Genomic DNA, 243,793 nt, shown 5'->3' with positions numbered 1-243,793 from the left:
AGAGCCGGAGGAGGTTTCCCCCAGGGACAGAAATCTGTTCAAAAAAGGCCAAAACAAAAGCCAACCGTTTCCCTCCTTCTGCAGAACTCAAAGAAATTGCTGAAGGGGCTTGGAAACAACCTGAGAAAAGGTTTTTCATTCCCAAAAGGTTCGCCTCTCTGTATCCTCTTCAGGAGGAAGAGGCGACACGCTGGGAGAGTATTCCAAGGTAGACATTCCTATTGCTCGCCTGGCTAAACATACTCTACTCCCAGACGCCAATGACCGTAAGGTAGAATCCCAGCTCAAATCAATATTTGTGGCTGCGGGTTCTGGCTTTAGACCCACATTTGCTTCAGCCTGGGTAGCAAAAGCCATGGAAGCATGGACAGACCAGCTGGCAGAAGCTTTACAGGACTCCGAGCTCCTTCCCCTTGCTTTGCATTTAAAGGAAGCTTCGGGGTATCTCTATGAGGCGGCCCAGAATTCAGCAGCGGTTTCCTCTGCTATTCAGGCGGCCTCCATTTCAGCAAGGAGAACACTATGGCTGAAATCCTGGGAAGGTGACGCTGACTCAAAGCGCTCTGTTGAAACCATCCCCTTTTCTGCAGCGGGCTTATTCGGCCCGGAATTGGATACCCTCATTTCCCAGGCTACGGGGGGCAAAAGCACCTCTTTGCCAGTATACGCTAACAGAAGCCGCGCTCAGAGGAATAGCTCCTTCCGCCAGCCCTTTCGAGGGACTTCCTTCCAAAGGGGTCAGTCCTTTAGAGGAAGACAATCTAATTACCGAGGCTCCTCCTCTAGGGGAAGATCCTCGTTTACTACCAAGCGCCAGGCCGCTAAGACCCAGGAAAAGCCTGCGTCCTGACGACCAACCTGTACTACAGGGGGCGCCAGTGGGAGGACGTCTGTCCCTGTTTCAAAAACAATGGACAGCGTCTTCCCAAGATCCTTGGATTCGGAGAATAATTGCAGAGGGGTACAGAATAGACCTATTGGGCCCGGCTCCACAGCGTTTCTTCCAGACCCCGCTACCTCAGGATCTTTTAAAAAGACGGGCTATACAGGATTGTGTCGCTTCTCTTTTACTCCAGCAGGTAATCTGCAGAGTGTCAGATGGGCAGAAAGGAAGGGGTTTTTATTTAAACCTGTTCCTAGTCAAGAAGCCGGACGGCTCCTTTCGGCCCATCCTAAACTAAAAGGACCTCAACGTTCACTTAAGGGTGGAAAAATTTCGGATGGAATCTCTGAGGTCAGTAATAAACGGCCTAGAGATAAATCAGTTCATGGCGTCCAGAGATGTAAAGGACGCTTATCTCCACATTCCCATCTGGATCCACCACCAGTCTCTCCTCAGATTCTCGGTAGGATCTGCTCACTATCAGTTTCGGGCCCTCACCTTTGGTCTCTCAACTGCCCCAAGGGTCTTCACGAAGATTATGTCAGTTATGGCAGCATGTCTTCACCTGCAGGGAGTTCAGGTCGTTCCTTACTTGGACGACCTACTCATCAAGGCTTCCTCAGAAGGTTGCCGGCGTTATCACCTGTCCCTCACCCAGGCAGTTCTCGAGGGCCACGGTTGGCTAATAAATTCAAAAATATCCCAGTTGATCCCGTGTCAGCGCATGGTATTCCTGGGACTCATCATGGACACCAGGAAGCAGAGAGTGTTTCTCCCAGCAGAGAAAATCTCCTCTATTCAGTCGGTAACCTCCCAGGTTTTGTCTTACCCCAGACCCTCAATGCACTTGTGCATGAGGCTACTCGGAAAGATGTTGGCCTCTTTCGAGCCCATTCCCTTCGGGCGAGCCCATTCTCGATGTTTCCAATGGGATCTGCTATCGAAGTGGTCAGGGTCACACCTACACCTGAAAAGTCAAAGGATCTCTCTATCTCAGAAAGCGAGAGAATCTCTTCAGTGGTGGATGTGTCTGCACAACATGAGCGTGGGAAAATCCTTCGCACAATGGTCATGGATCATAGCCACGACAGACGCCAGCCTGAAGGGTTGGGGGCGGTAATCCTTCACCTCCGACTCCAGGGAATTTGGTCGCCTCAGGAATCAACTCTACCGATAAATGTTTTGGAAATGAAGGCCATTCTCTTGGCTCTCCGGGGAGCCCAGTCTTTTCTTCAGGGCCAACCGGTCAGAATTCAGTCTGACAATGCCACGGCCATGGCATATGTCAACAGACAAGGAGGAACCAGGAGTGCAGCGGCTATGGAGATTGCAGCCCAAATATTTGTTTGGGCAGAGCAATATGTCCCAGCAATATCGGCGGTTTTCATTCCAGGAATAGAAAACTGGAAGGCGGACTATTTAAGTCGAAACCAGCTGATGCCGGGGGAGTGGTCTCTACACCCGGATGTCTTCCAGTCTCTGGTTCTCAGGTGGGGTCTTCCGGACATAGACCTCATGGCCTCCAGACACAACCGGAAGGTCCACAAGTTTTGCGCAAGGGCAAGGGATCCCTTAGCGGCGGCAGTGGACGTTTTGATGATGTCAGGGGAGTTCAGGTTGGGATACCTGTTTCCCCCAATTCCCATGCTTCCTCGAGTACTCAGACGAGTTCGGCAGGGCCTTCTGCCAGTAATTCTAGTCGCTCCCTCTTGGCCGCGCCGAGTGTGGTACGCAGACATCATATCTATGGCGGAAGGGCCGGGGTTCCGCCTTCCATATTGAATCGACCTGCTTCTGCAAGGTCCATTCCATTTCCAGAATGTACCTCAGCTCAATTTAACGGCATGGCTGTTGAAGGCAGCCTCTGGAAGGCTTAGAGGTTTTTCACCCAGTGTAATTCAGACCCTGATGCGAGCCAGGAAACCTGTCTCTTCTCGTATCTATCACCGGATTTGGAGGGCCTACATTAGATGGTGCGAAAATAGGACGTTCCACTCGTCCTCTTTTCGACTTTCCCGTCTATTAGCCTTCCTTCAAAATGGCCTGGAAACAGGCCTTAGGTTAGGTTCTCTAAAGGTCCAGGTTTCGGCACTTTCTGTATTTTTTCATAAGAAATTAGCCGAATTGCCAGATATTAGGACTTTTTTCCAGGGAGTTTTACATATCCAACCTCCCTATGTCCCTCCTACTGCTCCATGGGATCTCAACATGGTCCTAGAGATGCTCAAGGGCCCCCCCTTTGAACCTTTGAGTAAGGCAGACCTAAAGTGGTTGACCTGGAAGGTCCTCTTTCTTTTGGCTATCGCTTCGGCTCGTAGAGTTTCCGAATTAGGAGCTCTGTCCTGTAGAGAACCATATTTGGTTTTCCACGAGGACAGAGCTGTGTTAAGAACTCTCCCTTCTTTCGTACCAAAAGTCGTGTCGGCTTTTCATCTCAACCAGGAAATTGTAGTTCCGGTTTTCTCATCTTCTTCCCATACGGATCAGCAATCGATGGGAAAGTTAGATGTGGTTAGGGCTCTCCGCATTTATGTGAAGAGAACTTCCCAGATTAGACGTACAGACTCTATTTGTCCTTTATGACGCTAATAAGAGAGGCTGGCCAGCCTCAAAGCAGTCCATTGCAAGATGGATTACGTCTACCAATCAGACAAACTTATATAAGGGCTAGCCGTCCTGTGCCGGAGAGAATCACAGCCCATTCCACCAGATCGGTTGGGGCGTCGTGGGCAGCAAGGAATGGTGTTTCTGCGGACCAGCTTTGCAGGGCAGCCACTTGGTCCTCTGTCCATACGTTTACTAAATTTTATCAATTTAATGTCTTTGCATCAGCAGATGCAAATTTCGCTCGTAATGCTTTACGAGCGGGATTTTCAGAGTAGTCCCACCCTTTAGGGGCTGCTTTAGAACGTCCCCATGGTAAAGCAGTGTCCCCCAGACTGGATGAAAGAGAAAAGAGGATTTATGTACTTACGTTAAATCCGTTTCTCTGATTCCGTCTGGGGGACACTGCGATCCCTCCCTTCTGTTATTCTTCTGTGTGCTCTTGTTTGACTGCCCTTTTTTCTCCTGGGGCTTTTTAAAACTAACTGGATTGTACAGGAAGAGGCAGGGGGATTGTAGAGGGGAGGGGTCTATCAGCAGCACTAAAGTTAACTAGTTAGGTGCCAACTCCCAGCTCCCCTCCACAACCCATGGTAAAGCAGTGTTCCCCAGACGGAATCAGAGAAACGGATTTAACGTAAGTACATAAATCCTCTTATTTTCCCCTGACCTCTCCCCTTCTGTACTATATTTTGTAACCAACTCTCTTTTTGCTATCTCCACATGGATGTCCCAGCGATACCTAAAGCTCAATGGCCATGATTTATCATCTTAAAGCAAAAACACGTTGTACTCCATATGTGTGTCTTTGATGAATCAGGTCCAAAACAGAACTTATCTGCTCTCCTCCCAGAGTCACCACCTCCCCTCAAATCTCCCTCCAATATATATATATATATATATATATATATATATATATATATATATATATATATATATATAATATATATATGTTTCTGGAGCTTGTATATATCCAGATATATATAGATCTGTGTAAATTTTAGCAAACTTGTGTTTTTTCTTCTTTTTTTGCTGTGATTTCTTAGGGACTTAGTTGTTATAATAATTGTTCTCTATTCTCTTCAGACAGGATCATTTTGAGATTTGATGAGAGTAACCTTAAGTCTCTGTTAACACTTGCATTACATTTAGGATGGCTAAATGAAAGAAGAAAAGTGCTTCCTTCTACTGCTCCTCCCTGATTTAACCCAGAAGTTCAGGGTGAGTTTGGAGTTTCTTGGGAAACTTTATACATTATTTCACAAATGGATACATGGAATCCGTCCATTACCACTACTGTATTTCAGTAAGCATCTCTGTCTTTGGAGATGGTAAATAATCCTGATTCACCGCAACAGTAATGTTTCTTAGGTTCAAGAAGCGGACTTCCTCAGCCGCAGTACATTGGCCCCAAGGGAATGGTCTCTGCACGTAGAGAGATTTCAGGAAGTACTGAGCCGTTTGCTTTCTATAATAGATGTGTCTGGGTACAATTGCATCAAATATAGGAATCGCAGCAAAAGATTTTTCATATCTAAGGGCAATATCTGAAATGAATTAAAACAACCCTGATGATATAAAGACATGGCTGAAAAACACAGATGCTAAAAGCACTGCCATTAGCAAGAGATTGAAGAGGACATATCCAAATCAATAGATTAAAGTCTGGAAGTGTGGTCACTGTTTTAAAATTTTTACTTTGTTGTCGGTAGTTTGTGGAGGGAAATATTGTAGTAATGCGTGTAGATAGTGCATATGTGAGTGTACGCAGTTTGTGAATGCATGTGCCTGTTTGTGGACCAATTATCCTCTGAGTTTTTTTTTGGTTTTTTTTTTTTAGAACTTAGCTACATATATACTGTATGTTTTGCAGAGTTTCTGATTAAAAAAATAGCCATACCATTTGAATCATGTACTTGTTTCCTAAAAAAAATTGTGCTAATTAGTACCTTTCTGTTCACTTTCCTTTACATGAACCAGTACAGATTATCTGCAGTAATTCACCTTTAAATCTATCAGCAACAATGCAAATTTTATATCTGATTTAAAAGATTTCATATTGTCAAAGAGTAACTGCTTTCGGGTGAGACTGAAATCTTCTTCAACACATTACCATGGCCATCAACACGTGTCATTTGACATTCTATAAAGAGAACAAAATAATACAGTAGATAATGTAGAAACATGAACATTTAGTTTCAGGAACAAATTGAAGAGCTTAAAGAGAATCTAGTCATTTATCTCTGTATTCAAGAAAATGTGAGGAATTTATAGCTAAAGAGTAAGAGATAAAACAGTAATAAATATTAATTTCTTACTTTATGTAACGTTTGTTTGCTCCCTTTCTTTGGCAAAAAAAAACGGTGCTAATCTGAAGTGGGAATTGCGTGCACTGTCCATCACCTTGTCAACCACTCATCAGTCTGCTACAAAAAAGGACTGCAGCCCTTCTTAATAAAAATATCTTTATATGCAGGTGGCATCCTAACATATTTAGCAGATATAGGACCCTTTTTCTCTTCTGGAATCATTTCATAGATTTAGTCAGGCCTATTGATATTCACTGTCATACAGCTGTTTTCCATGGACTACTTATTTTATGCTATGGTAGAAGAGTGGAAATTCTTATATGAAAAGCCACCTGTTTCCCTGTATGTGACTGCAAGCTATTGCTGATGCTCTGTCCATTTATATAACCCCCTATTGGAGAAAATGTTGTTGCCAAATGTTTGAACAGGTTTAGTACTCTTGGTTCTACGCTCGTGATATTTGTGTATGGACAGCTTAAGAGTCTATGGCAACTTACAAGTCCTGTCTGAATATCCTTATTTAAGAGCATATGAATAAAGGTATGGCTAAGTAATTTTATTTAAATAAATCATGAACTAAACAAATAAGTCACATCTTGTCCTGTAATTTAGTTTTACATTGCAGTTTAAAATCCACTGTAGTATTCTGCAGCTGACTGTTTCTAGAATTAACATTTTCTGCAGTTAAGAGGAAGTTCTGCAAAAATATTTGACACTAAGTTGCCTAAATACATGCTGATAGTGAGTAGCCTGATGCCATTTTTTCTATAGATAGCCATGTAAAATCATCTTCCCTTATGGACATGTTGATTAATAGTATGAGTTCACAAAGTAAAAATCAAATAAAAAAAAAGTTATTCTTTTTTTATTCAAAACTTTATCATCATCAACATTTTTTTTTATAGTGCCAGCAAATTCCGTAGCGTTTTACAAGTGGGAACAAACAGAAATAAAACAATACTGGGTAATGCATACAGATATAGAGGTAAGAGGGCCCTGCTCACAAGCTTACCATCAATGGGAAAACATGTCACATTATGCAAGATTAATATTCATTTATCAAAATAAAGATCTGGACATGTGTTTGCAATTTAAAACAGATTGTTATCTGTTCCATAAGCACAATCCTAAACATGTTAATAAGAAAATCTGCTTAGGGCAACATTGATCTTGTATTGACAATATAGTTATAATGCTTTAAAAAAAAAAAATCAGATACAATCATTCTGTCAAAACTATTTGTTCTTTAACGATAACAAGAAGATTACATTATCCAGATAATCATAAATTGACCTACATTCTTGGATAAAGACAAATGGAACAAACACAAGAGTTTTACATGTACAGTTTTGGTGGTTGTGTATTATTCTTGGGATATGTGAGCTGCATAAAGATTAAATTAGTTGTAATAAGTATAATGAAAATATGTATACACTAACAGGGGGGAGAGTGTTCTAGTTTCTTGTCCTTAATAATCACAAGTAAGCCTAAATGTAGGATTGGTTTATTAAAGCGCGATCAATTAATCACTATCTAAATCTGACTGAGCCACCTGAGCTGATAGTTTCGCCACACACTTAGCTGGCCAATTGGACATAACTGGGCATCTGGTTGACCCCATTCATATGATCAGCCAATGACAGCATATACATAGCGTTAGCTTTCACGGACTCCATTTTCATCTCATAACAATTGAAATCCATCCGGATCTTGGCAAACTTTGATGGTTGATGGAACCACTGTCATTGCCGCCTAATAAAATAAAGTTTCTCCGCTCATTTTTCTGTGCACTATGAGGTGAGAGGAATATGAGTGCAGATTTCAGCCTAAACATCACCTTGATGGGTCTCCGCGCACTGTTCCAGAGACACATAGGGCCTGAGTCATTAAGGCACGTGTCTGCTGATTTTGAGTGTATCGTACGCAAAATCAGTCTGCACATGCCCACAACCGGCCCATCTGCCAGAAAGCACAGCCCTGTCCATTCCATTTTTGGACGCAAATGCATATGCTACAGCCTACAATTTGGGGGAGAGAACGGGGCTGGGAAGGGGCGTTTGGCCGTAGTCAATTTACAGTGAGGTTGTGTGCCAAGCTCGAGCACACACAGCCATGAATCAAGTTCTGGGAGTCCCAAAATTACTTGTTTTTCTGCCATATCCCTTGCACCAGCTATAGGGCTAGTCTAAGTCCTGAGTCCTAGTGATGTCTGTATCATATGCATGCTATAATATGTGTCTGAAATCAGGAGCATCTGTAAAAATGTCTGTTAAGGACAGTATACATTAAGGACAGCCTAATAAATGTTTTTCAAGGGAAAACAATATATAAAGAAAAACAATGTTAAAAAAATTGCCATGTATAATCATAAATGACAACATTATTGATAGGTAACATTAATTGCTTAATATTTCTTTTTCTGTGCGTTGTTTTGAGATTTTACATTCCACATAGGTATTGTACGTATCCTGCCGTGTCTGGTCCAGTAGAGCAGAGTAAACCTACACCTGTAGTCATCACCACACGTATCTTTAGATCTGTTCCTTGTTGACTTCTGGGGGTATATTTACTAAAATGCGGGTTTGAAAAGTTATGTTTCCTATAGCAACCAATCAGATTCTAGCTGTCATTTTGTAGAATGTACTAAATAACTAATAGCTAGAATCTGATTAGTTGCTATAAGCAACATCTTCACATTTTCAAACCCGCAGTTTAGTAAATATACCCCCTGGAGTATGCAGATCCAGATTCTCCTCCATAGTATTTTCAACAGGAATGTTTTACTTTCAAAGAATTGCCACAAAAAACCCATATAATTCAGCAACTTTCTTAACACCACAACTGACTTGTAAATGTAAAAAGCAATGCTACAGCCTTATTGCAACAGAGTCTGATCTGAAATTAAGAAAGTGCAATTTTATTTCTAATGGTAATTACTACAGCCTTATTGCAACAGAGTCTGATCTGAAATTAAGAAAGGGCAATTTTATTTCTAATGGTAATTACTACAGCCTTATTGCAAGTTGTCCTTTCACTGTTTGTTTGTTTAAACCTTTTATTGCCAAGGTTTGTTGGGGGGGTTTATTGAGGGCTGGATTGAAGAAGACTGATCACATGTGTAACCTTATATATTCATTGTAGAATGGATGCAAGCCAGTGATGACTGCATAGTTAGTGTGTATATATCGAAGTGCATAGATACAAGTGTAAAACAAAAAAATTAAACAGCATAATTCGGAGTTATACCGGAGTTAAACAGGAGAAGAACATTCTGCCTAATATCACAGCTACACAAGGACAACAGTCAGTATTCACTTGAAACTCCATATTCTACCCCTGATGTTTCCATCTCTCTCTGGCTACAAGCTTCACAACATGAAGACTGTTATGGACTCTGATTTTATTGTTTACTCAGCTCATGAACGTTTGTTTTATTTGTCAGTTTATTTTACCTGCAACATTGCCTCTGTTTAATCAGCCTACTCTACTACTTGCTCAGCCACTCCCTACCCATGCTATTTCAGTCCCCTATCTCATCACTGTGCTTTCAATTCTACTTAATGCTTTGTCTGCCATCACAAGTAGGAAGAAATGATACTGATTTTGAACCACTCTCCTTTCTCATGACTCTCCAGAAACTCAGCTACTCAATCACCTGCTCTTTATTTCTCTACATTCAACACTTCCACCCACTCCCCCACATGGCTCCCACATCATTACTCTATACTATCCAGACATCCAGGAATAAACTACATTTGCTGCAACCTCACTCTGCACTAATTCTCTGATTACACAGGACATTGCAATTAGATAATTCTTTTAATTCCCTAATTTTTGCAATTTTACTCATAAATCCCAATGCTTGCCAAAATATTTTTCTTTCTCTCTTTTCATGGCATTATCTTTAGGACTATATCATCCCTCACCCATCCTGCAACACACACCTCTGTCCACATTAGCCCATCATTACTAAATTTTTATTAAATTCAATAACTTTAACAGCCTCACCCTGTCACCAGAAACTAAAAAGACACACATCTTACAATCATATTTCCTACCTTTCTTCCTCCCTGCTTCTATTCGCTGGTGATATATCACCTAATCCAGGTCCCCCCTCACTTCTCCCACACGCATATATCTGAACACAACAGAAATCCAGCTAAACTCAAACGCATCACCTGTCTCCCCTCTCTTCCAAAGTCCTTTAAATGTGCCCTTTGGAATGCACGCTCTGTTTGTAACAAACTTACCTCTGTGCTCAAACAACCTAAACCTTCTAGCAATAACAGAAACATGGCTCACGCAATCAGACACTGCCTCACCTGCAACCCTTTCACATGGTGGTCTTCATTTTACCCACACCCCCAGGGAGGCAGACAAGGAGGGGGGGTTGGACTACCTCTCTCCCCACAGTGCACGTTCACAGTTCTACCAAATGTCCCATCACTCACGTTCACATCTTTTGAAGTACATGCTGCTAGGATTTTTAACCCGTTCTCTAGGCGTGTTGCTGTCATCTATCGCCCCCCCTGGTCCACACCAACAATTTCTTGAACACTTCTCTGCGTGGCTCCCTCACTTCTTATCCTCTGACATCCCCACCATCATCATGGGTGATTTCACCATCCCTATTTCTAATTCACGTTCCAATTCTGCTTCCAAACTACTCTCTCTAACCTCCACACTTGACCTCTCCCAGTGGATTGAATACGCTACTCATCAGGATAGCCACTGTCTTGATCTTGTTTTCTCTAGACTATGCTCAGTTTCTGATTTCCTTAACACTCCTTCCCCCCTTTCGGATCATCACCTTATTAGCTACTCGCTCACCCCCAGTTCTTTACCCTCCCTAGTGTCAAACTCTTCCAAGTCTCCTCACAACCGCAGGAATATCAACTCTATTGATCTTCAACAGTTTTCCACCTCTCTCCAACACCTTCTCTCCCCAATTTCTACATTCTCCTCCCATGATTGGGCAGTACCCTATTTTCACCAAACCCTAGCAACTGCCCTTGATCATGTGGCTCCAGTGACACTACATACTCCACGTAGACTTCGTTACCAACTGTGGCACACTAAGGTACCATGAACTTTACAAAAACTTTCTCGTAAAGCAGAATGTCACTGGCGTAAATTTTGCACCTCTAATGATTTCATCACATATACTGGTATCTACCACTCCTATAGAAATGCCCTGGACACTGCAAAGCAAACATACTTCTAATCTCTCATCTATGCTCAGGCTTCTAACCCCAAACGCCTTTTTAACACATTTAAATCTCTTCTGAATCCTCCCGCCCCAAATCCTCCAACTACCATCCGTGCCCAGGATCTTGCTTCCTATTTCAAGGACAAAATAGATAAGATCAGACTTGAAATGATATCATCTCCCTTGACAAGCAATCAGCTCAATTCCTTTGTAGCACCCTCTAACACTCTCTCTTCATTTGATCCCACATATGAAGAGGAAGTTTCTCATCTTCCTACTCTACCTCCTGTCCTCTTGATCCCATTCCCTCACAAATTAGTATGTCCCTGTCTCCTGTGTCTAACTAAAATCTGTAATCTATCTCTTTCTACTGGTATTTTTCCATCACTATTCAAGCATGCAGTGATTACTCCCATTTTAAAAAAACAAAATTTTGACCCAAACTCTCTTGCAAATTACCGCCCCATCTCTCAGCTCCCGTGCCCCTCCAAACTTCTCGAGTGAATTGCCTACACTCGCCTCACACACTTTCTTACACCAAACAACCTATTGGATCCTCTTCAGTCAGGCTTTCGCTCTCAACACTCCACAGAGACTGCGCTGACCAAGGTTGTCAATGATTTGATCACAGCAAAAAGTAAAAACCATTACTCTCTTCTAATTCTCCTGGATCTCTCTGCTGCATTTGACACTCTCCTCATACAAATGCTACAATCCTTAGGTCTTGAAAGCACTGTCCTATCCTGGTTCTCATCCTACCTATCTAATCACTCTTTCAGTGTTAATTTCTCTGGATCCATCTCTGCTCCGCTTCCTTTATCAGATGGAGTACCGCAAGGCTCAGTCCTAGGTCCTCTGCTATTCTCTATCTACACCACTTCTCTTGGAAAACTAATAAGCTCCTTTGGATTTCAGTATCATCTTTATGCGGATGATACACAAATCTATCTATCTTCTCCTGATCTTTCACCATCTGTGTTGTCTCGCGTTACTGACTGTCTTTCTGCCATTTCATCTTGGATGTCTTCTCGCCAACTCAAACTCAATCTTTCAAAAACTGAATTAATAATATTCCCACCCAATATCAGAAGCTTTCTGCCTGATATTTCTATTTCTGTTGATAACATGACCATAAATCCCACCACGGAAGTTTGCTGCCTAGGTGTTATCCTTGACTCACAACTATCATTTATTCCCCACATCAACTCCATATCTAAATCATGTTACATACATCTAAAGAACATTTCCAGAATACGCACATATCTCACACAAGACACCGCAAAAACCTTAATTCATGCACTCATCATCTCCCGCATTGACTATTGCAATTCCCTCCTTACTGGTCTTCCCAAAGTCAGACTTGAACCCCTACAATCTATTATGCACGCAGCGCCTAGATTGATTTTCCTTGCAAACCGTTCTTCCTCTGCTGAGCCACTCTGTCAATCTCTACATTGGTTGCCTGTATTTCAACAAATCCAATATAAAATTCTTCTACTAACATACAAGGCCGTCAACAAAATTGCATTGACATACATTTCCTCATTTGTCTCAAAATATTTCCCTACTCGACACCTCCGTTCTGCACAAGATCTGCGTCTCTCTTTCACTCTCATCACATCCTCCCGGTTACAGGACTTTTTTCGGGCTGCACCCACTTTGTGGAATTCCCTCCCTCACACAGTAAGACTTTCCTCTAGTCTCCAAACCTTCAAGCGTTCTCTGAAATCCCACCTCTTCAGACAAGCTTATGATATTCCTCAACCCCCATATTAATCTCCCCTATTACCACCCTCTACACAGCTAACACGACAACAACCCTCTGACCAACATTAGTACACAGACAGCCCACTCAGTACTTTTACCTTTGCGTTCTAGCTGGTCCAGTGTGCAATATTATGTAGCATATGTCCATGTGTTTCAAATTCCCATTGTCCCATAGATTGTAAGCTTGCGAGCAGGGTTCTCTTACCTCTCTGTCAGTATGTATTACCCAGTATTGTTTTATTAATGTTTGTTCCCAATTGTAAAGCGCTACGGAATTTGCTGGTGCTATATAAATAAATGATGATGCTTTAAATAAAGACCCAAAGACTTATGTAATAATAAAGAACAAATATGCTTTAACTTATTACACCTAATGAAATATTGCCATTGATCAATTCAGTGCAAACATTTCTAATGTAAGCAAATATCTGGTATCTGCTATACGTTACAGTGCTGATGTCTGAGTGATAACATAACACACATTAAGTTTTATGTATCTAGTTCAACACAACTATTTACTTTTCTATTCTTTGTAATCAAACTAAGACATGGAAATCTACAGAGCTAAAAGTAAACTGAGTATGTTTGAATAACTTTTTTATTTAGCAATTTTATAGAAATATTAGAATTGTAAGGTTTAATTATCATTAAGAACACCAAAAAGCAGGATGCAAGATAGAATACATGTATTAAAAGAAAGTGTTTTGTCACCAATATATATGTAAATGAGTGTCTGCTGCAACCTTTCTGAAATCCATATGGTTTTGCAAGCAAAGAATTTAAATTTTCACTCTCCATTTCAGAAGAATCAGATGAACAACCTTTTGCTGACTTCCAACAACTATTGCCTATTGCTTAAGAGGTAAGTGTTGTAAAAGTGAATGGAAGGCATATGTCAAATGCATGAACAATCTTCACAGTCATATGCATTTATACACAATAAACGTTTCATGCAGGAGAAACTCTTTTGATTTTAATGATTTTATTTTTAACATCATAGTACATGTTGAAACAAATTTCGGTAAGCTTAATATTATGTCCTATGATACGGATCACTTTGGAATTAGCCTGCATACCAGGATTAGTTTAAAATCACGTAGAATCATTTAATAATCAGCACCGTTTGCAGAAAATAAAAACAAACAGTTCAGACCTTTCACATTTTTGTCTCAGAACTGCAGATAATTCATCGCTTTTCTGTTACCTACAAAATAAGAATGATAATTTTATATTAAGGGTTAACAGGATTATGCTACAGACCCTAACATTTCTGAATATCCCAAATCTTCTGCTAGCTTTTAATGTGTGATTTAATTTACACTTGGAATAGAGTTTAGCAAAAGATTCCTAGAGGTAAATCAATCAATAGCCTGAGAAATTAGTCTGGGATAAGTACTATATGAAGTTGCTTAGAATAACAAATACTTTCTTTGCACACACCACACCCAGGGCTCTGGGTGTAAAGAATTAAAAAATTATAAATTATTTAGCTAAGTGGTCAGTAAATAAGTGTATAATTATAGTATAAAGCCATCTATGATCACGATAAACATAAAAGTATGTTATTGCTGGGTTATACTGTATGTGTTACTGTTTCCAACTTAGGGCCATGAAATAAAAATATCATGTGATAGATTGTCGTTCTATGATCGGATTGCAGATTTACTATGTTTAGGGAAATCCATAACACAGGAGTTATGACAACAGCTTATCACACACCAAGGAATTTTAGACTACATTGGGTTCTGGATGATGCTCAAGACATGGACTTTCCTTACAATTCCTATACGTAGTTTTATAATTTTTTTTAAACCTAATAGCTTAGTAAGGCATATATTAATGGAGTGAAGCTTGAAAAGGAACATTTTAGCAGCAGATTATTTTGGCTTAAAATGTATTCAACCCTGCGTGTGTTTGCTTTCAACTCTCAGATTTTATCTGCATGGTGTTCTGACTATAGAACAAGAAATATGTAACTATGTAAATATTGTAATAATATTCCAAACATGATTAATAATGAGTACAAGATGCAGTAATTTGGTGACTTAATCCCCTTTTTTCTTTGTTATTTTTTATTATATTTCCTAATAAGGGTGGTGCACCTCCTGGTTGTTATGGTAGAAGAATTATATTTTAATTGAGCCAATATATTTTAATTCAGATTAATCTCTGTGTGTGTAATAAACTGCACCTGTTTATTGTATGATGACAGTTTGGTGTCAATAGATCAATTTTAGTTGGGATTTAACAAAAACATGGATAAAGCAAGCGTGCCGCTAACTAATTTTATATTGAGATATGAAATGTCCATGAAAAATTGTCTGTAACAGATTGATTTATACCACAACTACAGTCTTTGGTGAACCATGCATTGCCTATAAAAAGAAACCGTTTTGGGCTATAGTAGTTAAGGCAGCTCTATGTCTATGAGAGGACAAAGGAGGCCAACATGACAGGCAAAAGGGCAATTGCTGATGCATTGCTCTTAGTTTTATGGCTGATGACTGGCATTTATAGATAGGTGGGAGTTCTATGAGTGTTTTATAAAGGTAGTAGACAAAAAAAAATGTAAACACCTTGGAAAATGAAGGAGACTAAGCATATTCCAAGCAAGGGCTTAAATCCTGATGTGGCTCCTGTGTTAATTAAACAAATAACATCCTAGTATGGTCAGGGTCATGTATAAAATGCTGGACTGCCCTGGTTAACTGTAACAATGGCAATCATGACTGCAAAGTGGGACCTCAGTGACTTGGGAAGAGGGGTGATTGTTGGCACATGTTTCGTAGGAGCTTCAGTGTCCAAGGCAGCTCAATTTGCGGTAGTGTTTAAGGCGATGTCAGCATGGATGGCAAAGGGAAAAACATAATCAGAAAAGGACAACAGTGGTTGGAGGTGTGTACTCCTGGATTGTGATATCAGTGTATTGATTCGAATTGCAAAGCAGAACAGGCAAGAAGCTAAAGAACAATTGACTCTAAACTTCTACCTGTGGTGCCAGCTTCACAAAATGGTTCAAAAAAAGTTTTTTGTAGAAGAACGTTGCAGCATCCCCCCTGCACAACTGCAGACATTGGTAGACTCAATGCCACAGCCCATACTGGTCACAAGTGCCCTGTTAAATGACCTTATATTGGACAATAATTATTTTCCAGTTTCCTGCAGAACAATGTCAGAAATGTCCTCTGTCTTGTTACAGGTGCCCTCTAAGGGCTGCATAGTAGTTTCCCCTATGTAGAAAGATGAAGTGAATCATCTTCAGCACCCATTTGCAATAGAGCAAACTTTCAGTTCAGTCCTCATGCAAATTATTCAACCAGTTATAATAATTTATACTTTTTAATCTCCCAGATAATATGTAGATTTGGTATGACCACAATAACCGTTTACAGTCCAGGAGGTAGATAAAAAAAAAACCGTTCATATTATAATACTCACGTTACATTTTTTCTTCTACTTTCCAACCTAGAACAAGCCGATTTGAGCTCTGGTGGTGGATACTTGTTTATAGACCCTGTTAAAATACCAGAGTGAAGTGTTGAGAACTTGATAATATTAATTATCTAATCATTATTAGATAAAAAATTATTATTAAAATTAAAATCTGAATTGCCAAAAAATTAACACATCAAGTGAGTGAGAGTGATAAGTTAATTGAGCTGTACAGCCCTGTGCTCTATGTCAAGTGACTTCAGTCTACCTGGGACTAAGTCTGTCTGATCTGTGGAATTAAAACTGTAAGTCATCCACACATTTGAATTTGTAATGGTTCACTTACATAAAACGGTTTGAGAACTTGAGCACGGGACATGGAAACATTTTTCCCAGTTACTGAATATGTTCCAGCAATACAAGTTTGAGAAATATACACCAGCCATATGCAATTCGGTCTTTCATTTTGCCCATATGGCAAAATTACTGTCCTGTCCCAGGATGGCGCTACGGCAATAACTAAAATAATATTAGAAGAATGTTTCTGAATAACCTGTAACACTTACAATTTACCATATGTATACAAACGATCACAATTGGTTCAAAAAAGTAAAAAACTCATCAAAGAGTGTTCATCACTGACGCGATCTTTGATGTGTTGAATTACCTCTTCTACTGGGATTTTTTCTGACGGGGAGCACATTGAAAGAACATGCTAAGGGCTCTAAGATCTTTTTTACTTCGGTAGCCGGGCATTTCACATAGCATTGGGAGGTACCTGATTTTTATGATCTATTGACTCGTGTTTTATTATGATGTTTTATGATGAATAAACATGGTGTTTTGAGGTAATGCACTATTCCTGCCATTACTCTTCTTTTTGTGGTTTATGCTGCGATTGATGAATCAATGAGAGACAACATGAAATTAAAGAATCTTTGTAGTTGTGGTATGCGAGAAAGATCAAAGTTTAATGTAAGCATATATACAAAGGGGACTTTTGTAAGACACATACACATGTGATGATAAAGAGTGTAAATAATAAAGAAGGCACCTATATTTATATGGTGACGGGCATATTCATCTAACTTAGGAAATACATTTTGAGCATATTACACTATATTTGTTTTTCTTTTTTTTTGTATATGTATGATTTTATTGGATGTACTGGCACCATTTTTTGAAGCCCAAAGCCCAAGGACATTGAAAAAAAACTGAAAAAATTGGAAGAGTTTTAGGGCCAGATTTACTAAAGGGTGGCTTGGTGAAACCGCTGGTTTTTGGCTAGTTTTCCCGGCAGTTTTGAAACCGCTGTATTTACTAAAGCCCAAACCACAGTTAAAACGGCCAGAATTTTCATTTTTCAAAACCACCACTTTACAAATCGCCATCTTGATTTTAACATTGATGAACATACAAACCACTAAGATTTACTAAGCTGGAGCTTTCAATACCGCCGCAAAACAGCAATCCAAATGGCCGAAATGAAAGAGGTGGTTGTGAGTGGCGAGATTGCTCGAACATCACGCAGTTTGCCAATCAGAGGCAGGTATTTAAATACCTGTCTTTTAAATGGGGATTTTGATGGTGGTTTTAACCAAACCGTTGGCGGTTTTGCTGTTTCCAAACCGCCACACATCGCCAGTCATTTTAAATTGCAGCCTCATATCACCCTATAGTAAATGCGGTAGTTTGGACCACTAAACCGCCGGCGATGTGTGGCGGTTTCAAACCGCCACCAAACTTAATTCTTAGTAAATTTAACCCTTGGACTTTTTTTTGACTCAGTTGTGATCTTTTGTATACATATGGTAAATTGTAAGTGTTACAGGTTATTCAGAAACACTCTTCTAATATTATTTTAGTTATTGTTGTAGTGCCAATGGTATATATACTTGCATGTCTGGTAAAATGAGTCTTCAAGAATCTGTCAATCACTCTTTTCCCAGTGCTCCCATCCATATGAGAGCTGCTATATATAAAAGTAAATAGCAGTAAAGGCATTAGTGGACATTAATGGTCATCAAAGTCTGTGTATCACCATTTATAATTAAGTACATATGTCCAACATACTGTCTGTTCATTCATTCAATTTTCAAACACATACTTATGAATATGCAATATATGTAAATTCCATAACTAGGGCACCTGATAAGTCAAACCTTGTGTGACTGGCATTCCATTTCCTAGGTAACAGAAATGCTCTGCTCAGATCTGAGATTTCTATCCTTAGACATACAAGCATTGCCAGTGATGTCACAGCAAGCATAACTGACATGCTATGCTTTATCATTTATGCAGTTATTCCTCATCACTAAGCAGGACCAGCACTGGCATTTCCAGCATCCCGCTGCTGGAGTTTGCAGTGAAGCCCCCCGAACCCAGGGACTGCTTCCGATCACTGTTCTGTTCAGTGCGGGGACTTGGAGGCTAAGCAGGAAGGTGCCTGCACCAGAGAAAAATATTCAGCACAGCGGCCTCCTGCTGCATTTACCAGTCTGACCCAGGGCCATCTTTTCCATTGGGTACGATGGGCAGCTGCCCGGAGGCCCCACGGGCAAGGGGGCCCCATAGGCTAGGCTCTTAATGAGAATAAATATTCCTGCAAAAGAAATAAACCTGCAAAATAAAACCTACATGGGTCACTGAGCAAGTACATCTATCTATCTCTATCTGTGTATATATATATATATATATATATATATATATATATATATCTATATCTGTATCCGTATCCGTATACATCTATATATCTACATCTAGGGGCCCCGGTGCACTGCTTTGCCCGGGGGCCCATAATGTTGTTAAGATGGCCCTGGTCTGACCATGTTTTGCCAACCCTGTCACTAAGAGCTGCAGAGGTGGTTATAGCCGTTTGTGATGGAGGGAGGAGGAATGACCGTTTTTCAAATCTAGCACCCTCTTTCTGAACTTATTTTAGTAGAAGACACAAGTTACAAGACATGTCTATAGACACCTAAATTATATGCTAAATATTTTGAGTATGAAGTGTACCATGTAAATAACAATTCACTGTTGCTGGACTTTCTGATCATATTATATGTGGAAAAGTACTGGGTAGTGTATAAGGCAGATACTGTTAAAAAATACAGATTTATATCTGAAATGTCCAATACTAGCTTGTTTAATCTTCAAAAAACAAGTAAAGCCACTATTGATATGTATGTATGTATTTAAGGCTGTGCAGTTAGTCATTATGCTTTAGTGTATTAGTGAGCTTATTAATAAATATGAAATAATTAAAGATTATATAATATACTTAACTAAATATGTCCACCAGGCGCGCTCTAACCCCCTGCAGTAGATTGACATTTTAGGTGGTAGTGGCTTCTCTAGCAGAGCTGACAGTTCAGCAGAATTATTCTGCAGAAATATAGAAGTGTAGATGCGTGAATTTAATGTAGCAGGGCCATTGATGTTACCGCAGCTGAAATAACTTTTGGATCTGTATCAGATCCATTAGTACAGTGTCCTAAATATGTGGGAGGACCTTCGGCTATCTGTAGTGGAGTTATCAAGGAATAAGTTACATTTTAAAAACTGCAGTGGAATGTCAAGGCAGGACCAGCGGAAGCTCCCTGGAAACCCCAGGTCCCACACATCCTTGGGTGCGTCCCCATCAGACCTGCGTGCCTTCCTCCTCCTCTTCTTACCTTGTGTGGTGGCAACAGATCCCTTGTCAGACTCGGAGTGTGATGCTGGGCTTTGATATCATAACCCAGCGTCACACTCCCAGCTCATTGCCAACATGAAGGAGCAACATGAAGGAGCTGCACAGGGAGCAAACTGCCGCAGCTGACCCTCCATGTCACCAGCCAGTACCCTACATGGGAGTGCATGGGAAAATAAAAAAACTAAATCAATTACGTTATTTAACTCATTCAGGGCCTGATTTATTAAGGATCTTAAATGAAGAGGTATCTTATTTCAGTCTCCTGGTCAAAACCATGTTACAATGCAAGGGGTGCAGTTTTCTCCCTGTGCAAATACTTGATAGCTTATTTGTACACTGAAATTTAAAGTTGATATTTGTGTGCTACATGAAAAAACAGTCAGTATTTAACTTATGTGCAAAACAGAAAACTAGTTTCCACCCCTTGCATTGTAACATGGTTTTGTCCAGGAGACTGAAATAAGATACCTCTTCATTTACTGAATCAGGCCCTCAGTGTTTAAGTGTCCCCTATACCCTAGCTCCCTTATAGTGACCCATTAACTTTAAACTCGCTTTACTTTACAACGGTCTGGAAGAGAAAATAAAAAAAATATTTCCCTTGTTTGTACAGCACACTTACTTCTTATGGAATTAAGAAAAGATTGCAAAAATCCAAGGACATATCCAAAATCTGGTTTGTGAATTCTGCCAAGCTGGAGCAGGTGATGATCTATGGGTTTGCTTGGAAGGTTCATCAGTTCAGTGTTATATATTGTTTCACCTATGGAAAGTACAAATAAAGCATAGCCTTGGCACTTGGCGTTCAAAGAAGCTTCACTGAGAGCTGATTTATCCCACGAGCTTGTCTCTCCATATAATATTATGATGATAGCCTTATGCGCTCTGGGATTTGGTGCCTTAGACATTATGTTATCAAGTGTCCATTTCAATGTAAACCCAAAGGCAGGTGGACCCTGTAGATGATGTGTGCTTTCCTGGAGGTGTGTCTTCATCAGCTTATTGCTGTTATATGTTGATAGATCGAACTCAAGATGAGGGCTTACTTTGCTGCCTGGACTAAAGTCACGGGGCGTGTTACTTAATAGAGCCATGCGGTCACCTGTGCTTGAAATATCAAGCCGATCAATCATTGCAGTAATGAAGCTTTTTGCGGCTTCAAATTCATCATGCTTTACATTGTATGAGCTGTCAAGAAGAAAACCTATATCCATAGGTGATTTTTGCATTGAAGTATTGTTTTCCACACACGTTCTGTTTGGTTTACACTTATCTGAAAGAAATAAAATAAAATACAAACAATAAGAAAGATTCATTGTAAACAACAGTGTAATTATGTATACTGGAAAGGGCAAACATTACTTAAATCAATAAACATCTAGAAAAAGATTCTGTTTTTTTGAATGCCTGAAAGGCATTATTTCCCTGGAATTTCTCAGTTTACACGTCCTGATGCCTCATTATGCAAATATATGAAATCATGTCAGTAATGTTTGAAGGCCAGATCATTAAGAGGATCTTAAACAGCCTTTGCTTGTGTTTAAAAATACATTCCTTAGCAAACTTCTGCACAAATACTGACCCTTAATGGCAGGGGAAGTGAGCAAACCAAAAATCTCCATAACTGGTCAGGGCTTTGTTATTATAAGATTATATTTGTACTTATGTTAATCCATTTCTCTGATTCCATTTGAGGGACAGTGATACCCTGGAGTGTAGAGCACTCTTGCTGGAGTCGGCATTTAAATTTTAATCTCAAAGTTCTGAAGCTCCTCCTTTTTCATTTTCCCTCTCCAGCAGAAACTAAGCTATTCACTAACAAAGTCCCACAGGATAGGATAGAAGAGGAAAACAACCAGTCGAACATTTTCTCTTCAGGTAACACAACATTCAAACCTTGACAACTAATCAAGGGAGTAAAAAACCTTATTTGTAAAAAAAACCTCTTACAATGAAAAAAACCTGTCAGTGAAATACCAGTCTTCTACTTTTGCAGCATTAGATTAAGATTAAAGTGAACGATTATGTTATCAAGGGAATTGGGAGTTGTTATAAAAGCCTAATTCAGACAGTCCACACTTGCCATATTTTTAATACCTGATCGGTGTCTTGCTGCTACTGAAACCCTGGGAAATTCAATACCTGTAATCCTTGAATCCAGCACTGCATGATTAACTACAAACTTTGACTTTGACTGTGATAATGTTCATGCAACCTGACACCAGAGTGATTCAAATGCAATTTCATCAGTACTTGCAACCTGCATCTGAAGCCTTGTTTATTCCATATCCAGTATACAAAGTTGCTTATAAACGCAGCTACGTGACCTGATGCATGCTACCGTGCTCTATAAATTCATCGATATTCCGGATCATAAGACGCCAGCTTGGTAGCCAACAGAGTCACCAGAAAACCCTATACCTATGTCTATGCTTCGATCAACAAAACTTGTTGTGAATGCATTTTAGCGTTTTTGAATAAACGAACATTGCGTTACTTCACTATTTTGGCATTTTGTTCTCCCACATGTGCACACGACAATCCGTAACATTGACCAAGTCTAAAAGGGAACCTTAATTTTGTAAACTGCTAGAAAATCAACACCAGCTTATGGAGAATACTTTAGAACTGTAAGACCACCCATTTTTTAATCGCATAAGTTTGCATAGTGTATAAAGACATTAAGGACAGGAATAACTGTGCTGTAAAAAGGGGTTGAGTGCCTCCTTACCATATCGCAATTCACCAAATACATATTGACATTTTGGAGAGAATTTACTAAATTATAGTGCTACTCTATCGCTTACTCATGCATTGCTTCTGATTAATTATCACATGCACTATTTCGATACATAATATTTTGGAAGGCTACGTACGTGTGGTGCAAGACACTGTTTTTTCTATATAATTTAAACCTATTTACAAAGGAGGAGGGACATCCCTCTGGACAAGGGTTTAGAGCAGCAGCCAGGTAGATTCCTTGAAACCTCTGAGTGCTTATCCTATTTGTAATAAAACCTCCTTGATGTTCCAGTCTGCATACTAAAGATTCTTGCCATACTCATTATCCTGTATATGAACTTTTTTATAAACACAGCTATATTGGCTGAGGCATGCTATAATAGTCTATATGTTCACTGGTGTTCCAGTCTGCATACTAAAGATCCTTGAACCTATATATGATTTTAAGTCTGCATATGGATTTGTGCTGTCCCCACGACCAGCCTAATAAAATCATTTATTTTACTATAATGAGTATTGTTGAATTATATGTCTTTTGGGACTTTAGCCATTAGGGCTTTAGTTCTGGTTTGTAGCCTAGCTGATCTCGGTCTCTCTCTCTCTCTCCTCTTCTCTCTTCTCTCTCTCCTCTCTCTCCTCTCCTCTCTTTCCCTCCCTCTCTCCTCTCTTCTCTCTCTCCTCTCTTCTCTCTCTCCTCTCTTTCCTCTCTCCTCTCTTTCCTCTCTCCTCTCTTTCCTCTCTCCTCTCTTTCCTCTCTCTCCTCTCTCTCCTCTCTTTCCTCTCTTTCCTCTCTTTCCTCTCTTTCCTCTCTTTCCTCTCTTTCCTCTCTCTCCTCTCTCTCCTCTCTCTCCTCTCTTTCCTCTCTCCTCTCTTTCCTCTCTCCTCTCTCTCTAACCCCATTGTAAAGAAACACTGGGGGGTTTTGCTTTGTGATGAGAAACTGAAAAATATACTGCCAAACAAACCAAGATTAATTTACAAAAAGGTAGACAGTCTAAAAAAACAGACTGGTTAAAAGCAGTCTCCCGGCTAATTCTCATGACTCCACTAACTCCTGGCTAGGGGAAAGTAATAATGGATTTTTTTTTACTGCAATAAATGTCTTTCCTGCAGGACAAATCGGAACAAGAGCACCAAACCAATTATGACCTTCACATCCAATACCACAGACGAAATATACAAAATAAAGACCAGATTATCATGTGCTAGTAAGGGAGTCATCTACTTACTTGAATGCCCATGTGGAAAGCAGTATATAGACAGGACCATTCAGAGCCTGCATGTACGTATCTCAGAACACCACAGAAACATTAAAAAGGGGTTTGAGGCACACCATATTACTTCATGTCACCAAAAAGATCCCTTACTATTGAAATTTGTAGGAATATGCAAAATTCCAAAACTTTGGAGAGGAGGAGATTATATCAATCACATATCTAGAGAAGACAGCAGGTGGATATACAATCTTAAAACCCTGACACCGAATGGGCTTAATATTGAATTTGAGATGGTCCGGTTTCCTCTAAACTAGTGTGTGAATCCACATCCCTTTGCAGTGCTCCTTTCCTACACTGATTATCACACAGGAGTAAGACTTAGATACGAATGGGATTTATATTATTATGTTATATCTTAACTGTATCTTTTTGACACATGTACCCCTTGTACCTATGAGTATGGGACATAGTTTAACTAGCACATCTCTGTTAATGCCCAATGGAACATTTCTAATATAAGAAAAGAGAGGGGCACATTCATCCTTCACTCATATCTGGATGTAATGGGCATAGCTGTGATACACTGATAAGCCAAATAACGCACAGCTGTCTTGCTCTGATGGACCTATCACAAACCAACATGAACTACATCTTTATCTATATAATGAACCCTGGAACACATTTTCCACTATCCCTGAGGAAGCCAGTACAACTGGCGAAACGCGTTGGTTTGTATAGCACAGCCTTTCTACTATCAGAAGGACTTTTACCAGCGACAGTGTTAAACCACTATATCGATTGAAGCCTGCACACAGACTTAATCCATCTGGCAATAGTTTGCTTTGTCACAAGCCTTCTTCACAGCGTGGTAATTTTTCGCATATACTGAATCTAGGGCCTTAATCATAGTTTGAAAGACCCCTGACTTCGGGGCCCTAACTTAGCAGATCATTTCTCAGAGGGAGCCTCCATGGTAGCCTTGCCACCATCTTAAGAATATTAGCGTAACAGGAAAGATAGATCAGTCGATAATTACAAGGAACAGTCATGGCATCCACCAGGAATGCTTTAGGAACCATGGTTCTCGACAAAACCATTCCAGGGGCCATCCTGTCGACTTCGGGCTGAACTAATCTTTCCATAATCTGAAGGAAAACTTCCTGGTGGAGAGACCGTTCCCTGGAATGAATGGTATTTCTGCTTAGATGGTTAGTATCCCAATTCTGCACTCCCGGGGTGAATACCACGGAAATTGCCGGGACAAACCATTCTGCCCAGCATATAATCCTGGTGGTCTTCTTCATTGCTAGGGAGCCCATCCTAATTATTTATGTAAGCCACGTCCATCAAACCATTGAACACTGCCCTTTGTTCTAGCACGTTTATTGGGAGCTTTGCCTCCTACTGGGACCAAAGTCAGTGCAGCTGAAGGTTTGGAGTCATGTCTCCCCATCCCTGTAGGCTGGCATCTGTGGTCACTATGGTCCAGTACCAGATGGTGAAAAGATGGCCCTATTCCAGCATCTGAGCTGTTATCTGTAAATTGATCAGAAGGAGGAAAGATTATTAAGCTTTTATCTGTTGCCGGACTGAAGAGAAGAGCTTTGAATTGGAAGTGGACGTTTTAATCGCAGATGAGTGTTTAGGGATTTTTAGAGTCTATATGTCATGTCCGTATTTTGTACAAAAAACAGATTTGAGTAAAAATCTAACCATTCTTATTGGCTCAGCCAATGATCGCCGCCTCTCCTCCACTTTGATTACCTCTTCCCACTCTAGAATACAAGACTTCTCCCGAGCTGCCCCCCTTCACTGGAATGACCTCCCTCGCTCCATCCGTCTCTCACCCAATCTGTGCTCCTTCAAGCGGGCACTTAAAACTCAACTGTTCCTTAAGGCCTACCAACCATCCACTTAACCTCTCACCCTTCTGTTTCTCCCCTGGCTCCTTTTTACTCTCCCCTTTGCTTCACTGGCTCCCTCTTGTGCCTGATTTTTGTCTACCCTCCCTTAGGATGTAAGCTCGTATGAGCAGGGCCCCTCTCCCCTCCTGTCTCCACACCTGTTCTTCCGCTCCATCTTTACAGTATTTGCCTGCCTGGAGTTTCTGAAGTTCTGGTACTTTGTGTTTATTGTTCTGTATTGTTTTACCCTGTATAGTCTACTGTTTGTACCATGTACGGCGCTGCGGATACCTTGTGGCGCCTAACAAATAAACAATAATAATAATAATAATATTACCTATTACCCATATTTCAAAGTGGTTTTGATCCACTGGTCCACGAAAGTGCAGGAGGGCTGACTCGCATCACAGATATTGCTAGCTGTGGAAGAACCCCGTTATGCGGCCTGTTTATCAGTTAACTTGGAAGCTTGCCATTTGTCTCACTATGTCTGTCTGTTCTTTATGCGGCCTCCACATTCCTCTATTCCTGCATGAGAACTGAAAGGAACTAAACCTTGGACCCTTTGGTTTGGAAAATTCACTGAAACTTTTGCCTCCACTCACCTGTGAAATTATCTTGTCTAATTTCATACCAAAGAGGTAATTTCCTTCAAAAAGTAGAAACTCAAGGTTCCTCTTTGATTCTGCATCAGCTTCCCAGGATCTGAGCCAGAGTGTACACCTGGTGGAAAATACTAGGGCTGCAATACTTGACTGTTCAAAACCTGCATCCAGGGTCACCTTGCCCAAATACTCGCATGCCTGTCTCACGCTATCTACCAAAGAACTATCTTGGCTTACCTGACTGTGTAAGTCCTATGTCTAAATACTGTGTAATCTGCTCAGTCTATTTCTCAACTGCTTTGTTTAGCATATGCCTTTATAGGTATTTCCTAACTGTGAGGTCCTTCAAGGACACATTCAGATTTGGAATTGTGGTATATTTTGAAAGGCAGGCCATAGTTGCATCCACCCTTTGCAATTGCAGAGAGGAAGAAAAATAAATTCATTGCTTTTCTTCCTCTTGCATGAATATCAGGAATCACTAATTCTTCTGGGTCCTGAATATTAAGAACCTGTTAAACATTAAGAACCTGTTAAACATTCAACACTAGGTCGTCGACTGGCTGTCTACTAGAGGACTCCCCCTCAAAACCAGCAGAGTTCTCAAAATCAGAATCATGTTTGTTCTTTAGATGCAGGAAATTACGCAAATCCATTGCCCTAAAGCAGGAAATCTAAGGAAGATGTCCAAGGAACACAATAGAGGACAGGTTAGTGCCAACCAAATCTTATTATACAATGTTACACAAACTACAAAGCACTAAAAATCTTATTATACAATGTTACACAAACTACAAAGCACTGAAAACCCCATATTACAGTGTGTTTATGATTTTGCCTAATATACCAACCTAGCAGACATTTATGAGCGCCACAGAAGTGGAGTATACATGAATAAAATACAAATTACTGTATTCCCGGAAAAAAATACTCTAGAAAAATATGGAGATTTGGAAATAAATTAAGCAATGTTCATCCACCAGTGGGGCTGCTTGGAATCATGGATATATAAATTAACATCTGCTGAGGACATGCAAGACAATAAAGGTCATTTGCAAGCAATAAAAAATGCAAGGATGCAATGCATTTTACATGATCAAATGTACCTACTTGTTATGCATAAGGCAGAAAAAAATAGAAAGCACTTCATTATGGACTTTCCAAATGCCCTGTAAAAACACTCTGCATGAGCTTTTACGGGATTGGATGGAAATGCACATGGTGGAAAGAGTTACTTCACTGTCTAGCTTACTACCACTTTAGAACCACCCTGTTCATTAATTTCTTTTTTGTTTGTCTCCTAAACTACTACTAGGTTTAACCTCTTTTAAATTAATCATGACAGTGAGAGAATAGCGAAACTGTCTTTAATATGTGTTACGCTTCCTTAAGTGATTTTATTACATTGGTCATAGAGGATTTCGATCATAAAGTTTGCGTGGAAGTTGTAAAAGGCATTCCATTGAAAGTACAAGCTGTGGCATGCTTTCCACTTCTAAGTATGTGCAAAATACACCTCCATTTCCGGGTACAAAAATCCTCGTTGCCCTTTAGCTAAATATGAAATGCTCTCCCTAAATGAGTTTAACCAACCTCTTCAATCTTACTTAAATAAGCTAATCCTACAAGACAAAATCTCCATCTTGCACGTTGATACACATACTCTTACAGTTTCAGAAATGACCACTGAAATGTTTTAATTAATTCTTACCATAACACAGAGTGCACTTCTGCAGCTTATTTACAAATGGTTTAAAATCCACATTTGCAGGAATTTCTTCCAGCCGAAATGTCCCAGTGTCATCCATCTGTCAGAATAAAACATTAGAAAGATAATTTGTTCAGGATCAAAACTGGAATTTCATATTTACATTAGTTTTCTATGATAACAGTGCTTTTTAAATACAGTAGTTTTGTAGTTCTGTATTTGAAATGCTTAATAATTTTTATATCTTTTCAATACTTTTTTGGTGAATTTCTTACTACATTGCTCTTCTAAACATACATTTGGACCGTGGTCAACTAACATGGTTGAAGTCTAAACTGTAGGAAAGCTGGATAAGTGCCAGGAGAAATCATTTTAGGTTTGCCAAAACAAAAAGAAGACCTAGGCAATGAATCTGATTTTCTAGCTATTTGTTCTGATTTGGTCTAGATTTGCACAAATATAGACTTTATTTGAAACCAACATTTGTATTGGTATGAACAACTTGATTCTAGGTTCAGGCGAGAATCTTGTCTAGTCTTCAAATAACTATTCTTGGTCCTCAATAAACCATATCACTTGTTTGCATGATTACTGTCTCCTATCCCTGCTTACTTTTATACCCACTTGCTATCCTGACTCCAAGTGCTTGTGTGGTAAATAAGAATCACAGGTTTACAGTGCCCATTGGCAATTTAAAAATAAACAAATATTAGAGCCCTGTTGGAACGAGAAAAAAGATAGAGATGATTTTTGGATTGTATCTGACTTTTACCTGGTTCAAACTATTTTACTGAGCCACCTAACTTTGTCCTGTTTTGGCTACACTTAATCCTGTAGCACTGAACAACAATGGATCACTTTGAAGAAAAAGGTACATTATGAATAGACCATAGCATGGTTCACTATGTGACTAATTCACTAAACTTTGCAAAAGAGAAAAGTGGAGTAAAATAAGGAAAAAAATACCTAAAATGAATCTCAATCAGTGTGATTATTTTTAAAACTGAAGGTCTTTAGGTCGCATACCATTAGGCATACATAGACCATATACTTAAATTGAAAACAATCTAAGAGTAGAACACTATAAAGTAAGCTACTGATTTGCATTTAGATCATGATATAATGGTTCATAGCAGGGATATTGGATAACATAAGTAAAGACCAGAGTTTGTTTCAGTGAATTGTGCACCATAGCTAAGGATTAAGTGGACAACCTGTTTTTTGTCTGTGAAAGATCTTTGCCTGAATATTACAAGCTAAACGCACCTATGCTAATCAAAGTGCAAAAAGTGCCATAGTGCACCATTCGCTGTAATACAATTTGCTCCATCTGTAATTAAATCCCCTTTGGTTTACTCATCTTCACTACTAGGTTATCATGCTACATATCCTGGTTTTCCCACTACTGGACTGTTTTTGCCATTCAAAATCATTACATTGCAAAATATTACAAATGCATATTGTTGGTTTATTGCATTTGGCACCCTAAAAGGAAGCAAGTGCTGTATTTTAAGGACTGAACAATAAACAAAAGTTAAATTATAATATGCAGTACAGGTAAACTCTTACTGAAAAGGCCCGTTTGATAGCAGGTGCAGGAGTGAATGCAATGACTGCTGGGATAATCCCAAGAGCGTTGTATTCCATTACGGCCGTGTTGATAGAAATGATATCATTGGAGGGGCCATTGCTGAAAAACACTGCAATTCTTTGTACAGTGGCTCCTTGGAGAGATCTCTTGAAGACGTTCCTGGCTACAAACCTCATGCTGCTCCCAATATCACGGCTTGTTTTGGACCTCACCAGAGGAATGCCCTTTACGGCTTCCAGCAGTTTCTCTTTACTTTGAAATTCAGAAAACCGCAACAGATAATTGGTATGTGCATTGTAGGACACTACAGCGATTCTTGCCCCAACAGGACAGTTACTATTCCTAATTGTAATGTTTTGTATAATATATGTGACAATCTCTATCATCTTTGTGTAGGTTCCTTGTGTCATGTCACTAGCCATATCGAGAGCAAAGACCAGTTCTGTTGGATACACAGGGCAGGCAGGTTTTTCTGAAAAAGGTACATAGTGATGTGTGATTTGTTAGTTTCAAAATACACAACAGAGACTTGTCTTAATACTTACAATTAATAATATTACATCTCTTAAATATATTACTACTTTTGTAAATTTAAATCTATTGATTGTAAGACTCATTCGTTTTTCGAAATGCATCAAAATAGTGCAAAAAAAGGGTACGTCAAGATGGAATTTTTTGGAGCATAGGTGAAGCATTTCAATACTTGACATACATAAAATGCCCCTCTATTAACTTGAATGACATTCATATGCTCATAAATAACTGAAACACTAAATACAGGCAGGGAAATTAAGGACTGATCACTTTTAATTTTTCCACGCTCTTGGAAACGACATACAAATCTCAGCTTATTGATTTCATTGTTAGTATTTGATATATTTCATGCCGTCTGCTTCTATTTCACTTTTACTAAATGCATTGTACTATAGACCTCTAAAATTACTTTCACTAGCTGATAAATCAAAGAGCTTTTTGCTTACCTTGACAACATGCTGAAAAGGAAAGATGTAGATATGTATTAATATTGTAAAAAAAATGATATATAAAATGTTTAATGAGAACCTATGTTAAAATTATTATATTATTAATATGTAATAGGGTGGGCCAACATGTACATGACACATGAAAAGAGGTCTAGCAGCCTGTCACAAGTGTTTGTCATTTTACAGTATCTATCTATTTATTTAATATAGATAGATAGATAGACAGACAGATAGATAGAGGGATACTGTTAGCAACAAAAACACGCACTTATAATAGCATTTCCTTGGTAATTGGAAACAAAATTTTATTTGCTGAATTTTATTTGTTTTAAGAAATTAAGTACGTACCTAACAATTCCCATTCTTATGGCATGGGTGGATCAGAGCATGATTTGGGGTTATGGACTAATTTGTTCTGATTTTTCAATTGGTATAGTAATAAGGTACACTTAAAAGAATTGTACTAGGCAAATATGGTATTTCATAGTCAAGTAAACCAGGGATACATAAAGAAGCAGACTCCTCTAGAATATAATTAAATAGAAGGGACAATTATTTTTGGTGTGGTCAAATAGTCACACACAGGACTGACAATGCTGCAACAGTGATTAGGGCTGACTGATAGCGAAGATAAGCTTGAAGGCAGAAATGCATTAGTATTACAATATGATAACTAAGTGCAAAAGAAATGTACTTACGGCATGTCTTACGAATCATGTCAATTAGTTCACATGTCTGTAGAGCAAACATAAGGAAAGGTACTCGTTTACTGAAAATTGCTAATTTCACAGCATTAATTCATATAATTAGCAGGGTTTATGTTTAACATATCTGTTATAGAGCAATTGTAGAATGATAACCAACAGTGGTTCAGTTAAAAATGTTTCTAACCATGATGTGCTAACTTAGTGGCACATGATCATCTTATTTGGCCCGATTATCCTGTAAGGTCAAAGTTTTAGGTGATGAGGCTACATATGTAATGAAAAACAATATGTAGGGTCTGGCAAAAATTTCAGTTATTTTTAAAACATGATACAGAATCTAATATATACAGTTGTAAGCAAATATTTGCCAATCCCCACCCCATTTAAATTCCATGTTTCACTGAATCACTAAGTGAAGAGAAGTTAATACAACCTCTGCAGAATACAAATTTAAACATGGCATTTCTACACATTTTAATGCATATAAACAGTGAATGTGACATGTGCAAAGGTTTGGTGACCCTGTCAGTGAATACTTAGTAACAAGGATGGCGCTACCATATAAGCAAAGTAAGTGTTAGGAATATACTGGCAGGAAGAATGAGGTTGCATTGCGATAAAAGATGATTTATTGAAACTCAGCTGCAGACAGGCAAAAACTCAGAGTCACAGTGCTGATCTGGCAATAATGATTTGCAGGGTAATAAGGAGATACAGAGGGTATCATAAAATCTCAGGCAGTAAACAGTCACAGGTAATGCAGAATAATCTCTGACACTGATTCACAATAGCAAACAGTCTCTGGTATAAAGGATGACCACTTGGGGCAGGTATGCAGATAGGCTGATGGTAACAGTCCAAAAAGCACAGTTGAGCACGCAGAAAGAACAATGGTACTACTTAGACAGTCCCAGAGCTCCTCAGTGTGGATGGAAGACATGCTGAACCGAGAGTAAGTACTCTAGTATGTAACTGTACTATAGCTACATGTAAGTAATGTTCTGCAGATGGAGGATGTGTTTGTAAACCAACCAGAGTAGTCTGTGCCAGAAATCACTATAATCAGAAGCCAGAGTCAGGAACTAGTACCAATGAAGGCGCAGAGCTTGGGATCAGGATCCAGAAGGCACTGTAATACAGAGCAAGGGGTCATTAGCCAGAAGTCTCCATAATGTAGAGCCAGGGGTCACCATAAAGCAGAGCCAGTAGTCAGGAACTAACTGGAGTGGAAGGTTAAGGACCAGGAAGCTAGCAAGTAAACACTATCACCAGCGATATGAATCTTGACAGGTGCAGACCTCCCTCAGAGAGACTCCTCGGTAGGATTAGGAAGAGAGCACATCTCCAACAGTAACTGATCTGTGATCGCCCCCAGATGTCACTAAAGTGACCAAGATGAACCAGAACACAGTGGCAACAAGTATATGAATGTAAAAAGCTGGGAAAAGGCAGAAAATTATGACATTCATAATCATATGCAAATACTCCTAATGAGGTTTAACCAGGAAAATCTGATAGATTCTAGCTTTTAATCTGTCTGCATGGATATTTTGAGCAGGAGCCTATGACCTTATGCCTATAACCTTCCCAATGCACAAAGGACTGGAATTTTCTTTGAACCATCCTGTCAAGAATAGATGAGTCAAGAATTTTTTTTTACAGTATATTCAGGAGATCCATGCATCAACACACTGGAAAATAATCTTCTCCAGAAAATTCTGGAGTTAAACATAGGTTTCAGAAGATAACAGTGGAATTTATTCAAAATTCTTAAGTTTCTGGGCAGAATTAATTGAACTGTAACAGGATTAATTATCTTGATAATCTTGTATGAACCAAAGAACATGGGTCCTAACTTAGTAGGCCTGGTGAATATGAATGTTCATAGTGGACAACCAGACATAATCTTCCATACGAAACTTAAAGTATCTATGATACTGATCAAAGAATCTCTAGGCCCGAACTGTGACAAAGCTCGGTGAACCTTACTCCAAACAGATTTCAGAGTTTTGGCAGAAGAATTAACTTGAACGGGAGTGGATAATGAATAAGCTTTAGGATGTAAGTGATAAATGCAATATAAAGGGGAAACTCCAGAGGCAGATTGTGAACAATTCTGCCCATGGTAGATGTTCCAGCTAATCATCTTGCAAGTGTCAGGTACAACATCTCACATACTTCTCCTGATTTACTCTTTCTGTCTGACCAATAGTTTGTGGGTGGTATGCCGATGAGAAGCTGAGGTTGATGCCATGTAAAGTACAAAAGGCTCTCAGGAAGAGAGCTGTAAAATGTACTTCTCTATCTGAAACAATATTTTCAGAGATATCATGTAACTTTAAGATATGTCGGATAAACAAGGAGGCCAACATGTTAACGATAAGAAATTGACAGAGAGGCACCTTGCTGAATCTGTTTACCAACAACCAAAATAATAGTGAGGCTTAAAGTCCATGGATATGTGTGTCCAATCAAGTTTAGGAACAAGTAATGGATTCAATAAACTATAAGGAATGTTTTGAGGAACCTTATCCCAGTAACAAGTTTCACAAGACAGTACATAATCTACAGATTGACCACCATAGCAATCTTGAAAGGTCTTTATACATCTTCCTAATACCGGGATGCCCAGAAAGTTTATGATTGTTCAATTTACACAACACCTGTTGTCGAAAGGAATAAGGAACAAATGAGGTCTTTTGGAGATTACATGGAAGCTAAACTTTGGTGCTGTCTTATTTTGACTGAGAGATCTGGAGTCGGAGCTGCAACAATCAGTGAAGCTGGAAGAAATGGAAATGCCTAGAGAGAGCATCAGCTTTATGATTCTTTGAACTTGGATATTAGTATATAACACAATGAAACCTGGTGAAGAAAAAAGCTCATCGGGCTTGTCTGGGTGTTAACCTCTTGATGGATCCAATAAATTCCACATTTTTACGGTTATAAGAATGGTTACTGTGTGTTTAGAACCTTCTAACAAATGGCGCCATTCTTCAAGGGCCCATTTTATAGCCAGATATTTTTTTGACCGACATCATAGTTATGTTCAGCAGGAGAAAATTCCTTTGAGACGTAAGCACAAGGATGTAGTCTCTGGATAATACAATCAGCCTGGGAGAGGACTGCCTGGCACCAATGTCAGAAGTATCAACTTCTACAATGTAACTATTCTCTTACATACCGCACCTCTTTGTGTGCTAATACTTGGAGCACATGTTTGATCTATACCATTGAATATTTTTTTGTTTTGTTAAAATGGGTATGGCACTACCCTTATTGCAAGTCCTTTTGTGGGAGGGGCAGCTATTGCTCCAACTAGATGACAGTTATTAGCACAATATTAAGAACTATACTAATCAAGCCAACCCAGTATTTTGAGAAAATAAAAGGAATCAGGACGCTCTTGCTAAGTAAATGCTGCACCTCATAAATAAATAGACCAAACAAACAAGCAATAAGAGGGCGCAAAATAAAGATGAAAAAGTATAAAATACTACTTCCATAAATAAATGGAAATTGATTTATGATCAGCAGAAAAACATTGACACAGACTCACATCGTGGACTTAATGTTTATAGCTCTTTTGAGAAAAAGTAGCGTTGTAACCAGCATGATGGAATCACAGTTTGCACATAGTCTGCTTAGACTAGGAAACCTTACCTTAGAAATCCCTAAAAACGATCCTGGTCTTGGCTCCTTCTGTTTGCGATAATCAGCGTCCATGCTTGGTGTAGTTGGAGTTCTTGCCGCATCTGAAACGCGGAAGTCACCTTTGGAACGCTAACTACGGTAGCTGATGTGTGTGAAAAGCATGTGTCATCCGTATTTTGGACAGTATTTTATCTGATTTACAGGGCCTGATTACCGCTTCATGCCGCTCTAGGCTAATATATTCGTAGCACCCTTCCGCCTTCGCCTTCTATGGCAGGACAATATGCGTCAGGTAAAAACGAATTTGTTCTTCATTTACAAGCTGGCTTCCTTCACCCCCCCACCAATACCAATGATTATATTCCTGTGTTTTCGAAACACGGCTACTCTTGTCTTTTAAAAGGGGTCGCCTCGATCTGTCACTCATTAGGCTTTCATTAAAACCTGAACTGTATAGCAGAACGGAGGAATGAATGAGTGCTACTAAGGTTGAATATCTGAAGGGGGCTGGCATGCTTGCGTCTGTCCCATTCCTTATCTCTCCTACTCAATTATCCTCAAGCGCCCACCCAAAGATGACACAATGTTTTCAGCCTATACCACATCAAGATTAAACTACTAAACTAAACTTTGCTACATTTTTTTTTAATATTTTCTTTTTACTTTGGAGAACAACTTATACCTCTCCCTGTCCCATTTTGTACCACCAAAACGTTGCAACCCCCCAAAAGCCTAGTGCCCTAGGCTGCAGCCTAGTCAGCCTATTGGATAATCAGGTCCTGCTGATTTACTATGGGTAGAGTACAGTATATACACCATTTAAATTTCACACAGCTTTGGCATTCCCCAAGGGAAAAGACTGCAGATGATTTACAGGTTTCATTATGCATCACACCGTAGCAAATGGGTCAACAGTGACAATTATCTCATGTAATCCAAAAAAATGTTAACTCTATTTATTGTTTTGTTTCAAACTTTTTTCTCATAGGGCACAAAAGCTAACAAATAATGAGCTTTGAGACTGGATCAATATCAATACACTACTCAAGGTTCACGAAAGTTGTACTGAGCAAGAATTGTGTTAAAAGAAAAGGAAAAACAATTGATTAGGCAAAACTAAGTATCTCTGAAGATGAAATATGATATTGGTGCGATGATTTGAAGCATCTTATTGCAATTGTACCATTGCTTGGAGAGAGAGTTTATGGCATTTGTGGGTGTTCTGGTACGAAAAACTTGTACAAGTCGAATAATGGAAACTTCCTTAAGAAGTAGAATTACTTGCTCAGTTTGCTCCTTTAACATATAGGACTTGCCAAGAGAATTGGGTCTATTACAATGGAAAAGACATTCCAAATGAGCTGATTAAAGGAACCACTGAAAGTATCCAGAAGATTGTGTCCCAAGTGAAAAATTCTAAATATTTTTCTATTATTTTGTTCTGAACCCCAGATGTCAGTCATTAAGAACAAATGTATTTTATTATTAGATCTGTTAATGTTGTTGGCCAGCCATAGTGAAAGATTATGTAACTGGATCCCTGTCAGTTACTGAAACAACTAGTCTAAGCTTATCCAATGCATAGTAATAATAACTATTACCAGGGCAGCCAAGAGAAATTTCAGGCTCCAACACAGCAACTTCTTCTTGGGGCCCCATATATATATATATATATATATATATATATATATATATATATATAAAAAAGCTGTATGCCTGGTATGTCAAGTAAGAGTCCGGATCACTGAGAGTGGGAGGGAGCGGGTACAAAGGAGCCATCAACCTGTGGCTAGTGTCTGTGTGTGAATATATGTGTATATATATATATATATGTGTGTATATATATATATATATATATATATATATATGTGTATATATATATATATATACAGACACAGACATTAGCCATAGGTTGATGGCTCCTCCAGCTACACAGGCATGCCTAGGCCCCAGTTCTTTGTACCCGCTCCCTCCCACTCTCGGTAAATCGGAGTCTTACTTGACATACCAGGCATACAGCTACTCTGAACTGGCAGATAACCTCAGGAGTGTCCATGTAGCACAAAAACAAATGCCTTTTCTAGAACCAGAAGAGGAAGGAGGTCGTGATGGAATAAATGATGAAGGACAGTTATGTTGCCAGCACCTGACTGACTTAACATTTCTACAATCTTTTGTGTCTCCACCTCTCACTGTCTCTGCACTGGGACTTTATGAAATTTAACACCATACAAGACTGATATATTGTCTGTGCATGTTTAACTTATTGATCAATATCAAAATTGTAGTTAAGAGTTGTCTAGATACATTTTACATAATATTCTTCATTTTACCAGCCGTGAGCCATTAATATGTTATAGTATATTTTTATGTATTTTTACATAAAGAATTAATATTTTTCATAAATAAAGATGTGACCTATTCACATATTTGATTTAATCACCTACTTAAGTAGACAACATTACTTTAATAGACTTTCCTTTATACCCTATATCTATTTTATCTGATGTAGCTACCAGTTGCTACATAATCCCAAGGCATTTTATAAAAATGTCTTTACTAATTACAGTGCTGGAAATTTGGGAAAAAATGAAGGTACATTCTCAGCTAAAAAGCAATTGCCTTAGAAGCACTAAAAATTATTTTAGTGAAAATGTTTTAAAACAATTGGTGGTTAATATTTTTCAACAGAATAGTAGATTCCGCCATTACATCCACAGCAGATATATTTGAAAACAATTCACCATATAAAAGGAAAATTTGAAATAATCTGAGATTTGAAACAAGCAGGTGAAAAAGCTACTGTAGCAGTTCATCAAACTGGGAAAAGCTTGACCTCAGAACATGAATCTGAACTCCATGGAAAAGATAGTCAGCATACTTAGCTGGCTGAGTACAAAATGACATACCTGGAAGTACAGTCATTTGTGCCTTAAAACCAGATTAAATAAAAATAGCCAAAACTTTATCGCGGATAGCTTCAAAGGTAGCATCAACCCTCCCAATAACAGTGAAACCTGCAGGGAGGAGCTTTTTCAAGTTAAAACTGATCATAACATCAGACTCGGTCAATAATAAGAATAAACCACTATGTTGGACACAATTTGTTAAATAATGATATCTATTGATGACTTTTCATCAGAAAAGTACAAGAGAAAGTGCTATTAACACTGACAAAGGAGGAGCTGTTGTACAAATTCCCTATTCCTTTGTGTGGTTTATTTTCTATGTAAAGTATTAAGAAATTAAACTAAAGTTTACATTTTGTTCTTATATAATTTTGTCTGTGCTATAGAATGAAACCGTTATAGTTGTCCACATGGACATGACTGTTTTAGTGCAACACCTGAGATTTGTTTAAATATTATTTTACATCACTGTATATTAGTCTAGAAATATGTTCGTAAGTGTATTGTGTTATTTCTGTTTGCGTCATGTACAGGAAAATTCATCAGTTCTCATGCATATGATAGTGTTAGGGAGGACCCATCATTTTGTTTGCATTTGGCCCCCAAATTCCTGAGCAATTATATCAGAGAGTTTTCTGGGTATATCAGATATTGCCTTGATCTCAACAGTTGATTTGACTTCCATCTCTTAATGATGTTTCTAACTGTGAAAAATCCAAGCTGAAGGCATTTAGATATCTTTTTATAGCCTTCATCTGCTTTGTAACAGTCAATAATCCTTACTTAAACTCTTCAATCAGTTGCTTTGTGGAAGCCATAGTTATTGAGGGAAAGCAAGACATCTGGAGAGGATAGAAGGGTCAGAGTATTTATTCAACTCTGGCATTGTTTTCAGTTTGAGTAATTGTAAGGCCTAACCAGACAATCAGGTCGTAAAAATAAAGAATTAATGAATCATTTGGATGGTTGCCCAAACTTTTGCACATGATAAATCTATATGTATGAATATATATATATATATATATATATATATATATATATATATATATATATATATATATATGTGTGTGTATATATATTTTTACATATACACAGACGCACACACATACACAGACATGTACAGTATACTGAAGAGTACTGAAAAAAGATAATGAGTAATTCTAATGTTACATACGGGCTGTGCAGTGGAACTTTTAATTCCTTTTCTTCCCTGAAGGTAGAAAAAAATGTGTTAAGGTATATCATATAAAAAGGATTGTACAAAATAAAACATGTCAAATGAAGCAGGCCATGGCTATCATTGGTATCTGCTGGGGCCCCACAAGACTCTTTTCTTTGCCCTTTACTTTTTTCACACCTCTTCTCTTGGGGAACTAATTTGCTCATTCAGAGTCAACTACCACCTCTAGTGTTATTTACACATGTCAAAATGTATTAGCTGTTATTATATAACCCTTATTATTTAATCTCTCTATCCAAACTCTCTCTCCAACAACACTTGTCTCACTTACACTCCATTCTAGACTTTTTGCAATCAGACTTCCGCCCCTAACATTCCACTAAATCTGCTCTCACAAAAGTGATCAATGTTCTCAAAATGTAATGGTCATGTCCCCATACTCACTCTCCAGGACCTCTCTGCTGCTTTAGACACTGTTGTTCACCCTTGTCTCCTACACACCCTTCACTCCATTGGCCTTCGTGACTCAGTTCTTTCCTGCTTCACTTCCTACCTACCGAACCAATCCTTTAGTGTTTCTACCTCTGGCACATCCACCCATCCACTCCCAATGTTGGAGTCCCACAAGGTTCTGTACTTGGTCCTTTAATTTTTCACTTTACACTTCTTCTCTTTGGGAATCAATTTGCTCACTTAGCCTCCAGTACCACCTCTGTGTACCACCTCTGTGCTCCCAACACCAAAATCTATATCTCTACCCTTCTGTACTAAATAGTGTAACCAACTGTCTTTCTGCTTCATCCACAAGGATATCCCATTGCTACCTAAAGCTCAGCATGCCCAAAACAGAACTTATCTTCCCTCCTCACAGTCACCACTTCCCCTCAAATATCCCTCATCAATGCCAGCAACATTTCCTCCCAAGCCCGCTGCCTTGATGTCACACTCGGCTCCGCCCTCCACTTTTTTCCTCACATCAAGAATCTTGGAGCTTGAATTCCAGGGAAAGAGGAGAAGGCATTTGTAAAATATTTAGTTAAGTAACTCCCTAGCAGCAGAGAACTAACAAGGGTTACCTGTATGTAGAAAAAAGCATAAGTAAAAGTAATCATAATTAGACTTTACCCTCCGTCCAGGAGGTCCAGGTGGTCCTCGCCCTCCAATATCACCCTTATTTCCGCTGTTCTGTGGTGAAACAGTATTGTTACTAATAAATGTTTAGTGTCAGATACAAATATAGTGTATGTCTAGGAAAAGGACTAGCATCAAACTTTGTTTGAGACATTTACAAATCAGATTCAGTACATGTATTAAAAAACAATTTCTTTAGTACACTTATTGATTTGTTGCTGTGATCCTAATTGTTTGAGCAATTGCTTATAGATTCAAACTTGGACAGAGTCGCAGGCATGGCTAAAAATGTGATTTTATTTGTGGGCGGTCAGGGATAGGCGTAAGTAGCAGATGATGATGATGATGAACATCCAAACTAGTGGGCCAATTAAAATTAGAGATTAGTGAATGATTCACATATGATTTTTGAGACTAGATTAGGATGCATGTTGGGAAGTTGTTCCTGATTTTAGATTAGGATTTGCCAAGCGTGTTGGAGGAACGGTTATTTTTATATATATATATATATATATATATATATATATATATATATATATATATATGTGCATGTTGGGAAGTTGTTCCTGCTGTATAAACTAGATTTATCAAGTTTAAATGATGATTCATAGCAACTACGTTCGTATCATATATAATAAATAATTTTTGCACATGTCTGCAAGTTGGACTTAAGTGTCTGAGGGTTGTGTCTGCTGCAAAGCTGACGCGTCTGCTACTCATTCACACCTGGGTGCACCTTGAAAAGTTTCAGGCAAGTGGATTCGTATCTACATCATGTTCAATCACAAGATACGCTTACTTTTCCCTCTGAATCAGGCCCTTAGTGTGTGATCAATGATCCCAATGTGAGCTTCTGTGTCTTCTGAGTCATTCCCTGCACTCAGTGCTCAGAAAGAGGAATAGAACCCAAAGGTGTTCACTCTTCAACTGCTGCCGACTTATGACCTCCCCTTTCTGCTCACTCACTGGCCTTGACAAGAAGACTTTATAATGAAATATATAGCGAGAGCTCTACTACCCTTTTCTCTTAGTTTGCCATCTGTTGTTGAATTTAGTTATAGAGTATAATAAAAATAATAAATGCAATAACTTATATTACATGTAATTTGAACATAACATGATTGTTTAAAGGAAGACAATACTGAATAATAGCAAAAACATGCAATTAATTTCCAGACCTGTCTCCTGGCAAATAAGTAAAAAATGCGATCTCTATGAAATGTAGAATATTGGTTTGATACTTAACACTTCTTCCAGATACTCCCTTTGGCCCAGGTTCTCCTATTATACCAGGATCTCCCTGCTCTCCCTGGGAAACATTGCAAATATTACAATAATATGTATTCTTCTTTTTTTTTAAATTCAATAGAGGTAAATAAAACAATTTCATGGACTTGACTGTGCAATTCAATGAGAAATGGTAACATATATCATACTGCAACATGATTACCAAATTGTGTAATATCCTATTAAATACAGTAGCAGTAAAAGCCTTATCCTAATATGATACACTAGATGGAACTCTTAGAAGTGATATTCTCATCAGCGGTAGAAAGGAAAAATGTGATATAATTCATAGGAAATTTCTATATCATAACATATATATCAAATTTACTACTTGGCAAATACAAGGAGTGAGGATATTACTATTTACTTGCCATACACACTTACTAAGTCTATGAATACATTTTATAAGATAGTAGTACAGTGAATGTACAGTGATTGTACACTTTCCGCCCATTTATGGCAGATTTTCTCAGTGGTAGGTGAGACTGGGACTTTAATATCTAAGTGTAATTTTAGTTGGTAGGAGGAATGATGTTTATAGATCATGTAATGTTGCACAGCGATAAAGTAAGTGAAAACTTTGGTCAATAAGTGAGAGTTATTTGTTTAATGAGCAGTAATCAGCTTAACCATCCAGTGCTGCAAAAAAGACAACTACACCCAGATAGTAGCATAAAAAGTGAAACAAGTTGCCTGTACGAGGTGAGCAGTGAACCTGGTACAAAGTTGTCTTTTGCATTTATGTTCTATCACAGAACACTTTTAAAATAAATGATGCTACCTAAATAAGTCACGCTGCACTAGGGCATTGACATCTTCTATGGTGTGGAGATGCTATACACACATGTTTAGTGTCGGTCCTAAAGTTCTACTAAAAACAGCCCTACGAAAGATGCAGGAACATGGTCCTTCATAATTAACCATACTATATTTGTTTTACATATAACGAGTCAAATAAAAATGCAATATACAGTAACATGAATAAAATACCTTATTGCCACTGTTTCCTGTGAATCCTAGAACCCCCTATGGACATCAATGAACAAGGCATCACATTTTTTTTACATACAAGCACATTTACAAGGTGCAGTAATGCTTTTATACATTAGAACGGTCTGCCTCCCCACTAAGGTATTACCCATTGCACTAGGATGTCTGTCAGTCTTAAATTTGCTGTACAGGTTTATCAAATGTATTAAATAATCTAAATAACATTTACTTATAAATTCATTATCAGCAGGAGTAGAAAACCATAACTATGCTTACCTCCCACGCTAAATGGACTGGTATGGTTCAGACAGTTTAATGCAGAATTGGGTTGGGTTCTACTAGTCATACAGTGTATGATGCAAGAACACGTTTAAAGATGATTTGTCTTTGTTACATTTTCAGTTGGTGCACAATACAATTAACAAATGCAGCAGCGGATTAGGACATAGAATTTAATTCACCTTTGTTCCCTTTTTGCCAGGTGTCCCAAAGCCAGGCTTTCCATAGTCCCCCTGTTAAAATATAGTACATGTATATGAGAATGATAAGAAGCAAGATTAAGGCATATACACTTTGCTTTTAAGACTATGATAATTGCTAAATATTATATTTCTTTTGTTATATCAAGTCTAATAAGGGGAAATTTCAAATACCTTTAATGTTGCCAACTTGTAGATTTCTTTGTTACAATAAGAACTTCTCAGTTATATATAAATATTTATATTTCTCACTCCAGTATTGTATGAGACTTTACAAATCTGGTATAGTCAAATGTGCATGCACAAAAAGGTTCTAAAAGCAATATTAGCACGATACTGGGATATAATTGTTTCTTGGACCACTACTGATTTAACTCCATACAACGCAATGAAAAGTTGTGAGATACTTGTCACTATAGTGTGGCTCATAGAGGACTACCATTGCTGAAAGTACTTTTCCTTGCTTGCAAGCCAGGTAGCATAACAGTACATACGTAGTGGCATTTGCAATGTTTTTTTTAACGCATGTTAAACCACAGGTAAAATAAATAGAATACACAATGGGCCTGATTCATTAAGGCAAGCATTCTGATTGCAACCTGCGCTCAGAATTTCATGCCCGTATTTAGGCTTTGCGTGCACCCTAATTCATCAAAGCTTCTTCTATGGAAGACCATCCACTGCAGAAGGAAATATAAACAGACATGAGGTCTATTTATACAGTAGGGGGTTTCCCCACGCTGTCATGGGAACCCCCCTACTGTATAAATAGACCTCATGTCTGTTTATATTTCCTTCTGCGGCGGATAGTCTTCGAGAGAAGACCATAGTATATTAGTTTTTAAGGGTTTTCTCTGTTGCCAAGCCGGATTCTTTATATTATTATGAATAATGAAAATAAGAAAAGAAGATTATTTTCAAGGACATTTGGATTATTTTTTGTGTATTTTTTTTTAACTACTCCAGAACCTTGGATGTATTTTTTTTTAAACAGCTACAGGACCTGTCGAATATTCTGTTTTTTTTTTTTTAATGATTGGTTTCAAGCCTAATTGATTAAAATCTTACAAGACTGGATTATTTACAGATGAAGACATCAGATAGTAAGTATATGGGGTTTTATTATTTTTAAAGGAGGTTTAAAAGAGGTGTGTGGTTTATTTTAGGTGTTTTAATATTTTTATTAAAGTAATGTGGTTATAACAAAGGTAGTGTGTTTTATTTAAATTTTACTTTGTGGAACTACATGCCTCAGCGGGCCCTGGGTGTCAGGGCATGCTGGCACTTGTGGTTCTCCAAGTATCAGCATGTTCTGGCTGCCATGACTATGCTGGTGTTTGTAGTTCTACAGGCACCAGCATGCCCAGACTAATTAATGGCAACACGGGCTGGCTGAGACTTGTAGTGCCATAAAGTAAAGTGGTGTTTTTCACTTTTTCTTTCACTTTGTTACCCTACACCCACAACCCCAGGGGTGTAGGAAGAGACCTAGCGGTATATTTACCAAACTGCGTGTTTGAAAAAGTGGAGATGTTGCCCATAGCAACCAATCAGATTGTAGCTGTCATTTTGTAAAATGTACTAAATAAATGAAAGATAGAATCTGATTGGTTGATATAGGCAACATCTCCACTTTTCCAAACCTGCAGTTTAGTAAATCTAGCCCCTAGTATTTTAGCGTTTTTTCACTCCCCGATTTCGCGGAAACCAGCACTAGAGTTAATAGCATTAGTTGGTGTGGACCCCATGCTTTTTTTAAGTAAAACCCAAACATCTATTTTTACACTGTATAGAGCTGGCAGGTTGTCCAGCTGTAATTCTGGCCGGCCCACCAGCTAACTTAAACTAGCCCCATAGCTGGAGCAAGAGATTCAGCAGAAGTGAAGCTTACTTCCATGACGTAGAGCTTGCTACGGCTGTGACTGTGTGCGTTCTAGCTTGGCATGCCCCTACATTGACTGGGGGAGAACTCCACTTCCCAGCCCAGGACCCCCCCCCCCCCCACCCCTAAATTGTAGGTTGTAGTATGTGCCCTTTCCGTGCGCTGTTGCATGAAAAATGGCTGATTTACTGGCCGTATCTGCCGGTTCTGAGCATGCGCAGAGTGATTTTGCGTACAATATGCTCAAAATCAGCAGATATGTGCCCTAATAAATCAAGCCCACTGTGTTTATGCATGCATTTGATATGCATTTAGATATATTTACAAGTGTGTTCAGTCAATATTTTTAAAAAATGCCAAACGCATGTGCAAATCCTTCTCAGAAACATGTAAGTTTTCAAGGGCATTGATGCACATCAAAATAATACACAACAGAACAATGCAAGTTAGAGGCATGTTAAAACACAAATATGTATGGTGTCTCATTTGGTGCAATGATTTTTAATTTCACATCCATTTAGATGTGCATTTGTTTTAGAAATGCATAATAAATGCATCATTCTATGCACATGGATATGTAGTCTTAGTGTTTTAAATAGCGCTATAAAATAAAAATAATGCAAATACATGGATATGTACAAACATGCGCACATACTTTACTATAAAAGTACAAACACATGTCTTAATATAATAAAAAAATTGCTAACCACAAGTCCTCTTGGTCCCCGTGACCCAGGATTTCCTTTCTCTCCAGGATCACCAAGTTCCCCCTGCCAAAGAACAAAACAAAATGTTACAATATTTGTATGTTATTCAGACTGAGTGAAAATATTATTTCTAAATGATTCTTATATTATGTTGTTACAATAACTCCCAGATGTACCCGGTATATTAATGTAAAAGGCTAGAACAAGGAACAATGAAAAAGAGAATTGTTACAACATTCACATTTATTAAATGCAACATTTCACACACATCATTAGCATATCAGGAGATATATTTATATTTGTATGGGAACTTATAATATAAAAAGATATCAGGTAGATTTAGAAATAATTTCCAATAATACCTCACAATGATTGGACTTTTAGGCATTTTGGTGCCGAGGTGTCAGAGGTGCTTTTAATCCAGTAGTTATTGCACAGGAACACTGACTTTTTCACGTTTTCACAGCATAAAATTAAATAGTCTTCAAGTAATGTATACTAAATAAATTCTATGTTATTAATCATAGTTCATTTTCTCAACATTTGGTGAAGTTCTTTGTCTCTATAATAAGTAAATCAAATGCCATAGCAAGACTCCACTGGAAGGGTAGACAGTAAAGAAACGATGATAAAACACATAACTGAAATGTTAAATATCTGACTCAAACACGATCAGTAATGTAGGAATAGCATGCATATAATATGTATCCTAGTTTATATATATATATATATATATATATATATATATATATATATATATATATGCACATTGACATTAAAATGTCATCATGAATGCATGGATTCAACCACACTATAGTTTACATATTACATTGAATAATATATACTCAAGTTGTAATGGCCATAAATGGTAATGGAGTGTTTTGAATGTTTTTTTCTCTAATTTTCCATTGCATCATTTGCCCATTAAATAGTTTGGAGCATTAAAGAAACGTTTAATCCCCTAGAGTCTGATTTATATAATTATAACTTACACTTCCTGTTATTGAGTTGATTCTCATTTGCGTCTCTGACCTCAAATGCCCATAACACACTATCAAAGCTTTTTGTTTTTAGGATGTGGCAGACATATTTTATTTAAATCTGCAACTTGCAACATAGTAAATCTGGTCATGAAGATTTGATTGGTGCATTATAAAGGAAAAAGTAAATAATATAAATGATATTTTTGTCACCAAGGAATAACTGCTTTACTCTTTCAACACACATTCACTCACATGCAACGTGAAGTTTCTGTGTATATCTCTGGTAGAAATGAGTAAATCTCCCATGTTATTATATTGTGAAATTTCTGTGAATTGTTTTAAAAATAGGTTTTTTTTTATGTTAATGGTTTTAATTGTTAGCTTTATTGTTTTTCTGGAATTTAATGTTAAAAAACAACATTTTAAAAGACAAAATGGTCCTGAATTCTGTTTTTTTGGGGGGGGGGGATCCATGTTCACAGAATATTTTGGTGTAAAAAAATGATAGTTTTAGAAGCACTAAGGGCCTGATTCATGTTTGGACGTACATCATTTTGCGTAGCGTATTTTGCTTGAAATGGCTTTGACATGCCCATTAATGAACATTATGCCCATTAAAGCAATCGCATGCAATTCATGTTGGAACACAGGTGACACTTATGACTGTCTACGACTTGAGAGGCAGAATGAGGGAGGGATGGGGCCTACTAAAGTGGATGATCTACAGTAAGAGTAGTGTTGACCCTTCTTTTTGAAGACCTCTGCAATTCGCCCTGGCATGCTGTCAATCAACTTCTGGGCCACATACCGACTGATGGCCGCCTATTCTTGCTTAATCAATGCTTGGAGTTTGTCAGAATTTGTAGCTTTTTGTTTGTCCACCCGCCTCTTGAGGATTGACAAGAAGTTCTCAATGGGATTAAGGTCTGGGGAGTTTCCTGGCCATGGACCCAAAATTTCGATGTTTTGATCCCTGAGTCACTCAGTTATCACTTTGCCTTATGGCAAGGTGCTCCATCATGCTGGAAAAGGCATTGTCTGTCACCAAATTGTTCTTGGATGGTTGGGAGAAGTTGCTCTTGGAGGATGTTTTGGTACCATTCTTTATTCATGACTGTGTTCTTAGGCAAAATTGTGAGTGAACCCATTCCCTTGACTGAGAAGCAACCCCCCACATGAATGGTCTCAGGATGCTTTACTGTTGGCATGACTCAGGACTTATGGTATGGCTCACCTTTCCCTCCCTGGACAAGCGTTTTTCCAGATGCCCCAAACAATCTGAAAGGGGATTCGTCCGAAAAAATGACTTTACCCCAGATCTCAACAGTCCAATCCCCGTACCTTTTGCAGAATATCAGTCTGTCCTTAATGTCTTTCCTAGAGAGAAGTGGCTTCTTGACACCAGGCCATCCTCTAAAAGTCTTCGCCTCACTGTGCGTGCAGATGCATTCACACCTGCCTGCTGCCATTCCTGAGCAATCTCTGCCCTGCTCGGGCTGAATCAACTTTAGGAGAAGGTCCTGGTGCTTGCTGGATGTTCTTGGGCACCCTGAAGCCTTCTTCACAACTATTGACCCTCTCTCCTTGAAGTTCTTGATGATCCGATAAATGGTTGATCTTACTAGCAGCAATATCCTTGCCTGTGAAGCCCTTTTTTGTGCAAAGCAATGATGACCATTGTGCAAAGCAAGTGATAACCATGGTTAACAGAGGAAGAACAATAATTTCCCATAGATTGTAAACTTGTGAGCAGGGTTCTCTTACCTCTCTGTCTGTATGTATTACCCAGTATTGTTTTATTAATGTTTGTTCCTAATTGTAAAGTGCTATGAATTTGCTGGCGCTATATAAATAAATGTTGTTGATGATGATTATTTCAAGCACCACCCTCCTTTTAAAGCTTCTAGTCTGTTATTCTAACTCAATCAGCATGACAGAGTGATCTCCAGCCTTGTCCTGGTCAACACTGTAACCTGTGTTAATGAGAGAATCACTGACCTGATGTCAGCTCCTCCTTTTGTGGCAGGGCTGAAATGCAGTGGAAATGTTGTTTTTGGGATATAGATAAAGTTCATTGTCATGGCAAAGAGGGACTTTGAAATTAACTACAATTGATCTGATCAATCTTCATGACATTCTGGAGTATATGCAAATTGGCATCATAAAAACTGAGGCAGCAAACTTGCATTGTATAAACAGTTAGCATTGCAAGCATCTTTTTGTAGCTATGTTATATGAAAATATATACTTATATGAATTATACTGTTAATAGTTGTTGTTTTGTTTTATGATCAAATAAAAGTTTCATGCGTTCTGATGTGACCTTTAATTGGACATACACATGTGCATATACAGCAGTCTGTTATGTGTGTCTATGTGTCTATGTATGGCAAGTACTGTTTAGGAAGAGTACTTTCACCCAGATTTACACGTGCCTTGAGTTACAATTCGATTTGAGTATGTTCATGGTCATTTTAAACATGCAACATACGTGCATGTTGCATTTGGATATGAATCAGACCCTAAATTTGTCAAACTTACCGGTAATATATATTTATATGTACACCGATCAACCACAACATTAAAACCACTGACAAGTGAAATATAACATTGATTATCCCATTACAAAGGCACCTGTCAAAGGGTGGGATTTATTAGGCAGCAAGTGAACAGTCAGTTCTTGAAGGTGATGTGTTGGAAGCAGAAAAATGGGCAAGCGTAATGATCTGAGCGACTTTGACAAGGGCCAATTTGTGATGACTAAACAACTGGGTCAGAGCATCTCCAAAACGGCATGTCTTGTGGGGTTTTCCTAGTATGCAGTGGTTAGTACATACCAAAATTGGGGGGAGCGAGGTCTAGCCCGTTTGGTCGATCGTTACTTTGCTATATACCATCTACCTAAACATTGTTGCAGACCAAGTTCATGACGGAGGGTCTTGTGGGGTGTTCCCAGTATGCAGTGGTTAGTAACTACCAAAAGTGGTTCAATGAAAGACAACCAGTGAATCAGCGACAGTGTCATGGCTGCCCAAGGCTCACTGATTGTCTGGTCCAATCCCACAGAAGAGCTACTATAACACAAAGTGGACCATGGAACAATGGAAGAAGGTGGTTTGGTCTGATAAATCACATTTTCTTTTACATCATGTGGACGGCTGGGTGTGTGAGCATCATTTACCTAGGAAAAAGATGGCACCAGGATGCACTATGGGAAGAAGGCAAGCCGGCAGAGGCAGTGTAACGCTCTGTGCAATGTTCTGCTGGGAAACCTTGGGTTCTAGCATTCTTATAGATGTTACTTTGACATGTACGACCTACCTAAACATCGATGCAGACCAAATACACCGCTTCATGACAGTGGTATTCCCTGATGGTAGTGGCCTCTTTCAGCAGAACAATGCGCCCTGCTACACTGCAAAAATTGTTCAAGAATGGTTTGAGGAAGATGACAAAAAGTTCAAGGTGCTGACTTGGCCTCCAAATTCCCCAGATCTTAATCCGATCGAGCATCTGTGGGATGTGCTGGAAAAACAAGTCTGAGCCATGAAGGCCCCACCTCACAACTTACAGTACTTAAAGGATCTGCTGCTAATGTCTTGGTGCCAGATACCACAGAACGTCTTCAGAGGTCTTGTAGAGTCTATGCCTCGAAAGGTCAGAGCTGTTTAGGTGGCACTAGGGGGATCTACACAATATTAGGCAGGTGGTTTTAATGTTGTGGCTGATTTTATATATATATATATATATATATATATATATATATATATATATATATATATCATACATATAACACATATACGTGGTGGTATGCCATACCATCACTTTTACTGCCTTCACTGTAACATTATCAAATTCAATTCACTTACATTTTCCATACCGCCACTTCTAAATTTCCACTTTGACCATCTATACATTTTATTTAAAGTTGATTTTATAAAACCCAATCTTGCTGCTCTCCTATATTCCTTCTACAGTTCCTAATTTAATGAAATATAATGTAAACTAGGTAGCTAGAGGCACATTCGCTCATTTTGTATATAATTTTTATGTATCACAGGTGGGAGAGTCAAGCACAACATTATAGATATATTTTAGGCTTCACTATTTTTCAAGTATCTAAGTGTAGCAGCTGTATTTCTAGAGGGTCTTGAAAAGCAATAAACTACATGGAAATAAGTGGACAACTATTAATAAAATATGATCATATGCTGTTCATAGAAAGGAATAAAATAACAAGAGAAGTATTTCATGTTTCTGTGGTAGAAGGATCAATATAACAATTCCATCACTTATTCATGATCTAATTATACCAGTTATACGATTCCGTCACTTATTCATGATCTAATTATAATAGTTATACGTTACTGTGTTTTATCTTTATCAGTTTCAGATTACACCATATTCATCTCCAGCACTATTACACATAAAGGCTTATATAAATCCAATAGTGAAAATATGTCACAATTTTAACGTCTAGCTTCAAAAAAGTTATTATATTTTATTAGCCTTGCACTAGTTACACTAGTTGAAGACAAATTTAATAAGTATTTAAAGACCCCCTTTCCTAAACATATTTAATATATTAAAGGGGCTGTAAACTTTTGGACAACTCTATTTTAATAGTGTCCCTTAATACCTGGAACATGTGCTATAGAAGTGGGGTATGTACCTAATGTAACACCTGATGGATCTTGACCATTCAGGTGATGCATTAATTGCACACATCTGGCCCAGATTGCAAGGAGAAAACTTTGCTCTTCCATTTGGTAATGACAGCTTAAAACAAGTAACAAGTTGATTTGGGGAAGGGGGAGAGGGACAGCTGAATCACTGAGGGGAGTGGCACTTCTGAAAAAAGCAGGGCTCTCAAAAAGTGGGCAACTGCTTTACATATTTAATTTATTCAATTAAAATATATCAATGGCACAAACCGTTTTTAAAGTCATATTTGCAAACTGTAGCTCGGTTCCAGGCAGCCTTGTTATAATCTGCTTTTTAATTAATTTTTGAATTAGAAATTGCCTGGGAAAAGCCATATTTCCTTTTCATATTAGTGTTCAGAGACAATTCTTTTTGTAATATAATATACACCTAACCTTTTTCCCTGTAGCTCCAGGTTTTCCAGAATTTCCTTTCGTGCCTGTAGCTCCAAAAGTACCCTAAATAAAAGAGAAAATAGAAACATTTGAAGTTATCACATTTAACTTCAATGTGGAATTAAGATGAAAATATTAAGAAAAATTGTACTGTATTTTTTATTACCGGAACGCCATTTGCTCCATTACCCCCCTTTTCTCCTTTAACGCCTCTGATTCCTGCATTTCCCTGTAGGAAAAATATATTAATCATGCTATATAAATAGAAATGCTATTATCTCCAATTCACAAGACCTTTAAAGAATTAATCCTGCATTCTAAGGAGAGAAAAGCCGAAAAGATGTTCAGTGATAACTGCTTCTCCAACTTCTTAGCTTGTTTCCACTTTGTTTCAAATACATTTCATGCAGAGGAAGACAAAAGGCAGGTACCTATGTTTATTCAGCAGGATATCTATCTGAAGTTCTGTATAGCCAGAAGAGTATGGCACAGGGAAAATATTTTATCAAGTAGATATATAAATAAAATATCTCAAATTTATATTTACTGTTTCTTAAGGTCACCTTCAAGATTCTCACATTATAAGCCAGTGTTGCAGTTTAACATTGTAAACAGGGTATTGCTTTTGATGCAATATCAACCTCTGCAAGCAGACAAGAGGGGAGTGGGAGATAGACCTGGGTCTCCCCTGAGGAGGATTATTGGGAAATTATTAGAGAACCTGTGTCCATCAGCTTCATTTTCCTTTTGATTAAAGAGAATACTTATACAATTTATAATAGATGGTACGTCACTCCTGATAATGTTGCCAAAATGTATCCCTCTCACTCCTCAGCCTGCTGTCGTGGGTGTGGACAACAGGGTTCGTTTGCACACATCTAGCAGTTATGCCCCAAAACATCCTCCATTTGGGATAGCGTCAGAGCCCTCCTTTCTGCTCTCCTTCCGTGTCCTGTCCCCAAAGACCCATGGTCCTCCCTCCCATATAGAAACAGTGTGATCCTCCCCCTATTTTTTTTCTATATTTGGTTCACTGCCTGGATGGAGAAGATTACCCATCGTTTACAAGGAGGACAAATTCCACCAGGTCTGGGCACCCTGGCTATACTTATAACGCCCTGAATCTCTTTAGTATTAGATCTATCTCCTGTGCTATGACCAGGCTTCCAATAACCATTCATTGAGTTGAGCACCTCATTGAAACCTCACTTTTCATACCTCTTAGAGGTGTTACCTCCCATTCATGATGACCAGCCCCTCCTTACACCTTCTACCCCTCACTCCAACCTAAAAACTAAATATGTTGATAGTAGTGAATTAATAAAATTCGAGGTATCTTATTTCTTGGAATGTTTATGCTCTACTGTTTCCTATTCTGTATTCTAATTGTGATTTACTTTTGTAATATACCCTATGTTTTGTTCTTTGCTTAAGTTTTTATTTGGATTTTCCAAAATAAAATATTAAAAAATAAATTGTGAACAGGGCGTTAGAAATCAATGTCTGAGCCCTCAATTATTGCAGTCAGAATTCTCTTTCTGATGACCCTGCAAAATGTTTGCTTAACTATACAAGAACTACAGAACAGTGTTACAGCATTCTCCCTGTAGAATCCATGTTATTCTATGAGAAATAGTTTCCTTGAACTGTGATAAATGCCTATACTTTAATCCAAGAGTAACATCACCAATATTCCATTATGAAGACAGGAAAGCCCAAGATGGAATAAATAACACTCTTAACACCGGGGGCATTTACATAACATAACAACAATATAGTTAGCAAGGTTGATGACAGACTAAAGCCTATCAATTTTAACCTATTCTCTTATGGGCTAACAGTGGTACTTCAAAGGGAATCAAAACAAAATGACAAACAAGGAAGATGCCAATTTATCTGTGCAGTGGGAAAAATATTTCCTGACTACATAAATGGATATCAGATTAATTCACTGCATCACTCCAATTTACAGTCTGATAAGTATAACCGATTATACTATTCATTTTAATTTGAATTAGTGAATCGGCAATCACCACCTTGCTTTGCAGAGAATTCCATTGTCTGACTGCATTTACAGTGAAGAACTCTTTTCAATGCTGATGGCAAAAATGTCATTCCTCAAGTAAAAATAAATGATGTCCCATTGTCAGATGCACCCTTAGGTATGAAAACTTTAACTACTCTACTTTACTTTATATATAGTGTGACAGAAGCACTAGGAAAATGGCAAATGGCTGGTATATGTATATGTATCAAGCTGTCTGTCTTATATGCTTTTAAACCACAGGGAGATTGCGTGAGTTTGGGAAATGCTACCCAAAGAAGGGCTTTGAAGCGATAATCGTTCATCCTGGCAAGGTACACACTACTATAATATCGGGCCAACTGGTCGTTTATCATCTGATTGTCCTGATAAGCAGCTGAAAACACTGTAGTTTGTACCAAGCCTAAAACTAGCTAAAGCTAGTTAAACCAAAACAATTGACTGGTGCGATATCCTTGACTAATCTGTTTGAAGTGCAGCCGATCTTATGACTTTATGACTATATATATATATATATATATATATATATATATATATATATATATATATATATATATATATATATATCATGTTGTTTCGATTCTAAGACGCACCTTTTTTCCCATGTAGACATCTCTAAAACTGGGGTGCGCCTTAGAATCGCGGGCACATCTTTAGTGTTTTGTTTTATTTATAGGACTCATTCTTAGGGTGCATTTTACAACCGAAGGCGTCTTAGAATTAAAGAAATGTGGCGTGTAATATATATATATATATATATATATATATAAAATATATATAAGTCTAGTGGCGTGTGTTAGTCTGTGTGTGTGTGAAAAAAAAAAACCCCAAGCTGCAGCGCCACCTGCTGGGCGGAGTTATATACTGACCTACTAAATTCTTAGTGTGTGTGTGGAAAAAAAAACTCACAAAGGGCTGAAATTTGGTATACTAAGATGTTTTTAATTTGTTAATTTAATTTGTTAATTGTTAAAAGTGTTTATAAAGATTTTAAAAAAATATATATATATTTCTTGAAGGAGAAGTGACAGTTGGGAGTGGTTGGTGGTTGCCGGGGGTGACAGTTGGGAGTGGTTGGTGGTTGCCGGGGGTGACAGAGCGAGAGGAGTGTGATACTCAGGACCGCTGAGAGAGATCCCTGTGTCTGGATAGACATATGGATAGATGTGGCGATAAAGATGAAGGATGAGGTGATGAAGAAAAATGATGAGGTGGTGACATGTGGACAAAACCACGTTAAAAAAGGGCGCTTGCGTTGGGAAGTACCGCTCTTCCCCTGAGGAGGCCTGGGCTATGGCCCAAATGCATGACAAGAACCTTTTTAACACCTTAAGTAGCTTGATTTGACTAGAATGTAAGAGTATCATGCACGGGTTAACTTGTATATATATATATATATATATATATATATATATATATATATATATATATGTGCATTTTCTCCAAAGTAAACAGGCAAATTTATATTTTCCTTCTTTGTTATGTAACCTCTAATCCATTTCAAGTTTTTGATGTCTCTCTTGTGAACAGGTTCCCAAAAACTGTACCCCATATTCGAGATGTGGTCTGAGAGGTGACTTGTACAGAGGTAAAATTATGTTTGCATTAAGTCAATCTATCACCTTACTATGGTAAAATCGAATACACTCTTAACGTAGAAATGATGTCTGATGTTGAAGTGATATGGTCACAGCACTTTATCTAATAAAATATAACATTAATAAAACATTATAGCACAGTGCAAATAATAGAAAAACTGATTGTCCCTATAATCCTCACAGACAGATAAGACCACGGGTTGCATCACCATAACAAACAGTGCAGGAGGCTAGGATAGGGTAAAGGAAGGGAGGTAGTGGTTGGTGAGTGGTAAAGGACAGTTGGAGAAGTCAGAACAGATAAGGTAGGTCATGGTTGCTGTCTAAACCCACTGTCATCTACCTTCAATGTGCTCATATATACAGAAAAGTGAAATGCAAATGGATCGGTGAATGTCTTTATCTGTTTTACTTAATACTACAGTGTTGTTTGTTTTCTCTTTTGCCGCTATTGTATTTTTATCAACCTTAATCAAGAATGAAAATGAGACATTCCTGGTTTAGCAATTAAATTGAATTAAGTGGTTAAAATCTGCTATATGTGAATGTACTGTAATCTGACAGAACATAATATATGAGCCAAGAATCTCTTGAAATATTGAACTATGGGACATGTTTTCAAACCAGATGTGGTTGGCAGATACAAATTTGTCTGTCTCCTAGGCTAACTATCTTGGCTAAAGAACAGAGTGCATAGATAAAATAATATTGACCTGTGTAATATGCTATAGTAAAAACATGTGTAATATTGGACTGCATATGTACTGTGAATACAGTTGACATCTTGCCAAGGAATTATAATTTGAAGTGGGGAAGAAGTTAGTTGAAAAGTTCAGAGACCCAGGAGTGCTAGCTAAATGGAGGAGTAAAGGAAGATATGTCATTACTGTCCACTAGTTGTGGAGTTCAACAACCTACTCTATATTTCTTTGGAAGCAAATATGTGCTGTTACAATGTACTTTTCTAGTGAATTGAAAGTAGTTTTAATGCACCAGTCAAACATTGTATGATGTGATCAGTACTGGAAAGGTTTTGTGACACAACACTAACTGAAGTCAATACTTTAATGTTAAATGAGCACTGTGAATACTTGTACAAATAACAGTGCAAAAATATATTTATCTTTGGTGATTAGTGATGCTAGATGGTGACAAAGACAATATCATCTTACTCTGCAGCGCCAATTTTAGGACATGCCTCATATATGCCAGACAGGAACAAAGATAACATTGAATTTCACAATTGTTCATAAAAGGAGCTTACAACTGACATTCAGTGAGGAGCAGAGCAGAGAGGACCAAGAAAGAAGAGACAAGACAGAAGAAAAGAGAATAGTGGAAAAAAACTAGTACAAAGGCAAGTAAAAAAAATAGGGAGAAAAAAAGCACAGTGTGAGGAACAATGGGGGGAGAGGCACAGACATTATGAGGAAAAAGGGAGGAGAGGCACAGACAGTATGAGGAAAAAGGGGGGGAGAGGCACAGACAGTATGAGGAAAAAGGGGGGGAGAGGCACAGACAGTATGAGGATAAAGGGGGGAGAGGCACAGACAGTATGAGGAAAAAGGGGGGAGAGAGAGAAGCACAGTATGAGGAAAAAAAAGTGAGGGGGGGGGCAGCAGAAAGGTACTGAGTGATGGAGAGGGGGGTCAGGATGGCACAGGAGTGGAGGGGGGGGCAGGATGGCACAATGATGAAGAGGAGGTTCAGGATGGCACATTGATGGAGAGGGAAAGTAGCATGGCGCAGTGTGATGATGGGGGGGCCAGGTTAAGGGGGAAAAGCAGCATGGATGGCGCAGTGTGATCATAAGGGGGCACAACATGGTGATGAAGGGGCACAGTAATGTGTGTGTGATGGCACAGGGGGCTTGTGGCAATGTAGTGTGAGGTAGGTGGGGGCTAAGTAATGGGTGCAATTTTGTTTGTGGGGTAATGGTTGGGCAATTTTATAGTGCAGACTATTGATTTAAGATGGGGTGGTTTGGGGGCTACTGAATGTGGGGGAGAATGAGGTATCTTTATTAAATGTGACTATTAATTATATAATGTCAGTGATGGTTGTTGGAAATAGGTATATTTCTGAAATGTAAATACTATTAATTTATTGCTCGGGCTGTTTGTAGGGCGGGAAATAGGTTTATTTATTAAATGTGAATACTATTATTTTAATGTTGGGGCAGGAGGAAGGCCTAATTATTAATCATGGGTGCTATTGATTTAACGCCGGGGCTGGCTGTAATTTTCTAAATGTAGCCATTGTTTTTCCAAATAGGGCCCCCAACATTCCAGGATCCAGACAAGCCGCAATTAAAGAAACCTGTAGCCACAGGTGATAAAAGTGAGAAGAACAGGTAGGAGAGAGCTGGAGAGTGTGTGAAATGTTGTGATTCTATTTGGACAATCCCAATTGTTGGTGACTGTTAGATGGTGTACACAGCAATGCAGGTTTTTTTTCTGTAGGAATGTTTCCTGGGCACGCCCAGTGATGCATAGCCACGCCCCCAATCACAGGACAACACCCAAAGCTAAGCAGTGGCACAATTTTTTTTTGCATTCTCAACTATAAGGGGGGCCCCATGAAGTTGTTGTACTGGGGCCCTGTATTTCTCTTGGCAGCCCTGTGCTGTACAGAGCAGTGTTGAGCAAACCATACCTTCCAACATTGTCAGAGTCAGGATTTTTATCCTAACTTTCGGGATGACTGTACAGTCCAGTAGAATTGAGATTGCCGAGCCTAAATTGGGACATTTGGGAGGTATGTAAGAATAAACACATGAAATAAATGTTGGAAACATTCAGCTCTCTGCATGGTCAAACTTCGGGCCTAGCACTGGTTTTAACTTATATGTCACACTAGGTTCACAAGTCACACAGGTAAAGTAGATAGGATAGATATGACAGTAATGGTATTATACAAAACACACATAACAATAGCCAAGTGAGCCACCAACCCCTTAGGTACTCACACAGTCCATGACAGAATGCAGTAGGTAGAATCAAAGTCTTTAGTTCGCTGTAGTAGCAAGGAATAGCTCAGTGTCTCGCGGCTTGTGAAACTGGGTCACATGGTTTGCTAAACCAACAATAAATAGATAAGACTCAGAGGATCTAGATCCCTGCTTAGCCTTCCAAAGAAGTTGCACACCATCAGAAAGTTTGAATGCTTTCTTTATACACTTGCTCTAGTGATCTTTTCTATAGTGAGCTGTACCTTGCCTTGATGTCTAAACCAGCTTGGTCCTATGTTAATCCTATCTGTCACCAGACAATAGGCCTCACCAGAAAAAGTGCCACACAGAAAACGAGGGGGTGAGGGTTGAGAGAGAAAAGGTGCCACACAGAAAACGGGGGATAACATGATTTGGGCCACTAATGTGTGGCATAATATCAACTGGGGGCACTATTGTGGCACAATATCAACTGGAGGCACTATTGTGGCGTAATATAAACTGGGGCACTATTGTGGCTTAATATCAACTTGTGACACTACTGTGTGGTTAATTTAATATTAGGGCCTAGCAATTTAAGATGGGGTGATTGGACCTTTAATTTAATGCTGAGGGGGTTTGAAGGCTATTAATTGAAAGTGGGGCTGTTTGGGAAAAAAATGTGAATATGAGTTATTTAATGGCAGTGATGGTTGTGGGAAAAAGGTATATTTATTAAACGTAAATGCTATTTAATTTATTGCTGGGGTTGTTTGGAGGGAGGGAAATAGGTTTATTTATCATCATCAGCAGCTATTTATATTAAATGTGAATACTAGTATTTTAATGTTGGGGCTGGAGGGAGGCTTAATTATAAAACATGGGTTGTATTGATTAAATACCAGGGCTGGTTGGAGTTTTCTAAAGTACATGTACCCATTTTTTTCCAAACAGGGCCTCCAACATTCCAGTATCCAGACAAGCAGCAACTGAACTAGAGACTCCAGCAGCCACAGGTGCTGAAAGTAACAAGACAGGTAGGAGAGAGCAGGACAGTCTGCCAACTGTCATGAATCTGGTGGGGAAGTCCCGAATTTTGGTGACTGTCTCGTTTAGTGAGATTTGGTCCGACTACAAGGACAGTTGGGAGGTATGTCCCGCTTCACACTGTAGTGCTTGTGCAGGCAGAGCTACGTGCAACTAACAGTATTGCACACAGTATTGCCTGTGTATTTGTCTAACATTTGTCTAAAATGATAACCATGTTACACAATAGGGGCTCCCTGTCTTAAATACCCCAGGCCCCCCAAGCGTTAATCCAGCTTTGGTTAGCAGGAGGGAGCATATAGCTGCTCCAAGTCTCTGGATGGGACACAGACTGCAGAGCAAGTCGGGGAGCTCTAAATCTCACAAGATTTGGTAATCTCGTGAGACTAAGAGCTTCCCTGCTCACTCTACAGAAAGTTCCCACCCTGATGGATGTCAGCAGCACCAGAAGCATAGATAAGTACAGTGGGCTGGGGATGTCATAATGTGCGTCGGGGGATGGCGTAATCAATGTAATCTTTTATTTTAGTGTATGTATCATTGCCCCATGTTGGCCACACCCACAACACAATGTGGTCACACCTTTTTCAGTGCCGCAAAGTTTCTTTCCTGCAAGAACTGAGGTGGGCCTGGGTACTTTAAATGCCAGGGCTGATTTTTAGTCCCAGTCCGTTCCTGGGCCTCACTGAGAATATAATAAAATTGCCTTCCAACACAAACAATCTGAAAAGTTCATTATGTCCCAGTGATTAAATTATTGACCCATATTTTCTCTGGAGCCCACCTGGCTAGATTCTCTTTCAGAAACGACACCCATTTAAACACAATAAATACAGATAATTAATCTACGACAAGTTTACACAATGCAACACCTTATCACAGAGTAGTACACATAGAAACACTGTCATGTTCATTCACAAGTATATTATAAGGGTGAACTATACATTTATTAGAGAACCCTGCAACATATAAAATCCACACCAATGAACAATACAACACCTTTTAAGAATTTGGAGTAAGCTCAATACTCACTTAATGGATCATTGTCCCCTTCCCAGCACCCTGGGGATCTGGGGAACATAAAATAGGGCTATAAAAGTACAAGTTCTTTAGTCCGTATTTTGTGAGAAGCAAGGTACAAGACAGAGTACAGTGAAAGCAAGCCCCTTGTTCCATCACATTATACCACTAAAAAAATAAATCTAAATCCCAAGTAACTGTCGGTCCTCGGTGGCTTACCAATCAGTTTTTTAGAAGGTACAGATTAGTTTACTCACTAGTTCTTTCATTTGACTGAGCCACCAGTGCTGAAGAAAAGAGAGGCTTAACATCTGGCCTGTATACAGCTATGACCGAGAACCCCGCACTACAAATCCCATATATTAGCCCATCACGTGTTTCCTTTAAATTTCATTATACCTTCCATTAGACACAAGATCAGACAATGATAAATAACATTAAGGCAAGGGTAATTTAGTAAAATAGGGATAGCAATGGCACAAAGATAGGTGGTGCTTATACTTTACTCAAGTGTAGTTAAGCATGTTAAGGGCCCAAAAGAACGATCACTACCATGCCAAACAAGAACCTGCCATCACCTAGTTATTCAGGTTGTAGGCAGATACAGATTGTGCACATGTGCAAATTCCCTCACATTCAAATGCCCAGATAAATGTGCGATGGGTAGTGCATGTAAAAATACACATTACTCTGTGTACCATGCATTCACAGAAATGAGAAATGTAGTAGATGTATGTGTCAGATCATCGGCTAGAACAGTCACATACACATGAGAGCTCTGAATAAATGTTCTGCAATCCTGTCCAATTACAAAATATTGGAAACATCTGGTTTTATCTGACAAAAATTTGGAAAGAAAATTAGTTTTTTTTATGTAAGTCCCACTTTTTATGAATTCTGTTTACTTAGGTATTCATTTTTCAGGCAATCCTCGAGGTTTCATCCAAACATAGCATGTTTCAGATTTAATATAATGAATGGCTAAGGATTAAGATTGTTTAGTGTAAACTAATTTATTCCTCGTTAAAGTGTTTTATTCTTTTTCTATTCATCTATTATTGTATTAAATAGTATTCGTCATCATTGACATATGGCTTCACCACTAAATGTCCAGCTGTTTTTTATTATCTGCCTTTTTAAGTCATGTTACACTGTGCACTAAGCAAACATATGATAGACACGGTCTACATTACATAATAAAGCAAAAGCCTTCTGAGAAGAAGATTTTCAGCAAGAGTTGCCTCTAGATGACCTCCAAGGAATAGGCGTTTCCCATCTATGTGATCTACACCCAGTCTCATTTCTCAGTAGCTTAAGGATCTTGTTCATTGATAACAGTTCCAGATACATTCCCCTCTTTTACAGCCCACAAAGCTATTACAGGATTCACAAACTGAGACCGTTACTTTGACATCTCTCTGCCACTACTAACCGTGACATAATTATCATCATCATCACCATTTATTTATATAGCGCCACTAATTCCGCAGCGCTGTACTCACTCACATCAGTCCCTGTCCCATTGGGGCTTACAGTCTAAATTCCCTCACACACGCACACACACACACTAGGGTCAATTTGATAGCAGCCAATTAACCTACTAGTATGTTTTTGGAATGTGGGAGGAAACCGGAGCACCCAGAGGAAGCCCACGCAAACACGGGGAGAACATACAAACTCCTCACAGATAAGGCCTAGTCGGGAATTGAACTCATGACCCCAGTGCTGTAAGGCATAAGTGTTAACCACTAAGCCACCGTGCTGCCCTAATTACTAGATGATTGCCAAGTTTCCAAAGATGCATATATTGTAAGGGCTGCTTGAAGGCTCTATGGCACCGTAAGCCAACCCCCACTATTGTAAAATCTTAGAGATGATTGCTATTCAGTTCTTTCTATGTAAAATTATATATCTTTTTAAAATGCAAGAATAATTTGTCATTTACTTACACGTTACTTTTTGAAACTCATTTTATATATCCCACACTATAGAACAAAATCTTGATTTTGCGAAATCACATATAGTTTAGATATTGTCGTTTAGATGTGTTACAACTGTATTTTTAAAAAAAATGATTGGGGTTCTACCATGAATAAAAACATACCTGCTCCTAACACATGGTTATTAGAGATGCTTGGGCTTGGTTTTCTGAAAACCAGACCCACCCGAACTTAGGGGATCCGAGGCTTGCGAGCCGGCTTGGTACTTTTGTGCGTCCTCGGACCTGAATCGAGGCAAAACATTATCATTGCGTTGTCGGGTCTCGCGGGTTTTGGATTCTATAAGTACCTCCCTCCTCTGGAGATCCAGCGCCATAGCTCACATAGAAACAGGGGTAGCAGTGTTCTTGTCACTCTCCAGTGCCATTGCTCAGTGCCATTGCTCATACCAAAACAGAATGGGTAGCAGTGTTCTTGTCACTTGACAAAAATTGACTGTAAATTAATGTTATTGAGGTTAATAATAATAATGTAGGAACAAAAAAGAGCCAAATTTTGTGATTTTAGCAAAAAAAATAGGGATTTTTAGAAAAAATAGGGATCTAAAACCAAAACAGGCAAGGGTGGTTTTGCCAAAACCAAAACACGGGGGTCAGTGAACATCTCTAATGATTATGGATATTCTGCTTTCATTAACGGATATCATGTCCCTCCTATGTCTGCCCAAGTCTGCACACTATTTTGAGCAATGATTTACCCATTCCACAAAAGATACTATCTTGTCTCACATTGATATGCAGCCTCACAGGCTCCATGGTAGCTCCTTAAGATTTGGAATGTTAGAAATGCATTTGCAGGAATTTTGTACTGTGCTGGCTGTTTGTAAATTACCCAATATGTAAACAAATCTGCACTTTCCCTTAAAATATTAATTATTTTAATGTCATTTTAATGTCATCTACTCTTTAATAATATTGTGTCTTCTCATTAAGCATTTGGTTAGCCTTTTATTTCAAGAACCTGTGTGTGTGAAGTTACCGTAGGTAAATTAATTTGTTTGGTCAGTTTATTAAGTGCAACCAAATTGATCAACTAATGCACCATGTGTAGATTTCATCATACTAAATTAAAGTCTAATCAGATGTAATCAGCTATAGTAAAAGACTAAGATGAACTATGACCTCCATGAAGTGTTTTATATGACATAAATTTTTTGGGGGGAAAGGGAATGGGGCTGACTGTCTTGGCATATTGCCATTACTGTCATTTATTACCAGTGCTTCTGTATTACTCTCACCAACAGCATCTAGAAACAGCACTGATGACAACATCACATAAGGCATTCATTTTATTATTTACTGCAAGTGACACAGAGCCCAACAGTTGGGACCACTGCCTTTAAAAATGAAAAAAAAACAAAAAACCACGACATTACCAACTCACATCACTCATCTCAAAATGCCCCCACATGCTACTCTTAACACACACTTGTTCTAAAATGGCCCTGCATGCAGAGCCGGATAAGGGGCGGGGTGCACAGAGCCCCATCCCCCAACTCCTACCACTGGAGACAGGCGTCAGACCGTCCCACAATGCAGTGCTCAGATATGAAGTGTATTCACTTCCTGACTGAGCAGCATGGAGCGCGGAATTACAGAACAGCACCGACAGTCTGAACAACTAAAGGTAAGTAAAATGTGGCGGGACAGCTATATGAAGAGGGCTGTAATGGGGCACTTCCTAGTGAAGTGGGCAGAATTCTGGAGATTGCCACACTCGCCCGGGAGTCTGGGAGACTCTCGCAAAGTGCGGACATTCCGGGAGAGTTGGCAAGTATGGTCTTAAGTGCCTTAATCCAGCACGGACCACATGCCCTGATTTACCACAAAATGCCCATGCACTCAGCCGCTCCACAAGCCCTCAGATCCCAGAGTGAGATTTTTGTTTTGTAAAATGGCTAGTTCTGTTTAAATGCTTGGATGAAATTAAAGGCAAAGACAAGTTAGGATGATGCTTGTGTTTTATACTGAAAGACTATGTACAGTGCTTCTTAGGGGAACAGACAGATGCATGATGGGTATCTTTAGTTAAAAAAAGAAAACAGGCAAATGAATTGTGATAAATGATTTTTAAGTGCAAATATTTCAGTTATTTCAGGTATATAATAGAGAACAGTTATTCAAACCTTCTAATATCTATATAAATGCCTACAAGTGAATTTATTTTTCGTAAGTAGAATAATTTATAACTCAGATGCAAACACTTTATGCAAAAATAATTGTCAAAATGCAGGAGTATTATCAAAATAATGAAAATAAACAAAATTCAAAAGCAGAGATTAATAGTTAGAATACCACAGCATATATAATGCAAGTTATCTACTGTCTCTCATATGGGGCCTATTATATTTTGGGGTGTTCCTTGCAGATTGAAATGAGTGTCTTGCAGCATACATCAGGACCACTGCTAAGTACATGCAGCTATTTATATTTCTATAGAATGAAAATGAAACACAGAAATACACTGGTCCATTTTTCTGAGCGTATAAGCCAGAATTTAATTACTTGATTCGAATGTTTGCAGTGTTCACTGGATGGACAATGGGCCTAAAGTGAGCAATAGCCTATGTAAATAAAACATTAAGGGGTCTATGCATTAAAGTGCAATCAGCCATTAAAACGAAGAAAAAAACAAACAAAAAAATCGCAAAATGTATGAAGGGTTTTTTTGCAAAGATTTTCCTGCCATAACCCAATTAATGTTTCTTAACTGGGGAGATCTGAAATACTTCAAGCTTTGAAAAGCTTTCCATTTGTTAGAAAGGTAATGCCAGCTCAGGGTGGAGTTACCTGTCATTTTCTATGGGATCCAGCTGAACCCCATCCGACTTTGTTGGATCCCTCGCTTGTGGAAGTACTATGCATATGCGCATAGCACTTCCTCCATTCATCGGCAGCGCTAGGCTGCCTGTAAATAGGAAAAACAGTTTGCACTAGGGGCAGGGCCGGATTAACCATAGGGCTAACTGAGCTACAGCCCAGGGGCCTTGGGCATCCAGGGGGCCCTTTTTAGGGCTCAGCAGCAGTATTGATCAGTCTGGGGCGGGGGCGCCCCCGGCCCGATCAATGCTGCTGAGCACTTTTACTGCGGTCCTTCCCCGGCACGCTGTAGTCTCCTTACTAAGGAGATCTCGTGAGTCTCACTCTCACGAGATCTCAGTTAGGAGCATACAGCGCACCGGAGAAGGACTGCAGGAGAAGGAGGTAAGTGCCTTGGGGGTCTCTCGGCTAACCGGGGGGGAGGCGGGGGCAGCTCAGATCACGGGGGGGGCCCTCATGGGGTAATGGAGGCCCCCTTAGCCCAGGGGCCTCCATTCCCTTAATCCGACCCTGACTAGGGAGGGACTTCACTGGGGCTCCCAGAGGAGTCCTGGCATGGTACAATAAAGTGGTGGCTTAAATATACATCACTGTGATTTGCAGCGATGCATATTGATTGACACCACATGATTTTAATGCATAGAACCCTAAATTTAAAACCACTTGTCACAACTTTTGTTTTAGGTTAAAGGAACTGCTAAAATACACTGGAATTGTGTTTATATAAAATAAAACTATTGCAAAAGATCTTATAATTTTCACTAAATTATTTCTCAAAACTAGATCTGACAACATGTGCGTCACAATGTTGATTTCTGAGAACATTCTGATACAAAGTGTGCTTTATTATTGCAATGATTACTATGTGTACATCTGGTTTCTCTCTTAATATTCAGTACAATGATTTGGGGGCATTCGAACACAAAAATGAAATCTTTGAAATGCTTTGTAATTTCATATAAAATAAATAAAAGATCTGATAGCATATATTTCATGTATTATATATCTTATTTAATAACATGATTGAAATATTTCATGTATTGAAGTCTATAGTAACCAGGTATTAGCTTATATTCAAATTGATTGCCATGCAGGATTAACTTTACTTGGTGAGCCCTTCCTCTCCCCCTGCCCATACCTTCCCTTCCCCTCCCTCTCACTTCCTCTCCCCCTCACTTCTCCTCCACCCCTCCCCTCCCCTCCCCCTCACTTCCCCGCCCCCTCCCCCTCCCTTCCCGTCCCCTCACTTCCCTTCCCTCACTTCCCCTCCCCTCACTTCCCCTCCCCCCATTTCCTCTCCCCCTCACTTCTCCTCCAGCCCTCCCCTCCCCCTCACTTCCCCCCCCCCCCCTTCCCGCCCCCTCACTTTCCTTTCCTCACTTCCTCTCCCCTCACTTCCCCTCCCCCCACTTCCCCTCCCCCCACTTCCTCTCCCCCTCACTTCTCCTCCACCCCTCCCCTCCCCCTCCCTTCCCGCCCCCCTCACTTCCCCTCCCCCCACTTCCTCTCCCTCTCCCTAGCAGTTCCAAGGCCACAGGTGTCCAATAAGCTGCAATTAACACAAAGCCACATTGAGTGCTGGTTACATTTAAACCTGTCCAAACAAGGTAGGTGCAACTGAAGACTGAAGTGGAGGAGGGGGATCATCTGCTGAAAATGTGTAGTTTAGAGCATTTTTTTGCTAATCTGTTTTTGTTAATGGGATCAAATTTCTGTTTCCATTACTCATATGTTAGAAAAACAGTTTTTATATAGTATGAAATGAACATTGTTATAAATTTACCTCAGGTCCCTTCGAGCCTTGATTGCCTAGAAAGCCTGGCTCACCAGCATCACCTTTGAGACCCTGTAGAAAACAATAACATATTTAGAAACAAATGTATTCCCAGGTAAAAGGAGCCCAAAAGGTAGTTGTTGGAGCTTAGAATACAAACAAAGCATTCATTAAAACCTGTAGTATTTATGCTTTTATGAAAGTGTCTTGTGGAATTTATGCCTTGATGTATACATTTTATTGTAGTATTTAGGTAATCGTGTATGAAGGTATATGTTTCTATTTAGGTCCTATATGTCTATGTCCTGGATATTGCAGTAATGCCATTGTTTTATTCCTACACATTATGGAACATATTTGAAGCCCATACATATTTCTGCATCCTAGAATCGGATATAAGCCTTTCTGTAGAACAACCAAGGTGTAGAGATAATCAAAACTAAACTTGGATAACATGGATTCCCCATTGTAGAGTAAACTGCTCATCATAGCTATAACTGTTGCTACCATTTCGTTCAAAGCACAAAAACTTGCAGTATATAATTCATTTTTGTGACAAGCATAGTTGGAATCCTCCCTATCAAAATCTTACGCTTGCCAAAAAAACTGCATAAGTCATGAAAATGCTAATACTTTGCTTCCTCCACTGTCTAAATGTAACAAATACTTTTATGTTACTGTTTTGGCATGTTCTTATGATGGCCTAAAACTAATATTAGATTGTGTGAAACATCTTTGTGTACTACCGTGTACAACGCCAAATTCTCTGAGAACCTCCATATAAAAGTAGTTTCATTATATAAGACCAAGAAGCCTCATGAATTCTTACTCATAACTTACAATCTGACTGTGTCACCAGGCTGCTGAGCAGTGTCTGTGAAAAATGTTTAAAATTGTACCTTTGCTGGATAATTAATTTAAAAGCATACCGGTGGGCCGAGAGCACCTCTGCTACCAGGAAGACTCTGGAATAAAGAGGTTGTATAGTAACCGTAAATAAATGAAATCAATATTAGTTTCTGTTATAACAGCACCAAAAGGGAATTCAAGGAACTTCTGAAAAAATGCTTTTTACAATGCAGTCCAGTGAATAAACATTATTTTGACTGGATTATTTGAGAATGACACGGGCTTCTGCTTACACAAACCATTAACATTATCACCATAAAACAGGTTGTTCTGATAAGCAATGGATTGAGCCTTATAAAGCAGCCGCACTCAAAAAAATCATAGTAGGGAGATATTGAAGCAATGCTCTCTGGAAAAAATATTTAAATACATCCAAAAGGAGTAGGGACTTCTGGAGGTATTTGTTAATTACGTGGACACCAATTGACTGTACCCATCTGTCCTTTCAGTTATCACTGTATTATCGTCTTTGTGCCACCTGATCTGGACTCTGCCCTCACCCATGCAATCAATTCTCTCTGCCATCTATGCTGATCCCGCTCCCATGACTTGTCCCCCCTCCTCTGCATGTCTCTCTTCCTAATATCTGCCTAGTAGCAGGACTTTTGATTTAGAAAAGCACTCTTCCCTGGTCACTATATCAGAATCTTCCCTGGAATATTAGGTGGGCAGAATCAATGGATGCCCATGTAATTAAGAAGTATGTCATGCCTTGTAAATAACAGTTTCCAGAATTCCATCTTCCTTTTGGAGTGGCTTATTTTTATATATTTCCCAGGAAGTATTGTTTGAAAGTCTTCCTGTCACTACTCATTGTTTTAGCAAGACTTCAGATGCACCAGTTATAAATCTACAATTATATTTGTAGAATTTTGTCACATTGTTAATTATAACTATTTCTCTTCTCGTCCATTTGGCTAAAATCAAGTTTAGTTCTGTCCTAGTCGAATGGAGGAGGGTCGCCATTCTTTAAAATGGCAGATTTCCTCGGTCCCATGTGAGAACGCTGGTGGTGCTGGAGCTCAAGATGCTGTATGTGCCCCCAGGGATCTGGGCTGGGGGTGCCTGACTGCACTGGTGGAAGGAGAACAGGCTTTTCACACAATGCACAGGGCAAGGCACAAGCACGCACACTTCTTGACCTGGATATCACCTTTTAATTTCTTTGCCTTGGCCTTTTGGCCAGGCAAGAAATATATTTTAATCCCACCAGGCCCACCTGAGCCTTGTCTTCTGGCCCACCTGAGCCTTGCGGTGGAGGTGGGCCTGAAGACCCTTTCCCCCTAAGGGGCCACTAAGTTACAGGGGTCAGGGATGTTAGGGCCATAGCTAGCCTCAGGGAAGGGGGGGGGCTGGAGACACATATCTCTCTAAGGGGCCTCTTGGATCCTGGGGATGGGGAGGAAGGGGACCCTTTCCCTTTAGGGATGGGTCCAAAGTTTCAGGCTCCCAGCACAGGCTGTTTTCACTGCACTGGGATATATGGAGAACACACCTCGGGCTACAAATAGACTGCAAAATATATCTTGTAGGTTATTTATAGTCTTTCATTCATTTATTTATTTATTATCTTACATTGTTTTGCACTTTATACTGTATTGGTGGATGCTAATGGGTTGCATTCCCCAGATCTATCGGAGGTAATGTGTCATGAGGTTCCCATATGCTTGACTTTTACAAAGCAAGTCCATGAGGGGGCTAAAGATTTTGTTCCCTGGGTGTCGAGACCTTAACAGGCTTTTGTCTTTCAGGGTCAAGGGGTCTTTTAAAAAGGGGCTCAATGGTCACAATCCTGGTGCATTTTTTGTGTTTTTACATTTTTGTGCACTTGAGTGTCTCAAGAGCAAAATAATGTGTCTCGAGCAAAAATGTAAATAATATCTGTGTATACAATAAGTTTTGATGTCTAATTCAGTGTTTATAAGGAAAAGCTGTGTATTATGAGAATTTTTGCATCCCTTTCTTTAAATTATTACATGTGCCCATTGCATTGTGATTTTATAATGGTCAAAGAGCTCCTCTGTGACTTATGATTTTCATATACAATACAATAGGCATTATCACATGTATAAATTTAAATCTTACTCCAATTCCTTTGGCACCAGTTTCTCCTTGAAATCCTTCTTGCCCAGGGTTACCCTAGAAAGATAAAAAGAAAAGTAAAATGAATATTTTATTACAGCATCATCAATTCATTTAACTAAAATGATTGCCAAGAATCCAGTAAAAAATTATAAGTAGATATGTGCGCAGACACCTGTGTTTTGATTTTGGTTGTGGTTTAAAAACCTTCTTAATGTTTTAGTTTTAGTTTTGGCAAAGTTATGGTTTTGGATCTAGAGTTCATTAAAAATGGTCTCAAACAGGTAAAATCATGTAAACTTGAGCTGTTTTGTACCTACTTTAGTATTTATATCATTAACATTCATTTACAGTGTATTTTCTAATGACCACCTCACAACTAACAATATATTCCCCAATATTGGACAAAGGCGGCAACAAGCTGGAAGCTGGTTGACTGGCTAAAAATTGTGACTGACCAGCAGCACAAACACATGGCAGTTTATAAATATATACAATACCTATGAAACATAGTTTCAGAGCAGTGGCGGGTATGATGACAGTTTAATAGATAGGATGGTTTTAGAAAATAAAATATTCCAAGGTGGGCCCACCCCACAAGTAAAATGGTTTCTCATATTTTATTCTCAATGTTATATAGAATGTGTGACACATTGTAGAGGGATAGCAGGGGCAGTAACAACTGCTCATTAGTGGGATAACAGCAGCATTAATACATTGTAATTTTAACAAAAAAGATACACTGATCTATAGACTGATCCATGATTGGCAACAGAAGTAAAGCTACTTGAATTTGGAACTACTTGTAACAGCCACCACACCAGGTGAACAGCCAATGAGATAGGGAAAGTAGATACTGTAACCTTGCTATTCAGACACTGCTCCACAATATCCTTAAAACTTATACAATTGGTTAGTTAAACTAAATATGATTTGTTTGTTTTTTTGGGATGTGCAGTTAAACACAGCAGCCTGCTTTTTTTTTTTTTTTTGCCGCATACTACTACATATGTGATGCTCACACAATTGCCTTCAGATTCAAATCCTTGTATTTTAAAAGGAAGAAAGAATTAGTTTTTTTGGGTGTGTTTTTTGTCCACTCATAATTACTACCAGTAGCCACTGATTGTCTACTGTTCACTTTCTCAAACCCAGTTTAACACACAATTCCAGCAAACTGTGATCTGTAAATAAACTATATAAAGCTCAAGAGCCTACATTTTCCCGGAAATTAATTGTTTCCCCAGTTTCAGATCAGAATTTGGCGGGAGAAACAGAGTCACGGCTCCATTCCCTATTACTTGTGAGACTACTGCAGGTACTTTGATTGACCTTAGGATAGTATGACTGTGGTATTAGGTGATCAGGTACAACAACAAACAGCTGCAGAGGGTTCAAGGGGTGAGATGGAAAGTGATCTATCATGATGGAAAGTGATCTATCTATCCACTCTATCATGATTATTATTATTATTTATTTATAAGGCGCCACAGCTTCCGTAGTGCCGGATAGTAAAACAGGCAGTAAGCAAATGACAAATACATAACATAATGCACATAAGTAGCAAGGATGAGTGTATCAATGCTTTGGGGACTCACACAGAATGTAGCAAAAGACATGGCAGGACAAACGAGGGAGACGGAAAGTAAACAGACATGAGACAATAGGTAAAGAGGACCCTGCCCATAAGAGCTTACATTCTAGTGACAGGGGTGAGCGACATTAGGGGATAAAATGGTGAGCCAAGGAAGAGGAGGTGATGCATAAAATGGTCAGGAGGTGGTAGGATAGGTGACAATGAAAAGGTTAGTTTTGAGTGAATGATTGAAGGACTGTATGTTGGGGGAAGAGTTGAGTGAAACACAGAGTTTTAAAGGTGGGGGCAGCATGGCAGAAGTCTTGGAGGCGAGCATGGGAGGAGGTAATGAGAGGTGAATTAAGGCAGATCGGAGTGACTGGGTAAGTATTTACCTCGAGACAAGGTCAGAGATGTTTGGGGGAGAAGTGTTGGTGAGGACTGTGTAAGTGAGGGTGAATAGCTTGTACTAAATTCTGAAATGGATAGAGAGCCAATTAAGGTATTTGCACATAGCAGCAGCAGAAGAGGAGTGATGGGAGAGGAAAGTGAGTCTAGCCACAGCATTCTCGATGGATTGGAAGTAAGAACGTTGGGAGTCAGGAAGGCCAGTGAGAAGGACGTTGCAGTAGTCGAGATGAGAAATGATGAATGAATGCACCATGGTATTCTACAAGTGAGGTGATGGCTTAGTAGAAACATATGATATTAAATGTGAAGATAAAGAAAATGACCAAGAATTTGGATAATCACCTCAATCCCTGGATCTCCTTTAAAACCTTTGGGGCCAGCAATAGTACTTGGAGTTCCAGGCTCTCCCTGGAATAAAGCAATGTTTATATATTGTACAAACAATAAATGAAAAAGCATGACATGAATATTTATTGTACAATTATTCTGTTCATTGTTTTGAAACAATATATTAATACACATCCTTGTACTGCGGTATGTAATGAAGTAATTGTGTATGAATATACTTACAATGTCGCCTTTGTGACCTTTATTTCCTTGCTCTCCTGGAGTTCCCCTTAACCCAGGACTGCCCTGTTAAGAAAATTAATCAAAGTTATGTCACTTTTCAAATAATAAAACATCATTTGTGTGAAGTTTTTCCACTATCACCATCTGAAGAGTGCGTATGCCACCCTAATTCTTATTAGACCCAGTATCCATTGAGAATTAGAGTTCTCATTTGTTAGCATATGTGGCGGTCATTTTGGACTTCTGTATAATGTTATCCAACCTAAAGAGTAAAGCCGGAGTCTAACCTTAAATCATTGAGTCAATGTAAACATAGCTCCAAATTCTCCAAGCAGTTTGGGGTAAGTATGTTTAGGATTCATGATGTATACTTTAATGTAGGGAATGTAATTTGTTTTAGTGTAAACTGCAAAAACGTGTATCCGATCATATATCTTTTCTTACCTTCTTTTATTTGGCCTTGTGAGAATATTTTATTCAGGTAAATAATCTGTGTAAATTCACACAGCCCATAGTTTTTGTGCAAATACGTCTGCAGGAGTGCAGCAAGAACACATAGTACACGCTTCTTACTGAAGTCACTTTGCACAACCATTTGCAGCACTAAGATATGAATGTACATGTCAGCAATGATAAAAGCGTTGTCAAAGAGTGCTGCCTACTTTCTCTTTGGAACCAATCATCTAATTAATAATAACGTTTCCATTTTTCTCTTATACCAATACTTTTTGAAACCTCCTTATTCGTTAGCAGAAGGGGACATAGGACAGATTTGAAATCTTCTAGTTATATTAGATCTTGCGTTTTCCCACGTAAAGTGTGCCTGGATGGTACAAAAGACATCCCATGGAAAGAAAAGGCCCTTGCCCAATCTTTGGCAAATGTAAATAATGAATATTGTTTTACTGGTCACTGGTGAAAAAAATACTCCCCAGCGATCGACTAAACTAGGAACACCACCCTAAATGCAAATTCTCAACCATTTGAACTCTTGATTGTTTTTTTTCCTGGAACACAAAATCTTATTTTTCCTTTTGGGCCAAGTGTCCGGAACATTACTGTAGCTCCTTAAGTTGAGTGTGGGATGGCCATTAACAGCCAGCTGCTCCCAGCAGTAGGAGCTACATTTGCACACCTGTAGTTACTACTATCCTGACAAGTTAAGTCATTCTCTTACCTACACAATTAACCAAAAATAGTTATGTGAGGTCTTAAAATAAATGGAATTTTTCCTGCATGTCTGCAATTTTATCTGTATCAATGAACCTCTCTGAATCCAAACTCTACTTATACCAACATGGAGGCTTGCCTGAAAGTCAATGCATGATTGTCATGTGGAACAGCATCTATAGCCCTTTGGAGTAATAGGTGTAATGCAGAAATTTAGAATGCATATGCATGGAGAAAATAACTTTTTGACCCTGTGTCCATATTGACATCTTATGTATAAAATCTTCCCAGTCTGAAATAAAACTTCCAGAATAAGCTGCCATTCATTTTGACTTTAACCTTGATTTAAAGAGTCTTCATTACATGTAACTAGATCATTCACTGAGTAATAATAATATTAATAATCATACTTATGAAAGGAGTGTGAGTAATTGTACACAGGATAGCCTGGTCACCTTATACATCAAGCAATAAAATACTAAAAATATCTTACTGCTTCTCCTACATCACCCTTTTCTCCCTTTGTTCCTGGAGATCCAGAATTTCCCTAAGGTAAACACAATACAAAAAAATAAATAGTAAAATATCTGAGGAGAGGGAATGACAATAATATCCATAACACAGAAGAGATACTATACCTGCTCTCCATTAATGCCGTTAAGTCCGTGCTCCCCATCTTCATTCTACAGCAAGACAAAAAACCACAAGTAAATGAGTTTTTATGTTGTATATTATCTGTCTTTAAAAAATGTAAAAATCAATATCCAGCAACTTTATGTAACCAATAAAACACATATAAGTCTAAGTAACTTTTGAGCCTTGTGCCCTGAATGCAACAATAATCAGAAACTGCATAGAACAAACTTATGTGCATCATCTTTGCCAAGTATGTACTAAGAACACATATTTATCTGCCCCAATGGTTATACATGCTCATGGTTCCTGTGTGAGCCACAGAACCCCGCCCAACAAGGTGCAAAGGCAGGTAAAGCACAGCCTAATTTGCTATTAGGACTTCCCAGTTGTTGGCCTGAACATTCCTAGTATTTTACAATGAATTGCTCAAATGACTCTCGCTAAGACATACATTAATTGGGTAAAATAATTAGACACTGCGGCTGCCTTCAAGTTTCCCTACAGACAACATCTTCCCTTTGCACTGTCTTGCATTTGGTACACAATCGAGCCTTTTAAATATGTCCTTTATCTAGTACAGTGCTCCTCAACCAGAGTGAACGGTGCGCCACGAGAGGTGTTGCTAAGTGTGCCGCGGCGCAATGCCTCCAACAGGAGAGAATATATATATATATATATATATATATATATATCTATAATATAAAAGCCTAGTGGTGTGTGTTACACTGTGTGTGTGTGTGTGTGTGTGTGAAAAAAAAAAACAAGCTGCAGCGCCACCTGCTGGGCGGAGTTATACACTGACCTACTAAATTCTTAGTGTGTGTGGAAAAAAAAACTCAGAAAGGGCAGAAATTTGGTATACTAAGATGTTTTTAATTTGTTAATTTAATTTGTTAATTGTTAAAAGTGTTTATAAAGATTTAAAAAATATATATATTTCTTGAAGGAGAAGTGACAGTTGGGAGTGGTTGGTGGTTGCCGGGGGGTGACAGTTGGGAGTGGTTGGTGGTTGCCGGGGGTGACAGTTGGGAGTGGTTGGTGGTTGCCGGGGGTGACAGAGCGAGAGGAGTGTGATACTCAGGACCGCTGAGAGAGATCCCTGTGTCTGGATAGACATCTGGATAGATGTGGCGATAAAGATGAAGGATGAGGTGATGGAGAAAAATTATGAGGTGGTGACATGTGGTAAAAACCACGTTAAAAAAGGGCGCTTGCATCGGGAAGTAACGCTCTTCCCCTGAGGAGGCCTGGGCTATGGCCCAAATGCATGACACCTTAAGTAGCTTGATTTGACTAGAATGCATGAGTATCATGCACGGGTTAACTTGTGTATATATATATATATATATATATATATATATATATATATATATGCGCAATGTGTGTGAATAGAGTGCACTGTCCCAGCGTTTGGGTAATGATTGAAGAGTTGCAACTGTCTCAAGGTACAGACATTGCTGCTGGCTATTGCTATGTGTACGCTGCACTTTAAAAAGTCAGATGCTTTTCTGGAATAGTGCTTCTGTATAAGAAACAATAACTTGTATAAGAAAAGAGATTGGAGGACATGTTTAAAAGTTAGATATTTATACGCAGGAGGATGCTCTTGTCAGTGGATAGTACTCATCCAGGTGTTTAATGATTATTTATATAATCTTGTTGTGGGAACCATTCTCATGTGAGTTTGATACAAATTAAATGTTTTTTGATCTTATGTTTGATGTATTAGATATTTGATATGATATTGATATCATTGCATTTTATATATTTGTATGGTTTTTATGTATCTAATCAAATCTGTGCTTATTAATTCTATTTTTGCTTTTGGTGTCTGCGCAATTCTGGGAAGGGCTTAGGTGTGCCGAGGGTGAGAAAAGGTTGCGAAGCACTGATCTAGTGCAATCCTGTATTTTCCTGGACAGCTGTATGAGATCCCCAGAGAGAAAAAATCCTATGTGTTGTGGTGAACTGCTCTGTTACAAATCAACAAGCTAATATCTCACTTTATTTCTCTATATGGTCACAGAACTTATCTGTGACTAATTTCCTGACAATTACACAATTACCACTCTTTCATCATCAAGAACCAGTTTACAGAAACTGCAGCAAATTCAATTTAAATTTAAACTGTGCTTATCGTTATTGTTTTGGTGCTGACAATGAAAGAAAAACTTCTAATTTTTGCTAAGAGTCGTATGATTCATACTGAAATAGGGGACTGTGAAACAAACCATTTCTTGGCCTAATCTATACTGATGGGAACACCACACTTAAACGACAGAAAAAGTCAATAAACTATAAAAGCAATTCAGCAATTTCCATGAACAAGTTGCTATTGTAAAAGTCATAGAGTTGTATGGAGAAAATCTGAGATGATAACACATACCATATCTCCTGAAGTCCCTCTGTTTCCCTGGGAAAAATAACAGCTGGTTAGTCATAGGGAATCAGACAAATCAAAACCATAATGCATTGCAATTCACAATATACATTATGTAACAATGTGTCCTTCCATTTTTCCTTCATTGTGTAACAGATGAATGTAATTTTACAATTAGGGTGCTAGGATTATTTCCCTCACCACACTGTTAGTTGAATGTCCTCCTGAGAAATTAAGTTGCTCTTCAATGATCGTAAGATACACATATATGCCCTTTTCTACAAACACAGAATGCATTATTTACTATTGTGTAAAGCTTTAATTTTATTTGCACTAACAGGGGAGGGCTGGCAAATTATAGCCCGGGGGGCAAAACTCGACTGAGCAGTCTATTTTAAAGGAAAGAGAATGCAGATGGCACAGTAACCCAGCCCAAGGTAACCCACTATGGGACCAACATAAATACATTTGTAAGGCGCTGCAATTAATCCTCAAGAAAAACTAGTGCTGCAGCTCTTCAAAGACAGAATCTGGATCTGTCAAAAAATACAATATAACATACCCAACAAGGAAGAGCGCAAAGCATCCAGCATATTATAATTACAATTTATTGACAAATAAAAATAAAAATCGGATAAGACATATATCTATATCTAATTCAATATTGAAATAGACGCTGACCGCTAATCTAGTGTGCAAGTCAACCATCAATCAATAAAGTAGATATAAACTACCTCTGATGAATCGGCGGTACGCCGAGAAACGCGTTAGGATTGAGACTCATAGAGTCTAACCAAGTGGTGGCCAGTTTTCAACCCCGGGGGTCATTTGGACTGATTGCCGTTAAACAGCGCACCATAAGCTGTCACTCTAAATCTAACTGGAGACCGTGGAGTAGGATCTCTTATGGCAGTTTGGAATTTATGGATATATGAAGACAAGCTAAGTACCTGATAATATCTATAAGTGCTGATTGCACTGTTCGGTGCCTTTAATATTGGGACACTGATACAGGTTCTTTCATTATCCACCATTACATTGGCCTAAGAGGATTATAATACTTCCATTATTATCTAATTTCTCCTGCTTTTAATGGACATTGATAACGGCTATTTTTCTATATATGGTACCATATTAATCATTTTTTCTGGTCACTTTATTGATTGATGGTTGACTTGCACACTAGATTAGCGGTCAGCGTCTAGTTCAATATTGAATTAGATATAGATATATGTCTTATCCGATTTTTATTTTTATTTGTCAATAAATTGTAATTATAATATGCTGGATGCTTTGCGCTCTTCCTTGTTGGGTATTTTGCACTATGGGACCAGCCTGGGGGTCAAAAACCTCCCTGCCCCCCCAGCCCAGCCTGCCCCGTGCACTAGTTTAGAAGAGACATGTCTTGTCTTTAATTTTTGCACCTTTCCTTCACAGTCATGGCTAAAAGTTTTCAGAATGACACACATATTATTTTTCACAAAGCCTGCTGCCTCACTTTTTATGATGCCAATTTGCATATACTCCTGAACGTCATGAAGAGTGATCAGATAAATTGCAATTGCAATTAATTTAAAAGTCTCTTTTTGCCATGACAATGAACCGTATCCCAAAAACAACATTTCCACTGCATTTCAGCCCTGCCACAAAAGGTCCAGCTGACATCAGGTCAGTGATTCTCTTGTTAACACAGATGAGAGTGGTGACAAGCACAAGGCTGCAGATCACTCTGTCATACTGATTGAGTTAGAATAACAGACTGGAAGCTTTAAAAGGAAGGTGGTGCTTGAAATCATTGTTCTTCCTCTTACCTGCAAGGAAACATGTGCAGTCATCATTGCTGGGCTTCACAGGCAAGGATATTTCTGCTAGTAAGATTGCACCTAAATCAACCATTTATCGAATCATCAAGAACTTCAAGGAGAGGGTTCAATAGTTGTGAAGAAGGCTTCAGGGCACCCAAGAATATCCAGCAAGCGCAAGGCCCTCTCCTAAAGTTGATGCAGCTGCGGGATTGGGGCACCACCAATGCAGAGCATGCTCAGGAATGGCAGCAGTGCATCTGCACGCACAGTGAGATGAAGACTTTTGAAAGATGGTCTGGTGTCAAGAAGGAAAGCAAAGAAGCCACTTCTTTCCAGGAAAAACATCAGGGACAGACTGATATTCTGCAAAAGGTACAGGGATTGGACTGATGAGGACTGGGGTAAAGTCATTTTCTCTGATGAATACCCTTTCAGATTGTTTGGGGCATCTGGAAAAATGCTTGTCCGGAGAGGGAAAGGTGAGCCATACCATAAGTCCTGAGTCATGCCAACAGTAAAGCATCCTGAGACCATTCATGTGTGGGGTTGCTTCTCAGTCAAGGGAATGGGTTCACTCACAATTTTGCCTAAGAACACAGTCATGAATAAAGAATGGTACCAAAACATCCTCCAAGAGCAACTTCTCCCAACCATCCAAGAACAATTTGGTGACGAACAATGCCTTTTCCAGCATAATGGAGCACCTTGCCGTAAGGCAAAGTGATAACTGAGTGACTCAGGGATCAAACATCTAATTTTTTATGTCCATGGCCAGGAAACTCCCCAGACGTTAATCCCATTGAGAACTTGTGGTCAATCCTCAAGAGACGGGTGGAAAAACAAAAACCCACAAATTCTGACAAACTCCAAGCATTGATTAGGCAAGAATGGGCTGCTATCAGTCTGTCTGTGGCCCAGAAGTTAATTGACAGAATGTCAGGGCGAATTGCAGAGGTCTTCGAAAAAAAGGGTCAACTCTGCAAATTTTGACTTTTTGCATAAGCTTAATGTAATTGTCAATAAAAGCCTTTGACACTTGTGAAATGCTTGTAATATTACTTCAGTACACCATAGTAACATCTGTCAAAAAGATCTAAGAACACTGAAGCAGCAAACTTGTGAAAAACAATTCTTGTGTCATTTTCAAACCTTATGGCCTTGACTGTATATCCTACTTGCCCACTCTCCCGAAAAGTCTGGGAGAATCGCGAATTCCTGGTAGGTCTCCCAGACTCCTTGGTGAGCAGGCAATTCTCCTGTATCTTACCCACTTCGTAGTGAAGTGGGCAGGACGGGAGCCTCCATGATGCGATTCGCAGTGAGGGATACCTGGCTAACAATGGATCCCAGGGTAGAAATTGAACCAATTACATGATGCTCACATCCAATTTTGGGATGCCTCTTTGGCCATGTATGCCTCTGTAAGCTGCTACCAAACCTCTAAGCCGGCGGTTCCCAAACTGTGCGCCGCGGCTCCCAGGGGTGCCGCGGCGCTGTCACTGGGGTGCCGCGAGCCGGACATAAAAAAAAACAAAACACAGAAACTTACCAATCCATCGGGCGCCGGGACCCAGCAGCCTCCTCTCTCCTGCAGCTGTCACTGAATATCGACGTCAGTAACAAGCTGCAGGAGAGAGGAGGCTGCTGGGTCCCGGCGCCCGACGGATTGGTAAGTTTCTGTTTTTTTTTTTTTTATGGCTGGCGCGGGGCAGAGTGAGAGGGATCGTGGCAGAGGAGGGGGACAGAGGATGGTGACAGAGGAGGGGGACAGAGGATGGTGAGAGGGGGACAGAGGATGGTGACAGCGGGGCAGAGGAGGAGAGCAGAGGATGGTGACAGCGGGACAGAGGAGGGGGACAAACGATGGTGACAGCGGGACAGAGGAGGGGGACAGAGGATGGTGAGAGGAGGACAGAGGATGGAGAGAGGGGGACAGAAGAGGGGGACAGAGGATGGTGAGAGGGGGACATAGGATGGTGACAGCGCGACAGAGGATGGTGAGAGGGGGACAGAGGATGGTGACAGCGGGACAGAGGAGGAGAGCAGAGGATGGTGACAGCGGGACAGAGGAGGGGGACAGAGGATGGTGACAGCGGGACAGAGGAGAAGAGCAGAGGATGGTGACAGTGGGACAGAGGAGGGGGACAGAGGATGGTAACAGCGGGACAGAGGAGGGGGACAGAGGATGGTGACAGCGGGGCAGAGGAGGGGGACAGAGAGCAGAGGATGGTGACAGCAGGGCAGAGAAGGGGGACAGAGGGGCAGAGGATGGGGACAGAGAGCAGAGGATGGGGACAGCGGGGCAGAGAAGGGGGACAGCGGGGCAGAGAAGGGGGACAGCAGGGCAGAGAAGGGGGACAGAGAGCAGAGGAGGGGCACAGTGGGGCAGAGGAGGGGCACAGCGGGGCAGAGGAGGGGCACAGCAAGGCAGAGGAGAGGGACACAGCGTGAGAGGGGCAGTGGAGGGGGACGCAGCGTGAGAGGGCAGAGGAGGGGACAGCGTGTGAGAGGGCAGAGGAGGGGGGACAGTGTGACAGAGGGCAGAGGGGGAAGTGTGAGAGAGGGCAGTGTGTCTGGATGCAGAGGGGGCAGTGTGTCTGGATGCAGAGGGGGCAGAGTGCCTGAGGGCAGAGTGTCTGGATGCAGAGGGGGCATTTTTGCATACAACTAAATAAGTATTTCTGTCCTGACCTAAATACTTATTACAATTTTTTGACCCAACTACTTCTAAAACAGGACTGCTCAAAAATTATTTTGGAGGGGTGCCTTGAAAAAATTTGGAGACTCTAAGGGTGCCGCGAACTGCGAAAGTTTGGGAACCACTGCTCTAAGCCATTCACAATAAATATTGCATTGTAGCTGTGGTCTCTATCCTCTTTAGATAAATAAAATGGACATAAACATATTGCAATATAGCGCAATATGGGCAGAAAATATTTTGATGACCACCTTTCACATTGATACAGTGAAGGCAGTCATTTTGTTAGCTGAACCAATAGTAATAAGAATGCCATATAACAGTTCTCTTGGAACCAGTGTCTCATGAATATTGGTCTTGAAATTCCTCGCTAATGTCACTCTTTCTTAGTGAATTTAAAGCAGCAACCCCAAATACATTTTTTTTTAAAAACAATTTAGTAAATTTTAAGCATATGATGTTGCTGTCATTCTAAAAATTGTTATCTCCTTTTCAAAAACTCTTTTTGGCAAACAAATATCTCCACCAGACCCATTCACAGTCTGTCTGCTGCAGAGACACAAGTTCACAACTCTCAGCATGTCATGTGACGGAGAGAGTGGAGAAGGAGACTGTCACAGTGCAAACAGGGTCAGAGGGGCATTCCAGAGCCACTGTGCTCACTACATCATGTGTCATGTAACTGTGGTTGCCATGGTAGTCCAGAATCATTAATAGCAGCCTGAAGTAAAATAACAAGAGAAAATGATAAATGCCAACAATTTACTTATAGACTGCCACAGTGATTTATGTTAGAAGAACACACCAGATTTTTTTTTTCATGGAATTGCAACTGTACATTTTAATATGTCCAACACAGGACATGGTGAAACAACCAGCATATAGTTCACCCGCAATATTCCTTCAGTGGTACAATGTTACCTTAGGGCCTTTAATCCCTGAACATCCTTTGTCACCAGGCTCACCCGTTGCACCAGGTAATCCTCTTTGACCCTTAAGAAAAATTGAACACAAAATATATATTACACTGAAGAAACTTAACTGAGATCCCTTCATGTACAAAATGCATTTGTAATAATGATATAGGTATATCAATATACAAGTGCCAGGCCACCTATAATTCATTATTTTTTTTCAGTGATAAATGTGCTCAACCTAGCAAATGTGCTGGTATTGGTTTGTCTATGCTTAACTCAGAACAATAATAACAATAATGTCTGCAGGAAATACCATAGCCCTTTTTTATATAATTATTTTCGCAATTCGATAAGTAAAAATCACAATAGATAGAATATAAAGATTTTATTTTACATGGCATATTTCAGTGACTTTTTCTAGATACCAATATTACAATATTTATAATGGGTCTATATTCAAAAGTTCTTGTATTATTCTGCTAGGCAGTTGTGGTATGGCAAACGTAAGTGAATGGAATTTAAGTTTCTGACAATGAAGGCAGATCGAGAGGTGGCGATATGGCATACCTCCAATATACTAGCCCAGTCAACCATTGTATCTCTCTCTCTCTCTCTCTCTCTCTCTCTATCTATCTATATCTATATCTATCTATATCTATACCCTTAATAAAGTTATTTACTCTGCATCATTACAGCTTGCATGCTCAAAATAAGTCACTTATATGCAACCAAGAAGCATGTCACTTCCACAAGCAGACAGTATGAAACAATAGTATTTTTTGAAGTCTGTTGTTGGTCAACTCATGTCTCATGTTGCTCATGTAAGGCCTAAATCCTTAAGGAGAGCAAAGCGTAAAAAAGGAGTATTTTTGCACCTGGACAAAACCATATTGCATTGGAAGGAGGGGGGGGGGGTAATTTAAATTGTAAAATTTTAAATGTGGGAACAGATGTATAGTTGGGGTAGGGCATGTCCTAGATCAACTTTAAATTTCAGTCTAAACATAAAACTATCGAGTATTTCTGTTCTAGATGAAAAAACAGGCAATATTTAACTTATGTGCAAATTAATAAACTAATATACACCCCTTTAATATGGTTTGTCCTGGAGAACATCTGCTCCTTGGCCTTACATTCTTTAATGACTCTGGCCCGTAATCTCAATACAAGCATAAAGAACATAATATTTGTATAAATGCTTGTCCTATTGAGCACTAGACACTGGTATGATATGGATTTAATAAATATAATGATAGCACTATGGTAAGCAACCATTAGAAAGTGATCTGCAATTACACTATGCAAGTTTGTGCATTCAGTGCAAATGTCTCATGAGTAAACCAATGTAAGGTTAGAGGTGATTTATTTAATTACATTATAATTTTTGACAGCAGAAGCAATTCACACCCATAACTCACTTGAATAACATTATATATATATATATATATATATATATATATATATATATATATATTATTTTGTACCTACTGTAAAGACTAACATTGTATCACTTTAAATAGAGCGACTTACCTCCTTGCCATCTTCTCCCTCATGTCCTTGACTTCCATCTTGCCCAGGCTGTCCCTGAATGAAGGGGAAGAACAGACAAGTAGAATGTGAGTGCAGGTAATAACTGTATTTCTCAGCATTTTGTTCAGATGACTAATAATGCTGCACTGGATGGATTGCATCGGAATGAAAAACACCAAACTGTGGAACATTGGCATGCCTGCAACCTATTTTTGCAGTAGGTGGCATAATAGTGATATTTTCCAAAGTGACTGATACAACTGGTCAGGGCCATCTCTTCCATTGGGCACGATGGGCAGGTGCCCGGGGGCCCCACAGGCAAGGGGGCCCCATAGACAGGGCTCTTAAGTAAAATAAATAATCCTGCAAAAAAAAAAAAAAATCCTGCAAATATATCTATATCTATCTATCTATCTATCTATCTATCTATCTATCTATCTATCTATCTATCTATATATATATATATATATATATCTATATCTATATATGATACACATATATAGGGGTAGGGGCCCCGCTGCACTGCTTTGCCCGGGGGCCCATAATGTTGTTAAGGTGGCCCTGCAACTGGTTTATGAACATCATCATGGTTACCACAGCAAAGGAGATATCTTGCTGCAGAAGAGACATGTTAAGCCTGTTTACATATATGTCCATAATCTAATGTATTATTACAGATAGCTTGCATATTATATAAAACTAGGGTTGTGTGGAGAGTGACCCTCGTGTTTTGGCAAAACCACCCTCATGTGTCTTTTGTTTTGGAAATGGATTGCATTTACATGGTCAAAAAACGGTCACAACTGTCAATATTTTCACCAATATTGACCAAAGGTCAATTAGTGACAGCAGCAGCACTACTACATAGCATTTCAACAAAATATAAGATACCTTTGAAACATAGTGGTAAAGCAGTGACAGATAGGATGGCAATTAAATAAAGTAAAGTAAAGTACTACTACTACCAGTACTATTAATAGGATGCTCCGGATCTATAGATTAATCCATGATCGACAACAGGAGTAAAGCTATTTGAAGTTAGATCTACTTGTAGCTGCACCCACACCAGGTAGACGCACAATATGATAGGGAAATGAGGTACTGTTACCTTGCAAAAAAGGCACTACTCCACAGTATCTTTAAAATTGATACAATTTGTTCGTTTTTCTATTTTGGGGTTACCATGCTTTTTTTTATATGATTTTCCCCCTCGCATAATTGCGTTCCTATTCGAACAGTTGGATTTTAAAATCAAGAAATAATTTGGCTTTGTTTGGGGTATGCTGCTCACAGTCAAACACAAATACATTGTCTTTTGGCTGCTTGAAAGTACAGATATGACTCTGCCTCTCACTAAATAGCTTTCACATTCATCATGCATTTTGAAAATCAAGAAATACTTTGGTTTTTCATCTGTCCCTAAATAGTTTGGTAATATACTAGTATTACTACCAGTAGTCACTGATTGTTTCACTCTCTCACTGTTAGGAACCCCTCTAGCCGGCACAACACAACCCGGAGTCTACTCTACCAGTCAGGTATTCACTGGAGCCCCTGATGGTGGGGACAGACTGGGCTGCAGACTGGCAGAGGGTCGTGAAGTGTGCACCGGCTAGGGAGAACCCAAGCAGCGGAGTGGAGCTCAAGCAGAGGTCAGAGGTCACAAGCAGACAGGGAGGTAAGTATTCAAGCCAAAGGTCAGGGTCACGAGATACACAAGCGGGGTCCAAATTTAAGCCAAGGGTCATACACGGGTAAGCAGTAACAGGGTTCAATAGACAGGAACAAGCAGGGAGCAGGCTAGCAGACTGGATACAGAACTATAACCGGCAGTGAGGCTGCAAACCTCACTGCCTTAAATACTAGTGGCCACCAATCAGAACCTAGCTCTGAATCACACACACACACCCCCTGCCTGATTAATGAATCAGGTGTTAATCAGCCCACAGGCTTGTTAAATCAAGCCCCAGGATGTTTAAGTATAACATACTATCTTCTGCGCATGCGCGCCCGGCTTCCTCCGTTGCCGGGACGTAGCGCAGGGCACAGAGCTTCCGACCGTTGCCTTGGCAACGGTCGGCCAGGATCCGGAAGTGACGCCCCGGTCGTCATGGCGACGGCCGGGACGTCAGAGGAAAGTAATGAGTGTCACTCCCACTTTAACGCACAATTCCAGCAGACTGTGATCTGTAAATATCCTGTAAAGATTTCTGCAGTAAAATCACACAATACCACCAATGGACCTCCCCACATGCTGTAAGTTCTAAAATGGTGAGCTCAGAAGATGTGCGAGGGCTATGTATAGACAATCTCAATCCAAAACAAACAAGACATTTTCTCGAATGTGACACTTTGCCTTATTTTCAGATTGTTACTTGGCCGGATGTCATGGCTCGGTTTGACTCGATACCCAAAAATTTGGTTTTATCAGATTTCTCAGAATCTGAACTGCTCATCTCCATGTAAAATACCACAATCTGCCCTGGTCCAGACAGCTTCACCCATCATCCTGAACAAATATTTGCTCATGGATGCCATGCTAATCTATGTACATTTATCTATGAAACAAATTCACAGTAGCCACAAAGGGCTTGATTTAGAGTTGAGAGCAATTTTCAACCCGCACATGAACATATGCGGGCCACAAAATTGCGCTCTAACTTGGTTATTGTTACGAATCCTTACCCAATCTGCGCTCCAGCATTGCTACGATCACCACGGTCAGTGTGCAGCTGGCACTCCCCGCATGTCGGCTGTCACATGACTGCTACAGGGGTGGCTAATTAAAACCTCCACCAATTTAAAGAGTGCTCTGACATTGTAGCAGTATCAGAGCAACAAGTACCTTACTTCCTGACTCCTCCGTGTTTTGAATCCTGAGACCCTTGCCTGTGATCTCCTGTTGGAGCCTGATCTTGCCTTGTATATGTGTGCATACCAGTTTCCCTGCTTGTTTGACCTCCCATCTGGATTCCGATTCAGTACTGCATCTGCCTGTCTGTACACCAGTTCTCTGCTAGTTTAATCTCCCATTTGGATTCCAATTTGGTACTGCATCTACCTGTCCGTGTACCAGTCCAGACAACTCTGATCCTGTACTCCTTCTCCACTATGCTACGCCTGGAGGCAGCCCAGAGGACCTCGACCTGCGAGTTCCTGGCTGCGAAGCCTATCCCACCTTGTCACTGTTCTTGGTGAACACCAGGGAACCTGTTAGACTCTGCACCTCTGTTCTGCCAGCACCAATCTAGGTTAGCACCAGGGATCCATCTTCCTTAGCAGTGTTCGTTACAGTTCACTCTGACCACTCAGATGGATCCTGCAGATCCCTCACCTGGGGACCTCCTTCAACATCTCATGGGGAGAATTGAGAAACAGGAATCCAATCAGGAGCACCTAATAAAATTCCTTCAGGGCTTATCTACACTCTTGGATACCCTACAGAATGCAAGAATGCATTGGCTGCTTCAGGTCCAACTGCTGCACCATCTGAACCAGCACCTCCTCCAGCGGCCTCTTCTCAGCTGCACATTCCTAACCCCCCTGAAGTTTGATGGAGATCCCAAATTGTGTAGGATTTTTGAATCAGTGCGCAATTCAATTCAGACTTCTCCTCTTGAACTTTCCTTCCAAGAAAGCTAGTCACTTCAGTCTTCTCTCTTCTGTCCGGTCAAGTCCTTGCTTGGGCCTCCTGCATATGGGAACACAAAGAGTCAGTACTTCAGAATTGCTCCAATTTTCTAAGTACATTTAAAAGGATATTTGATGAACCAAGAAGCGTGTCCAACGCTGCTTGTGGGATACTGCGCCTGCAACCTATGCAATTGGGTCAGTTCCATCTGTCAAGTGAGGCTTCATCAACAAATATTCCTGGATCTTCTTTATTAGTTTGTCATGGTATATCTGGATGATATTCTCATCTTCTCTCAAGATCTCCAAAGGCATTGGAGACATGTAACAGAGATTCTCACCCATCTCAGAACTAATCACCTATTTTGTAAACTGGAAAAATGCCTTTCTAAGCAAAAGCAGTTGCCTTTTCTGGGTTACATTGTTTCCAGTACCAGACTTCAAATGGATCCTGATAAACTCAAAGTGGCCTCAACCCCAAGGAATGAAGGCTACCCAGCGTTTATTGGGGATTGTGAATTACTATCGCCAGTTTATTAAAAATGACTCCTTCTTAGTTGCATCCATCACATCTCTTACTCGGAAGACAGTCAACATCAAGGAGTGACCTCCAGATGCTGTGCAAGACTTTAGACGTCTCAAGAGGATCTTCTCTTCTGCACCCATCTTGCAACAACCCAATTGTCTTTGTCCATTTCCCTGGAAGTTGATGCTTTCTCGTACGGAGTAGGAGCTGTTCTCTCTCAACCGTGCTCCGCTGGGATGCTCCATCCCTTTGCCTTCTTCTCTCGGAAACTCTTACTTGCCAAAAAGAATTATGGAATAGGGGATAAGGAGCTGCTAGCCTTCAAATGAACCCTTGAAGAGTGGAAATACCTTTTGGATGGAGCCTGGTTTTCAGTGACTATCTACACTTACCATATGAAAGTTCTGTATTTACAATCCGCCTAGTCCTTGAATCCTAGACAGACGAGATGGTCTCTTTTTTTCTCATGCTTCAAGCTCATTCTAGCTTACCATTTAGGCTCCAGAAACACATAAGCAGATGTCCTTTCATGGTTCTTTGACCCTCTTGATAGAAAGCCCTCTGAGGAGAACAAATTGATTTTGGATCCTAAATGCGTAGTGACCAACACTCCTTCAAGGGTCACCAATTGTCCTCCAGACAAAACCTTTATTCTTCCTAAGTTATGTACAAAGTTGTTGCATTGGGCTCATGTCTCTTGCTTCTCTGGTTTTGCTGGCATTAAGAAAACATGGGAGTTAATTTCTCGAAGCTACTGGTTGCCCTCTCTTTGCCATGATGTAAAGAATTTTGTTTCTGCGTGCACTATCTGCGCTCAACATAAGGTGCCTCACCAGAGACCTTACGGCCCACTCATTCCGTTACAGGTTCCTGACCATCCGTGGTCCCACTTATCTATGAATTACATTACTGATCTGCCTTCTTCCAATGCCTGCGATGTCATCTGGGTGAGTGTGGATTGCTTTTCCAGAACTGCCCATTTGTACCTCTCAAAAAACATCCTTCTGCTTCTATTTTAGCTGGCCTTTCTCTCAAGGAGGTCGCTCGCTTACCTGGTTTTCCTTTGGAAATTGTGTCTGACTGGGGTTCCCAGTTTATCTCTAAATTCTGGAGGACCTTTTGTAAGAATATTGGTATCAAGCTTAATTTCTCTTTTGCATATCACCCCTAGTCCAATGGTTTGGCCGAAATAGCTCAAGAAATGTTTAATAATGTATATCGCAAAGTAATTGGGTTAACTTACTTCTTTTTGCAGATTTTGCTTAATATTTACATTTCCATGAGGCAATTTCCAACTTCCCATTTTTCGTACATTATGGCTGCCATCCTAAGTTACCCATGTTATCTAAGATTCCTTCCATCGAAGTGTCGGCTCTAGATTTGCTCCTTCTGGGTTTTTTTGCTATATGGACTCAAGTGAAAATACACTTGAACAAAATATCTTCCCGCTATAAGAGAATTTCAGAAAAGAAGAGATACCCCATATCTAACTGGAATCTTAGAGACAAGGTCTGGCTGTCCACTTGCAACCTTAAATTATGAGTGCTCAGTATGAAGTTAGCATCCAGATTTATTGGTCCTTTCAAAATCGTGGAAGTCATCAATCCTGTGGCTCTCATCTCCCACCTTGCGGATCCTTAATGTATTCCACGCTTCCCTCTTAAATCTGTAAAAACTGTAGTAAGGAATCAATTTTCTCTTGCAAACAAACCACCTCCTCCTATATTACTTCAGGACCAACAGGAGTACAAAAATCAGACAAATCCTAAATTCTCATATCTCCAGAGGTTCCTTGCAATTAGTTGTGGACTGGAAAGGTTATGGAATTGAGGAACACTCTTGGATAGAGGCTACGGATGTACATGTTCCTTGTCTATGTACAATAATCCACAGAAAGTTTCCTGATAAACCACTCTAGGCTGTTTGGTGTCCACCCTTACGGGAGGGGGTACTGTTACGAATTCTTACTCGCAACAGTAACCACTCCCTGTAGCTACGATCGCTATAGTGTACAGCCGGCACTTTCGCATGTCGGCTGTCACATGACCGCTATAGGGGCAGCTACTTCAAACATTCGCCTATTTAAAGAGCGCTTTGACACTGTAGCAGTACCATACTTGTCTGACTCCTCCGTGTCTTGTATCCTGAGACCCTTCCTTGTGATCTCCTGTTGGAGCCTGATCTTGTCTTGTATTTGCCTGTGTACCAGTTTTCCTGCTCGTTTGACCTCCCATCTGGATTTCGATTCACTACTGTATCTGCCTGCCTTTGTATCAGTTCAGATGTCTGACACCTTCTGACCTTCCCTACAACACTGATCCTGTACTCCTCCTCCACTGTGCTTCGCCTGGAGGCAGTCCAGAGAGCCTCGACCTGCAAGCTCCTGGCAGCGTAGCCAATCACGCCTTGCGCTGGTTTTTGGTGAACACCAGGTAAACCATTAGACTCCGCACCTCTGTTCTGTCAGCGCCAATCTAGGTTAGCACCAGAGATGCACGTATCTTAGGATACGTGCATCTCAATAAACTGTGTAAGATACGCTTAAAGCTGAGCAAGATATACTTTAAATGTATCGTGATTCAGCTTCTGGGACTTGTAGTGGCACATATTAAAAAATTTGTTTTTAACATTATTACCCCAACACACACTGCCCAGGGGTGTTGGGGGTAGTGCTATTAACACAGAGGACTGTTTTTTTCCTAGAATATGGGACACATATTTTTTGCGGTGATGATTCCCCTAGAGAATTCAGCCCCATGCTGAACACACTGGGGATGAGTGTCACTATAACTGGGGCCCCCACTCTGCAGGATTCCCTGTTGTAATGTGACCAGACAGCCTGTCAAAGCCTGGTGCTATAGTGATTTTTATTGGTGGGCACAATGTTCTCCCTCTCCACATTAGCTGTAACCAGACCAGGATATATGCACTGGGAGGAAACTACGCTGATTTTATTTATTTGTTTATTATTTGTTATATTACACTGCAAAGATCCATGCATGAATCTTTGCACTGTGGCTCAATTAACCACTAAATTTTGCCTGGATAACTGGACAAGTAACCTACTCAAAATAGACTGCATCTTATGTGTGCACGCCCTTATTGTATTTTCTGTATTGCTCTTGCATACCCCAATCTGTATACCCAGGTGCAGCAAGTATAGCTTATATGAAACTCTGAATTCCATGTTGTTTTACTGTACATGCCCAATAAAACTAGATGGAAATTTGTGTCTGATAACGCCCATAATGTCAGTTAACAGTGAATGGCGTTGTGCTGCCCAATTTTATTTTTAAGAATCGTAAATCACCCGACAGTGCATTTAGGTGTTTCATTTTATCCAAAGTAGCTAAATCTTTAACTGATCCCACTAAACCCTCTTATATTACTTATATCTGATACTGACAGCACACAGGAAAGCACTGGTAACATTTGGTGCTAGGAGGTCGGCAGTAGTAAGTGCCCTTGATACAGACTGTTATTCATACTTACCAACTTTCTCATCTTGAAATCCGGGAGCCTGCGGAGGAGGTGGGCGTAACGGGGGCGGGGCTCCAAAATGCACGTCATTTTGGACCCGCCCCCATGACGTGATGACGCAAAACGCGTCATTTGACAGCGGGGGCGGGGCCAAACGCCGCGATTCACCGGGAATCGCGGTGTTTGGGACTTAATTCTGCCCACTTCACTAGGAAGTGGGCAGAATAATCCAGATGCGGGAGATTGCCACACTCGCTCAGGAGTCCGGGAGACTCTCGCAAAATGCGGGAGTCTCCCGGACATTCCGGGAGAGTTGGCAAGTATGCTGTTATTGGAGGGAATGTAACAGTAGCAACATCTGATAACCTGGTAGCCATATTTCCCATTAGTCATACTGGTTGTCTCTATTGATTATGAATCAGCTTTGCTCAAATCCTTTGTATTATATATGGATTATGTTTAGAGTTACAAGAAAGCATATTTAGATTTATAAAGTAAAAATGAGAAAAACCCCACTTTGAAAACAAAATATCAGTTACAGGATTTAAGCAATATAAACACACACTTTTCTATAATATAAACAGATACTTTATATACTTTGATATAAATATTTACTCAGTTACATGATAATGACTTGTCTATTCCAGAGACAACTTAGATAACTGGTATCATCTCCCTCAACTAGCAATCAGCTCAATTCCTTCCCCGCATCCTCTGACACCCTCTCTTCATTTGATCCTACAAATGGAGAGGAAGTTTCTACTATCTTCTTATCTTCCTACTCTACCTCCTGTCCTCTCAATTCCATACCCTCACAAATTGGTAGGTCCATGTCTCTTGTGCTCATTCCACCTCTAACTAAAATCTGTAATCTCTCTCTCTCTCTTCTACTATCTTTCCATCACTATTCAAAAATGCAATAATTACTCCAATTCTGAAAAAACAAAATTCTGACCCAAACTCTCTCTCAGATTACTGCCCCAACTGTCAGCCATGCCCCTCCAAACTTCTCGAGCGAATTGCTTACGCTCGCCTCACACGTTTCCTTTCTGTAAACAATCTAATGGATCCTCTTCAGTCAGGCTTTTGCTCTCAACACTCCACAGAGACTGCGCTGACCAAGGTTGTCAATGATTTGATCACAGCTAAAGCTGAAGGTCATTACTCTCTTCTAATTCTCCTTTATCTCTCTGCTGCATTTGGCACTGTTGACCACTCTCTCCTCATACAAATGCTACAATCCCTAGGTCTTCAAGACACTGTCCTATCCTGGTTCTCATCCTACCTATCTAATGGCTCTTTCAGTGTTAATTGTTCTGGAACAACCTCCACTCCGCTTCCTTTATCAGTTGGAGTACCACAAGGCTCAGTCCTAGGTCCTCTGCTATTCTCTATCTACACCACTTCTCTTGGAAAATTAATAAGCTCCTTTGGATTTCAGTATTATCTCTATGCGGATGATGCACAAATTTATCTATCCTCTCCTGATCTCTCACCATCTGTGTTGTCTCCCGTTAATGACTGTCTTTCTGCCATTTCATCTTGGATGTCCTCTCGCCAACTCAAACTCAATCTTTCAAAAACAGAATTAATAATATTGCCACACAGCAATAGAAGCTTCCTGCCTGACATTTCTTTTTCTGTTGACAACATGACCATAAATCCCACCCCGCAAGCTCGATGCCTAGGTTTAATCCTTGACTCACAACTATCCTTTGTTCCCCACATCAACTCTCTATTTACATCATGCTGCATACATCTAAAAACATTTCCAGAATACGTACATATCTCACACAAGAAACTACACAAACTTTAATTCATGCACTCATCATTTCCCATATCGACTATTGCAATTCCCTCCTTAATGGTCTTCTCAAAATCAGACAATCTATTTTCCACGCAGCAGCTAGATTGATTTTTCTTGCAAATCGTTTTCCCTCTGCTGAGTCACTCTGTCAGTCTTTACATTGGTTGCCTGTTTATCAACGAATCCAATATAAAATTCTTCTACTAACATACAAGGCTATCAACAAAATTGCACCAACATACATCTCCTCACTTGTCTCAAATTAGCTCCCAGCTCAACACCTTCATTCTGCACAAGATCTGTGTCTCTTTTCCACTCTCATCACTTACTCCCATTCTCGGTTACAGGACTTTTTTCGGGCTCCACCAAATTTATGGAATTCCCTCCCTCGCACAATAAGACTTTCCTCTAGTCTTCAAACTTTCTAGCGTTCTCTGAAAACCCACCTCTTCAGACAAGCTTATAATATTCCTCAATCACCCTCTTAATGTTCCTAGGTTACCCTATTACCACCTTCTACACAGCTAACACAAGACAACAACCATCTGACCAACATAGTTGTGTGAATGAGCATACAGCTCACTAAATATGTTGTAACCTTTGCATTCTAGCTGGCCAAATTTTCAATATGATGTAGCACTAACTAACATATGATGTAGCACTAACTAACAATATGATGTAGCACTAACTAACAATATGATGTAGCACTAACTAACAATATGATGTAGCACTAACAAGGCCCTCTCCAACTCCACTGCTCCCTACATCTCCAGCCTCATCTCCATTCATGCTCCATCCCGCCCTCTGCGTTCGGCCAATGACCGTCGCCTCTCTTCCCCCCTGGTCACCTCCTCCCACGCTCACATCCAAGACTTCTCCCGTGCTGCCCCCCTCCACTGGAACCAGCTCCCCCGCTCCATCAGAACTTCACCCAACTTGTCCAGCTTCAAACGGGCCTTAAAAACCCACCTCTTCCTTATAGCCTTCCAGTCCCCCACTTAACTGCCCTCCTTCCAGTCTCCCACCTACCTCCCTCCTCGTCGCTCTCCTCTCCCCCCCTCTCCGTCTACGCCTCCGCTCTCCCCCTTTCCTCCTCCTACCCTTGCGTCTCTGTCCGTCCTACCCTCCCCTTAGATTGTACGCTCTTTCGAGCAGGGCCTCCTCTCCTCCTGTTCTCCACCACCTTAACTCTGCTCTCCAGCTCCTTGTCTCTTCCGCGAGGCCCTTCTACCTCTCTCTACCCACGGGGGCCCTCACCTTTCATCTAGCTGTACTTTGAGCTTCCGAGTTACTGTGCTTTTTGTTAACTGTTCCGTGCTGTCTCACCCTGTACCGTGTTTCTGTCTGTCCCTGTACTGCGTTACGGATACCTAGTGGCGCCCTATAAATAATATTAATAATAAAAATAATAATAATAATAATAATAATAATAATAATAATAACACTAACCCTTTTGTATCAAACCATTGTCCCATAGATTGTTAGCTTGTGAGCAGGGCCCTCTTACCTCTCTGTATGTATTACCCAGTATTGGTTTATTGCTGTTTGTTCCCAATTGTAAAGAGCTACGGGATCTGCTGGTGCTATATAAATGTTAATGATGATGATGATAATGATGATAACTGAAGACACAACTTATATTGCTGTACCCTTTTTCCAGGAGGTCCATATGTTCCAGGCATTCCTCTTCTTCCAGCGCATGTACAGAACACACAGCAACATGTCTTTTCAGCAACATAGGACTGAGAAAAATATTTTATATTGTTATTACAAATAGTGGTTATGCATGTCATATAATACAAACAGGGTTATGAACTGTACATGTCTACTACATGTGTTTGTTTATTATATCCGTACTTGAATATCTGAAATTCTACAGATACTAAGAAAGTAAACTAAGGAATCAAAGTAAACATTTAGGACTATTCCTATATTGTAACTAAAAATTAACTGTAAAGTGTTAGAAAATGTGAATGTGAGTATATATGAGAACTGAGGCAATGTGTTGCAAATCCCTACAAATCTTAGTAAAATATGAGGTCTATTTAACAAGCGCTGAAGAGCCAAAATGCCAGTGTAAACGCTGGGAAAATGTTTTTTCACCACTTTTGTCATGAGATTCATTTTTCAGTTTAACCTAATTACTGTGATTTACCATGGTCCTCAAAGACCTCTATAGGGACAGCATTATTTTCAATTCATTAAACTATGAAAAGCTTGTCTCAGGATGGTGTTATTTGACTTTTACAATGGAATCCAGCTAAGGCCTCTATGGATTCAGTGGATCTCTCACAGGCCAGTGCTATGCGCATTTGTGAAAAGGAAAAAATCTTTGCTGAGGAACGGATCTTCGCCATGGATCCCAGAGCAGCCCTGGCATGGCAAATAGTGGTGGTACTTCATTATGTATTACTGAGAATTGCAGCGATACATAATGATGGTTGCCGCTACCCCATAATAAATAGACCTCTAATATTGGTAACTTACATCAGTAACTGTGAGATAAAAGATAAGACCATGAGGTCTATTGATCAAACTGAGAAAAGCTCTTGGGCTAGATTTACTAAACTGCGGGTTTGAAAAAGTGGAGATGTTGTCTATAGCAACCAATCAGATTCTAGCTGTCATTTTGTAGAATGTATTAAATAAATTAAAGCTAGAATCTGATTGGTTGCTATTGGCAACATCTCCACTTTTTCAAACCCGCAGTTTAGTAAATATACCCCTTTGTGTTTTCGCCAGAGATAGGTCAAAAAGAAAGTAGGTCCTATCATAGCATGGCCATTGCAGGAAGTATCCTCTGCTGGCTATAAGATTCTCTGTCTTTCTCCCGTGATAACATCCCCATGCAAAGCGTGGGGAAGCCTATTTAAAAAGGATTGCTGTGGTACATGTATCACCACACCGCCTGGTGCATATGTGAACCAACTAACCTGGTCACGCATGCGCATCACCCCTGAGACTGACCCGTAGAAGCTGTAAGTTGAGCCTTAGTGCTCACAGTTAGTATAGTCGAAGCAGTTGAGTTTCACTCAGCTGCCCCAGTGCTATTTTATTGGTAAATGACAATAACAAATTTTTTATCGTTGTGATAAGCGGCAATGGAAAATTGTCGTTATAACCGCTTTTCAATAAATAAATGGTCACACTGTTAAAGAAAAAACAAAAGACAAAAATACAGTTCTACCTTATGTATTTTTTCCCTCATCTCCTTAGATAGTAAGCTCTAGTGAGCACCTTCTGTTCCATTGTTTGTTATTGTATTGTTAATCATAGCATGTTCAATTTGTTTTACCAGATTTTATAGCATTGAGGAATATGTTGGTGCTTTATAAACGATTGCTAGAAATAATAATAATAAGAATCAGCAGGGATGGAACAGGCCATTGCTGGGCCTCAAAGCACAATTTGCCCCCCCTCAGTTAAGGGCCTTATAACTAGAGATGGTCACTGATCCCCGTGTTTTGGCTTTGGTTTTGGATCTGGATTACCTTCAGGGTTTTGGTTTTGGTTTTGGCAAAACCGCCGTTGCGTGTTTTGGTTTTGGTTTTGTTTTGCAATTTTGTTTAAAAATCAATTTTTTTGACCTAAATTAACCTAATTTAGTGCTCCACCTGTTTCTTTGATAAGTAAGGTAATTCTAAAGCTAATAAATTAGGAAAAAAACAGTTTAATCCCTGGTGGGCCGTCCTTAATTCTGCACACAAACCTGATTGTCTTCCTCTCCATCTTAGCCTATTGGCAATGCAGCCATCGTCTTTGGGTGTATATTACACCCTACACTTATAGTTAAATATATAAAGAAATGGACAAAGGCAGTTTGGTTTCTGTCTGCACTTCAAGTAAAATAGAAAAAAACCAGCCGGTATAGACTGTACAATAAAAATAGAAATGGACAAAGGCAGTTTGGTGTCTGTCTGTATAGCCCCCCCTCCACTTGTAATTAAATAGAAAAGAAGCAGCCTGCATAGAATGTACTATATAAAATGAAATGAACAAAGGTAGCTTGGTGGCTGTCTATGACCCGCCCCTCCACTTGTAGTTAAATACAAAAAAAGCAGCCTGCATAGACTGAACAATATAAAACGAAATGGACAAAGGTAGTTTGGTGGCTGTCTATGACCCCCCCTCCACTTGTAGTTAAATAGAAAAAAAGCAGCCTGCATAGACTGAACAATATAAAACGAAATGGACAAAGGTAGTTTGATGGCTGTCTATGACCCCCCCTCCACTTGTAGTCAAATACAAAAAAAGCAGCCTGCATAGACTGAACAATATAAAAATGAAATGGACAAAGGTAGTTTGGTGGCTGTCTATGACCCCCCCTCCACTTGTAGTTAAATAGAAAAAAAGCAGCCTGCATAGACTGAACAATATAAAACGAAATGGACAAAGGTAGTTTGGTGGCTGTCTATTACCCCCCCTCCACTTGTAGTTAAATATAAAAAAAGCAGCCTGCATAGACTGAACAATATAAAATGAAATAGACAAAGGTAGTTTGGTGGCTGTCTTTGACCCCCCCTCCACTTCTAGTTAAATACAAAAAAATCAGCCTGCATAGACTGAACAATAAAAAAATCTAAATGGACAAAAGTAGTTTGGTGGCTGTCAATTACCCCCCCTCCACTTGTAGTTAAATACAAAAAAAACAGCCTGCATAGACTGTAGAATATAAAAATAAATGGACAAAAAAAGAAATGGTATCTGTCTGCATCAGACCCCCTCTCCACTAGGAGTAAAATAGAAAACTATTCAGCCGTTATAGACTGTAGAATATAAATAGAAATTGAGAAAGGCAATTTGGTCTCTGTCTGCATCATCCTCATCAACATCCTCATTAGCGCCCTCGTCGCCTACACAAATCTCCCCCTCATCCTCTTCTAATTCCAAAGTGGCATCCTCAATTGGTGTATCACCGGCTACACTTGGGCTGTTCAGGCACACATCAGCAGAACTGCTGAAAGGGCCCTTCTTTATGGGTACACTAACAGAATGCTCACAATTACACATACCACTGGTGGATGGACTCTCCACAGGGATTGGTGTCATTTCTGATTCTGAGCATACATTATCCTCTAATCAATGCCTTACTGTTTTCTTGCAGCTCGGCTTTCACGCGTAACAGTAGTTGTGCACCACTTTTAGACTCCAAATTACTTGGTCTTGCTGACCGTACAAGAAGACGGCTCAGTAACATTTCTTGATCTGCCACTAATAGAGAAAGGCGAAGGCCTCATTCTTTCTTTGCCACTGTGTGTGTAGAATGGCATGCTGGCAATTTTTTCTTTTATCGGCAGTTAACTTTTCCTCAGTTACACTTCTTTTTCGCTTCAACACAGTAAAAAAAAAAATTTGTGTGTGTTTTTTCCCCTGATTTAAAAAGACTATGTACTTTTACATAGGCTTTACCAGATGACGTTCGGGTAACACTACCATCAGGACTGGTGCCAGCACCTGCTTGCTGATCCTGCTCATATGTGGACTGCTTTGAATCCATTTTAATGAGGCCAAAGCACTTGTAGTGCAAAATATTCAATGTATAGTGCTGCTAGATATGACTTTTTGCAGCCAGAAAAAATATTGTTTCACACTGGGGAATATGGGACACCCCAAAGCACTTGTAGTGCAAAATATTCTATAGATACTGCTGCTAGATATGAGTTTTTGCAGCCAGAAAAAATATTGTTTCACACTGGGGAATATGGGACACCCCAAAGCACTTGTAGTGCAAAATATTCTATAGATACTGCTGCTAAATATGACTTTTTGCAGCCAGAAACAATATTGTTTCACACTGGGGAATATGGGATACCCCAAAGCACTTGTAGTGCAAATTTTTCAATAGATAGTGCTGCAAAATATGACTTTTTGCAGCCAGAAAAATTATTTTTTTACACTGGGGAATATGTGACACCCCAAAGCACTTGTAGTGCAAAATATTGAACAAAATGCCTCCTCTATCCTCCTCTCTTCCTGCTCTAACAATTGCTAATAGAATTGGTAGCAGAATTTCAATAATAATTGAAAGAATAAGGTATACAATTATTGCTCTGTCCCTGCTCTAATACGGCCTGTGACCTAACCCTGCTCTCTCTCTCTCTGTCAAATGGTGATAGATTGCTGTGGAGGCGGGTATTTATGCATTTCAAATATCGCGAGAACCGAGCCCTGAGATCTGACGATGTCACAATGACGTTTTGCCTCGATTTCGATTCCGAACGGGTGGGAGAGTACCGAGCCTGCTTGGCTCGGTACAAGATTGGGTGGGTTCGGATCTCGGGGAACCGAGCCCGCCCATCTCTACTTATAACCTTTACACCATCTGCGTCCACTATAGTTCCACCCCTGACAGTAAGACCACATGTGTTAATGAAGCACACCCTCAATCAGTTTTTGTACAACCCACAAAGCTTTAGTATTTCTGTCCCAGTGTCCTAGGTCACCCTGTGTCTGCACCGTGTCATTGTCTCATTGTAGATGGGTGAGTGTGGACTCTCTTAGTCCCCACCCCTGCCAGACTGTCCCTGTATTGCTGCAGTGCTTAGTCTCACGAGAGCTAACTAAGTAACAACAGCTGCTCACGAGGACAGGTAAGTATAGTACAGGGGATTGCAGAGGTGTGGGGGGTGCTTGATTAGTTACAGGGAGAGGATAGTGTGATGCTATAGAGGGCGCAGGTGTTAAAATGTGCGGCTATGCGGGAGAGGGAGGAGAATATGCAGCTATGGGGTGGAGGAGCAGGGTGGAGAGAGGAGAATATGCAGCTACAGGGGAGAGGTGGGAGGGGGGCAATGTCCAGCTATGGTGGATTGTAGAGGGGTGAAATATGCAACTACAAGGGAGGGAGGGGGAGAATGTATAATATGGGGAAGATGGAAAAGGGACACTATGTATCTATGGGAGGGAGGGGACTAGGGAGACTGTGTGCAGGAACAGGGGGAATGTGAAATGTGTTACAGAGGAGGGGCATAGTTTGTTCCCTATTGGTTGTGACTACACCCACTTCATGGAATGTCCACTCCTTCCTGGTGGCACACCAGCACAAATACTTCTGTCCTTATGGAGATTTATTTAACAATTTTGAGAAGTATGTCATAACTGAAAGATGTTCATCTTTTCCTCTACTATTTTCTATGTATTTTACATGTTTAAGCAAGCTACAATTTATTGTGGCCCCTTCAAATGAGTAATTTCCCCAAATGTGGCCCATGAACCCCAAAAGGTTGTGCGTCCCTGCCGTAAATAAAACATGTGTTACTTATGATGGTGTTAAACTCACCACTTGTTTGGCTAGTCTATCTTCAATATCTGTCAACCCAATATATATCTGATTTTTGTATTCCAAGCCTCTGCCAAATTCTACATATTTGATGTCATCATAATGTTTTGGTCCTTCCAAGGCAACAGTAACTAAAGCATTTAACCCTGAAAAGACATATTTATGCATATAAGGCATTATTAATGATGAACACATAACATCATTTCAGTTTATATAACCTTGTGTGGTTTTGTCTCTATTCACTAACAGAAAATCAACATAGAAATAATTACCAATGTTTACCCTAGAGACGTGCCGGAATCTAATCACAGCAAAGACAGGTTTACTTCCTACCACACCAGGGCCATTAATGGATTCAGCAAAGACATCTTTATTGTATCTTTTGCTTGTAGTTTAAAGATACTATCTAACGGTAATGATCCTTGATCATCTCCTGTGTGAAATCAAAATGCTTATTAAAATGTTTTTATTAAGAAATAGAATAACTACTGACAGAGTAGTCTTTAAATAACATTATTTGATGCCCCAGAATACATATGCAATAGACATTTACAGCTATCAGCCATTCATTTGAATGCAGAAGGTGAGATGACATCTCTAATTGGTGCTAATTGAAAAGCCATGTGACTGCCACATTTATATATATATGTTTTCAACCATCTACTCGATTCTGAATGCAACATAAAAAAATAACAAAAAACATGAATGTAATTTACTTTAAGAGTAAGGCTCTCCGTCCTCTTGTTTCTTCCCTCTCCCTTATTCCCTTCCTACCTCACCTAGTTTGCTAGCTGCCTTTGGCTTCCCGTGATATCCTTGTAATTGCCGCCTGTAATTATACTTGCTTTATGTTACCCTCACTCTTGTAATTGCCTTTAGTAAGTCTACTTGTGTTTTGTTAGAATTTGTGTGAATTAAGTCTGCCCTGTTTGTAATACTGCTCTGTACGATTGATCTTCACCCAAGGAAATATTTTTACACAGAGCAAAATGTTATTTAAAATAACTAATTTAATAGTGCACATTTTATATTCAGAGCTGATGTATAAATCTAACTAATGAGAAATAGTCTATGTCATACTTGCCTACTTTTTTTTTTTTTTTAACACCGGGAGATCCCGGAAGGGGGGCGTGGCTGTAAGGGAATCGCGTCATTTTGGCCAATTCCCCGCATATTGCGTCATTGAACCTCACATCCTGTCCACTTCCTAGTAAAGGATGCAGGAGACTTGCCTGCTCTCCCAGGAGTCTGGGAGACCTACCCGTAATTTGGAAGTCTCCTGGGTATTCCGGGAGAGTTGGCAAGTATGGTCTATGTTATTATATGTATGTATTGTATAGCTTGTACCTTGATTTCGAAGATCTTCAACTTTCTGTGCAAGGTTTGTTACATTTTCGTCTAGGCCATCAGTAAAGACAAGCAGCATCTAAACAGCATGATAAGAGCATTGAAAAATTAAATATAAGCATTAAGATATGCGAATTATGTATCAATAACTAGTAGTACATACTTTTGCTCTTTCTGTATTTGTAAATGTGTTCCACATAGACTGAAGAACAGATGATGTAAGATTAGAAGGACCTGAGGTGTAAATTGTCTTTAGCTTCTTAGCTATATCCGGGCTGTAGACTTGGAAGTGAGGAGCCATCTGTGTATTTGCATTTGGCATGTAAAAGGCAATGCTGATTTGAGGCTTTGAACCATGGTTGCAGCTTGTACTTCTCACATTCAGGATGCTGTTTAAGATTGTTTCAATACGGGATTCAAGCTGATGTTGACGATGGAATAATTTTGCACCATTGGCATAAGTTGAAATGTCAAAAGCCACTACGATATCAACTGAACAATCTATTAAGAAAATTAATATGTAAGATATTGTTGTTGAGCAAACATAAAACCCAGAACTACTGATAATTTTGTTCCTGTGTGTTAAGTTAGAAGCTGGACAGGCAAGGACTTCATTTCTGTTTGTTTATTTTTATACCTGTAAAACAAATCTAGCTGAGGCTAGATGAACAAGACCCTGGACTGCATATTTTGCTTTGTGCTTTCAGCGTGCACAGTGAAGTGTGACTGGTACCTATTACCACATTGAGTATATTTATCATATTTATGTCCTGTATATTAAATTGTGCTCATTATCATGAACTTGCTTATAACTACAGCTATATTGTCTGATGCATGCTACATATTCTATATGTTCTTTAGTGTTCCAGTCTGCATGCTAAAGATCTGTAACCCTGTATTTAAAATATAACTCTGCATATGGATTTGTGCTGTTCAGTGAGACCAGCATAATAAATTGATATATTCTTCTAACCAGTGTTGTTGAATTCCAGGCCGATTGGGTCTTCAGCCGATGGAATCCTGTTCAGAAAAGGACTATCATGACACAGTCAGCTTCATACATGTGAAGCTTTTAGCTGTAGCCTCTCCATGTCAGTGTTACATTTGGAATGGGGCTATTGACTATGATGCCACAGCCAAGCACCACACTTCCAGTCCCAGAAGGAGAGAATGTCAAGCTCACCTTCTGTCTGCTAGTTAAGTTAAGAAAGCAGGGGTGGGGCTAAGAGCAAGGAAGGGGGGGGGGGGTGCTGCCTTGGGTGCCCCAATGGAAGATGTTGGTACTGATGAGATGATCTGATGCTTTTCTATAAAGGCGAATTTTGACTCCATTGTGACAACTTGCAGTGCAGGAGCCCATAATTGACATCCTTTTCTGTGCCTTTCATAATTATTTATTATCCACCCTCCAAGGAATTGCAATAAACAGAAAAAACACCTCTCCATGTTTACAGCAAGCCCCTCACTTCAAGCTCATACTGGGGCTTAATAGGGGAGAAGTTTGGTTGGAACACAAATGGTAGGGGTATTATGGGCAGTAGAAAAAGGATATTTGGAATTCCAGGCAGAGCACCACAGACCAAATTCTGCAAAATAAATTTTGCAGCCAAAAATGCAAAGATTCCATGCAACAGATTGGAAAATTTCCTCTCTAGCCCTGAGCTGCCATCCAAATGAGCCCCCTTACTGCAACTTGTAAAGCCCCTGAAAATATCATGTCATCCATCACTAGTATTTTCTGTGCAGTTCCTGATTCTGCAGTTGAGAAAGTTAACTTAAGATAGCCTGTGCAAATTAAGCGACACTATGCTGTAATACAGTGTGAATTATTAAATATTAATCTGCCAATGTTAGGTATAGTAAATCCTGTAAAATGTTTATTAGCTTATGTTTACCTGATACATAATAGATGGAAACACATGTTACACTAGAGCAGGAGCAGCTTTTTGCTGGCAAAACATATCTATCTGTTGCACCCCTGATTCAATTAATTTTGTTGAAGAAAAAGTATGCACGTCCTCCTACAAAACAGGAAATGTCCTTGTAAGTGCACCCCATCTATATCCCTTTATCCCATATAGTCCCTTCCGCAAAATAAAATCTCATGTTACTTGGGTCACTTGCAGACCAGTATAAATCTGGTCTGCAAGTGACCCAACCTGACCCATCCATCTCCTCCCACTTACTAGTGCAAACATTTGTACTATGCATACGCCGCTGACTCGTTCCACAAACCCACGCACTTCTCTAAATTGTGGGTATAGTTGTGCAAAAGTAATCGGGAGGGCACAAAAGAGGATTTGCTCTGCAGTTTTACACTTTTGTGGTTCATAAATGACCAACTGACAGAGATAGGTCTGTTTCAGTATCCATGATACAGTGTCTTGAATGAATAATGTGCTTCCTTTTATTTGCTAATGCTGGCACAACACAATCCAATACTGCTGGTAAAATCGGTAAATTAAACTGATTTCTCTCTGCATATGACCCAAAAATGTGTATGATGCACAAGAAAAAGGTGATCGCAAATGATAAAGGGAATGCTTGTGAGTCCAATTGGTTACTTGCCACTATCAACAACACAATCAAGCCTCCTTGTGATCCAGTCACTTGCTCCAGTCACTTGCTCATGCTCATAACATCCATCTCGGCACTTGGACCAAGTGACAAAATATGCCCATATATTGCCAGCTTAAAACTAGTATTTAGTTATTTTATTACTTTTATTAATGAAAAAAAAAGTCCTTTTCAGGAGATTAGGTTCCAAACACTATTAAAATACAACTTATAGTGAGCTTATTACTTGGTAATAGTACACAATAGTTTTTGCAGAATAGTAGACTGACAATAAATGACACTGGAACCTATTGTTTGGATGCAAAACTCCCTATTATAAGCGTAGAAACAGTTGTTTCCATTATCAAAAAGCACAAATTAAATTAATAAACAGGAAACCATGCCTACAGATGTGAGTACCTAGAGAATATGTTTCATGGTCTGCAATGCAAGCTATGTCCATTTAATCATTCTATTAATATCTGTCTATTTTGACAAAAGACAAGTGTCATGAAAGTATATGAGATCCTGAAAATGCATATTATTCTTTAATGTTTTTTAAGAGCAGAAGACATTTTCTTGAAACTGATATAATGTAAAACAATTTATGGCACATCTATGTCAGCAATTATAAAATATAAAAAAATAAAATTAACAACTTTGAGTTAATAAATAAGAAATTAAAATAAGAAATTACGTCATACTCACTGTTAGCTATATTCTGTTTGCATGCTTCTCTGACAAGTCTCGGTTTGATGGTTTTTAATTCACTATAATCGTGAATATAAAATTTTGAATCTGGGTTCCCAGCAATCTGCTGTAGTGTAGTTTCGGTCACTTTTCCCACTCCCACAGCATATATTTTAATGCCTTTATTTCTGAGCACCTCTGCTGGCTTTGCGACTGCATCATCTGAGTCTCCATCTGTTATCACCAGCAACATCTGAGGGACACCCTGGCTAATACGACTATTAACTGATGGTCTGAAGAAGTCAGAGTCGACCTTAGTGAGTGCAGATCCAATACGTGTGTTTCCAGTTATCTGTGTGATATTTTCAATTTTCATCTTTAAAAGATCCTTCTTTTCATATGCCTTTAAGTTGAACTCTATTCGGTACGCATCACTAAACTGAGCAATGCCAACTTGAACTTTGTTAGGACCAATATCAAAATCCTCAATGACAGATACCATAAACTCCTGAATTTTTGTGAAATCTACAGACCAAATACTACTGGAACCATCAATCAAAAAAACCAAATCTGACTCTTCTGTTTCACATCCTGCAAAAGTAAATCAATTGTATAAGTAAAAAACATAAATGTTTAAAACTATTGAGCATTGTATACTGTATTATTTATTATATAGTATATGTATTATAATTGTATAATTATTTAAAGTTTAATAAAACACCAATAAAATTATATTTATAAAGGCCTGTGAAAGTTGTATAGTATCAGCTTTTGTTGACTGGACTCAGCCGTATGAGCACTATCTTTTTATTTTCAGGTTCTATTACATTTTTGAAAATGTCCTGTTGTGGTCATGCATGACACCATAATACTTTTTAACATGAGGCGCAAGTGTCAAATGGAATGAAAGTCCCTGTGTAGACAGACGTTAGGAATGTGACACTTACAGATGTAAATTAATTAATTAAATGTTTTGTTTAAAATATATGCCTGACATTGAGCAGCGTATTTCTAGCATAATGGAGATTTTGTAGATTTTTTTTGTAAACATGAGATAAAAACAAGCAAAAGAGGCAAAAAATATTTTGTACAATATATTGAATAAATAAATAGAATAGGCATTGGACATATTAAGAGCTAATTGGTCATTTTTATCCACATGTTTTATTAGTCAGAAATAATCTTGTCTAATGAGCTGTGTGGCCTTTTATGTACAAATGATGTTATCTATAGCAACCCAATATGATATATCTGACCAATCCATCCCAGACAGCCAGGCCTAGATTTAACTATTTAGCTGCCCTAGGTCACATTTTCTTCCCCTGGTATACCCACTCTGGACACAATTCCAAGGCCCCAACAACCACCAAACACAATCTTTAAAATATATGTATTCTAACAGTAATGAAAAATAATGTAAAGAAAAGTGACCATTGATTTTATGCTTGCCAGCATATTTAAGAAAGAATGCGGAAACATGGGACAGACATCCCTGGCCTTGCAGATAGTTATCTCTGGAACAATTGGTTATATAGTATGCCTAATGTATAATAAACTTATGATGTCTCAACTTTTTGATTATAAATTGTGACTTCAGCCCTTTCCAACTGTAACACTTTAATGTTTGGAAAATTGTCATCATTGCATGAATTGTTTGACATTTTGCAATAAATATTTAAGAATAAGACCCACTTGTTCTATTGCATGTCTCCTCTGTTATATTAGTCAAAATGTCCTTTAATCCATCAAACTCCTCAACAAAGTACCATTTGCCCTCAGGTCCTGCCATTGTCTTCAGCTCTTCAGTATTTGCCTTAGCAACGCCAATTGGGTATAACTTGATACCAGCCGCTTGTAGGGACCTTGAGGTCTCATTGAGTCTATCTTTATCATGAGATTCACCATCGGTTATAACGATCAGAATCTGAGGCACCCCGGAACGGTGACGGCTACCATGGTTTTCTTTAAAGAATTCCTTTGAAAATTCTAGGGCCTCAGCAGTATATGTGTTTCCACCCATTGCTTCATCATTTTCAATAGCTTTAACAAGCTCCTGTTTACTGCTGTGCTTGTTGAGGTAGAAGAGCCTGGTGGGGTCATCTGAGTATTTCAGAGCTCCAAACTGAACTTTATTTGGGCCAATGTCGGATTTATTCACCAAAGATATCATAAAATCCTTCATTATAGTATACTGATCTGTACTTATACTGCCTGATGAATCAATCACAAAAACAATATCTGCCACTTCTATTCTTGAACATTCTGTGAGCATAAGAAAACAACACAGTTATTTTTGAACCTCAAACAATAGAAATAAAAGCAAACTGCATTTAGGTTTAGCTTTATTTATGCATATAATTAATGTGACTGTAGCAATCACCAACCAACCAGATTCTGTTTATATTGTAGTACAGTTTAGAAAATGAAAGCTAACATCTGATTGGTTGTTATAGAATGCACCATTTATCACTCATCATTGTACACTTACAGCGAAGGCAGCCAATATATTTAATAGGTGAACGTGATACCACAGAAGCACTTTGTGAATTGATAGATTGTATTCTCATGAATATTACCACACAAAATGGTTGCCACTGCAGTATGTAGGCAATGGGTGATCATAAACTATGGAACCTACAGAAAGGAAACATTTGCAAATGTTCCCCTGGTAATATATGGTATTATAAAGAATATGGAAGACATTTATGAGATGTGTTGCACAGAAAAAGGTAATGTAACCCAAAATAGATTGCCATTTCTCTAGTACAGTATAGAGTTACAACAATTTAGGACAATTTATCTTATAAAAATATAGAACTAAATACAGTAAGAAAAGTAATAACAAGTTTATTAAAACTGTAGGTGACTGATCTTTGTGTCTACTACAAATAGACGCAGAAAACATTCTCTGAAAACTAGGTCATATGTGCTTTATTTATAGAAACAGACAGAACATGACAACATACATTTTTCTATCAAACATCTATATATATATATATATATATATATATATATATATAAAATGCTAACGCTGCTCCTCACCTTCCAATTTGTCTGTTGAAACACTAGGTGGCAATAAACAGCTACAACACAACAGTTATGACAGTTACAATTTGATGTAACTAGATGTTACTATATATATATATATATATATATATATATATATATATATATATGGCTAACGCTGCTCCTCATCTTTATAACACACCTCCACTCATCTACACCAGACACATACACACCTCTGCACATCTAAACCACACACACTTCCGCACATCTACACAACGCACAGACACACCTCTGCACATCTACACCACGCACACACACCTCTTCACATCTACACTACACACACGCCTCCGCACATCTACACCACACACACACACACCTCCGCACATCTACACCAGACACATACACATCTCCACACATCTATGCCAAAAACACACACACACACCTCTGAACATCTACAGTAGACGCACACTTCCGCATATCTACACCACACACAAACACACACACCTCTGCACATCTACAGCATACACACACCTCTGCACATCTACAACACGCACATACACCTCCGCACATCTACACCACGCACAGACACACACACACACACCTCCGCACATCTACACCACACACACACCTCCGCACATCTACACCATGCACAGACACGCCTCCGCACATCTACACCACGCACACACACACCTCTGCACATCTGCACCATGCACACACACCTCCGCACATCTACAGCACACGCACACCTCCGCACATCTACAACACGCACATACACCTCCGCACATCTACACCACACACAGACACACACACACACACCTCTGCACATCTACAGCATACACACACCTCCGCACATCTACAACACGCACATACACCTCCCCACATCTACACCACGCACAGACACACACACACACACACACACCTCTGCACATCTACAGCATACACACACCTCCGCACAGCTACAACACGCACATACACCTCCGCACATCTACACCACACACACACCTCCGCACATCTACACCAGACACATACACATCTCCGCACATCTATGCCACAAACACACACACACCTCTGAACATCTACAGTAGACGCACACCTCCGCATATCTACACCACACACAAACACACACACCTCTGCACATCTACAGCATACACACACCTCCGCACATCTACAACACGCACATACACCTCCGCACATCTACACCACGCACAGACACACACACACACCTCCGCACATCTACACCACACACACACCTCCGCACATCTACACCATGCACAGACACACCTCTGCACATCTGCACCATGCACACACACCTCCGCACATCTACAGCACACGCACACCTCCGCACATCTACAACACGCACATCTACACCACGCACAGACACACACACACACACACACACACACACACACACACACACACCTCTGCACATCTACAGCATACACACACCTCCGCACATCTACAACACGCACATACACCTCCGCACATCTACACCACGCACAGACACACCTCCGCCCATCTACACCACACACACCTCCGCACATCTACACCACACACACACCTCTGCACATCTATAGCACACACACCTCCCCACATCTACACCACTCACACACAAACACTTCCGCACATCTGCACCATACACACACACACACACACACACCTCTACACATCTACACCACACACACACACACACACACACACCTCCTCACACCTTTTCTCCAGGTGTGCTCACAAATGGAACTGCCGCTCTACACATGGCCTTCTGTGCTTCTATCTGATCACCTTTCAATCATTCTTTCTCACTCAGAGTAGGTGCAGCACAAGAGAAATTCTCTTTAACACTCATATTCATGCCACCCTCCCTCAAAACTCATCTTTTAAAACATGCAAAAAAATCTGACACCATAATAACCCGTTTAACTAATCTATCAAAACTTCTCATATTACAATGTGATCTACGATACACATTTTGTTAACTCACATCTTCCCTCACACCTTATTTCTATCAATTTTACTTTATTTTGTAAGCTCTTACTTCTATTGTCTACTATTTATGTAAATGTTAAAATCATCTATATCTTACAATGCCTGTAGAGCGCTGCAGAAGATATTGGCAATTTAAAGATAAATAAAAGTAAAAATAACATAATTTTTAATTAGCTTTTTTGGGGAATTTAATCCATACCATGAAAAGTATTAGTCAGTAATATACTAAGTAATACTATACAATCCTTCCAAGTGAGGATTGATTATATATCGTTTCAACTGGAATTGGGATTTGTGATCCACCAACTTTAGAATTGGGATAAAGTTACCATAGTTGGTGCTGAATCACTCTCTGATTTCTCTTTTGGGTTCTATTTCTTCTTCTAGGGGTAGATTTTATAATTGTGTATACTGACCTGGAGGACTGCAGATTTTAAAAATCAGTTCTTCTTCTATAGTCTTCAAGTCATCAAAATTTTCCAGATAGTACACTTTTTGGTTCTTCCCGCTTATTTCATACAGTTCAGTTTTATTTGCATTGAAAACCCCCACACAAATGATGGTCACATCTTTGTCCCTGAGATTTTTAGCTGGTTGACTCACACTATCCGTTGCTTGTCCATCTGTTATTAATATAAGGATTTTTCTTGCCTTTGCTCTACCACCTTTGTTTTGTGTGAAGGAATCAGATACAAACTTCAAGGCTTTGCCAGTGTATGTGTTCTTATCCATGTGTTCCATTTTATCTATAGCATTGAATATTGCAGCTTTAGTTCCATCCTTGTTTAGCTTTAGCTCTTCCCTGTTTTCATCACTGAACTGCACAATACCAAACTGTAGTTTATTCTCTCCAACCTCTGTTCTGTTCACCAGGTTTTTCATAAATGTTTTCATTTCATTGAAGTTATTTTGTCCTATACTACCTGAACTGTCCACCAGGAACATTACATCGACTTCTGCCTGTTGGCAAGCTAGAAAAAAAAGAGAGAAAAGAACAATATTCCTGTTTTTAACACATAAACACATTACACGTGAAACATTTTTTCACTGTGTGATTATTTTTTCTTAGTAATAGCCTTTTAGATAGGTTTCCTACAATGTAGTGTCAGATCCTCTACAAACATTATTGTATTTTTTGCATTGAAAGAATTCTGCCTCTACTAATCATGCCCAGTGGTGTTTTGTGCTTTTTTAACGGTTCTCATCAGGGGTATAACACAAAGTTGCTGGATGCCACAGCAACATTTGGGGAGGGGGGTTATATGCATCCATAGGCCCATGCTTTGCACTTCTGAACAGGTGTTATAGCCTAATCCACTGAGCATGCACTCACTTCTGTGTATGCTCAGAGGTACAGAGTGTGCCCAGCATAGCAGTTGATTTAGCATTGTTGGGCCTTTGTCACTTCTTGGCCCCATGGTCTCCTGTGATGGCTATAGTTCTAAACCTGGGACTCATGGGGTTAAATTTATCAAGCTGCGGGTTTGATAAAGTGGAGATGTTGCCTATAGCAACCAGTCAGATTCTAGCTTTCAATTTGCAGAATGTACTAAATACATGACAACTAGAATCTGATTGGTTGCTATAAGCAACATCTCCACTTTTTAAAACCCGCAGCTTGTTTTGTGGGGGCATTTGCTCTTTATCTGTATGCAGTAATTGAACACTATATTTTATTATGAGCGCTAGAATAGGCGACTTACAACAGAGTGGAAATTTCCTCAACACAGATAAGCCATATCACCAATATAATTACAGTGTTATCACTGTTTTAGATTATTCCATTTTCCACTTATTGTTTGAAAGGATATTCAACCTTTGTGAAGATTTTATTGTAATATCTAACTATATATGTTCCAAAGGGTCTGTTCTGCAAGTTAAACCTACTGACGTGGTGCTGATGACTTGGTGGGAAGGACAGGTGCTATATACTTGATTCCATGTAATACTTGTCTTATGAACACAGGAGTTTTTCAATTGCCAGGTATATATGGGAGTTATAACTGCGATGGAGATTGTATCGACCCCACAATTAAGACAACTAAGTATTTTATTTTGACAGAGCAGAGAACACGAGTCTTGAACATTAAATATTATTAAAATAAAAATCCTAAAAGGTGGATATATATTTTAGTGGACAAAGTATTCTAGGGAAGAGCCTATTACTTGTATATTGCTAACTTGACAAAAAAGTAAAGGTGAAAATCTCATAAAAGTAAATGCAGTTCAGTAAAAAAATAATATCGCTTATGTTACCTTCAGTAGAACAGATTTGTTGGGCAATCACATTTTTTATGTCTTTCAAAGAATCAAAATTCTTCACAAAATGGACCTTTTTATCATCTCCAGTAATTTCCAACAACTGATCCTGCCTAGCATTTCTAACTCCAACTGCGTATACGTTTACGTTGTCTCTTCTGAGGATCATGGCAGCTTCCTTCACGCTGTCATCTGATTCTCCATCAGTAAGAACAATCAAATACACTGGCACATTTCTTGCTATGCCATTCTTCGTGTCCTGCTTCATGGCTGTTATTAATGTATGGGTATAATTCAGAGCTGCTCCAGTTTTAGTCCCTCCCCCTAGCGGCCTAATATTCTGCATGGCCTGCTCTAGGCTGATTTTGTCGTACTGGTTACCAATACCAAACTCCAGTTGATATTTATCTGCGTACTGTACAGAAGCAACTCGAACCTGCTGAGGGCCTATATCAAACATGTTTACAAACTCTGCCAGAAATGTCTTTATGTCTTCAAAATCCGCCTTCTTAATACTTCCCGAGCCATCAATGAGCAAGAAGATATCAGCTAACTCCGTGTTCAGACATCCTGCAGGAAATTAAAACTGCAAATTACAATTATGAACATCAAATACATTTTTTAAGAAAAAATAAGATACAAAAAATAACAGGGCAGCGTTATCTTATAGGTGCTCTGTGTGTAACTGCTGACATCATTTTGCTACTGCTTTTCTTTGTCTGTAATGCTGTTGGTAACGCTGTTAGTACACGTCTACCCACCATAGTTGCACTACAGTAATATTCATACCTTTTCTGGTTAACTCTGTTTGTACTGAGAAATCAAGCCTTTCTTGATCAACTGCATTCCGAAATTTCTTTAGAAAAGTTGCTGCTTGTTTAGAAAGATCAGAAAATGCGTTAACATTGATCTGATGAATGTTAGTTGGGTATGATGCAATGGTGTTCATTTGTATCTTGTTAGCTTCTGCAATCCCCACTGTCAAAACTTTGGCATCTTTTCTAAGTAGAGAGGCAGCCTCCGTAACATTGTCAGCAGAAGACCTATGGGCAACCAGGATTGCTATCTGTTGTATTCCTTGACTTTTCCTATTTGACAATACATCACTAAACACTGCCGTTCGTGTGAAATTAATAGCACCACCAATATTTGAAATCTTTTCATTTGATGCTTTCATTTCTCCTATAAATTTCTCCACAATAGATTTGTTGACTCCTGTATCCAGGGAAGCTATTAATCTTGCTTTGCTATTGTATGCCACTAGCCCAACATGGATACAGGAATAACTGATTTCCAAACCAGATACAACATCCAATAAGAATTTGTTCAAATCTGCGCCTTCATGTTGGGATATGTCCACCATTAACACCACATCAGTTGCTAGGCCTTGGTCACAAACTAAAAAAAGATATAAAACGTTTTTAGTAATAGTAAGTACCGACAGAAAAATCACTCTGAAAGATGCAAAAACAAATATTTTATAAGATATGGCTTTCTAAAGATATCTATTTGAAAACTATTAAAAGCTATGCCAAACATTCAGATTTGTGACAATATATAGATATATAAATTAAAAGAACCCACGGGAACACAATTATACTCATAGTAATTAGACTGAGAAGTAACATTATCTGTTGTTCTATTAACATCAGTGGACGATGGAGCTGTTGAAGTTGCTGCTATGGTTTCTAAAATAAAACAGTAAAACAAGAAACAGTCAAGGAGATAAAGAATTTTAGAAAAAGGTTTGGTGTTGCTGATGGACAGGTGTATATACAATTTTATAGAAACAATAAGGACGGGCTAGGAGATGGTTCACGGATTCAGGCAAAAGGGAGTGTCCCGTTGAGTAGACCCTCTTATATTCTATACATATTGGGCAGGATTGGTTAGCATTGGATTGTCGAAAGTGGACAAAAATTATCATGAAAAATTAATAGTCTTTTTCTTTGTTGCTTTAATGTCTCCTATATATTTTTCCATAATAGATTATTGTTAACTCCTGTATCCAGGGAAGCTATTAAATTATTTTGTTGTTGTATGTCACTAACCCAACTGTCACTCACCGGACCGTGAGTGCCTCTTCCCGGACATTTAGGAACCGTGGCCGTCCACCATCCTGAGGGTCTGCGCATGCGCAGCCCTTTTCTATACTTCAGTGTATACCCCTTTAACTTAATTGGCAGATCAGGCAACCTCCCTATATTAAGCACCTGTGGTCACTACCACGTTGCCTGATCTTGGAGTCTCATTCCTCATGAGCCTCTGAAGGTGTTCCTGTATTACTTGTGTATTCAGTGCTGCTGATTCCTGTGGTTTCCAAACCACTTCTACTACTGTGGTTCCATACCACTTCTACCATCAACTGTATCATCATGACTGTTTGCTGATTCCTATCCGCTGCCTCCGTGCACTACAGTCTTCTACACCACTTCAACGTTATTTTATATCAATGTGACTGTTTGCTCATTGCTATCCGCTGCCTCCGTGCACTCCAGCTTTTACTTCACTCACCTGCTTCTCATCAAGTCTGTTTGCTGATTCCTATCCGCTGCCTCTGTGCACTACAGTCTCCTGCTTGCAACTCGCCTGTGTTCATCATCGTGACTGCCAGCTGACTATTATCCGCTGCCTCTGTGCACTACAGTCTCCTGCTTGCAACTCGCCTGTGTTCATCATCGTGACTGCCAGCTGACTATTATCCGCTGCCTCTGTGCACTACAGTCTCCTGCTTGCAACTCGCCTGTGTTCATCATCGTGACTGCCAGCTGATTACTATCCGCTGCCTCCGTGCACTACAGTCTCATCTCATCTTTGCTGTGACTTCCTCGAGACTGCCGCTTTCATTACCATCTGCTACACTTCGTGATCTACAGCTCCTGCCCTGCGCTGCACTCCTGTTTCCCATCGCTGTTGGTTCCTGTGGTTGCTACTGGTTACCTCCGTGCGCCGCTGAGTCCTGTCGCTGTGGTCAGCGCTATCGTCCATCTCCTGCTGATCCACTCTCCACGCCTTCACGTGTTCCTCTGGCCTCTACCCTCCTGTCAGCATTGGATTTGTATTTCATCTACTACCCTCTGCTGGATCATCTCCATTCTCCTGGGCCCCCTATGAGTCCAGTTCCACGTGTTGCTGACTTCTGTGGATTCGTGTCCCTGCCGGTCTACTCATCTGTGCGCTGCACCTGCTAGACCGCTGCCTCACCTATCCAGGGACTTCCTATCCAGTCGGTCTCCAGCCGCTCAGGTACCGCTGCAATCCCATCTGACTGCTACTGCTGAACCACGGTATGCATACTTCTCATTGACTGTGCTGTGTATTGCATATCTTGCTGGACTGTGTTTGGTTCTCTCTGGAGTCTGCTATCCGCTGAGTCTATTGCCATCATTGACTGTGTTATCATTGTGCTGGACTACTTCAAGAGACTTTCTAGGTTGCAGACCTGCTCAGTCATTTATATCCATATATATATCTATATTGTGCATATTACTGTGGATCGTGTATAAGGTGCCTGTGTATATCCTGTGTTGCAGTCTTCCCCTGTGCACCTCCTCACATATATATTCAGTGGTACAACTTGCTGGTGTCAGACCACTGATCCCTGTTTCCGGTATCACCTGTTCCATCATCCTCTCACATAGCAGTGGTACAACTTGCTACCGCAGACCACTGACTACCTGGATACCTCCACTTGGATTCCATTCCTTCACTTAGACAGCGGTACAACTTGCTACCCGCAGACCGCTGACTCTCATCACCTCCTTGTTTCTGTTGGACATTCCTACTCACTATAGCAGTGGTACAACTTGCTATCGCAGACCACTGACTACCTTCACGTGTCCTTGTCCATACAGTTCCTTGTGTATTATTACCTCATTATTACCAGTGTTGCTAGTCATAGACTTTCCTGAGCATCTCATCAGCCATCATTTCATGTTCCGTGATCACCCAGCTGCCAGAGTACTCTATTACCATCTACATTGCTCTGGTAAGCCTACCATCTGGTGATCCCTGGGTAAAGACTCCTAGTGCCCGTGACAGTAAGATCAGGCCATGACAGACCCAGATGTGGAACCTACCGCCAAAGAGATGCTGCAACATCTGGTTAGCCGTGTGGAGCAACAGGATGCCCGCCAACAGCTGTTACTTCAGTGTTATCAGTCATTAACCTCCCAAGGAACATCTGGACAGACTGTGACAGCTACTACTGAAGCTCCTGTGCTTTCCTCCGTTTCCCCATTGCCATCCCAGGTGTCTATAGCTTCCACGCTTCACCTGCCTACTCCGTCAAAGTACGATGGAGACCCCAAAACTTGTAGGGGTTTCCTTAACCAATGTTCAGTCCATTTTGAGCTCCAACCTCAAAATTTTTCTACCCATCGTTCCAGAGTGGCCTATCTTATCTCTTTGTTTTCAGGACAAGCCCTGGCTTGGGCCTCCCCTCTGTGGGAGAGGAACGATCCAATATTACAAGATAGTGCCAAATTCATTTCTACATTCCGAAGTGTGTTCGATGAACCAGGTCGTGTGACCTCCGCTGCTTCCAGCATCCTCCGTCTGCGACAAGGATCTCATACTGTAGGCCAGTACGTCATTCAATTTAGGATCTTAGCCTCTGAACTTCAGTGGAACACTGAAGCCCTAGTTGCCGCCTTCTGGCAGGGGCTTTCCGATAAAATTAAAGATGCACTGACTACCCAAGAGCTTCCTTCGTCACTTGAAGATTTGATCTCTCTATGCCATCGTGTTGATATGAGATTTCGTGAAAGAGAGGCTGAGAAAACGACTTCTGCTAAAGCACCTTTTCGCTCTAACCCTCAATTTCGTCCAGTGTCACCCGCTGTGATTCCCATGGAGATTGGACGTTCCAAGTTATCTTCTGAGGAGAGGAAACGAAGAGTCAAGAATAGACTCTGTATCTATTGTGCTGATTCCACTCATGTCCTCAGCTCCTGCCCTAAGAGATCGGGAAATGCCAGGCCCTAACTAGTTCTGGAGAGGTGAAGTTAGGGTCCCTGGAGTCCTCTCCATCGTCTATGAAATCTAAAGTCTGCGCTTTTGATGTGACTATTTCCTTTGCTACCAAAACCTTTGAGTCACAGGCATTGATTGATTCCGGAGCAGCAGGAAATTTTATTTCCAAATCGTTAGTTAATCAATGGTCTCTACCAATGATTACCTTAAAAACTCCCATTACTGTGACGGCTATCGATGGATCACGTCTCATCAACGGTCTCATCACCCAGAGTACGTCTCCAGTAACCCTTCAGATTGGTGCTCTGCATCATGAAGAGATATCGTTTTTAATTCTTCCTGTTACGACAAGTCCGATTGTCCTAGGCCTTCCATGGCTTCAGTGTCACTCTCCCCAGATTGACTGGCGCACCCCTCAAGTCACGTCTTGGGGGCCTGAATGTCACCATCATTGCCTTTCCCAAGTCATTCCTCTCAAGGTACAGCAAGCTTCCATCTCAGCTATTTCACCGGGACTCCCCCCTCAATATGCTTCATTTACCGATGTTTTTGATAAAGCTCAGTCTGAACGTCTTCCTCCTCATCGTTCTTGGGATTGTCCGATTGATCTTCTTCCTGGCAAGACTCCTCCCAGAGGCCGGGTCTATCCACTCTCGTTACCTGAAACTCAAGCGACATCTGAATATATACGGGAGAACCTCCAGCGTGGGTTCATTCGACCTTCCACCTCGCCCGCTGGAGCTGGGTTCTTCTTTGTCAAAAAGAAGGATGGATCATTACGCCCTTGTATAGATTTTCGTGGACTCAATGCCATTACTATCAAGAACCGGTATCCCATTCCGTTGATCACTGAGCTATTTGACCGCATCAAGGGAGCCCGTATTTTTACTAAGTTGGATCTTCGTGGTGCTTACAATTTAATCAGAATCCGTTCCGGTGACGAATGGAAGACGGCGTTTAACACCAGAGACGGGCATTACGAATATCTGGTAATGCCTTTCGGGCTATGTAATGCCCCCGCTGTTTTTCAGGGCTTCATTAATGAGATTTTTCGGGACTTATTATATGTATGTGTCGTCGTCTACCTGGACGACATATTGATTTTTTCACAGGACCTGCCTTCTCACCACCAACATGTGGCAGAAGTCCTCTCCAGGCTACGGAAAAATTCATTGTTCTGTAAATTAGAAAAATGTTCATTCGAATTACCCCAGATTCCATTCTTGGGGTATATTGTTTCCGGAGTTGGTCTGAAGATGGATCCTGACAAAGTAAATGCTGTACTACATTGGCCCCAGCCAACTACTCTTCGTGCCATCCAGCGTTTTTTAGGTTTTGCCAATTACTATAGACGCTTCATTCAAGATTTTTCTTCCATTGCATCTCCTATTGTGGCCCTGACTCGGAAAGGGGCTAATCCTAAGCAATGGTCTACTGAGGCTATTCAAGCCTTTCAAACATTAAAAGAGTCCTTCTCTTTGGCTCCAATCCTTCGTCAGCCTGATGTGACACTCCCTTTTTTCCTAGAAGTAGATGCCTCTAATGTGGGCTTAGGAGCTATTCTCTCCCAACGCTCGGAACAGCAAAAATTCCACCCTTGTGCCTTCTATTCTCGGGGTCTCCTACCCGCAGAGAAGAATTATACCATCGGAGACAAGGAATTACTGGCTATCAAAGCCGCATTAGAGGAATGGAGATACTTGTTGGAGGGAGCTCGCCATCCGGTGACGATCTTCACGGATCATAAGAACTTGTCATATCTCCAGTCTGCCCAATGCTTGAACCCTCGTCAAGCAAGATGGTCTCTTTTCTTTTCCCGTTTTGAATTAATAATTACCTTCAAACCAGCTGCCAAGAACAAAAAAGCTGATGCCTTATCTAGAGCCTTTGCTACGTCCTCTGATATAGAAGAGGTTTCCAACCATACCATTCTAGACCCCAAATGTATCTCACTGGCTGCTTCATCCACCAAAACGCTACCATTTGGGAAGACCCTCGTGCCTTCTACTCTAAGGAGGAAAATCCTTTCGTGGTTCCATGCCTCTCGTTTTTCTGGACACGCCGGTGAACACAAGACTTTTGAGATCCTCTCTCGAAGTTACTGGTGGCCTTCAATGAGGAGAGACGTCAAAGAGTTCATTGCTTCCTGTGAATTATGTTCGCAATTCAAATCTTCCCGCAGAACCCCAGCAGGGTTGCTGCGACCACTACCCATTCCGTCCAAACCATGGACCCATATTAGTATGGATTTCGTTACTGACTTACCACCTAGTAAGAACCATAACACTATTTGGGTGGTAGTGGACAGATTTTCGAAGATGGCTCATTTCATCCCTCTGTCTGGTTTGCCTTCCTCGTCTATCCTGGCTGAACATTTCATTAAAGAGATCTTCCGTATCCATGGATGTCCATCTGAGATTGTGTCTGATAGAGGAGTACAATTCGTGTCCAGATTCTGGCGAGCCCTTTGTAAAACCTTGGGCATACGATTAGCACTCTCATCTTCTTACCATCCACAATCCAATGGACAAACCGAACGTGTCAATCAAGATCTTGAGACTTTTATAAGGATATTTTCATCAGCCAATCAAGACAACTGGGTAGAGTTACTCCCTTGGGCTGAGTTCGCCCATAACAACATGTACCATGAGTCATCATCCAAAACTCCATTCTTTGTGGTCTACGGTCACCATCCGTCTTTTCCGGAATTTCCTGCCCTCCCGCCCACCCAAGTTCCTGCGGTGGAGACTGTTTGTCAGACCTTTAAAAATATCTGGTCTCAGGTTAGAACCTGTTTAAAGAAGACATCTGTCAAATATAAATCTTTCGCTGATAAGAAGAGGCGGGCTATTCCACCACTAAAAATTGGAGATCGTGTCTGGTTATCCACAAAAAATATTCGTTTGAAGGTTCCATCCATGAAATTCGCCCCTCGTTTTATTGGTCCATATAGGATCATTCAAGTTATCAATCCAGTATGTGTGAAACTCCTTCTTCCTAAGAGTCTTCGGATTTCTAATGCCTTCCATGTATCTTTGCTCAAACCTCTTATTATCAACCGTTTTTCAACTCCTCCCTCAGCTCCGCAGCCAGTTCAAGTCCATCAGGAGGAGGATTTTGAGATTACCGAGGTACTAGATGCAAAAATTTCGCGAGGAGTCCTCCACTTCCTCGTTCATTGGAAGGGCTTTGGTCCTGAGGAGCGCTCTTGGATCAAAGCTGAAGATCTTAATGCTCCTGCCCTTTTGAAGAAGTTTTACTCCAAAAATCCGGACAAGCCCGGTTCCAGGCGTTCTGTGCCCACCTTTAAAAGGGGGGGTACTGTCACTCACCGGACCGTGAGTGCCTCTTCCCGGACATTTAGGAACCGTGGCCGTCCACCATCCTGAGGGTCTGCGCATGCGCAGCCCTTTTCTATACTTCAGTGTATACCCCTTTAACTTAATTGGCAGATCAGGCAACCTCCCTATATTAAGCACCTGTGGTCACTACCACGTTGCCTGATCTTGGAGTCTCATTCCTCATGAGCCTCTGAAGGTGTTCCTGTATTACTTGTGTATTCAGTGCTGCTGATTCCTGTGGTTTCCAAACCACTTCTACTACTGTGGTTCCATACCACTTCTACCATCAACTGTATCATCATGACTGTTTGCTGATTCCTATCCGCTGCCTCCGTGCACTACAGTCTTCTACACCACTTCAACGTTATTTTATATCAATGTGACTGTTTGCTCATTGCTATCCGCTGCCTCCGTGCACTCCAGCTTTTACTTCACTCACCTGCTTCTCATCAAGTCTGTTTGCTGATTCCTATCCGCTGCCTCTGTGCACTACAGTCTCCTGCTTGCAACTCGCCTGTGTTCATCATCGTGACTGCCAGCTGACTATTATCCGCTGCCTCTGTGCACTACAGTCTCCTGCTTGCAACTCGCCTGTGTTCATCATCGTGACTGCCAGCTGACTATTATCCGCTGCCTCTGTGCACTACAGTCTCCTGCTTGCAACTCGCCTGTGTTCATCATCGTGACTGCCAGCTGATTACTATCCGCTGCCTCCGTGCACTACAGTCTCATCTCATCTTTGCTGTGACTTCCTCGAGACTGCCGCTTTCATTACCATCTGCTACACTTCGTGATCTACAGCTCCTGCCCTGCGCTGCACTCCTGTTTCCCATCGCTGTTGGTTCCTGTGGTTGCTACTGGTTACCTCCGTGCGCCGCTGAGTCCTGTCGCTGTGGTCAGCGCTATCGTCCATCTCCTGCTGATCCACTCTCCACGCCTTCACGTGTTCCTCTGGCCTCTACCCTCCTGTCAGCATTGGATTTGTATTTCATCTACTACCCTCTGCTGGATCATCTCCATTCTCCTGGGCCCCCTATGAGTCCAGTTCCACGTGTTGCTGACTTCTGTGGATTCGTGTCCCTGCCGGTCTACTCATCTGTGCGCTGCACCTGCTAGACCGCTGCCTCACCTATCCAGGGACTTCCTATCCAGTCGGTCTCCAGCCGCTCAGGTACCGCTGCAATCCCATCTGACTGCTACTGCTGAACCACGGTATGCATACTTCTCATTGACTGTGCTGTGTATTGCATATCTTGCTGGACTGTGTTTGGTTCTCTCTGGAGTCTGCTATCCGCTGAGTCTATTGCCATCATTGACTGTGTTATCATTGTGCTGGACTACTTCAAGAGACTTTCTAGGTTGCAGACCTGCTCAGTCATTTATATCCATATATATATCTATATTGTGCATATTACTGTGGATCGTGTATAAGGTGCCTGTGTATATCCTGTGTTGCAGTCTTCCCCTGTGCACCTCCTCACATATATATTCAGTGGTACAACTTGCTGGTGTCAGACCACTGATCCCTGTTTCCGGTATCACCTGTTCCATCATCCTCTCACATAGCAGTGGTACAACTTGCTACCGCAGACCACTGACTACCTGGATACCTCCACTTGGATTCCATTCCTTCACTTAGACAGCGGTACAACTTGCTACCCGCAGACCGCTGACTCTCATCACCTCCTTGTTTCTGTTGGACATTCCTACTCACTATAGCAGTGGTACAACTTGCTATCGCAGACCACTGACTACCTTCACGTGTCCTTGTCCATACAGTTCCTTGTGTATTATTACCTCATTATTACCAGTGTTGCTAGTCATAGACTTTCCTGAGCATCTCATCAGCCATCATTTCATGTTCCGTGATCACCCAGCTGCCAGAGTACTCTATTACCATCTACATTGCTCTGGTAAGCCTACCATCTGGTGATCCCTGGGTAAAGACTCCTAGTGCCCGTGACACCAACATAGATGCAGAAACTTATTTCCAAACCAGATACAACAATTTGTTAATGTCTGCGCTGAAAGTTATGATCTATCCATTATTAATACTACAACTGTTCGCAGACCTTGGTCACAAACTAAATATAGAATAAAAAGCTTTAATATAGTGATGTAAAAATGTAAAGAAAAATTACAATGAAAGGTACAAAAATAGATGTGACATTCTAAAGTATCTACTTCAATCTACAAGCTGTGCTATTTATATAAGTTTGCAACAAAATATATAAATAATATGTAAGAATCAATGGGTACACAATTATACTTGCAGTATTAGTCAGGGAAGTAACATTACCTGTTGTTGTATCAGTGGTCACTGGAGTTGTTGTAATTGTTATGGGTTCTAAGAAAGAATTAGAATTCAGTAGAATGAAACAAAAGAAACATTTAATGAGATAAAGACATTTAGAAAAAGGTTTGATGCTGCTACTAGACAAACTCCTATACAGCTCTATTGACACAATATAGGTGGGATGAGAGATAGCTCTCTGATTTAGGCAAAAGGAAAGATTCCATTGAGGTGGGGGTGGGGGGCTACCTCCCCCGTTTTATACATATGGAGCAGGATTGATTAAAAGTGGGTTGTGCAAAATGGTCAACACCTTTAAGTATAGAAAAATAAAGGCTTAAAGGTCATAAACACAAAAACACTTTACGTTAAATGTAAAGTGTTTCTGTGCATGTTACATGCAAACATACAAAGAATACAAGTTGGGGAGCCAGGGCTGGACCACTATGTAGCAATATGATAATTTACCTTTCATTTCTTTGGCAAAGTGTTACATCACTTAATATTTTAAATTCAGGTTTGTGACTTATCATCTTACCTCTTGATTTGCTGATGTGCCAGTGCAGGGTCTCATTTTGTCTGTGAAATTGTTTACTTTGAAACTTACAATTACTTTTAATGAAACAGATGAAGCAGCTTTAATTGCAACATTTGGCTGACATTGCTCACCAATCAGATAGAACCTTAACATACTTTTTCCACTGTAGAAAAATGGGAGTCATTTATAAAGTTCAAAATTTCCATGACTATGCATCCAATTAGCCCTACTTTTATGAGCCTGAGCATACACAGCCAAGGGCTCACATGGAGATTGGTTGTGGTCCATCTATGCATGGAATGTGTATGTGTCACAACCCATTGCAGAAGCAGCTTCTGTGTGTGTACAACAGCATAAAGTTACTTATTTTGTTATAATTAGTTTCCACACAAATCTGTCTAGACGGTATAATGCTGGGTACACACCTATGAAATCTTACAGATGCAGTTTCTGCAACGATTGAAAGTCCCAATGAGCACAGCAATTCATGCATACACACCTACACAATTTACTTCAGGATGTATAATCTTCATCTTTCATAACACTCTACTGATACTGAAACAACATTGTACCATCGTTGATCGTCATTTTTAGAAAGTTTAGAAAACCAAGTCAACAGATGCAATGGGTTTGGGCATGTACACACACCTGCGATATCTGAACAAATGGTTGTGAATCATGTGATCTCCGCAATAAATCCATAGATGTGTACCCAGCTTAAGTCATTTGCCTTTCTTACACTAGTTACTAGGTTGGGACAGGTTAACAGAAAGTTCCCTAATGAGAAATGATGTCTTCACAGGCGCTGGACATTCACCTGTATCTATAAGTATCTGGCAAAAGCAGGCACAAGTTGCCAGCTTATTGAGTCCCTTGAATCAATGTCTAGCTTTGCCAGTTATTCTGCATTTGTGTATTTTAGTTCTGCCCTGTCTGCTGCTGCTGCATTTTTAATTGATACATTGGATCCTGAAGCTATTCTTCTCTCTGTTGCTTAATTATTTATTTCTAATATTGCTCAACGGTTTGCTCCAGTGCCCACTATTCAATTCCAGAAATCTTGTGCTACTACTACCTGCATGATCCTAGAATTGATCCTTGTGTACAGATTTGTGTTTATTATTTATTTATTTCATCACTAATGGCCACATCTTCTTGTTAATCCTATATGTGAGGCCACCAATCACCGGGGTCTATACCTTTCAGCTAAGCACTGTCAGTGCTGCCATTTGTCAGGGTGGGATCTTTGTGGTTTTAAAAAAAAACTCAAGTTCTCGTCTTGTACAAGTGAAAATACTAAACTATCACATTTGGCTAACTTTTCATTTACATTTTACTGTTTATCTCCTAATGATGTACTCTTGTTTGACCTAATTAATCATTTATATAAAGACTGAATGTACTGGCACATTGGGTCTGCTTTTATTTTATTAGTAGATTGTCCCTTCAGACAGTGCATACAGGAAACAATAGCTGACATTCTCTTACCTTTTGTAGTTGACACATAATATTGCTTTTTAATAACATCTTTGATTGTGGCAACCATATCCTTTGAAGATAAAATTAGTTCTCGAATACCGTCTTTTTTAAAGGTAAGACTGGGTGCTGATGCCATGGCTTCCAACTGATCTGTCGGAGCATTCTGAAGTCCCATTGTAATAATCCTGACATTATTCTGTTTTAGAGCAGTAGCGGAAGAATGTACATCGTCAAGAGAAGGCCCAGATGTGATCACAACAAGGACTGGTGGATACATTGATTTATCTCTTCCATTTTTTTCATCCAAAAAAGATTCCTGGATCTTTGCAAGGGCTTTCCCAGTCATCAAAGGCCCACCTTGGAACACAAACTTATTTTTTATGTAATTCAATATTGGGTTTTTTGCTTTATAGGTAGATAACAAGAAATTAACATGTAGATCATCATTGAATTGTGCTAAACCAATGCGAAACTTGTCCAAGCCTATTTGCAAGTCAGAAATGATTCTTGTTATAAACGTTTTCACTTGGTTGAAGAACTTTTCTTCCATATCGTTTGAACTGTCCACCAGAAATATCAGATCTCCATACTCTGGGACTGCAATTATACAAAGCAAATTACAATCAAAGATATCAAAGAAAGACCTTAGAATTAATTACAGTGATTTTTCTTTAAAAATTTAGACTTACCAGTTTCCTGAGTTAATGATAGCTGCAACCAAGTAAGCATCACAAGCATACCAAACACAAATTTCATTTTGTGAGCAATGTAGTTACTGAAGGATTTCAAAGTTAAAAAGCTACAATAATTAAGATGAAAAATATCAGTTAGGCATACCAAAGACATATGACTTGCCAATTACAATGTAACATCGCTATATAAAAACAATTACATGTAGATAATAAAGCATATTTTACTGTAGATATCTATACAGTAAAATTTCTTAGGCTGTTTGTGTTTGTATGCTCATTGTGTAATTTTAAGATGATTCAAATATTATTAAAGTGCTTCAGTTGAGTGCTGCCCTATTTGTATACAATGCGGCGCGGCACGCCACCGTAAAATAAGCAAGAAGAAACAAGCAAAAGAAATAATACAAACAGGCATTTCTGTAGATAATTAAAGGTCTTCAAAACCTGTGTCTGAAAAGTCACTACAAAATACTAATTGCACATACCCAATATACACATATTACATAGATACTCTTTTATACATATGTTAATCTTCTATTCATGTGTACAGAGTGTGTCTGGACTTGAATCAGGGCCATCATATTTTTCCTTTCCCTGCTTCGCAGCCCGGATGTGTGGTCAGCGTTCCTGGAGTTCAAAATGCCTCTGATTAGGGTTAACTCTGCTACACATCCTACTGAGTATTCAGATCTGCTATGGACTTCATCTGTGTCTTCCGCTGTAAACTGATAGGAAAAATCCACTAATTAAACCCTCACCTGTCATGCACTAATTGGACAAGATAACCTGCTATCTAATACCTCTTTTCTCTGTACTGTGTATTGTTTGGTATTTATTTAACAATGTTAACATTGGTCATTAATTAGTGTTCTTTAATGATAGCATAATTTCCTCATTATGATTTAATAGATACTGAATACCAAAAATAAAAATACACTGAGAATGTAAGTATTCCATATCTTAATGTACTAATTACTGTTTGTAAGCATAGGGAAGATCATACTTATTCCTAATGCTGACATACATACTAATACGTTCAGTAACCACTACGGAACTGCAGAGTGCATGAACTTTACCAGCTTTCCAATTCATGCTATATTAAATGTGCTCTATGAAGTCTCTTGACACATATGTACAGAATGCTAGATATTATTTCAACAGAGACATCTGGATATGGAAACAATACTAACTAAGAGTGAACCTGACAGCTTAAGAAACCCTGAAATACATGTACGAGACATGGTTCTAATTAATGACAGGGAGAATACAGTAAGACACATGAGTATGGTTACATGTACAGATGACTCTGCAGAAACCACTAAACCAGAAATATTACAGAAAACACACAACTGAATTTAGATACAGCCCTCTTGGTTCAGTTTTTAGGGTTAATCCTGATACACAATACACCTTAAAACATGCTACAAATAATACAATTTTACACATATATTGATCTGCAGAAATTCACTTGAAATCTGACTAAAAATATATTTTATGAAAACATCAGTAGAATGGCAATCACAAAAATACTTCTAATAAGTTTATATACTCTTTTACCCTTAAGGGCAGTTACATAACCACCTGTAAAAACCTTGTTGATGATTTGCAAAAGATCAGAAACAAGCAAACTAAATATAACCTTCCAAAACAAGAAAAAGTTGCTTTACAAGAAATATCCTCCTATGAATTGTGATAAGATCAACCAGCAAAGGGGGTGGCATCGTATCTCAAGGAAGCCTATCATCTATTGAACAACAGAACTACATATGAGATCATATGAGATCCTACTCAACAACTCTCTACCATAATAACAGGAAGAACTCCATGGACATTTAAAAACATGTTTACAACTGGAAATTCTCACTCAAAATGAATTCAGGTTTCTATCTGCAACACATCTCCAAAAAAACCTATTTTACTACTTTCCAAAGGTACATAAACACATATATAATCCACTGGGCCACCCCACAATTTCTGGAATCAGCCTAGTTACCTCAAACCTATCACAATACATTGACCAATTTTTGCAAGATATAGTACAAAAACAACTGTCCTATACAAAGGATATAAATGCTAGTGTTACTGAATATAGTAAAATGGGAACCGCATTACATCTTGGATAGTAGTGATGTAAAATCACTATGCTCTTTTAGGAACCACAGATGGCTGCTTTTCTAAGCAGTCTTTTTGTGTTTCTTTACAGTTACAGTTATGCAGCCGATGAAGGGCTGGTCTTTACCTGATGCTCATTAGTGCCAGCTGCCTTATTTAGCAAGCGCTTTCATTCAGACCTTCCCAGTCATAGCATCCACACACTACCATTTCCATGCTCCTGTTCTGTGCTGTTCTGAACCCTGACTGCTTTCTGGTATTTAACCCTTGCTTGTGACCCCAATTATCCTGTTTGCTGTCTGGACTGAAACTTAGCCTGTGACCCTGATTTTACTCTTTGCTGCCTTACTACTTCAGATTTAGTCCTGGGAACAACCAAGTGCTGGCGAACATATCAAGTTCCATGGAAAGAGGTTCAAGATTGCTTCTGATAATTTAGCAAGTAAGGGTTTCATGACATATACTGTATGCACATCAATCACAAACAAGGTAATGAAATACCAAATACTTTCTAAATAAGTCAGAACAAATTCCACCAGACCATGGTGAGTAAATTCTAAAGAGTATTGAGTTCACATTTACTCAAAACTAATTTTGGTTTAAAAACACTCAGTATTTAGGATAGACAGATACAGGGTACATCAATGGGAACCATATTTGCACCCAGCTATTCAAATCTGTTGACGAGCAGGTGGCTTAAATGCAGTGCTGGTAGCAAGCTTGGTCATCTGGTGTAGATATATTAATGATATCTTATTCATATGGAAAGACACATAAGAATCCCTCTCTAATTTATCAACAACATGGATAAAAAAATGATAGGAACCTGCAGTTTACTGCCATAAACAGCACAAATTGGGCCTTCTTTTTAGATTTTATTAACAACACGATTGAGACACAAATCCACTTTAAACCTGTGGACTGTAATAGTTTTATTTTAGTGACTAGCAATCACAACCAGAACTTGCTAGATAACATACATATTTAAATAGATAACATATTTAGTTTGGGTTAATGAAAGTGGGTTCCTTGGAAGAATTGCTTGTCACTATAACATGAGTTTGTAAATTCAATGCACTCTGTCATCTATAGAAGTTGTATGGTGACTACTGTTGATATTAAATGTCAATAAGTATTATCTGGCTTAAGCCCAGTTTCAAGTTATGGCACACTGACTTTTGAACAAATCCACGAGTGGTAATATCATTTTCCCAGAGCAATGGACGAAACATGTTGGGCAAAGGAGATTAGAATTCTTTAATTACAGTCAAAATTTCTAAATAAATCATTGGAAAAGAAAAGAATTGAACAACACTTTCCAACAGTGTGCAGTACAACCCCACTGCAGACCGAGGACTCAGCTGCCCATCAATGGATCTTGTTACTCTAATTGATATGCTTTTAAATCTACTATTCAAAATATAAGTGTAAGTTTGAAATCTGAGTTGAATAAATCTAGTAGGTTCTCTGGAAGAATCCTTGAAACTGTGATCTATAAACAAAACTCAATTGGACAAGTTCTTGCTGGAGAACACAAAACCCTGGAAAAGACCAGTGCAAAGAAAATGCGTCAGGTAATTAGCTTCACACTAGACACCATCCAGGCCAGGAGGGGAAACATTCCTGGAGATAACCAAAGAACATCACTTTGGAGCCGTCTCACTGGGAACACATTAGATGCGGAGCGAGACTGTTCTGATGCACATGATAAGAGAGATTAGAGCAATTCAGTGAACAATTTACTCATTTCTATCACAGATTGTTATTATTATTATTGTTTTCAGTTTTTCCATTACTTTGTATTATTTCTGGTAATTGGCCATTGCAACAAGGCACTACTGAATGTATAAAATTCATCAGTATACAAAATCTAGTCCCCACACCCACTACATACACTGCAGATCTAGCATGGTTTTGAGCACACTAAATAATCCCCCCCATCTGTCCACTATAAACAGAAAATGGAGCTTAGTTAACACCTTATTTAAGCAGTTCTCACAATATACTATTAGCACCACCCATACAATCGTCTGAGCTGGTGTCCTTTGTTTTAGCTTAAAAGTTTGTCTGGCTGCCCATAAGGTTTTTATTGATTTACACCTCCTTGATAATTAAATGACCCTAGAAGGGGCTGGAATATGCATATGTTAAGTGAATTTCATGAATGCATTACATTTTTGAACACTTTTTTCTAAAGGGAAATCATGTACATTCCTATCTATTAATTTTGATATGTTTTCGACCTCCTACCCTAAAAATACACCTTGTTTTTTATACTATAAAGTTCAAGATAGTCTATACATTGTGAGAAATGTTTCAGTTATGGAATTGGTTCAAGATGTTAGGTCTCTCATGGGGGGTTAAATCCTTTTGGATCTTAGATAAAATGTACATTACTGAAATTGTCGATGGTTAGGTAAAGAATGCATTTATGTAAACAGCACATCCACGCTGGAATGGCAGAGTTTCCAGTGCGCCTTATCCTTCTGCCAGAGAAGAACCATCACATCCATTTTTCAGTGTGTGTAAATAATAAACTTCATCATTTATTACTCCTTATACATTATACTTTTTAATGAGTGAGTTACAATTATTTTTGAGCTTTCTGTTCCATTACCTGTTAACATGAGGTAAATATGCTCATCATTTAATTGTTTGTGGACCTCCCTCAAGTAATCATACTTGTTCGCAATCACCACCCAACCCCCCTTATCTGGTGGTTTATAAATTATACCCACATTACAGTTTAATGATTTTAGCACTAATGTTTATTTTTTGTAAGATTTATGTGTTTATATGTTTGATATGATCTCCATGTCATCAGTAACCAAGTTTCCAAAGATAGTTTCTATATCATTGATGATCATAAAATGAAAATACATATTTAGAGTTCTCATTATATAGGCTCACTCTCATAGTAACAACAAGTAGTTTTATTTTGTATTTAATTGTGTTCATTGTATACACATATGGCTATAGACAACACAGTATTCACCGATGTATAGTGATACTTAATAGGAAACTATGTAAGTTGAAGTCTCCTTCTTAGTATGTATACCATCCTCATTACCAAGAAACCATTCTTATTTACATGATGTAGCAGCTCCATCTTGGAATGCTACAAGTCAATTTTCTTTTGACTAACGACCTGTTATTGCATATAGTTGAATAATGGAGAACTAAATGATAATTATTAATTGTAATTTTAATACATAAGATATTAAATGATTACATTGGACAGAATAAAACTGTGAAATACTATTACACAAGGTAATTTTAATATGTTAATATTTTATGTTTCTTAATTTAATGGGTAAGCCAATTGGACCATGGTATCTATAAATTAATGGAGTTTCTTTAGTTCCCCACTGTCTTGATAATGACTATTCGGATGAAATGCATTGGTGGCTTATTCCTGGGGTGACACAGGGCTCCTTACCGGATTTGTAAAGTTACTTTACTACTGCAAGCATTTCTGTTATTTCTGGTAATATTTTGTGATCTTTTTTGCATACATATTGATTTTTTAATGTGAGTGTTAAATGTTTTAATTAATATTAATTGTTTTATAAAGGGTAATATGTTATGATCTTGTCTCCTAGTTCTACCTTGTTTCAGAGATACACACTAAGGGGTAAATGTATCAAGCTGAGAGTTTTCTGGCGGGTTTGAAAAACCAATCAGATTCTAGCTATCATTTATTTAGTACATTCTACAAAATGAAAGCTAGAATCTGATTGGTTGCTATAGGCAACATCTCCACTTTTCAAACTCGCCAGAAAACTCTCAGCTTGATACATTTACCCCTAAGATGTTGGTATTGGAGCATATATAAGGGTCCTTATTTTTCTGTGAATGTTAATATCAAACAAGATTTACAAGGAGATTATGTATAATAATGGAGAATTAACGCTCTTTGTCAAATTAATGGAATCACATACAGGGTTCACTTGGAGTGTGACTTCTACCCTGGATTTTTGGATTTACTAACTTTTTTGCACTTTTTATAATAATAATACTTTTTTGGAATAAAGATGGGATAACTATCACAACTGTCACATATTTCATTTAGTGTGAAGATAAATTATTTATTTAATTGTAAATACAAATTTATTATACTATAATATGTTTTTTTCTACTTTTGTACACTTTTATCCCATACATAATAAGTGGATTCATTACAATACCATTCCACAACATTTGCACACTAAAGAAATTGATGGACACTTGCTACATACTGAGGATTAATATAAGTATAAGAGAGAACCTATGTGTATATTGGGTATGTGCCATTAATAGTGACCCTTTAGTCATGTCTTTTGAAGAACTTTGATTATATTCAAGAGTGCCTGTATTTGTATTATTTCTTATATTGCTTGATTCAAATATTATGATTTTTAACTCTAAAGCAGAAGGTATAGTATGTTATATGCACGATCTTTAAAACAGAAGAAATTAAGGTGCACCTGTATTAAATAAAGATAATAAATAGCTGAACATGTGTGAAGTATCCCGACACCAAGGGTCCAACAAATCCAAAACGCTTTTAAGCTGGTGCATGTGCTTAGTTACTTTTGCATCAGTGATGTTTAATATGAATATTTACGATTATGTAGCTACTAAATATTTTAAAATATATTATAAGTGGCACCACTACTCATTGAATACAATTATTTAATTTTTATCAGAATATTCTAGGATCGAATGTATTCTAATATTACAGTAACATATTCAGTCTTCTCTTTTGTTACAAGTTTCCATAACAACTTACCCCTTGATTGCTGTTCAGAGTTAAGTGAAAATAGCATACTTACATGAATACAGCCAGTTACTATTTTTGTTTAGATAAATCCTTGCAACGCTAAACAATGAGGTATGAAAACATTGCAGTCAGGTTCTGATGATCCTTAGAATCTATAACAGAAGTGAGGTTAAGAATTTTTGATAATTATATAAGCACAAAGTTAATAGCTTTACATTTTCTTGGGTGCCTTTTTTGAAAAATGTAACTAATACCGGCAACATTCAAAATTTAAATTTATTTAACATATGAAATATTTTAAGAGGGATACAGGTAAAAAAAAACCCCAAAAAAACCTTATTTCTTACTGCATCTTTAAAAGCAAAAAATCTAGCTTTTTGATTAAAATTTAACGCTTGTAACACACAGGAGCAAGCTGGGCTGGGAGGTATTAGCCCCCTGGGCCGGTCCCATAGTGGGCTACCTTAGACTGGGTCATACTTGCCAACTCTCTCGGAATGTCCGGGAGACTCCCACATTTTGCGAGAGTCTGACGGACTACCGGGAGAGTGTGGCAATCTCCCGGATCTGCCCACTTCACTAGGAAGTGCCCCACTTCGGGCATTTTGGAGCCCCGCCCCCGTCACGCCCACCTCCCCTGCAGACTCCCGGATACCAACATTCCAAAGTTGGTAAGTATGGACTGGGTCACTGGGCCACCTGCATTTTTTCTCCTTTAAAATATTCATAATAGACTGCTGAGTCAAATCTTGCCCCCCAGGCTAAAATTTGCCAGCCCTCGACTGGTAACACATCTGAGAGCAACTGCCACAAAAATGTTTCAACTAATTATTTTTTGGCTGATTTTAGAAAACTGAATGTTCCCATTTACAATTCTACGTTATTTCTTGATCTGTGATATATAGTCAGGGTCGGATTGGCCCACCGGGGAGCTAGGCTGCCTGTTGCTGTATGGGCTCCCATAGGGCTGTGTGGCAGACAGAAAGTTTTACTTCACTTCCTGTCTTCCTGATCTGCGGAGCAACTAGAGGTAAGTGAGCTGGGGGAAGGGGGGCCCTGCCTATTCTAAGCTATAGGGATGCAGAGAGGGAGGCCCTGCCTATTCTAAGCTATAGGGATGCAGAGAGGAGGGAGCTGCCTATTCTAAGCTATAGGGATGCAGTGAGGGGGTGCCCTGTCTATTCAAAGCTACAGGAATGCAGAGATGAGGGCCCCTGTCTATTCTATGCTATCGTGATGCAGAGAGGGTGGGGGGGCTGCCTATTCTAAGCTATAGGAATGCAGAGAGGGGAGCCCTGCCTATTCTAAGTTATAGAGATGCAGAGAGGGGGGGGGGGCTCTGCCCATTCTAAGCTATAGGGATGCAGTGAGGGGGTGCCCTGTCTATTCAAAGCTACAAGAATGCAGAGACGAGGGCCCCTGTCTACTCTATGCTATAGTGATGCAGAGAGGGGGGGGGGCTGCCTATTCAAAGCTATAGGAATGCAGAGAGGGGGGCCCTGCCTATTCTAAGTTATAGAGATACAGAGAGGGGGGGGGGCTCTGCCCATTCTAAGCTATAGGGATACAGAGAGGGGCCCTGCCTATTCTAAGCTATAGGGATGCAGAGAGGGGGGGCTGCCTATTCTACGCTATAGGGATGCAGAGAGGGGGGTCCTGCCTATTCTAAGCTATAGGGATGCTGAAGGGGGGTGCCTATTCTAAGCTATAGGGATGCAAAAAAGGGATGCTGCCTATTCTATGCTACAGGGATGCAGAGAGGTGGGACCTGCCTATTCTAAGCTATAGGGATGCAGAGAGGGGGGCCTTGACTATTCTAAGCTATAGGGATGCTGAAGGGGGGTGCCTATTCTACGCTATAGGGATGCAGAGAGGGGGGTCCTGCCTATTCTAAGTTATAGGGATGGAGAGAGGGGGGGCTGCCTATACTAAGCTATAGGGAGGGGGGTGGGGGGCTGCCTATACTAAATTATAGGTGGGGCTGCCTATGCTAAACTATAAGGAGGGGGGCTATTCTGTGTGAGGGAATGGGTGGGTTGTCTTAATAGTACATGGGTGTAAGGTAGGCTATTAATGTAATGGTGGAGTTTAGGTGGGGGGCTAATTATTTAATGGATGCTATTTTATTTGTGGGGGGATAGTGGGACAATTTAATTTATTGTTGGGGCAATTTAATTTACTGGTTGGGTTTATTAAATTAAGATGGGGTGATGGGACCTTTAATTTAATGCTGGGCTGATTTCGGTCTATTATTGAATGTGGGGCTGAGTTTGGGGAGGATGGTTGTGGGAAAATGGTTATATTAAACGTAAATATTATTAAATTATTGCTGGGGCAGTTTAGAGTGAGGATATTAGGTTTATTTATCAAATGTGAGTACTAATATTTTAATTTTGGGGCTAGAGGGAGGCCTAATTATTAAATGTGGGCGCTGATGATTTAATCCCGGGGATGATTAGAGTTTTCTAAATTTCATATACCCATTTATTTTTTCCAATAGGGCCTCCAAGAATCCAGACAAGCAGCAGCTGATCTAAAGAAACCAGCAGCCACAGGTGGTGAAAATGACAAGACAGGTAGGAGAGAGCAGGACAGTCTGCCAACTGTCCTGAATCTGGTGGGGTTGTCACAAATTTGGGTTACTGTCTTGCTTAGTCAGGATTTGGTATGACTAGAAGGACAGTTGAGAGGTATGTCCTGCTTCACACTGTACTGTTTGTGAAGGTAGAACTGTGTACAACTAATAGTAGTGCACACAGTTTTGCCTGTGTATTTGTCTAAAATTTGTCTAAAATGATAACCCCCTGTCTTAATTGTACCAGGCCCCCAATACCCCCTTTGCAGCGCTACATGGTATTAGGTGGGCCCTAGTCATTTTTTTCCCCAGTGGGCCCTTTGTGCTCCAGTCCAATACTATATAGTTTACAATTAATTATTCATTAATCCTAAAATACAATGACAAATATAATACTTTAAATTAGTGTTTTCCAACTTTTCCATATATTTTGGACCTACATTCTAGGCAAAATAGGATAGCGAGGTATGGTGAAAAAGTAAATAGTTTTCTGCTGTATGGCAAAAATAAAGTAAGTAAAATAGTAAACATAGTTTGCCATGCTATGCACAGTGCAAAATACAGTGATACAACAAAAAATACATACTGATGCACATACATGCTACATTTTAAATATAAAATGTAAGGCATGAATTTAAATCCTGTGCAAAACAGATACATGATCAGCATTACTCTCCATTATCTTTTATTTGTAAGGTGCCACAAGGGGTATAGAGAACATACAGTAAAATAGTACATGACATAACAGGTCAATACAATATAGGCAAAACAGTACAGTACATAGCAACGAGAAGCTGACCCAGCAGCAGTGAAGTGCTAGGTGAGGTATAACCTCTTAAAATAAATTGAGGAAAGAGGTATGAGCCAGTGATTGAGGAAAGGAGAGAAGATGCAGGTGTGCTTGTGGCATAAGTAATGAGAGGACACAAGGGAAGAAGGTCTTGCTCATTAGAGCTTGCAATCTAGATGGGAGTGGCAGACAAATTGGAGTGACTTAATGGGGTTGGGTCATTGTGATTAGGCAATAAGGGTGGGACTAGAGAGTCAAATAATATTCAATGGGGGTTCGTCCTCAAAGGGGTCTATACAGAGTGTCATAATGTACACTGATAGGGATGAGTGGCATAGACTTTAATTGAAAAATTACAAGAATGTGTGCCAGTAGCTATCACATAACAGCTGTATGCAACTATGATATATATAAAAATGTATGTACAGTACACATTGAAATTGTCTTTAGTTATGTAATTAATGTAAAAAATATTTGAAAAATATATTAATATTTGAAAATAAATATTTACAGAAAAAAGTAGTTGTTATCTTAAGTTGTTATAAAATAAAACTTCTTTGATCATTGGCTGCTATTATAAAATAAAAGTTTTATGCATTCTGATGTGAACTTTTATTGAACTTATGCATGTGTGTATACTGCAGTCTGTTATGTTTATTTGTCTACCTATGGCAAGTATGGACGGTTTAGGTAGAGCGTACTTCCACCAAGATTCAAATTGAAACCTATCTTGAAATACACTTGGATTTGGATACAGTTGGAACAACGCACAAGTTCCGTGCTCTTTTTAAATTTGCATGAAAGTTGCATTTGGACATGATTCAGACCCCTAATCTGATTTTGGGAATGTAATCTGTAAATCTCTGACTTTAAGGAATTTGCCCCTGGGGTATAATGCTACCTCTGAGCTAGATGCAGTTTCAGGAGTTTTGGAGCCAGATCTGTGGGTATCTCTGATTCCGCCCAGAATCGCTGGCAGCCTGAGCTCTCTGATGCACCTCTTTGGAGTTTAAAAGAACCCGTCTGGGGCTATTGGCAGAGCCTTTGGTGCAGTTGACCCCAGTTTCTGGATCAGAGTCATCAGAAACCAAACACCACCGAGCCCTCCTGAACACAGCACTCCTTCAGAATAATTAGAACCTGTTGGATTAACTATGGGACCTCCACCAAATATTGCCCCTGGTTTTGAAATGATGTAGTCTAGCACTGCTGTGCATCTCCTTATTTCCACTGGACCACTGGGTGAGTACTTTCTATTTTTTAACTTATCCCCATGATTTGGCTTCTGGTCCTGTAGTCTCTAAGATTACCAGGAGTTAACCAGGGGGTCTGTCTCCTCCTATTGGGACAGTATATCTGTGTTGCTGCAGACTTTTCTTTGTTTGTGGATTAATTTAATTGCTTGTGGATTAATCCAAAGTCAGAAATCTGAAGTGGAAAGTTCCACTGCAAAAATCTACCAATCTGCCATTATCTTCTGAGGTGTGTTGCAGCCATTTTAAAGTTGAGTAACATATTAGTCTGTATAATAAAGTATTTATTAAAGCTTGGCTCTCTAAGTACTGGAACATTGGGGCTCTTTTCGTTTTGAAACCCAGCTTTCAAGCGGTAGTCTACCACTTTGGCAGGCTGCTTCTTGTGAGATCTGTCAGGGACTTGGTGCTAAAGTCAGAGACAAACTGCCTGCAGTACCCTGAATCTTCTCATATTCTGGCCTAACCAATCCTCCACCATTACAATGTCCTAGGTTCTCTCCCTCCATCTAGCATTTTTCTGAAAGGACAGTTAACCCTGCCTCCGATATCTTCCCTAACAGCTGCCCTATGAAGAGACTAAAGATGGTTATGTTGCGTAAGTTAGTCTAAGCAAAGTTTACAAACCCCTCTACCAGACAGTTAACTAGGCTGTGGAATGTGGCCAATGCATTCTTCTTCCAAAACAGCATGAATTTAAATTTGCCTAAACCTAAAGGGGTAACAAACACCGACCATTCTGGAGCCTCCAGTGGCAGTGGGATTTGTCACTAACCTTTACTCAAATCAAAGTACTTGGCGGCTATCAGAAGCTACCATGCTCTTAATTGACCTGCTTCACCCCACCAGTGAATTTTCTCCTCACTGCTGATCCTGGTGTTTTGTATGCTGTTTCTCTTGGATCCTGACCTTTGACTTAGTTACTGGATTGTTATCTGACAGTGGAGGAAACTCATGGTCTGTGGGCAGACTGCCTAATTAGCCTATGATCAGAGTTGTCTGCCCCTGCAAACCTCCTCTATACCCTCCTCACCTTTGATATTTGCAAGGAGGTTAGTGAGTATCTCAAAAAGTAAGATACAAGCCGATGCTATGCTTATGTTACCCCTTGATCACCCTTATTTGCCCCCTAACAAATGACACCACATAGTTGGTTTCACTCAGGCACTTTGAGACTGCATACATTTTGGCCCAGGCAACCTGGAGATTATTCTGATGTCTAAAAGTACATAATGTCCATACCTTGAAGTATCTGGCACAGGCATGTTGCTCATACCAAATCATCTGCTTGGCCTGCTGTTCTAGAAAGTTAGCCTGCATGAGTACAATGAGAAAGTGTGGCAAGGAGTGCTTCCAAAGTCACAAATGCCTGTAGCATCTGCGTTAGAGTCTGATTGAAATGATTGCACAGTCCGATAGTTTGTGGGGGAGATAGGAAGGGATGGATTATGGGAATGTAGGCCCCCCCGATCGCTTACCTCCATCTTTTCTTCACTGTCCTTCTGTCACGCACTCCCTGCTGTAGTTCTTCCGCGGTGAGCAGTAATATCCTTACTGAAGAGATCTCATGAGAGTGAGACTATGAGTCATTGTCTCACTCTCATGAGATCTCCTCAGTAAGGTGATTACTGCATGGCGCGGAAGGTCTACAGTGACAGCATGCAGCTAACAGCATAACATTTGCTGTTAGCTGCCTGCTATTCTATGTGACAGTCGGAGCCACAGGCCGCGCTACAGCTAAGCAGCTTAAAAAAATCCCCCCCAAAAACCCAAACAGATTCAAGGGCCCTCCAGATGCCCAATGCCCCTGGGCTGTAGCCCAGTTAAACCTTGGGTTAATCCGGCCCTGGTGATAGGGGGCAGTATGGAGTTGCAATATTTCACACTATGCCAGAGACATTTGACCAGTTCATGTATGAACTGCATTCCTTGATAGGTCAGGGGTTGCAGTCAAGTATTTTGCTGCTGAACTGATACTTTTACCAGTGTGACCATGAAGCCACATACTGCTTTACTAATTGGCTGCTTATTGGCTGCCAATTCTCCAACTCCAGAACCCATTCCTTCACTTCCGGTGTGCAGTAGCAGTAGAACTGGGTATTCCATCCACTGTTCTCACCTCAACTGGTTGACTAAGGGTCATATGGCTGTCCTTAACTAAGTCCCAAAAATGTTGCCAGTCTCTGGGTTAATAACTTTTTAGGTGAGCCCCTATTACAATTTAATAGTTTGCACAATCCTCTGAGGCCATTCTATAGTAGGCCTCCACTGCATGTCTTTGCTGGTCATTCTCTGGCAGTTCATGGAATCTTCAGGTCATCTCAAATGCCTGCATATGTCTATCAATGTCCCCACACTGTTCTCAAATTTGGAAAGAGCAAGTAACTCAACCTGGCTCCCTTTTTGCTTCACATTTGGTAGACAAGCATCCACTTTGACCCTTAGTCAATTGAATCATTTACATCTAAAGTCTCCAGCAGTTGAGTGCATAATGACATTTCATGATCGTTGAATAAAGGAGATATAACTTCTGGTTCCAGCTGTGGGGTTGACCAGCTGCTGTGAGAGGGCATTGGGCTCTACAAGGTCCAATTTTGGGTGCTGTTTGGGTATCACATTGGTCATGGTTGCTGTCATTTACCTCCTCCAGGGGCCACTCAGCTTCTAACAATTGATCTTTCCAACTCACAAGCACTATCCTCATCTTGACCTTTGTCACTAAACGGGATATCTCAATGGCATTTTTTTCTGGCTCTGGGCTTGAGCTACGGGATATCTTGACATACTTGGAAACCCTGTGCATCCCCTTGTACTGCATCTCTCATGCTCATCCTCATCTTCTCATGGGTAACTTAGCTCTGTTTAAACTGTTGTCTTTAGAAAGTAAACTAGGTTTATCCCATGTTTGCCAAATGCTACAAGTGTGAAAAGATGGGCTTAACCATCCATCCATCATGATTTATGGGGTTTTCCTAGTTATCAGCAGCAATTTATTGCAGACTACTCCTACTGGTGCTGAGTGGCCAGACCAGTCACTCACAGCGCCGGATTAAGGGAATGGAGGCTCCTGGGCTAAGGGGGCCTCCATTCCCCCATGAGGGCCCCCTCCCCCTCCCCCGTGATCCAAGCTGCCCGTGCCCCCCCCCCCCTCCTCCCGTGATCCAAGCTGCCCGCGCCCCCCCACCCCCCGGCACTTACCTCCTTCTCCGGCACTCTGTACGCTCTTTACTGAGGAGAGTGAGAGTGAGACTCCCGAGATCTCCTCAGTAAGGAGACTACAGCGTGCCGGAGAATGACCGCAGTGAAAGTGCTCAGCAGCACTGATCGCGCCGGGCTCCGACCGATCAAAACTGCTGCTGAGCACTTTCAAGAGCCCCCTGGAAGCCATAGGCCCCTGGGCTGTAGCCCAGTTAGCCCTATGGTTAATCCGGCCCTAGTCACTCACCTGCTGTATGCATCAATTGTGCATCAATGTGGTGTTAACTGTAGAAGGGTAATCACTGCCAGCACCAGATTCCATCACAGGCAGCTGGAACAGGTTATGTTTCTGGTTGGTGTGCAGCTGCTGCAGCACCACTTTGCTGGTTGATCCAACTAAATCCTCCTGACTGCTGTGAATCAGGAGTGCTGGGTAGCAGACACATCGCGAACAGAAAGGAGATTAATTAAATGCATAATTCTGTTGGTCACAAGAACACAGCATGTACAGATGTCTCATAGGAACAAGCAGGTTTCTTAATAGTACTCAGTTTATTGGTCATATAGATCTCATAATGACTTAGCCATTCAATTTAAAACAGCCTCCTCATAATCATGGCACTATTGAATGTGTGCTGGGCGATATCATTTCTAAATCTCCTGCCCAAGGTCACTTCTAGGACATTGCTGAATTCAGCTCCAAGGTGTTTAGAGCTAGGGGGATTTCACTATTGTTATTCCCTGGCTTTTGACTGTGAACTCTGCCAAGGACTTTGGGCTTCATCCACTTACTCTGTCACTCCATAATACGGTTTTCTCAGATGCTTACAGTTCAAAATTCAAATTTCTTCTTGCAAAGCATTTTATACCATTTAATCTTAGTCTCAGTTTGTTTCCATGGGCCTAATTAGACTGTATACTGCAGGAGTCAGGGACATGCTCCTTACGTGTTGTTAATGACTAACAATACATATCTATGTACCTCCCTCTTTGCATATTACTCATTTTGTATAGTACTTTGTAAATTTCTATAGCATACCCAGTAGCCCTATATGTAATAAAAAGCATATACATAAATCCACTATTCATAAGAGTAACTACTAACATTGACAAATACTCAAAAGTTTGAAAAACATACAAGTTTGAAGAAAGTTCAGTTCAAAATTTGGCCAATTTGATGTGTCTAATGAAGGAAACTGTATGGACTGTGAGAACCTAAAATAACTGAACGATAACACAGATCAATCAATTAATTAGAATCATGTTAGAATCTTCTATCATTAGAATGTTTATTATGTGATTTTCTAGATTCAGGTTGTCTGTTTGGTTTAGTAGTCCTCTTAATATATTTTTCCAACTGCCTGAACAAGTGAGGGATTCCAGGAACTTCCCCCTTTGATTCCTCTGGCTTTTCATTTTCCTTGGAAAGGCACAGGACAAATATGAGCAAGTTGTTATGAGTGCCAGGAATTGTTACCTTAGGTTCTCATTATGAAGTGATTACTAATGTCGAAAACCATTTATTTGCATAATATTGTGCTTACATTTATTTGTTACATTTTTAAATTGACATATATGAGACTTCATTATCATAAACTGAAGCAGTGACAAGGAGTAAAATAAGGCTTAAATGGTGTTATTTTGTTTTAAATGCACTGTAAAAATAATGATACCGCATATTAAATCTAAAAAGAAAAAAGTTAGTTATTCTATGTAAAAACACAGGGTTATGTCTCCAGCACCCTTGCCATTTGTGGTGTATTTACTGCTGCTGGTACCTTGTAAATTGTCCAATTACATTCCCCAACACATTATACACTCTCAGGATCAAATTGCTCCAGACCCAGTGGCTTGGAGATAAGATCAAGCAAGGTGATGGCGGTGTTCAGCTTAAACTTTAAAGTCATATCCACTATTTTACTAGATGGATGACCTTTCAAGTGTTAGAAAGTGTTACAGTAGGAGCTCTCTTTTAAAATGTATTATGTCTTGGCGCTATAAATGTTCTTCGAATAATCCACTTTTCATTTTAGCAAAGTACAAACTTGCTAGTTAATTATCAAACATATGATCCTACATGTTACTGAAACATGCTACTTTTCAGAATGCAGGCCTTTTAGAATTTCAAAGTTCAACTGTAGATTATTATTATTTTACAGTACAATAAATACAATAACATATGTGTGTGTGTGTGTGTGTGTGTGTGCCCACCATTTTATAAATATGCCATATGTTAGTTCTCAATGAATAACATTGTTATAATTACATATTAAGTACCGGTAATATTTTAAACATTTGCCAGTGACACTTGGCTGTTGAGCAAGTGAATCATATGTGTTGTAAATGGAACTCTGCACTCTATCCTACTAAACATGACATTTCAACTAGATATTATTATAATATAATCCTACAAATGTAGGACATTACACCTACCTAACATGGCCTTACTACTGGACTTCATAATACAATTCTGTTACACTATACACAGACACAAGACATTGCACCTACCTGACATGGCCTGACTACTGTATAATATTGTAATACAATCTTATTACATTTTAAACATTCAAATTATATGTATCATTGTATGTCAACTTAGAATGGGATGAGAGCACTAACAAGAAATGCATTCAACAACCAAAACAAAGAAAGTACCTAGTGCTAGACAATTCATCAATATTTAACTATAGCTTTTCAGTTATATCATAATCCAAGGACACATCTTCAAAGCCATAGAATGTCCTAGAAATGTGACCAGTTACTGACCTATTAAAGAATAAATGTGATCGTCCCTTACTCTATGGCACCATCTTCACCCATAGTTAAGTGGATGGCCTGGCATGTGTTCACCACGGAAGGTGAGGGCCCAAAGGTATTATCCCCACCTGACTTGTCGGCCATTGCCACTTTTGACCCTTCTGACCAGCCTCTCCATGTTTCCCAACCTGACATATAACAGTGTGGTGCTAGTTTATTTACCTGCCTGAAAAGTGCCTTTTGTTTTAACCTTCATGTACTAATGCTACTATATATTTTGCTCCCCACTATGTACCCCTCCCCTTTCCCTTCCTTTTTTTTCTGTATCCTCTTCCCTTACCATTTAAATACCCCAATAAAAATAATTCAGGTAAAAAAAAAGAATAAATGTGATCAGAAATTGCAAGTAATTCTTAAATTCAAATACAATGGAAGAAAATAAACAAAACCTAGGATAAAAGACACTGCTGCCTAAGCAGAAGTTAAAGTATCGGGGATCAAGTCTTTGATTGTGTTGGAGGGGGAGACGTACAGTGCAGCGGGGCTGTGGGAAACATAGGAAGACATCAAAGAGTAAGTTGATGTGCTCATCAGTGGGGGTGGGGCAGAGCTCCAAGAGGCAGCGTGATAGGACCTGCCAACTGTCTCCTTCCAGCATACAGGTAATGAATTAGAGTGAAGTCATTTTTACTAACATTTAGTAGCAAGACAAGGAAAGGGTTAAAATAAATTATTCATTATGTTAGTGCAAAATGTGGTGTGACTCGCCTAAATGAAAAAACTTGCAGCCAATAGAATCCAATGCTACATTGTTCTGATTGTGTGATTAATGACTCTGCTTCATTGCAGATATTAATATGTTTCTCAAAGTTAGTTTAGCAGGTCTAAAGAGACAGAAGCAGTTGTAAGATAGGAAGTGAGAGAAGCAGGAGATGAGGCGCAAAGGAGAGCAGGTGGGGAGTAAGAGAGGGGTTACCTGGGATGAAGTTAGGGGCACACAGGGAATGTGTCGACAGACAAAGAAAACATATAAGGGAATGGAGAACAAATACTTATAATGAGGTGAACAAACACAGGGGAGACATTAGAGAGATTTAGTAACAAGTGCAATATTAAGGAAAGGTAATTTAATACAGGAGACATGGGGAAATGGTGGAGGGACCCAGGGGTGGTGGGGAACACTTAACGGATTGCCTTAAATCATGTAATACATTTTATATTGTACAATATAGTGTTAAAAAGCATCTAAAATAATTTAACACTATCAAAATCCTTAGAGCTCCATGGGACCTAGACGGCCCCCAGGCCCACCAGCCGATCCATACCTGCACTCCTACATTTCCACTTCCCAGTAAAGAAATGTAAGTGAATGGAATTTAACAGTCTTATAATGAAAGCAGTAAGAAAAGTGTTAGTATGGCATATACCACCGTACAGCAGCACACTCCAGCCACTGTATATCACCTTGTATATATATATATATATATATATATATATATATTTACTTTTCAACATATTTACATTTATTTGGTGATTCCTTTTTTATCATAATTTTGTCTGCACTATAAAACAAAATCTTAATTTGAAAAAACAAATAGTTTATCTTAGTCTTAGTCTTAGAGAAAGTACACAATTCAAACATGCACCAAGCTCAATACACAGCATATTTATATGTCAGATGTAAGGCAGATGTACAAATTCTTGTACTTAAGCCCAACAATAGCCAGAGGTGCAGCTTGAATGTGTTAGTTATAAATGTCTCATTACCATATCCGTACACAATATAATGTAATGTGTCTATACCGCTTTATAATTCCAGTGAAAATCTCATTTCCTGCAGTAGTTTAAATGTACTAAATAATTGTGTACCGCACTGGGTAAACCCAAGAAAGCCATTATTATTGATATTGATATTATTATAGAGTCTAAAGTAGATTATTAGTAGGGATGTGCACCGGCCACTTTTGGTGTCTCGTGTTTTGTGTTTTGGATTCAGATTTGCTTGAGGTTTTGGGTTCGGATTTGTTTCGCAAAACACCTGACGAAAGGTTTTGGTTCGGATTTAAGGTTTTGGATTCGGATTTATTTTGGAAAAAACATAAAAAGTGCTAAAAACCAGTTTTGTGGTTTTCTTTTCACTCCTACGCTAGTATTAACCTCAATAACATTCAATAACAATCATTTCCACTAATTTCCAGTCTATTCTGAACACCTCACAATATTGTTTATAGGCCAAAAGGTTGCACCGAGGTAGCTTGAGCACATAATGCCAAAAAAAGAGGTACAAGATGGAATTGTTCTGGGCCCTCCCTCCCACCCCTCGCGAGATTCGACGCGAGACTTGGACGACAGAGCCTCGTTTTCAATTTTTTGCCCGCCGGAAATATCCAAACAGTGCTCGGATCCCGTTCGGATCCGCACTGTTCGGGTGGGCTCGGATTAGCGGAATCCGAGCCCGCTCATCTCTAATTATTAGTACGATAAGTATTTAATCTATCACTGTAGAGGGTGCACCCGTGCATATAAAGCAATATAACAACAATAAAAGGGGAGAGAAGAGTATGCGGTATGGGGCACTCAAAGGGTTAATGCAATAGAATATTTATTCAATATATTAATAAAAATTGGTATTATTTAAAACACAAAGGTGTGTGTAAAATACATTCTTTATTAGAAATCCACATAATTAGCGAAATGTTACAAGGTGCAAGTAAGTTAGAAAACCAGTTATTTGGGTACAGTTAAAAAGCAGTATAACTGCTGAACTGTGTTGCTGTTATTATAAGTATCAATGAAGGTAAAAATTTCCTTTATATAACGCCTCAAATTCCAACTAGCTCTAACTAGTATTTTAAATGTAAAGGCCAAATAAGAGATCAGAATTGACAGTGACAGCTTCACTTACTATAGCTGTGACGCTAATGAATCAAGTATTATCAGCTTGTGGTGTCAATATGAAAACAGCCAATCTTAAGCAACTAGATAGCGCTGCTAGTTTCTTCTTCATCATCATCACCACCGTCACTACATATGCTTACACCAGGCCTCCAGTACTTGCAAAAGATATGTCTTTTAACAACCAACTCTCATTGGATTGCATTTCAAAGCATTATCCAACACTTATGTGTACACGCCCTTAATGTATTTGAAGTCCGCTTGACTGCGCTGCTCTGCCTCTCCAGGTATAAGGGGTTACAAGTCCAACATACAGCTAAATTTAGTTATAATGCATTGTGGTATGCATGGGCAGTACATAAATTAGTATATTTCTGCATAATAAATGTACTTAAGTCTAACTCTAAATGGGACCCATTCAAGGCATGTCACAGATAACTGATCTTGTTGATACCTCTGCCTTTAAATTTAAGTGTGATCTACACATGAGGCAAACAATGAAAAATGTGAGGACATCTGTATTTCAGGAGTCAAGAATTTGAAATGATCTGTAATTAATAAATCAGATGATGTAATTTCCTTCATTCCCATTTTAAATTCAAACAAATATTACCGTTGGAACATTATAGATTTCTCCACATTCATAAAGATGTTTAAATTCTACTCTCTACCAAAACTGAACATTATTCCACTCCTAATAACTTTTGCATATATCCTTATTTACATTTTGTCTCGTCTTGTAGAAACGGCCAAGCTGTCACGCTAGCACTCATTTAGCAGGACCCTTTTGCTGACATTCAAAATGCTGTGAAGTTGGATTCTATACATGAGCAAATTATGGCTTCATTAAACTTAAATATATATGACATAACAAATTCTGGATATTTGTATTAATGCAATAAAAGTTAATATATTATTTTAAATAAAACAAAAAGACACTTGTTGTCTGCGCTTATCCTTAACTCTACATATCTGTGTGTATCTAGCAAAAGGAATTTTAAATATTTATCTCTTCTTTCCACATTGGATTTCATGTATTAAATCAAGCAAAAGCGTTTTAAACATAATCATAAAATAATATATAGTAAAAACATATTTGAATTACTTACAAATTTAATCTGTGAAGGCATTTTCAATCAGTAACACACTGAACCTAATTAAAATAAATGTACAATACAGTATATTTTATTTAAATTAGAAATCTTAAATTTATATGTAATGTTTTTCATTAGCTCAGATAACTATATATCTGTTAGTGGGTGGATTACCACTTATATCTGCCTTCAAGTCACTGTAACCTGTTCCCTTATTATTTATGCTTGGCACCAGGTATTATTACTGCAGCGACATATATACTGCTTCTTCAGCAGCAGTCTATACTGGCAGTTTAGGAAACAACATGGTTATTGTCACTGTGTTATGGTAAAGCAAGAAAAAAATTATTCCATAGAGCAGTTATTTTTTCAAAAACAATTAGCGTGCCTTAGCTTATATATAAATTATTAAAAACCAAGATGCTCATCAAGTGAATGCCCATTTGGAGCAATAGGTCACACTCACAACACAATAATTTGCTCTTAAAATTTTGCTGCTTCTGCCTATGAAACTTTGACAGAATATCATCATCTCCTGCCCCGGCTACTGCAATCTTTAAGTAGTTGTCTTTCCCCCGTCTGTCCCCACTTCAATTCATCTAAAATGAATCACTTTTCCTGCTCCTCCACTATGCAAAACCCTTCACTAGCCACAATACCCTCCAGAATGAAATTCAGCCCCACTTACAAATCCATCAACAATATCATTCCTTCTTATCTTCAAATACTTTGCATCTTGCATCTGCCACTGAACAATCCCCACCATCTAGTGCTGTGCATTACAGTATCACTTAACAAACTAATAATAATAATAATAATAATAATAATAACACATAAAAGTCAATCAATAGAAAGAAAAAAAAATCAAATATGGTGCCCAAGTGTCGTCAAGATTTACAAAAGCAGCATGGTAAAGGGAAAAAGGTAAAGGGAAACGTCAGCACTCTGATAATTAAAATTAACAGCTCTAATTTTTACATTAATACCTTAAAAAATATCCATGTGTTTTTTTATAATTGTCCCCAGAATGTGCACTGTTAATAAAGTAAAATGTTTCAGTGTGTTCACTTAAACCTTAAATCCAGTATTATTCCTGCATTCAGAATAAATAAAGTGGGGTGTATCCATTATAACATAGACCTGGATTAAAAACTTTAATAGACTTTTAGCAAATTGTCACTCCATTGACACTTTAGATAGATGCATGCCATAGACTTTTGCCTCCCAATTAAACATTTGTGTACTGCTATAAGGATAATATGTTTTTCCCCTTGCATGTTTCATCACATAACGTGACTCCTTTTCATACATCCTGAGTTATATAAGATTAAAGAATAGCATCTGATTTTTATATTGGTAATATATATTAATGTTAAAATACATTTATTTCAAATGCTTTTATATGCTACATGTTTTATATACAGTCCTGTGCAAAAGTTTTAGGCAGGTGTGGAAAAAATGCTGCAAAGTAGGAATGCTTTCAAAACAGAAGTGTTAATAGTTTATTTTTAATAAATTAACAAAATGCAAAGTGAATGAACAGAAGAGAAATCTAAGTCAAATCAATAGTTGGTGTGACCACCCTTTGCCATCAAAACAGCATAAATTTTTCTAGGTACACAGTTTTTGAAGAAGTTCAGCAGGGAGGTTGTTCCAAACATCTTGGAGAAATAACCACAGATCTTCTGTCTATGTAGGTTTGTTTACATCTTTCTGTCTCTTCATGTAATCCCAGACAGACTCGATTATGTTGAGATCACAGACTCTGTGGGGGCCATATCATCACTTTCAGGACTCCTTGTTCTTCTTTACCCTGAAGTTAGTTCTTAATGACTTTGGTAGTTATACTGCATCAGCTCTCCCAGGCAAAGATTTCAAAGCAGACTGGTTTTTCAAGATCTGCTGTTCATTTGGTTGAAATTTAATTTAAAAGCAAAAACGACACTGAGCAGTCACCTCATGGGGGTGTTGGAAGAGCTAGCTAAGCTGCTAATAATTTTTAAAAGGTTGACAGTTACATCCAACTCATTGATAGCTTAATTACTTGAAGGTTTAAACCCGGGTAACACCGGGTACTTCAGCAAGTGTATATGTTAGAGATGAGCAGTTTGGATTATGTCAAATCTGGTGAAACCCGACGTTGGGGATCCGAGTGAAACCGAGTTGTGCCTCGGTTTCTCCCGCCAAACTCGGATCTCAAAACGTAATTTCCGTGATTTTTCTTTTGCATAACTCTCGCGAGTTTTGGATCATCATTTTTTGTATATATAGTCCACCCTCATTCTCTCAAGTGCAAGGGAGGTTAGCTGCAGTGCTCTGCTCAGAATATAGTGTTCAGGGTGAACCAGGGACATAGGAAAGAAATAAAAGCCAGTCGTCATTGGAAAGCAGTTCAGTAGAGAATAGTCATCTACAATAGTTTGCTGATCAATTGCTTTTAATTTTAATCTTTATAAACTTTACATAGACTAGTGGCTACTGGTTGTTGTTAATGCATTGCATTGCATACATCCAATAGTAATATACAGTATATACAGACTGAGTTAGAAAAATATCATTCTGAACTAACTAGAATATTCTTTGAGAAAAACAGAGCTAATCCTGACAGACTATTATAGCAGCAGAATCCAAAAAACAAACAGATTTCTTTCTTTTAAAATTGAAAAATTTTCTAGTGAAAGTAATCTTGTTTGGAACAGTGACACGTGAAATAATTTTGAAAAAAAGCTGCGTGTTTGTGTGTGATATTCAACCGCAGGAGTGGACCCCAACAAAGGCAAAATTATCTAATCTTTTCTATTTTTCAATACTTTTGTATTTTTGAAGGGTCATTCAGGGAAATCTATATTTAAAGAATGCTGTTTGTGAGGGTCAGCACGCAGCTAGACCCCCCAAAAAAGGCTATATATATTCTAATTTTTTCTATTTTTCAATTCTTTTATATTTTGAAAGAGTCATTCAGTGAAATCTATATTTAAAGAAGACTGTTAGTGAGGGTCAGCACGCAGCTAGACCCCGCAAAAAAGGCTATATTTTCTAATATTTTCTATTTTTCAATAGATTTATATTTTGGACCGGCCATTCAGTGAAATCTATATTGGGAAAAGGCTGTTTGTATGTGAGGGTCAGCAGCGGATACACACGCCACACCAAAAAAGTAAACAGGGTGTTTTTGTCTTTGATTCAGAGAAGCACAACCCCCTAATAAAATATAAAACCTGTTTGTTAGAAGTAAATTGTGGAGCAGTGTCCTAAGAATTGTAAGATAGCATTCCTTCCTTTCTATATCTCACTGGGCATTCCCCTGGTGTGGTGGCAGGCATCTACAAGTAGCTCCAATCTGTTCAAGTAGCATTACTCCTCTTGGCAACCATGGATCACTGTACAGATCAGAAGCAGCCCAGTACCAGTACTGGCAGTAGTACTACTGTAGTACTACTGTTATAACCTCTACTAGTAAAACAAGCTAATGTGGGAAGAAAGTTGATGAAAGCGTCCTCAAAATCCAAACATTATTTGTGAAATTCAATCTCAAAGAAACCATCAGCTCTTGATGTAAGGAGGAGGATTAAGAGGGAAATTTCTGATGAATGTGGTGATTTGTTCAGTAAAAGGAAAATAGATAACATTCCATACACCACACCAGTGGCAAGACAAGGCTCAGACTATGTCCACTTTATGCTAGCAGGGCTTCTGCTTCTGCTTGTACTGGTATAAGCACTAGAATGGCCATTCCAAAGCAGGGTGCCCAACAAGGTCATGCATCTTCCTCAACTTCACATGCACCACCTTGTTGCTCAGAGTGTACGTCTGTTACTGACACCTCCAAAACAGACAAATCAGTGCCTGAGGATAGGTTGAAGAACATCATGGCCACTCATAGAATCCTGAGTAGAGTCGAAGGAGAATGTCCATGAGTGCTACATGTGAGTCTGAGGTTTCAGATTCAGACACTGTAATAATAGGACAGCCTTCTTCGAAAATTTCTCAACCATTTGAAAATGTGGGGATGGGTAGTAGTAGTATTAGTGTTGATGATTTACCCATACTATGGAAGCAGCAAATGAGCAAGAGGATGAGGGGGAGATTTGTGGATCTGAAGATGAATATGTTATACATGGATGAGATAATGAAGAGGATGATGATGATTGTGTTGAAGTAATGCAGCCACCAGTGTTACCACCAGCAGATACCCATTAAAGTGCATTATCATGGGAGGGCATAAGACTGAAAAAAGCACATCTTGTGTTTGGAAATATTTGTATCCAAACCCAGAGAACATTTGTCAAGGCATCTGTAGCCTTTGTCAGGCCCAAATAAGTAAAGGCAGGGACGTTGAACAACTAGACAGCTCTTCACTGTTACGTCATTTGCAGTTCATTCAAGTCGTGTTTCCAAATGTGGCAAATTGTATATAGTAGCAAGCAGCAAAGCATAATCTACCAGCTGAATGGATAGACAGTTGCAATCCTCACTGGTGTCAACACCTTTATCATCATCCTCCTCATTATTAGTAGGTACTAGTCCAGCATCCAACTATTAAATTACAAATAAGTTCCCTATTGCAATCCATGATTCCCAAGAAACATCCTTCCATGCTACAGCGGCTACTGCTGAGGGGGAGAAATCTATACAGAAGAGCAAGACAATTAAGTATTTTATACAATTGTCTGTGAAGAAAGCATTTGCATGAGGAAACAAGTATGACAATCAGCATCCTATTGAACAGCATATCACTAAAGCCATGACAACTATGTTAGCATTGGATGTGCGCCCAAATTCCGCCATCAATTCCATTTCTCCAGAGCATCATTTCCTCAGCTATACTCTGAGGTTAAGCAAAAATTCAGTCAGTCCCTAGAAAATACCATTGCACCGAAAGTCCACTTAACTATGGATATGTGAACAAGCGGTCCTGGTCAAAACAAAGACTATATGATCGTGACAGTCCACTGGGTAGGTGTGTTACCATCAGCAGCAGCAGCACCGGTAGCTTCGTCATCATCCTCCTCATCCTTTTTGCATAGTAGACCTAGCACTCACTGCCAGGTCATTCAAAGGCAAGCTACACTGTGTATCACTGGTTTCACAAAGAAACACACCGGTGTCAATCGTTTGGAAAAACTCAGAAATATGATGGCAAAATGGCTCACACCACTAAGACTCTCCTCAGGATTCCTTATTGCAGATAACGGAGCAAACATCGTTTGTGCATTACTACTTGGGGAATTTCAACACGTACCATGATTTGCACACACAATAAACTTGGTGGTGAAGAATTTCTTAAAAAATGAGAAATCTGTCGTCCAGAAGCTATTTGTGGGCCATAAAATTTCTACCCATTTAAACATACCGAGACCACTTTCCAAATAAAATGTCATCTGCTATGCCACCAACTGGAGCAAGACGTAATAATAAGGTGGAATTTCACACCTTATAGGCTTCAGCGACTAGAAGAACAGCAACAAGTCATCAAGACCTACACAGCAAACCATGAGATAGGGAGAGGGGGGACATGTTATCTTACATCAGCACATTTGAGAATCCTTAGTGAAATTGTAACAAATGAAGTGAGCTCAGACACTGCCAGCCTGAGTCAAGTCATACCCCTATTCAAACTACTGGAAAAGCAGCTGGAGAAGCTTAAGGAGGAGATGAAAGTTAGCGATGTTGGCCTTGTGGATCAAGTTCTTTATTCACTTCACCACTACCCAAGGGTTTGCAGCATCTTAACATTGGATCACTACATTTTGGCAACCATGCTTGATCCTAGGTTTGTCATATGTCATGTCTTTCTTTCAGAATAACCCAAATCTCACAAAAAATAGCTTGTGACATGTGACACTTCCCTGCTTTAGCACTTCCAAATGATACTGCCTGGAAATAACGTTCCTTTTCTGATAGTTACACTGATTATGAGTCAACAACACAGTAGCACAATAATGTGAAAGTTTATGACATCTGGTCAGGCTTAAAAGAATTGCCCAAATGTACTACCCGAGGACAGTTCCATCTTGCACTGTTTTACATTTTGGCCTTGGTCTATCAACTTGTGTAACAGCCAACAGTATTATTAGGTCGCCATGTCACATGGTGGACAGTATGATTAGGTAGACTATTCAAATGTAGACAGTATTATAAGGGCTATGGAGATGGTTAAGGACAGTTCTAGGGATAGGGACAGGGTTAGGGACAGATCTAGGGATAGGGACAAGAACAAGTTTAGGGACAGGTCTAGGAACAGGGATAGAGTTAGGGATCACTGCCTACATGTGAATTGTCAACCTAATGAACACTGTCTAAATTTCAATTGTTGTCCTAATAATACTGTCAATGTCATTATATTGTCGACTTTATAAGCTTGTCCTTTCTGCTGCCCATCAATCATATTATGTAAACCCTGTAGCTGTCGAACCCATATATGTATCACACCGGGGTGGGTGGCCCCAAGTACAATGGCATCTTGAACCATTGAACATTGTGTCCTTATTGTCTCATCAGCTGTAAAATAATGTCTACTGATGCAGATGCTGTCCGTCTAATGATCTCTGATACTGCCACTGCTGTTCCCTCTCTGATGTATTTGCTGCGAACTAGCTCCAATGTAATTACTGCAGTGCTTAACCTCTCCAATGAATTAGCTGCGGTGCTCACCCTCTCCAAAGTATTTGCTGCTGACCCTCTCCAATGTATTTGCTGCTGACCCTCTCCAATGCATTTGCTGCTGACCCTCTCCAATGTATTTGCTGCAGTGATGACACTCTCCAATGTATTTGCTGCAGTGCTGACCCTCTCAATGTATTTGGGGCTGATCCTCTTCAGTGTGTCACACATGCTGTCTAACACGTACCTACTTGGTGTATTTTCTAGATCAAAGAAAATGTAAGTAATGTAGACATCTTCAATGAGGGTGATGATTAGCTACCATTGAGGAAGATGACCACTGTTATCCAAATTATTAAGAAGAAAACTTGTAATGGGATAACCCATATACATGTATGTATCGGTGCGCGCTTCCTAGTGGCCGTTTATCCAAATGCCCAGGATTAATTTGTTAACATCCCTATCTATTATCCAGTTGAACAACCAACAACCAAAATGTTAGCTTTTGTGCGGACCCAAACAAATTAAGCACTTCAGCCACAAAAGGGGCAGTGACTGTCGCTAGAGTGTTTTATTTGTTAAACCTTGTGCATGTTGTTTTCAACATATGGGTGGGTGGGTGGCCCCAAGGACAGAGCCATCTTGCATGATTTTGGCTCCACCACTTTTCCCCAAGTATCTTCAGAAGCCATCCTCACATTATTGCACCAAAATTCACTTTTTTGGGGGGCTTTTTGTAACTCTTTGCAATGCCTAACTGTTTTCAGCATGTTACTAGTGCTGCTATCTTCCAGCTGTCAACTGACTGCTGATTGGTTGACCAAAATGCCAAATTCTGTCTCTTAATTTCTCAGAATGTGGACTTTCAAATTCAATTCCTTTGTCTTGTCAAGACAGATGTTTGGCAACCACACCTGCATCAATGTGAGTTATACATATTTACTTGTGTGAGAAGGCCAACTATTGCCCAATCTGAACTGTCTGGTTTACATATTACCTAGCCTAGCGGTTTTATCCTTTTAAAGCTATACAAATATCTATTTTTATATGCATTACATATTGATATACATGACATATATTATACACTCCATAATTATATACTTGCAAATATGTATGAGTGACGAGTCTCCTGGTTTAATTCACAAGGGCAGCATTACTCATAGCATAAGCAACCACTTATAATAAAATAAGGCGTTTGAAAGCTCGACTCTTGGTTCCCGGGGGATACTCTACCCAAAGAGAAGTACATAGTAAATAAACAGATGAAGGTACAGGCCAGCTGTGTCTATTTGGTTTTATCAATATCTAACTGTATTAATTCTACCGCTGCCCATCTAATGAACGCTGCTGTTTCTGTTGCATAAGTGTCTATCATGGATTTTCTGTTACATTCCAAATTTATTGTTTGCCTAGTCTTTGAAGTTTTTTCTTGTGGGTGCTTATTTATGTATTTATGTAGCTTCATGAAATTACGTTAAACTTTACAATTGGGTATCTTTCTACATCTCTAAATCTGTATACCGTATATACTCGAGTATAAGTCGACCCGAATATAAGCCGAGGTACCTAATTTTACCACAAAAACTGGGAAAACTTATTGACTCGAGTATAAGCCTAGGGTGGGAAATGCAGCAGCTACTAGTAAATTTCAAAAATAAAAATAGATACCAATAAAATTACATTAATTGAGAGACCTCAATAAACAGTACTGAAGGGAATGTTGGTATATCCGGAGGCTCCAAACTGTATAGGACATTACAATAAGGAACAATGCAGAGCAGTGTTGGGAGTGTATAACTCACGATTTCTTGATAGCCGTGCTCAGTCCGTCCGCTGTATTCCTTAAAGATTGCAAGCAAACATTCAGATTGGGTGCGCAGCCTATAATAGCCGTCCAGACACAAAGTCATATGAAGGAAAGTTCCTAGCTCCGTTTGGTCCTACCACTCCAATAGCATTAGCAATAGTTACACACATCAGTGATTGTGACACCTGTGTTATTCAATGTCTGATATCTGTCTCATATATTTCTGAACATTATATTGGGCAGCTTGTAATGTAAGTTTAGCGATTAGCCAGATGCTGAACATCACTCGCGTTACAGGAGAGCTTCAACGTGTAAAATTCTGCATAAAAGATCCCATATCTGCATCCGGACACTCTCCACCGTGGTGCAATGGGGCTGTCAGTTAGTACATATTGTTTTGTGTTGCTCATTCCATCCTTTATTTTATCATGCATGTGCTGCTCGTCAGACACCGTTTCTCATTCAACTGTGAATATGGAGGGTACTCAGACCGAGCCCATTCTCCCGTTTGCGCTCTCATTGCTATTCCGCTCCACCTCCCCCCGCATATCTCTTTGACAGCCTGCAGAATTTTACACAGAGTTACTGTCTCCTGCAGAGCTCTCAGTGTCCTCGGACAGCGTCTGACTGTGCAGGGACCCGGAGTCCTCGTCAGACTGGCTGTTTCTACGACTGATCACCCGATAGATGCCACAGTCCAACATGTTGAAGCTCTCCTGTAACGCGAGTGACGTTCAGTACTGTTTATTGAGGTCTGGATCTTCATCACCCGAGTATAAGCCGATGTGCTGAAAAACTCGGCTTATACTCGAGTATATACGGTATGTATTATTTATACATTCCATATTATATACGGTCCATATTGATATACATGACATATATTATACATGACATATTTATATACTTGCAAATATATGCGAGTGACCAGTACGCTTGTTTGATTCACAAGGGCAGTACAGTGGCTTAGTGGTCAGCACTTCTGCCTTGCAAGACTGGGCTCATGAGTTCAATTACAGACCATGGCCCTATTTGTGTGGAGTTTGTATGTTCTCCCTGTGTTTACATGGCTTTCCTCCGGGTGCTCTGGTTTCTTCCTACACTCCAAAAAAAAACATACTAGTAGGTTAACCTATGTCTCATGCAGTCTGTGTGGGTGTATGGTAGAGGATTTAAATTGTAAGCTCCTATGGGGCAGGGACTGATGTGAGTGAGTTCTCTGCACAGCGATTCGGAATTAGTGGTGCTTTATAAAAAGCTGCTGCTGATGTTGATGATAAGCAGCATTACGGCACAAATTTCAGATCTACATTACTCATGGCATAAAAAGCACTTTTAGTAAAACAAGGTGTTTGAAAGCTCAACTCTTGGCTCTCGATGAATACTCTAGCCAAGGAGAAGTGCATATAAAAGTCTGTGGAGGATATTCATTTTGAAAGGATTGATATGGTCTATCCAGGAGATATAGTGATATGACCACATAGTAAGGTCTAATTAATTTGGGATGCGTAAATAATGTAATTTAATTTGAGATTGTGTGTAAAGTTAGCTTGGAAGTGCTTTTCAGCCAGATCTACCTTACTCATACCATAAAAGCACTTTAGTAAAAGTATTAAAACAAGGTGTTTGAAAGCTCTACTCTTGGCTCCCGGTGAATACTCTACCCAACTATAAGTGCATAATACAGAAATAAATGAAGGTGTAGGCAAATTTCATTTATTTAGTTTTGTCAATCTCTATATTAACTGCATTAATTAACTGTGTTAATTCTACCACTGTTCATCCAATGAATGCTGCTTGTTTCTCTAGCATAAGTGTCTTTAATGGATGCTCTGTTACGTTCTTTCTTGATTATGCAGTAGATCAGAGAGTAGAGAGGTATCATAAAAGTAATCCCATTTTAATGAAGGTACCTATGATCTCTAAAGTGCATTTCTGCAAGGCTGCCAGATCATCTATTGTGTCCCCTAATCTAGGGATTGTATCTTTAATTAAACTGCTATGTAATTGTGCCATTTATTTGTGCCACTGCACTGTCACTAATTTTAGCCAGCCAGATCTCTGCAGACTTTGGCCAAAATTGTCTTAGCCAGGGACCGCAGCAAGGTAGTTTGGAGTTTGCTGCAGGAGCACGCAGGTCGTGGCCCTCCAAGTTAGCCACCAGTGAAGTAGTGAGTGAAGAGGCGTAGTCAAGCAAACCGGAGTCAGGCTGTGCGGGTAGCGAGATACAAAGGAGTCAGACAGAAGTGTAGTCGAGTAATCCGGAGTCAGGCCATGCGGGAAGCGAGGTACAAAGGAGTCAGGCAGAAGCGTAGTCAAACAATCCGGAGTCAAACCAGGAGAGTAGTAACAGCAAAGGGAGATCCACAAGGAAGGTCAAGGAAAGCCAAAGTCTGGGTGCTGGAAAGCACATGGAATTATTGGAGTAGAAGGGACATAGATCTTGCTACTCTGGCACCCTAATGGTGCCAGAGTCTTCCTGATATATAGGAACCTGCAACCTCATTGGTGGATAGGGAATTTGGCGGTCAGCGTGGCTGACTGCTGACTGTAAGCTGGGGAACACGTTCCGTTGCCTTAGCAACGGCCGTGATGCGCCCCGAGCCCAGCCGGCTGAAGCGTCCCGTTGCCTAGCAACGGGATGCACAGGAAGAGGAGAGTGCCGTCCGTCCCCGGCAATGGAGGAGAAGAGGGACAGTGCCTGACACTGAGTACAGAGGAGTTCCAAGGAGCTGCAATAAAGCAGGATGAATCACCCTGCTTTACTGCAGCTAAGTGAATAACACTATTTTCTATCTTTAACTGCCACTCACCATGTTTGGATCACTGTAAATAAAATATCTTTATTGCACAATATCATCAACTAAAAGCTAAAAAGCACAGTGACTGTTTCTTTCCAGAATATCTGTACTATTCTCAATCTCTTAAATCTCTTCCAAATAAGCAGGACTTTTTATCTTCTAAACAGGAACTTTAACAAGATCTCCTGGAAGCCTTTAAATTGTAAATGGACACCTTCCAGACAGACTTCTCTTAAGTGATTTCCGGGCTTACCACACTAGAGGATATTCAGAGGGCTCAGGAGGACACTCTATAACATGCACGATACCATCTCCTTGCAAGCCTGAGAGATCCACACATTTCATTATCTGGATAATAGAGGAAATCTAACACTCCTGTCCATTCAACTAACATATAACTGAGTAAAACTAAGTAAAACTAATAAAAAGAAATTGATTTTAGAATAATCTTTTTGTTTAAAAAAACTACACATACTACCCAGCAACTTCATTGTAAATATTTATATAAAAAAATATTTTCTGGAAATAAAACAAATAACAATAGAAAGATAAAAGTAGACAAAAACCAGAAAAAAACATCCCCACCCAGTTCACTATTATTAAATTATTTAAACTAGAATCCACTTCAACACTCATTTGATAGGAGGGATCAAATGTTTGTTTGTCATACAAATCTATATTACTAAATCATCCCTATCTAAGCATTTCTCTATAACGTCATTCACTAGCCCCCCTCCCCCAAAGCAGCGACTTCCACCGCTATCTTCTCCACTAAAGTAGCTCATGCTAGAATTGGTGGTTCACATTGTCACACACAGCATTATGGTGCACACTGACAGCATATAATTGGTTCTGGACAGTTGCCAATCAGTGCAGGTGCTCCCCCTTTGATCCTGGAAACAATTCTGGCACATGGGAGCAACACAAAAAAGTGTCAAAATAAAAAGATACACAAAAAAACACTCCAAGTGAACCTTCAACTTCCAGGCTCTTAGTTGTAGTTCCGCCCCTGCACCATATTAATGTGCACAGATCATCAGCACAAAATGTAGACAGCCCATGTGTGGGCTTAGCCAATACTTATGAGAATCTTGCCTTTCAATTCATTAGGAACTTGCCTTTCACTGGATCAGCACAATTAGAATTAATGAAAGGTTTGACTTGATGGAGCCTCTTTATTTTTCAACTTTGCTATAATAACTGTCCATGCTTTTTATTTTACATTACAAAATCATGGAATTCTTTTAATATATTAACTGGTGAGAGTGTGTTGAGTTTATGTAGGGCCTTGGGTAGATATGTAGTTATGTTGGGGTATAGAAAATGCTAATTAATATTTTTTCTGTGTATTTTTATTTGTCTTATATCTCTGTCTTTATAATTATTTCCAATGTTTACTATGGACTAACTATAACAGCATTAGCCTGCTTATCCTTTAGAATAAGTGCTTATTTCCACATAACTCCCAACTTATTTAGTATTTATGTGCTTATTTTAAGTTTATAAACATAGCACGCAAGTGTTCAGAAACTTTAGCAGAAGTTTAGGCTGCTATTGTTGTAATAAATAAACATGTATTTATGTGCTGGCCTGTACTGTTTTCTTGTGTCTCTAGTCTTAGAAAAGGTAAAAATTAACACATTTTGTGTACCACATCTCTATTCAAAGATATGTCAACCGTAAGTGCTAGAATTACAGTCATGTGCTCTGACCAAAATATTAGCGAGCATAGGCAAACCGAAGGGGGGTTTCCTAGTGCTTGGAAACCCCCTCCAAGCCTGGGGGCACTGTATAGTTGAGGTGGCTGGACCCTTCCCCCGCTTCACACGGCTCTGCTTGAAAAGGGAGAGCTGCGTGCACCTAACAGTAGTGCATGCAGCATTGCCCATGTATGTTATAGGGATAGGAAGAGTTGAAGAGCAGCCAAGCGCTGTCTAATATTATAGCATGCTGGTCATGCCCACTGGTGGCGTCGTGGGGAAACCCCCCTCTACAAATCTTGCATTTGCCCTTGGAGAAATATAGAATTTGATGACAGAAAAGAACTTACAGATTCATGAAGCCTCCCCTTTTTGTGCATTTTTTGCGATGTTGTTTTTATTGGGCAATACACCGATCAGCAACAACATTAAAACCACCCGCCTAATATTGTGTAGGTCCCCTTGTGCCGCCAAAACAGCTCTGACCCTTCGAGGCATGAAAATGTCCTGTGGTATCTGGCACAAAGACGTTAGCAGCAGATCTTTTAAGTCCTGTAAGAGTCGAGGTGCAGGCTCCATGGGTGTGACTTGTCTTTCCAACACATCCCACAGATGCTCAATCGGATTGAGTTCTAGTAAATTTGGAGGCTAAATCAACACCTTGAACTTCTTGTCATGTTTCTCAAACCCTTCATGGACAATGTTTGCAGTGTGACAGGGAGTATAATGCTGCTGAAAGAGCCCACTGCCACCAGGAAATACGTTGCCATGAAGGGGTGTACTTGGTCTGCAACAATGTTTAGCTACGTGGTACGAGTCACTAATTGACTGGGAGCGCGGCACACAGTAATGATGTCACAGTGCCAAGCGCTACCAGCTTATCAGTGTCTAGGAACCACTGCATAGCGGAGGGAGACAGGTGGCCAGGCTAGGGGGCCCGGACAGACAGAGGGGTCTGTTTGGACCCCTAACAGCCGTACCGGCTGTACCCCCCTGATGGCGGTCCTGTGTACGTGATCTGTAGATATCTGTAGATATTGTTATTATTATCTATCAGAGGTGTTATTACCTAAAATGTAACGTCTCATCTCTGATGTAATATTATATATATTTATTTAATTGTGATGTAGTTCCCTCTTTCTAAACAATAGGGTAAATAAACAAAAATAGGGATTTATTCCCTTTATAAGCATGGTGCTCAAAAGTGAATTATCTTATATATAAAATTCATTTATTTGTTTGTTTGTCTGTCTTGTTATGCATTCGGATACCCCTGCACAGTTTGGGATGAAACAAACGCAAGGTGGTCCAGTTGGATCCTGGCCAGGTTTTAAGGGAGTTAGGGTCCCGGTTGGACCTCCCATTGGTGTACACTTGGGAGAACTTTGACACGGGGAGTCTGTTCTGGGACTTCAACTGGACGGATTTGGATGATACTTATTATAAAAACAAAAACAACACTGGGCAGCCACCTCATGGGTGTGTTGGAAGAGCTGCTAAGCTGCTAATTATTTTTAAAAAGTTGACAGTTACATCCAACTCATTGATAACTTAATAATTTGAAGAACGTCAGATACTGCAGCTAATCAATAATAAAAAAAACCAAAAAACAACAGTCTCTATTTTATCATACAGTAGTTGATACAATTTGTGGACTCAAAATATGTATTTACAGGGAGATTCGAAAAGATAGATTTTTCTCCAGAATGGCATTTTGGACTCAAAATAGTATCTAAGAAAGGGTTGTGAAAGACAGATCTCTCTCCAGATAGTATGCTAAGAAGACCCCATAGTTAATGTTTTCATTCATTTACTGGGAGACAGTACGTCCAACTTAAAGGTCCACTCACTTTCTAGTAATATTTTTTGTGTTAAATCCCCTCCTCTTATTCCAAGTCGAATTTCCTCTACTCCAATAACCTTGAACTCCTTTAATTTCTTTGGTATGCGGTATGAAGGTGCCTGGCTATGGAGACAAGTTGTTTCATCTTCCAAATGTCTGTCTCTGCATTTCGTATAGATCCTACGTGTTCCATAAACCTCTGTTTCAGTGAGCAGTTAGTCATTTCTACATAGCATTTGTCACATGTACAATGTTTGCAGTAAATTACACCAACCGAGTCACAGTTGATGAATTCCTGGATATGGTAAGTTTACCACAATTGTCATTACATTAGGTAGTTTTGGTCTTGAATTGGCACGCTTTACATTTACTGTACTGTTAAGAGCCCTAAATTTTGTGACCTTGACCATAATTCTTCTTGAAGTGGCTGTGGACTATTTTTTCTTGGAAGTTTTGGGATCATTTTCATGTTATATCAAATTTTGGTTCCTGAGCCTCAGTGAGATCCCTGTCCAATATTAGAACTGACAAGTGTTTCTCACCACTCATGGCAGTAATCTCTAATAAACCTTATCTTTTTATCTTTGGAGTCTTCTTTGATGGATACACCAAAGATAGTCAATCTTTTCTAGAAGCTCCTTCCCTCGCTAGTTTAATAGATCTCATACTCTAACCCCTATTGAGGAGTCTATTGGTCAGTTCCTGAGCTCTCTGCTCAAATAGATATTCATCCGATCAATTCCTACGGAGTCTAAGAAATTGGCCTTGGGTGCCTTGGAATTTCCTTCAGTATGGGTTCACAATGCACGCTTTTTCGATGTAATAAATTAGTAACAGTGTTCTTCCTATATAAATCGGTTATATATTGCCATTCTCTCCAATTTTAATTAGTAAATCAAAGAATGTAGTTTCTGTTTGTCTGACTGAAGAAGTATATATATAATCTATTATTTTATATGATAAGGATATTCCTTTTCTAATATAATATAATCAGATTCTGCCATGTTTGAATTACATTAGTGAACAAAATGTACGTTCCCTTCCTCCCATCACATGGCATGAGGTTTGGGATTTGTCTGACTTGTTTAGCTGGTCAGGATTAGCATATGAAATGCTGTGATCTATTACCTCTAGAATGGTCACTTTTGGGAGTTAATTTTCTTAACTAGCAGACACACACAGCTTCCTTTTGGTTGCCTGCATTGCCTGCTTTGATATATATATTGAATTGATTCAATGGAATATAGTTAAAATGTGTAAATGTAAAGATGTATAAGTGTATATGTGTTTAAGGGAGTTTGTATTTTGAATGGAATTGTTGTGGTTACACTGTATGTGAGCTGTTAAAGGAAAAAGCTTGTGATAGTTGTAATGTGTAACTGCTTGTTTGTTAGGTTATTTGAATGACATTGTCCAAGTTCAGATAAAATGGAGCGAGTGAAGTTATGGTTAGTATATGTGGATTTTAAACGGTAACATTTGTTTTTGTTGCAAAAAATATTTGGAATAGATGTCTTTTGTGTAATATGCCTTGCTGGCTCTCACTAAATAGATGTCTTTTGTGTAAAATAGAAATTTGTGGTGGACTTACAAGTATATGACTAGAGGTTTAAGAACTGAGCCCTGTTCATCGGTAGTACATTAGGCCATTACAAGGACATGTGGCTAATATGTACTTGTAACTTGTAACAAAGCATTTTATGAAGTCGACCATTTTAAGTATTGTGAACTGTTGGAGATTGTAAATACTATGTAATGAAGGTGTGTGGTTACAGGGTGAAGCCTGCTATGCTGTTTGTTCAAGAGTGTGGCTGAGATCAGGATGTAGATACACAGCAAATGATAGGAGTGTTCAGGAAGTGGTCAGATCGTTTAGAAAAAAGGTTTGTTAGCATGATTGGACAAAATGGCTCAGGTGCAGTGATGCTAGAAGGTTCCATGTCAGATGTTGTGATGTTGAGTGCTTAAAATGGAGTCAATACTGTCCCCCCCCCTCCTCCCCACCCCCCACACACACACACACAATATAGTCCCACACTGGAAAAATAGGTAGAGCTTGGCTCACACACATGCACTTACACACACACACACACACACACACACACACACACACACACACAATGACTTCTATATTTATAAAATAGGCAATTAATGCAATGTATTGTATGAAATGAAATCTGCTGAGTTTGTATAAATACTCTGTTATACTGTTTTATAATACATATTTTTTTAATATGAGTTTTTGCAATTAGTATGTTAATTAATAATACAACACATTTTAAAATGAAACTACATCTTGTGTGCAGTTTTTCTTGAAGAGATAAGCATAAGTAACTATATGAATATCGTTCCTGTGGATTTAAAGGAAAATAAGAATTATATTTTTAGGTTAAATCAGAATTACCTTTGCGAGGAGTTGATTAACGATAATAGTCATAAATTACATTAATTAATGGTCACCCATACATTTGCCAGACTATTAGGGAGATTAGAACCCCATACCCCTAGGATCACCCTTTTACACTGACCTTGTAGGCAAATTTGTGAGTAAATTGTTGTTATTCAATTGAACAAAAGTCTCTCTATCACCGTTCCAAATGATCAGAACATCATCTATGCAGCAAAGCCATAGAGTCAGATTCTCCGCATTTTTCTCAAATTTTTCCCCAAAAACTACTTCCTTCTCCCTCCATCCTAGAAATATGTCCGTGTTTGGTTCATATTTCCTACCCATGATCATGATGATTTTTTCTCCTTCAGTCTGTCTAAATTACTAACTACCAAGTTCTTCTTCGAATTAAAGACACCTATCTCTGGACAGATATGTTCTGGTAGGAAAAATTTGGATTTTCTTTCTTTTGGTCTGACATTCACATGGCTAACTGTATTTTACAACTGAGGTTTGCCCAGTGGCGGATCCAAGGGGGGGGGCGATCGGGGCTCGCTGCCGGCGGCTGCATAATATGTGCAGGTCCACTCGGCAGTGACAGTGTGCTGCCCGGCTGCTCTGATTGTGTTTAAACACAATCAGAGCAGCCGGGCAGCACATTGTCACTGCCGAGCGGACCTGCACATATTGTGCAGCCGCCGGCAGCCTTGAAGTAAAAAAGGGGGCGGGACCTAAATCGCCCCCCCCTAAATCGCCCGGGGTAGGATACTTTTCTAGATCCGCCCCTGGGTTTGCCATCATCATATAAGTCTTCTAACGTCTTAAGTGCTTCCTTTTCTTCAGTTGAAAGAACCTCTTCGTCAGATGTCTGTTACATGGAACTAATTTTTTTTAGCAGCATCTGGTAATAATCTACAATATTCTATTTTGATGGGTCATCTCTTACTTCCATTTTCTTTTCCTTGTACAATTTTGTCAGTAATAATTACCTTTTAAATAATCTTAGGTCTTTTTACCACCTAAATCTGTTAAAGTGGGTACTGGGGGAGAAGGAGAGACCTTCACAAAGTAAATGTATATGTTGTTCATTGAGTAAAAAACCTTTCAACGCTGGGTATGAAAATGGCACAAGGCAATCAGTTGCGAGAGTTATGATCTCACAAAAATTGGCATTCTGTTACTTATTACTGGGTCAAGAGTGATCTTTAATACTATTGTAGAAAACTATACTTTAAATAGAACTGTGGAGCAGTGCATACATTTTTTTTTTATCAGATTACATCACTAGAATATTTTATTGTGGGATTTTTTATACAAAATCTTGAATGGATTGAATAAGTCAGCTGGCCACTGACCAATCAAGGTTCAAGTTGATACTATTCTATGTTTATGTAATCATAAATAGTTAATGTTCTCAGTATTCTTGCAAATTATGGTCATTTTTGTAAATGCTGACGTTTAAATGTAGAGTTCATGAGATTTTCTACATATTGTATATGATTTTTAATTAATGTTTATTCAATATATATAGTTAATTATCCACAAGTCTCTTTGAAATTTAGTGGTACAGAGTGCGCAGTTGCAATATTTGTTATCAATGAGCATTGCATCTGAAAGGTTGATGTCTTTTTTGAAATGGGGGATGTCTTGCACAAATTGGGACTGTTGATGACAATTATAATGTCAATACACATATATGTTTTTTTAATGGCATATAGTCTAGAATCCATGGTTGATTCACTTATTAATTTTATAGTGCGTGTCAATGGTCTAACTATCATAGATAAAGAGTTTGTGTCAGCTACCAAGATCATCTCTCTTATGTCTAACTATCTTGTAATGTTTATGTGTTAATTTTTTCACCAAATACAATTGCATACTGTGTTATAGTACTCTATGGTGTGATACAACTAAGTGGACCCATTGCAGACTTTTCTGTGGCAAAGGTATCTCTAGTTACACTATTACAGTAGATCTCATAAAGCTTAATTTGCTATTATTCTGTATATCCCATTTATGTTAAGAGAGTTCATTTAGAATTTATTTTGTAATGAAGAAACACTGTATCCACCATACACTGTATAATCTTGTATAAATGTAATTACTTCCACTATACATCTGTGCATACAATTTGGCATTATTTTATTGTACATTGACATTTTAAGAAATGTAATAGACAGGTTTTTGACTTTAAACAAGCCATACAGTTACTTTTTTTCTGTATGAAATCTAGCTGTTTTTTAATGTGTGAACAATTCAAAGTGAATTGCAATATGTTAACTCTATTAACAGGCCTAATGTGTGTGTATATTTTCAGTATATTTGTGCCAATGATAAAATTTGAAATTTGCTGCCAATTCTACTAGAAATCTTGGCATACTACTAGAAATGGAATTATATGGCATAACTGAGACCCAGAGGTTGCCAAAAAGGATATGCCTTCACACAGTGGTGGGACTGTTAGCAATGGCTGGTTTCAATCAAGCTATAATGGTTTGCCAGCATTTTGTAGTTTTTCTCCCCAGAATGGATTATGTCTATGTACTCATCCTATTATGGAGCAGACGTACTCTGTTGAGGAAAATGTGAATATACATTGTAATTAAGCCATATAAGCTAATGATGATACGTATTTTGAAATTGTCTATAAAATAAAAGTGCTGAAATACAGTATTTGAAAGGTAGAATTGTTTATTACGCTTTGACTGTATTGGAAATCCCAAAAGGTCAATTTTCCAAGCGAAAAGAGCTATGTTGTAAATTTAACACCTTACAGTAAGTGTGCAGCTTTGTTGTAGTTTACTGATCATTCTTTTTAAATTTTGAGCGATTGATTTTGTTATATCACATATCACATATGTTTCTTTGGATCTAAGTTTCTAAATTTTTTCGTAGTCCTGTGCTAACTACATATGTTATATAGATAGTATAAAAAATATACTATGGCTTGAGCAAAGCCATCACTAAAAGCAAACATTAAGTGCCTCTGATTATGTCACAGTCAGTGAAGTAATGTGTCTGGATAGTTTCTTCACAGTCTCTGAACAAAATCTGCAAATCCTGCTAAGTTTATATAGCATCAATCATTGGAATATATTTCTCTGGAATAAGAGTGTCTCTCTTAAACATTGCATACCTAAGAAGTAGTGTGTTGAATACACCGGACGACAATGACATTTATTGAGAGGATTCTTCTAAATAAAGCATTATACTCTCACTCATTATTGGATTTCACTTAATATGTCTATGATACATGCCCTGTGCTCCTAAACGTCAGCTGAATGTCTTCTCCAGGTACCTAATTTCCACAGTTAGAACCAGGGGAGGAATGGAAAATACTAGCCGGGGGGGAAGGGGTCAAGATTTGACTTGCAGCTTATTTTAAAGGAAAATAAATAAATATGAAATTTGAAGACATTATCTTTGAAGTTCATATTGCTATATACCTGTATAGGCAACTTTCAAATACTGTCTTTGTCTGTAAGATTCTCACTTAGGCATATGGCTCTCTCTATTATACACTCAGTGGTTCTTTTGTGTTTACACTACCTATTGAAAGGAAGTCAATTATATGGTGAAATACAGGATCAAAACAATGGATGTCTAGGATCTGCATATCTAAAGCTAGTCTCCACATAAAGGGCCTGCTCAACCTAATTACCTCCTACTGGGCTACTTTACCAAATATTTTAAAAAAGAAACAAACTATTATCTGAGCAGAAAATCATGTTCACTTCTTACTAGCAATGTAATATTTTATTTGGGCCCTGACATTGAATATTCTCTTTCATCCTATCATAATTACATCCCCATCCTGACAACCATGTAAAATGATAGAGCTCCAGATGTTTAGAAATGCAAATTGCTGAATTTCATTCCTCTGGGTGCAATTATTAACAGTCACTGCACTATGTCTGTACACGGCCACATGTCCTTCATAGGAATTCATGTGTTCATGGCAGAAAGCGTGATAGGCAAGTTTTATTTAACTCCTTCAGTCCACAGCATTAAATCTTCCCTTTTTCTGCTTCATGCCATTTTCATTCAAGAACTGTTAGGACTCTTCTAGCACCTGAGTGTCTCATCATCATCATCTCATATCCTTACCTCAAGGTAAAGAATATATACCTAGTAGTAGGAATTAGGTAACATACCTGTGCCTCTCCATGAAATATTGTTAAACTTCAGTTCCCATTCTGTCCCAGTAGTCCAGAAACTGGGAGGGCAGGGACCCAGCAACAGTAACTGATGAGCCCGAAGTATGGTAGTCAACCAGTTGCTAGATGCCACTATTACTAGTCCAATAGTGAAATGTATACAAGTTACTAATACTAAATAACTTATTTAATGGAACAACAAATCCCAGGCAGTTGTACCAGCAGGGTGACATACTTGTATAAGTCTGTCCTGCATTCTCTGAGCTGGTCAGGACCGGCTACGACTTATAGTTTCACAAAACTTGTTAACTGGAATATTTATACTAATTTCTAACAGTAGTAGCAAAACTAGTAGGCAACATGAGACTCAATTGTTTGGGACTACAGTTGTGAACCTGATCTCATGTTCTGTCTGCTTCTATGCTGGTAGTACAGCCTCGGACAGGTAGAGCCCCTCAGGCATGGAACATGGTATGGCCGGCCCTTTAACAAAATATAAGATAGGACCCGGCAATGTCTATCCACCTCCTGAGACTTCCTCTGGTTTTCTGAAACATGTTGGTCAGAAGATAAAAATGGAATAGGGCTCTCCACACAAACTGATATAATAAAACATGGTTCCTTGTACCTGCTGTACTTAGATATATATCATGTAGTAACTAATGTTATTATCTTGCTTGATGCCCCCTTGTGCAACTTATATTACTTATATAAAGGGAAGAGGAAAGGTTGTTCTTATTTTGGGGGACACCTTAATGACTCCATATGTTCCTGTAAATCTTAAGTATCTCCAATAAAATGAGAAACAAACGGAAAAAATTCTATTAAGTAAGGACACTTCATAGAAAAATAGTTACATTTTACATGTTATGATAATCATGTTGAAAAGGAGTTCTCATATTAAAAAGCACATTAAAAAGCAAATGATCTAAAAGTGTAGTGTTGTAGTGTTTGTATCTAAAACAGCAATGTGTCTGGACTTGGAGGATCTGATAAGTTTTTATTACACTCCAATATTAATATATATATATATATATATATCGTTCTCACTGCGATGCTTTGAAGTGTTAATATTTTATTTTATCTCAGAAGTGTCAATTAAATTATTGTGCAGTTGGCATAGTATGGAGATCTTCGAGACACTGGGACTTATGAGTTGGGAGCAGATTACTCTTAAAAAAGTAAACAGTAGTAAACAGAAAATTAGAACTTTCTGCCCATATGCAAAGCCTGTGCGCATCTTGAGATGTGTCTACTTCCACATCAGCAGCTTATGCACCTGTTTTAGGACAAGGTGTTATCATCAGTAAGTATTTGAACCTGTCCTATAACAGGTGCAAATTATACACCTCCCTAAAGAAGTATATGTATGTTTCTGAAGGTATACAGCATAAGGCTTATGCCATAAGCTGTATTTTGCGTTAACACACATTTAGTGTCCTCAGCCAATGTTAACTACTGTGATCCAACTTGTTTTACCATAATACACTTCACAAACTCATTGGATAATGCTGATTGGGACATATGCCAGTTTGCGAGGAATATCTTTCTTGAAATTGGTATGCGCATCCCCCGAAATCAAGCAAATGACTTTGCAAATAGGAGCATCTGACACTTACAACCCCTTATGGCTATTGAGGTGAAATGGCAAGAACATGGTCCAACCTGTTTGACATTTATGAATTTAGCTCAGTTTCTTTAATCAATCTAATATCAGAAAAATGTCAGTAAATTTCAGAACTGATTACTCAAAACAGTTAAAAAAAATCAACATGTAGCTAGTTTGAGCATCTCTATATCCAATATATACTTTTTTAAATGTGTGTACTAAATCTTTTTACAATTAATGTCAGAGGACTCAATAATCCTCAAAAATGTAGACAAATTAAGAAAAACATATTGACACGATCTTCCTGTAGGGAACTATGCTCTCAAAATCTCATCGACTTTCATTTCCAATCTTAGGTGTGTTGTCTGGTGTTTTAGCAGGACTTGTGCATGGCTAAGGTGACTCTTTTCTGCTGTGTGCAGTTTCTGAGGCCTTATTGATCTCTTTTGCCTGTGGGGCAATATATTGTCGGGTGAGTAGTGACCAGGAGCTAAGAGATCTCTGATGGGCTTGGGAGGTAGGCATGTTGAGTCATCTATAGTTGATGATGGCAGGTCACAGGACATGGTGACCTCTGCTGTGGAAAATTAAAGTCTCCTCCTCGAATACCCTCAGTACAGACATCTGCTGGACAGGAGTTAAAAACAGGAACCCCCGAGGGTTAGTTCTTTTATCCAGTAGGCAGGAAATCAGGGAACCTTATTCCCTGCCAGAGATTGGCGGGACTGTTGACTCCAGAACAAATGACTGTTTTTACAGATGTAGTTAAGACAGCAAATTTACCCTGTTAGTGGGCAATTTAAGACTGACTGGTGAGCAGGACAGACTCACAGATAGGAGATGAAGATAAACTATTTTGGGTACAGAGCTTAAGACATACAGTATATGTCTGTCTTAAATGGCTGACAGACCACACCCCATGATCATTCATTTCTACACCATGGATACAACAATTTTTAGGCAGTTTGTGGGGCATCTCATGATAGAAGAGTAGCCATTCTTTTAAAAAATGGGTTACCACTTTCATGCGATATGGTACAGACTGATATTTCAGGGAACATATTATTTGGGTTGGTACTATTGCAGATCATGAGGTCATATGGGTCAATATCTATGGATCTCAATATGGAAAATTTTAGTTTTTCTCAGGGTTATTGCATGAATTGACTGAACTCCAAAAAGGGCATAGTGTTGCTGGATGGGGACTTTTTAACAAATTCATCTTTGAATGTTATTAAACGAAATAAAAGTCACACACACAGTAAACACAACATCTACTGTTTTAAATTGGGCAGCACACAAAGTGATAATTCGAGGATTCTTAAAAGTAGATAAAATGAAAGGTTGCTTAATGATCTTGGCAAAGAGATTTTTGCCTTTTTTACTTAATTAACGTTTACCATCCTTTAGTCACTGACAACTTATCTGTAGAAGTCTAAACAATCTAAACAAAATCTCAATCCAAACGAGCGTACCAGTAGGTTCTTCGAAAAGTATTATTACTGGGAAGAATAGGCCACATACACTAAAATACATGCTAAAAAATGTTTCACCAGCTAATTACATGAATTCAGCTTCAGCTACTACAGAATTACATGCTATCAGGTATGTTAAAATCCCTTCGACATTAAAAATATTTGGCGATTTCTTTACTAATATATATTCTCTAAGCAAAAGACTGCATTCGATAAATGATACTTGAAAGAAAATATATCTTAATCATGCACCTCCTACATAACCGGATTTTCTGAATTCACCAAAAACGGAAGAAGATATAATGAAACCGATCTCCTCATTAAAATACTCCTGGGGGTAAATGTATGAAGCTCCGATTTTCTGCAAGTCGATAGAAATCGGCAACTTTGCAGGGAAAATTCATCACCGCTTTAAATTTCCCCTGCAAAGTCGCCAATTTCCGGCGACTTGCAGAAATCGGAGCTTCATACATTTACTCCCTGATCTCCTGGTCCACTTGGATTTACAACCTTGTATTGCAAATAAAACTTGAACCGTCGTGAGCTAAAATTCAAACCTGTGTCCCTGTCTTATTTTAGGTATTAAGTAGATATATACTGATGTAATTTAAGAGTTAGAAGGTGAATGTGCAGAGTTAGAGTATCAGCCATTTGGCGTTTATGACTGAAGCTATCCAGCACTCTTCTGTACCAGTGATCAAAGCTTAACTTTTTATCGCTATCGGAGATGACAAATCAGCACATATCTGCTTCGGTTAAAGGAGGTGTCCAGCTTTATCATAAAGGCGGTTGTCCAAAAGTGGACTACCCCTTTAATTAACTACCTAACTTAGTTAACATTAACATAACACTACTATATACTGTGCTGTAATAGTTTGGCACTTACAGTATACATACCTCAATGTATCCACTGTATCAACTTCCTTTGTATTGTTCTTAGCTAAAGGTCAAACAAACAACTATAGCCTGTGAACTCTCCATATAACAGAGTAAGATAGAGTTTTATATATTGTAACAGCAAAATGAGTACAGCACAGATAATAGTGCATAATATTACAAATGTCAAGTAGTTAAATGACTCCAAACTTGTGCTAAATGTGTTACATCATATGGTACATAACTTTAGAAGTATATTTTGTATGTGATGAAGTGACAGTTTATCACTTAATCTGTACTATGAAGACATAGTACATAGTCTATACGTAGTTTAACTGTAAGCAGTAAAATCTAAATATATAACCATTTGCTCCACATTTGGTATACTTTTCTTTTAGAAGTTTAGAGAATGTTACATACTCCAAGGATTTTACTTTTTCCAACATCTGCAAATTAATTATTTGACTTATATCCAGGAAAAGGGACAAAATAGAGAGTTAGACTCTCTTCACCTCATAGAAAGATCTGTAATTCTGCCAGCCTATTACTACATTCTCCTTAACGATCTGTAAGAAAGCCAGAGAAATATGCTCTCATTACAGAGAGCATAGGAAAGAAGCAGCTGCCTCACATGGAATTACGAGACAAGCATAGTGAAAACATTTGTGTAGCAAAATTTAAATTAGTTAAAATATTTTCTTAACTGCAAATTGAATAATTATACCTACAGTTGAGAAACATGTAATGTTAGGGGCCTGATTTATTAAGGAAGGCATACTGAATGTAATGTGTGTGTTTTTTTTAAATAAATGCACATAATTTGGGTATACGCACGCCCGAATTTAGCAAGGAGTCAATCTGAAGAAACGTGTGTTGTTAAATACGTGTGTAGGTCTGCTCTACTAGACAAAGCACTGCAGGATACGTCCAGTACCTATGTGGACTATAAACTCACAAAAGTACGCACAGCAAAAAAATAATAATTTACTGTCATCTGTTGTTATTATTATTATTATTATTATTAATATTATTAATAATAATAATAATAATAATAATAATAATAATAATAATAATAATAGGCATTAATGATAAAACATAAAAAAAGTTAAAAATTTTTTTTTTTCCCCTAAACTACATTTATTAGAATGTTATGAATGTCTACTGTACATTAAATACCTGTTTACAGTTGCTCCTGATTGCAAACACATGTCCTAGCATACATACTGAGCCATCATCACTAGTACCCTAGACTAGACCTGTAGATGGAGCAAGAGATACCACTGAAAAACAAGTACCTGAGAGACTCTCAGAGCTTGAATCGTAACGCTGTTGCGTGCACTTAAGCTTGGCACGTTCTTACTGTACATTGACTACAGGCATACATCCCTTCCCCGTCCCGTTTCCTTCCTTAAATCATAAGCTGTAGTAAATGTCCTTTGCACCCACAGATGAATTGAACGTTGCTGCGCTCTGTGGTGTATGGTCCGGTTCTGGACACCTGCAGAGTGATTGTGTAGATTATACGCACAAAATCGCTGTTTTCGTCCTTTTCTATAGAAAAAATGGTGTTGTAAAGCCATAAATTCACATATGCCACCGCATATGATAAAGTATTTGAAAATATAGTACGTTATATTTCATTTCACAGTAAATAGCTAGAATGAAAATATACACACAAAATATACAGTACATTAAAATGCAAGTTGTTCCTCCCTCCCTTTGATTTCATTTCTTTCCACAGACATGATTCGACTTTATATATATGAAGGATTATAATAATAATAGTAATAAAAATATGCTCTTGTTTGCTTATTTCATACGTAGCAAAGGACTCCTCCTATTGGCGGGTGCAAAATAAGGCTCATCTGCAAACACTTCCAAACACCTACATCTAATTCCAAAAGACCCATGTGCATGATGAAGTGTGCAGATGAATATTTGTACATAAGCAAATTGAAATCACCCCGTATATATCTAGAACCTACCGTTTAACAATGATAATTGTAATTATAGATAGTAAATAGCAATGAAAAGAGTGAATAAGATACTTTATCTCGGCGATCATCAGATGCTGACCTAGCATGTGATTTATTCCTATTTTTTATGCAAAATGAACCAGTTGTCAATTCTGATACATTAGCCAAGCAGAAAACCATCTTCTATAGTCCAGTTAAAAACATGGAGACATTTAGTGGTAGATTTATCAACCCTTCTAAAAGGTAAAAGTGAATGTGTTGCCCATAGCAACCAATCAAATTCTAGCTAGCATTTATCTAGTACATATACGTCAGATATGGATTTTTGTGCCTTAAAGACTTACATTCTTACTAGTTGAATTCACTAATTAATTGCAAAATGCAGAACTTGCAGGGAAGTAGGAGGGGCTTCAACTGAAAATTGTCATGGTTTGTCAGAAAGTGGACGGATTGAGGCATGATTTGCGTGAATTTGTGCATGGTGGGCATAGATCGAGGCAGATTTATTTTAACACTGTTTTTCTAAATCTGCCCTCACATGTTACATTTGCTCATCTTTGCATTGCAACACGGTTTTTCCAAGGTGCAATAATACATTGTCAAGCTGGCTTTAGTCCTAACTCAAAATCAGACCCTGGCACAAAGTGATCTTCTACTCTTAACCCAAGACAATTGAGGTCACTGAGGCTGATTCAGAGTTATGAGCCAATCTGGTTACTGGGATCAAACTATACACCTGAATAAACCTTTTTGTTCCATAGGGGGAAAAAATAAAATGCACAAATTGATTTACAGTTGTGAGAGGTTGTCAGTGGCGGTGTCTGGGAGAGGGTGTGGATGGATACTCAGTATATGATCATCTCATCCAGTTAAATGCTGCCTTCCAACTAAAATGGTCCTGTTAAAAATAGTCATGATTGTTGCTGCTGAAGTTAAATCAAAGGATCTAGAAGTTTTTACAATTTTGCATGGGGATTATTATTGAATTATTCCTTACGACCCTAACCCACTGGTGTTAATGTGGCCAATATTGTGCCCTTATGGCTGTTAGATAATGGTGTGGAGGGTAGCCACCATGTTTTAGAGGCATTCTACATGCCACTCTTCTCCTCCACCAGGTATTCACGGTCTGAAAGATCTGCCAGCAATGTGAGCAGGGTGCAAGTATAGTGCGGATTCTAGGAGGGGAGGCGTTGGATCCGCTCGCTCAGTTTTTCATGTTGCCAGGCAACGTGGAGCTTCTGGGGCAAGTGAGAGTTATCTCAGAACAGTGATTCAGTTCTGTAAATGATTACTGAGTAATGTATAAGCAACAATATAATGTGAGTCAGAATGATAAAATGAGGGTGAGAGATTTATGCAGTTGTTACCATATGACTTCACACACTCCTATGCTGTCTCTCTGTATCCTGTACTTCACTTTTGTATTAATATGTCTGAAATACTGTACAAGCACACTTTACATAGTGTGCTGTGGTTGGAAATGTTGGTTTTCTTATGTGTTATTTCTGACTGGTTAGCAGATTTAATTAAATGACCACAATTGATTGCCAACGTGTCCCTTGTAACAAAACTTAATATATATAAATGTCATTACACTGAGGCTTCTTTCTGCCTTCCATGTGTCTCATACTTGTTCCAATCTTCCAGACACCCCAACTGCATCACCCACCCTTCCCTACTGCCAGACACCCCAACTGTCACACTCACAGTCTCTAAAGCCCAGCTCATCATCAGATACACTCCCCTCCCTACTTCCAGGTACTCTAATCCTAATTTCTACACTCTCTCTCTGCTGCCAGACAGCCCAACTGCCACACTTCCCCTCCCTGCTGCAGACAAGCAATCCGCCACACTCCCCTTTCTTGCTAACATTCACCCCATCTGCTACATTTACCCGCACTGCTCTCAGACGCCCCATCTACCACACTTCCTTCCCTGCTGCCAGACAGCCCATCTGCCCCATTCCCCCTCCCTGGATCCTGACACTGAATCTGCCACACTTCCCCTCCCTGCTTTCAGAAACACCATCTGTCACACTCCTCTTCCCTGCTGCCACACTCCCCCTAGTGCTGCCAAAAACAGACATGCCATCTGTCAAACTCCTCCTCGATGCTCCAACACTGATCTCCACAAATACCAAATTAATAAAATAAACATTGTTCCGTGGTCTAACCACCACCCCTCTAGTGGCTGGCTTTACCTCTCCAATGGATAGCCATTCCCTCACTAACAGCCGGCCATGCCCTTTCAGCAGCACCCATGCTGCTTTGTGGGTTCCTACCATTACATTCTCATGGTGGGCCCTTAGTGTCGCAGTCCAGGGCTGCCATTATTCTGGCATTGCCTGTTCCAATTACTTGCATGTAACTCAAATGAATAGCACGTGTGTGTATGTTTGTGTGTGTGAGTGTGTGTGTGTGAGTGTGTATTGAAGTTACATTTTACATTATATTGAGTGACGCAATTAATTTACACATTCTGACGAGTTTTCCAGTCAGCAATGCCTGGTGTATTGATACTTCAGGGGTCTGGAAATCAGGAGCAGGTGGTTCCTACTCATGTAAGAGTCTCTTTAAAATTCATTTACATGCACACTAATGCAACACTATAACAAATTAGGAACTAAATACACATAGTAAGCATCCATCCATACCTAATAAAAACAGCATTAAGTTATACAACAAATGCTGGCTGCGAAATGTATTAAAATATTTAAATTATTCTAACTTTCATTTGATTGACATTTGTCCGGTGACATGAGACACCTGGTTTATTCAACATTAACACAATATAAAAGCATTACAAGATCTATACCTGATTACATTTAAAAACTATATTATTACCCATAATAGGAAAAATATTTATATCCAAATATTCTTTCAGTTTATACATCCTACTAACTGTAATTAATTAGAGTCTATCCTATCACAGGCATTATATTAGCCATATAATAAATGAAAATCTCACTGTACAGTATCAGATGAAGTGAAGTATGGGATGAACTTTAAAAAATGCTGTAACTATAATCCTTTCAGTAAGAATAAAAGCTAAATCAGAAATCTGAACCATATTTAGCAGTTTGTGATAATACATGTTTATTAGAGACATTGCAAATTCCCTTAATAACAAATCTTACATCCAGCTTCTGATGATAATAACAACTCTAGAAAACTACATTATTACTATTACAACGTCAAATTTTTATTATTTTGTTTTATATTGCTTCATTTTTCATTTTGAGTGCATAATCTATATTTTAGAAAACAAGTTGAACTATGACATTAAACTATATACATTCTTTTTCTAAAGCTGAATATAAAAAAAACAATTTAAAAAACTTAAACAAATACAAATGTATGTATGTCTGGCTCTTTTGTTAGTTACTATCTTCCATTCTAGTTAATTTTAATATTTTCACCTGAATCGATCTTTTCACTGTTTTTATACATATCACAGTTTGGCTCTTAAAACATGTAACAATTCACATGATACAAAGAAACAAAAAACAAAATCAATCAATCAATCTGCATCAGTGTTATTACTTACAAGAACAAGTTGATATTCCCATTCAATCAAATGTCGGAGGTTCAGAATGTTCCCTGCAAATATTCACACCAGATGATGAAGTTTCTTATTTAAGTTAAGGCAGATCCCTCCTCCTGTTCATTGCATTTACAGTGAAACTCCCACTAGACACAGACTATAAAATATATTGTTCTCTGGAAATGTTTTGGTGTGTTAAGGTACAGTTACAAATATAGCCTAAATAAACATTGTTAAAGTGTATTGTTTGGAAAGCTATATTATATATTTCCAAAAATAAAAATAAATATGTTGAGATGAACATGCTAATAACAGCAAATAAATAATAGGGATAATTAATGGGGATGTTGAAACATACACCGATCAGCCACAACATTAAAACTGTTGATAAATGAAGGGAATAACATTGATTATCTCATTACAATGCTTCCTGTCAAGGGGTGGGATATATAAAGCAGCAAGTGAACAGTCATTTCTTGAAGTTGATGTGTTGGAAGCATGACAAATGGGCAAGTGTAAGGATATGAGTGACTTTGACAAACGCCAAATTGTGATGGTTAGAAGACTGTGTAAGAGCATCTCCAAAATGGCAGGTCTTTTGGAGTGTTCCCGGTGTGCAGTAGTTAGTACCTACTAAAGTGGTCCAAGGAAGGACAACCTATGAACCGGCAACAGGGTCCTCTGCGCCCAATACTCATTAATGCATGTGGGGATTGAAGGATAGCCTGTCTGGTCCAATCCCTCAGAAGAGCTACTCTAGCACGCAAAAATTGCTGAAAAAGCTAATGCTGGCTATGAGAGGTGTCAGAACATACAGTGCATCACAGCTTGCTGCGTATGGGCCTGCGTAGCTGCAGACCGGTCAGAGTGCCCATTCTGATTCCTGTCCACCGCTGATAAAGGGCATGTGACCATCAGAACTGGACCATGGAGCAATGGTAGGAGGTGGCCTTTTCGTTTACATAATGTGGCAGGCCAGGTGCTTGTGCATTGTTTACCTGGGGAACTGATGGCACCAGGATGCACTTTGGGAAGAAGGCAAGCCAGCGGAGGCAGTGTGATACTTTGGGAAATATCTGTCTGTTATTTTTCTACTAATATTGTGTTTTACTGTAGAACAAGGGAAGAATAAATTACAGTTACAGTAGATTATTCATGTATTTAATAAGTAATTATATTTGGCACATGAGAATGTCACATAACATTAACAAAGTACAATATGAAGAAAAAATACATACCACTTAAAACATAAGTATGTACTTTAATAAGAAGATACACAATTATCATAATCAACAAGTGTACAAAAGGACACATACATAGTAAAAACAACAAAACGGTAATAAAAACCTTAAGGGAAAAGATGGTGCAACATAGCAGCACAACCAAAACCTAGTAAGATAAGATGTGCACATGGGATGTGTTTCATAAATCAGATTATTTGTATATGACAGTACTGCTGTTTCTTTAAAAGCTTGAGAAGTGTGTGGAAGGGTTAAAGTAGTTAATTGTTACTTGGGAGTAGTGTTTCACCTTTACTGATGTTAATTGGGCTGTGAATGCATTTGTGTATGAGTCTGGTATTTGCACTGTGCATACATATGGCGCATACACGTGACATGCAAAGCTGCACGTATTGTTTCGACTCTGCATCCATCCGCACAATACACACATAGGTACGTGTCGTATTATTGGCTTATCTTGTGGCTGATGTAGAAATAAATGTTTCCTAAAGTGCATGCAACTCTGCATGGCACACAAATATGTGATCGTTTAACGCACGCTTTTTCCATCATAATTGCGTGCAAATTTATTATTATTATTATCCTTCATTTACAAGGCACCACAAGATTTCCACAGTGCCATACAAGAACAAACAGTAGACCATACAGAGTGAAACAGTACAGAACAATAAACAAATTAATGAATAATACCAAGGGGTAAATGTATCATACCCCGGTTTTTGCAACTCACGGGAGATTGGCGTCTTCGCAGCTTAAATTTAAAGCGGCGCTGCCTTGTAAAGGGAAGTTTCCCTTTACAATGCAGTACCGCTATAAATTTAAGCTGCGAAGACGCCGAGCTCCCGCGAGTTGAAAAAACCGGGGTATGATACATTTACCCCAAGACTCTAAACGCTATATGCATAGCTAGTACAGAGAAGACTCTGCATCAGCCCCTGCATGAATAAGAGTTCTACCTGAGGGGTTGGAGACTCACCTGGCTATTGCTAAGTGTGTTTGTACATAGGCTTATTACTGTTTTGCATTATTTTGATGTTTTTTGCAATAAAAGGTATTGTTGAAACTTATGTATCTACCTTACCTGTGTGATTGGTGAACTACCGGAGCATATAGCTTCGGCTCTGGTACCCCATACTGTGACAAATCTATCTATCTATCTATCTATCTATCTATCTATCTATCTATCTTATATATATATATATATATATATATATATATATATATATATATATATATATATATATGTATATATATGTATATTTTTAGAGAGAGAGAGTTTTCAGTAAATGAAAGCAAGATTAATTTTCTTATTTTAGAATTAAAGTGTTGTATTGTGTTAACCATTGATAGAAGCATTAAGGGGCATCACTTTTACTCCACTTTTTTCAAGAATTGATCCATTACTTTAGCTGAGATTAGCAGTCTTTTATTTTTTCTTCTGGATTTATTTCAATTATGTGTTATGTGTTCTCTTGCCACATGGCATGAACTTCCTCCTCTTGAGACAGTTGAACATTTTTGATAAGATTAGTTTAACAATCCCTGTTTGCTGAGAAACATTGTAATGAGGGGATATTTAAACATGTTATTGTGCTGTGGGAATACTGGTGCAATGATTCACTCTTTTATTTCTCGGAATCCAAATTCAATTCATGCAGTCACTAATGTTTCTAAAATATGTAAAACCAAAATAGCTGCCTGATAGTCTAGGTTTGCAAGGAGCAATTGGGGCACCAGCTATTGTTGCAGCTGGAGAAGTTGGATGCTTCATAGAATTTCAATTTGACCAATTACTGTACATTTACATGAGGGTGGATGGCAATTCATTCATTGTATCTAGTCTCTTCTGTTTGGATACATAACTCCCATTCAGAATTGAACGAATTTGTTGTGCTTTGGTTTTGAAGCTTATCTTTACTTTTTATTATTCTGAAAATATGTTAGCTTGATTTCTATAATTATAATCATTCAATTGACTGTCATGCGTGAAAACTATTTTTTAAATTACTTAATTATATGCATTATTTGTGTCCAATGGCTGCAGAAGGTGAGAAGTGCCATGGGCATTAAACAAGGGTGAAATTCCATGTGTCAGTTTGACGAGGGTGGGTACATCTTGTGTGAAGAGGACAGAGGATTGGGCTATTTCTCAGAAAGGGGAAGCCACAGAAAAATGCAGCACATTTGGGAATACTAGGACAAAGGGGGGATCAGCATGTGGGGGCCAACAAAAGGGGGAAGCTACAAAATCTGTTGGATGTTTTCCTGGACTGTAAAGGGAGGTTGATGCCTGAAATATGTTGAATGAGCCAGATGGGAAAAGATTACTAAGGAAGTGGCCTGTACAATGTTCCAACTAGCACAGAGAAGCCCAAGTTCTGTGGCGGGAGGTAAAACCCAGTATTAGCTCTTTTCTGGGAAGGAAACAGGAAAAGTAGAGAAAAGGACTTAGGAGATATTGCTGGATGACCAAGGTGTTTGATGTGGATTTAAAAAGAGGGTATATGGAAGCGTTACCATCAGTGGAGCCCCTGGACTAGAGTATAACAGTATTATTAGCCAACCTATAGTGCAAATAGCTGCATGTGAAAGGGGTGCAGGTGAATCTAGATAATTTGTTTTTTTATTTTTTTGCCAGCCAGATGCCAGATGCAAGGCATCTCGTAGCTATAATGCATCCACAAGGATTTACTCCAGAGTTTTACGTGGGGCCAGGGAAACCCAACAAAGCCTTAAACGAGTATCAGAGGTCCTTTTCCATGGTCCCCAGATTACACTTTGGGAACAGATGCTGTGTCTTAAAAAATGATTTTAGGTAGCCGAGAAAGAATCATTGAACCAGGGACTTCATGATATTCTAGCATGCCAAGATCAGTGCTGCCGGGTGGATACTTAAAGGTAACACCTGCAACAGCTTCTCCCACATACTGGGGAAGCTGCTGCCCAGTATGCTATCCTAGGGGAGGCCAGCGGGAACATAATGAAAGTGGGGGCTTACAATCCAGGCACCCAAGGAGGAACATCTTCCCTTTTGCAGAATTGGAAGATAGAGAACAAATGACCCACTGTCAGGGGGTCTCTAAAAACAATATTCCAAGGAAGTTTACTGGCCAGGAATTATTGTTGCTAGCTTGCTAGCTGGGAGAACCACAAACACTGACAGTACATCATTCCAGGCTGCCGAGCATATTCGGCTGGGTGAGGCTCAACAGAATTGTGCCGAATCAAAGGGTTGATGTCACCTTAACCAGCCTGCACCACGTGTCTCACAAAATGTGAACTATAATAACATATACCTTTTGCAGTCCTTTGTGTTCCCTAGATTTCAGGGCACAAGGGTGGGGGATATTGTCTTAGCGTTACTTGAGGTAACATTACACAATATTTTTAATATGTTCCAACGCAACTGTGGTGTGCATTGTAATTATGTATGGAAATACTATAACATTGCTACAATGTTGAAATGTATATATACGTATGTTGATTGTAATTTAGATTTGTACTTATATGCACAATTAATGGAGAGCTCTTATATGTTTGATTTGGGAAATATTTTAATGTTTTTTGAACATTTATGTCAGGATTTTATTAAATGTATAAATGGTTTTCTTACATGTGGCCAGGTGAGTTATGGATAAGGATCGGGGGTGTTCTGGTTCCAGGATAATGGTGAGGGTCTGTAGCTGCATTCCTTCATTTCTCTTCAGGAAGCTCTTATCAGCCAGAAGCTAGTTGTGGCTGATAAAGCTTGCAAGGGGTTAATACTGGGAGTGTCACTTAATCATCTTGGCCGTATCCTTTAACTGAACAAAATCAGCAAGGGGGCAGGGCTATATTGATATGAGAAGGTACAGCCCCATAACAACCCATTATGACAGCTTCCAAATCCATGAGCGGTGATATATCTAAGCCCATCCCATGGGCTAGTCCCAGAAGCATGGGAAATCTAGTGTTCAAAAAGGAGGGATCCCACCCTTGAGCAGTTGGTTCAGTGATGAGAGAATAGGAGAGTGTGCAGAGGTTGGTGTATTGGAGGATCCATGCACTAGAGTTTTTGGCTTCTGCTGGACTAATACTCGGTTATGCTTCCTCAGCACATCAATAAGTCAGTCTTACAGCTTGGGGTGCCTGCTGGAGTAGGGGGATGGTGTATCAGATTTCTACCACACCTGGTAGAGGGAAAAAACATTGGGTCAAGCAGTTGGGTCTCAAGGAACCAGAAAAAAGTTGACTGCAGTCCTTTGGGCTAGAGAGTAGTAAGGGACAGTGTATGTGTTAAACCTAGCTGGCATTTGTTGAAAGTGTATTTTTATTAAGGTGTATTGTAAAAAATAAAAGTACCATCAGTATGTGATAACTGTTTTGCCTGAGTGATTGGTGAACCCCTATAATGTACTGGGTAAACTTCCCTGTTATAGCATGGCACCCCTGGGAGGCCAGCCAGCACAAAGTGGATATTGTTTTAGACACTTAAACCTGCTATCTTCACAAGACTATCCATGGCTGCCCAGGTTACTGCACTGGTGGAGACTAGAGAAGAAATAGTATGCTGTTCCCTTGACTTTCTAAAGGGGACTATGATTAATATTCCTGGTTGGCTGTTTGGAAAATGCAGAGTTAGCATTTGAGTACTAGTACTACATGGCACCATCTCTTGGCAACTCAAAAGTGGTAAAGGTATCAGAGACTGTGACAATATCAGTGCAGGATGGGAATATACCAAAAGGAGATGACATTGCTAGAGACCCTGGTCATTTAGTTGGACCATGTCCTGTAAGAATACAGGGTTGTAAGGTCTGGGTGACTGAGTAGACATTGTGAAAAACTTGTCCGAGCATGACCATGGAGCTGTAATTTCTCATCCACACACTTGAGTTTGTCTTCCTCGAGACAAGGGATTTACTGGACCATACTGGATGATTCGCTGAATAAAGACAACAATTTAGATATGGCGGAGGATGCTAGAGAGATGAATATGAAGGTGATTAGTGAAAAGAAGGATGTCTCAGTAACATATGAACATTAACTGGATGGTGATGAACTAACTAAGACATTTAGGCCAGTGGCATGGATTGCAGATATGGCAACAACTTGAATAGCTTGAAGGATGTGAAGCACAGGAATGGTACTGTTAATAAAAATAAAAGGAAAAAACACCACTAAGTAGTAACACTAGTAGTAGTAGTAGTAGTAGTAATAGTGACACTAACACGGATTACAATAAGCACGCAGATTTATTAACATCTCATATCAAAAATGCATCTCTAAAAAAATGCACATTAAAACAATGATTCCTGTAATATAACACAGATGCACTGGGACTTCCCAGACTGATATAGTCATTTATATTGTTACAACTGTTCATGGTTATTACTTCCCAATAGAGATATTCCACAAGTTTCTGCAGAATTGGCACCATTAAGCACTTTATATAAAGATTTTATATAGACTTTATCTAACTTGTGTCATTATGTGGAAGTTACTCCCGACGATCCCTCGATAGATGTTTCTCACGGATGGTATTTGTTTATATTCTGATTACTTGACTTATAAATAATCCAGCTGGCGACATCAGTGTGGATTGCACACTAAATAGTACAATTTTCTACTTCAATCTGAGATTAAGGGCTTGATTCATTAAGGAAAGTAAAGCAAAAAATTGAGTAAGTTTGAACCCTGGCAAAACGATGTTGTTTTGGAGGGGGAGGTAAATTTAAAATGTGAGGACATATTAATAATTGGGGTAGAGCATGTCCTAGATCAATTTTAAATTTCAGTGTACAAATAAGATATCAAGTATTTGTGTGCTACATGAAAAAAACAGACTGTATATATCTTATGTGCAAAATAATAAACTAATTTGCATTGTAACATGGTTTTGTCCAGAAGAAAACTTTTTTTGCCTTACTTTCCTTATTGAATCAGGCCCTAAGAGTTTTACTGACTGGCTCATTTCCATTATTATATTTGCTATGATCATTTGCATTTAAAAGTGAATATCTATTGGCTATGTTACAGCAATTATTGTTTTAATGTATTTTTTTGGAGACACATTTTTTGATATGAGATATTAATAAATCTGTTTTTTGTAATCTGTATCAGTGTCACTATTGTCATTAGTGTCATTGCCCCCACGCCCACTCCTACTCACTCCAGGCGCAGCATTGACGCTCTCGATCCTGCTACTCTGTCCTCTACTCTTGACACTCTCCTTTCTCCCCTTTCCTCCCAGGCCTGCCCCAACCTGGCGGTTTCCTTCTACATCCACACCCTCACCTCTGCTCTTGATGCCATCGCCCCGGCCCACTCTGTCAAACCCCGTTGCTCCAAACCCCAACCTTGGCACTCCAAATTCACCCGCTTCCTCCAAAAATGCTCCCGTACGGCTGAACGACACTGGAGAAAATCCCGCTCCCTGGCTGATTTTCTCCACTTCAAGTTCATCCTCTCTTCATATAGCTCTGCTCTCTCTCGCCAAACAATCTTTCTTTAAATCCCTTATCTCCTCCCAGTCCTCCAACCCCCGCCGCCTCTTTGCCACTTTCAACACCCTCCTGTCCCCCCCGCTCCTCCTCTCCAATCCTCCCTGACCGCCACTGACTTCGCCTCCTTCTTCTCCTCTAAAATCGAGGCCATCCGATTTGAAATCTCCTCCTCCCCTCCTCCGCCCATCCCCCCCCCACCCTCCCTCCCTCTCCCTCCCTCTCCCTCTAGCCACCACTCCCTCTTCTCCTTCCACCCCACTACGGGAGAAGAAGTCCACTCTCTCATTTCATCCTTTCCTCCATCTTCCTGTCCCCTGGACCCCATCCCCTCCCACCTCCTTCGCTCCCTTTCCCCCGCCACCTGCTCCCACCTCGCCCAGCTCTTTAACCTCTCCCTCTCCACTGGCATCTTCTCCTCCTCCTTCAAACACTCTATTGTATCCCCCATTCTTAAGAAACCTAATCTTGACCCCACCTCTCTCTCCAACTATCGCCCCACCTCTCTTCTCCCCTTTGCCTCCAAAATACTTGAGAGGCTCGTCTGCAGCCGCCTCTCCACCTACCTCTCTGATCACTCCCTCCTTGATCCTCTCCACTCCACTGAAACTGCCCTGGCCATAGTCACCAACGATCTCCTCTCTGCTAAAGCTAGGGGCCACTTCTCCCTACTCATTCTCTTGGATCTCTTTGTGGCCTTCGACACCATTGACCACCCACTCTTGCTCCACACCCTTCAATCCTTTGGCCTCTCCGGCTCCGCTCTGTCCTGGTTCACCTCTTACCTTGCTGACCGTACTTTCTCCATCTCCACCTCTGGATCTATCTCCCCCCCTCCTCCCTTCCAGTAGGGGTCCCCCAAGGCTCTGTTCTCGGACCCCTACTGTTCACTCTTTACACCTCTTCCCTTTGGTCTCAAGTACCACCTTTATGCGGATCAAACCCAACTCTACCTTTCCTCTCCCGATCTCTCTCCCTCCCTCCTCTCCAGGGTGTCCGCCTGCCTCTCCTCCATCTCCTCCTAGATGTCCTCTAGATTCCTCAAACTTAATCTCGCTAAAACCGAACTTATTGTCTTTCCCCCCGCTCATTCCCCCTTCCGACCTTTCTATCACCGTTCTCAACTCCTCTATTTCCCCTGTTCCTCACCTTCGCTGCCTCAGCGTCACCCTTGACTCCTCTCTCTCCTTTGCCCCTCATATTCTCTCTCTCGCTAAATCCTGCCGCTTCCAGCTGCGCAACATCGCACGCATTCGGCCCTTCCTCTCCCAAGATGCCACTAAAGCTTTTATCCACTCTCTTATTATCTACCGCTTGGACTACTGTAACCTCCTCCTTACTGGCCTCCCCCGCTCTCATCTCGCTCCCCTTCGCTCCGTACTCAATGCTGCCGCTCGGTTTATTTTCCTTTCTCGCCGCTCCCCTTCTGTCTCCCCCCTCTACCAATCCCTCCACTGGCTCCCCATCCCCTACAGAATCGTGTTCAAGCTCCTCACTCTTACTTTCAAGGCCCTCTCCAACTCCACTGCTCCCTACATCTCCAACCTAATCTCCATTCACGCTCCATCCCGCCCTTTGCGCTCGGCTAATGACCGCCGCCTCTCTTCCCCCCTGGTTACCTCCTCCCATGCTCGCATCCAAGACTTATCCCGCGCTGCCCCCCTCCACAGTAACCAGCTCCCCGCTCCATCAGAACTTCCCCCAACCTGTCCAGCTTCAAACGGGCCTTAAATACCCACCTCTTCCTTAAAGCCCTCCAGTCCCCTACCTAATTGACCTCCTCCCAGTCTCCCCCTACCCCCCTCCCACTCTTGCCCTCCCTCCTGTCCCCCTCTTACCTCCCTCCTTTTCATTCTCCTCTTCCCCCCTCTTCGTCTCTGCCTCTATTCTCCCCATTCCCTTCTCCTACCATTGCGTCTCTGTCCATCCTCCCCTCCCCTTAGATTGTACGCTCCTTCGAGCAGAGCCTCCTCTCCTTCTGTTCTCCACCACTTTAACTCTGCTCTTCAGCTCCTTATCTCTTCCACAAGGTCCTCCTGCCCTTCTACCCCTCTCGCTACCCCGCTTGGGGCTCTCACCTCTCATCTAGCTGTACATTGAGCTTCGGAGTTACTGTGCTTTTTGTTAACTGTACCGTGCTGTCTCACCCTGTATCGTGTTTCTGTCTGTCCCTGTACCGCGCTACCGATAGCTAGTGGCGCCCTATAAATAAAAAAATAATAATAATAATAATAATAATAATAATAGTGCTGGTGACAACTCTCAGCACTGCACGTTTCTTTTATTTTATTTATTCAATATTTGGGGAGTTCACAAATCCCTTGTATAGCAGTGGGAATTGCTTACTCCATCATTTTTGACAGATGTGTTATATGCATTTAATTGTTTTTTTTGTTGTAGTTGAGACCTACTGTGCACCATTAGGAGGTTGTGTTTTATAAGTACTGTTATTGCTCTGTTAATGTCCTTTTACAAGTATATGTGTCTGGCTAAATCCGCTAATGAACCAAAAATTAAATTAAAAGAGGAGAAGAGAACTCCTCCCTAGTCCCAATCAAACCTCACTATAGCTCATGCTGTACTGGCATCACTGCAACTACACCATTTTCGTGAAGTCAGTTGAGACTAGGGAGGCGTTTGCTGACAGTATGTTGTGTGATAAGGATTTATTCAGGACCAACTAGCATGGCCAAGCAAGAAGGAGCACCCACTATTCTAATACACCAGAGGTGATATTAATGGGGTACACAGCAGAAATGGTTGTGGAGTTGGAGATTGTGTCCCTTAGGAATAGAGGACTAGTCCATGAGATCCCAACATGACCCGCAGTCCCACCAGTCCAAATGTCAGAAGACAATTACTGTGAGGATTTACACACTAGCTCCAGCTACTCAGCTAAACCAATACGTGTTTCGCTGTTAGATAGCTTTGCATAGACAGAGAAGTTTAAAGCAGATCAATACTAGCTACAGCTAAGCATGTCATTTACATAGAGCTCCTGTTAAGCCCTCAGTGAGATCGGAATAATCAGGAGGTAGCTATCAAGTCACCCCCTGTGATAACTGAATATAATAACTATTGTTGACATCTATAAACTCCCAAAGAAAATATTTTATTTGGAAGTAGATAATAAGATCATTCCTTGATATTAAACACACCGGGTTCTAATAATAACTAGTGAAGGAATACAGGAGATACAAAGAGATACATGTTTCAAAATAATTATTTAACTGCAACATAGTAACTGCCTAGACACCCCTACAGCATAAGGCTAGGTACACACTGAAGAATTTTCCGATCGACGTGTTATCTCAAACGATTGAACAACTGAAAGTCCAATCAGTCTGATGATTCATGCGTACACACTGACACGATTTACCTTCAGATCTGTGATCTTCATCTGGTCCTTCATTTAGTCCTCTAGTCTTCAGAGAATGACAGCACAATATTCATTCATTCATTATGGTCACATCGTCACACTGATTAAAACCATCTTGTTATAGCTATCCACATGTCCTAATGAATTTTATTAGCTTCTGTGACTCTGAAATGAAACATTCTGTCTAAGAACAAACAAATTTATTGTTCCTTCTACAGGACTACACTCACACAATATCTGACCAAACGGTCGTTGTGGCTGATTGGAGGTTTTTTGAGCAATCATCGGGCCAGTGTGTACCTAGCCTAAACTGCTGTGGTCTAATTAAGAAGGGATTTAGCCTGTGAATTCAATTGCTAGCTACATAAAAGGGAATATTAATCCCTATAAATAAGCTTTACTTCACTATTTAGCCCAAAGTGTGAATTCCTCAACTAGTATAGGAGATGATAAAGTGCATCTAGCAATTTTAAACACACTTTCTGTTTATTCAAATGCGCAAAAATAATATTTTATATTTTGATGGTTTTTATATTAAATTTATTTTAATAAAAGTTATTAAAATTTATATTTTAAACTTTTTAGACGTTTGCACATTAGAAGTTTTTGGAACAATAAAAATAAGGGAATACTTTGTGCACCACTTTGAACATTTTTTCTTTCCTCCTTTCTATTTCCCCTTCTAATCATCAATACTGTTAGGTTAGTTGTTGCATCCCATGGCCAGTAAATGAGATATACCTCCAAATTTGGAACTCAAGGTGTTATAACTCCCAACAATTGGTGCAAAACTAAAATCTTTTCCCTTCTATTTGGTCACCCCCCATCCAGAGCCTGTGGTGCAGGATGTTTTTCACCATTAGCAGCCGCCTTCCTGGAACCACACTGTTGACTGGTACTCGGATGCCCCATGGACTTGATCCCAGCTAACAGTTGTGAGTGAGGTAGAGTTAGGGAGACTCACAGTTATGAAGCAACATGCAGACAAAACAAGACAAACAGGACACAAAAGAGAATGGTCAATTGGTAAGCTGGGTCAGAGGATAAAAGAGGTAGACAAAGTCAATAAACAGGCTGTCACACATCTAGGAGGTTAAGAACTAAAACCAGATAAATTGGTAGCGTGAAATGAATTCAAGAACATAGGTAACAGGGAAGTTAGTCCCATGCCAAGTAGTATGGGAAAAAAAATCTAATGAACCATTGTGTAAGAAGTGTGGTGCAAGTGAAAGGTTTTTAACAGGCAATGGTGGTGTTAATGTAGTCTTACACACATGTGAAGTCTCATAGAAGGGAGGCTGCAGGGGAAAATAGAAATAGGAAAGGTCTTATAGTTCGATATGGCAACAAATGTGGATATGAGGGACGAAGATTTGAAAACTGTGGGAAACATAAGGAACTCCACAGAATAGAGTCATCACAGCCACTTGGCATAAGGCCCACTCGGCAAATCAGGCTTTGAATTAGGTAGGCAGTTTATGTTATGCTGTTGTTACAGGAGGAAGTGTAGTTCTCAGTAGACTTTCCCAAGTAGAGATGCTCACTGACCCCCATGTTTTGGTTTTGGTTTTGGATCTGGATTACCTTTGGGTTTTGGTTTTGCCAAAACCGCCCTTGCGTGTTTTCGTTTTGGTTTTGTTTGGTTTTGTTTTGCCATTTTTTACAAAATTCAATTTTTTGGGCTAAAATAACATAATTAAGGTATTATTTTGTATCTACATTATTATTGACCTCACTAACACTAATTTCCAGTCATTTCCATTAAATTTTGACCATCTCACAGGTCACAATATGCTTTTCATACACTTTCAGCCAAATTCTGCAGCGATATGGCTGGATGGTAAGCGACAGAGCAATGACTCAAACACACGGCAGTTCCTACTACATCTAGGAAAAATTGCAACGTGCACTTCACGTGTTTCTTGGATAAGTGAGATAATTATACAGCTAATAAATGTCAACGAGTGCTGACCCCCCGGGATGTGTTTTTTTATCAGACCCACACCAATCCAGGGTGCCAGACAACACACTAAAAAGAGCTATTGAAATCCAAAGTAAAAAAACAGTTCATCAGTGAGCTTAGAATCAGCCCCAATGAACTGCTGTAAGGACGCTATTAATCAAAATGACCAAAGCCCCTTTTCTCTTTGGGTGTATATTACATTCTACACTTATAGTGAAAGTTACAAAAAAGGAGCCTGCAAAGACTTTACGATAAATAAAACTCACCAAAGCACCTTATCTCTTTGGGTGTATATTACACCCTACACTTATTGCAAATTCTGAAAAATACAGTTTAATCCCTGCTAGGCCCTCCCTAAACAAGCTATCAATGGCCTAAAGGCATCTTAGATCAACAGTGATGTGAAGTGAATTCTACACTGTCAACATAATGTTGTCATCATCTTCAGCATCATCCTCACCCTCATCACTGTGTACATCGTCATCACAGACTATTAATTCCTCTCTGCTGGAATCCGCCATTAGAGAAGTGTCAGTACTTGGATGTATTTGCCGGTAGAGGCTTTCCTCGTGGAAGATGTAGTTCATTTTGATTCCACATTTTTAGGAAGTAATCTCCTACGTCGATCACTGACAAGGTTCCTGTGCTGAATACTCTTTCTGAGTACACACTGGAGGGTGGGCAGCTTAGGTATTGCAAAGCAAGTTTGTACATGGGTTTCCAAATGGCTTGTTTTTCCTCCCAATATGGAAAGGGACTGTCTGACATATCCATATCAATTAACTATTGAAAAATATCCTCCACCATCCTTTGTATGCTAATAGTAGGATTGGATGGAGTTATGGCCGAGGTCACACTTTTTTTTGTAAAATCTTTCAAACCAGCCCAGATGTCAAACTGTTGTGGTCTGCCATCTGCGTCATCCCTGCTTCTCTTTAGAAAGTGTAATTTTTTCTGAGCAGCTGCTGCCTGAGAAACTGAAGGAGGAGACGTCATCAAGCCAAGGCCCAGTTTAGCGGTCAACTTGCTGACTAATAGCTCCTTGCAACTGTTCAGATCTCGGTCATTTGGAAGCATAGAATCGACGTAGCTCTTAAACCTCGGATCAAGCACAGTCGCCAAAACATAGTAATCCGACTTCAAGATTTTAATAACTCTTGGATCATTGCGAAGCGAATTAAGTACTTGATCTACAAGGACAACATACTTTGCGGAATTGCTTTCTTTCATCTCCTCCTTCAGTTTGTCAAGATGCTTTTCCAAAAGTCGAATTAAGGGAATGACTTGGCTCAAGCTAGCAGAGTCTAAACTCACTTCACATGTCACAACTTCAAATGGTTTCAGCAACTTGCACAGCACAGAAAGGATTCTCCACTGTGCAAGACTGAAATACATTCCCAATCCTTTCCCAATGCCATGGCTTGTGCAATACACTTGTATGGCTTTGTCCTGTTCCTCCATCCTCTGATGCATGTACAAGGTGGAATTCCACCTTGTTAACACCTCTTGCTTAAGTTGGTGGCAGGGCAAATTAAATTGTTCTTGGAGCTGCTGTAATCTCCTACATGCTGTGTCAGAATGCCAGAAATGTCCCGAAATTTTACTGGCCACCGAAAGCATCTCCTGTACCTCACGGTTATTTTTCAAGAAGCTCTGCACCACAAAGTTTATTGTGTGAGCAAAACAGGGAATGTGATGGAATTCACCCAGCTGTAATGCTCACACAATATTGTTGGCGTTATCAGAAATAGCATATCCTGGGGAGAGTCCAAGTGGTATAAGCCATGTATTAATGACATCCCTTAGTTTTCGTAACAAATTATCAGTTGTATGCCTGTTAGTGAAGCCGGTGATACAAAGAGTAGGCTGCCTGTGAGAAATGTTAAATAGTGGTGTACATGCTGCTTTTGTTCCTGCTTGTGAAGGCGAATGACAAACCCAGTGGGCTGTCATAGTCATATAATCTTTGGTTTGGCCACTTCCACTTGTCCACATATCTGTGGTTAAGTGGACAGTGGGTAGAATGGCATTTTTGAGCCCAATTAGTACATTTTTACGAACGTTTTGGTACAGTTGCGGAATAACTTTTCGTGAAAAATGGTGTCGCGATGGAATTTTGTAACGGGGACACAAAACATCAATTAAATGTAAAAAACCAGCTGCGTTTATAGTGGATATTGGATGCAGATCTAACACTAGCATAGTCGCCATGGCGCCTGTGATCCGCTTTGCGACTGGGTGACTGCTGTCATATTTGCTTCCTCTAGCAAAAGATTGTTTCACAGTTAATTGTTGTACAATACTAGTGCTCTTCTTCTTGGGCTTCTTATGGGAGGTAGATTCACCCCCCAGCAGCAGCAACATCAGCAGCAGTGGGACTAATGCTCAAGCATTCTTCAGAGGAATCAATTACAGTGCAGGAGTCATCGAGCCTTACCAAGTTGGATGCAGGGCTAACTCCGATCGCTATTGAGGATATTGATGAGGACGGTGTTGTGGGTGTAGCTTGCAGGCGTCGGGATGTAGGTGAGAGAATGGTCCTAGCTGATGATGGAGTGCTTGGTGTTATTTTTTTGCCATAACTTTCAGCTTTTCCCAACACCTTGCCATGAACTCTCGTCAAATGGCGCAACATGAATGAGGTTCCAAGATGGTTAAGGTCCCTCCCTCGACTGACTGTGGCTTTACATACACTACAAAGGGCAATACAACTGTTGTCAGGATTTGGGTAGAAATAATTCCACACATGAGAAGTGGCTTTTTTGGTCTTATGCCCAGGCATGACAATGGCCTTCTTATTGTCACATGCCAGAACTGCTTCCACTGGTGCAGGACTTACACAAACAACCTCATCCTCATCAACATCCTCAATAGCGCCCTCGTCGGCTACACAAATACCCTCCTCATCCTCTTCCAATTCCAAAGTGGCATCCTCAATTGGTGTATCACCGGCTACACTTGGGCTCTTCAGGCACACATCAGCAGAAATGCTGAAAGGGCCCTTCTTTATGGGTACACTATCAGAATGGTCACGATTACACATACCACTCGTGGATGGACTCTCCTCAGGGATTGGTGTCATTTCTGATTCTGAGCATACATTTTCCTCTAATGCCTTACTGTTTTCTTCCAGCTCGGCTTTCACACGTAACAGTAGTTGTGCACCACTGTTGGACTCCAAATTACTTGGTCTTGCTTGGTCACGAGTGACCTTACAAGAAGAAGCCTCAGTAACATATTTAGATCTCGCACTAATAGAGAAAGGCGAAGGCTTCATTCTTTCTTTGCCACTGCGTGTGTAGAATTCTATGTTGGCAATTTTTTTTTTATCGGCAGTTAACTTTTCCTGTATTACAGATTTATTTCTCTTCAACACGGTAAAAGGTGTTTTTTTGTTGGAATTTTTCCCTGACTTCAAAAGACTATGTACTTTGACATAGGCTTTACCAGATGACGTACAGGGAAGACTACCATCAGGACTGGTGGCAGCAGCTGCTTGCTGCTCCTACTCATATGTGTACTGCTGTGAATCCATTTTAATGAGACCCCAAACACTTTGTAGTGCAAATTCAGATATATACTTTGCTGATATATTACTATTTCAGCAGTCAGCCAAATAGTTTTTTTAGAAGGGGGAATATGACACCCCAAACACTTTGTAGTGCAAATTCAGAAATATACAGTGCTATTTTACAATTTCAGCACTCAGCAAATACAGTTTTTTTGGACGAGGGGGAATATGACACCCCAAACACTTTGTAGTTCAAATTCAGAAATATACAGTGTTATCTTACAATTTCAGGACTCAGCAAATACAGTTTTTTTTGGACGGGGGATATGACACCCCAAACACTTTGTAGTGCAAATTCAGATATATACTTTGCTGATTTATTACTTTTTCAACAGTCAGCAAATAGTTTTTTAGAAGGGGGGAGTATGACACCCCAAAAACTTTGTAGTGCAAATTCAGATATATACTTTGCTGATATATTACTATTTCAGCAGTCAGCAAATAGTTTTTTTAAAAGGGGGGAATATGACACCCCTAACACTTTGTAGTGTAAATTAGGAAAAATGCCTCCTCTATACTCCTCTATACCTGCTCTATACCTGCGACCTAACCCTTCTCTGTCCCTCTCTCAGATCTCTCAGCTAGATCGCCATGGAGGCGGCTATTTATTCATTCTAAAACTCGCGAGATCCGACGATGTCACAATGACATTTTGCCTCGTTTTTGAATCCGAATAGTACCGAGCAGATTTGGCTCGGTACTCAGATTCCCGAGGTTCGGTTTCAAGGAAACGAGCCCGCCCATCTTTAGTCCCTAGGCTCCTGTCACGACTGACAGTCTCAATTGTTTTTTTCTATGCCCTGTCCCTGAACTGGCCTGCTGGGCATGGCGTGCTCCCTTTTTTCATCGTTTTATTATAAGATGTCTCTTTCTAGAGTGCTTTTCTCTTAGACCATTTGTTACTCATCTCTTAGTTGTCCTTTGACCGTCAACTACTCCTCCAACTTACTCCCTGGCACACAGGATGTGCCCTTTCCAGTCATCCAGACTGGAGATTTGCTTGTCAGTCTCTCATCTCCCCTCCCTCCTGAAAACCCCTCACAGTACTACTATGTCCTCCACTCATCTCCCGTTCCACATCTCTGATTCGTGCATTCTCTTTGGATCTCATCATAGCTCCACCAACCATGACTCTTAAGAATCTATCTCTAAATGTGAATAGGCTTAGTATTCCTCAGAAGCGCACAATGGTTATGCAATATTTTAAACGTCTAAAAGCACATATAATTTTGCTCAAAGAAATGTATTTTACCCGTTCACATCCAAGTCTAGCTAATGGGATCTCTGCACAAGCATCCTGTTCGACTTCTGAACATAACACAAGAGGCTGTGCCATTTTAATCCATCGCTCTATCCCCTTCACCTTAGAATCTACAGTTCTGGATGATCAGGGTAGATATACAAATCTTTCTGCATGATATCTCAGCTACCAGTGACGATAGTTTCAGTTTAAGCCTCAAACGTGGGACAGAGTGCATTTTTTGGTGAATTTTTCACTTGGCTTCTACAGACGGCTGAAGGTCATGTTATAAGAAGGGGTGATTTCAATACTATACTTTATATGCAATTAGATAGATCATCCTCTTACTCTACACTCCATAGACTCCCTAAGGAGTACATAAGCTTTTTTGCCCTACTCAAACTACACAACCTTACAAGATTCTTAGAGAGTCTTAAACTCATGCTCATGGGCCTTCATGCACTTTTCTGCCCCACATACCACCCACTCTTGTAAAGATATGGTACTAATCGATACCTCCACCACCCCCTAGTGCAATCCTCCAATATTACCCCCGTGTCCTGGTCAGACTCTTTGGCAGTTCTTTTCACACTGTGACCTCTGTGTTTTGTCACCTCCGTGTTTTTCACTGGTGACTTAATGATAAGCTCCTCTCTAAAAAGGAGGACAAAGACAAAATCTCCAGGGCAATTGTGGAGTTCAGTTTTTCCTGATGTTGCAACACACTTGTGGCACTACAAGTGGCAGCATGCACATGGGCACAAGTAACTTTAAGGCAATAAATTGTTACAGAACCTTTCCATTAAGTTTTTACAGCTTATGGTGTTTACATTTTTAGGTCATCCTTACCGACTTTCTTCAGCTCTCTTCTGGGAGCCAGCCAGTGGAGGTGGGCGGCCAAAATCGCGTCATTTCGGCCCCGCCCCCTGTGATCATGTCATTTGACAGCGGGGGCGGGGCCAAATGGCGCGATTCACCGGGAATCGCGGAGTTTGGGATCTAATTCTGCCCACTTCACTAGGAAGTGGGGCACTTCCTAGTGAAGTGGGCAGAATTCGGGAGATTGCCACACTCGCCCGGGAGTCCGGGAGACTCTCGCAAAATGCGGGAGTCTCCCGGACATTCCGGGAGAGTTGGCAAGTATGTTTTAGGTGATAATAAGGAGGAGATATATTAGGATGTCTTAATCCAGTTCTGCTCATTAATGGATTATTGAGTTGCTTCCATAGTAATTTGCAGTAAATCCATTTGGTAACACAGTTAATCTCCTGTTAAGATTTGAAGCAAAAGTACAGTGTTTCAAGGATCAGTATTTATATTTATAGGATCACTAACTGTAGTATTGCTGAACTATAGTATTTTGAAGAGTAGAGTACTAATGTTAGTATTGGTATTATTAGTATTAAATCCATTAATTCAAATTGCTGCCTGTTGCAAAAAGGACACACTTGCAATGCAGTTAACGGAACAAACAACAGAAGCCTAGATGGGGCCTAGGAGTTACAGAGTCCAATGCCACTTAAACCATATATCAATTTTTATTGAAATACATGCATAACATTTATATGAATGTATTAAATACACCAATAAAATTCTGCATTTGACCACAATAGCTACAATGAAGACAGTATGAAAATACTGTCAATTGTTAAAAATATAGCATGTTGAACTCATTATTTTTGTTTAAATAGTGTGGTAAAGATATTTACTGTATAAATATTCTTAAGAAATGCTGTAACAGATTTAAACAGCATGCAGACACTTTTCTTTCTTAAATTACACTAAAAACTATTTCAGAACATACAGGGTCTGAGTTATTAAGGCATGTATCTGGTTTTTTTTGAGTGTATCACAGGGACATACGGCCATCAATGAAACCAAGTCCGCTACATATGCGGATGCAAAGGGCACTTACTACGGTCTACAATTTCAGGGAGTAAACGAGGAGGGGGAGGGGCATGTTTACATAAAATTAGTCAGGTTCAGTCGCATATAGCAGCAAGCATGTTTTCCGGCGTAAAGTATGCACCTTCTAGGGTCTGGTTTAGAACCCCGCTGTCAAGCGTAAACAGACACAGCTACACACCGCGCATCATTTAATGGAATTGTGCACTTTGCTTCCGACAACTGCATACACTACTCTCATTAAACACCGTTACATTAAGACCCATTAGAGGATGCTCCTTTTGGTGCCATTATTTTGTTTTTTATGTTATGTCCCTGTGATGTGCCTGTTTAATAGTAGTTTATTTTGGGGTGTTTTGGGTTAATGTTTACTCATACATGTATACCACTAGTAATATTCCATATTTTTTGTTTTTTGTTTCATGTTATTGCCCTGAGATGTGCCTGTTTAATAGTAGTTTATTTTGGGGGGTTTTGGGTTAATGTAGGTCTGAAAAGTACCTAGCGAATGATTGATTTACTGATACAGTCGAAGTGGCTCAGTATGGCATTGTGCATGTATCGAAAATGCTGTTACCACTGAAGTCATCAAACAGTGTATGTAATGTGCCTTGTAGACTTCGGGAGTACGCAGTAGCGATTTCGTACGTTTTTAACTGGACGCACAATGCGCCCAGAATGCATGTCTTAATTACTGAGGCCCACAATGTGTAAGGAATTACAACATATAAAAAAGAAATATCATTTGACAGCTTGGAATTACAGTAACCAAAGCATCTTTCAGTATTTATGCAGTTTTCACATTAAGTAGAGACAAATATTATTATTTGTTTAACAATATGGTTTATGAAAATCCAGTTTGTCTTAAGATGTTTAGGCATTGTTTTTATAAACTCTGTTTAAACGATTCCAGATGAAATGCTATATATACAGTATGTACAAGATGTGTTCATGGTGGTCATGTTATTATAGCCGGTACACTTGTACTATACATACCTTCTGATATTGTGGTTTGCACTGATTGATAGAACATTACAATAAATACTATAATCATGTAGAAATTTACCACATTATATTTTATATTAACTGAAATAAATAGATTAAACTTATTTACATGTTATTATTTTCTAAGATAATGATTTTTCTGTATATTAATTGCATCACAACCAATATTAGTGTACAGAAATTGCGCTCAGTATGTATGATAAATCAGGCCCTATATATTTATGTTTCTGATTACATTGTGGGTGAGATATTGAATAATACCACCGCAACCTTCACAAAGACCTGTGTAGATCATTGGAAGATTTTGTTTAAGACTTTTTATTATTGGAATCTTATGGAAGGAATTACTGTACCTCTATAAACCTCTTCCATTATTGGAACTCTGTGGAAGAATTTGTATATTGGTTTTGCCTTGTCCTCTATGTGTAATTTTTACATTCTGTTTGTATATGGTTTGGTGCAGTTTTTATATAGAGGTGGGCCGATAACCATATTGCACTTGAGAAAGGTTGGATTTTTGTGTTTGGTTCAAATAACTATTACGATTATAAAGACTTGAAGGTTTTCTATGACATATTGGCCTCATTTCTTTTGAAACTCAAAACGAACTTAATGTGCATTCTTAAAAAAACGCATGTACGTTTGACATACACACATCCTTAATAAGGAGCGGATCTGAAGAACATGTCTGCGATGAATATGGGTCTAGGTCAATACACTGCAGGATACGTCCAATACATATGTTGAATATAAAGTCACAAAAGAATGCATAGAAAAAATTCTCTTTAGTGAATCAGGCCCATTGTGCTTGGAGAGCGCCCAGATGAATCTAGATTTTCCAAAATAAACTTTCCATAAATGGAAAGAGGTACTTTAATAGCCCCAGTAACGGAATTAGAAGTCAGAAAACTTACCACCTTACCAAATAGGAAAACACCAGGAATGGATGGCCTGGTACTTCAAATTATTGTCTACTCATATTACCCCATATCTGATAACCCTCTTTAAGTCTATAATAAATGGAGAGACAGCTCCAAAAGATTTGAACTTAGCTAGTATAATTGTCCTAGAAAAGCCAAACAAGGACCCGTGATTAGTTCAATCTTACAGACCCATATAATTTCTGAATCAGGATATACATTACCCTACGCACTTTACTTCATTAAGCTCAAACATAATACACCAGGGCAAATTCCAACACTTTGATCCCACCTTATACAGTTTTAGTAGAACATTGTACAATCACTGCATTGCATTCCTAACTACCAACAACATATATACTCTAACTTTCTCGTTAAACATGGGCACTAGACAGGGATGCCCCTATTCCCTCTCCTCTTTAATCATACTTACCAACTTTACAATGTTGGTATCCGGGAGCCTGCGAGGGAGGTGGGCGTCATGGGGGGCGGGCCTCCAAAATCTGCGTCATTTTGGACCTGCCCCCGTGACTGCATGACGCAAAATGCGTCATTTGACAGCGGGGGTGGGGCGTTTGTGACCTAATTCTGCCCACTTGGGCAGATCCGGGATTTTGCCACACTCGCCCGGGAGTCCGGAAGACTCTCTCAAAATGCGGGAGTCTCCCGGACATTCCGGGAGGGTTGGCAAGTATGTCTTTAATATAGCATTGGACCCACTGTTAAGACACTTCTGCTATATTTACATAACCTGAGGGAATCAGCACACTATATCTTGCTAAAATAAAGATAATATGAAACAATTAAAGGGTTTTTAGTCAATACTAGTAAGATGGAGACTATGGCCCTTTTCATGGAGCGAGGAAGGGGTGGAAGGGAGATTTCTCATTTACATGGAGTACAGGGAAAATATTTAGGTTTAAATATGCAAAGTCATCATGCACAGCTATATGTTATAAATATTCCGAATTGAATTAAAAAAACATTATTAGAGTTCCAGTTCTGGACACATCTGCCCATATCCGTTTTGGGAAGTTTCCCATGATTTTTATACCCCATTCAGATGTTGCCCATCATGTTTACCAAAAACAACATCAAACCTTTAAATAAAGCCCTTCAAAAATTGATGTGGTCTAACAAGCACCCAAGAACACCATTACTTAGACTACAATAAAGTCCAAGGGGTAAATGTATCAAGGTTCGATTTAACTGTTTCAGCAATTTTCTCAGGCGAGTTGTTAATAAATCGTCAGTAAAGTGATTTTACCAAAATCGCCATGCTACAAATTGCCGTCCTGAAGATTGGCCACTTTAACAATACAAATCGCCATATGTATGAAGCTGCAATTTTGCAAACTCCCCCGAGATTGCTGTGAAAATTGCCAGATTCAACACCCTGCTTTGAATAGGCGACATTAGCCAATACATCAGCTTTCTACTGCTGGCCAGTGTTAACATAACAGGAGACACAAACACAAAACAAGTTTAAATTATTTTTTTGTTCAGAGTGGCTAAAATTATTATTAATTATCTTACGGGGCCCAAATTATTTTATGAATAAATTAGCGGCCCAAATTTCATTAATGATTATATGTAATTTTTTAAAAAAATGTTATTATAATAGAGTGCCATACACTATCATCATCATCATTTATTTATATAGCGCCAACATATTCCGTAAACTACTCTCATTATTAGTAGAGATGAGCGCACTCGGATTTCTGAAATCCGAGCCCACCCGAACGTTGCGGATCCGAGCCGGATCCGAGACAGATCCGGGTATTCCCGCCAATTGCAAAACTGAAACTGAGGCTCTGAGTCATAATCCCGCTGTCGGATCTCGCGATACTCGGTTCCTATAAATTCCCCGCTAGTCGCCGCCATCTTCACTCGGGCATTGATCAGGGTAGAGGGAGGGTGTGTTAGGTGGTCCTCTGTCCTGCTATATCTCGTGCTGTTCAGTTCTGTGCTGTGCTGTGCTGTGCTCTGTGTTCTGCTCAGTCCAGTGGTGCTGTGTCCTGTGCTCTGTCCTTCTGAGTTCAGTGGTGCTGCTGGGTCCTGTGCTGTGTCCTGTTCAGTCCAGTGGTGCTGTGTTCTGTGCTCTGTCCTTCTGAGTTCAGTGGTGCTGCTGGGTCCTGTGCTGTGTCCTGTTCAGTCCAGTGGTGCTGTGTCCTGTGCTCTGTCCTTCTGAGTTCAGTGGTGCTGCTGGGTCCTGTGCTGTGTCCTGTTCAGTCCAGTGGTGCTGTGTCCTGTGCTCTGTCCTTCTGAGTTCAGTGGTGCTGCTGGGTCCTGTGCTGTGTCCTGTTCAGTCCAGTGGTGCTGTGTCCTGTGCTCTGTCCTTCTAAGGGCATTGTTATTTCCCCATTATTCCCAAATTATAAGAAATGTCAAAAAAAGTAATAAAAAAAAATTACAAAAAAAGTAATTATAAAAAAAAATAAAAAAATATCCCAAAACAATCCTGCAGTATAAGTCCATTGGTACTGCTATATTACAAAGTTCACTGATTTTGCAGTATAAGTCCATTGGTACTGCTATATTACAAAGTTCACTCATTCTGCAGGGTGGAGTACTAATGTTAGTATTGGTATTATTAGCATTAAATCTATCAATACAAATTGCTGCCTTTTACAAAAAGGATACAATTTCAATGCAGTTAACTGAACAAATCACATGACATGCAAAAATAATTCAGCAGAATACAAAACAGGGACAGAGAGGACGACAGAGAATTGGCAGACATGACAAACAGAGAACAGACATGAGACATGGATTAGAGGACCTTGCCCATGAGAGCTTACATTCTAAAGGGAGGATATTAAGGGAGACAAAAACAGCAAATGATAACAAAAGGCATAGCGGGATTAAGTATAGTGCAGAAGTCTGGAGGTTACTGAGGCCATGATGTAGAGAGGCATAGATGGGGCCTAGGTGACACAGAGTCCAATGCCACTTAAACAAAATATCAATTTGTGTTGAAATACATGCATAACATTTATATGAATGTATTAAATACAAGAAAATTCTGTATTTGACCGAAATAGCTACAATGAAGACAGTATGAAAATTCTGTCAGTTGTTAAAAATATAGCATGTTGAACTCATTACTTTTGTTTAAACAGTATGGTAAAGATATTTACTGTATAAATATTCTTAAGAAATGCTGTAACAGATTTAAACAGCATGCACACACTTTTCTTTGGAACTTACACTAAAAACTATTCCAGAATATACAGGGTTTGAGTTATTAAGGCACGTTTCTGGGTTTTTTTGAGCGTGTCATGGGGACATATGGCCATCAGTGAAACCAATTCCGCTACATATGCGGACGCAAAGGGCACTTACTGCGGTCTCTAATTTCAGGGAGTAAACGAGGAGGGGAAAGTGCATGTTGCCGTTTAATGAGGGCGTTTCCATGCAGTAACGTCCAAGTCGGGTTCAGTCGCATATAGCAGCAAGCATGTTTTCCGGCGTAAAGTATGCACCTTCTAGGGGTCTAGTTTAAATCCCCGCTGTCAACCGTAAACAGACACAGCTACACTACACGCGTCAGCTAATGGAATTGTGCACTTTGCTCCCGACATCTGCATACACTACTCTCATTAAACACCGTTACATTAAGACCCATTAGAGGATGTCCATTTTGGTGCCATTTTTTTTGCTTTTTATTTCATGTTATGACCCTGTGATGTGCCCGTTTAATAGTAGTTTATTTTGGATTTTTTCTTTTAATTTTTGCAGATTTTAATCCTTACAGTTTCTCAGAGTTTGCCCAATGCATTTCCTTTTTTTACAGTTCCATAATGATTCTTGCAATCTTTAATGTCCAAACAGACACAGAAGTTTCAAATTCATGAGGTAATGTAATTTTTGAACTCCTTCATCCTTCTCTCTCAAATATAGCACTTGTTTGAAAGGCTAAGACACAGGTGGCAGCACAGGAGGAGAACAGGTGTCAACTCCTCCAGAATCAGCAACTATCCCAATGTCGCCAGCCGATGGAGCGTGTCTTTAGGCCACATATCTGCCTCTTTAGGATGTCTGATTCTGAGGTGGTCCGTCGCTATCGGCAACTGCCTCATGTCATTCTGGACATCAAGTATATTGTGCAGAGTGGCCTAGAGCTTATTCGAAACATCCCGACAGCAATACTGGCGCTGACCAAACTCTTGGCGGTATTGCAATTCTGTGCCACAGGAGCACTCTAGACCACTGTGGGAGCTGCGGCAGAAATGTCCCAGAAGTCCTTCAGTAAATGTGTTAAAGGCTGTTCTGTGGGCATTCCTGTTGTGGCATAGGCAACTCATCCATCTTCCACTCAATGAGGAGTCCCTTGTGCCAATAAAACTGTAATTTGCCACCATAGCCGGCTTTCCGCACTCCATAGAGGCAGTAGACTGCAGCACTGGACCCATCAGTTGGGAATGCTCCGCTTTATTTGAATCAGAAGCATTTCCACTCAGTAAATGTCCAGGCTGTATATGATCCCTCTCTCCTCATTTGAGACCAGATAGCTGTGCGGCCAGGGAGTACACATGACTCCTTTGCCTTCCAGTGATCAGCGATGTGGCAAAGATTGCAACAAAGACAAGGAAGTGCAAGGGCACATGGTGACATGGCTATTTCCATCTTTTAAAATAATAAGAATGTTGTTTTTCTCTCAAAAAAACACTTCATATACATTGTACTTCAAACTGGGAGCTAGACCATAAATTCATAATTTCTACATTATTTGCATTATATGGCATGCAGTAATGGCAATTTTCATGGGCTTATTTTTTTTAGCTTAGGATAATGGCAGATTAGCATGGAGCATTCAAATATATTTCCCCTTTATTTTTAAGTGTTATGTTTACCTAGATATACCATATGGCCTGCTTCCCCCCAAAATCTGTCTCAACATTTTTAAAGGACCTCCCCTCTTTCTATTTTTTAAACTTTGATCCTCTTTGCTTCTCTGAATGAATGAACCTGCTATACTGACATAGCAAATATAGTACAGTTTGTCATCCAACATTGTAGGGGCCTAAAAGTTTGTAGGGGCCTAAAAGTTTGTCATTAATATTTTTCCCTTTGCCTTTCTTGTCACCTCTTATAGGAGATAATGCATACCCTTTTCACCCTTGCCTCCTCACTCCTTTTTTGAACCCACACACGGAGGTTGCATACAACGCAGCGCATGCAGCCACTAGATCGGTTCTGGAGCATGTAGTTGGCCTTTTAGAGGCCAGATTCTGCTGCCTCGACTGATCTGGCGGAGCTCTAATGCATTCGCCGAGGACCCTATGTGATATCATTACTCGGTGTGTGGTTTTCCATAACATCGCTATTAGGATTGTGTTTCCTTGGGTGGAAGAGGCCCGAGGTTGCTGGCGAGGAGATGGAAAACTCTGACCCCAGCCCTTCTGAATCTGTTGATGTGGCCACATTTACATAATATGTCCTTGCCACCTACTTTACTTGAAAAAAAAAAATACAAACAGAAATGATAAGCATATATAAATAAGTTTTTTATTTACAACGTATACCGAAAATTCCCACCCCAAAAAAATGGCCTTGTGTCCTAAATCGGAGGGTAAAATTAAATTATTAGATTTTCATGGCCTCTTCATTCTTGCTGCCATGATGCATCTGGCTTCTGGTAATCCGTGATGTGGAAGGCAACAGTGGAGAAGAAGCAGAGTCCAGTGGACTAGCAGAGAGTGGGGATGCAGCGGCTGTCAGTTGAGTGGTAAGGGGGCAGGGGTGGCAGAGATAACAAGGGGGGCAAAAATGGCAAGGGGGGCAGAGATGGCAGGTGGGGCAGATTGAGATGGGTAATAACGATTTTATTGTGGATGCGGATGGTTGGGCTGGTTTTCAAATATGGCTGTGGAAAATGTTGATGGCGCAGAAATGGTTTGCTTGCAAACCAATCAATTGGGCTTAGGGGCGGGATTGCTGCAGGATTGCAAAAGGGGTAATGGTAAAGCTGGGTACACACTACAGAAATTTCAACCAACTTTTTATGCTGAGCGATTTTACATGCGATCGATGTTCCGATCGCTCTGTCCATGGACTGCATACACACTAGCCTTGTTTAGGACGATAAAGAGAAGAGTGGACGTCCCTTTAGCGACTTTTTACAGCCATGTTGTCGTGAGCAATGACTGTAATTTCATACTCACTGTTGTGGATCGGTCGGAAGTTTATACACACTACACAACGGAAACGAGATTGGAACAAAAATATTAAACGTTACGACCAACCAAATGAGGCGACAATCGTCCATTTGGGCAGACTTTCAACCATTGTGTCACTGCACACACTGACCCGACTTTTGAACAAGCGGTCGTATGTCGGCTGATTTAGCCGATTATTGGATGAAAACTGTGTAGTGTGTACCCAGCTTAAGGATGAACTAATTTGGGACAGAGAATCTGGTGTGGTAAAGTATGTTTGATGTGTTGTACTGAGAGTAGAGATAAAGGGTAAGGAGAGGAAACATGGGAAATTGGTGCTGGGGGTTGTTAGTGAAATATTGTGTACGAAGGTCAGTGAGATGAGTGAGAGTAGTGTTTATTGCGATCAGTTTACTGTCTAAATGTTGCTCCATACGGGGGAGGGTAGTGTGTAAATTGTGCTCCATATTGGTGAGGGTTGTGCTCATTTCTGTGCTGTTCTTCTGAAATTTGGTGTTGGCTTCCATAAGATTGTGATAGCAGTCGCATAGTGAATCCTGGCCACTGATTTCTGCTTCCTCTTCCATCTCATGCTCTTCCATATCACTCTCCTCCTTCTCCAGCTCATCCTGGAAAGTATATGCATGGCCACCTAGAATAAAGCAAAAAAAATAAATTAGTCTCAAACAGAAAACTATTATTAGCAACTTAAATCATGTGCCGCTGTGTGATGATAAATTAACCAGAAAATTGTGTGTATATATGAACTGCAGAAGTTAGCTTCATTACGTCTGACTGTATCCAGCAGTATATATATATATATATATATATATATATATACATACATATGTACACACATATACATATATTTGAAGTTGAATACCTGGACCTAATTCTCATGAACACAGGTGATGCAGTAACCACTAAATAAAACATTATCAAAACAGTAGACACTAATAGTTACTTACATTTTAAAAGTGCACACTTAAAGAAATGGAAGACAAACATTGCTTTTTCGCAATTTCAAAGAATTAAAAGAAATTGTAGCAATGAAGAAAATTGTAGTGAACAACTGTCCATTTATGCAGAGAGATTCAAGAAGAGAGGTTACCCTGATGAGTTAGTAAAAGGAGTAATAGAAAAAACTCAAGCTATCAATAGACTTTTTCTCTTACAGTATCATGAGAAAAAAAAAAATGAAAAATCCAGTATCATTCATCACTCAATTTAGTAGCGGGGAAACAAGAATTAGATCTACCATCCATAAACATTGGAATATTCTTAAAAAGGATCCCATATTAAACAATATCCTTCCGGCCAAACCAGTAGCTATCTTCAGGAAAAATAAGAATTTAAAAGACCTTTTAGCTCCTAGTATGCTTACAGATGGGAAAATAGTCACTAACCCGTTCTTAGGTATAAAAGGTTTTAATAAATGCAATAACTTTAATATTTGCAAATTTGCCAACCCACAGAAAATATTTTTTAATAATTTTAATAACAGTAAAGAATACCAGATTAAACATCTTATGAACTGTCTCACTACTTCAATGATTTATCTACTCGAGTGCACCTGTGGTCTTAAGTATGTGGGGAAGACCAAACGACCACTAAAGCTGAGAATACAAGAACACATAAGGAATATCAAAAATAAAATAGAAAGTCACTCAGTACCACGTAATTTCCTACAGAAACACAACTCCGATCCCAGGGAATTAAATTTTAGAGCAATTGAACATGTCACACTAGGTCCAAGAGGAGGGGCTTTGGATACAAAAACTCTCAAAAAGAGAGATGTTTTGGATTTTTGAACTAGGGATCTTGACACTACAAGGTCTAAATGAAAATTATGAAGTAACCCCTTTCCTCTAATATGTTCTTTTATTACATTATTTTATAATATTATTTTAATGCATGTTATATTTTATGGGCGCATATTAATTTTTATCTACATATGTTCATCCTTTTTTATGTTACATCATTTATTTTTTTATGGGTTTTATATAATATCACCACTTTATATATTTATTATAATTTATTCTATTTATTATAATTATACTATTCGCTGAGACTAAATATATATATATGTATATATGTTATGAACCGTATTTCACACTTCTGTTGTACTTACTGTATGTATTATTAATCACTTATGTATGTACAAATTAGCTTAAGCCTATAGTTTTTATGTGTGTCATATCCAGGGTTTTCCAGTGTCCTATATAGGACTTCCCTTATCCGACATAGCCACTTCCTGTTCCCCCATAGGGATATCATGCCCATACTTGTAATCTAGCAATCGTTATTCACCAACCCATTCTAATGCTATTCTTCTACTATGGCATATACATGGAAGCCCCACATATAGCAACAACACATGCACTGAAAAATACAACTTATACACACCAACTTTCAATCACGGCGCCCGATGAAGCACTGCACATGCGCAGTGACGTCACTCGGGTTCCCGCGACGTCAGCGCAAGATGGCGCCACACACCGCACCTATAAGTATGCACATTTTTCTACACACAATCTATTCCTCCTGTTGAAGTTCTGTAGATGAACGAAACGCGTTGAGGCCCTTCCTGCACCCAATTGGAAACACTGCTATACCCAGTGGGTCATACTTTTAGATTTCACCCTGAACTGAGCTTTTGTATGGAGCTTATTGAGGGACATCTTTAAGTACCACCAGGTGATACCACAACAGACCAGTGCTCTCGTCTGTGTTCTATACAGATAAGCTTTTATATTATATATCTATTGTGAGTTTGCATTTTATAAATTTACTTGCTGAATAAATTATTTTGCTTAAAATACTACACCATATGGCTCTCTTATATATTTACTCCCGATGCTGAGCGGTTGAGAATGGTGTTGCTGCTGTGATTATTATAAGAACATATTCTTTTCACGTCCTAACTCTGCGGTCGAAGGAGACATGGTTAGAGATTATGTTCGGGGTGACTGAGGAGCCAATATACAGATAAGCTGATAAATTGTTTATATTTGGTACGCACGCCATCTTATCACTTTACTGCACGGTGTTATATATGAGATTTATGCTGATTCAACACTGAAATATTCTATAATCTGCTATTGGCTATACAAACTCTCTGTAGTGTTCCATACTGGCACCGAATAGCTAGATACCCTCTGGACTGTTCTGTTTTTACTGTTGATTGATTGCTATTACTATCTACTTGTCATCTACCTAATTAGCTATACAGCTGAAAGCACCTTCCTTCTATGCTTGTTTTGTTATATATATATACAAATATAAAGCAGCAGATAGATTAAAACGTGGCACTCAAACACAGAATATGTGAGTAGAAATTAATAAATATCCAATATAGGAAAACACTTTCTTCATAAGATGAGGCAGCCTCCCTCCCAGATTACGGATGGTACTCCGATAATAAATAAATCAATATATACACAGATAGGAGGATGAAATGGCGCCAATATAGGTAGTGTTAGCTGGTAACAATCACCCAGACAGTCAATAATTACTGATATGCAGAGTATGAATCTTAGCAAGCTGGTACAGTCATAATAATGATTGTTACCAGCTAACACTACCTATATTGGCGCCATTTCATCCTCCTATCTGTGTATATATATATACATATATATACATTTCTTGTTGGGTGTAATTTGGCTGCCTCCGCTTACTTTCTGCAGTGGAGTAGCCAGATGCCTGACTTGGTCCAGGCTGTTCTTGGTCAAATATTACCAAGAAATTAAAACCATAAAGCATTCATTAGTCAGTCTCCTTAAATACAATGTAAAGTGTCACACATAGGGCCATGTTACTTACATCAAAATTAATGTTTTCCCTTCCACAGAAAGAAAGGCGGGTTTTGTAGTTTGGAAATAATAATCTAAAGAAAATATAACAAAACTCGATTAGTTATTCTCCTTAAATGTAATCTAAAGTGTCACACATAGGGCAATGTTGCGTACAACACATTCACATGCAAAAGGGCTATTGCTCTCCACAGCAGCACCAACCTTTTTTGGATATTCACAAAATGGCATGGCTTACTGATTGACTCTGCAGCTGTTTTATAGCAGATGCAGGAGCATTCTCCTGCACAAGTCGCGGTAGGACCGGTTAAGTCCTGTCACACCCCTAATTGACTGGATAGGCTACAGTACTCATTTTAATAGACAGGCAAGTCAGCCATCTTACAAATGGTATTGAAGTGTTCTGTGATTGACATGCAGATAGTGCCAGTCCTAGGATGTCTGGTGCACCCCTGCAAAAATTAAATTTGCTCCCTCCTCTTTTATAAACTATTTGTTCATTCTATAATGCTTTAGTTCTTTTAATACAAATCAAATAATAAACTTTAACAAAGAGAGTAATACAAATAAATACATTAAACAGTGAACATTTATTGCTATAAGAATAATAAAAATGAAGAATATGTATTCTTTGTAATAAAATTTTATTTTTTTGGCAAATTAATTTTATTGAGAAGTATGGAAGAGAAAAAAATATCCCCTTCATTACACTGTGCCCCCTCTTTCATTATGATGTGCCCCATCTTTCATCACACTGTGCCCCCTCTTTCATCACACAGCGCCCACTCTTTCGTCATACTGTGCCCCCTCTTTTATCACACTCGACCCTCCTTCATCACACTGTGCCCCCTTCATTACACTTTAGCCCCTTTAGAATCACACTGTGCCCTCCTTCATTATTACACTGTGCCCTCCTTCATCATTATACTGTGCCCATTCATAATTACAAGGGGCCCTACTTCATCATTACACTGCGCCCTCCTTCATCATTACACTGTTACCCTTTTTTCACACTGTCCCCTCCATTCTTTACTTACCTTTCTATGATTTTCACTTCTTCTTCTTCTCTTCCTCTTCTATCTTTTTTTCTTCGGTTCTTCTCTCTGTGCCTCACTGACAGTGTTGGGACATGATGATGTCACGCCCAACACTCAGTGAGAAAGGGGCAGAGAGGAGGGCACAGGTGTCGCAGCCAGTGATTTTTTTTTGCTGGGCCTGTGGACAAGCGGGGATGGCAGGCGGGGGAAGACGCTCTCCTGTATGGTGCCCCCTGCCTTGCTTACCTTGCTTACCGCATTCTGCCGGCCCTGCGTGCAGACACACCTACATGCAGTAACAATTAATAGGTATGCAGGATGTTGAAAAGTCTCATTCATTAGCAAACATTCGAGCAGCGACATTCATGCACGCCGAGCTGCTGGTCCTGACAGGTCCCTGGCTGGTGGTTGTGGGTGTAACAGTTATTTAATTACTGTAAAAATAAATGTCCCAGTTGCATTAGAGGCCCAATGATGGCCAGGGTGCCATTAAGTGTCTGTGATGGTGACACTTGTAGTACAACAAGCACCAGAATGCTCATGGCTGCCAGGGCAAGCTGGCACTTTGGGATTCACAAGGGCCAGCATGCTCTGATACCCATAGACCGCTGGTGCCTAGGTCAGCAAAGTAACATGAAAAGAAAAAAAAAACACACGGAAACACAGATTTAAATCTAGATTACACCACCATTAACATTAACACCACCACACAACCCTCATTTTAAAATATTGCATCTAACATCCCTGTATTGTTTGGTAAATAACAAACAAGGATAGTGAATGATAAAATAGCTCCTAAAAGCTCCATTGCAATGTTTCTATTCACTATTCCTATTCAAATGCCTAGAGCACGCTATCACACGTAGGTCTGTAAAGTACCTAGAGAATGATTGATTTACTGATACAGTCGAAGTGGCTCAGTACGGCATTGTGTATGTAACGTAAATTCTATTACTACTGACGTCATCAAGCAGTGTATGTAACGATCCGTGCCTTGTTGAGTTCGGGAGTACGCAGCAGCAATTTCATACGTTTTCAACTGGACGCACAATGCGCCCAGAATGCATGTCTTAATTACTGAGGCCCACAATGTGTAAGGAAATACTACATATGATAAAGAAATGTCATTTGACAGCTTTGAATTACAGTACCCAAAGCATATTTCAGTATCAATGCAGTTTGCACATTTAGTAGAAAGTAAACAAATATTATTATTTGTTTAACAATATGGTTTATGAAAATCCAGTTTGTCTTAAGATGTTTAGGTAAAGACATTTTTTTAAAAAACTTTGTTTAAACGATTCCAGATGATATGCTCTATATACATTATGTACAGGAAGTGTTCATGGTGGTCATGTTATTATAGCCGGTACACTTGTACTATACATGCCTTCTGATATTGTGGTTTGAACATTACAATAAATACTATAACCATGTAGAAATAATATTGTAGTATATAGATAATATTTAAAAAAAAATTGTTACAAGCTACTGGTCAAGTAATATATAACTGTTTAATAACTTTGAATTTTGTTAAATGGAGTCACATTGGCAGTCATTTTCAGATTTTCAGTCCCTTGGAATCTATCTTCTAAAATATATCTAGATTAGTCTTGATTACTAGTCTTGATTACTGAATTGTGGGTGTTTTTTTTTTTTTGCTTCTGTAGCGCCTGCGGGGAACAGGACAGACGCACACAGATAACCTACCTTAGAAACGATGGTCACCTCCTGTCCTCTTCTGAGTCACCCCAGCCGCTTTCCTATCCCAGCAGAGAGCAACCGAACCTCTGTCACCTCACTCCACTTCCCTCTATAGAAGAAACAAAAATTAAGGCCGTGCCTACCAGGAATGGGTTGTCCGAGACCATGGCAATGAGCAGAGACACTCATGTCAATCTCGCTTGCTGCCACCTCGTTTTACTCTTGCCAAGGGCACAGGACTATGAGTTCTTGAGACCAAGAACAGTCCCGCCTCAAGTACCCCACTCACCTCTTGGCAAGGAATAAAGCATTATACTCACTGGGCACTTCAACTTCCAGTCCCTGCTCTCCTGCTCCTCTCCAGCACCTGTGGAAGACAGACACAACACAGCCTCCCTCTGCTCTACCAGTGAGGCTAGTATGTACAACCCACACAACTGACACTAACTAACAACAGGTGGCCCGACCTTAAACAAACTAACTAATGGTCAGGAACGCAACTTTACTATGAACGGGGTGTAGTGTACTCCCTAAGCCGGTGTACACCAGCCGGTGTTCACGTTTTACTCCGGAGGGCTGTTCCTAAAACCCTCACCCAGGTCGTACCGAGAAAAGCAGTAAGGAAACAAGAGCCTACCTTTAATGGGGGCCTGACGTCTTGCACCTGTAAAGAAACACACACAGCACAACCAAAATACAATGCACAATACAGTATTCGCCGCACAGACGGAATAAGACTCTTCTACGGTATCTGGCAGGCTGACCACGTAATACACACACCTGCTATCTAACCAGATTGCTTAGTATAGCACTAACAGGAGCCTTCTGCTCTACTGTTACCTAGGATTATCACCTAGCATACTCACCCCACACTGGGACTGCACCCTACTCTAGATCAGGACTCTCACACCCACTACCTACAGGGCCTGGTGCCCTCTTTACCAGGGGCCTTATGCCTACATCATGGGCTCTCTGCCCAGCTAACTACAGGGCCTTAAGCCTTGACTATAGGCCTTTTGCCCTCTCTGAATTTGGCACTGAGCCCACTAACTAGGGCCTTGTGCCCTTCTAACTATGGGTTTTATTGCCCCTACCTAGGGCCTTGTGCCCTCTCAACTATGAGCTTTATGCCCCCTGACCAGGCCGTGTGGCCTTACCTGACTTTGGGCGCTCTGTGCAGGATACTCAGCTTGACTCACTGTCTTTTCCAGGTCTTCCAGACCCCCCCGGCTGGCGGCACATCTTCTCCATTTCAGCGCGTGGATTCCAGCGATCTTCTGGACGGGGGCACTCTTAGCCCTTACAAGGGCTCCCGCCGATGTCTCCGGAGGTGACTTCTTGTGCCAGGATAGCTCCAAGGGCACCATGCCACCTGTGCTGGCGTTTCTTTCTTGATCCGGTACTCCGGACATCCCACGATGTCCTCTTCTCTCTCCGCCAACGAACTTCTGCCAAGATGTTCATCACTGGGCGCCGTCGCGAGTGCTCATTGGCTCGCCGTGGCGTGATGAAAAAATAGTCAGTATTTAAATTATGTGCAAAACAGAATGCTAATTTGCACCCCTTGCATTGTAACATGGTTTTGTCCAGGAGACTGAAATAAGAAGTTTTTTAAGTTAAGATCCTTAATGAATCAGGCCCCTAGTCATCCTATTCGAGAATATCAGAACCACAGGTTTCTCCTGTTGGAGTCAGAAACACAGGATTCTAAAAAGACATTAGGAACATTCAGCTCACCAGTATATCCAAGCCAACAAGGTTGGTAAGAGTAAGTAACTCCAACAGCAGAATCCCAGATCTTGCACCCCCATACCTTGACAAAGACTCCAGCTCCAGAGTCAAAACCCATAGGTGGAGCGGGGTGTTTCTTGCCACTCTTATTCTGAATGTCTTCCGTCGGCAGAAGGAGGACGTACTCGGGGATTCCATCTAATGTTCCTTCTTGATATGCAATATCATATAGACTATCTGGTATGAGTGTTTAGGACATTGTTTCTTGAGATACTTGTTTTATGCTATGTCTACAAGTGCATATTTTACCAGTTAAATTTTATCTCATGAATAAAAAATGGTATTACACTAGATATGCTCTGTTTTCCTGTTTACATGCCACGAGTGTTGGAAGGTTTGGAAATCAAGACATGGTGTGGCATGCGGACGGCAGTTGGAGTAAGCTATACCCTGGCTCAGCTCTTAGCCAAAGCTCCCACTTTTCTTTATTCTCACAAATGTAACGCTTTGAATATTTCTAAATACTGCTGGAAATGTCGCAGCAGTGCTGAAGATCGACTTCATACCGAAAAACAAGTGTCACGGGCACTAGGAGTCTTTGCCCAGGAAATCACCAGATGTTGGCTTACCAGAGTAATATAGATGGTAATAGGTACTCTGGTAGCAGGGTGACAACGAAACAGGAGGAACAGCAGATGGTGAGAGAATGCTCGAGGAAAGTCTATGACTAGCAGCACTGGTAATGAGTATATAACTGTACACGAGGAACTAGATGGACAAGGAAACGTGAGGGTAGTCAGTGGTCTGCGTATAGCAAGTTGTACCACTGCTATAGTGAGGAGGAATGTCCAGAGGTAGCGAGGAGGTAGTGAGAGTCAGCGGTCTGCGTATAGCAAGTTGTACCGCTGTCTAGGTGAAGGAATGGAATCCAGGTGAGGGTAGATAACAGGGAAGTCAGTGGTCTGCATATAGCAAGTTGTACCACTGCAATATATATGTGAGGAGGGCACGAGGAGATGAATGCTATGCAGAGTATACACGGGTACACAGAACTTGATCCCACGATGATATCACAATACAATGATAACAGAGCAGCACTGCTAAAGTATACAAAGTCACATTAACAATCCAGGCAAATAGGAGACAAAGTCAATGGTAACGATAGTCTCAGTGGATAGAGGACTCCGGAGGAGAACACAACTCAGTCCAGCTAGATATGCAATACACAAGCAAAGTCAATGAGAAGTATGCATACCGCGGTTCAGGAGAGCAGGCTGTCAGAGAGACGTGCAGGGATACCTGAACGGCTGAAGGCCGGCAGGAGGAGAGATCACTGGAAGGTTGAAGCGGTAATCAAGTTGGTGCAGCGCACGGCAAGTAAACCAGCATGAACGAGGCAATACTCTGGAAGCAGTAGTAAATGGAACTGGAACATGAAGAACACGGGAGAGTTGAGGCGGTCTGAACTCCAGTAGCAGAGATGGAAGCAGCGGAGCGCTGACCCGATGAACACAGGAGAGTTGAAATGAGCTGGAACTCTGTAGAAGCAACGGAGGCAGCGGATAGGAATCAGCTGGCTGCAGACACGATGAACACCGGGGAGTTGAGGTGAGCAGGAACTCTGTAGAAGCAACGGAGGCAGCGGATAGGAATCAGCTGGTGCAGACACGATGAACACAGGAGAGTTGAAGTGAGTAGGAACTCTGTAGAAACAACGGAGGCAGCGGATAGGAATCAGCTGGTGCAGACACGATGAACACAGGAGAGTTGAAGAGAGTAGGAACTCTGTAGAAACAACGGAGGCAGCGGATAGGAATCAGCTGGTGCAGACACGATGAACACAGGAGAGTTGAAGTAAGTAGGAACTCTGTAGAAACAACGGAGGCAGCGGATAGGAATCAGCTGGTGCAGACACGATGAACACAGGAGAGTTGAAGTGGTCTGGAAACCACAATAGAAATAACAGGAATCAGCAGGAGCTGAATACACACGGAAACACAGGAACACCTTCAGAGGCTCATGGGAATGAGACTCCAAGATCAGGCAACGAGGTATTGACCACAGGTGCTTTAAATAGGGAGTGTTGCCTGATCAGCCAATTAATGAAAAGCAACAGATACTGAAGGCTTGAAAGGGCTGCACATGCGCAGACCCTCAGGATGGCGGACGGCCACGGTTCCTAAACACACGAGAAGTAGCACTTACAGTCCGGTGAGTGACAACAAGGCTGTTTTAGGATCTACAGAACTACCATCTCTGTCCAGCTGTGGGACCCACAGAGCTCAACTGTCATTGCTGTTTCAACATCTGTTCAGCTACTCACTGAACTCAGTTGTGATTGCTGTTACCATCTCTGTTTGGCTGCTGGACTCTCCGCACCCTCCATCAGCATCCTCCTGGACCTCGTGTGACAGAGCTGCAGAAACTGCCTACCTAACCCTAGCCAGAGGGCGGTAAAGTATCCTTCACCTCTTCCATTGTCCCACACAATTTGCATAAATTGTTCCTTTCTACTTTCTCATTACCTACCCTTACTAATACACATTAATGCACGGTGACTAAGTGGTTAGCACATCTGCCTTACAGCACTGGGGTCCTGAGTTCAATTCCTGACCATGGCCTCACATCCATCCATGATCTATTAATTTCTAAAACCCTCAACCTCCACGCCATTACAGAACCTGGCTCACCTTCTTTGACACTACATCCCCTGCAGCTTTCTCCTATGGGGGACTCTCCCTTAGCCACACTCCCAGACAAGGTGGTGGAGTAAACATTCTACTCTCCCCAAGCTGCACCTTCCAAGTCATACCCTCTGAACCCTCCCTCTCATTCTCTTCCTTTGAAGTCCACACTAGCCATCTATTTTTTCCTCTCCACCTTCATGTTGCTGTCATTTATCGCTCCCCCCCCCCCCAGGTCCAGTTTCCCAATTCCTTGACAACTTTGTGGGCTGGCTCACTTATCTCCTATCCTTTGACCCTTTGATTTCAATATTCCCATTGATAATCCCACTGTCTCTTCTGCCACTAAACTTCTTTCACTTACTTCCTCCTTTGGTCTCTCCCAATGGACCTCATCTCCCACCCAATGTGATGGGCACTCCCTTGACCTTGTCTTCTCCTGCTACTGCTCCATCTCTAATTTCTCCAATTTAGCCTTCCTACATTCTGACCACAACCTCCTTTCCATCAGCCACACGTTACCTCATGCCCTTCCCCCTGCACCTAAATACACACGTACACAATGAAACCTAAGTGCTCTTAACCCAATCCACTTCTCATTTTCACTAAAACAACTATTTTCTCCAATGACTGCATTGTTCTGTCCTAATCAGGCTGCCTCTTTATATAACAAAACACTCACTTCAGCCCTAGACAATGCAGTATCAGCTACTACATATAGTCTCCGACAATCCAAACCCCAGCCATGGGAGAGCAAACAGACCCGCTATCAGCAAAAGTGCCCTCGCACTGCAGAGCGAAACTGAAGGAAATCTCGTTCCTATCCCGATTTGCTCCACTATAAATTCATCCTTTCATCTTACAGCACTGCCCTTTCAATTGCCAAACAAACATTCTTCAAATCTATAATATTCACCCAGTCTTCTAACCCATGTTGCCTCTTTGCTACCTTCAACTCACTTCTCTAGCCACCTGCACCTCCTCCTCCTTCCTCCCTCGCTGCCCATGATTTTTCCACCTATTTCAAAGACAAAATTGACACCATTTGATAAGATATTTCCTTATGCCAAATTCCACTCACTCCACTCACTCTACCCACCTTTACCTACACTCCCCAATCCACTCTTAATTAATTCTCTCCAGTAATTGAAGACAAAGTCTCTGCACTCATCTTATCATCTCACCCTACAACCTGTCCACTCGACCCTATTCCCTTCCAATTACTCTGCTCCCTCTCCTCTACTGCATACCCCCTTTAACTCACATCTTCAACCTGTTTCTCTCCACTGGCACATTTCCATCCTCCTTTAAACATGCTCTCATCTCACCTATTCTAAAGAAACCAACTCTTGATCCAGCCTCTCTCTACAAATATTGCCCTATTTCTCTCCTCCCCTTTGACTCCAAACTACTGGTAATTTCTCCATACTCATTCTCCTAGACCTCTCTGCTTCTTTTGATACTGTTGATCACCCCTCTTCTCCTACACACCCTTCACTCCATTGGCCTTTGTGACACAGTCCTTTCCTGGTTCATTTCCTATCTATCAAACCGCTCCTTTAGTGTTTCTACCTCTGGCACATCCTCCCCTCCATTCCCACTCTCTGTTGGGGTCCCACAAGGCTCTGTTCTTGGCCCTTTTCTTTTTTCATTGTACACCTCTTCTCATGGGGCACTAATTCGCTCATTCGACCTCCGATACCATCTCTATGCTGATGACACCCAAATCTATATCTCTTCCCCTGACCTCTCTCCTTCTATACTATCTCGTGTCTTTCTGCTATCTCCACATGGATGTCCCAATGCTACCTAAAGCTCAACATGTCCAAAACAGAACTTATTAACTTCCCTCCTGCCAGAGTCACCACCTGCCCTCAAATCTCCCTCACTGTCAATAACATCACAATTTCCCCAGTCTCCCAAGCCTGCTGCCTTCGTGTCACACTTTGTCTCCGCCCTCTGCTTTATTCCTCACATTCAAACTCTCTCCCAGTCCTGTCAACTCCACCTTAAAAACATTGACAGAATATGCCCTTTTCTTACTCAACGTGCTACCAAAACTCTTATCCATTCTCTCCCGTCTTGACTATAACAACCTCTTGCTATCTGGCATTCCTGACACCCATATATCCACACTTCAATCCATCCTAAATGCTGCTGCAAGACTGATCTTCTTCTCTCATCACTCCACATCTGCTGCACCACTTTGCAAATTCCTACACTGGCTCCCTGTGGCCTCCAGAATCTAATTAAAATTGCTCACTCTTACCTACAACGTACTCAACAGCAACACCCCTGCATACATTTCAAATCTCATATTAAAATACTCTCCCTCCTGCCCTCTTAGATCTACCTCCGACCTTGTCTCGTCTCTGACAACCACCTCTCACTCCTGCCTACAAGACTTCTTCCGTGCTGCTCCCCACTTATGGAATTCCCTACCATGCTCAATCAGACTTTCTCACAGCCTTCAAATCTTTAGACACTCTTTGAAAATCCATCTCTTTTTTTAGAGGTGACCTTATCCTCGATCACACTATTCACACTAATGCACCTTCACAACTGTCTCAATCTCCACTCTGAGCCACACTCGCTCCTCTTGATTCATCTGTGCCCTCTTCCCTTTAGAATGTAAGCGCTCTAATGAGCAGGTTGCTCCATACCCTTTGCTTTCATGTCTCCATTAACTTCGTCTGTTCTTGTTTTACGTATGTCCTCTTTTATGTCCTTGTCTTCCCTACTGTACGGCGCTGCAGAGCACTGTGGCGCCTTATAAATCTACAATAATAATAATAATCTAATGAGGTTATCCAGTTGCTTGTTGATGTCCCCTTCATTTTCATTTGTTTGTAAGCAGATTACCTAAGGGACTCTACTTTGTGTGAAATATCCACTAAAGAAGAGAGCTTTAATAATTTCATACACCTTTGGAAGAAGGGTCTATACTCTTTTGGAATTTCCACCTAGAACTTCCTTATTTCACTTTGTGGTTTGTTATTGGTGTACTCAGACAATATTACCCTATGTTTGTGCATATTTGGAGTTTATTTCCTAGTGCCATATGATGAGGAAGATATCTATCAATATGTTAAGAGGAATTTCCTCTGTTGAGACATCATCTTGGAGAGTGAGTGCTCAAGGTACACACTATTATTTATATTATATTTCTAATGTCATGATGTATTATTCAGGCCTGTTTAAGATGTAAGATTCTATACTTGGGAGGTGAGTGCATCTGATTTTAATTGCATTTTAATGGTGTTTGAGGCATATATGTAAGAGTAGGACCAGCATACAATGATTCACCCTTTATGTGGGATGCAGGTTTAAATGTTTGATCAAATATAAAACAATACCTCATGTTTTCAATTTGCTAGATACATGCAGACAGAGGCATTGAGAGTGGGGAGGGTGTTTTTTTTTTTGTTTTTTTTTCCATTTACCCAGCAGCCGGCTTCAGTGAGCATCACCCCTCCCCCCAGGGAGAGGTGATGCTCACTGAGGCCGGTCCTGTCAGTGATCTAATTGAGACAGACAGCCAGAAAATCAGACTGCTGCAAAGCTGCTTGTCATTGCAGAGCGTGGCCGCAGAGCTATTATTCTCTGCAGAGAATTTTTGCAACAGATGTCAGCAGGTAAGTACAAGAGGCTGGGGGTGGGGGTGTTATATGCCTGGCATTGTGTATGTATATAGAATTGTGTGTGTATGTATATGGCATTTGTGTGTATATAGCATTATGTACGTGTATATGGCATTATATATGTATGTATATGGGGCATTGTGTGTGTGTGTGTGTGTGTATGGCATTATATATGTATATGGTTTTGTGTGTGTGCATATAAATGTATATGACATTGTGTGTATGTATGGCAGCCTGTGTGCGGAATTGGCAGTGTGTATGTAGGTATATGGCATTATGTATGTATGTATGTATGTATGTATGTATGTATGTATGTATATAACATTGCATGTATGTGTGTGTGTGTATATGGCATTCTGTATGTATATGCATTGTGTGTGGATATATATGGCATTGTATATGTATATGCCATTGTGTTTGTATATGGCAGTGTGTATGTAGGTATATGGCATTGTTTATGTAGGTATATGACATTATGTGCGAGTGTATATGGCATTTTGTATGTAGGTATATGGCATTGTGTGTGAGTATAGATGGCATCGTGTGTGTACGTATATGGCAGTGTGTGTGTGTGTATAGAAAGGTCATTCCAAATTCAAAACTGCAATTGGGCCAAATAATCAAAGACTAAGATTGTGTGGGCCACAATAAAAAGAAAAAGTCTCATATGCAATTTTGTAAGGTTTATTATTAAGAAAATACAAAAATAAAGTTTAATATTTTCTCCCCAATTCTTGACACTGTACACTCCATGCTGCATTTGCTCCCCTTCATCAGTCTCCCCTGTTTCACACTGTGTCCTTCATGCTGCTTTTGCTCCCCTTCACATGTCTCCCCTGTTTCGCACTGTGCCCTCCATGCTGCTCTTGCTCCCCTTCCAGGGCTGCCAAGAAGAATTCAGGGCCCGGGTACAACAAATTCATGGGGCCCCCCTCATATTCAAGTAAGCCCCAAAATTTTTTTGCGCCGCCTTACGGCGGCGCAAAACAATTTAGGTGTATGATCATACATTCAGGGGCGTGGCTAGCCAAACGGCGGTGCAAAAATTTTGGGAGGTGTGGTCATGCATTTGGGGGCGTGGCAAACGTGCCATTGGGGCGTGGCTAACATAAAAACCACTAGGCTCTCAATTCGCCGGAGCGTCACATATGTTCAAGCACTCCTGACTTTCAGGACATCTACCACCACAGTGTAGTATACAAACAATGCAGTGTGTACACAAACAGTTCAGTCTTGGCCTACACCTTACATTGGGCACAACATTCACCAAAAATTGGTATTGTCCCTACTAGAATCACAACATTTCACACACTGTGCTGCTCTCTCCTACCTGTTCTTCTCACTTTCTCCACCTGTGGCTGCTGGTTTCTTTAGTTGTGGCTTGTCCGGATCCAGGAATGTTGAAGGACCTATTTTGAAAAAAAAATGGCTACATTTAGAAAATTACAGCCAGCCCCGGCGTTAAATCAATAGCACCCACAATTAATAATTAGGCCTTCCTCCAGCCCCAACATTAAAATAATACTATTCACATTTAATAAATAAACTTCCTGCAAACAGCCCCAGCAGTACCTATTTCTTGCAACCATCACTGCCATTAAATAATTCAGTCACATTTAATAAATAGACCTCATTCTCCCTAAACTCACCCCAACATTCAATAGCCCCCAAAACTTTTTTTCTCCTCTGTTCCTCTCTCCTTTTTTTCCTCCACTGTTCCTCTTTCCCACTTTTTTTCCTCCTCTGTTCCTCTTTCCCACTATTTTTTCCTCCACTCTTCCTCTTTCCTACTTTTTTTTCTCATCTGTTCCTCTCTCCTTTTTTTCCTCCACTGTTCCTCTTTCCCACATTTTTTTCTCCTCTGTTCCTCTCTCCTTTTTTTTCTCCTCTGTTCCTCTTTCCCACTTTTTTTCCTCATCTGTTCCTCTTTCCCACTTTTTTTTCTCCTCTGTTCCTCTTTCCCACTATTTTTTCCTCCACTCTTCCTCTTTCCTACTTTTTTTCTCATCTGTTCCTCTCTCCCACTTTTTTTCCCTCCTCTGTTCCTCTTTCCCACTTTTTTTCCTCCTTTGTTCCTCTCTCCCACTTTTTTTTCCTCCTCTGTTCCTCTTTCCCACTTTTTTTTCTCCTCTGTTCCTCTCTCCTTTTTTTTCTCCTCTGTTCCTCTTTCCCACTTTTTTTTTAATTCCTCTGTGGCTCTCTGCTTTTTTTCCCTCCTCTGTTTTTCTCTCCCCTTTCTTTATAGTACTGTCCATCTCTGTTTTCCTCCCCTTGCCTCTCCGTTTCTTTACTTACCTTTTGTCAACTTCTTTCCTTTCTTTTCTTCTCTTCTGTCAACTTCTTCCATTTCTTCTCTTCTGTCTCCTCTTCTGTCTTCTTTCTTCTTGCTGGCTGCGGCGCTCCTCACTGACTGACAGGCGTGACTTGATGATGTCACGCCCGGCAGTCAGTGTGAATGGAGAAGAGGAGAGGAGGGACACGGCGCCGCGCGATCACGTGAGTATCGTTTTTTTTCTTTTTCTTTTTTTCTTCCAGCTCCCCCCACCAACGAATAACCCCCCCCCCCCCCCCCCGCGGGAAAAAAAATAAAAATAAATAAAAATCGCAAAAAAGAAAATTATAAAAAAAAAAAAAAAAATTTAATTAGCGGAGAGGGCCCGGCCCGGGCCCCCTGGCATGGCCGGGCCCGGGTAAAATGTACCCGCTCCCCCCCCCTCTCGGCGGCCCTGTCCCCTTCACCTGTCTTCCCCATTTCATACTGTGCCATTCATGCTGCTTTTGCTTCCTTTCACCTGTCACCCCTGTTTCACACTGCTCCCTTCATGCTGCTTTCGCACCCCTTAATCTGTTTCCCCTGTTTCTCACTGCACCCTCCATGCTGCTTTTGCTCCCTTGCATCTGCTTAACACTGCACCTTTCATGCTGCTTTTGCTCCCCTTCATCTGTCTTCCCTATCTCACACTGCTCCCTTTATGCTACTTTTGCTCCCCTTGACCTGTTTCCCTTGTTTCACACTGCACTCTTCATGCTGCTTTTTCTCCCCTTCATCTGTTTCGCACGGAGCACTTCACGCTGCTTTTGCTCCCGCTCATCTGTCTCCCCTATTTCACACTGCTCCCTTAATGCTGCTTTTGCTCCCCTTCATCTGTTTCCCCTGTTTCACACTGCGCCCTCCATGCTGCCTTTGCTGCCCTTCACTTACCTTTCTATAGAATGCTTAGTCGGTTGATAACATGACCATATACCTTTAACTTAACCTTAGCACTTATGCTATGTAATAAGAGACACAACACTGGCTTGTTGGCAATTAACTCTATTTATTAAATTAACCTTGCACTGATATGGTGGAAGGAAAACACTGTATTCAGCCTTGGCTCCTGATCAATACCAATCAAGATGTCCCGTCAAGAGTCACCCATTCTCGAGACATCCGTATTAATGTTAGGTACCCCTCCAGCCGGCACAACACAACCCGGAGTCTACTCTGCCAATCAGGTGTTCACTGGAGCCCCTGATGGTGGGGTCAGACTGGGCTGCAGACTGACAGAGGGTCGTGAAGTGTGTACCGGCTGGGGAGAACCCAGGTAAGTGGAGTGAGGTCCACGCAGAGGTCAAAGGCCGGCAGCAAGTTACAATTCCAGTTAACAAGCCGGGGTCAAGGGTCACAGGCAAACAGGAGAAACGGTAAACAGGCCAAAGGTCAGTGTCACGGGATACAGGAGCGAAGTCCAAATCCAAGCCAAGGGTCATACACGAGAGTTCAGCAGAATACAATACACAGGAACAGGAACAAGCAGGTCAGCAGACTGGGAGTCAGAAGCTATAACTGGCAATATGGTAGCAGACCTCATTGCCTTAAATAGTAACCCCAACCAATCAGAGCCTAGCTCTGCAAGAATACAGCCCATTGTATTAATTAGCCTGCAGGCTATCTAGATGCGCACGCGCCCAGCAGCTCCCCTTGCTGGGACGCGGCGCTCTCACACTCAGCATCCAGACCATCATCATAGCGACAGTCGGGACAGAGGTAAGGGAGTTGCGGCGGCTGGGCACTGCCGCGGCTCGTAACAATTATCTGTCATTTTACCTATGCGCACTGTTGTATTGTATCCTTAAACTGGGATAATAATTCCCAGGCATTCTGGAACCTGACTCTTCTGGGCTAATCTTAATGCACCGCATGCCAGCCCAAAGGGGCTGTACTTGCGCTGAACCTAAGCCGACTCTTTGAAGTGAACGGGTTCTAAACGCCTCATTAATATCAATGTACAGTTTACCAACCTTGCTCATCGCCTGTACAGTGTTCTCCTGCCACGCCAGGTTCCCTTCCGAACTTAGGCCCGGCACCATATTACGCGCTAACCAATGTGCATAAATCTGCATAAATCTCCTCGCCTGCAGTCAGGCGCACCCCTTTGGACCTACAGAGGCCGGGTTCTGAAACATAATCCTCGGGTGCTGCATGTGAAATCCTCCCTATGGACTCGAGATACAGGGTGACTACCTTCCTGCGGGAACGGACATCTATCCGTTCCGCACGTAAAAGACCCCCACACTAGCCGGGGCACTATGTCGGACCAGCATAGGAGCAAATTAGGCCAGGAGGCATACACCCACGCTAGATTGGACTGTATTTCCCAGGGCAAATCCCCTGATTTTGCATGCCTAAATTCGTTCCAGCTCAAGAAAATAACTAGAATGTGGGGAACCCAATGCTCTGTTCTTTCTCTGGACAGTAGTCATTTAAAGCTTGGCCGCCTCTACCTCCATTGCCCAACCCAATATACTTCTACTGGGCGCGGGAATACTGATGTATGGTATGTATTATATTATATGTATGCTAAGTGCAAAGCAGCCCACTGCAAGAACAAGTGGCCCAGGACCCATATCTTCAGATTTGCTGCATGCACCATAAGGCAGCAAAACACCACTGTTAAAGCATCCTATAGCAGCATAGTTTCCCCCGAAAGTCAAACACAAAAGAGGCCACCGAAGATTAGGAGAACAAAGCAAGACATAGAGGAGGAATGGAAATGGAAAAGGAATGGGCAACACCGACAAAGGTAAAAAACGTCAAAGCATCAACAGCCAATCAGGCCCACTTTAGAAGGAATATACCTGGATAAATCCCTTCGCGCCCCTGCATCCAAGAGTCCTGGTTAAGAGAGAAAAGAAGGCTGTACACACCGCTGATATGCAGCGGACTCCCACCCGCCCAATTCCTGAATATAAGGTCATAAAGCACCTTTTACATCCACAGACGTGGACGCACCTATTCTAAAGGAATGCATGCCAAACTGTGAGGTACCAAGGCCTAGGGTGCCTAGCATGTGCTTAAAGATAGCCACAGTAATGCGTCCTGCGGCTTGAGCCCAGCAGACTTAATGACCACACAAACCGGGCAAATTGAGCAACTATCTCCCCTAGGTACATTAGGAATATTTAATATTTCTATCTGTTAATGTTTATGTTGGGTTTAGGAACATATGGCACCTCTATCAGTATGTGCCTTAATGCAACCTTTCCATTCATATTGTTTGTGCACCACATAATAGGGAATGAAATGTCCACACTGCTTTGCAAATGTGTTAATGTGTTGTTCCAATCTAATTCAAAACATAAATATGGCTCTTTGCTAATGTTCAAACCACACATACTTGATAGACATGGCTGCTAGTTTGGAATATCAAGTCATGTTTGTGGCTAAATTCCCTGTAGTCATAAAAATGGATGCATCACAATTGCCCAGAATTAAAATTTGTGCAAAGAACATTCTTTTAGGTTGCTTAGTTTAGAAGGCAATTGTTTATTTTATTTTATTTTTTGCTATATACAGAACGTGAGGCAGAGGAGGTGTCTGTAGACATTCCAGAAGTGGGGGTGCCTGCCCGTGATGTGGAGGGTCCTCGGAGTGAGGATGCACGACTCTTGAGGGCGCAGAAACTGTCGCACATAAGTCACTATGGCAGGTAAGTTTGCCGGGGGTCGGGTGAGCTGCCCGATACCCCGGCGGGTGACACCGCCGCTCAGTCCTTACACATACATGTTGGTGAAATTTCCACAACACTCACCCGTATGGACCAAAAATTTGACAACCAACTGACTACTTTAAATGCTACCCTCACAAATATTGCCACCCTCTTGTACAGCGCCCTCCACTAACTGTCACTTCTTCACCCATTTCAACTCATACCACACTCGCTACCTTCTCCACCCCAGACAACCAGCTCACTCTTCATAATATTTCACAAATTTCCACTTCTTCCCCTTCTGTGATTGCTGCCCCTGCCCCTTCTGTTGCTGCTGCCCCTGCCCCTTTTGTGGCTGCTGCCCCTGCCCGTTCTGTGGCTGCTGCCCCTGCCCGTTCTGTGGCTGCTGCCCCTGCCCCTTCTGTGGCTGCTGCTCCTGCCCCTTCTGTGGCTGCTGCCCCTGCCCCTTCTGTGGCTGCTGCACCTGCCCGTTCTGTGGTTGCTGCCCCTTCCCCTTCTGTGGCTGCTACCCCTACCCCTTCTCTGGCTATCGCACCCCCCTCTGCACATCCAGCAGTACACCCTTCCTCACCCCCTGGCTATCCCCCTGCTTATCCCCCTGCCTATCCCACTGGTCCTTGATCATGCCGTCAGTCATACCCTGCTGACCAAGAGAGTTCCGATGCTTGCTCTGAGCCCACCGCATCACGGGTGACTCGAAGCCAGTCATAGGTTGTGAGACCTCAGTGGGAGGAAAAAAGGAAAAAAAAATGTTTTTAGTTTATTATTTTTTGTAATATTCAATTTCGTATACTATGTGAAATGCATAGATATTGTAATTAAAACTAAATTAAACTTGATTTTATAACTGTTTGTGGTTTCTGGTTATTCTAGACATATTAGGGTAGAGATGCTCACTGACCCCCGTGTTTTGGTTTTGGTTTTGGATCTGGATTACCTTCGGGTTTTGGTTTTGCCAAAACCGTTCTTGCATGTTTTGGTTTTGGTTTTGGTTTTGTTTGGTTTTGTTTTGCTATTTTTTTAAAAATTTCATTTTTTGGGCTAAAATAACATAATTTAGGTATTATTTTGTACCTACATTATAATTAACCTCACTAACACTAATTTTCAGTCATTTCCATTCAATTTTGACCATCTCACAGGTCACTCACAATATGCTTTTCATACACTTTCAGCCAAATACTGCAGCAATCTGTCTGGATGGTAAGTGACAGACCAATGACTCAAACACATGGCAGTTCCTACCACATCTAGGAAACATTGCTAAGAACGCTTCACATGTTTCTTGGATAAGTGAGGTAATTCTACAGCTAATATATGGCAACGAGTGCTCCACCTGTTTCTTGGATAAGTGAGGTAATTCTACAGCTAATAAATGTCAATGAGCACTGACACCATCCAGATATGTGCTTTTATCAGACACACACCAATCCAGGTTGTCAGACAACACACTAAAAACAGCTATTGAAATTCAAAGCAAAAAGCCAGTTGGGTGTATATTACACCCTACACTTATAGCGCAAGTTTCAAAAAAGCAGCCTGCAAAGACTGTATGATAAATAGAAATGCCCAAAGCAGCTTTTCTGTTTGGGTGTATATTAATCCCATACATTAATAGTGAAATTGGGAAAAAAAAAAACAGCCTGCAAAGACTGTAAGATAAATAAAAATGTCCAAAGCAGATTTTCTGTTTGGGGCTAGATTACACCCTACACTTATAATGAAATTGAAAAAATGCAGCCTGCAAAGACTGTATGATAAATAGAAATGCCCCAAGCACCTTTTCTCTTTGGGGGTAGATTACACCCTACATTTATAGTGAAAGTTTCAAAAAGATGTTGTCATCATCTTCTTCAGCATCATCCTTAACCTCATCAGTGTGTACATCATCATCACAGACTATTAATTCATCTCCGCTGGAATCCGCCATTAGAGAAGTGTCAGTACTTGGATGTATTTGCCGGTAAAGGCCTTCCTCATGGAAGATGTAGTTCATTTTGATCAACATCATCTTTTCCACATTTTTAGGAAGTAAACTCCTACATCGATCACTGACAAGGTTCCCAGATGTGCTGAATACTCTTTCTGAGTACACACTGGAGGGTGGGCAGCTTAGGCAGGGCCGGACTGGCCATCTGGCACTTCTGGCAAATGCCAGAAGGGCTGATGGCTATATGGGCCGGCCCGACTCCTCCTGTCTTCATGGTAGCTGGTTCCTCCCTGGGAACCAGCTACCTCTGTTGCGCTCCCTCCCCCGTTGCACTTACAAGCAATCTGGACAGTTTCCAGATTTTTTTTTTCTGAATGGGGGTCGCGGGGGTGCCGCGATTTTCGGGGGAGGGGGGGTCACGGGGGTGCCGCGATTTTCGGGGGAGGGGGGGGGTCGAGGGGGTGCCGCGATTTTCGGGGGAGGGGGGCCGTGGGAGTGCCGGGATTTTCGGGGGAGGGGGGCCACGTGGGTGCCGCGATTTCCCCGGGGGGGGGGTGGTTGCGGGGGTGCCGCGAGTTGCGCTTGGGAATCACCAGTGTGAGAGAGCCAGGGGGTAGGGGCTGCTGGGGGAGTGGGTGAGAGAGCAAGGGGGTGCTGGGAGACGGAGTGAAAGCCAAAGGGGAAGGGGGTGCTGGGAGAGGGGATGAGAGATCCAAAGGGGAAGGGGTTGCTGGGAGAGGGGATGAGAGATCTGAAGGGGGTGCTGGGAGAGGGGGTGAGAGATCCAAAGGGGAAGGGGGTGCTGGGAGAGGGGATGAGAGATCCAAAGGGGAAGGGGTTGCTGGGAGAGGGGATGAGAGATCCGAAGGGGGTGCTGGGAGAGGAAATGAGAGAGCCGAAGGGGGTGCTGGGAGAGGGGATGAGAGAGCCAAAGGGGAAGGGGGTGCTGGGAGAGGGGATGAGAGATCCAAAGGGGAAGGGGTTGCTGGGAGAGGGGATGAGAGATCCGAAGGGGGTGCTGGGAGAGGAAATGAGAGAGCCGAAGGGGGTGCTGGGAGAGGGGATGAGAGAGCCAAAGGGGAAGGGGGTGCTGGGAGAGGGGATGAGAGCGCCGAAGGGGGTGCTGGGAGAGGGGATGAGAGAGCTGAAGGGGGTGCTGGGAGAGGGGATGAGAGATCAGAAGAGGGTGCTGGGAGAGGGGATGAGAGAGCCGAAGGGGGTGCTGGGAGAGGGGATGAGAGAGCCAAAGGGGAAGGGGGTGCTGGGAGAGGGGATTAGAGAGCTGAAGGGGGTGCTGGGAGAGGGGATGAGAGAGCCAAAGGGGAAGAGGGTGCTGGGAGAGGGGATGAGAGAGCTGAAGGGGGTGCTGGGAGAGGGGATGAGAGAGCCAAAGGGGAAGGGGGTGCTGGGAGAGGGGATGAGAGAGCCGAAGGGGGTGCTGGGAAAGGGGATGAGAGATTCAAAAGGGAAGGGGGTGCTGTGAGAGAGCTAGGGGGTAGGGGGTGCTGAGAGAGGGGGTGAGAGAGCCAGGGGGTAGGGGGTGCTGGGAGAGGGGGTGAGAGAGCCAGGGAGTGCTGGGAGAGGGGTGAGAGAGCCAGGGGGTAGGGGGCACTGGAAGAAGGGGTGAGAGAGACAGGGAGGTAGGGGGTGCAGGAAGAGGGAGTGAGAGAGCCAGGGAGGTAGGGGGTGCAGGAAGAGGGATGAGAGAGCCAGGGAGGTAGGGGGTGCAGGAAGAGGGGTGAGAGAGCCAGGGAGGTAGGGGGTGCAGGAAGAGGGGTGAGAGAGCCAGGGGGTAGAGGGTGCAGGAAGACGTGTGAGAGAGCCAGGGGGTAGAAGGTGTAGGAAGACGTGTGAGTGCTGGGGGTGCTGGGAGAGGGGATGAGAGAGCCGAAGGGGGTGCTGGGAAAGGGGATGAGAGAGCCAAAGGGGAAGGGGGTGCTGTGGGAGAGCTAGGGGGTAGGGGGTGCTGGGAGAGGGGTGAGAGAGCCAAGGGGTAGGGAGTGCTGGGAGAGGGGGTGAGAGAGCCAGGGGGTAGGGGGTGCTGGGAGAGGGGGTGAGAGAGCCAGGGAGTGCTGGGAGAGGGGTGAGAGAGCCAGGGGGTAGGGGGCACTGGAAAAGGGGTGAGAGAGCCAGGGAGGTAGGGGGTGCAGGAAGAGGGAGTGAGAGAGCCAGGGAGGTAGGGGGTGCAGGAAGAAGTGTGAGAGAGCCAGGGGGTAGAAGGTGTAGGAAGACATGTGAGTGCCAGGGGGGTAGACAGTGCAGGAAGACGTGTGAGAGTGCCAGGGGAGAAGGTGTTGCAGGAAGACGTGTGAGAGTGCCAGGGGAGAAGGTGGTGCAGGAAGACGTGTGAGAGAGCCAGGGGAGAAGGTGGTGCAGGGGGTTAAGTGAGAGGGACAAAGGAGAAGATGGTGCAGCGGCATAGGTAAAAGAAAGTGTAAAGGGAGAGACATCATAAGAATGGGAATGTCAGGGATACAGCCATCATAAAACACAAGTAGTAATGAAGAATGGGAATACACAGAGGGGACAATTCACTTATATTTTCCATACCCCCACTTCTAAATTTCCGCTTTGACCACTGCCTTCTGTTCCTGCTCCCGACTGCCTGTGAACTGACAGCTGCTGATCCCTCCTCGCCCAGCGCACCCAGTATGAGAACAGAACACAGGATGCCATAATCAGGTAAGTTCAAATATTTTCTCGTGTGCAATGTGTTTTTAACCATCCTTTCTTGAACTGGGGGCACTACTGTGTATCCAATGACGTTTAAAACACTATGTATTGCTCATTATTGCGCTGTAATGTTTCTTGCATATTTATCTGATTTTTAATTAATAGGAAAAAACATTGCTTGTCATAAATTTTATCTGATTGTGTCAATATATCTATTTATGTTTGCATTGTAAATGGTGTATTAAGCTGCTCCTGGGACTTACACACTTAGTATCTGATATGCTGTACAATTTTTATTTGTGAATGAGTTTTTGTCTGGGCACTACTAATGATTTGTGGGCACTACTATGGCATAATGTTATTTGGGGACACTATTATGGCATAATATGACCTTGGGGCACTACAATGTGGCATAATATGAACTGGGTGCACTATGGTGTGGCATAATATGAACTTCTGCCATATTATCTTCTCTGCCATTTTGCTGTAGATGGAAATACTTTTAATGTGGCCGTGTGGGTTCAAATGATCATTCAATAGTTATGTTTTTTTTTTAGATATATGTTAGAGTTTTATTTCATGTGGAATGATTCATGAAAATTCTGCCATTACTATTTAATTGAGGGAAAAGGGTACCTGTTACCTATATGTGTGTATGTATTCTGTTGTTGCTATCTTGTGGGAGATTTGAAAAAAGCAAAACATTGGTTTCCTACAGTGGCGCCTGTATAATTGGTGATATTGCTGTAGTATGGGGTGGCGTGGTGGCGGCAATGTTCTAGTGTGTTTGGGGCTTAGTATTGTTAATAAGTAGGAGAGGGTATTGCTGTAATGTGGAGTTGATGCCGGTTGCTGTAATGTGGGGGGGTGATGCCGGATGCTGTAATGTGGGGGGTGATGCCGGATGCTGTAATGTGGGGGGTGATGCTGGTTGCTGTAATGTGGGGGGTGATGCTGGATGCTGTAATGTGGGGGGTGATGCCGGATGCTGTAATGTGGGGGGTGATGTCGGGTGCTGTAATGTGGGGGGTGATGCTGGATGCTGTAATGTGGGGGGTGATGCTGGTTGCTGTAATGTGGGGGTGATGCTGGTTGCTGTAATATGGGGGTGATGCTGGTTGCTGTAATGTGGGGGTGATGCTGGTTGCTGTAATGTGGGGGGTCATGCTGGATGCTGTAATGTGGGGGGTGATGCTGGATGCTGTAATGTGGGAGGTGATGCTGGGTGCTGTAATGTGGGGGGTCATGCTGGACGCTGTAATGTGGGGGGTGATGCTGGATGCTGTAATGTGGGAGGTGATGCTGGACGCTGTAATGTGGGAGGTGATGCTGGACGCTGTAATGTGGGAGGTGATGCTGGATGCTGTAATGTGGGGGGTCATGCTGGATGCTGTAATGTAGGGGGTCATGCTGGATGCTGTAATGTGGAGGGTCATGCTGGACGCTGTAATGTGGGGGGTGATGCCGGTTGTTGTAATGTGGGGTGTGATGCCGGTTGCTGTAATGTGGGGGTGATTGATGTAATATGAGTGTGTGTGCGGGGTTATTTATTGCTGTAATTTGGGCACTAATAATGTATTGTCATGGTATTTATTGATGTAATTGGGGTGCTAACAATGTAATGTTGAGGGTCATTAGGAGAAATAAATACCCGCCTCACACACACTCATACTACATCATATTGTACACCTGCAACGCGCACTGCGCCAGCATCAGTGCGCAACAATATAGTGCATGGAGCTCACAACACGTGGGCCTGTGTGCTATAAATGCCAGGGCTGATTTTTAGTCCCAGTCCGGCCCTGAGCTTAGGTATTGCAAAGTAAGTTTGTACATGGGTTTCCAAATGGCTTGTGTTTCCTCCCAGTATGGAAAGGGACTGTCATACATTTCAATCTCAATTAACTCTTGAAAATAATCATCCTTTGCATGTTAATAGTAGGATTGGATGGAGTTATTGCAGAGGTCACACTTTTTTGGGTAAAATCTTTCAAACCAACCCAGATGTCAAACTGTTGTAGTCTGCCACCTGCGTCATCCCTGCTTGTCTTTGGAAAGTGCAATTTTTTCTGAGCAGCAGCTGCCTGAGAAACTGAAGAAGGAGACGTCGTCAAGCCAAGGCCCAGTTCAGCGGACAACTTGCTGACCAATAGCTCCTTGCAACTGTTCAGATCTCCGTCATTTGGAAGCATAGAATCGATGTAGGTCTTAAACCTCGGATCAAGCACAGTTGCCAAACCATAGTGATCCAACTTCAAGATTTTAATAACTCTTGGATCATTGCAAAGCGAATTAAGTACTTGATCTACAAGGCCAACATACTTTGCGGAATTGCTTTCTTTCATCTCCTCCTTCAGTTTGTCAAGCTGCTTTTCCAAAAGTCGAATTAAGGGAATGACTTGGCTCAAGCTAGCAGAGTCTGAACTCACTACATATGTCACAACTTCAAATAATTTTAGCACCTTGCACAGCACAGAAGGGATTCTTCACTGTGCAAGACTTAAATACATTCCCCCTCCTTTCCAAAATGTCATGGCTTGTGCAATACGCTTGTATGGCTTTGCGCTGTTCCTCCATCCTCTGAAGCATGTACAGGGTGAAATTCCACCTTGTTAACACCTCTTGCTAAGTTGGTGGCAGGGCAAGTTAAACTGTTCTTGGAGCTGCTGCAATCTCCTACATGTTGTGTCAGAATGCTGGAAATGTCCCAAACTTTTACGGGCCACCGAAAGCATCTCCTGCACCTGACGGTTATTTCTCAAGAAGCTCTGCACCACCAAGTTTATTGTGTGAGAAAAACAGGGAATGTGATGGAATTCACCCAGCTGTAATGCTTGCACAATATTGTTGGCGTTATCAGAAATAACATATCCTGGGGAGAGTCCAAGTGGTATAAGCCATGTATCAATGACATCCCTTAATTTTCGTAACAAATTATCAACTGGTGATACAAAGAGTAGCCTGCCTGTGAGAAATGTTACGTAGTAGTGTACATGCTGATGCTGTTCCTGCTTGTGAAGGCGAATGACCAACCCAGTGGGCTGTCACAGTCATATAATTTTTGGTTTGGCCACATCCACTCGTCCACATATCTGTGGTTAAGTGTACAGTGGGTAGAATGGCATTTTTGAGCCCAATTAGTACATTTTTACGAACATTTTGGTACAGTTGCGGAATAGCTTTTCGTGAAAAATGGTGATGCGATGGAATTTTGTAATGGGGACACAAACCATCAATTAACTGTGAAAAACATGCTGCGTTTACAGTGGATATTGGATGCAGATCTAACACCAGCATAGTCGTCATGGCGTCTATGATCCGCTTTGCGACTGGGTGACTGCTGTCATATTTGCTTCCTCTAGCAAAAGGTTGTTTCACAGTTAATTGTTGTAAAGTACTAGTGCTCTCCTTCTTGGGCTTCTTATGGGAGGGAGATTCACCCCAAGCAGCAGCAAGAACAGCAGCAGTGGGACTAATGCTCAAACATTCTTGAGAGGAATCAATTATAGTGCAGGAGTCATCGAGCCTTACCAAGTTGGATGCAGGGCTAACTCCGATCGCTACTAAGAATATTAATGAAGACGGTGTTGTGGGTGTAGATTGCATTGTGAAAAAAAGGCAACTTTCACCCATATATGTAAAAAATGACTAACAGAAAATAAATGTACTGCATTTTTATTTAAATGTTGTGCTTGTCCTTTTAATACATACATGAAAAGTGCGTAAGACCAGACATTCCATGATTGCAGATGTTGAACCTAAAACCCTTTTATTGTAAGTCAAATTTCCAGAGAAACACAGATGCAGCTTCCAGAGAATCTTGAAAAACTCCCTAAAGATTTTACATTACTAAAAGATGTAAGATTGCGAGTATAATATTTTAAAGAAACTATATTCTGTAATCTATGTACACAAAACCTATGGGGGTAAATGTATCAAATAGCGCTTTTTGAAAATTGCTGATATCAAGGCAACTTTGCATGGTAAATTTAAAGCGGCAATAGCTTTAAAGGCAAGTTTTGTCTTTAAAGCCATTGCCACTTTAAATTTACCATGCAAAGTCGTCAGATATCAGTGATTTCACTAATTGACACATTTACCCACTGGAGTTCAATGAATGTCACAATGAGGAACATTTTGAGATTTAATTATCTGCAAATCTTATGGTACAAATATGGATTACATATAGATTAACTATTTAGGTTAATTTATATGTTTTTTATTACAGGGAGAAAATTGTAATGTAACGCAATATAGCAATATATTGTACCAAAAAAACAAAAAAGAAGCTTACCATGTATATATCCTCAATAGGAGGGATTGAATCTACTGAGATTTGGTGCCTGATTTCTTTAAGTCCAAATATCTGAATTTTTCATTTTTTAATGTCATTTTATTGGGAATCTAGATGGCTTGAAAATTTGAAGCATAGATTTTTCAAGCTAAGATTATTTGGAACACTCATGAATTACCAGTTCATCCTTAATACTTACACTGCCCACTAGGCAATAATAATTGATAACAATATTTCCCTGTCTTTCTGGCTACATATGATATTCTCAAAATGTTGGTAGTTAAAAACAACATTAAAAAAACAACATGAAAAGAAAATTGACAATGACAAATCTCAGGAAGGACAGTTTAAAACATAACTGAGACTCAAAAATATTAGTTGCTGAAAAGTAGGGCAAAACAACAGAAAAAATTGAATATAAATTATTTTTCCTGTGAAATGAAGGTTTGATGAAATGTTATTTTAAATAACCGGTATGTTTTTTTTATTTAAATCCCATCTTACTTACAGCCCATTTAGCTTGAATCATAACTACCTTTCTAAAATAAGATATATTATACATTTTCTAGAAAAGACTTCTGAAGATCTAATTTTAGACACAATTGATAGGGTGGATCAAATAGAGACGGCCTTCTTTCTAGAAAAAACAGCACAGCAAGGTCAAAATAAACAATAGGCATGGTTTACTACCCAATATAACTCCCAAGCTAAAATAATTAAAAAAGGTCCCAAGAAAAAGTGGAATATATTACACGTGGAACAATAACTAGAAAACATTATCAAAGCCCTAAACTTAAACAAGTACTATGTCCAAATTTATTACCAACCAAAAAAATGAAGAAAGGGGATAGAATTGCAATCTGTTTCAAACGCAGGGCCTGATTATCAAATAGGCTGATACCTAGGCTCAAGGGTTTCGGCGGGAGAAAGATTTTTGGGGGTGCAAAATTATGACAGAGAGAAGCCTAAACTGAATTTCATTTTAAAATATATGAGAATAGTTGTTTTCTAAAGTAAAAAGAAATAATGAAATAAAAATATAGTAAATAATGTATTCCCATGGCAGGCTGAAGACAATGGGCCTGATTCATTAAGGCATATAAATGCCAATACGTGCCTTATTTTGCAATATCGCCCTGCGCATGCCTAGAAGCAAACCATATGTAACCCCCTGTCACTGTGTGTAGTGTGGGGTGCAAATGTTACACAGTGCACCTCCCTCTCAAGCCTTGGCTAGCTGATGGGCATGGGTGTATGGGGGTCCCTGCACATGCAGGTGTTTCTTTGTAAGTAGTGGTACACAGGTGATGTCACTTTGGTGCAGTGTAATAAAAGTCACAATAATTTGGCCACCAGACCATCTCTATGACAAACTGAACTCTTTCATTATATATTCCTCTTCCTGCAGCACGATAATTATAATGGTTTCAGCAATAAAGAAGTATATATATATATATATATATATATATATATATATATATATATATATAAATATATATACACACAGCTCCTTACTCTCTCCAGCACAGTTTTTAATGAGCAATACAAATATGGGTGCAAATATATCTCCTTACCCCTCCTGCACAGTTCTGTTATCTAGATGTTATATAACATAGATCACATGTCTCTTACACTCCAAGACTCCATACTTTACTGCAGGGGCATTCACATGGATGCTAAGAGGCAGTCAGCTTCTCAATGCAGTTCTGTCACACGCTGTGTAACTCTCAACTGCAGCGGAATATTTGGGTAGCTGACGGTGGCGCTAATGAGGATGCTGAAGAGGATTATGTTGTTTGTGTAAGTCCTGCACCAGTGGAAGCAGTTCTTGCCAGTGATAAGAAAAAGGCCATTGTCATGCCTGGGCATAAGACCACAAAATCCACTTATTATTTTTACCCAAACCCTGACAACAGTTGTTTAGCCATTTGTAGCGTTTGTAAAACCACAGTCAGTAGAGGTAGGTTTTTTAACCATCTAGGAACCTCATCTATGTTGCGCCATTTGAAGCGAGTTCATGGCAAGCTTGTGGGAAAATCTGAAACTTATGCCAAAAAATAACAACAAGCATTCCAGCATCAGCCAACTCAGCAAGATCCCAGCACCTGCAATATACACCGACAACACCTTCCTCATCAATATCCTCACTAGTGATCAGAGTTAGTCCTGCATCCGAGTTGCTAAGGCTAGATGACTCCTCCCCTATTCAGGATTCCTCAGAAGAATCCTTGACCGTTAGGTCTGCTGCTGCTGGGGGTGAATATTCATCCCAGAAACAGACCAAGAAGAAGACTACTAGTAGTATATAACAATTGACTGTTTAAACAATCCTTTGCAAGGGTAAGCCAGTATGACAGCTGTCACCCAGTCACAGAGCGGATCTCTGCTAGTGTTAGATCTGCATCCAATATCCACAATTAATGCAGCAGGTTTTAGACAGTTAATTGAGGTCCTGTATCCCCGTTACCAAATTCCATCTCAACACCATTTTACTAGACAAGCAATTCCTCAACTGTACAAGAAGGTTAGAAAAAAAACTAATATTGGGCTACAAAATGCCATTCTACCCACTTTACACTTAACCACAGATATGTGGACAAACGGAACTGGGCAAACTAAAGATTATATGACTGTGACAGCCCACTCGGTTGATGAATCACCTGCAGCAGCAGGAACAGCAGTAGCATCTAACAAACAACGCCAGATCTTTCAGAGGTAGGCTACTCTGTGTATCACCAGCTTCACTAAGAGACATAACGCTGACAACCTGCTAGAAAAACTAAGGGATTTCAGTGCAACACGGCTTATCCCGCTTGCATATGTGATTTCTGATGACACCACCAATATTGTGAGAGCATTACAGCAGAGTGAATTCCATCCCATTCCCTGTTTTACTCACACAATCAACTTTGTGGTACAGAGCTTTTTAAAAAATGGCAGGGACGGGACATTCAGGAGATGCAGTCCTTGGCCCGAAAAGTTTATGACATTTTTGGCATTCTGCAACAGCATGAAGGAGATTGCAGGAACTGCAAAAAGAATAGAATTCGCCCTGCCACCAACTGAAGCAAGAGGTGGTAACAAGGTGGAATTCTAACTTTTATACATACAGCTAAAAGCCATCCATGCTTACTCTACAAGCCATGACATTGGGAAAGGAGGATGAATGTATTTTAGTCCAGCGCAGTGGAGAATTCTTTTCATGTTGTGCAAGGTGCTGAAACCATTTGAAGTAGTCACCTGTGAAGTGAGTTCAGACACTGCTAGCTTGAGTCAAGTGATTCCCCTAATTAGACTTTTGGATAGCAGCTCGAGAAACTGAAGGAGTGCATGAAAAAAAGCAATTCTGCTAAATATGGCGGATTTGTAGATCAAGTACTTTATTCGCTTCGCCAGGATCCAAGAGTTAATAACATCTTGCAATTGGATCACTACATTTTGGCGACTGTGCTTGATCCTAGGTTTAAGACCCATGGCTTCTCCTGCTTTCCAACTGACCCAAATCTCAAGAAATGCAATGAGCTCCTGGTGAGTTGACAGCTCAAGTGGTACATGATGACATCTCCCCCTTCAGTTTCTCAGGAAACTGCTGGAGACCCAGGGATGATGCAGATGAGTCAGCACAAAATTTTGACATGTGGTCTGGTCTAAATGAATTGCCTAAAAGTCGTGATACCTCTGCTGTAAGTCCACCTGATCTTACTATGAACATACAAAGGATGGTGGAGGATTATTTTAATGACAGCGTACAAGTAACCACGTCAGACAGCCCCTTTACATACTAGGAGGAAAAAAAGCAATTTGGAGACCCATGTACAAACTCGCTTTGCAATACCTAAGCTGCCCATCCTTCAGTGAGTACTCAGAAAGAGTTTTCAGCACAACCGGGAACCTTGTGAACAATCGGTGTAGGAGGCTACTTCCTAGAAATGTGGAAAAAAATGATGATAAGGGTGGGTAGGAGGGCCCAGGGACAATTCCACTTTGCACCACTTTTCTTTTCTGTCACTGCTGTGTGGCAATGTTTCATTGATGTGAAATAAACTGCTTTGTGTTTGTGGCATTGCTCAGTCGCTTAGTAACCAGCCAGCTTGCTGCAGTCTTAGAGTTTATTGACAGTACTGTTAGCTTAGCTGCCTTAAGCCCATTGAAGCATGTTTTGTCGGGGCCCAAACAAACCAAGCACTTCAGTCACAAAAAAAGGCTGTCCTTGTCGCTGAAGTGCTTGTTTTATTTAAACTGTACATGTCCCTTATAATATCCAACATAAAATTGGGTGGGGAAAAGGACAATTCCAACTTGCACCACTTTTCTTTTCTGCCACTGCTGTGTGGCAATGTTTCCTAGATGTGCTCTAAACTGCCGCGTGTTTGCTCTGTTGCTTAATATCCAACCAGCTTGCTGCAGTTTTTGGCCAAAACTGGATGAAAATAATATTGTGACCTGTGAAGTGGTCAGAATTTACTGGAAATGATTGGAAATTAGTGTTATTAAGGTTAATAATAATCTAGGAGCAAAAAAAAAGCCAAATTATGTGATTTTAGCATATTTTAACATTTTTTCAAAAAAATACAGATCCAAAACCAAACACAAAACGCGCAAGGCGGTTTTGCCAAAACCAAAACACGAAGTTAATACAGATCGAAAACCAAAACTAAAACATCTCTAATATTAACTAGAATGATTGGAAGTGCATCAAATACACAGTTGATGACCCATACTGACCAAACTGTTCTACATGCATTGTCACAAACACAAGTTTCTCTAAATATCATTCCAAGTATCATTTCTCTATCTATAGACAATTTAGTGCAAGCTCTTCTGGCCAATGAAATGAGTGTCTTACAAAGATAAAATGTAAAGATTTTCTGATATATTGAAATACTAGCACCCTTTTAAAGCTGCAATTAAGCCTTCTGACATTCCGTAAGCTTATATTAATCGAAGACATTGTAAAGATATATCATTCAATTCAGAGATTAGCAAATTAGATATTATTATTAGAGATGGGCGGGTCCGGTTCCCCGAGAACCGAACCCACCCAAACTTTGGGTATCCGCGTACCAAGCTGAGTAGCTCGGTACTCTCCCACCCGCTCCGAATCCAAATCGAGGCCGAACGTCATTGTGACGTCGTCGGATCTCGGGGCACTAGCTATGACATTGGGAAAGGAGGGGGGATGTATTTCACTCTTGCACCGTGGGGAATCCTTTCAGTGCTGTGCAAGGTGCTGAAACCATTTGAAGTTGTGACGTGTGAGGTGAGTGCAGACTCTGCTAGTTTGAGCCAAGTCATTCCTTTAATTAGACTATTGGAAAAGCAGCTTGAGAAAATGAAGGAGGAGCTGAAAGAAAGCAATTCAGCAAAGTATGTTGGCCTTGTCGATCAAGTACTTAATTCGCTTCACAATGATCCTCGAGTTATTAAGATCTTGAACTCGGATCAGTACGTTTTGGCCACTGTGCTTGATCCAAGGTTTAAAACCTACATTGAGTCTTTACTTGTAAATGAGCGAGATGTGAACTTTTGCAAGGAGCTATTGCTCAGCAAGTTGGCCGCTGAACTGGGCCTCGGCTTGACGACGTGTCCTCCTTCACTTTCTCAAGCTGCTGCTGCTCGTAAAAAATTAAATTTTCCAAAAAAAAGCAGGGAAGATGCAGGGGGCAGACCAGAACAATTTAACAACTGGGCTGGTTTGAAGGATTTTTCAAAAAAATTTCACTTTGCCCATAACTCCATCCAATACGAGTATAAACATGCAAAGGATGGTGGAGGATTACTTTCAAGAGGTAGTTGATATGGAAATGTCAGACAGTCCCTTTCCTTACTGGGAAGAAAAGCAGGCCATTTGGAAACCCATGTACAAACTTGCTTTGCAATACTTAAGCTGCCCACCCTCCAATGTGTACTCTGAACGAGTGTTCAGCACAGCAGGGAACTTAGTCAGTGATCGCCGTAGAAGGTTACTTCCCAAAAATGTTGGGGAAATGATGTTTATAAAAATGAACTACATCTTCCACGAGGAAGGCCTTCACCATCCAAGACATCCAAGCACTGACTGTTCTCTAATGGCGGATTCAGGATGAAGCTGAAGATGATGACGATAACATCTTTTTAAAACTTTCTATGTAAGTGTAGGGTGCAATCTACCCCCAAAGAGGAAAGGGACTTGTGGCATTTCCATATCACGTACTGTCTTGAAAGGCTGCTGTTTGGGCAATTTATCCTTAAGGGTAGGGTGTCATAGACAGAGTGACCCCAAACTGGCTTTGTCCATTTCAATTAATATTGTACAGTCTATAACGGCTGATTTTTTTTGCATTTTCGACAAGTGGAGGGGGTCTAGAGAGTCAGAAACCAAACTGGCTTTGTCCATTTTAATTAATATTGTACAGTCTATAACGGCTGAATTTTTTTGTTTTTTAAACAAGTGGAGGGGGGCCCATAGAGACAGAAAGCAAACTGCCTTTTTCCATTTCTTTACATATTTAACTATAAGTGTAGGGTGTAATATACATCCAAAGACGATGGCTGCATTGCGAACAGCTTTGAATATCTGATGTTTTTTCTTCTGAACTTTTGGACCACCTTCAAACTAGAGATGCTCCAGCTTGGTTCCTCAGAAACCAAACACACCCGAACTTAGGGGATCTGAGTACCAAGCAGAGTCGGCTCTGTACTGTCACGCTTTTTCGGAATCGAAAACGAGGCAAAATGTCATTCTTACGTCGTCGGATCTCACGAGTTTTGGAATCTATAAATACCACCCTCCATAGCGATCTAGCGCCATTTGAAAGAGAGACACACAAGGGGTAGCACACTGTGTAGAGTAGATAGTCAGCCATGTAGATAGGATTGAAAGAGGAGGGGATAGCAGTGTTCAAGAAAGTCTACAGTGACATTCAGGAGAGCTCCAATGGTAATTCCCATTGCAGAAAAATACAAAAGCTAGTGATTTCAGGGTTGATGTAATTCTGTAGTCAAATTCTACTGTGTTATATAGGTAACACACAAAAAGGAGAGGTGCGTTGGTAATTCTCATTGCAGAAAAATACAAATACTAGTGCTTGCACGCTTTTCTTCTGACTTTTTGTACGGTGTTATAAAGGTTGCACACAAAGAGAAGAGCTCCATTGCTAATTGTCATTGCTGAAATACAAAGACTAGGGGCTAGATTTACTATCAGGCAGGATGCTCGGCGTCTTTAAGCTGCCATGCATCGCCGCGTTTTTCCGGTGGGTTTGCAAATGGGCGCGTTTCATCTTCAAGTTGAAGCCGTCGGCGATGTCACGGCGAGATGTAATGGTCAAAGCCTCTGGCGGCTTTGAATTGAACATGGCACTTTTGCTTTAAGACCAAATCAGGGAGGAATGTCTGGTTCTCCCATGATCAAAATTGTGTGCTGGTGCACATTATTGTTCCCTGCTATGATGTCATATTAGGGAACCTGGCAGCCCGTACTCCGCTAAGGCGGCGCCACCAATTGTGGGGGAGAGTCTGTGAGGCCGTGAACACGGTGGGGCCACTAAAGCGGACAGTGGCTCACTGCCGCAAGCGATTCTCGGACATTAAGAGGAGGCTGAAAGAAAAAATGGCAGAGGAAAGGAGGGCAGCAAGAAGAACGGGTGGTGGCCCCCCACTTCGTATAGAATGTTACGTTGTATTAGGCTGTATTCCTACATTGATTCATGACAAATATTAGCCCATCATCACCCACTGTTTGTGAGTGATAGGTACACTTTTACATTATATACAATTTCCATGATAATTTGGCAATGTGCATACATGTGCCTCTTGTCTTTACTACTTGAAAGTATTTTTAATAATTAGTAGGAACTCTATACAAAGTTCTTAATTTTTATTAATAGTGGGCTGATTGGAGTGGAAGAGATAAGGTAGGTCATGGTTACTGTCTCAACTCACCTCCATGTACCTTCAATATGTACAGCAAAGTGAAATGCAAATAGGAGAGTGCTTCACTCACATCTTTATCTGTTTTACATAATACTACATTATTGTTTGTTTCCCCCCTTGTACTTTTTTATCAACCTTAATTAAGTATTACAAGAAGAGGCATTCTTTGGTTTAGCAAAGAATTGTTGTAGTCACTGACATATAGAACCTCATTTAGAGTCGGACACAAAGTCCGTTTAAGAAGTGTAGGAGTGGGAGTGTGCCGCAGCTTGGTAGGGTATTACGAGTGGCAAGTACTAAGTAATGCTATCGTTTTCAAATAAGCATTGCCCAAGCGATTGTGTTGTGTTTCCAAGGCACAAAGTAATTTATTTTAGCAGATGCAAAGTTTAACAATTCAATACATGATTATAATGCAGTACAGCCAATACCAAAAGATAAATACATACCGATGCATTTGCTTGCGCTAGTTGCGCTCCCACTGGTATCAGTGGACAGTATTTCACTCCAGAATACTGTGGTCAGAGACCGACTGAAACCAGTGGGAGCACAGCTATATTATATACACTCAGTGTTACAGAGACAACAATGCAGATGACGTGGCTTGCTTCTATAGGTCCAGACTTCAGGTGGGCCTAGTGTAAACAGGTCATAGGCTAGTTCAAACAACCCCCTCTAAGGCTAAGGGTCAACATTCCAGATGATTCTCCCACTCAGAAACCAGTTTAAGCTAGTCTATTTACACATCACAGCCAATATAACTTTAAGTATTTATTCCCTAACATCACTAACTAGAGTATGCAATGTGCGATCTCTACAGCGAAAGAACCGGACGACTGCTGATGAATAG

At 40.2% G+C, this 243,793-nt stretch overlaps 1 protein-coding gene across 1 annotated transcript; it reads right to left on the bottom strand.

The window, feature by feature from the left end:
* Positions 1-13,737: 13,737 nt before the first annotated feature.
* On the bottom strand, positions 13,738-125,575 carry LOC142158465 (collagen alpha-6(VI) chain-like). The gene is made up of 38 exons (XM_075212432.1): positions 125,449-125,575; positions 124,769-125,356; positions 122,749-122,796; positions 113,768-113,822; positions 112,924-113,534; positions 112,132-112,704; positions 110,292-110,846; positions 106,579-107,148; positions 104,905-105,477; positions 101,804-102,141; positions 101,641-101,719; positions 100,294-100,439; positions 94,664-94,756; positions 83,572-83,625; positions 82,046-82,117; positions 76,628-76,654; positions 74,244-74,288; positions 74,099-74,152; positions 72,436-72,498; positions 72,208-72,273; positions 69,882-69,935; positions 67,817-67,852; positions 66,897-66,959; positions 51,823-51,885; positions 51,657-51,719; positions 45,575-45,637; positions 42,968-43,018; positions 42,507-42,542; positions 41,476-41,538; positions 40,224-40,283; positions 39,093-39,128; positions 31,347-31,383; positions 30,646-30,657; positions 29,644-30,137; positions 28,078-28,174; positions 20,521-21,171; positions 16,211-16,286; positions 13,738-13,976 (listed from the first exon to the last, which is right to left on the bottom strand). Exons 1-38 carry the CDS (start codon positions 125,513-125,515, stop codon positions 13,973-13,975), a joined length of 6,636 nt encoding a protein of 2,211 aa, XP_075068533.1. The 5' UTR covers positions 125,516-125,575; the 3' UTR covers positions 13,738-13,972.
* Between the last annotated feature and the right edge of the window lie 118,218 nt (positions 125,576-243,793).

The sequence above is a fragment of the Mixophyes fleayi genome, chromosome 5 (assembly GCF_038048845.1).
Source record: "Mixophyes fleayi isolate aMixFle1 chromosome 5, aMixFle1.hap1, whole genome shotgun sequence".
Lineage (NCBI taxonomy): Eukaryota > Metazoa > Chordata > Amphibia > Anura > Limnodynastidae > Mixophyes > Mixophyes fleayi.
This window is presented reverse-complemented; position numbering and strand designations above follow the sequence as displayed.

Coding starts and splice junctions, on each gene's coding strand:
- LOC142158465 (XM_075212432.1), bottom strand. CDS start 125,515: ATGAAATTTGTGTTTGGTATGCTTGTGATGCTTACTTGGTTGCAGCTA. Junction 101,720..101,803: donor CAAATACAGAAAGAGCAAAA/GTATGTACTACT, acceptor CATGCTGTTTAG/ATGCTGCTTGTCTTTACTGA. Junction 16,287..20,520: donor TTTTCTTAATTCCATAAGAA/GTAAGTGTGCTG, acceptor GTATTTTAACAG/GGTCTATAAACAAGTATCCA.